Source organism: Stegostoma tigrinum, chromosome 4 (genome assembly GCF_030684315.1).
Source record: "Stegostoma tigrinum isolate sSteTig4 chromosome 4, sSteTig4.hap1, whole genome shotgun sequence".
Lineage (NCBI taxonomy): Eukaryota > Metazoa > Chordata > Chondrichthyes > Orectolobiformes > Stegostomatidae > Stegostoma > Stegostoma tigrinum.
The window spans coordinates 77,559,139-77,840,253 of NC_081357.1; the positions used below are offsets into that span (position 1 = coordinate 77,559,139).

At 41.8% G+C, this 281,115-nt stretch overlaps 3 protein-coding genes across 7 annotated transcripts; 2 read left to right on the forward strand and 1 right to left on the reverse strand.

The window, feature by feature from the left end:
• Window positions 1-75,770: 75,770 nt before the first annotated feature.
• Window positions 75,771-212,194, reverse strand: si:ch73-340m8.2 (proto-oncogene tyrosine-protein kinase LCK). 4 transcript variants are annotated; one of them, XM_048530684.1, is made up of 13 exons: window positions 211,995-212,194; window positions 139,709-139,806; window positions 134,988-135,030; window positions 125,456-125,549; window positions 123,066-123,164; window positions 119,484-119,587; window positions 118,522-118,671; window positions 118,282-118,434; window positions 100,319-100,498; window positions 99,217-99,293; window positions 84,576-84,726; window positions 83,652-83,783; window positions 75,771-76,545 (listed from the first exon to the last, which is right to left on the reverse strand). In XM_048530684.1, exons 2-13 carry the CDS (start codon window positions 139,799-139,801, stop codon window positions 76,346-76,348), a joined length of 1,476 nt encoding a protein of 491 aa, XP_048386641.1. In that variant the 5' UTR covers window positions 139,802-139,806; window positions 211,995-212,194; the 3' UTR covers window positions 75,771-76,345. The 4 variants fall into 4 exon arrangements, with proteins under 4 accessions (XP_048386641.1, XP_048386642.1, XP_048386640.1 ...); XM_048530685.1 differs by lacking the exon at window positions 211,995-212,194 and adding an exon at window positions 169,912-170,151 and having other exon boundaries at window positions 139,709-139,802; XM_048530683.1 differs by lacking the exon at window positions 211,995-212,194 and adding an exon at window positions 169,912-170,151.
• mpg (N-methylpurine DNA glycosylase) lies at window positions 183,643-185,404 on the forward strand. The gene has a single exon (XM_048530686.2). The coding sequence runs from the start codon at window positions 184,157-184,159 to the stop codon at window positions 184,979-184,981; it is 825 nt and encodes a 274-aa protein (XP_048386643.1). The 5' UTR covers window positions 183,643-184,156; the 3' UTR covers window positions 184,982-185,404.
• Window positions 211,664-233,465, forward strand: fam167aa (family with sequence similarity 167 member Aa). Of its 2 annotated transcripts, none has more exons than XM_048530689.2 (3): window positions 211,664-212,228; window positions 223,855-224,345; window positions 230,113-233,465. In XM_048530689.2, exons 2-3 carry the CDS (start codon window positions 223,980-223,982, stop codon window positions 230,374-230,376), a joined length of 630 nt encoding a protein of 209 aa, XP_048386646.1. In that variant the 5' UTR covers window positions 211,664-212,228; window positions 223,855-223,979; the 3' UTR covers window positions 230,377-233,465. The 2 variants fall into 2 exon arrangements, with proteins under 2 accessions (XP_048386646.1, XP_048386647.1); XM_048530690.2 differs by having other exon boundaries at window positions 223,861-224,345.
• Window positions 233,466-281,115: the final 47,650 nt, after the last annotated feature.

The following is a 281,115-nucleotide window of genomic DNA, read 5'->3' on the forward strand; positions in this document are numbered from 1 at the left end:
ACAGTTGCAGCCTTTAATTTGAGTGGCTCTTTTTCTGTCAGGTTTTTAATGAGCTATGAGGAATAATATACATCTGCGTAAAAAAACATCGTCGATCAATTTCTATTTACCCTTGGAAATTTCAATTAAATTTCAAAACGGCTCTTATGATTCCCCTTGAGATAAATACAATTTTGATCCAACTACAGTTAAACCCATAACGGAAATCATATTGCTCTGTGAACAGTTTTGTAAAACTCCTTCAGCTGAATCTTGGGGTTTCTTTTGGGTCAGTTGCATTGAATTTTTTGGAGGTTTCCTGACATGAAGCTTAGTTAAATTTCTTGCTGTATCTTGCCAAATGCATCTCAGTAATTATTTACCCTGCCCTATGCTATCCCTTATGTTTGATTCTTCCCCCATCTGTGCCATTCCAAGAACACCTCACCACTCACAAGATATTTGCTTATCTCAGTGCTCGAGACACTCTGCATATGTCATGCATTTCTCACTGGGCAGCAGCAAGGTACAAATTAAGCAGGGTTATAACTTTTTAGTTGCCTGTTAATGCCTTAACCCACCTGAAAAGTAGCAAATGCAATCTGTTTGAGAGGGAAGGGAGAATGAAGAACTACACATCTTTCAGTTGACATCAATAGTAAGAGAAATACGCAAATCTATTTTTAAGGAGAAGATAACTGGGAAATTAGAACAGAATGTTAAAGTTGGATTGAACTGAGTCCACATGGATGTATAAAAGGGAAATCATGATTGACAATATCATTGGAGACACTTGAAGATGTTACTTGTGGGATACATACACTATGTAGGATAGACAACTATCTGCTCTCTTTATATTTTCCAAAGGTTTTTGTTAAGATCCCACGCGGGAGGTCAATACACTTAATTAGAGCACATGAACTTGGAGGGAATATGTTAGTGTACATGAGAACTGGTTAACGGACGGAAAACAGACAGTAGGAATAAATGGGTCATTCTCAGAGTGACAAGTCGGGTATTGCACTGATCAATGTTCGGGCCTCAACTGTTCAAAACCTTTATCGGTGATTTGGATGTGGAGACCAAATGCCATATTCTCAAATTTGCTATTGACACAAAGCTAGGTATTCATGTTTAAGGAAGAAGCAAGGAGGCTTCAAAGGAGAATGGACAGACCATGTGAATGGGCTAGAACTTGGCATATGGAAGTTAATGTGAATAAGTATGAAGTTATCCTGCTTTCTAGATAAAACAGAAAGACAGAGTACTTCTTAAATAGAGAGATTGGGAAGTGCTGGTGCCTAAAGTTACCTGACTTTTCTCGTTCATGACATAATAAAAGCTAGCTTGATGCAGCAAGCAAATACAAATCTAGACCTTACTTGCAGGATTTGAGTACAAATATAGAGACATGTTGCTGCATTTGTGCAGATCCTTGGGTATTGCACACAGTTTTGGTCCTCTTATGAAAAAATAGATATATTTGCCATAGCAGGAGTGCAATGGAAGCTCACCAAACTAACCCCATGGCTGGTGGGTTGCTTTTATGAGGAGAGCTCACGAAGAAGAGTCATATTCTCCAGAGTTTTGAAGATTGAGAGGTTCTCTCCTTGAAGCTTAAGGAGCAGGATAAGTGTAGGCATGATGTTTCCTGGCTGGTGAGTCTAGAAGCAAGGGTCATAGTCTTAGAATAAAGGTTAGGCAATTTAAAATTTAGTTGAAGAGGAACTTTCACTTAGAAGGTAGTGAATCTTTGGAAATCTTTACCCCATACAAATGCGGAAGCTTAAATATTGAGCACGTTCAAGACAGAAATCAATGGTTTCTGGAAACTAATGACAGCAACGCACTTGAGGATAACACAGGAAAGAGGCATTGAAGTCGATAATCAGTTATGATCCGATTGAATGACAGAGAAAACTCTGTGGGTTGAATGGTCTCTTCCTATTCCCATGTTTCTATGCACTCCAAAGTATGAGAAGGTTTATTATCTTATTTTCACTTGTTTGAACCTTGGAACACTTACTGCAAACACGATTGAAATTAATATCATTCTTCAGTATGGGATTTCATAAAGTAGGTTGAAAATTCATTATGACAATGGTAATCAAACACATGTTCATGGGATAGTATGTAAAAAAAATTTCAAAGCAAAACAATGTAAAATATTAGTTCATCTTTCTGGAAGCCTTTTCTTCAAACCTGTTAATTAATTCAACCATGAATATTTTCACATGAGCTGATATGTCACCTTTGTAAGTCTATAATGCTTTATGGTATTTTCAGATTATTCCTATAGCAATGGTGGCATTAATGAGACACTGCTCTATATCTGAAGCAAAAGCTCGGCTAGCTTCTTGTGCAATTGTACGACATGTCATCAGCCCGATTGACATCCAAGAGAAAAAAATGGAGAGCAGATCACGCAGAAACAACTGAAGTAGAGAGATGAATGAAAATTTGTTGCAGCAGCATTTTGAGTATAGTTATAACTTCTGTGCATGAAAATTATAAAAATTACTGCCTCAAAAATTCCTTAGGGACAGCAATCATACTAGTACTGCATCTACTCTTAATTGCTACCATCGATCATGTCAGAGTAACAAACTCAATTATTGGTCTGGTAACGACAGGGTCTTCAAACATCAGGCTCTGACCCTGACCTTGATCCTTATGTGGATTCTAACTTACACTTGTTCTGTCAATTTATGCCTATGCTGGGGCCAGATATGCATTCATTTATGCTTCTTTTGATGCCCAATTGAGGAAAGAGCTCCAAACTGGCAAAGTTTATTGATCTTATTTGGGATGGATTGATTCCACCCTGAAATAAGACCACAATATCTCCTTTGAAAATCTCAGGCCTCACCTAATTAGATCCATGTTTGAAATAAAACAGGAATCCACCCGAGTGGAGAATTATTTTGGAACCGTTGTTTTTATTCATTTTGCTATTGCAGTGAATGAATAAATCTCTTAACTTAGTAACTGCACTGTGGTATCACATGAATGCTTTTCTTCCTCAAGTTTTTACTGAGATTGAAATGGTTTAGAATTAACATTTATTGAAACTTTCGAAAATAATGTTTAATAGTGGAGACAAAGACAGTTTTTTTAAAGTTTGACATTTACTTCATGACTGAACTAACAAAAAAAAGACACGTTAAGATCAGTTAAAATATTCTATCTTCTGATGGAGACAAGCTGAAGAAATTTTTTTTATTTTTATATTTGACTGTTTTTTTTCACATTAGTTAATCGATTTTCTGAAACACGAGAACAAAGTATCCATTCGACATATCAGACTGTCTGATGGTGGGATTTTGATTCATACCATTTGAGGGGGGGAGATTAGTTTATAAGACTAGATAAGGCAAGAAACATCAGAGTAAATGAGATATTTTATCATTGTGTAATTGTTGGTGTACTACGTACATGGCCACATTGTTACAAACTGGGTGAGAAAGAACTACTGAAATCTTTGTTCCCTTTTTAGCAGTCTGAGATCAACAAATTTCTGAGAGAAAAATTGGTATGGCTCTTTAATCTGTGGCTGCGTGCAGACAGTTTAATTAACCAGCAGTAGCTTTGTGTGGGTTTAAACAAAAGAAATGTTTATTTAAGCACTGACCTCAAACCTTCATGAGATATCACCCATTCACACAAGTACACATACCCAGTAAGAGCACAATGAAGAGAATAATCTACAAGTATTTATGAAAAGGGATAAATTTATAATTCTGTTGACTGTTTTTAAAAGAAATGAGTTGAAAGCCTGAAGCAAAGATACTTTCACCCCTGAAGCGTACTTTGGCTGAATTCAACAGACGAACTTATTTTAAGGATTCTCTCAAAACTATAGACTTTCCGCAGGTGAGGAAGTGAGTTGCCTGTGGTCTTCATAACAGAAAGTCATTACAATATTACAACCTCCAACTCTAAAGCATAGGTTATTGCTGTCTCTGCAGAAAGGATTTAAAAATGAAAAAGACAGTCATGGCTTTCCTCCTATTGGTCTTCATACAGATTTTCCAAATGTGTTGGTGATTGTATCAGCTAATGGTTCTGAAAGTGTTAATGTATATGTTCCATTGACTGCTGATGTCATATTATCTATTGTTGGATCAAAGAATTAGATATTGCAAGGCCCCAGCTGATGGACAAAGAGCATTACCTCTCCCGAAGATGTTATTGCCTGCCCTTTTTGCTACCCAGACTTACATTAAAATACACACAAGCCCCTTCATTCTTTTTGGTAAAGTGCCAAAGCCCTCTCTGCCAAAAATCTTCTGACTCACCGCAGTTTAAAATCTATTAGATCTCCATGGGCATGTCTTTAGCCCATTGGCATTTCTGGAGCTGCCAGCCAATCAGTTTAACATCTCACTTTTTTTGAATGCACAAACCAGAGTGAGTTTTGGTGGCCATTTTTGCGGGAGCATGTACTTCATTTTAAGAAGAGATGATTTATTTCGGATGTCAAATTGAATTAAATATGTACCTTAAAACATTTGACTATAACTTACCTTCATTGGGCATTACAATATTTGGAGTTATGTCTGCATGACATTTGAGAAGCTGTATCGATATGGATCTTCAAAATTGTTGCTCGAAGAATTACTAGGGTGAGGTTGTCAAGGATTTTTTTTACTAAAATGTTGATTTTGGGCAAGTGACTTTTAGCTCATAAAGAAAAATTAGACAGAAAACCATCTTCTCTTTTATCATTTAGTTTCAATTCATTTTAAATCACATCAGAAAGGAAGGATAGATGCCCCTGAAAGGGAACTGAACTCCTCAATAATATCACTGACAGAGGAAGGAAGGAAACTGATGCAAAGTTACAGAACCATTCACACAATCTCTCAGGCAATCTCCGTATTTCCACATAAGCAGATTCTTTGCACCAGAACGACAACTTTCCTCTACAGAATAGGAAATGGGTTCAATCCCCATTTACAAGAAAATTAACTTCTGCTAAACTAGTAAAACTTTACATTAGAACATGGAAGATTAAAATTTAATGAAAATATTCAGCATTTTCAGGCTGAAAACTGGCAGTTGGCCAATAAGATATTGAGACATTACAAGCAAGGATAGATAAAATGTTGATGCCTTTACATAGCTCAGTCAGTTGCCAGGCTCAATTTGATATAGGGAATCAATCTTACCCATAATAATCCTGAAATAGAAACCAATTATTAGATATTTCAATAGTCATTTCACAATTATTGCCACATCAAGTCCAAAAATTTGGAAAAGATATGAAGCTACTAATGCTGAACATGCTGTAGCATTTTACCTGCCTTACTTGATGCAGCTTTGGCTTCAGACTGATAACATAAAAATAATCATTTCTCCAGGAACTTCACTGAGCTCCTACAAAAGGTACAGCAAGAGATTAGGAGAAGTTCAGTGGAAATTTACACAAGGTACACTTAATGATAATGATACAACATCTCTTAAAGCCTCGAAAAGTCGGAATTCACCCTGAATGACCAGACAAAGCATATTAGCTTGGGATGTTGGATGCATTCATGTTAACTGATGATGATGTTCTTTTTGAGATGCTGCAGCTGGTCATCATCTGATGTAGCTTGCTTGATCTGTTCTGCTTCGCTGTGACCAAAAGAAATTATATTGTGAAGACTATCTACGAGTGCAGATTCAATAATATGCACTTGTAGGTTTAAAGAAATAACTTTGCTTTGTGGGGATTGGGCATTAGTTAAAAGCAATGAAATTTGTTGTTGGGAGCCTGATTTGTATTGTATTTCTAAATTGTACTCCTGATGCTGCGCAAATAGACATTGCAATCATGAAGGTACTCTTGTGAGAGAGTTTAACAGATCATTTAAAATCATTTGTAGATGATATGAGAAGTGAAGTGTTTGCCATTTAGGTGTATATGAAATCATTGTATCATGAAATCTAAAACACAAGTATGTTTTTCAATATTAGAGTAGCTAGTCTGAGCTATTGTCAGGACCTCAATACCAAACATACTAAGGCTTGTCACTAATCATAGACACACTTTGAGGCCTTTCTGGGATGCATCTCCTTCAAATGAGGGTGGACTTTGAGGAATCACAATACTGAAATACATACTGACCATGTGATGGAGCATTTCTGAGAGATTGAAAAATATTCTGTTGATCTTCCTGACATATGAATGGAGTGATTTTAGAGAAAAGCCTTTAAGAAAGAAATGATTTGGTCACAAAATTCAGATCATATGAGGTTAAGAAGATATAGAAACTGAAACTCCTTTGTAAGTCATCTTTGTCTTATAGTGTAGGCCTCTTTTCCACATCATATGTTTTGATTAGATCAAATCTAAAACCAGTTGACGAGTACTTTGAACCAAACCAATAGATTTTGTGCATGTTGATTTACTATTTTTTATAACTGAAAAAAAATTGTTATCTTGCTGCTGTTATGAGTTGGTAGATGTTTTTGCAATGTTCATGTTTAGTTCTTCCAAGAATTACAATGTTGTTGTGACACAGAGATAACCTGATAGATTCTCAACCAGAAGATCCATGTGTTGTTGAAATATGTTCCTGGTTCATGGATAATCCAAATGATAACCTGTAAAAATGATACTTACCAAAAGGCATTACAAAAGTTGTCAGCTCTTGTGACTCCAGGATAAGCTTTATGACCAAATATGTATTCTTGGCATTGAGTATGGAAAAAGTCTGGCATCCAAGAGCTTGGGTTAAGCTCTTCCAGGGTAGAAATCTTGTATAGACATCTCTTTAACATAGTTCAATTGCCTCAGATCCAAAATATAAAGGCTAATCACATGATCATATTTTCAGAAGTTTCTGAAACCCTTGTGTTGTATAAAAATTCCAATAAAACCTGACATAAAAGACTTAGAGACAAGTCATCTGCTTAAAGCCAGTCTGCTTAAATACAGTCGTGATTGTAACAAGATCAGCCAGGTGCACCACATAAAGTATGAGTTCCCTGTTAATCCAATACAACCAGGGAGCCCTGGCTGACGTAAATAGGTTGAATGTCAGGGATACTGATTCTCTGCCTGACTCTGTTTGTTGTAGAACTAGTCCAGGACTGTTAATGTGCAAATAAAGGATGACTTGGTAATGGAATACCAGCCTCTGTAAAGTTAATTCAGCCAAATGTGGACAAAAGAATACACCATGATTCTTTCTGCTACTTTGATTTAATCACAGCCCACACCACACCTCACACAGCTTTCATGCTTCCCATTGCCAACCCTCCACCATTCTTCTGCCCTGTCCAACTGATTCTATGAGAACTGCCCACACACACACACACACACACACACAAACACACACTAATCAGGGATTCACTTCCCTAAATTGTCATCTGTCAGGCCAATCCTGTTGAGATCCTGCTTTTACCCTGTGATCCTGTCTACTGCTGAATGCATCCTCGGTGTGCTTAGTACATAATGGCAATCACCATCACTACAGAACCTCCAGCCTCTGTTCTTCTGCCAGCTCAGGAGGCAGGATTTCCTCCTGGATGGGGTTGAAATTACTTCCCATAATAATTAAAGGCCCATTGGACGTAAAATGAAAGTTCAACAAGTCAGCCAAGTGCAGGCAGACCTGACCACATAATTTACATTGGGTGTGGGGAGTCTAACTTAGTTCATAATCTATCTCTTGGACACACTGGTTTAATGTAAAGTGAAGGTGTTATGACTACTAAAATCTCTCAAATTACAACATTCCTGTTCCTGTAATAGGACACCACCTGCAAGACCATTAAATGAAAACCATTATACATAAACTGGGATTAATTAGAAGCTTTGATTGTTATATATTGCCATCTATAAAATCTTTCACTTTAAAGAAGTTTGCTACCTAAGTTTCCAAATGTAGTTGAAGCAACCCTGGAGTTTAGGGCAAGTCACATACTGACCACATCCGTTAGCACAACCTTTGATCACGTGACTTCTGCAAATCTTACTGCACTTATAAACTTTGATTTCCATCCCCTGAAGATTTTTGCTTGTGATTTTGTGACAAATTCTAAGAACTAGGAGGCCACAGTGAGAATCGAGATAACTCATTAAAGACAGGATATAGCAGAAACTGAGAGAATCCCTGCTTGAGGACCAAACTTGAGTCAGATCTTTACTCAATTTGATTTGATTTGATTTGATTTATTTATTGTCATGTTATTTGGAACCCTCTGAAAACACAGAAAAATAAATCAAAACATAGAATATAAAGGCAGAAAAATAATAAAAACCATGTTAAATTTTATAGACTTTCTTGTTAGTGCTCTACCATGGGCAATGGGCTTGGTGGCCAGGCTCAAGTCCCCTTTGCCACGCTGCTGCCACCGGAACAAAAGTTGCCATTCTTCGGCACTTTCTCACCTCCACCAATGCCTTTGCCACTATGAGTCTTTGCTGGACCTCACCAACACAGATGCCACCAACTACACCAGGTACCACACTGGCCCAAACTTAACTCTACCACCACCATGTGTCTGCTTTGGGCCTGCTTCACCAATGTTGCCGCTGCCGATGCCACTGGATCTCATTCCGGGCCCAAGCTCATCTCCACCACAGCAATAATGAGTCAGCATTAGCACCACCTCATTGATGCAGAAGCATCACTATTCTCAATATCCAGTAAGCTCTCATTCCTAAATCTGTACATCAACAGCTTGCTCTTGAGCCCTTATGTTTCTGTCTCTCTCTTTTCCTCAATCAACTATTGTGCCTCCCCGGTCTCAAAGCATCATGTCCTCACTTGGTTCATCACAGATCTCTGCATATGGAGATCCTGTGCAGCTATTGCCACGCTGGAAAGGGACCTAGAAGTCATTAATTCAAATAAATGCTGTTTAGCCTCATACTGACCCCCAAAACTGGGCTAATTGTTATAGATGAAACACTGTGCATCACATGAACCTATTGTTCATGTGCACACACTGGAGTGGGAACTTTAACTCCTGGATGCCCGAGCTTCCAGATCGAGCAGTCAGGATAGGAAGCTCAAATTAAGTAGATTCATGTCTGCCGGCAGGATGCGACTGATGAATTCTTCTGACAAACAAAGCTTCTGCCATGCTAATTATCAGCATGAATGGGGAGTAGTCAGGCTATTGTTCCAAATTCCATTAATGCCAGCTTGACAGAGGTTAGTTACAGTGATATAGAGATCTTTGGCAGTAATGAACAAGGCTGCATGGAATTAGTTTGGTGTGCAAGTTAGTGCATGTTCTATCATAGCTTCTCTCATGAGAAAAGCATATATTCTCAGACTTTGCCAAAGAGGTGTGCCTGAGTGGAGAATCAAAGTCCCACAGATCATTGGGAGTATATGTTAAATACCTGAGGCACAAGCACTTTGTATAGCCTCCTGTTATATATTTGACATCTGTTAATAGACCCCATGGAATATGGTTAGAACGTCACCATCTTCACAACTATTGACAAGAACTATGAAGGATACAAAATAAAGCCTATAATGTAAAAATGTTATAGAAAATAATGGAAATGAGCAGTTAAGTTGAGTTATCAAAAGAATATTAGCCCATCTAGGAATGGAGAGTCATAGAGTCATTGAGTTATACAGCACGGAAACAGACCCTTTATTTCAAACAGTCCATGCCGACCATAATCACAAACTAAACTAGTCCCACCAGCCTACACTTGTCCAAATCCTTCCAAACATTTCTTATTCATGTACTTATCTAAATGTATTTTAAACGTTGTAACTACACCCACATCCTTCACCTCCTCTGGACGTTCATTCCACCTACGAATGACTCTCTGTGTAAAAAGATTGACCCTCATGGCTTATTAAAATTTTTCTCCTCTCACCTTAGGATATGCCCCCTAGTCTTAAAATCCCCAACTCTAGGGAAGAGACACCTGCCATTCACCATATCTATACCCCTCATAATTTTATAAACCTCTATAAGGTCACGTCTCAACGCTCCAGTGAAGAAAAGTCTCAGCCTATCCGGCCTCTCCTTATAACTCAAAACCTTCATTCCCAGCAACATCCTGGTAAATCGTTTCTGGATCCCTCCAGCTTGATAATATCCTTCCTATAACATGGCGACCAGAACCGCACACAGTACTACATAAGAGGCCTCACCAACATCATGTACAAATTCAACATGACATCCTAACTCAAAAACTCAACGATCTGAGCAATGAAGGCAGACATGCTGAATGCCTTCTTAACAATGACATGTGATGCAAGCTTCAAAGAATTATATACTTGAACCCCTAGGCGTCTCAGTTCTTTAACATACCCAAGGGCCAACCATTAATTGAGTAGTGTGAAAGCAACTCACAGCCAGCATACAGAAGATTGCAGTTCATTAGCATTTTTCAAGACCATTTTACTACAAGATGGTAGCAGATTAGAGCTCCTGGACTTGTCTGTTCCAACTACTTTTCTTCCTTAGTTTCTCAATTTTTTTTTTCATTTTTTTTGGGTTTTTTTCTCCACTTATCTTCTGGAGAGAGCTCAGTCATGGAGGTAGCAGCAATGATGGCAGTGGCTGGAAGCACAGAGCCTGGACTTTGGCGACTGGCAACGATGTGGTTGGTGTGCTCGGGCAGAACTCTTGCGGTCTTTGGCATCATGGAAGCAACTGGAACCCTGGAACTGCACCAGAGTGGGACTCTGGCTGCCTAAGGTGAGGTGGATGGTGAGCCCGAATAACAATCATTGGCAAGACGCCATGCGAAGGTATGAGAATCGAGAGATTAAGCCTAGTGCAGGAGAGAGCTCGAGCCCTAAAGAAGAAAACCCAGCATACAGCAACTCAGGCCCTTGGCTAAAGAAGGGCTGTAAATTGGCAATTTTAACATTATTTCTTATTTTTTGACTTTATATTGAGAAGAAATATAAGGTTAACCTTTATCTGATTACTTTTTTTTTGCCTTTTTGCTTCAGATTTTGTACGTAGGTACCTTGTACCTAAGATCACACCATAAGTAGCAGCATTGTAAACTTTTTATTGTACTCCTGTATCCCTGTCCTTGAATACATGTGGCAATAAAACCTCATTCTAATTCTAACAGATCCAAGGGATTGAAAACTAATTAAGTACTTTTATGTGTAGTCACAGTAACAATGTTGGAAATATGACAACCAATTTGTGGTCAGCAAATAAATCCCCACCAACAGCAATGTGAGATATTGAATCCGAAACAGCAAAAGCAGTGTAAATATGAGACATTCTTCATAGCTCTTGTTTTATTTATTGAGTGTTCCTTGCATTATTTTTAATTTAATTTTGGAAAGTGTTTGTATTGTAGGAGAACTAAGTACTTTTTGAGAACTGTAACTGATTAACTAATAACTGTACTTAAAACAAAGGGCTTGACATAGGCAGGTGGTGTAGTGATGTGTTGCTAGCCTAGTAATCCGGAACCCCAGGCTAACAGTCTGGGAATGTGGGTTTCAAATCTCACCATAGCAGATGGTGATAAAAGGTGTGATGCTGGATGAACGCAGCAGACCAAGCAGCATCAGAGGTGCAGGAAAGCTTGACATTTCGGGTCGGGACCCTTCTTCAGAAAGAAGGTTTGTTTCTTTCTGAAGAAGGGTCCCGACCCGAAATGTCAAGCTTTCCTGCTCCTCTGATGCTGCTTGGCCTGCTGTGTTCATCCAGCTTCATACCGTGTTATCTCAGATGCTCCAGCATCGGTAGTTCCAACTATCTCTATAGCAGATGGTGATATTTGGACTCAATTGTATTGTGTTTGTACTTGTAGTTATAAACCACACAACCTCACACTGCAGAGGACTGCCACATCAAAGAAGGGGGAAAAAATTAGAAATTCTCAGATAAGCAGGTGAACAAATATGTGTTAAAAAATGCAGAAGAAAATAATGAAATGAAGGAGGGGAAAGAAGGTCATGCCCCTCCCAAACTTTGTTGCCCATTGGAGAATGTAATTATTGCACAAAATAACTATTTTGCAGACACAAACTGCCTATGAGCCCAGCAGATCCTGTACTCATGGCTATTTAAACTTATATTTTAATTTATAAGAGGAGCAAAGTTTTTTTTAGTTGATATTGGCTGATGACCTGTCTCTTTTTGACACTCACTTTGAAAAGTAATAGAAAATTTTAAAAGAAACTCTGGAGGCAGTGCAATGAAGAACATTTGTCTTGATTGTTAATGTCAGGTCCTTGTGCGGCAATATTTACATGATGATAGAAATAATTCTAGAACCACTGTCAAAAATTAAAATCAGCATAAAACAGATACATAACCCTGTTTCCAATATGGTAGTGTATGTAATGATGTAACTCCACCAACAACAATCACATAAATATAAATAAAACATTTTCTTGTTGGCAAGATGTAAAAAGTGTGCCACAGAGCCCAGTGTTGTGGCCTCGACATTTTACAATTTATATAAATGAGTTGGGTGAAGACGCCAAGTGTATGGTTACTAAACTTACTCATGGCATAAAGAAAGTGTAGAAAGTAAATATTGACAAAGACATAGGGAAGCTACAATAGACTATACAGAAGGCAAAGATGTGATAAATGGAGCACAGTATAAGAAAATGTAAAATTGTCCATTTTTTCAGGAAGAATAAAAAATTATACGATCTAAATGGTAACAGAATTCTGAGCTCCGAGATGCAGAAGGATCTCGGCGCCCTAGTGCATGAATTACAAAATGTTTGCATATTGGTATGTCAGATAATTCGGAAAGGTGGCGGAATTTTACTGTTTATTGCAAGGAATTGACACAAAAATAGGGAGGTAATTCTTCAGTTATACAGGGCACTGATGAGGCTACACCTGAAGTTTTGAGTACAGTATTGGTCTCTTTAATTTAAGATGGATGTTAATATGTTGAGCACAATTTATTAGGTTTGTTAGATATCTGTAATGAGTGGGGTATCTTATGAGGAAAGATTAGATAGGTTAGACTTATGCCGACAAGTTTAGAAGTCAAAGTTACAACTTGGGAAAGTCAAGAAATAGGAATCACTGATCAAAAGCAAGAGGTCACTAATTTAAGATAGAGATGAGGAGAATTTGTTTTTCTCTCAGAGTCATTGGGGTTCTCTTCACATCATGGCAGAAGTAGATTGCTTGAATAGTTTTAAGGCAACATTGGATAGATTAATAATCAGCAGGGGAGTGAAAAGATAATGTGGTTAGGTACAAATGTGGAATAATGAAATCAGCCATGATCTTACTGAAGCATTGAGTCAGGCGTTCATCTGCTCTTAATTCATACATTTTTATATTCATAAACTATCAAGACTCTGTGAAGAGAGGTTGAAATAACAACTAAAGAGTTCTTATACATAGAAAAAGTTATCCATGTAGTAATACGTAAATGAAAAAGTTTGATGTAACTCTGGAGAATCAGTCATTCTTTAATTCGGTGAAGACACAACTGCAGAAAACTCTGCATTGGGATATTGGTCTAACTGAGCAGATTCAATAGTGTAAGACTGAGCCTGATGCCCAGATCTCATTGCAAGCCAAATCCATTAGAGCAGAGTCACTTATGGAAGTAGATTACACAGTGGGGTCAGCACAATTCTCTTTCAGCAGAGTCAGAATGCTCCTGCTGAATGGTATAAGATAGGGTAAAACCTGGGACTGGTACTTTTGAGGAGGGATGGATAGGAAATTGAAACCATGAGCTGCACTTTGGGAACTAGAAAGAGAACATCTGTGTTTGAAACAGCATTTCAGAACAAAAGAGGTGAGAGAGAAAAGTTGGGAAAACAGGATTTGGAATATAGCAGATCTTTACTGTGGGAGAACTGACCAGCATCAGAACTTGTTCATACAGGAGAGAAAAAAGCCAGGGCAAGTGTTCTGTGGGCTGAGGAGAGAAATCCAAAGATGTGCATGTTAGGTGGATCGGCCATGCTAAATTGCCCGTAGTGTTCAGGGCGCGTGGATTCTAGGGGAATGGGTCTGGACGGGATGCTTCAAGGGGCAGTGTGGACTTGTTGGGCCAAAGGGCCTGTTTCCACACTGTAGGGAATCTAATCTTACTTCCTCCTTAAAACTACGTGGTCAGCCATTTATAACCCTAATATTAAGGAAAAATCTTTCTCTGAATAGAGAAATCAGACTGAAATTAGCTTGGATTGCTAATTGGTTCTTGGGCACATTTTTTAAAATAATTTTCTCCTTTATCATAATAAACCAGAAGATCTCTCCTTTTGTAACAAAAGGAGGTGCTAGTGTTGGACTGGGGTAGAGAACGTCAGAAATCACACAACACCAGGTTATTGTAAGACAGGTTTATTTCAAATCACAAGCTTTCAGAACCTCACTGCTTCTTCAGGTGTTAGTCAGAGGGGAGGCATCAAACACCGAATTTATAAGTAAAAGATCAAAGGGTCATACAACTGATGCGGATGCATTAAACAAAAGAAAGATGCTGTTAAATCTTTAATCAGTTAGGTTTTAATTGATTAATATGTATGTAAAAATACCCAAATTTCTTTCAAGTCCTTGCCCTGAAAGAATTAAATGTTTTACCAGTGTAAAGATGAGGTGACATTTTAGGTCAGACAATGCATGTTAGGTGCGAGGCCTTGTTTAGAATTTGTTTGTGTTTTGGTTTGAAGTCAGATTGGTTTTATTTCTAAAGTAGGAATTTATAAAATGCCACCATGACTGACTGTCTATAAGTTGTGTGCTTTTTGATCAAAATAGGATGTATCTGCAAATACAATTCACCCCATTGTTTTATATGTCATCCACTACCTACATAGCTGATACTCATGTGATTTGGCAAATGTTGTCCATCTCAGATGCTGCAGGCTTGTGACACTTTGATTTTTATTTATAAATTCTGTGTCTGATGCCACCTCTCTCACTAACACTTGAAGAAGGAGCGAGGCTCCGAAAGCTTGTAGTTTCAAATAAACCTATTTGACTATAACCTTGTGTTGCGTGATTTGTGATCTTAAAAAAAGAAGGGCAGAGTGGCAATCCATGTCAGATTGTTACTCCTTGGAAGAACTGGCCTAATGAAAGTTTAGGCACAAAATTGGAATCTGTCGCAGCAGTCATTAGGATTTTGTATTTGGAAACCAAAATGGGGTCTAATGTGCGTGCACAGCTATTGCAAATCATGCAGAATTTCATTTATATAGAGGGAAGAGAAAATTTCACTTAGCCATGTCTGAAGCTGGTATGAGCCCATTCCGATCTCCACTGCAACCAGGAGGTCAAGCCAAGGCAGCCAATGCCATTGCCGAGTACCTCTTTAATGCTAAAGAACACGCAAGTCAAAAGAAATTATTGCTTTCCATAATCACCAGTAATTCAGCACAATCATTCATCCAAAAATTGAAACATGAAACTCCACAAGTTCCTATGCAGTGAGGCTAAGGTGCTCAAAAACTACATCCAAATTTCTAAACCAAATTATCATTACACAACAGATAAAATTTCAAAGAATATGTACAATATAACAGTTCACTTCTGCAGTGTTCTCTGCACCAAATTACAGATGTTGGCTATGTTCTTTTTCATGGGTATTTCTCTATAAGAAATTAGTGGTAGGAGGAAAACTAATATTTATCCAAGAAAGATTGTTTCAGAAGTCATATTAACTTCCAGAATTGGACTCAAGAAGAGGTAAGATAGAACGTGCCTTAAAAGGGACACAAAAGTTTTGTTTCCTTGTCTATGTAGGGTCCAAGGGGAAAGAAATTCCTATCGTTTATCACCATGAACTTCAAAACTAACCCAACAAACAACATGTGCAAATTGGATATTCATGATATAAAGTAAAATAAAGTCACCATAGTTCCACTCTGTCATTAGCGAGAGATAACTGTTGGTAGTTTTACCTGAGGATCACTGAGCCTCAGATGAGGAGCAAAGTTGAGCCAGTGGGACCTTTATGGTGACTTCAACTGGTGCAGGAATTGAACCTGTGCTGATAACATTGCTCTGCATCACAAACCAACTATTCAGCCAACTGAGCAGACCAATTTCATTTAAAGTATGAGACTCATGCTCATGTTCATAGTTCCTCATGAATGACTAGAAATCTAGCCAATTACCACACAAAGATGAAACTCTCAGATTCACTGACACTGGTACCAAAGGAATGCCAATTTAAAAACAGGTCATCCTGACTTCTGTTTGCCAGGCTTTGCTAACTCCAGTAGGTTTACTTTCAGACAGCAACCAAATGAATAGGGCCCAGCCATTGAGAACAAGTGGTGTTGACACGAGTTGCAGAGAAAAAGACCCCAGATTTAATTTCAGAATAAGATTCTGCTTTTCCACTCCTTGCACATTACAAAGGCTCACACATAATCTACTTGTCAAGCTTTCTTAGTCAATCTTCCAACATTTAGTCCTCATGAACTTGATAGCACCTAATAAACCCTCCTGCAATTTCCAAAAAGCTATTTAATAACCCCCTCCTCAATTTATGTCTGCCTCCTACTGCCGGCTATACTGGAAGGCAGTCGACAACCAACCTGTCACATTTATGTGGTGCTGCCAAAAATATGCCTCGTAGGATTTGATGAATTTCACCCACACTCACACACTGACAACACACATTTCAACTTCGTCACCACTTCTCCAGATCCTTGTAAGTGTTTAACATCTAGATCTAAAGAAAGAGAGATATTCTTTGACTAAATGTTAGAAATACAGAAAACTGAAGCCGTTAAGTTTTGTCATCACAAACTCCATTCTCTTGGAACTAAATCCAGCCCTCACCTCAATATCTGTCAACTCCTACAAGACCTATGCTAAAAATGAACGTCATGTTCCATATTCTGCATTGATACATCAAAGACAGCTCATATCCTGCTTGGAGTTCAAATCTTTTGTTTTTCTCTGTGCCCCATTTATATTCACACAGTATTTCTTCAAGGAACTTTCATTACTCCTGCATGAGAATCTTGACATATCTGGGTATGTCTCTCTCTAATCCACATAGAACTAGCAAGGTATAATTAGGTAAATGGTATAGTTAGGTGATATGAGCCAGCCAGAAATTTTAGCTTCTTAACCAGCTACAACAAGATAAACATTTTCGTTTTTCAAAATGTGGTAACCTTTAATAGTTTATTTTCAAAAAATTATTAGACCATAATTATCCAAATGACTGTTTGAAGGGCTGAGGAGTGCATATGACGAGAGGAAAAAGATTGCTGTTTTAATGAAGAATTTTATTGAACAAATCCTTGCATTTCTATGACAATGTTTCTTTCTGAAATTAGTAAGATTAATTTTCTTAAAGAAACGCAATGTAATTTGTTACTAGAGCAGAACATCTCATGCATGTTGGGTTGTTTTCCTTACCATTTAGCAAAATTAATATGAGTGCAAGTTGATGGCAATATCAATACAGCACATGAACCTTCTTGGGATAACAGGACCACTACATTCTGAAAAAAATTATATTAAAGTACAAAGGAAGAAATAGAATGTTGAGAAGGAAATGGAGTAAATTAGGATCAAATTAGATGTATAACGAAGACAGAAAGCTAGAGAGAAAAAAATGGTTCAATGGGGAGAAAGTACAGTAAGAAAGGTTAAGAGCAGAAGTGAAAACTTCTGGAACATTTGTGAGAGACAAATTTTCAAGTATTTGCTTTCTGGACTTCTAAGGTTGAGTAATTTTGCAGAATCATAATGATAAATGGACTTTTACATTGTTAGATACAAACTTTAAGTTTTCATGGCATATTTAAATCATTTTCTTGGAGCAATTGCAAGAAGGACTTGAAAAGTTGATGGTGAATTCCCATTATAGTGAAGCTGATTAGGAACAACGCAATCATTCTGCAATTTGTGACATATTCACAATATCTAACATACTTGACGCAAAATGCCAAGCTATTAACCCACTGATAACAGCTTAACATTAAACTGGCCATTAATTTTCAAGAAGGTTTTGAACCAATACTATGGAAAATGTTTATAATGCACACATAACCACCATAAGTATACCAGTCATTAATGCAAAGAGGGTATAATGAAAACAATATTATCAAAACTGAAATGTCAACTGCACAGAAAAATGTATAAATAGTTAACGCATTAATAACACTCAGGCTAAAACCTGCATTTGCTTAACTAACTGGATATTGAAAGTCCCTGGAAATAGGGACAAATGTGCATCACAATTCTGGAAAGATATTCATAACTGTGGCAAACTCTAGTTAAGGCAATTATCTTCTTCCATTAGAAATAACGAAGTGAGATTATTGCTACATTTTAATAAGGATGACATAGAAATTTCTGAATGTAACACAATTAATCCTTCAGGTGGTTCTTTGGCAATATGACTCAAAGGGAAGCAAAGAGGTGGCTAGCAGCAGGTATAAAGCAAAATGGATCTCTCCTCATTTAACAGAATAAAGAAATGAATGACAAACATTTCCTAACATATGCTGATCATACTTATGGCTGTAATTTGACATTAGTGAAAAGCAACCATTCTATATAGTGGGTTAGTTTCAAATGATGTATTAGTTACAGTATAGCAATGAGAATATTAGAACAATGCCAGAGCAGTTGGTCATTTCTGGGTCAATGTATATCGTAAGACAGGCAAACTTTTACATAAATGTTTCAAAAACATTTCTAGCTGAGCATCCTTGGGTAGTTTTTTGTGTAGCAAAATGATTGATTCAGTTGATGATTACTCTTTCCAGCAGCATTCAATGACATGCCTTGGCAGGAATGTTACTAATTTTTAGTGTTCTTGGCTCAACCATCTTCAGCACCTTCCTTGAAGGCTCTCCCTTCATTAACATCTCAGAACTGGCATGTCATTATTACGATATAGGCTGATGAATACACAGAATTCAATGCTATTCATAACTTCTCAATTGCTTAAGCTCTCCCTGTTCATTTACAACATTCAGCATTCAGGCTTAGAATGATATGTGGCAAGTAACATTCCTGCTACACAATGTCGACAATTAAATATCAGTAACAAAATGCAATCTGGCCATCTTGCTTTGATAGTCAATGGAACTACCATCATATTGATACCCCCATAATTGACACCCTGAGGGTTATTATTGACCAGAAACATAAATGGTTCAGCCATATACCTGCAAATCCAATAGAAACAAGAGAAGGTGAGACACTAAACAAGTCTCCTTCTATCTCACCAAAGCTTGCCTACAAAGTACGAGGCACAAATCAGGATTGTGTTGGAATACTGTGCCCTTGAACACCTGAAACTCTAACAGTCTAGGTTTGACACCACCCTAGACAAAGCAGCCTGCTTAATCAGTACCCGCTCCACCACATTAAATATTCACTTGTTCCACCAATGATGCATAGTAGCAGCAGTACATAAAAGATGCAAAGATTATTTAAAGCATCTACCAAATGCTACCATTTCCACTTAGAAAAACAAAGGCAGTAGATGTACAGGGGTACCACCAACTGCAGGTTTCTCAACAAGCCACACATCATCCTGACTTAGAACTGTATCACTACCCCTTCACTGTTGATGGGTCAAAACCATGGAGCTCCCTTTCTGACAGTACTTTGGATGGGTCTACACTACACGGATTGCTGCAATTCAGGATTTCAGCTGAGTCCTGCTGTACCAAGGACAATTAAGAATAGTGTTCAAATCTCGACGTTGCCAGTGTTACTCACATCCCTTCAAACAGAAAAGAAACTCCATGGAGGTGAAGGGGAGCTGTTAGATGTATTCTATATACCGGCATTTAATCAAAAGGATACAAAAGGGCAAATTCAGAGGCAAGATGTAAAGTAGTGATAAAGATGGACTTCAGTTGTTCACATGTAGTCTAGAACGACATTGATGTCAATGACAAAGAACAACATGAATTCCTGAAACAGTTACAAGAAATCTTTGTTAATAGACATGTTTTTAAACCAATGAGGATCGAAACAGTTCTCGATCTGTTTCTGGGCATAGGTTTAGGCAAGCAGACTGTGTTTCAGTAGAGGGCACTTTTTGCAAATGGCCATCATAATATCATCAGGTTTGGAATAGTTATTACAAAGGATAGTAAACAAGCAAGGGAAAAACTAGATAACTAGAAAAGGAGAGAAAAAGACATAATCCTGGTTTGTGCCTTGTACTTTGTAAAGAGAAAAACAGTGTTAACAGTATGTCTGATGTGACGCAACCTCCGAAAACGTTAAGAACTGTTCTAAAGAAGGCATGTCAGACTTAAAACATTGACTCTGCTTCTGTCACCACAGATAGTACCAGACCTGCTGAGTTTCTCCAGTACTTGTATTTCTAATTTCAGAATATCCAGCATCTGCTATACTTTTGTTTTTAATCAATTAGAGAAGATCACATTACAGTGAGATAAAAAGGGATTTGGTCGATTGGTATCCAAATTTGTTGACAAAACCAAAATTGGGCAATAGGAGATTTTCTAACAGAAGATAATTCATATACAGATAGAGCACTTTACCATGAATGGATTAAAAAGCCACCCAAAGGTAGGAATCCCTGGATGACTAAACTGAGTGATTAAAATGAAGCAGAAAATGAAGGCTTACAACAAATGAAAGGTTTAATAATTGAGTAGGAAAAACCATTGAATATACAGACAAAATAGAAAAGGGGATAAGACCTCCGACATAACAGTCTTTTATAAATATTGAAAGAGTAAAAGGATACCAAATCTTCACCAATCTCTAATATTTCTGAGATAACAATGCGTAAAGCTGGATGAACACAGCAGGCCAAGCAGCATCAGAGGAGCAGGAAAGCTGATGTTTTGGATCTAGACCCTTCGTCTAGACCATGTTTTCTGAAGAAACATCCAGACCTGAAACGTCAGCCTTCCTGCTCCTCTGACACTGCTTGGCCTGCTGTGTTCATCCAGCTTAACACCTTGTTATCTCAGATTCTCCAGCATCAGCAGTTCCTACTATCTCTAATATTTCTGTTTGTGTTTATAAGAGCTTTAGAGAGCTCCTCCTGGTTTCTGCCCTATCCTTCTGTATTCTCATTTACATAGAATGGTCTTTCAGTATGATTATACTAACAATAACTTAAGAACATACAAAAGATTTTAACATAATGAAATATTCAATGGTGGTTCATAGCAGCATTATAAAACTAAGTATGATCTCAAACCATGGAAGGAGGTAATAGTTCAGGTGACCAAATGTTTGGTCGAAGGGGTAGATCTTATCTTAAAAGGAAAAGTAGGTAAAAAGTTAATGCGATTCAGTGAGGAAGCATCAGAGCTTGCTGCATGGATAACTGAAGACATAGGCATAGCTGATGTATTAATAAAATCAGAGATGTGCAAGATGCCAGCATTAGAGAAGTACAGCTATTTTAAAGAGTTCTGGGTCTGCAGAGATTACAGGTAAGTGGAAGGGTGAGACCTCGGAGGAAAAGAAAAGATAAGAATTTTATCGTCAGGGTATTGCTTGACCAGGGGCTAATGTGTGTCACGTGTTTTGTTATTTTGAGCATCCACAGTTCTTTGTTTTTTATTATATAGATAATGTGGGTCAGTGAGCATAGGAGTGATTAGAGAATGGGACTTGCTGTTAGTTAAGTCACAGGCAGCATTATTTTGGTTGATGTCATGTTTACAGAGGCAAAATATGGAAGATCATACAGTAGTACACTGGAGTAGAAGATTCAAGAGGTGACGAGGATATAAATGAGGATTTCAAAAGCAAATGTCTTGATACAAACGAAAAGTTAGAAGCATTATAGAGGTGGAAATTTGAAGCTTCAGCTGTAGCATGAAAATGATTTCAGAAGCTGTCCATAGGATCAAGTATGACACAAAGTTTGCTCAGACTGACTTAATCTCGGTTTGTTGCTGGTGCAACACTGAGTCTGAACTTCTTTCACAGTGAAATTTGATGATATTGTGAAACAATATTAAATCCATGGCGATCCAAGTTGTGATAAATTGCCCCAAATAATCAATTATTACTCAAAAGCCTTTGTACAATGATCCATGCAGAAACGGATGTAAAGTTAAACATCATGAACCTCATGAAGACCCACCAGTCTCAACAAGTTAATTCTGCTTTTTTCCCCACAGATGCTGTCAGCCTGCTACATTTCACCAGTGATTTCCATTTTTGTTTTAAATCTCCACCATCCACAGTTCTTTGTTTAATCTCAGTTCCCCCCCGCCTTAATTCATCACTCTATTTGTTAACACCTGAGGACATCTTAAAGAAATGCCTACACAAAATTAATATTCTTGTCAAAGATTATTTTTAAATGTTGAAAGACATGTTTTAAGAACCAACAGTTATCATGGTAGCTTACAAGTTTCTATAAAACTTCTAATGTTAAGCATTTTACAATTCAGCAACAGAACACAGAGAAATTTATTCTCCCGAATTCTTGGGATTACAAGTGATGCAAGGGTAGATCTTTGCACTTGAATGTTAAAACCCAAGGCACCATGATATTGACCCTTAACTTTCATTAACATCAGCCAAGATAAGAGATCATGTTATATGTGCAGTGATTGGACTCAGGTGGACGTTGTTGACTATGTGGTCCTTGATTGAGGTTGTTAACCCAGGCCAATCAAGAATCGTTAGCTGACCAATATAAACAAGGCATTTAGCATCTCCTCAATTCAGTTGACTGACTCCAACCTGCCACAGCTAGTGTGCTGTGTACATGTAACTAAATGGTGACTTGGTGATGGAATACTGACTTCTGTATGGAAGTTTCCGTTGCACCATTTGAAAAAAGTATGTGCTGAAAGAACATTTACTTGCAACAGTGATCTTGTAGTTGTGGTAGGCATTTCTGGTGTAATACCTTTATTTGTGAAGATTGACTTGTTTGATTCTGCCATTAAAGACTGGGCCCAGTTTATGGAAATAATGAGGTTTGTTTTGTTCTAGATGACTGCCATTGGGGAATATTAAAAGCAATGAGTAATCCTTCTGACTGGATGCAGATCTGTAGCATTTTTGTTTACAAGGGGCTTAACCTCTCCAGATGCTAAAACCTTCCAAGAGTTTTGGGGGTTGGTTAAGGAATATAATGATCTCAAGCCTCCTCCAATCCTAAGATACTCACTCTGTTTTATTCAGCTGTTAGAAAACCAGGGGAATCTGTATTGGAACTTTTGATAAGGTTAAGTTGACTGGCAGAGGCATGTGATTTTTGGGTTAGCCATGAATGAGATGCTGAGAGACCATTTAGTATGTGGGAGGAATAATGTAAGCATGAGAAGTGCCTACTAGCTGAAGACCAACTGGACTTCAAACAGGCATTGCAACTGCCTTTGTCATTAGAAAATGTAGCAAATGGAGCATGGGAAATACAGTGCATCCCAATGGAAGTGGACAACCTCGCCTGTTCACTGAGCTTAGGGAACACCACTTGAGAATAGACACTCTCCGAGCCTAACGCAGGACATATCCTAAGCAGAGGAACTCTAGGACCGCCCACAGCAGAAACCCACAACAAAGTTGAGCCTTGGCCAAGTGGCTAAAAAATTTCTTCAGGATCTGAGCTAGCAAGCCATTGTAGTTGCTGCTGGTATGCAGACTCGAGACAGCAATGGTGCCCTGATTTGATTACGAAATCTCATAGTCTAGTATCCAGGAGAGTGCACAACCTTGAAACTCTCATACACATGGGTTGGGGCAGTAAAATTAGCAACATCCAAATCAGAGCCAACTAAAATTAACGCTTGGTTAAATAATCACCCAGATCCTATGGAGGTCGATACTGCTGCAGCCATATCTGTGGGTACAGAACCTGTTCTTAAAAAGATTTGCTTAGGCCTCCAACTTTTAGGTTTGCGCAAGATCTCAGTCTGACTGAGAACATACACTGGGGAACTGTTGCAAATTAACTTTGGTTCTGATCCCTGTGAGAGGCAGTTGTTGCAGTTATCACTGATGGTAGTAAAAGGCTCAGGCCCAAGCCTATAGGAGCAGAACTGCTTGAGAGAGATTCACCTTAATTGGCTCAGCATTTTTTGATTAGAAAATGGCTTTCTCAGTGAAGTCCTAGTGAAATACAAAGGAGATTTTCTGGTGGCGTTTGGGGCTATCAAAGGGGCCAAATCCACTTAACACGTTGACCAGGAAGCAAATCCCTTTTTCAAGGCCCACTTGGTGCCATTTGCCTAGTTGGCAAAAGTAGAGGCAGAAATCAAGAGGCTGGAGAGTGAGGGAATCATCAAACCAGTGCAATTTGAGGAATGGGCAGCACCAGTTGAAACGAATATGATGCCTGATGCCTCAGTTCACTTTTTTTGGGGTTTGAAGCAAATGGTAAAAAGATCTTGTCCTAGTAAAATTAAAACAAATGGTGGTCGGGGGGGCGAAAGGGGGGCCATCACAATCAGGACAGAAACGTTTCTGGATCCAGTGAGACCAGATCACAGTAGAGGACGGCATATTATTTTGGAGTATAAGAGTGATTATTCCAAATAAACTCACCTTTGTCCCCCTACAACCACACATCAACGAATATCAGTCACGATTGGACGTAGAGCAGTTTTTCCGCCGCCTTCGCCTCCATGCCTACTTCTTCAACCGGGAGCCTAACCCTCCCTCCACTGACCCCCTTCACCCACTTCCAACACAAGTCCTCCTCCTGGACACCACCCCCAGGCCTCCTACCCTCCCTCGACCTCTTCATCTCCAACTGCCGTCGAGACATTAACCGCCTCAACCTCTCCACCCCTCTCACCCACTCCAACCTCTCCCCTGCAGAACGGGCAGCCCTCCGCTCCCTCCGCTCTAACCCCAACCTCACCATCAAACCCACAGACAAGGATGGCGCAGTGGTAGTATGGCGCACTGACCTCTACATCGCCGAGGCCAGACGCCAACTCTCTGACACCACCTCCTACCACCCCCTCGATCATGACCCCACACCCGAGCACCAAACCATCATCTCCAACACCATTCATGACCTCATCACCTAAGGGGACCTCCCACCCACAGCCTCCAACCTCATTGTTCCCCAACCACACACGGCCCGTTTCTATCTCCTTCCCAAAATCCACAAACCTGCCTGCCCTGGTCGACCCATCGTCTCAGCCTGCTCCTGCCCCACCGAACTCATCTCCACCTATCTGGACTCCATTTTCTCCCCTTTGGTCCAGGAACTCCCCACCTACGTCCGTGACACCACCCACGCCCTCCACCTCCTCCAGGACTTCCAATTCCCTGGCCCCCAACACCCCATCTTCACCATGGACGTCCAGTCCCCATACACCTGCATTCCGCATGCAGATGGTTCAAGGCCCTCCGCTTCTTCCTGTCCCGCAGGCCCGACCAGTCCCCCTCCACCGACACCCTCATCCGCCTAGCCGAACTCGTCCTCACCCTCAACAACTTCTCTTTTGACTCCTCCCACTTCCTACAGACTAAGGGGGTGGCCATGGGCACCCGCATGGGCCCCAGCTATGCCTGCCTCTTTGTAGGTTACGTGGAACAGTCCCTCTTCTGCACCTACACAGGCCCCAAACCCCACCTCTTCCTCCGGTACATTGATGACTGTATCGGCGCCGCCTCTTGCTCCCCAGAGGAGCTCGAACAGTTCATCCACTTCACCAACACCTTCCACCCCAACCTCAAGTTCACCTGGGCCATCTCCAGCACATCCCTCACCTTCCTGGACCTCTCAGTCTCCATCTCAGGCAACCAGCTTGTAACTGATGTCCATTTCAAGCCCACCGACTCCCACAGCTACCTAGAATACACCTCATCCCACCCACCCTCCTGCAAAAATTCCATCCTCTATTCCCAATTCCTCCGCCTCCGCCGCATCTGCTCCCACGATAAGACGTTCCACTCCCGCACATCCCAGATGTCCAAGTTCTTCAAGGACCACAACTTTCCCCCCACAGTGATCAAGAACGCCCTTGACTGCGTCTCCCGTATTTCCCGCAACACATCCCTCACACCCCGCCCCCGCCACAACCGCCCAAAGAGGATCCCCCTCGTTCTCACACACCACCCCACCAACCTCCGGATACAATGCATCATCCTCCGACACTTCCGCCATCTACAATCCGACCCCACCACCCAAGACATTTTTCCATCCCCACCCGAATCTGCTTTCCAGAGAGACCACTCTCTCCATGACTCCCTTGTTCGCTCCACACTGCCCTCCAACCCCACCACACCCGGCACCTTCCCCTGCAACCGCAGGAATTGCCCCCACACCTCCTCCCTCACTCCTATCCCAGGCCCCAAGATGACATTCCACATTAAGCAGAGGTTCACCTGCACATCTGCCAATGCGGTATACTGCATCCACTGTACCCGGTGTGACTTCCTCTACATTGGGGAAACCAAGCGGAGGCTTGGGGACCGCTTTGCAGAACACCTCTGCTCGGTTCGCAACAAAAAACGGCACCTCCCAGTCGCAAACCATTTCCACTCCCCCTCCCATTCTTTAGATGACATGTCCATCATGGGCCTCCTGCAGTGCCACAATGATGCCACCCGAAGGTTGCAGGAACAGCAACTCATATTCCGCTTGCGAACCCTGCAGCCTAATGGTATCAATGTGGACTTCACCAGCTTCAAAATCTCCCCTTCCCCCACCGCATCCCTAAACCAGCCCAGTTCGTCCCCTCCCCCACTGCACCACACAACCAGCCCAGCTCTTCCCCTCCACCCACCGCAGCCCAAAACCAGTCCAACCTGTCTCTGCCTCCAATACCTGTTCTTCCTCTCACCCATCCCTTCCTCCCACCCCAAGCCGCACCCCCATCTCCTACCTACTAACCTCATCCCACCTCCTTGACCTGTCCGTCTTCCCTGGACTGACCTATCCCCTCCCCACCTATACTCTCCTCTCCACCTATCTTCTTTTCTCTCCATCTTCGGTCCGCCTCCCCCTCTCTCCCTATTTATTCCAGAACCCTCACCCCATCCCCCTCTCTGATGAAGGGTCTAGGCCCGAAACGTCAGTTTTTGTGCTCCTGAGATGCTGCTTGGCCTGCTGTGTTCATCCAGCCTCACATTTTATTATCTTGTTCCAAGTAAAGGTTGCCGGTAGATCCTGGCTGAACTCCACCAGGGTTTTCCAAGATGGAGATGCTAACAAGGAACTATGTCTGGTGGCCAGGGTTGTAAAGTGATATAGCTGTGTTGGTGAGATAGTGCCTAGAGTGCTAACAAGAACAACAACCATTGTTGAAGAAGGGTCCTAACCCGATACATCAACATTCCTGCTCCTATGATGCTGTCTGTTCTGCTGTGTTCCCCCATTTCCATTCTTCATTGTCTCTGAATCCAACATCTGCAGGCCTTGCTATAACAGGAAGAAAATGTAACTGGCCCCTCAGAACAGCCAGAAGGCTTGTTGGAAGCCATATGTTCTCCCCCGCTGTTTCATTTACAGCTCCATTTAAAACACAATTTTTTAGGGGGGAATTACTTTTCTACCTAACAATAGCCTGGAAAATTGACCATTTAAGTTGAAATAATTAGAGTACAATGTCAATTAACACAAAACAGACTGTAGTTCATCAACTGTCAGTCATTATGCCATGTTCAATTGTTCTTTCTGTCAATGTACAGCTAGCCCAAATTCATGCCCAAGACCATGTCCAAATCTTTGGACTGATGCCAGAGGGTCTCCTTTACTTAATGTGCCAGGACTTCCTGACTGACTGGTACTTCCCAGGATATCAATAAGGACAACTCATCTTTGACTCTGAGACACAACAGTTTGCTTGAACTACATGCTGTATGTTTTCCACAGTTGAGGCTTGCATATGGTACAGATGTGAGATTGCTTTAACAGTGTGCCACATGTCACCCATAATACTATATGGCCATAACACATAGGAACAGGAAAAGGCTGGCTGGCCCTTTGAGTTTGCTCTGCCTTTGAATAGGATCATGGTTGACCCAACACATGTCCTGTGCACTTTTCTGACCTTCTCTGTCACCCTTGATTCCCCTATTGGTCTAGAACCCATTTATCTCAGCCTTAGAAATACACAAGGACTCTACCTACAGAGCTCTCCATGGCAAGAAAGTTCAAAGGCTCATAACCTTCTAAAAGAAGAAGAAATTCCTTCTCATCTCAGTTTTAAATTGGTGCCTCTTAGTTTTGAGACCATGGCCTCTGGTCCTAGACTCCCCTGTAAGGGGAACTATCGTCTTACCCTGTCAATCTTCTTAAGAATTCTAGAGATAGTAGGAACTGCCGATGCTGGAGAATCTGAGATAACAAGGTGAACAGCTGGATGAACACGGCAGGCCAAGCAGAATCAACAGAGCAGGAAAGCTGATGTTTTGGGTCTGGGCCTCCTTCAGAAAATGAAGAATTCTATAAGCTTCAACAGCATCACCTAATCCTGACTGTTGGCTGCCAATAGCTACGACAAATTGCCTGGATTTATGTTAGTATGAAATTGCAAAACAATAGAACATATGTGATCATGAGCAGCCTTGACATGTAGATGTGGAACTTTTAACTCTCATGGGAAATCCAGAACTAGGCGCCAGTGGTTAAAACTAAGACACTACCATTTAAGGTAGAGATGTGGAATTCTATTTTCCCAGAGTTTTTGAAACCCTCTTCCTCAAAAGGCAATGAAAATAAACAGTTGGAATATTAAGGTAGAGGTAGATATTCATGATAAGCAATGGGTTGGAAGGTCTTTGAGGTTAGATAGGAATGTGGAGTAATCAGATCAGCCATGACCTTACTGAACGATGGAGCAGACTCAAATTATACATTTGTTAGTGTACTCATGACCGATAGATGGTGCCAAACATCCACAAGATAGGGCAGCAGAACAAATAGGCAGGAACAATTTTGGTCTAAATTCAGCAATGGGAAAGCAATGGCCTAGTGGTATTAACATAAGGTTATTAATCTGGAAACTTGGCTAATGGCCCTTGGACCCAGGTTCAAATGCGCCCCTGGCAGATGGTGGAATTTCAGTTCAATAAGGAAACTGGATTCACTAATTCTCTTTAGGGAAGGAAACTTCCATCCTTACATAGTCTGGCCTATCTGTAAAACTCCAGACTGACAACAATAACTTTTAACTACTCTTCGTGCCTTTTAAGGATGGGCAATAAATGTTGGCCTGGCCAGGGATACACAGATCCCATGAATGAATTTTTAAAAAATGGTGCAACAGAGCAAAGTAACATGCATTGAAACACATTTACAATAAAGAAAGTGAATTTCAGAAGCGTATGAATAACACCAGGATAGTAAGAACTGCTGATGCTGGAGTCAGTGAACACAGTGTGGAGCTGGAGAAGGACAGAAGGCCAGGCAGCATCACCAGGACAGGACTCTAATGCTGCCTGGCCTGTTGTGCTCCTCCAGCTCCACGCTGTTATCTAAGAATACGAAGATCACAGTTACCGTGGGGATCCCAGAATTTTTTTTTAAAAAAAGGATAAATGTATGAAGATCAACAATTTCTGACTGTTGGATGTTGAAGGGAAATACACCAACAATTGCAGCTAAATAATCTCTTCTGAGGGGAGATGCTGTATATTGAATGTCCAGAAAGCAGAAAAATTTGAAAGTATTCTGTTGATATTCAGTTTAATTATATTTTGAATTTATCAGTCATAAAATCCCTACCATGCGGAAGTAGACCATTCAGTCCATCAAGTCTGCACCAACCCTTTGAAGAGCATCTCACCCAGCCACCTCCCCCTCGACCCCACCAACCTTATCCCCTTAACTCTGCATTTCCCATGACTTACCTGCCTTGTCTGCACATCCCTGAACATTACAGGCAATTTCCCACTGCCAATCCACCTAGCCTGCTCATCTTTGGACTGTAGAAGGAAACCAGAGCACTGGGGGGATTCCCATGAAGACCTAGGGAGAATATGCAAACTTCACAGAGCCACTCGAGGGTGGAATTGAACCTGGGTCACTGGCACTATGAGGTAGAAGTGCTAACCACTGAGCCACTGTGCATAATTGATTAGACACACATTCTTGGAAGCCCATGAGTCTAGTTAGCTTTACTCCTCTCTCTACAATGGTGTGTGCCAGCTTGGTACCTCCATTCCAAGTCAATCCAATGTCCATCAACACCCACTGATCCAAATATCCAAAATCTGGGTGTTAGCCTTGCTCTGGATACTTCAACTGGTTTATGTTTTAAAATAACTTTACCCAAGAGCTCTTGGTGGTGCAGCAAACAGAGAGGTAGAGTTTAGTTCTTGGTTCATCTCAATTTCTTAATAAAAAGACCATGCAAGCATTTCAAAAATTCCCACAATATTTACTCTTTCTGGCTCTATCCATCTGATAAAAGATATTTACTCGCAATGATTCATGTGTTTGAGCTGGGCCAATGGAGTTTCCTTCTTCTCCGATGAAGAGCTGGCTCTCTTCCAGGAAGGTGGATCTTGCAGGTCAGGACAGACATCTCCTGTGTCTTCTTGGGTTGCCACATGGCCTTCTGCACATTTCTTCCCTGTGAATCTTTGTTGAGAGAGTGATTTCCAGGTGTGTGTTTTTAATCCCCTCTCCTTACACCTTCCTGTATGTTCTGTCGCCTTTGTCTAATGGGGTCATGAACAGACTTCAAATTATCCGATGGGGTTGCATTAACATCTTTCATTGTTGCCATGCCAGAAAAATATAAAGTGTGCATCCTCAGCATTGGCTGTAAACCAAGGTGCCAGAAAGACTTTGTTTTTCTACTGTCTTCTGTGGCCAATTGTTGCTAGCTGCTGGTTAATTTAATTTGGCCAATTTTTTTGGTCAGGCCAGATTTCTCTGGTTGTGGCTTAATTCAGAATGTTCAATTTGGGCCTGGAGCCACTTGACCACATGGGAAAATCCACAATTCACTGCTATCTCAGTCTTCAGGTCGCCAGATTTTGGATGTTGAACCTGTAGAAGAAAACCTATCACCATTAAAACACCGACATCCAAACTTATTAAATTTTGAAATGTGTGAGCAAAGGGTTTCTCTTTCATCACATCTGTTTTAAACTGCTTCTAAGACAGACACACACAGATCCAACACCTGCTCGCTCACTTCTTTCAACACTGTGTGAGACGGTGATTTATATCTCTACTTCCTCCAGTCTAGTAATCTTGGTTTGCTGCTTACGTTACAATCATTTTGATATTAGGAAACTAAAGACAGATTGTTCTAACACCAACATACTATGCATTCTTGAATCCAGAAGAATTCAACTCCATGAGTGCATTTGGAGTCCATGTTTATAATCCATATCTACAATGCATTGAGCAGTGATAGACTTGTTAAAATAGAATTTGAATTTAATTGGACTTCAACAGCAGCTGTCTCCTTTTCATCTTCCCACACCCCAACCTACTCCTTTGCCCATCAAAAAACAGAAGCAGCTTGTAAAAACTAATGCTGGGATCCTGCAGCACCAGTGCAAGATTGTTTTTAAATGAATTTTTAAGTCAGAGCTCCATTTATAACCTTACAATTCTCAGTTGTACTTGCTGATAGCAGGGCACAGAAATTGGGAAAGAGGGAGGTCCTTCAATGGAAAACAAAAAGGAGATCACACTGGGAAGAATTTACCACAAAACCTCAGGTGTTTTAACTGCAATAAGGTGGGACACACAAAGTCACTGTGCTGGTGGATTAAGAAAGACACTCGGAAAAAAGGATATGGGAAAAGAGGCTGAACAAATGGGATTAGTTAAGGTAGTGGAAGAAATCCCAAGAGAAGTCAAGGAGCTGCAGGCAAATGCACTGCCTAGTCACAGGCTGGATTGTAAGATAGTGCCCAAGTTTCTCAAAGACTTCACCTGCATGGGTAAGGTTTATTCAGGTAGAACAGGGAGAGTAGCTAAAGAAGTTAAAATATTGGGAGGTACGGGAGGTGAGCAATCTCTAATAGTAAGAGACGAAAATATTTGCTCTCCTTCTGAGCATGATAATCTGTGGAATAAATGGAGAGAGAATTGATGTTCCCCTGTGTAAGATATGACTGGAAAGTCCAATCAAGACTGGGGAAGTGATGGGAGTGATGGAAAAATTGGCTATTCCATGTCCCCAGGTCCGGATGGGATCTATCCCAGGTTACTGAGGGAAGCGAGAGAGGAAATAGCCAGAGCCCTAACAGATATCTTTGCAGTGTCCTTAGACACGGGTGAGGTCCCAGAGGACTGGAGACTTGCTAATGTTGTCCCCTTGTTTAAAAAGGGCAGCAAGGATAATCCAGGTAATTATCGACCGGTGAGCCTGACATCAGTGGTAGGGAAGCTACTGGAGAAGATACTGAGGGATAGGATCTATTCCCATTTGGAAGAAAATGGGCTTATCAGTGATAGGCAACATGGTTTTGTACAGGGAAGGTCATGTCTTACCAATTTAATAGAATTCTTTGAGGACGTGACAAAGTTGATTGAGGGAAAGGCTGTAGATGTCATATACATGGACTTCAGTAACGCGTTTGATAAGGTTCCCCATGGCAGGCTGATGAACAAAGTGAAGTCACATGAGGTCCAGGGTGTACTAGCTAGTTGGATAAAAAACTGGCTGGGCAACAGGAGACGGAGGGTAGTAGTAGAAGGGAGTTTCTCAAATTGGAAACCTGTAACCAATGGTGTTCCACAGGGATCTGTGCTGGGACCACTGTTGTTTGTGAAATATGTAAATGATTTGGAGGAAGGTGTAGGTGGTCTGATCAGCTAGTTTGCTGATGACACTAAGATTGGTGGAGTAGTTGATAGTGAAGGAGACTGTCAGAAATTACAGCGGAATATAGATAGACTGGAGAGTTGGGCAGATAAATGGCAGATGGAGTTCAATCTGGGCAAATGCGAGGTGATGCATTTTGGAAGATCAAATTCAAGGGCGAACTATGCAGTAAATGGAAAAGTCCTAGGGAAAATTGATGAACTGAGAGATCTGGGTGTTCAGGTCCATTGTTCCCTGAAGGTGACAACGCAGGTCAATAGGGTGGTCAAGAAGGCATATGGCATGCTTTCCTTCATTGGGCGGTGTATTGAGTACAAGAGTTGGCAGGTCATGTTGCAGTTGTATAGGGCTTTGGTTCGGCCACATTTGGAGTACTGAGTATAGTTCTAGTTGCCACATTACCAAAAGGATGTGGATGCTTTGGAGAGGGTGCAGAGGAGGTTCACCAGGATGTTGCCTGGTATGGAGGGTCCCAGCTATGAAGAGAGGTTGAATAGATTAGGATTATTTTCATTAGAAAGACGGAGATTGAGGGGGGACCTGATTGAGGTCTACAAAATCATGAGGGGTATAGACAGGGTGGATAGCAAAAAGCTTTTTCCCAGAGTGGGGGATTCAATTACTAGGGGTCATGAGTTCAAAGTGAGAGGAGGAAAGTTTAAGGGAGATATGCGTGGAAAGTTCTTTACACAGAGGGTGGTGGGCACCTGGAACGCGTTGCCAGTGGACGTGGTAGACGCAGACACGTTAGCGTCTTTTAAGATATATTTGGACAGGTACATGGATGGGCAGGGAGCAAATGGACACAGACCGTTAGAAAATAGATGACAGGTTAGACAGAGGATCTTGATCGGCGCAGGCTTGGAGGGCAGAAGGGCCTGTTCCTGCGCTGTAGGTTTCTTTGTTTCTTTGTTTGTTACAATTCATTCTTGGAAACAATATAGCTCGATCACAGGTGGGAGAGATGCCCATTGTAGTGGAAAAGCCAAAAGAAAATCAGGGAACTGAGGAATTAGAAGAAAAATACACTGGAATTTTTCTGGACTGTGTGGTGAGAAGATCCCACAGCTATAAGGGAAAACAAAAAAGAAAGATGAAGGAGTTGAGGTCCAGCAAGCAGACACTGGTGAAATGGTTAAGGAAAATTTAAGCTGGATTAATGGAGTTACAATAAAAAGATAAGACGATAAAGGATTTATATCATAAAGCCTACTTGGAAAAGGAATTAGAATGTATTCAAGAATGTTATTACCTTAAGGATAAAATCTTAAAGTGGAAAAGGAGACCTTGGCAGGTTGGTGCAGATGAGAAATGGATGGAAGTTGACCAGATTGTATTGCTGATTGAATTCAGACAGGCAGTCTTGTGGGTAGCACACAAACTACCTGAGGAAGGTCACCTAGTAATGAGGAAGACTCAGGCTAAGATGCAGAAACATTTCTGTTAGCCTGGATTACATAAAGGTGCAGTTGAATTTGACCATTACTTTCATACATGTCAGATGGTTGGAAAACCACAGGCAGTAATAAAACCAGTGCCTTTGGCACCAATTCCCACATTTTAAAAACTTCTTATGTGGGTTATAATTGATTGTGTGGGTCCCCTCCTAGAACAAAAAGTGGGAACCAGTATTTGCTAACCATGATGGCTGTGTCTACCAGGTTTCCAGAGGCGAATCCATTATAGGATGTCAATGCTAAAAAGGTGGTGGAGGACTTTCTTGATTTCTTTACCCATTATGGACTACCCAAGGAGATCCAGTCAGACCAAGGATCCAATTTTACTGCCAAACTATTTAAGGAGGTCATGGATAGTTTCAGCATCAAACAGTTTAAACCAAGTGTGTACCTTCCTGAATCCAGGGAACATTGGAAAGGTGGCATCAGACCCTAAAGACAGAGCTGTGGTTTTATTGCCTGGATTACCCATTTATATTGTTTGCCATTAGAGATGTCCCAAATGAATCAATTCAGTTTTATTCCTTTTGAATTGATATTCGGACAGGAAGTAAGAGAGCCTTTAAAATTAATTAAGGAAATGTTGATAGGTCCAACGTCAGAGACCTCACATTTGGGTTATGTATCTGAGAGGGGAGAAAGACTAAACAGAGTAAGTGAATTAGCGAGATAGTATTTGAAGGTGCCACTGCATCTAATGAAGAAAAAGCAGATTAAAAATCTAAAATTCATACAATTGCCTGTGGGGATCAAGTATTGGTGCTGTTACCAGTGTTAGGAGAGTGATTCCAAGCAAGGTTTTGTGGTCCTTATCAGGTTGAGAAGAAGATAAGTCAGGTGAATTATCTGGTAAAGATGCCAGATAGGAAAAAAAAATTATCATGTATGACATGTGACAATGCTGAACTCTTACTATGATAGGGAAAGGGAACTGGAGGAACAGGTATTAGTTAGTGCCACTCAGAGTGGGGAATCAAATCCAGGTGATTTGGATTTTGATATACCTCAGAATAAATTGAATAATGAGGAAGTCCTCGAGGAATGGGATGGGGTAGTGAGCTAACTGACCCAGGAAGAGAGAACTCAATTGAAAGATGTGTTGCAGTGCTATGAGGACATATGTAGAAATGCGAGGGAGAGGACTAACACCAAATTACAAGAAATTGACATAGGCAATGTTGTTCTAATAAAAGACCACCCCTACAGGCTTAATCCTCCCGAAGCAGCACAGATTCTGAAGGAAGTGGAAGTGATATTCCAAAATGACATCATCGAGATGAGTTAAAGCAAGTAAAGTTTGCCGGACATGTTAGTTACCAAACTGGATGGTATTTAACGATTCTGCATTGATTATCGATTGTCATGACCAAGTCTGACGCAGATCTAAGTCAAAGGCTGGAGAACTGTAGATAAAATGGGGCAAGCCGCTTACATCACAAAGTTGGACTTCTTTCATGGTTACTAGCAATTATCTTAGTTGGAGAGTGCGAAAAAGGTTTTTGCTTTTGCAACCCAAATGGGCGATATCAATTTGTATCAAGTAATGCCCGTTAGAATGAAAAGTGCACCATCCACTTTTCAAAGACTTATGAAAAGAATTGTTGCAGGATTGACTAATTGTGCCATCTAAATTGATGATTTAGTGATTCTTTAGGTATTCGTGGATAGATCACATGGAGCATTTGGCAGAATTCTTTGAGAGACTGTGAAGTTCAAAGTTGGCCAGAAACTTGTCAAAAACAGAAGTTACGAAGGTAGAGTGACATTCTTAGGGCACAACATTGGACACGAGCAGACGACACCAAGAAATGTGAAGACTGAGACCATTCTCGAAGAAAGAAGAGCTATGATTTTTAGGGCTGAATGGGTTCTACAGATAACTTGTACCAAACTTTAGAAGCGATGGGCACCACTTATGGATTTGTTCAAAAAGAATATGAAATTTTGATGTACAAAACAATGCTAAGAAGGCTTTGGGAATTCAAAAGCTGTGTTAACCACAACATCAGTATTAGCCACATCAAATTTCTGAAGTCACCATCGACGCAAATTGAAAAGAAAAATATAAACTGTATTGTTCAATATTGTGTATATATATTGAATTAATGTGAAATGTGTAACTCTAGATTGCGGAGATATTGATCTAGTAACATAATGGAGTTAAGGTTTTAAAAGAAAAAAACGCTATCTTTTCAGAATGATGAGAGATAACATAGTGCAGAACTGAATGAACACAGCAGGCCAAGCAGCATCTTAGGTGCACAAAAGCTGACGTTTCAAGCCTAGACCCTTCATCAGAAAAAAAAAGATGGTGCATTTTTTTTAAGGCGAGTGGTGTCGCAATGTTGGGTAGCATGCTTGTGCACTGGGAGACAGGAAGTTAAAATTTGGTGTTTGCAAAATGTTAAAGTGGAAAGCAGTGTTGGTCCCTTGAAACAATGATGTGTTTTTCTATGTTTAGAGATTCAAAAGAGAGGTTTGTGGGCAACAGCTTGTGGGTCTGAGGTATATAGAACCTACCAGAATTGAAACATGTGTATCAGAAGGCTGTATGGGTAGAAGGCCAAGCAGCTTTGTTTTCTTACACAAACAAGTTCTGAATTTAGCCAATCAATCTAAATCAGGCACTTAGATACCAAAAACCAATTAAATTTAAATCTGATGGTTTTGACAACATTGGACCAATCCTAGTGTAAGAAATTGATATATGATCAAGGGTACAAAAGAACATGGCAATTCGACAAAGACAGAGTTAAATGCCATCTTTCAGAGTCAACTGCCATCTACCAGAGTCAACAGCGCTCAGCTTTCAAGAGGGAATTGCTGGCTATCATTGTCTCCTCTCTAAATCAAAGGTAAGAACAGTTTGACTAGTTAATATTCTCAACAGTAGAATCCTGACAACCGATTCAATGGGGAAGGCACAGAAAATTCCGGAAGACACGCTTCCTAGCTGTAATTGGGAGACACTTAATTTTTTAAAAATTTTATACAAGTGGGATTTGTATTTGTTGGAACAACATATGATTAGAAGTTTGTTTTGTTTGTGAATCGTTAGTAGTTAGAAGTGATTTGTTTGGTTTCTTAATAGCTTAATTAATTTGTTTACTGTTAGAGTTAGATAAAGAAATTGTTACTTGTCGACTGAAAAGTGAGTGTCAGGGATTTGTTTTATTTAACTATTAGAAGTTGCTGAAAGGCAGGCTACACCATTTTTCATGCTCCTTTTCAACAGATTATAGGGCAAGGTGCTCTTCTTGAGATATTTTGGTTTTGGTTCTCAGAGTGGAGGTCAACCTCGACTTTATAACAGCTGCACCTACATGGTCACTTTCCATAATTCATGAACAAAGATGCCTAGATCCCTCTGTACTGGCACACTTTGAATCTGCTTCTCATTTACATAGTAGTTTGCCATTTTGTCCTTCTAGCCAAAATGGTTCAACCTTGCATTTATTTACAATAAACTCCATCTGCCAGATTTTGGCTCATTTTACTAGCCTATCAGTATCCATCTATAAACACTTATCTCCTCATCACTGCCTGCTTTCCCTCCTTTTTTTTAAGTATAATCCACAAACTCTGCTTTATTCCACTCTGTCCTTGCTTACAAATCATTTATATAGTTGTAAAATTGTTGAGACCTAAGCGCTGTACCCTGCAGTACTCCATTAGTTACAGTTCACCTTCCAGAGAAGGACCCACTTACTCTGAACCTCTGCTTTCTATCAGTCAGCCAATACTCTATCCAAGCCAATACTCTACTTTTAACCCCATGGGATCTTACCTTCTGAATCATTTTTTTATGGGGCACCTTGACAAATGCCTTCTAGAAGTCTAAATACACCACATCCAACCAATCCCCATTATTTACCTTACTGGTTAAAATCTCAAAGACTTTATGATTGACTCCGGCAACTTCTCCACTGTAGAAGTCAAACTGACTGGCTTATCATTTCCCATTGTTTGCCTGTCTCCTTTTTGAATAAAGGTGTAATATTAGTACATTTCCGATCCACAAGTATTTTTCCAAAATCTAGGCAATTTTGGAAAATCATAATTGATACATCCACTATCTCTGCTGTCACCTTCTTTAATTCTCTCAGGTGCAGGCCATCAGGCCCCAGGCACGTATTTGCATTTAATCCCATCAATTGATTTAATTTCTTCTCCATTGTAGTAATTTCATCAAGTTTCTCTGCAGTAACTGTAGTTTATGGGAAGAAATTGTGAAAACTGAGACAAAATATTGGTTTAGTGCCTCTGCCATTTTTATGTTTCCAATTATTACCTTACCATTTCTTCCTCTTCTCCTCCTTTTTATATAATTAGAGAAGCTTTTGGTATCAGTGCTTATGTTTTCTGCTAGTTTCTTTTCATAGCTCATCTTAGCTCTTCTGATTTCATTTTGAGTAACTCTATGCAAACACTTGAAGCTCCACCAATACTCCTAGTAACTTTTGCAGTATGATATGCACTAGTCATTGCATTTATGTTTTCCTTAACTACCTTGCTAAGCCATGGATGATTTTTTACCTTTTTACAATTCCTCTTCCTCTCAAGCATATATTTTATTGAGAGATAATCCGGTATCTCCCTAAGCAAGTGCCACTGTCTTCAGCAGTCCTGCCCTTTATACTTCCCCAATCCACTTGGGCCAACTCTTCCTCAGGGCTACACAAGTGACTTTGACTAACACTAAAACTCTCGCATGCAACTAAGTTTTCACTCTTTCAATCTTAATTTGAAATTCTAGCATGGTATGGTCACTCTTTCCAAGAAGATCCTTAACTGCCATGACCATGTATCAATCCTTCCTTATTACATAGTACCAAATCTAAAGTAGCCAGTTTTCTGATTGGCTCCATGACACGGTGCTCTAAGAAGCAATCCCTCATACACTCTGAGAAGCTTTCTTTGAAGGTACCTTCGCCAAGTTGATTAATCCAATGAAAATGCATGTTCAAATCACCCGTAATTAACATTGTGCTATTCTCTCAAACCCTTATTATTTCCTGGTTTATATTATGCACTGTTTTGGAAGTACTGTTTGGGGGCCTGTTAATTACTCCTAACAATGGGTTTCTTCCCTTGCTTTTTATTTCAACTCAGACAGATTCAACATTTTGGTCCCTAGTGCCAACGTTATTTCTTAATATGGGCTTGATGTCATCCTTAACCAATAAAGTAATTCCACTTCCTGCTCGTTTTTGTCTATCCTTTCAGAATACTGTGCATCCTTGGACATTTAATGTCAGTCCTGATCTTACTGTAACCACATTTCGGTAATCCCACCAGAGTGTACCCATTTGTCCTGGCAACTCATCAACTTTATTCCAAATGCATTTAGGTACAAGGTTTTTAATAAGTTATACTGGTTTTTCTTTCTTTTAATATTTTCATGTGCACTACACTTTCCATAGGCTCCATTCTTATTCATTAATCCCAGGTAATACTGAGACTCACCTTTATTAATTGCTCCAACTTTGAACTCCTGTTTTGATTTTTTAATGATTCCTTCCTTCACCATGGCCATTAGAATTATCCTGCCAGTTTATTCTATTAACCTCTACCTTCTGCTCACTTTCAGATCTGTTACTTTGGTACTCACTCCCCTGCTTTACTAGTTTAAATCCACCTGAGTTGCACTAGCTTTCAATCCTCCATCTTCAGTCAATTTGATTTTTCCACCTATATCAAGAAATGGTTGGAGGCATTGGATACTGCAAAGGCAAGGGCATTGACAACATTCTAGTAAAAGTACTGAGGACTTGTGCTCCAGAACTTGCTGCTCCCTTAGCCAAGGTCTTCCAGTACACTTACAACACTGGTGTCTACCTGACTATGTGGGAAATTTCCCAGGTGTCTCTAGTGCACAAAAAGCACAATAAATCCAACTCGGCCAATTACTGCCTCATCAGTCTATTCTCGATTATTAGGAAAGTGGTGAAGGTGTCATCAACAGTGCTATCAATTACCTGCTCAGTGATGCTCAGTTTGGGTTCAGCCTGGGCCACACAGTTCCTGACCTCATTTAAAGCTTAGTTCAGACATGGACAAAAGAGCTGAATTCCAGAGATGAGGTAAGATTAACAGTTCTCGACATTAAGGTTGCTTTTGACTGAGCATGGCATCAAACAGCCCTCACAAAAATGAAGTCAGTGGTTATCAGGGAGCAGTGTGGGGCTGGATGAACACAGCAGGCCAAGCTTAGGAGCTCAAAAGCTGACGTTTCGGGCCTAGACCCTTCTTCAGAAATGGCTCAGTAGTTAGTACTGCTGCCTCACAGTACCAGGACACCCAAATTCAATTCCTTTGGTGATTGTGCAAAGTCCACAGGACACAATCTCTGTGTGGGTTTCCACCATGGACTTTGGTTTCCTCCCACAGTCCAGAGATGTGCAGGTTAGGTGTATCAGCCTCGTCAAATTGCCTCATAATGTCCAGGGATGTGCAGGCTAGGTGGTTTAGCCATAGTAAATGTGTGGTTAGAGGGCTAAATCTGGATGGGATGGTCTTCAGAGGGTTGGTGCAGACTTAGTAGGCTGGGTGTCTTCTTTCTGTACAGTAGGGATTTTATCGTAATATGAAATCTCCTGATTTTTTTCACAGTCCATTCTGATGAAAGAAGCCCGGACTTTCCTTTGCTCAATAGCTTTTGTATTTTTATAAATATTTATTTGTTCCTGATAGAGGGATTTTATTATGATTGGTCACTTAAACATGGTACCAATGCAGGCAGATACATTAGAAAGGAAGAGAATTTCTTAATAAGTAATGTATGCCTATTATGTGCAGAATATAGATGGAACTTATTTACCAGCAAACTGACATCAACTAATGTAAAAGTACAAATGCTTGGAAGAATTTAGAATTATTGAATTGGCTGAATGCAGTCCTCACATCTTGAACAAAGAGTAAAATACTACAAAGACATACACAGGAATTCCTAGAGGCCTGGTACTCAACCAAGAAATCCATCAACAAACATACACAAATAGACCAACCACTACAAAGGAGAACCAGAAATGAGGCAAACCATCACATCAGACTGGACCGCATAAATAACAAACAGAACAGACCAATAACGCTTCATTGGAGGCACACAGATGACGTTACCTTATATGGTAATGAAATGTCTGCAAAACAACCTACCAGGCTGCTGAACAAATCAACAAGCCCAAAATACTTCAATGCCAAAAACAATCAAAAACTGAAACACTCAGTTAAGCAGGTATCTTGAATCCAAAAGACTAAATGATCTTACGGAAGAGCAGTGTGGGTAAGTTTGAGCTAACATTTGAGAGGTGAACAGGGGAGTGAACACAACAGCCCTATTCACTGCACTGGGAAGGTGATCTCAATTCCTTCATTAGAGAACAGGGGATGGTTAAATTGCAAAATTATTTAGCACAAAATAATAGACGATATTTAACAAATTACTGGCGTAAAAGGTGAAATTTTTCAACTTCCGGCTAAAACAGGAAACAGACATTCCCTTGCAGTTGAGGATCCCTGCATGTAGCCTACTGATACCAGCTACTGATTGCCCTGACCAGCAGCACTTAAAGAGATTACAGGACGCTGCTTAAAAAAATTGGCCCAAAAGTTCTGGTGCAATGATTCTTAGCTCCTAATCCTTCAAATTGCTTATTGTCTGCAACTGGCCAATTCTTACCCCTTTTACACCTCATGCCCACTCTGCCTCCACAGACTGCCTTTCCAACCAACTCAATATCAACCTTTCCCATATAACAAAGTGTGGAGCTGGATGAACACAGCAGGCCAGCAGCATCTTAGGAGCTCAAAAGCCGACGTAAAAAACTTTTTCTGATGAAGGGTCTAGGCCCGAAACGTCAGTTTTTGTGCTCCTAAGATGCTTCTTGGCCTGCTGTGTTCATCCAGCTCCACACTTTATTATCTCGGATTCTCCAGCATCTGTAGTTCCCATTATCTCATCAACCTTTCCCAGTCCAGTTTCTTCAGTGTCTGGCCTGCGGCTCGGTATCATCGAGTCCAAGAGCAACCGCCGTTAGATAACAAGCCTCTTCTCTCTCCACTCATTCCCTTCCCCATCTCCATCCCACCAGTCAGCTGAATGGTTGTTTTTACTGAAGGTTTGTTGATGACTCAAAATACTTAGATGAAAAGAATTTAGTCTTCTGCCTAACACCAACACACGGGCAGTTTGTTAAATTTGCCTGACAGTCATAGTGTGCTCCAGCAACAATTGACCTAATTGATAGGAATCAGGAAGTATTATGTTATATAAAATGTTGAAGGAGAATAAGACAAATGTTAGAAGTCAAATTGTCAGAACCAGCAACAAAGGAACAATTCAGCTATTGATGCTCTTATAAAGCAACACCTAGAGCATCAATGTTTTCAATCAACATACATATGTAACCAAGATCAGAGTCCACTATCTAGATTCATCAATTACTACTTCAGGATGAATTTCATGAAGGCATTTTTTAACAAACATCAGGTGAATGTCCAGTGTAGTCTCCTCTCCCCCATCCCCTCCCAATCGCTGCCAAATTCAGCAGCCTGACAATTTTAATAGTGTAGCCTCATTCATATATTTTTATGTGAGGTTCTAGTGCTCAAGAAACACATGTGAGAAACATGATACTGGGAGAGAGCCCAGGCAGTTCTGAAGATGAGCTGAACCAGAAGTTAGGACCCAAAAGTGGGACAAAAGATTGTCGGGATGGGACAGTCCGACAGTGGTTAGAAACACTCAAGATCATCCTGGGCCTAACAAAAATCTCTAAAGATGCTTGTGACTCCATTTTCTGAGAGAATTCTCTTTAAGGACCATGATAAGTTGCTTAATGCTTAGCGCCAATGGGCATGCAGCAAGTTGAACATTGCTGTGGGATCCTATGACTAGATTCACATTCTGATTTACATATAGTCATAAAGCTTTAGCGTATTTGGAAGAGAGTGTACTTGAAAATATCTTCAGGCGCATGTTTTTATTTGTTTTTTTTTAAATGCATGTTATTACAGCTGAAACGTTGATGTCAGATTGACAGCTTGAATGATTAAATCAGAAATAACAGGTGGGCTTACCTAGAAGGGGATATGGTGCCTACACTGCTTGCAGTAATGACAACCCAGAGATATTGAAACTACAAACACAGACAAAAACAAATATTGTTTGAGAAATTCAACAGGCTTAGCAACATCTGTTCTGCTAAGTTAGTTAAAAGCATTCATGTGAATGCTGAAAGATGGTGTAAAACCCACTTCCTTCATCAGATCAAAGAATAAGCAGTAAACGTGGATATTTAACCAGAAATTGGATCGCTCAAAATGAGTCCCATTGTCATGGAGTTGGAAGAAGCTGAAGAAGGTTCCCTGGGTTTCAATTTAAATGTGTGTCTGTTGGGAGAATCTATTTATAATCTAGAGTTGAGGTGTTAAAACTAAGTGGCTAGGCAGCAGAAAAGCTGCTGTTAAGACTCCAGAAGGTTAGATTTCAGGAGAAGTCCCAGCAAGTGCTGGTTCAAAGCTGCATCAAACGGTTAGGGCTAACAGTAATTCTGGTTATTTTCAGTACAGTGTAGCTAAGAACGGGCGATGGAAGTTCTCAAGAAATATTTGCAGCTGAAAAAGACTAGAGTTAGGTACAGTTCTGGTCACCATACTACCAGAAGGTTGTGGATGCTTTGGAGGGGATACAGAAAAGGTTTACCAGGATGTTGCCTGATCTGGGAGATTTTAGCTATGAGGCGAGGTTGGATGGACTGGGATGGCAAGCTTTAGAGCTGAATGAACACAGTAGGCCAAGCAGCATCAGAGGAGCAAGAAAGCTGACGTTTTGGGTCGAGACCCTTCTTTAGAAATGCATTGACTGACTGGTTTTGTTTTCACTGGTGCATAGGGGTTAAGGGGTGACCTGATAGAAGTTTATAAGATAGTGAATGGCATGGATGGAGTGGAAAGTATAAAGCTTTTTCCCAGGGTTGAGGGTCAATTACTAGGGAAGAAAAGTTCAAGGTGTGAGAGGTGTGTTTTCCACACAAAAGGTGCTCGGTGCCTGGAACACGCTGTCAAAGGTGGTGGTAAAAGCAGAAACACTAGCAGCACCCAAGAAACACCTGGATGAATACATGAATAAGAAGGAAGTAACAGGATATAGATACTGTAAGTGAAGACAGTTTCAGTATGGAGGGGCAAAATGTGTTGGCACAGGCTTCGAGGGGCAAAGGACCTGTTCCTATGCTGTATTATTACTTATTCTTTGTAGTTTGGAGAAATTGTGTATCAGCTCAATGAAACTGTTTCACAAAAGCTGAAATTGTGCTGGTGATTAGATATTTGGGAGTAGTCTCAGGAATCCTGGGGATTTTTGTCTTAGTTGCAGAGATTGAAGTCAGGAGCAAATGTTATAGCAGTGCAAGTTGGAAAGGCTTTTAGGATGTTCCAAATCTAGATCTTCAAAGTGAAGCATTTGGATCACTCGCAGAAGATAGAATTTTAATAAGATTTGTGATCCATGTTGTTACTAATGTCTAGGCGGGATCTTGTCCTCACAACATCAGCCATTTAAAATAGAGTCTATGGAGTGTCGAACTGCAATTTAGCTGTTAATTCATATCTATCTCATGTGAAACCTGAATGTTAGAATTAAGTTATAACTTTGTGTATATGATTTGGAATTATTTTTAATCTGCATTATGGCTTTTGGCATTTTGCTCCAGTTAGAATAAAACAGATTTTTGGCAATTCAATTCAAACCTGGAAGTCTTACCATAGGTTTTTGTACACAATTTAGCTTTTTAAAGAGATTGTAGCATATCAAATTAGATGACTGGGATATTCAAAAATCATTGTGTCTGTATATTCTCTATCTGTCCATCTCAGTTGCATTTAAAGTCTTGAGGGTGGGTTTTCATCTGGATTCATAGTAAGGAGTGTTTTGTTGCAATCTACGAAAGAATGGAGTGTATAAAAATCTATTATTCAAAATATGTGAATTGAATGGTCCCACTGCAATATTTGTAATGTTTCAGATTGCAGAGGAAATGGCTTTGCATGAAGAGGAACATTACATTCACTGGGATCTGTGAACTGAAAACAAAAAGCTGTCCTATAAGAGACAATAGGAACTGCAGATGCTGGAGAATCCGAGATAACAAGGTGTAGAGCTGGACGAACACAGCAGGCCAAGCAGCATCACAGGAGCAGGATTTCTGATGAAGGTTCTTGGCCCGAAACATCAGTCTTACCCTATTTCTGATGAAGGGTCTAGGCCCAAAATGCCAACCCTCTGAGGAGATTGAACAGTTCATCCACTTCACCAACACCTTCCACCACAACCTTAAGTTCACCCCAACTATCTCTAATACCTCTCTCACCTTCCTGGACCTCTCTGTCTCCATCTCAGGCAACCACCTAGGAACCGGTACACATTTCGAGCCTACCGACTCCCACAGCTACCTACAATACAACTCCTCCCACCCACCTTACTGCAAAAATGCCATCCCCTATTCCCAATTCCTTCCCCTCCACCGCATCTGCTCCCAGGATGAGGCATTCCATTGCTGTACATCTCAGATGTCCTCGTTTTTCAAGGACCGCAACATCCCCCCCACAGTGGCCGAGAACACCCTCGACTGTGTCTCCCACATTTCCCGCACCTCATCCCTCACACCCCATCCCAGCAATAACAACCAAAAAAGAATCCCCCTCGTCCTCACGTACCACCCCAACAACCTCCGGATCCAACGCATCATCCTCCTACAATTCCGCTATCTGCAATCCGACACCACCACCAAAGACATTTTTCCCTCCATACCCTTATCTGCTTTCCGGAGGGATCACTCTCTCCGTGCTCCCTTGTCTGCTCCATATTCCCCTCCAGCCCCACCACACTCGGAACTTTACCCTGCAACTGCAGGAAGTGCCACACTTGCCCCCATACCTCCTCCCTCACCCCCATCCCAGGCCCCAAGAAGACTTTCCACATCAAGCAGATGTTCACCTTCACGTCTGCTAATGTGATATACTGCATCTGCTGTACCTGTTGTAGCCTCCTCTATATCAGGGAAACGAAGCGGAGACTTTGCAGAACAACTACGCTCGGTTCGCAATAAACAACTGCACCTTCCAGTCGTGAAACATTGCAACTCCCCCTCCTATTCCTCAGACGACATGTCCATCCTGGGCCTCCTGCATTGCCACAACGAAGCCACCCGAAAGTTGGAGGAACAGTAACTCATATTCCGCTTGGGAACCCTCCAGCCCAATGGTATCATTGTGGATTTCACAGGCTTCAAAATGTCCCCTCTCCCTACCGCATCCCAAAACCAGCCCAGCTTGTCCCCGCCTTCCTAATCTGTTCTTCCTGTCACCTGTCCCATCTTCCTACCTCAAGTCGCACCCCCATATCCAACCTACTAACCTCATCCTGCCCCCTTAACCTGTCTGTCCTCCCTGGACTGATCTATCCCCTCCCTACCTCCCCACCTACACTCACCTTACTGGTTCCATCCCCGCCTCTTTGACCGGTCTGTCTCCCCGCCACCTATCTTCTCCTCTATCCATCTTCAATCCGCCTCCCCCTCTCTCCCTATTTATTTCAGAACACCCTTCCCCTTCCCCATTTCGGATGAAGGATCTAGGCCCAAAACGTCAGCTTTCCTGCTCCTATGATGATGCTTGGCCTGCTGTGTTCATCCAGCTCTACACCTTGTTAAGGTGTCCTATAAGATGGCTGAGGCCAATAAATGTGGATCTGGAAAAGCACAGCCACTCAGACAGCATCCAAGAAGGAGGAAAGTCAACTCTTCACGCTAAAGCCTTTCGTCAAGACTAACGAAAGGACTTGACACTTACTTCTAGCATCTGCAGTCCTTCCTGTCTATAAGATTGCTGACTTTGGCCTTGCATGACAACTTGAGAAAGTCATCACAGGTCCTGTGGTACTGGAAATACAAATAACATTGAATGAAATTTGTGTTCAACCAATATTTGGAGCAAAATTTCCAATTTATAGGTGGCCATTAATCATTTAGCCACAGGGAAAAATTAAAATGTATGATCGTGATAAATTTTTCATCCATTTGCAACGAAAGAGGAAAATCTGCCCTTAAGTCCTCTTGTTTCCAAGTTATCCAGATTTTTATTTTTGAATCATAAACATAGAGCCAACAACAATCATAATGATAATTGATTCCTCTGAAAATCATTATTTGCTGTGGCTAAGTATGGTGTGCAAAGCAACTAGATGTTTCTAAGGACAAACAGCAACTTATTGACCTATTGACGCCTTTGCCTCATCACTTTACCCTCAATTCTGGGTAATCGTGCCATTATGTATAATCTGATGATTTTTATAATAGGCTAGAATTTGCAAAGCCATTTTGTGGAGAGTCTCACAGAGAGCCAGTAAAAATGGTAGATTGCACATAGAGTACCTGTGAATTTTGTGATGTATGCTGAGAAATAGTGACATAGTGATCTGACAAAAATAAACTCTGAAGAAAATGACTAAATGTGCCATAAATAAGTCTTTAACCTAGGATGTGTATATTAAGACCCCAGACTTTAAGCAATTTCACTGATTTTGTTCACTTTTAGACTTTAAGTAGCGAGCATAGTAAATCAAAGTGAAAATTCCTCAATTCCAAGTGCAAGCCCTTCATGAATAGGAGAAGAAATGTAAACAAGGGGGAGGATCCCAATGTAGGTAATTATGGTTCTGCTATTCCACCAACATGAATTCTCAAGTAAAAGCTAAATACAGCAGATACCATAAATCTGAAACAAGGACTGAGAATGTTGGAGAAAAGCAGCCAGTCCGACAGCATCTGTGGAGAGACAACAGTAAATATTTTGAATTCAGTATGACTCGTCTTCAGAATTGAAAGATGATGGAAAATGTGTTTATACACTTGTGACTAAGGTGCTGGAGGGGCAACAGGAACAAAGAAGCAGATTGTGTAACTGGTATTTGTTCTTTATTTTTCATACATTCAGCCCCCAACCCCATCCCAACCATAGCCTTGTCTTGCTTGTATCTTTTCTCTCAGTAGAGAGAACCCATTCTCTCCACATCACATATTAATCTACTTACATTTTGACCTCAGTTTTTATGACCATTGACAAAGCCTTTGTCTTATGCACTGGCCTCTGCAACATCAGTGCCCTTTGGTCCAACTCCTTCATGCTGACCGAATATACTAACTTAATCTAGTCCCATTTGCTAGCACTTCGCCCATATCCCTCTAAACCCTTTCTATTAATCTAACCATCCAACTACATTTCAAATAATGTAATAGTACCAGCTTCGACCATTTTCTCTGGCAGCTCATTCCATGCATGCACCACCCTCTGAGTGGAAAAGTTACCCCTCAGGTCTTTTTAAAATCTTTCCCCTCTTACCTTTAAACCTATGCCTTCTAGTTTTGGATTCCCCCCACCCTCGGAAAAAGACCTTGGCTATTCACCCTACCCATGCCCCTCTTGATTTTATAAACCTCAATAAGGTCACTCCTAATCCTCTGATGCCACTGGGGAAAATAGCACCAGCCTATTCAGCCTTTTCTTATAACTCAAACCCTCCAGTCCCAGAAACATTCTTGCAAATCTTTTCCAAACTGTTTCAACTTTAATAATATTATTCCTATAGAAGGGTGACCAGAATTCTATGCAGTATTCTATCATGGCCTCAACAATTTCCTGTACAGCCACAATATAGCAACCCGGTTCCTACACTCAGTGTTCTCAACAATGGAGGAAAACATGCCAAATCCCCTCTTCACCACACTGTTAACCTGTGGCTCCACTTTCAAGGAACTATACATCTTCACTCCTATGTCTCTTTGGACCTGCAATATAAACTCTGTTTTCCTCTCCATAGTTGCAGCTAGGCCTGCTGAGTTTCTCCAGCATTCTCTATGTCTGTTCTCGTGAATTCTCAACGTGGCACTTCAGACTGGGGACCCAACATTTCTAATATTGTCCAATTCCTCCTTTTCTGACTGTCCCTCCACATCATCATTTCCATTTTGTCCCGGTGACTTCAAATCTTTACACCAAGCTCCAACGGTTTTTGTTTGTAGAATTCTGAATACAAGTAACACATAAGACAAATAATAACATTTCACTGATTTTTACACCCAACTATTATCAGAAGAATGTTACAATTCTCATTCACCTATGCTGAATATAATACTTTTAATTTTTTTAATTTTTAAAGTTGCTACAAAATGGACAGCACCAGAAGTGTTCAGTGACAATACTTACACCTTCAAATCAGACGTCTGGTATTTTGGGTGAATACTGCACCCTTCTGAAGAAGGGTCTAGGCCCAAAATGTCAGCCTTCCTGCTCCTCTGATGCTGTTTGGCCTGCTGTGTTCAACCAGCTCTACGCCTTGTTATCTCAGAATCTCCAGCATCTGCAGTTCCTACTATCTCAAAGGCTGTTATCATTTGTGTTTCATGAATATGTCTCTTTGGGGGATTAAATTCTAATTCCAGATTATAGGTTGGAATTTACCATTTTTGCCACTTGTTTTATTAATGTGTTTTGTGTTATTATAAACAGGTTATACTGAATTTATTAACAAAGCTTGATGAAGATTACTTATATTCTGGATAGTAGTGCGAAAGAGAAACAATAGAACATTTTGGTGATTGAATCAACACATTTATATTGATAGTGTGACTGGTGAATCAGTGTAGCTTGATTAACAATCTACTTCGTCCATCATTGTCATTAAAGAAGCAAATTCTTCTCAGAGCTGCCAGAAGATCTTTGTCAATGGGAGATAACTATGGTGACAGGTGCTCTTTGAAGAGCTCTATGGCTAAACATTTCTTATCCATACAAATCAACAAACTTTTCCAGCATCTCTCCCAGTCCTTCTATTCTCCATGAGCTATATCTGTCCAAAGGCAGCCATTGGTATTAATGATAACTAACTTTCAAATGTCTCCATATAGAGTTAAAACATTCAATGGAGACAAATATTTCATTAGGAGTATTTAATTTTCAGCAGTGACAGAAAACAAGTAATACAAGATTGATTTGTTCTGCAAGATATCCTGGAATAAATTTGACTGTGACTAGTTGAAGGATTAAAATAGCCCTATTGTAGTGGTTGTGCTGAGAGGAAGCAACAGTAAGTATGGTGTCAATGCAGTGTGGAGCTAAAGGAACACAGCAGGTCAGGCAGCATCAGAGGAGCAGGAAATTTAACATTTAGTGTCTGGACTCTTCATCAGGACTCCATCAGGTATGGTGATAATTTGAGCAAGTGCAAGCAGAAGGATGAATGTATCAGAAGCAGAATGTATCAGAAGCCTGATTTGTTTGGAGCCATGGAGCAAAAGATAGCTAGCACTTTGCCAAAGTAGATTGATACAGGCTCATGTGGACATTATGAGATATTTGAAGGAAAATATTACCATAGTAGCTCTAGTGATAATGTTACATTTCTGCCAGAGGGCTTCTGGGAACAGTGTTTGTTATTTACTTCCTCAGGTGCTTCTTTCTATTAGTGCTGTACAAGTTCTTCTATTTGGTTCTGGAGGCTTTTGAAAAGGCAACTACTGGACTGAGTCTGACAAGGCCATCTACTATGATGATATCATGAGATCTTGGTGTGAGAGATCTCATGGGAGACAGACATAAAACCAAGCCATTCTGTTGGTCTTTGTAATAATAGAGGCATAGAGTCATAGAGATATATAGCATAGAAACAGAAACTTTGGTCCAACTTATCCATGCTGACTAGATACCCTAAATTAATCGAGTCTTATTTGCCTGCAATTGGCCAAAATCCCTCTAAGCCTTTCTATTCATATATCCATCCAGATGTCTGTACCAGCCTCCACCACTTCCTCTGGCAGTTTGTTCCATGCACACATCGCCCTCAGCATGAAAAATTTACCCTTTAGGTCTCTTTTAAATTCTCCTCCCTCTCACCTTAAATCTATGCCCTTAGTTTTAGAACCCCCCACCCTGAGGAAAAGACCTTGGCTATTCACCCTATCCATGCCACTCATGATTTTATAAATCTCTATAAGGTCACCCCTCAGTCCCCAAGACTCCAAAGAAAATAATCCCAGTCTATTCAGCCTCTCCCAATAGCTCAAACCATCCAACCCTGACTCCCACTTCCTACAGACTAAGGGGGTAGCCATGGGCACCCGCATGGGCCCCAGCTATGCCTGCCTCTTTGTAGGTTACATGGAACAGTCCCTCTTCCGCACCTACACAGGCCCCAAACCCCATCTCTTCCTCCGGTACATTGATGACTGTATCGGCGCCGCCTCTTGCTCCCCAGAGGAGCTCGAACAGTTCATCCACTTCACCAACACCTTCCACCCCAACCTTCAGTTCACCTGGGCCATCTCCAGCACATCCCTCACCTTCCTAGACCTCTCAGTCTCCATCTCAGGCAACCAGCTTGTAACTGATGTCCATTTCAAGCCCACCGACTCCCACAGCTACCTAGAATACACCTCCTCCCACCCACCCTCCTGCAAAAATTCCATCCCCTATTCCCAATTCCTCCGCCTCCGCCGCATCTGCTCCCACGATAAGACATTCCACTCCCGCACATCCCAGATGTCCAAGTTCTTTAAGGACCGCAACTTTCCCCCCCACAGTGATCGAGAACGCCCTTGACCGCGTCTCCCGTATTTCCCGCAACACATCCCTCACACCCCGCCCCCGCCACAACCGCCCTAAGAGGATCTCCCTCGTTCTCACACACCACACTACCAACCTCCGGATACAACGCATCATCCTCCGACACTTCCGCCATTTACAATCCGACCCCACCACCCAAGACATTTTTCCATCCCCTCCCCTGTCTGCTTTCCGGAGAGACCACTCTCTCCGTGACTCCCTTGTTCGCTCCACACTGCCCTCCAACCCCACCACACCCGGCACCTTCCCCTGCAACCGCAGGAAATGCTACACTTGTCCCCACACCTCCTCCCTCACCCCTATCCCAGGCCCCAAGATGACATTCCACATTAAGCAGAGGTTCACCTGCACATCTGCCAAAGTGGTATACTGCATCCACTGTACCCGGTGCGGCTTCCTCTACATTGGGGAAACCAAGCGGAGGCTTGGGGACCGCTTTGCAGAACACCTCCGCTCAGTTCGCAACAAACAACTGCACCTCCCAGTCGCAAACCATTTCCACTCCCCCTCCCATTCTCTAGATGACATGTCCATCATGGGCCTCCTGCAGTGCCACAATGTTGCCACCTGAAGGTTGCAGGAACAGCAACTCATATTCCGCCTGGGAACCCTGCAGCCATATGGTATCAATGTGGACTTCACCAGTTTCAAAATCTCCCCTTCCCCTACTGCATCCCTAAACCAGCCCAGCTCGTCCCCTCCCCCCACTGCACCTCACAACCAGCCCAGCTCTTCCCCCCCACCCACTGCATCCCAAAACCAGTCCAACCTGTCTCTGCCTCCCTAACCGGTTCGTCCTCTCACCCATCCCTTCCTCCCACCCCAAGCCGCACCCCCAGCTACCTACTAACCTCATCCCACCTCCTTGACCTGTCCGTCTTCCCTGGACTGACCTATCCCCTCCCTACCTCCCCACCTACACTCTCTCCACCTATCTTCTTTACTCTCCATCTTCGGTCCGCCTCGCCCTCTCTCCCTATTTATTCCAGTTCCCTCTCTCCATCCCCCTCTCTGATGAAGGGTCTAGGCCCGAAACGTCAGCTTTTGTGCTCCTGAGATGCTGCTTGGCCTGCTGTGTTCATCCAGCCTCACATTTTGTTATCTTGGAACTCTCCAGCGTCTGCAGTTCCCATTATCTCCAACCCTGACAACATCCTTGTAAATCTTCTCTCAACCTTTTCAAGTTTAGCAAAACCCTTCCTATAGCATGGTGACCAGAATTGCACACATTATTCCAATGGTGACCTAACTAATGCCCTGCACAGCCACAACATGACACCCCCAGCTCCTTTATGCAATACAGAGTTTGATAATAGCAAACATACTAAATGCCGTCTTTCACTATCCTATCTGCTTGCGACTCCACTTTCAAGTAACTATGAACCTGTACTCCAAGACCTCTTTGCTCAGCAACACTCCCCAGGACCTTACCATTAAGTGTATAAGTGCTGCCCTGATTTGCTTTTCCAAAATGCAGCACCTCACATTTAGTTAAATTAAACTCCATCTTCCACTCGTCAGACCATTGGCCCATCTGATCAAAATCCTGTTGTACACTAAAGTAACTGTCTTTGCTGTCCACTACACCTCCAATTCTGGCGTCATCTGCACACTGACTAAACATACCTCCTATGTTTCACATCTAAATCATTTCACATGACAAAAGGCAGTGGGCCCAGCTCCGATACTTGTGGCACCCTGTTGGTCACAGGCCTCCAGTCTGAAAAGCAACACTCCACCAGCACTCTATTCCTTCTACATTTGAGCCAGTTCTTTATCCAAGTAGCTAGTTCGCCCCCATACTGTGCAATCTAACTTTTCTAACCAGTACACCATGAGGAACCATGTCATGTGCCTTACTGTAGTCCATATAGACCATGTCCATCGCTCTGCCTCATCAATCCTCTTTGTTACTTCCTCAAAAAACTTAAGTTTGAAACATGATTTCCCATGCATGAAGCCATGTTGACTATCCCTAATCAGTCCTTGCCTTTCCAAATACATGTAAATCCTATCCCTCAAGATTCACTTCAACAACTTGCCCACCACCAATATCAGATTCAGCAGTCTACAGTCCCTGCCTTTTCCTTACCACCTTCCTGAAATAGTGGCACCATGTTGGCCAACCTTCAGTCTTCTGGAATCTCACCTGGGCTATAGATGATCCAAGTATCTCAACAAGGGCCCCACCCATCTCTTCCCTAGCTTCCCACTGAGTTCCTTGGGTACACCTGATTAGATCCGGGGAATTATCCACCTTTATGCATTTTAAGAAGTCCAGTACCTCCTCCTCTATAATATGGACACTCTTTAAAGATGTTGATTTTTATTTCTCCATGTTCTCAATCTTCCATATCCTTCTCCACGGTAAACACTGATGCAAAATACCCATTTAGTATCCACGCAATGCGATTCCACACATTGGTGGCATTGTTGATCTTTAAGGGGCCCTATTCTCTCCCTCATTACCTTTTGGTTTGTTAATATAATTGTAGAATCCCTTTGGATTCTCCTTAACCCTATTTGCCAAATCTATCTCATGTCCCCTCTTCACCCTCCTGATTTCCCTCTTCAGTATGCTCCTTCTGCCTTTATACTCTTCTTGAGCAAGTGCAAGCAGAAGGATGAACGTATCAGGGATTCAATCTCTTCTGTCTAAACCTGCCATATGCTTCCTTCTTATTCTTGACCAAAACCTCAATTTCTCTAGTTATCCAGCATTCCCTACACTGACCAGCCTTACCTTTCACCCTAACAGGAATACACTGCCTTTGGACTCTTGTCATTTTTGAAGGCTTCCCATTTTCTAGCCCTCCCTTTACCTGCAAGCATCTGTATCCCAATCAACTTTTGGCAGTTCTTGCCCAATACTGCCAAAATTGGCTTTCCTCCCAACAGAAAGTCAAGTTTTACATTTTCTGCAGTAGGTATATCCACATACTGAATCAGAAAATTTTCTCGTACTTCCTTAACAAATTCCTCTCCATCCAAGCCCTTATCAATGTGACAGTCCCAGTCTATTGGAGCAACTAGACTTGTATACAAGATAATAAAACGTGAGGCTAGATGAACACAGCAGGCCAAGCAGCATCCCAGGAACACAAAAGCTGACGTTTCGGGCCTAGACCCTTCATCAGAGGACTTGTATACACTTGAGTTTAGAAGGATGAGAGGGGATCTGATTGAGGCGTACAAGATTATTAAGGGTTTGGACACTCTGGAGGCAGGAAGCATATTTCCGCTGATGAGTGAGTCCAGAATCCGAGGACAGAGTTTAAAAATAAGGGGTAGGCCATTTAAAACAAAGTTGAGGAAAAACTTCTTCACCCAGAGAGTAGTGGATATATGGAATGCTCTGCCCCAGAAGGCAGAGGAGGCCAACTCTCTGGAGACTTTCAAGAAAGAGATGGATAGAGCTCTTAAAGATAGTGGAATCAAGGGTCATGGGGATAAGGCAGGAACAGGATACTGATTGTGGATGGTCAGCCATGATCATAATGAATGGTGGTGCTGGCTCGAAGGGCCGAATGGCTTACTCCAGCACCTATTGACTATTGTCTATGTTAGGAAAGTTAAAATCCCTTACCATAACTGCCTTATTATCCCTACAGATAACTGAGAACTCCTTACAAATTTGTTTCTAAATGTAAAGTCTATTTTTAAACCCTGCAAATAAACGCAGAGAGGCAATTAAGTATTTCACTTTTACTCAACAAGCCTTCTCACCAGACCAGAACATGGCTACCCTTGTCAATACACGACCATGTAAGGCCTTGAAGAAACCCCATAGTTAAAATATGCAAATGACAGCACACACAACTAGGTGGCTGTGTGGGATCTGAAGATTTAATTTGGCAGCACCAGTCCCAATGAGACAAATGTGCTGGTAATCTAAAAGACTTAAAGGAAAGAAAATATTGTTAATTGCTGACAATAAACCTTGGCAGACTCAACACTGACAAATGTTTCAATGAACAACAGAAAACATTCCTGAAAAAGTGATAATTGAATGCAAAATGCTAACATTATTTCTCCTCCACAGATGCTGAGAGTGTTTTCTCGGGCCTCGTCTAAACCATTTACTCGTCACCTTAAATATACATCATCTAGTCTTGGATATGTCTGACATAAGAACGTAAGAACTAAGAGCAGGAGTAAGCCATCTGGCCCCTTGAGCCTGCCCCACCATTTAATAAGATCATGGCTGATCTTTTTGAGACTCAGCTCCACTCACCTGCCCATTCACTATTGTCCTTAATTCCTTTACTATTCAAAAATTATCTAACCTTGCCTTAAAAAACATTCAGCGATGTATCTTGAACCACTTCACTGCCCAAGGAATTCCACAGATTCACAACCCTTTGGGTGAAGAAGTTCCTCCTGACCTCAGTTCTACATCTGCTTCCCTTTATTTTGAGGCAATGCCCTGTAGTCCTAGTTTCACCTGCTTGCGAAAACAACCTCCCTGTCTCCAACTTATCTATTCCCTTCTTAATCTTATATGTTTCTATAAGATCTCCCCTCATTCTTCTGAATTCCAATGAGTAAAATCCCAGTCTACTCAGTCTCTCCTCATAATCCAACCCTCTCAACTCTGGAATCAACCGAGTGAATCTCCTCTGTACCCCTCCAGTGCTAGTATATCTCTTCTCAAGTAAGGAGACCAAAACTGCACACAGTACTCCAGGTGTGGCCTCACCAGGACCCCATACAGCTGCAGCATAACTTCCCTGTTTTTAAACTGCACCCCTCTAGCAATGGCAGACAAAATTCCATTTGCCTTTTTAATTACCTGTTGTACCTGCAATCCTACTTTTAGTGATTCATGCACAAGGACACCCAAGTCCCTCTGCACGGCAGGGTGATGCATATTTTTACCATTTAAAACATAGTCCATTTTGCTGATATTCCTACCAAAATGGGTGACCTCTCACTTATCAAACATTGTACTCCATCTGCCAGACCTTTGCCCACTCACTTAGACTATCTATATCCCCCTGCAGACTTTCAATGTCTTCTGCACATTTGGTCTACCACTCACCTTAGTGTCATCTGCAAATTTTGATACACAACACCTAGTCCCCAACTCCAAATCATCTATGTAAGTTGTAAACATTTGTGGTCCCAACACTGATCCCTGAGGCACTCCACTAGCCACTGACTGCCAACCAGAAAAACACCCATTTACCCCTACTCTTTGCCTTCTACTGGTCAACCAATCCTCTATCCATGCCAATAGATTACCTGTAATATCGTGCAACTTTATCTTATATAGCAGCCTTTGGTGTGGCACCTTGTCAAATGCCTTCTAGAAATCCAGATACACCACATCCACAGGTTCCCCATTGCCCACCATGCAAGTAACGTCCTCAAAGAATTCCACCAAATTAGTTAAACATGACCTCCCTTCATGAACCCATGCTGGGTGTTCCCAATGGGACAATTTATATCTAGATTTCTTGCTATTTCTTCCTTAATGATAGATTCAAGCATTTTCCCCACTACCAAAATTAAACTAACAGGCCTATCGTTACCTGCTTTTTGTCTACTTCCTTTTTAAACAGTGGCATCACATTGGCTGTTTTCCAATCTGCGGGAACCACCCCAGAATCCAGTGAATTTTGGTAAATAATTACTAGTGCATTTGCTATTTCCCCCATCACCTCTTTAAGTACCCTGGGGTACATAGGGAAAATAGTCTCTCTGCCTGTATCTCTTATAATGTTATATACCTCAGTCAGAATCCCTCATCAGCCTCCTCTGCTTGAAGGAAAACAAACCCAGCCTATTCAGTATCTCATCACAACAGTGACTTTTCATCACAATCAACATTCTGGTGAATCTCCTGTGCACCTTCTCCAGTAAATTAAGTCCTTCCAATAGCATAAAAAATCAAAGCAAGGAGATCTGCAAAGCATGGAAGAATCAGCATTATTGCCAAATTAAAGTCTTTAAAGGAGATAATTTACCGAATTTCATTAGGAAACCCTGGTATCAGAAATAGAATGGCCAGAGAAAAATAGTTTCAGAAATGTGTCAATAGAACATAATGTTGGTCATTTTGGAGAAATTGAGGTACAGAATAGCTTCCAAATGGAGTACTAATTCAGAAGCTGAAGAAGTTAACATAGTACAAAATTGAGACAATGGTAGATGATGTTATTGCTCAGAAGACATAAATGAAGCAAAAGATAAAATCAAAATACTACTGATTACATTGACAATTATTTCAAACTCAGAATGAATAATATTATTGAAAGAGCAAGATATTCCCGAAAAAGAAAGATGCATAGTCAGGTATAGACAGCAGGGATCAAATGAATCCCTTGAGGAATTCGAGGGCAGTAGGAGTATACTTAAGTTGGAAATCAGGAGGATGAAAAGGGGACATGCGATTGCTTTGGCAAACAAGGTTAAGGAGAATCCCAAGGGTTTCTACAAACACTGGATAACAAAGTGTGGGGCTGGATGAACACAGCAGGCCAAGCAGCATCTTAAGAGCACAAAAGCAGACGCTTCGGGCCTCAACTCTTCATTAGAAAAAGAAACAAATATATTAAGAACAAAAAAAGTAACTAGGGAGAGAATAGGACCCCCGTTAAAGATCAGCAAGGCTGCCAATGTGTGGAATACTAAATAAGTGGATATCCTACAGTGTAGAATCAGGCCATTCAGCTCATCAAATCTACATTGACCTTCCAAACAGCATCTGACCCTGACCCACCCAATTGCTATAACCCTGTTATGTTCCACCAACACATTTCTAAAATTAAATTTTTCTGGCAATACTATTTCTGATACCAGGGCTTCATGATGTAATTAGGTAAATTATCTTCTTTAATTTGCAATAATGCTGAATCTTCCATGCTTTGCAGATCTTGCTTTGATGTTTTATGCTATTGGAAGAATGGAATTTACTGGAGAGGGTGCTGGATGCCTTAAAATGCACAACCGTGGATAAATCCCCAGGAGCAGATCAGGTGCACATTAGAGCTTTGTAGGAAGCTAGGAAAGTGATTGCTGGGCCCCTTGCTGAGATATTTGCATACCTAAGAACAACACGTTTTGTGACGAAAGACTGGAAGTTGGCTAATGGTGCCGTTATTTAGGAAAAGTAGAAAGGAATTGCCAGGGAACTAGTGACCAGTGAGCCTGACATCAGTGGTGGGCAAGTTGTTGGAGGGGCTCCTGGAGGAAAGGATTTACATGTATTTGGAAAGGTAAGGACTGAATACGGATATTCAACATGGCTTAATGCATGGGAAATCTTATATTACTAACTTGATTGAGTTTTTCAAAGAAGGATTAGTCATTTGGATACAAAACTGGCTCGAAGGTAGTTGACAGAGTAGCGGTGAAGTGTTGCTTTTCAGGCCTGCGCTGTGTTCACTGTTTTATGTCATTTATATAAATGATTTGGATGCGAACATAGGAGGTGTGGTTAGTAAATTTGCAGATAACACTGAAATTAGTGGTGCAGTAGACAGCCAAGAAGATTACCTCAGAACACAATGGGACCTCGATCAGATGGGCCGATGCACCAAGGAGTCGCAGATGGAGTTTAATCTATGTAGATTTGAGATGCTACATTTTGGAGGCCAAATCAGGGGCAGGGCTTATACACTTCATTGTAAGGTCCTGGGGAATGTTGGCAAACAAAGAGAACTTGGAGTGCAGGTTCATAGTTCCTTGAAAGTGGAGTCATAGTTAGGTAGAATAATGAAGAAGGCGTTTAATACGCTTGCCTTTATTGGTCCACGCAGTATAGGATCTAGGAGATCATGTTGCAGCTGTACAGGACATTGGTTAGGCCACTTTTAGAATAATGTGTTCAATCCCTTGCTATAGCAGAAATGTTGTAAAACTTGGAAGGATTCAGAAAAGATTTACAAGGATATTGCCAGGGTTAGAGAGTTTGTACTAGAGGGAGAAGCTGAACAACTGGGGGTATTCTCCATGGAGCATTAGAGGCTGGGAGGTGACTTTATAGAGGTTTATAATTTCATGAAGGGCATGGACACGGTGAACAGTCAAGGTCCTTCTCGCAGGTAGGGGATTCCAAACCCAGCAAATGTAGGTTTAAGGTGAGAAGGGAAAGATGTTAAAGGGACCTAAGAGGCAATTTGTTCATGCAGAAGGTGGTGCATGTAGGGAATGAACAGCCAGAGGAAGTGATGGAGGCTGGTACAACTACAATATTTAAAAAGGCATCTGGATGGGTATATGAATAGGAAGAGTTCAAAGGATAAGGGCCAAATGCTGACAAATGGGACTAGATAGGTAAGAAGAATTGTTGGCACATATGAGTTGGACTGAAAGGTCTGTTTCCATGCTGTACAACTGTAAGATGGTATGACTCTATTTAACGATTTCATTAATGATCTTGGTCAGACATTAGATGACACCAGGTTATAGTACAATAGGTTTATTTGAGATGACAAGCTTTCAGAGCATTGCCCCTTCATCGGGTGGAGTGGTGTCCACCTGTGGTTTCAAATAAATCTGTGGACTATAAACTGGTGTTGTATGATGTCATGTGACCTAGTTCATCCAAGTCCAACACCAGTACCTACGCATCATTAGTGATCCCTACACACTAGTGGGGCATTGTGATTAAGACAATTTAAAGTCAAAATTCATAAGAGATGCAAATGTTGTAGGCATTATCAATGAGTCTTTGATAGATTTTTTATACAGTCAATAGAAGACCAAACGCTAGAGAAAGCTTTTCAGATGGTGTATGAAGAAGTCCAGAAGCAATACAGATCGATATGAAGGGAAGAAGGTCTTTGTAAAGGAGATCTTCACAATGCATTCAATACTTAAGGCAGAGAATTACAAAAGGTACATGTGAAAGCCAGTGTGGTGGGTAGGACAGGAAATAGATACTAATAGTCCTTGCCAGTGCTATGGAACAGAAAAAAAATGCGTAAGCATGAACAGTGCTCATCTATTACAACCAATCAAAGCTGACAAAACTCAGCTATAAAAACAATAGGTCAGTTTCAGAAAATGTGCTGAATCAGGGCACAGCTATTAAAAAATATATAAATAAATCAAAGAACTATACACACAAAGATGAAAATGAATTAGAACTCTTTTTTAGCAGAAAACAAATCTAACATTTTGTTAGGGAGAATTGGTGTTTCAAGTCAAACATCTTAGCAAGCTGATATTTATAATCAATATGCATGTCACAAATTTCAAGGAGCAACTGTCACAACGTTGTCACAAAGCAAGCCCTGTTAAACAAAGTGTGAAGCTGGATGAACACAGCAGGCTAAGCAGCATCTTAGGAGCACAAAAGCTGACATTTCGGGCCGAGGACCTTCATCAGAAAAAATGTTGAAGGGTCTAGGCCCGAAATGTCAGCTTTGGTGCTCCTAAGATGCTGCTTGGCCTGCTGTGTTCATCCAGCTCCACAATTTGTTATCTCGGATTCTCTAGCATCTGCAGATCCCATTATCCCTGTTAAACAAATCACTGTTTTCAGCTGACAGATGTTCAACCAAATGGTCCTGCAATCACCATACATGATGCTAAAGGTATCTATGAATATAGGGGATGTCAATCACTAGAAAACCTATATGTACTTCACAAACAAAAATTCTTACTCATGAAGAGAAAGACATTTATTGACCTCAACCTCATTCAAAAACTGGAAAGGGATAAACCACAAAAACTTTAGGGTTAGGTTTATGGTAAGGCTGAGGAACAATGGTAAACATTTGTAAATATAGTTCATGATTCACAAGAAAGGTATATCTCAACGAGGAAAAAAGATTCCAGAAAGGCGATGAACCAATCATGGTTAGTAAAGCAAGTTAAGGATGACATCAAATTGAAAGAAAAGATGCGATGTGGCAAATATTAGAGATAAGACAAAGGATTAGGAAAGTTTTAAAAATCAACAAATGGTTATGAAGAAAAATGCGGGGAAGATGATTTTTACTGTAAGCTAGCAAGCAAATTCAAAATAGGTAGCATGAGCTTCTTTATGAAAAGAGAGAGACCAAAATGCAAAATGCACATCGACCCCTTAGAGAATGAAACTGGGGAAATAATTATAGGGAAGTAGGAAATGGCAGAGGAGTTGAATAAATACTTTGTATCAGAATTCCTGGCATAAGAAACTTGTAGCATTCAAAAATAACAAATAATCAAGTTGTGAAAGGGGATTAGGGCATAAATACAATAACTATTACTAGAGAAAAAGTATAAGGGAAACTAATGGGGTTAAAAGCTGATATACGCCCTGCATGTGATGAGTTGAATCCTGGGATGTTAGGGTTATTAGTTATGGAGTTGTTGCTAAAATGGTAGTAACCTTGCTAGAAGCCTTAAGATTTATAAAGTCTCAAAGGATTGAAGAATTACTGTCAATGTAATGTACTTATTCAAAAAGAGAAAGGAACAAGAAACAGGCCAAAATAGGGCAGTTAACCGAACATCTCTCTTTAGGAAATTGTTAGAGTATTATAAAGCATGCAATAGCAGACAATGTAGAAATACATAATATAATCGATCAGAGTCAATATGGCTTCATGATGAGGAATTATGCCTGACAAATTTATTGTAGTTCTTTGTGGAGGTAACAAGCAGGATATATATTGGGGAACGAGTAGATGTAACATATTTGGATTTCCAAAAGGAAATTTTGAATTAATAAGGTATTGCATGTAAGGCTACTTAGTACAATATGAGTAAATGGTGTCCAAAAAAGTAAATTAGCAAGGTTAGAGGATTGGCTAGCTAATCTAAAACAAAGCATTTTAATAAAGGGGGCTTTTGCAAGATGGCAACCTGTAACTAGTGAAGGCCACAGGCATCAGTGTTAGGGCTACAGTTATTTATAATATATATTATTAAATTAGATGACGGACATGATTGCATAACTGCCAAGTTTGCAGAGGCCACAAAGGTAGGTGTGAAGATAAATGAATAAGATGATTCAAAGAGTCCACAGTGAAGTTATAGACAAATTAAATGAGTTGGAAAAAAACTGAGTAGATGGAATATAATGTGGGAAATTGTTAGCTTATGCACCTTGAAAGGAAAAATTGAGGAGGCAAATATTATTTAAATGGACAGAGATTGCAGGAAGTTGCAATACAGAGTGATTTAAAGATTCTCATAAATAACAAAAAACTAACTTACAAATATAATAGGTAATAGGAAAAGCGAATGGACTGTTGGCCTTTCTGTCAAAGGGAATTGTATATAAAAATGGGGAAGTCTTCTAAAACTACACAAAGTCCTCGTTATAATATATCTTGAATACTGGGAATAACTTTGGTTCCCTTATCTAACAAAGATATACTGGCAGTGGAGGTAGTCCAGAGAAATATCAGTGGGTTGATTTTAGGTATGGAGGGATTTTTGTGTGAAGAGTTTGATTAGTTCAGGCCTATACTCATTGAATTTTGGAAGAATGAGAGATGACCTCGTTGAAACATATCAGATTCTTTCTGAGAGACTCTAGGATGCATATTCTCAGAGTAAGGAGTCACCCAGTCAGGGCAGAGAATGAGCAAGAAGTTTTGTTTCTCTCAGATAGTAACGAATCTATGGACTGTAGAGGCTGAGTCATTGAGGGCATTCAAGGCTGTGGTGGAAAGCTTTTTCGTCAGCAAGAAAATCAAGGGTTTTGGGGAAAATGGAGTTGAGGGTTATCAGGTCAGCCATTATCACATTGATTAGAAGAGCAGGTGGCATATATAGATTAGATTCCCTACAGTGTGGAAACAGGCCCTTTGGCCCAACAAGTCCACCCCGCCCCTTGGAGCATCCCACCCAGTCCCATCCCCCTATAACCCACACACCCCTGAACGCTACAGGCAATTTAGCATGGCCAATCCACCCAGCCTACACAGCTTTGGACTGTGGGACGAAACTGGAGCACCTGGAGAAAACCCACACAGACATGGGGAGAATGTGCAAACTCTGCACAGACAGTTGCCTAAGGCTGGAATTGAACCTGGGTCCCGGTGTTGTGAGGTTACAGTGCTAACCACTAAGCCACCGTGCGGCCCCCAAACGTCTGCTCCTACATTTTACAGTCTTACGATCAGGGAACAGGCAGTGAAATAACAGTTGGTCAAGGAATAGTTGATAGAAGATTTTACAGGGTTTCATAAGGCAGAACCTAATGCTAAAGCAGAATCTCCTGAGGTTAATTATTTTGATAAAAGTAATTTATGTCGTAACAATGAAATGAAGATCTGAGAATATACTAATTTTGCAGAAATATCTTCCATTCTAATCAACACTGGAAGGTATTCAGATTCCAAATGCCACTAAACATTGGCAAGAAAGGCAAACAATAAAACAGCAACTGTGCAGAGTACCCAACTTGAGACAGATGAAGCATATGCAATTAAATTGAGTCATATTGAAACATATTCGTATCACACATGAGATGTTAAGGTATCTCAGAAGAGAACAAGTTCTATTGGTGTCCCTGCCCTCTGCATATTCCAAGAAGAAATCTCAATAAAAATAATTAATCTTACATCAAGCAAGAATAACTCTTCAAGTGGCATAACTAAGGAAGTCAACCAGTTGGTTTCACTGACAATTCAATCACTAACGAATTTTGAGAAGATTTGCAGCTCAGGTTGAGGTTCTGGATGTGAGTTTGCTCGCTGAGCTGGAAGGTTAGTTTTCAGATGTTTCGTCACTTTTTTTTTATTCGAAAAAATATACTTTATTCATAAGATGTACAAAAAATAAAACATATTTACACACCTACCCAGTCATGCAAGCCGCTCCGGGTTACCCAGGGGGTACATACACCAACTAAAGGAAAAAAACAAGAAGGAAAAAAAAACAAAGCAAAGGAAAAACCCCGGCAGTCGTCACCCCGCACAGTCCCCGTTGGCCCCCTGACCAGATGGGGAAGGCACCAGCTGGGCCCAGTTACCAGATAGGGTTCTTTTTTCTATTCTGGACGAGGGGTTTCATACCGTGGTCTTTCCCCACTGCGCCTTGGCGGCGGCTGGCCCAAGCTTTAGCGCGTCCCTCAGCACGTAGTCCTGGACCTTGGAGTGCGCCAGTCTGCAACACTCGGTCGGGGTCAGTTCTTTCAGCTGGCAGACCAGCAAGTTGCGGGCAGACCAAAGAGCATCTTTCACCGCATTGATGGTCCTCCAGGCGCAGTTGATGTTGGTCTCGGTGTGCGTCCCGGGAAACGGCCTGTATAGCACGGAGTCCCGCGTCACGAAGCTGCTCGGGACAAACGTCGACAAATACCACTGCATCCCCCTCCAGACCTCCTGCGCAGAGGCACACTCCAGAAGGAGGTGATTGACAGTCTCGTCCCTCCCGCAGCCACCTCGAGGGCAGCGTGCGGTGGTGCAGAGATTCCGGGCATGCATAAAGGATCTCACTGGCAGAGCCCCTCTCACCGCCAGCCAAGCAATGTCCTTGTGCTTGTTTGAAAGTTCTGGCGATGAGGTATTCTGCCAAATGACTTTGGCAGTCTGCGTGGGGAACCACATGACGGGATCCACCCTCTCCTTTTCCCGAAGGGTCCCGAGGATACTACGTGCTGACCACTGCCTGACGGCCTTGTGGTCAAAGGTGTTTCCCTTCAAAAATTTCTCCACGAAGGACAGGTGGTACGGAACGGTCCAACTACTTGGAGCGTTCCGTGGCAACGAGGCCAGGCCCATCCTTCGCAACACCGGGGACAGGTAGAACCTCGGTAAGAAGTGACACTTGGTGTTTGCGTACTGAGGATCTATGCACAGCTTGATGTACACAAAAGGTAGCCATCAGGGCGAGGTTGGCGTTCGGTACGCCCTTTCCCCCATTTTCCAGGTCTTTGTACATGGTGTCCCTGCGGACCCGGTCCATCCTCAACCCCCAAATGAAGTGGAAGATGGCCCGGGTGACCGCAGCAGCGCAGGTCCAGGGAATAGGCCAGGCCTGCGCCACATACAACAGTACCGAAAGCCCCTCGCACCTGACAACCAGGTTCTTACCCGTGATGGAGAGGGACCGGAGCATCCACCTGCCCAGCTTCTGCTTCAATTTGGTGATACGCTCCTCCCAAGTCTTAGAGCACGCCCCAGCTCCACCAAACCAAACACCCAGCACCTTCAGGTAGTCTGTCCTGACGGTGAAGGGGATGAAGGAGCGGTCGTCCCAGTTCCCGAAGAACATGACCTCGCTCTTACCCCTATTGACTTTGGCACCCGAGGCCAGTTCAACTGGCCGCAGATGTCCAATAGTCTACTCACCGACCGACGATCGGTGCAGAAGACGGCGACATCGTCCACGTACAGGGAGGTCTTGACCTGAAGGCCTCCGCTGCCTGGGATAGTCACGCGCTTCAGGCTCACGTCCTTCCTGATGGATGCGGCGAAGGGCTCCACACAGCACACGAACAAGGCAGGAGAGAGCCGGCAGCCCTGCCTGACTCCAGTTCTGACAGGAAAACTGGCCGATTCCCACCCGTTGATCAAGACTGCGCTAACGATGTTGGTGTAGAGCAGCCGGATCCAATTGCGGATGCCCTCCCTGAACCCCAGTTTGGAGAGGACGTCCCTCACGTAAGCATGAGAGACCCTGTCAAAGGCCTTCTCCTGGTCCAGGCTGACGAGGCAGGTGTCCACCCGCCTGTCCTGTACGTAGGCGATTGTATCCCTGATGAGCGCGAGGCTCGCAGCGATCTTCCTGCCCGGGACAGCACAGGTTTGGTCAGGGTGAATCACCGACTCCAGGACAGACCTGACTCGGTTGGCTATGACCTTGGCCAGGATTTTGTAGTCCACGTTCAATAGTGAAATGGGACGCCAATTCTTAATTTCTTCCCTCTCCCCCTTCCTCTGGTAAATGAGGGTGATGATGCTCTTCCTCATGGACTTGCACATTTCCCCTGCCCGAAGCACACTATCGTACACCTCCAGCAGGTCCTGGCCAACCAGGTCCCACAGAGCAGAATACAGCTCGACTGGTAAGCCGTCGCTCCCGGGAGTCCTATTCCTCTCCAAGGACTTGAGGGCTCTGGTCAGCTCATCCAAGGATATTGGCCGGTCCAGCCACTCCCTCGTGCTGTCGTCTAAGACCTCTGTGATAGACGACAGGAATGACTCGGAGGCCGTGCTGTCCATGGGCTTCGTGTCGTACAGTCCGGCATAGAAGGATCTGCTGATCCTCAAAATGTCGGGCCGAGACGACGTCACCGAGCAGTCGTCCTCCTTCAGCCGGCTAAGCACAGAGCTCTCTTTGTGCACCTTCTGAAAGAAGAAACGCGAGAACATCTCGTCCTGCTCCACGGAGTGGACCCTGGACCGGAAGATTATCCTGGAGGCCTCCGCGGCGAAGAGCAAGGCTTGCTGGCCCCTCACCTCACGGAGGTCCTCCGTGACATCGACCCCCATCAACTGCAGAAGGAGCAGGTTCTGCACCCTTTTCTGGAGTCGCGACAGCTTTCCCCGCTTCTCTCTCGCCTTCCGAACACCCTTGAGGACGAAGGACCACTTGATGTTCTCCTTCACCGTCTCCCACCAGTCGCCCAGAGACTCAAAGAGGGGTTTCACGGTTCTCCAACCGACGTACTCCCTCTTAAGCTCCTCGACGTTCTCTGGGGTCAACAGAGTTGTGTTGAGCTTCCATGTCCCCTTGCCAGCCGGCTGGTCATCCTGTAAGTGATAGTGGGCCAGCAGGAGGCAGTGGTCAGAGAAGAACACCGGCTCAACGCCGGTGGACCTGACTGAGAACGCCCGTGACACAAACAGGAAGTCTATCCTTGAGCGAATAGACCCGTCTGGCCGCGACCAGGTATACCTCCGCTGCGCTCCGTCTGCAGGGGTGCTGAAGATGTCGAGCAGCTTGGCATCCTTCACCGTGCCCATTAGGAATCTGGACGTGACGTCCAGTTGAATCCCCCCCACCCGCTGTCCCCACGCTGGATCTTCCATCTGCATCGATGATGCAGTTGAAGTCTCCACCTGGGATGACCGGCCTGGACGTAGCCAGCAAGGGTGGAAACCGCTGCAGGACGGCCAACCGCTCATTCCGTACCGCTGGGGCGTACATGTTGATCAGCCTCAGGGGAAGCGTTCCTGTAGGTGACGTCACCCGCTAGGAGGCATCCCCCCACCACCTCCTGAACTTGAGAGATGGTGAAGTCGTGCCCCCGCAGCAGAATAGCCAGGCCCGAGGGGCGACAGTCGCTACCCCCCGACCAGATCGAAGGCCCACAGGTCCAGGCGCTGGACCATTTCCCGTACCTGCCGAGGTGCGGTATCCCGCACTCCTGCAGAAACAGGAGGTCCGCCTTGATGGTGGTCAGGTAGGCCAACGTGGATACACATCTTGCGGTGGACTTGACACTGTGCACATTAATGCTCGCAACTCGTACCCTCATTGTGGGCAGTGACCGCAGTACCCTCCCCAAGTCCAAGGTCCAGCCCCTCCATCTGTCCCTTCATGCCCATTGCCCGGGCTAACTGCTGGACGCTCTCCGGGCTCAGGAAACCGTCCGTGCTGCCTTCCGGGTGGTATCCCCCTATCGGGGGTGCGGAGGCAGGAGGGTCCGGCTCTGGGTCAGGCTGGGGACGCGCAGTTTCCTCCTTCCCGCCTGGAAGTTCCGGGGGGCCCTCCAGTGCCCCAGCGGCACTTGACTGGGTGTCAGAGGGAGCCTCAGGACACCTCCTGTCACCTGGAAACGGGGTGCTGCTTTCCTTCCCCCTTGAGATCTTTAACTTCTGCTTCGGGCGGGCCCTCTCCGAATCCCCCTCGTCAGAGGAGCTCTCATAGACCCCCTGTAGCTGCCTCTTCCTGTCTGACGGTTGCGGTTCCTGGGCCCATCGATGCACCTTCCTCCTCATTTTCTGGACCGTCGTCCACTCCCCTGGGTCGCCTGTCGCCGCCTCCATCGACTCTGGGTTGTCGGGGGGTGGCGGGTGGTGGGGGGGGGGGGGGGGGAGTGGAGCCTACAGGGGCGCTTTGCTGGCCTCGGGCCCATCCTGCAGGGCTGGGCCCTCCTGCAAGACCTGGCCCTCCTGCACATTAGTGGGGTCCTTGCTGGGCCCTGGTGCCTTCCTCTCCTCCGGGGGGGCTGGCCCCACATTGCCCCTGCTGGCGACCTGGGCGTAGGTGGTCCCCTGCAGCGGGCATGCCCTATAGAGGTGGCCCGCTTCCCTGCAAAGGTTGCAGCTTTTCTCTTGTGGGCAATCCTTTGCAAGGTGTCCCTCCTCCCTGCAGTTCCTGCAGATGGTGGCTTTGCAGTCGGCCGCCACGTGACCTGACCTACCACAGGCATGGCAGACTTTAGGTTGCCCTGCATAGGTCAGGTAGCCCTTGCTCCCGCCGATCGCGAAGCTGGACGGTGGGTGTACGACGTTCCCATCCGCGCCCATGCTCAGCGTCACCTTGACCTGCCTCTTACTAGTCCAGATGCCAAAGGGGTCCATGATGTCAGTTAGGTCCCCTTCCACCTTCACGTACCTTCCAAGGAAGGTCAGGACATCAACTGCTGGCACATGCGGGTTGTACATGTGTACAGTCACCATACGGCTCCTCTGCGCTGGCATCACAAACAGCTGGACAGCGGTCAATACAGAGAGGGGGCCCTCACCTCCTATCTCCTTGAAAACCTCCAGGAAGCGCTCGCAAAGCTTGGCACTCCTGAAGGTCACATCATAAAAACCTCCTCCAGGGAAATCCTGCAGGCAGTAAATGTCCGCAGCAGCAAACCAGCAACAGTCCAACAGGACCCTCTTTACGAAGAAGGTGCGGTCCACAGGTGCACCTTCATCCACCTTCTTTACGGAAACACGGCTGGTGTTCCAGACCCCCTGACCTGGGGCATGAGCACTTGCCGCAGCCATCGTTGCAGGTTGGCTGCTCCCCTGAACCAGCGTTAGGCTGAAGCCAGCATTAAGATCCACTGGTCGCAAGGGTGCACAGCCAACCCGACGTCTTCCTTTCACCTCCAACACAGCACTCTTCTCCTCTCGGTCCACAAGAGAGTGGGTCTTTATTTTGTTCCAGATGTAAGCTGGTTCACTGAGCTTGAAGGTTTGTTCCCAGCTGTTTCGTCACCATTCTAGGTAACATCAACAGTGAGCCTCCAGTGAAGCGCTGGTGTTATGTCCCAGTTTCTATTTATCTGTTTAGGTTTCCTTGGGTTGGTGATGTCATTTCCTGTGTTGGTGATGTCATTTCCTGTTCTTTTTCTCAGAAGATGGTAGATTGGCTCCAAATCAATGTGTTTGTTGATGGAGTTCTGGTTGGAATGCCATGCTTCTAGGAATTCTCGTGCGTGTCTCTGTTTGGCTTGTCCTAGGATGCATGTGTTGTCCCAATCAAAGTGGTGCCATTCCTCATCTGTATGTAAGGATACTAGTGTTAGTGGGTCATGTGGTTTTGTGTCTTCTGCACTGATTGTCAGTCAGTGATTAGGCTGTTGTTCATCTGCGGCCAGTTTGAACTGGCCTCAGGTGCCAAAGTCAATAGGTGTAAGAGCGAGGCCATGTTCTTCAGGAACTGGGACGACCGCTCCTTCATCCCCTTCACCGTCAGGACAGACTACCTGAAGGTGCTGGGTGTTTGGTTTGGTGGAACTGGGGTGTGCACTAAGACTTGGGAGGAGCGTGTCACAAACTAAAGCAGAAGCTGGGCAGGTGGACGCTCCAGCCCCTCTCCATCGTGGGTAAGAACCTGGTTGACAGGGGCGAGGGGCTTTCGGTACTGTTGTATGTGGTGCAGGCCTGGCCTATTCCCTGGACCTGCGCCACTGCGGTCACCCGGGCCATCTTCCACTTCATTTGGGTGTCGAGGATGGACCGGGTCCGCAGGGACACCATGTACAAAGACCTGGAAAATGGGGGAAAGGGCGTACCGAACGCCAACCTCGCCCTGACGGCTACCTTTGTGTGCGGCTGCATCAAGCTGTGCGTAGATCCTCAGTATGGAAACACCAAGTGTCACTACTTACTGAGGTTCTACCTGTCCCCGGTGTTGCAAAGGATGGGCCTGGCCTCGCTGCCGCGGAACGCTCCGAGTAGTTGGACCGTTCCGTACCACCTGTCCTTCGTGGAGAAATTTTTGAAGGGAAACACCTTTGAACACAAGGCCGTCAGGCAGTGGTCAGCACGTTGTATCCTCGAGACCCTTCGGGAAAAGGAGAGGGTGGATCCCGTCGTGTGGTTCCCGTCGTTTGGCAGAATGCCTCATCGCCAGAACTTTCAAACAAGCACAAGGACGTTGCTTGGCTCGCGGTGAGAGGGGCTCTGCCAGTGAGATCCTTTATGCATGCCCGGAATCTCTGCACCACTGCACGCTGCCCTCGAGGCGGCTGCAGGGGGGATGAGACTGTCTATCACCTCCTTCTGGAGTGTGCCTCTGCGCAGGAGGTCTGGAGGGGAATGCAGTGGTATTTGTCAAGGTTCGTCCCGAGCAGCTCCGTGACATGGGACTCCGTGCTCTACGGGCTGTTTCCTGGGACGCTCACTGAGACCAACATCAACTGCGCCTGGAGGACCATCAATGCGGTGAAAGACGCTCTTTGGTCTGCCCGCAACTTGCTGGTCTGCCAGCTGAAAGAACTGACCCCGACCGAGTGTTGCAGACTGGCGCACTCCAAGGTCCAGGACTACATGCTGAGGGACGCGCTAAAGCTTGGGGCAGCCGCTGCCAAGGCGCGGTGAGGAAAGTCCACCGTATGAAACCCCTCGTCCAGAATAGAAAAAAAAGGCCCTATCTGGTAACTGGGCCCAGCTGGCGCCTTCCCCAACTGGTCAGAGGGCCAACGGGGACTGTGCGGGAAGACGACGGCCGGGGTATTTTCTTTGTTTTGTTTTTTTTCTTCTTTGTTCTGTTTTTTTCCTTTAGTTGGTGTACGTACCCCCTGGGTAACCTGGAGCGGCTTGCATGACTGGGTAGGTGTATAAATGTTTTATTTTTTGTACATCCTATGAATGGACTTGTCGTCTAAGGAATGTGAGGGGGAGTTAAAATGGTTCGCGACTGGGAGGTGCAATTGTTTATTGCAAACCGAGCAGAGGTGTTCTGCAAAGTGGTGCCCAAGCCTCCACTTGGTTTCCCCAATGTAGAGGAAGCCACACTGGGTACAGGGGATACAGTATACTATATTGGCAGATGTGCAGGTGAACATCTGCTTAACATGGAAAGTCAACTTGGGGCCTGGGATGGAGGTGAGGGAGGAGGTGTGAGGGCAAGTGTAGCACTTCCCGCGGTTGCAGGGGAAGGTGCCGGGTGTGGTGGGGTTGGAGGAGAGTGTGGAGCGGACAAGGGAGTCACGGAGAGAATGGTCTCTGCGGAAGCCAGACAAGGGTGGGGATGGAAAATGTCTTGGGTGGTGGGGTCGGATTGTAGATGGTGGAAGTGTCGGAGGATGATGCGTTGTATCCGGAGGTTGGTGGGGTGGTATGTGAGGATGAGGGGGATTCTCTTAGGGCGGTTATTGCGGGGGCGGGGTTTGAGGGATGTGTTGCAGGAAATGTGGGAGACTCAGTCAAGGGCGTTCTCGACCACTGCGGGAGGGAAGTTGCGGTCATTGAATATCACGGCCATCTGGGATGTGTGGGAGTGGAATGCCTCATCCTGGGAGCCGATGCGGCAGAGGCGAAGGAATTGGGAATAGGGGATGGAATTTTTGCAGGGGGTGGGTGGGAGGAGGTGTATTCTAAGTAGCTGTGGGAGTCGGTGGGCTTGAAATGGACATCAGTTTCTAGTTGGTTGCCTGAGATGGAGACAGAGAGTTCCAGGAAGGTGAGAGATGTGTTGGATATGGCTCCAGTGAACTCTAGGTTGGGGTGGAAGGTGTTGGTGAAGTGGATGAACTGTTCGAGCTCCTCTTGGGAGTAAGAGGCGGCACCAATACAGTCATCAATGTAATGGAGGAAGAGGTGGGGTTTGGGGCCAGTGTAGGTGCGGAAGAGGGACTGTTCCATGTAACCTACAAAGAGGCAGGCACAGCTTGGGCCCATGCGGGTACCCATGGCCACCCCCTTTGTCTGTAGGAAGTGGGAGGAATCGAAAGAGAAGTTGTTGAGGGCGAGGACGAGTTCGGCTCGGCGGATAAGGGTGAAGGATGTTGTTGTTAATGGGTTTGAAAGGGTTAGTATTTGATTGATCACTGTAAGCACCACCCATTGTGATGATGTCATGCAAAATTAGTGGAAAAGTGAAATAGGATATAATGGAAGGCATACCCAAGGAGTTTTTTTTTCTATTAATGTAGAGCCTGTTCTTTTAATCTGTAAATAGTAGCAATGAGGCACTCTTCTTGTCAGACCTCAAGATAGCTACTATTGCATTATCAAGACCAGATAGCCCCTAAAGAAACCCCAAAGGGGAAAGAGAATCTTCTGTTCCCTGCTCATTCACTCAGTTTACAAATCCTTGGTAGTATCCACAAACTTTGGAGACCCATCAGTAATTATCTCTGCAAACTGAGGGAAATAAATTGTTATTCACCAGACAAAAGGTGAAATGCTCCTTAAAGAGTTGAAAGTATCTTTTAAAATTCAGCAACTTTGTCTAACTTTCCAATTCCTGAAGGACTGAGCTGCCAACAGCAACCTGGATTATTAATGATAGTTAATCTTGAAAGAAGCCAGACCACAATAATTGATTGGGCCTCCCTCCAATATCTTCATGCAGATATAGAAAAGTATGATGCTTAGCAGCTATTGGATTTGCAAGATATTCAAATGGCATCTCCAAGCACCAGAAGACAAAAATCCCCTGCAGATCATTTACTTTGTCCTATTGATAAGACACACAAATGCTTAAAAAAACAACATACATTGTGGAATTTAAACTATGCAATTTCTACTCAAACAAAAAAGGTTCGGGGATTTTATTGTTTCCTGTTAGGGTTTCATAAGTTAATACATTCATGATTACAGTGAAGCAACCTTACGATGCTCTGCATTATGAAAATATGTATTTTTTATTTAAATACAGACTTTCAGGAAACTGTGGGGGTGAAGTCCAAATGGGGTAAGCATCAATAAACCACATCCGTAATACCAAAGAAACACACTGTTTCTAGGTCTTAATTAGAAAATAAAAATATTGTGAAATGCTCTGCACACAGTGCAGATAGAAATTTTCACAAAACTAATTTCAAAAAAATCTTTTTGTGGGAAAGTCCTAACCAAATTTTGCTGCCGAGGAGACAATTTGAAAAATGAATACTGCACATTTTTTTCTGTTTTGTCCATTTATGTACCTCTCTTACTCTGGTAATTCATTCATATTAATACATTTTTTTCATAAATACTGTCTTTAGGTACCTTCAAACATAGCTGTACTAAACTATTTTAAGAATTTATTTTAAAACTGAATCCTTTTGTTTCATTTCTACGCTAAGTTTAAAGAGAACGTTAATAGACTACCTTGCTTCAAGGTTTGATAGATTATGCTGAGATGAACAGTGTGCAATATTGAAGTAAATCAACTTGAAAACTGAATCCTCCAACTGTAATCATACAATTCATGTGGCATAGACAGAGGTTATTCAGCCCATTGTGCCTGCACCGGTTCTATTACCGAACACCAATGTCCTCCATTTTTGTCATATCATTTATACCATTTCTATCCTTGTCAAGTTAATTTAAAACCCTCTCAAAGGCGCTAACAAGTCAACCTACGAAATACCCAGTCACAACTCTGTTCAGGTGCATCCTGTCCAACTTGTACAGATGCCACCTTCCCCACAGCCAGTTCCAGTCCTTGGGAATCTAAAGCCCTCCCTCAGACTCCATCCTTCCAGCCACATATTCATCTGCCTTAACCTCCTATTCCTGTACTCACTTGCTCATGGCACTGGGAGTAAAATGGAGATTACTACATTTGTGGCCCCACTTGCTAAATTCCTATATAGCTATGTAAATTCTGATTGCAAAACCACATCCTTCTTCTTATCAAAGTCACCAGTATCAAACTCTGTCACAACCTCTGTCTGTTCACCCTCACCTTGAAAAATGTTCAATAGCCTGTCTGTGATATCTTTGACCTGGCACCAGGAAGCAACATATCAGCTGGAGTCATGTTGACGGGCATAGAAATGTCAACTTTCCTTCCTTCTTCCTGGCGTTCTGTACAGTCAGGTTGCTTGTGGTGCCAAAAGATTAGCTGTGTCTGCACTTCATTGAGGAACCAGCATCCTCATTTACTTACAGAATGTAAATCCGATTTGTGAGCAAGACTTGAGGGATTCCTGCACCATCTGCCTGATTCACTTTGACTGTCTGGTGGTCAACCATTCCCTTCCTTCTTCCTGAACCATGCGCTGCGATGTGAACATTTCTTTAAACGTGCTATCCACTTAGCTGTCAGCCTTGTGGCATGTCAATTTCTCCAGCTACTGCCTGAGCTCTGAAGCTCAAAACACAAGTTTCTGCAGCTGAGAAATGGTAGGAACTGCCGATACTGGAGAATCTAAGACAACAAGGGGTAGAGCTGGATGAACACAGCAGGGCAAGCAGCATCAGAGGAGCAGGAAAGCTGACGATTTGGGTTGGACTCTTCATTTCTGAAGAAGGGTCCAGACCCGAAACACCAGCCTTCCTGCTCCGCGGATGCTGCTTGGCCTGATGTGTTCATCCACCTTGTTTTCTGCAGCTAAAAGCACTTTCTGCACACATGGTATCTCGGACACTGGTGGAGTTCATCGCTTCCCACATATGACAGTTCCCACATTCCACTTGGACAACTTGACCTGCCAGGTCTTAAACTTACTTAATCTTAATTACTTGCTTATTTATGTGCTTTAATTAAGGTTTTGAAGTTAATAAATATTTAACAGGGAAGCACTGCACAACTTAAAGCATGTGTGTTTGGATATGAATCATTGTAAAAATTCAAGTTAACAGCAACACAAATTTAAGTTGAAAATTAAAAATGGTGTATTATACTCCAAAGTACTGTAACTTTAAAGAACTGTCTACTCTGCATTATGTTATTTAGAATAATTTACCATCCAAAACAATCTAGCATAAAAATAAATCAACTTCAGCAATTATAGTTTTTAATTAAAATTTGTCAGGTACTTTAATGTATAAAATAACATAGAAGGAAATGAAAAACAATGTACAGATCAATCACGTTGCTTTTGGAGACTAAGACAGCAAAATCAGAACAGCTCAGGCATAACATACAAAGTTTCATCACAAGTTCAGGATGAATTTCCAAATGCATTTCCATTGTAATGAATATATTTTTCACTAAGTTAACAAATGTCCAATAAAGAAGCACCGTGTCATAGCTGCTGGGAAGGCACTTGCTGGAGAAAAAGATGTTTTTATACACACAATATGCAGAAGGCACTTTAATGGCATATTCCCATTGACTTTTTTTTGCTCTGCTAGCTCAAATTTCTGTTAGCACTAGAGCACAATCTTCTGGAATTCAGCCTAACTGAATCTTGGGTCATTGGCATTCCTTTGGCTTTCTAATACAGGACTCAACATAGAAAATGGAATATGGCACAGCAATGTTTTAAGACCTCAATTCACATTGAACTGTAAATGCTTTCAGCTATATATGAATGAAAACACAATGCATGATTTGAGGCTCTGCAATAAATAAACAATTTGCTTTAGTAGCCCAAGGGGGCTTTTGTAGCTAAGCATGTTGATACTGTCCTTCTGTGGCTGTAAAGAAGTCCTCCAGAATACTCTGTAAATATTCAAATGTCGGTCTATCTTCTGGAACCTTTTTCCAGCAACTCATCATTATATTATAGAGTTCGTCTGGGCAATGGTCGGGACATGGCATTCGATATTCACGTTCTAAGTTACGAATCACTTCGGGGTTGCTCATTCCTGGAAAAACAGAAATGTAGCCAATAAATACCAATAACAGTAACTGCTCCAGCATCTGTATTCACACTCTGCATATCTCTAATCATATTTCATGTATTTAATCATTGAATGAAAGTTGAAAATTTAACCCAGGAAAAGTGGTCCTGTGGTGGGCTGGCCTTCTGTCTGTATTCTGTTCGTACCTATCTTGGCATTGAGCTAAATCCAATGGATTTTCAATGCACTGCATTGCAATTTCATTCAGGGTAGTTGGAGGGGACTTGGGGTGGGGGCAGTAGTGGTAAACAGGCAGGTCCAACTGGCCAAAAAATCCTGCCCTCAAAAGCCCTGAGTTCACAGGACTGCCATCTCTTCATTTGGGTCAAGTGTGAAAAATGAAAATTGGAGATAATAGTGTTAAACAAGGAGTAAGTAACTCTCCAGTCCTATACTACACAAAATAGTTTCACAAATTGTCTGCAGCAAACTGGCACACCTCACTGGCATACTTTAGTTTTTCAATTCACTCTAGTACATTATTTGTTTTACTGTACTTAATGCTGTAAAAAAAATGTGAAACTTAACATACTTATTTTAAATATTGCATTGCATTAGGAAGTGGTGGTTTGTGGGTTCCCACCTGTCACTCCTATTGCAGTGGGGGAAATTGTTCATTAATTATTTGTTGATATTGGTAGCTGAATGACAGCATTTTAGACAATGATCTAAGCACTCAGTTCAGAATATTCTATTTTCTCAAGAACATAATGAAATGTGAAATAAGAAACAACCATTTGGCCCATCAAAATTCATTAAACTCAATGGTCTGTATTTTCATCAAGCAGGACCCTGCAACAGGAATGAAGTCACACAATTTCTAGGGTTACTGTATTCCCAAACTATCAGCATTTGAATTGATTAATATCTAGTAGTAATTTCCAATGTATGCCTTAAGACTGGGGTTGGAATTTTCCCCATTTGAAGTTAAAACTTGGAGGATTATGTGCTGGGTGGCCAAATATCCACCAGGGCTGAGTTATCTCACAGGATCATGCACTTCTCAGCTCATTCCCCACATTGGCAACATGCTGCTTCAGTTACTCAGCAAGTCGCACGGTGAGCAATTCTCACTTTGGCTGGGACCTTCTGAGATTCAAGGCTCTCATGGCAAATTGAAAGGCATTTTGGACACCACTTCAGATGCTGCAAGCCATAAGGATCACAGTTACCTGAGGTGCTCACCATTAAACTAAACACCTGACAGAAGGCTAAATTGGCTCCAAGGTTTATGATCGCGTATTCCTGGACAATGTTTCTGACCAGAGGTGAGTCCTCTTCCTGGGTGACTAGATGTGATGGCTATCTCAAAAGACGTTTTCGGCCTTGCTAGAGATTGCAGCATGGATCAATCCTGTGGCTTCACTAAAGTGTGACAGATGACAGTGCCAAAACAAGGTGAATAACCTCCTATGCTTTTTTAAAAAAAAATTCAAAGGATGTGGGCATCGCAGGCTAGGCCAGCATTCATTGCCCATCCCTAATCTCCCAGAGGACAGTTCAAAGTCAACTACATTATAGTGGGTCTGGAGTCACATGAAGGCCAGACTAGGTAAGGATTTCTTGTTTCCTTCCTTAAAGGACATTAGTGAACCAGATGGTCTTTTTTTTCCTGACAATCAACAATGGTTTCTGGTCATCATTAGACTTTTAATTCCAGATTTTCAGTGGATTCAATTTCTACCATTTGCGATGGTGGGATTTGAACCCCGATCCCAAGAAAATTACATGGGTCTCCAAATTAATAGTCTAGCAATAATACTACTTGGCCATCGCTTTCCCAATAAAGGAGTTCTACGAAGGAAAACAACATCATCCTTTCTCTGAGACTCCACAGTCTCAGAGCCATCACTCACTCTAACTCTGACACTGCACTAAATCCCACCAAGGGTGGTGGACTGCATGCCTCAATATCACATGCAACATGTCCACTGAAGGACTTACACCCATCACATCCTCAAAAAAATTAACCCTTCCCACCTTCTGCTCTTCCTGCCCACTACCTGCAAATGCCTCACCATTTTAAACGGCTATGCATGATCACAAGCTGATCTTGCACCCATTTCCATCATACACAAGACTTCTCATTCTCACATTATGGGCCAGGCTTTCCTGCAATCTGCTGATGAAGGCCAAGATCAACAGAGGAACATAAGAGCTAAGAGCTAGGAGCAGGAGAGCTCCTAGACCAACTGAAGAGTGGTAGACAACAAGCTCCTCACACCATTTTTGTATGCATACAGTTTTGGTCCACTTAAGGAAGAGTGTAAACGTGTGAGGTCAGTTTAGAGAAGGTTTTTTAGATTAATTCCAGTGATGAAAACTTAGCTTAAAAGAAGATATTGAGTGATTTAGGCCTATCCTTGCTACAGTTTAGAAGTATGAAAGATCTAATTGAGATATGTAAGATGCTAAAAGGAATTGACCAATTAGACTCAGTGGATGTTTCTCCTTGAGGGATAATCTAGAATAAGGTATCATAGATTGGCAAATTTAAACAGAAATGAGGAGGAATTACTTCTCTCAAAGGGTTGTGAATTTGTAGAACTCATTACCCCACAGTATGGTGGATGCTGGGACACAAAATAAATTTAAGGAGGAGATGGACAGATTGTTAGTAATAATGGTGTGACCATCAAGCAGGTGTGCCAGTGAACCTTGGTAGACTGAAACAACGGAATTAGGAGCCCAGAGATAGTAGGAACTGCAAATGCTGGAGAATCTGAGATAACAAGGTGTAGAGCTGGATGAACACAGCAGGCCAAGCAGCATCAGAGGAGCAGGAAGGCTGATGTTTCGGGCCTAGACGCTTCATCAGAAATGGGGGAGGGGAAGAGGGTTCTGAAAGAAATAGGGAGAGAGGGGGAGGCAGATAGAAGATGGATAGAGGAGAAATTAGGTGGAAATTCCTGCAACCAGATGTTCACCTGCACATCTGCTACTGTGGTATACTGCATTCCCTGTTCCCATTGTGCCTCTTCTACATCGGGGAGCCAATCGGAGGCTTAGGGACCTCTTTGCAGAACACTTACACTTGGTTCGCACTAAACAGCTGCACCTCCCAGTCACAAACCACTTCAACTCCCCCTCCCATTCCACAGAAGACATGTCCATCCTGAGCCTCCTGCAGTGCTACGATGATGCTATCCGAAGGTTGCAGAAACAGCAACTCATATTCCGCTTGGGAACCTTGCAGCCCAATGGTATCAATGTGGACTTCACAAGCTTCAAAATCTCCCCTCCCCCTACCGCATCCCAAAACCAGCCCAGCTCGTCCTCACCTCCCTAACCTGTCCTTCCTCCCATCTATCCCCCACCCCAGCTCAAGCCCCAACCCCATCCCAACCCCTACCTACTAACATCATTCCGCCCCCATGACCTGTCCGTCCTCCCTGAACTGAACTATCTCCTCCCTACCTCCCCACTTACACTCACCTTTGCTGGCTTCATCCCCCGCCTCTTTGAAGGGTCTGTGTCCTCTCCACCTATCTTCTCTTCTAGCCATCTTCTATCTGCTTCCCCCTCTCTCCCCATTTATTGCAGAATGCCCTTCCCCATTTCTGAAGAAGGGTCTAGGCCCGAAACATCAGCCTTCCTGCTCCTCTGATGCTGCTTGGTCTGCTGTGTCCATCCAGCTCTACACCTTATTATCTCTTATATAGGAGTCTATCATGTTCTCAACATGAAGATGACTATGGTATGCAAATACATGGAAAAAATGGAGGCTGCTTTGGAAACCAGGTCCAGCTGTATATTCCATGTTTGCCAGTTATACACAGTAGCCTGGGTTCTAACACTTTAAATATGGGCATTCACATTAATGTCAAGATAAGAGGGGGCCGAGGTATTCAAGTTGTGCCTCTTCTATTTGGGGAGGCAGACTAGTGTCAGCCAGAACCAACAGACCAACAGACACACACCCCAGTAACTTCTTCTCTAAAGACTCTAGTGGTGTGTCCTGCCGCTCCAGCTTCCCCGGCTTGTAACCACAACGCTTAGAGCAGGTCAAGCCATGGACGCTGAGCCAGCATTTAGGCAGGACACTCTCAGCAAAGTTAAAGGTCAAAAGCTTTTTGTGGTCAATCACCCAAATCTTCAAAGTTACCACAGTATAGCAGGCTGTCTTCAACCCATTGCAGTGTGTTAGGTGAGGAGGAGGGGGAGGGCAAATGAGATTTAAAGACACAACAGTGGTTCAATCAATGTGAAAAGGCAATGTTTTTGTAAATGTATTTCCCTTGTCCTATTTCTAAGCCTGCTACAATATCACATTGTCATAATAGAACTGGGTTAATTGAAGCCTAGGGGAGAACATGCAAACTCCCCACAGACTGTTGCCCAAGGCTGGAATTGAATCTGTGTCCTTGGCACTGCATGGCAGCAGTGCTAATCACTGAGCTACCATGCCACCCCAATCTAGTCCAATCAGGGAACCCTGGCTGACAAATAAGAACAGGAGTGTCAGACATCATGTTCACTCCGAAATCTGGCTTCTGAGGGACCTGGATCAATGTCAAGGACTCTCCACATGTAAATAAAGGGTGACTTTGTGACAGGATACTGGCCTCTGTGGAGTTATTCAGTTCTGTACTCAATCCCTGGATAGTATATGGTCCAGCCCTAGCAACTAACTGTGGTAGCACCCACTGACTGACTAGATTCCAACTTCATTCTACTAAATACTCTTCCCCATTGACTTTCACACACCAACTTTCTCTTCAAGCATTAGCATTATATTTGCCACATTATCTACTGGCACATTCTGCACCTCGAAAGTTAACACAGCATCATGCAGTGCCCCAATCCCTCTTGACTATTGTATGTTTTTTTTACTGTTTGCTATTGACACAGGCTGCCTGCCTTTTTCTGGATGCTTAAATTTCTCTCTGTGCAAAAGCACCTCCTCTGACCCAGAGTCTGCTGGCTGCCTCTGCCTACATACGATAGAAAAATTAATGTCTGAGCCTGTTGATGCCACCTAGGTCAACTGATGTTCTGAGGCCGATCCGTTGCCAACACTCAATTGGGTGGGAGGAGGGTTTGGGGCACACTGCCCCCAGTAACCTTGGGGGCCCTAGCTGTAGTTGTAGCAGCTTCATTTAAAAGTAAAAAGGAGGAAGATGGCACATTCACAAGCTCACCCAGACTCGAGGTGGAGGACCTGACTCAACTGGTACACAGTTTGTTTTCGCAGTTGAGATTTGATAGGAGCGGGTTCCTCAACTGATGATAAGTAAATTTGGAAGGGGAAGTAAATATGGCAAGTTATTTAATTAGCAAGATGCAAATAGGCTTTGTGCCACCTAACAGTATGAAACTGATCTTCATTTTTGTGGAAAAAGGACTTAATTGCAAAGGTTTTTCTCTATGGTGAGAAATTACTGCTCAAATTCTCACAGCATTAAACCCTCATAGTCACCATTATTTTCACTATCTCAGGGAGGGGAAAGTCATGCTAAGTGATCCTAATTTTCTGTTACATCATAAATAGCACCATGTACTGGGTGGACCGAATGACTACTTTCCATGCTATTTATCCGATGTCATGCAATGGAGCTAAAGTGAGTGAAGTGCACTAAACATCAATGTCTAAATCATATCAGTTAATTATATTTCCTGCAGAGAACAGGTCTTAACTTTTAAAGATAGAAATTAGATAGGTTTGTATTGATATGACACCTTCCATGACCACAGGACGTCTTGAAGCACTTCATGGCCAAAAAATACTTCTGAAATGTTATCTTCTGAAGTGCAATTTTGAAGTGAAATCACAGAGCAAACTACCACAAACACCAATGTGGTAATGACCAGATATCTTATCTTAGTAATGGTGCATTAAGTAGTAAATACTGGCCAGGATCATTTTCTTATGCTTTATCAAAATAGCGTCATAGGATCATTTACATCCACCCAAGGAGGCAGATGGGACCTCATCTAACATCTCAATATAAAGACAACACCTTCAACAAGGCAGCATATCCTCAGCGCTGTATTGAGCATCATCCTTAACTTTTGTGTTCAAGCTAAACTTGTATTGCGACAAAGGTTCAGAAGAGATCTGTTGGAGGCATTCACAATTACAGGTATAAGGAATTTTAATAAGGTTTCCCAGAATCATAGAATGGTTGCAGCAATTAGAGGGATAAATGATTAACAGGCACTGGCAAAACAAAAAGGTGATTGTGGGATATAACACAGTGTGGAGCTGGAGGAACACAGCAGGCCAGACAGCATCAGAGGAACAGGAAAGCTAACGTTTCAGTTCGGGACTCTTCTTCAGAAACAAGGATTTCTGAAGAAGAGGCCCGACCCAAAATGTCGAATCTCCTGCTCCTCTGATGCTGCCTGGCCTGCTACATTCCTCCAGCTTCGCACTGTTATCTTTGACTCCAGCATCAGCAGTTCTTACTATCTCTAGGTGATTGTGGAAGTTTATTTTGTTAATATAAATGTATGGTAGCTTATTATGACATTAGATGCACTATGAAAAATTCCTGTGAAAAGCAAATCAATATAAACTCCCATAAAGAGACATGATGAATACCTGAAATGGAAAAAGAAAGGAATTTGGAAATGGATTTGGAAATGAGACGAAGTAAAGAGATATTAGACACAGTTATCACTGGTTATGATGAGTTAAAGGTCTCCCCTGAGCTGTAAAATTACATGCACAACCAGTTATTTGTTGAATCACGTACTGCATATTTGCATGTGGACTATAGCATTCCATGTTTCTGAGGAAGCCAGAGCTTTATACCAGAAGTCTTTATACATCCATTTACACACTTCGAACCATGGCCTGTCAGAATCATACGGCTCCATCTAGAAACTGAGCAACATATCAAAACATGCAATCGTTTTTGAAAGTGCAGTTTAAGCTCTAAGTGGCGTTAACGTGACATTGCCAGCTTAAGCCACCTATTTACTAAGTGTCATTAGGATTGGTATTGAGCTACTCAGTAATACTTATACAGACTGAATGCATGCTGTCACTGTTATCATTTAAATGTAAAAAGAATCCCACATTAGGCGTCTAAAAATCCAGATGTCCAGTGCAATTTCTACACTACCTGGATATGGCACTCTTCCATACGTTACAATCTCTGTTAAAAGTATTCCAAAGGACCAGACATCAGACTTAATTGTAAATGTGCCATAATTAATAGCCTCTGGTGCTGTCCATTTGATTGGGAACTTGGCACCTGTGACAAAAAGAAAATAAAAAAAACGTAAAAATTATTTTTCTTGCTACAAACTTTCACCATTACTTTCCTGAAGTTTTTGACTTATTAGTTCTGCATCATGCTCAGGACTCAGGAGCAAGTGTTGGTGACTATTGAACCAGCTGCTCCAAAGTTTGTCCTTTAAGTAAAAGTGACTGGATATCAAACAAGTTTGAGAAAATATCCCCTCCATAGTGAGTGCATTGCATCTACAAACTTGAGAATATTAATAAGCATAAGCGAGAGACACAGATATGTTCCTGGTCTGAATGGCTCAGTTAGACACCAGAAATGAACCTGACCCACTGAAGCACAAGGAGTTTTTGTATTTAATAAAAATAAATAGCAACCATCCTCTCATTGAAAAATGTTTTTCATTTTATTAGAAGGAATCATCAACTACACAGTGTGTGTGCATCTGATAAGCTGAAACACTTGAAGTGCTGTTTTTCTTCCAAAATTTCCCAAGTACAAGTAAGGTCTTGAGTCAGATTAATATAGACACAGTTACATAAACTTCAGCTTTAACTCTAAACAATCCAACATCCATACAAAATTCTTTGACATATCAATAGCCCAGAGCAGTGGTGAAAAATGAAAATGGGGAAGTAGAGTTAACAAGAAGTAGAGTTACTGAGGAAAAGAGAATAGTAGGGATTTCAAAAATGGGGAAAACAGAAAGGATGCCAAGTATATCATGAGCATTCTATTCATTCAAAGGCCTAGGAACATATATCCCATTGAAAGTGTGAATATAAAACAAAGCCTTACCTTCTCGCGCTGTGTATTCATTATCTATAAGCCTTGCAAGACCAAAGTCTGCAATTTTACAGATTAAAGTATCTGATACTAGAATATTGGCAGCTCGCAAGTCCCTGTGGATGTAATTTTTCTTTTCAATGTATGCCATCCCCTCTGCAATCTGAAAAATTGACATTCCAGTATTTAAAAATTGATAATGAATGAAATACTAATTCTTAAAATCACGTGTTCTCAATGCTTGTCTTGATGGACCGCCAGACTTAAGATAATCTTCTTTCAATCTCACATGCTGTCATACCCATCCAAATCCCTTCACTGCAAACCAAATATACCAATGAATTAAACCATCCAATTCACATTCTGGTTCTGTAAAATCCAATCCACCATGTTGACCAAACTAAATGGAACACAAAGCCTCCCCCACATCCACAAACTTGGTCAAAGCCTACTTCTACAGTATGTGTTTGAATTCAGGGTAAATATAACAAAGGTAGTTTTCCACAAACAATTTTATATAAATTTCTCAAGTCTTCAATAATGTAAAAATGATGCGTACTTCAGAAAATTACAATGTTCTCGAACTCCTGTTACCTGGATCACTTCTTTCCAAATATAGTGCTATGCAGACTTATTCAATGCCATTATAATTCTTGCTCTAAATCACAAGGAATCTCGTTCAGTTTTTTCAACAAGATTTTTGTGTGCCATGACTTGACCTACCTACTGTTTACAGCTGGGACTATGCCTCAACATTCCAGCACAATCTTCTGACCATATTTTCTGATGAATCTCAATGTATTGTACCATTCCAAGTGTACCAAAATTCCCTTCCGAACAGCTCTATGGGGGTGCCTTCATCACAAAAAGGCAACTCACCTTGGTCATCTTAAGGGCAATGAGGGATAGTTAATAAATGCTAGCCTTACCAGCAATGCTTACAGGTGAGCATAGTCATTTTATAAATGATAACCCACAAAACAAATATCTGAAAGAGCCAGGTTCTTATGTGACAGTTGTCTTGAAGCTTATTTCTATGACTACCTACTTATATGGTTTTGGCATCACTGACTAGCACACATTTTGGCTTTGTGTTTACTGATCTAACTATGCATTATGAACACTTCATACATTGTGGTGTCATGCGATTGTTTTAAAGGTATAGGCCTGTTTGGTGTTTGATTTGTGCCAGATTAGAATACTCAAATCCCACAGAAGAATAGAAAGGAACTGCTGTACTACGGCCACAAAAACAGAAGTTGCTGCAAAAGCTCTCAGGACTCAGGAAGGGCCACCAGGCCTGAAACTTTAACTCTGATTTTTCTTCACAGATACTGGCATGCTGAGCTTTTCCAGCAACTTCTGTTTTGTTCCTGATTTACAGCATTTGCAATTCTTTCAGTTTTTAAATGTACTATGGCCTTGGCCACAAGTATTTCCTCTTCACACATGATTCCCAATAAATCTGCTGTTGTACGTACTGCTGGAACTTCATTCATGACCTATTCAATTGTAGGATATTCTAAGAACTGGGACATAACACCACACCTTTCCTGCAACTTTGCAATAAGAGGACGTAAGTACAGTTACTGCATAGTTATTTCAGCATTCAGAGACCTATGAAGTTGTTTCTTATTGACTTTTCAATCCAATAGTAGCATTCTGGATGTGAGATTGCTCGCTGAGCTGGAAGGTTAGTTTTCAGACGTTTTGTCACATTCTAGGTAACATCATCAGTGAACCTCCGACGAAGCGCTGGTGTTATGTCCCACTTTCTATTTATAAATAGAAAGTGGGACATTACACCAGCACTTCGACGGAGGCTCACTGATGATGTTACCTAGAATGGTGACGAAACGCCTGAAAACTAACCTTCCAGCTCAGCAAGCAATCTCACATCCAGAACCTAAAACTGAGCTACAAAGCTTCTCAAAACTCGCTACCAATAGTAGCATGTTTAAAAAAAACTTTTCATCCTGTGGCACAAATGCCTGGGCTCCACTCAGCAATCCGATGGGGTATTACATTAGAAAAGCCAATTAGCTAAAGAACTATATTTGACAGAAGTGAGAAAGAAAAAGTGAATTTTAAAGAAGTCCTCCAAGGACAAGTTTGATTTGAAAAGATAAAGTAGAGTTTAAGGAGAGCATGCCAGGCAGTGCATCTGTGGGAACTGTAGGAAATGCTGTTAACGATTAAGTCAGTGACATGAACAGTGGGAGACTGCACAAGACAGACAGACAGAGTGAAAATTCCAGGAGGTGACAGAGGCAGAAATGGGCTGACAGGTGGGGAATTTATTTAAGACCGTAACACATAGGAGCAGAAATTAGGCCATTCGGCCCATCGGGTCTGCTCTGCCATTCAATTATGGATGATAAGTTCCTCAACCCCATTCTCCTGCTTTCTCCCCTTAACCCTTTTAGTCCCCTTGATAATCAAGAACTTATCTATCTCAGTATTAAATGTACTCAATGACCTGGCCTCCACAGCCTTCTGTGGCAATGAATTCCATAGATCCATCACTCTCTGGCTGAAGAAGTTTCTCCTTATCTCCTATCTAAAAGGTCTTCCCTTTACTCTAAGGCTGTGCCCTTAGGTCCTAGGCTCTCCTACTGATGGAAGCATCTTCCCAACATCCACTCTGTCCAGGCCATTCAGTATTCTGTAAGTTTCAATTAGATCCCCCCCTCATCCTTCTAAACTCCAATGAGGACAGTCCCAGAGTCCTCAAACATTCCTCATATGTTATGCTTTCCATTCCTGGGACCATTCTCATGAACCTCCTCTGAACCCACTCCAGGGCCAGTACATCCTTCCTGAGATATGGGGCCCAAAACTGCACACAATACTCCAAATGTGGCTTGACCAGAGCCTTATAAAGCCTCGGTGGTATATCCTTGTGTTTATATTCAAGTCCTCTCAAAATAAATGCCAACATTGCATCCTGACTACTGATTCAACCTGCAAATTTACCTCAAGAGAATCCTGGGCGAGAACTTGCAAGTCTCTTTGCACTTCAGACTTCTGAATTTTCTCCTCATTTAGAAAATAGTCCATGTTTTTATTCTTCCTACCAAAGTGCATGGCTTCACACTTTCCCATGTTATACTCCACCTGCCACTTCTTTGCCCACTCTGCCAACCTATCTAAATCCTTCTGCAGCATCCCCACCTCCAAATACCACATGTCGCTCCACCTATCATTGTATTGTCTGCAAACTTAGCCTGAATGCTAACAGTTCCTTCATCTCGATCATGAATGTGTAAAATGAAAAGTTGTGGTCCCAACACGGACGCTTGCAAAACACCACTTGTCACCGGCTGCCATCCTGAGGAACACTTCTTTATCCCCACTCTCTGATTTCTGCCAAACAGCCAATCTTCTATCCACGCTAGCACCTTTCCTCTGACACCCTGGGCCCTTATCTTACTTAGCAGCCTCTTGTGAGGCATTTTATCAAAGGCCTTCTTGAAGTCCAGGCAGATAACATCTATTAGCTCTCCTTGGCCTACCCTGATCGTTAATTCCTCAAAGGATTCTAGCAGATTTGTCAGGCATGACCACCCCTTGCTGAAACCATGCTGACTTTGCTCTACTTTACCATACACTTCCAAATATTCAGAAATCTCATCCTTTACTATGGATTCGAAAATTTTACCCACAACCGAGGTTAGGCTAATCGGCCTGCAATTTTCTGTCTTTTGCCTTACTCCCTTTCTAAACAGAGGTGTTCCGTTAGCAATTTTCCAGTCCTCTGGGACCCTCCTTGACAACCGTGACTCCTGAAAGATCACCACTAACGCTTCCACTATCTCCTCAGCTATCTCCTTTAGCACTTTGGTATGTAGTCCACCTGGTCCAGGCGATTTATCCACCTTCAGGCCAATCAGTTTTACTAGCACCTGTTCCTTAGTGATGGCCACCCTACTCAGCTCGTACCCTGATTCTATTGAATTTTTGGGAGATTACTCATGTCTTCCACCATGAAAACTGTCAAAAGTAATTATTCAGTTCCCCAGCCATTTCCTTGTTCCCCACAACTATCTTGCCATTGCCATTGTCCAGTGGTCTAATGTCCACTTTTGCCTCTCTTTTGCCCTTTATATATCTAAAGAAACTCTTACAGTCTTCATTTATATTACTGGCTAGCTTGCTGTCATATTTAATCTTCTCCCTCCTTATTTATTTTTTGTTGCCTTCTGTAGGTCTTTGTAAGCTTCCCAGTCCTCTGGTTTCCTACTGCCCTTCGCCACATTATATACTTTCTCTTTTGCTTTTATGCTATCCCTGATTCCTTAGTCAGCCATGGTTGCCTCATCCTACCTGTACCAACTTCTTTTTCCTAGGGATGAATTTTTGCTGTGTCTCCTGAATTACTCCCAGAAACTCCTGCCATTGCTGTCCCACTACCTTTCTGCTCGGCTCCTCTTCCAGTCAATTCTGCCCAGTTCTTTCCTCATATCTCGGTCGTCACCTTTATCAGCTGTAATACCATTATCTCTGATTCTAACTTCTCCCTCTCAAATTGCAGAGTAAATGCTATCATTTTATGATCAGTGCCTCCTAAGGGTTCCTTTACCCTAAGCTCCTTTATCAAGTCTGCCTCATATTTATGTGAATATGTTTTATTGTCTGTTGAACAAACACAGAAGTTGCTAGAAAAGCTCAGCAGGTCTGGCAGCATCTGTGAAGAAAAGATCAGAGTTAACGTTTCGGGTTCTGAGACCCTTCCTCAGAAAGTCAGGCCATTTGCCAATTCATCAGTGAAAGTATTTCAATCTGAATTGACCAAGGCATGGATCAGGATTTCAGAGAAAAACAGGCTAAAATGTAGGCAGAAACAGACTGCATTAAAAAAGGACAAAGTAGGCAATTTTTCTGATGGAGAAAATAAGGAATTGGAAATTTAACTTGGGCATTGAATAGGGAACCAAGATTACAAAGAGTTTAATTCAGCCTGGAAGCTAAGATTTATCTATCGTGTCAAGCAGAAATCCTCCTGCACTGGCATAAATAGCTTTTTCTCATGTTCAGCACCTTTCAAGATCACAAAAAAACAATTTAATTGGTCAATCACTTTATTGCTGCTTGTGAATTTTGCCATTTGAAAACTTACTGCTGTGATGCCTACATAAGGGATACCTTTCTTTAAAAATATCTTTGTAAAATTGTCTTAAAGCTCATTGTAGTAGTTACTGTTTTTCAACCTCTTCCAGAACATTGCTGTGACTGCTGTTATTTACAGCAAAAGGAACATTATTCCTTACTATAATTCAAAATCCACAATAGCTTATGATAGATTGTTAAAAACTCATCCTGTTTAAAGGAGCTTTGCTGTTGCCACAGCAATCAATTCGATGAGTACAATGTGTACAGGTGTTCCACATTTTGGAGTGTCAACCCTGAGAACTCTGGCACTCTATAAAACTTGTGCAAATTATTCCCCAAATCTTAAACAGAAAGATGTCTGTATTAAAGTGTGAAGCTGGATGAACACAGCAAGCCAAGCAGCATCTCAGGAGCACAAAAGCTGACGTTTCGTGCCTAGATCCTTCATCAGAGAGGGGGATGGGGTGAGGGTTCTGGAATAAATAGGGAGAGAGGGGGAGGCGGACCTAAGATGGAGAGAAAAGAAGATAAGTGGAGAGGAGAGTATAGGTGGGGAGGTGGGGAGGGGATAGGTCAGTCCAGGGAAGACAGACAGGTCAAGGAGGTGGGATGAGGTTAGTAGGTAGGAAATGGAGGTGCAGCTTGGGGTGGGAGGAAGGGATGGGTGAGAGGAAGAACAGGTTAGGGAGCAGAGACAGGCTGGGCTGGTTTTGGGATGCAGTGGGGGGAGGGAAGAGCTGGGCTGGTTTTGGGATGCGGTAGGGAAAGGGGAGATTTTGAAGCTGGTGAAGTCCACATTGATACCATTGGGCCGCAGGGTTTCCAAGCGGAATGTGAGTTGCTGTTGCTGCAACCTTCGGGTGGCATCATTGTGGCACTGCAGGAGGCCCATGATGGACATGTCATCTAAAGAATGGGAGGGAGAGTTGAAACGGTTCGCGACTGGGAGGTGCAGTTGTGTATTGTGAACTGAGCGGAGGTGTTCTGCAAAGCGGTCCCCAAGCCTCCGCTTGGTTTCCCCAATGTAGAGGAAGCCACACCGGGTATAATGGATACAGTATACCACATTGGCAGATGTGCAGGTGAACCTCTGCTTAATATGGAAAATCATCTTGGGGCCTGGGATAGGGGTGAGGGAGGAGGTGTGGAGGCAAGTGTAGCACTTCCTGCAGTTGCAGGGGAAAGTACTGGGTGTGGTGGGGTTGGAGGGCAGGGTTGGAGATGTCTGTATTACTTGATTTCTTCTCCTCAAGGCATTTTTTTTTAAATGTGCTTATCACAGTGGAAAATGGAAGCGATGAATTCATTTCCTCTGTTGATCTCACGATTGATAGGAAGTCATAATAAAGCAGCAACAGAATCAGCCTTTTCTGACAGACCACCATTTCCTAAATTTGTAACTTATCTTACTGACAGCAGACATCTAATTTTGGCAACATTGTAAACTGTAGGTAGATTAACTCTTTATGTAGAGCAGTACATTGAATAATTGTGATAGTGTACATTGAAACTACCCTTTTTAATCAATTCAAGGAGGATTATGATAATATTCTTTCACTACTTTCTCACATAATGTAAGCCTGTTTAAATCAGTCATTCACTACAACAGTGGGTGCTTGTCTCTCACTCCCATCTTCCTCCAACTACTCACAGCTGTCGTAGTGTACTGATTTGAACTGACTCTCACACCTACTCTCCACTCGCAGAAACTCAAAACAGACCAAACATCTTACATGACAATAAAATGTGAGGCTGGATGAACACAGCAGGCCCAGCAGCATCTCAGGAGCACAAAAGCTGACGTTTCGGGCCTAGACTCCTCATCAGAGAGGGGGATGGGGAGAGGGTTCTGGAATAAATAGGGAGAGAGGGGGAGGCGGACCGAAGATGGAGAGAAAAGAAGATAGGTGGAGAGGAGAGTATAGGTGGGGAGGGGATAGGTCAGTCCAGGGAAGACGGACAGGTCAAGGAGGTGGGATGAGGTTAGTAGGTAGGAGATGGAGGTGCGGCTTGGGGTGGGAGGAAGGGATGGGTGAGAGGAAGAACAGGTCAGGGAAGCAGAGACAGGTTGGACTGGTTTTGGGATGCAGTGAGTGGAGGGGAAGGGCTGGGCTGGTTGTGTGGTGCAGTGGGGGGAGGGGACGAACTGGGCTGGTTTTGGAATGCGGTGGGGGAAGGGGAGATTTTGAAGCTGGTGAAGTCCACATCGATACCATTGGGCTGCAGGGTTCCCAAGCGGATCCCTTCCTAACACCCCAAGCCGCACCTCCATCTCCTACCTACTAACCTCATCCCACCTCCTTGACCTGTCCATCTTCCCTGGACTGACCTATCCCCTCCCCACCTCCCCACCTATACTCTCCTCTCCACCTTCAGTCCGCCTCCCCCTCGCTCCCTATTTATTCCAGAACCCTCACCCCATCCCCATCTCTGATGAAGGGTCTAGGCCCGAAACGTCAGCTTTTGTGCTCCTGAAATGCTGCTGGGCCTGCTGTGTTCATCCAGCCTCACATTTTATTGTCTTGGATTCTCCAGCATCTGCAGTTCCCATTATCACTCACCAAACATCTTACATATGTGACTTAACTAAATATACTGGGCTAAAAGAAAATATCGTGCTCAAATCGCCCAGAATTGTGACTACATGGATTGTTAAAAGACACAACCTTAAAAATCTTATGAATGCCTTACACCTGGGAAGCAGGAAATTGCCAATCACCAATCACAAATAGGAAATGATCTTGGGGTCCTGTTCCTTACAGACTATTAGGCCTAACAAGCCTATCCATTTTGTGACATCAACCTCATTTTATCATCTTCTGACCACACCAAGCCATCCACTCTCATATTGATTATATAGTGGGCTTAGTGAGATGATAGGTCTAGCACAAAGCCACGACTTACTTTCTCCTAAACCACCTCATATTGTTGATGAAGCTTCAACATGTAACCCATTATTAGTCCCCAGTACGGTTTTCCAATTCATTCCGTTTAACAGAAAGTGCAGGAAATGTAAATTTGCCGGTTTTTCGATAGACACTAGTTGACTATTCTGTGTGCTTCCAGGATATTGTTTATCATTTTTATTTCAGAATTCGAGAAACCACAGTATTTTAATAGTTTTCTGTTTCAACTCAGCTGATCAACAAGTCTGGCTCCCAGGTTCAAGGGAAGAATGCAACAGTGAGAGGTAGGACCATGAAGGAAACCTGCTGCTACTTACTGAGGGTTGGTGGGAATTAGGAGGTCTGATCCTAACCCCAGGGCAGATAGGAACTTTAATCCCTTATGTTAGAAATTGAGTGAACCCAAAGGTCTGACCAGTGGGAGATGAGGAGAAGGAATTGGAGACCAATGGGGAAGGAAGTCTACTTCCTGTACCACTAATAACTGCCCTAAAACATTGAGCTTCTGCCTTATGCTGTCTTTGGCTACCTTCAGCAGCCAGGTTTCCAAGAAACCTACAAAACCAGTTAATTCAGAGGCTGCTAGCCTCTTTGGAACGGTTAAATAATACAGTTCCCAGGAGCAGGCAAGCAACCTGCCAATTGTGTTGCCTCCAGGCACTCAGGAGAATGATTTTAAATTTTAAAACTATTATCTTCCATGACCTAAATCCAACCATTTTGGGGGATTAAGATTCACTTCATGAAATGAAATTTAATAGCATGCTTCCCACTAAGTAAATTCCGTACACACATTTAATGCAAAAACCATGCTAATAAGAAGATTCATCTCAATGTAGATTGTTTTGTTTTGTTTTATGCAATTTATACTTTGTGAGCCAGCAAGTGGAAGTTGCAATGTGTAGGCAACAGAAAATTCCAAGGAGGGCTACATTTGATTGTTATTAGCTACATTCAATATTGCCTAGGATCAAGGGCAGGACTTTCTAGAATCCCTACAGTGTAGAAAAAGGCCATTTGGCTTGTCAGGTCTGCACCACCTCACTGGGAAGCATCCCACCCGGACACAACACTCCTACCCTATCCCTGCATTTCCCATGGCTAATCCATCTAGCCTCCATTGCCTAGATACTACAGGTCAATTTAGCATAGACAATCCACCTATAACCTGCACATCTTTGCACTGTGGGAGGAAAATGGAGCACCCACACAGACACAGGGAGAACATACAAACACCACTCAAGCAGTCACCAAAGGCTGGGATCGAACCCAGCCAGGCAGCAGTGCTGACCATGAGCCACTGTGCTGCCCAACTTGTTGCAAGGTTATCAATGGATCACTTACAACAGTTCAAAGGTCACTATAGAGCAATTCAATGGTTAAAGGTAGTTAGTTATGTATGAAAGAGAAAGAGACAGACAGACAGACAGAAGTAGGCTCCATGTTAAGCAGTGCTGTCATTTAGCTGGAATGCTGAACAAACAACTGAACTACACTGGTTCTATGTTGCGACTCAGGGATGAATTCCAAGAATAGTTGTGAAGCTCTGTGCTCCTAGGGCTCTCAAAAGAGTTTTAGAAACAACTTGATGCAACTGAACAAGATTAGAACTCAGGGAAAAGGAAGGAGCAGGGCCTGTTGGGTAAAGCTACCAACAAAGAAAGGTTAGCTTTGTGGCAGTGAATAAGTACTAGAGTTCCGGTTCCCAGAATCCAGTGAAGTATACTCCCAGGGTAGGAAGGTGATCAAACATAACTTCAGCCGTCATTGTGGCAATCCATGCAGCTCTTAAAGGAATCTCAAGGTCAGATCATCAGAAGAATTGTGATCTCTTATGAAGTTTTGATGAGAGTTGAAAACTACCATGTCAGAGTCATAGAACCATACAGCAGAAAAACAGACCTTCAGTCTAATTCATCCATGCCAGACTTCCCAATATGACCTAGTCCCATTTGCCAACATTTGGCCCATATCTGTCTAAATCCTTTTAATTCATACACCCATCCAAATGCCTTTTAAATGTTGTAATTGAACCAGACCCCATCACTTCCTTTGAAAGCGCATTCCATTTATGCACCTGCCTCTATTTGAAAAAGTTCTTTTTAAAGCTTTCCCCTTTCACCTTGAATCCAAGCCCCCTAATTTTGGACTGCTTAACCCTTGGTAAAAGACCTTGGTTATTCACCATATCCATGCTTCTCATGATTCTATAACCATCTAAGTTTACCCTTCAACCTCCGACATTCTAGTGAAAAATGTCCCAGTCTATTCAGCCTTTGCGTTTAACTCGAACTCTGCAATCCTGGCAACGTCCTTGTCATTCTTGTCTGCATCCTCTCAAGTTTAACAACATCCTTCCTATAGAAGGGTGACCAGAATTGTATGCAGTATTCCAAAGGTATTCCAATGCCCTGTACTGGTGCAAAATAAGATCTCAACTCCTGTACTCAATGTTCTTACCAATGAAGGAAAACGTGCCAAACACCTTCACCACCCTGTTTACCTCTGTCTCCACTTTTAAGGAACAGCGTACCTGCACTCTGGGTCTCTTTGTTCAATAACACTCCCCACTGCACTACCATTCACTGTATAAATGCTTCCCTGGCTTGCCTTACCAAAATGCAACACCTCACATTTATCTAAATTAAACTCCGTCTGCCAATCCTCGGCCCATTGGCCCTTCTGATCAAGGCCCATTGTACTCTTCTTCACTGTCCACTACACCATCTATTTTGAGTTATCTTCAAGCTTACTAACCACACCTCCTTTATTCACATCCAAATCATTTATATAAAAAAAGCAGAGGACCCAGCACCAATCCTGTGGCACACCACTGGTCACAGGCCTTAAGTCCAAAAAGTAACCCTCTATCACCACCTTCTAACTCCTACCTTCAAGCTAATTTTGTATCCAATTGGCTACCTCCCCCAAATCCCATGTGTTCTAACCTTACTAACCAGTCTACTATGAAGAACCTTGTCAATAACATCCAGGGATTGCTGAGATATTTGATTCTTGATTGAATTTGCCATTTGATGTGCACTATGGGTGTTTTATTGTTATTTGTTACCCAAATCTGACTCAAGTTAATTTTCGATGGGTGCAGATGCATGGTTTCTTGCAAGTAGAGTCACAGGTAGACAGGGTGACGAAGAAGAAGTTTGGCATGCTTGCCTCCATTGGTCAGAACACTGTGTGTAGGAGGTGGGGCATCATGTTGCGGCTATACAGGACATTGGTGAGGCCACTTTTAGAATACTGCATTTTATAGGAATTATGTTGTTAAACTTGAGAGAGCGCAGAAAAGATTTACAAGAATGTTGCCAGAATTGGATTGTTTGAGTTATAGGGAGAGGCTGAGGGTCTTTTTACCTAGGGGGGCAGAGGCTGGTGGTTGACCTTACAGACATTTATAAACTCATAAGAGGCATGGATTTGGTGAAAACCAAGATATTTTTCCCAGGGTAGGGAATCCAAAACTAGATGGCATAGGTTTAAGGTGAGAGAAGGGTATCTTTCTCACGTCGAGAACAGTGTGTGTAAGGAATGAGCTGCCAGAGGAGGTGGCACAGGCTGGTACAATTACAACATTTAAAATGCATCTGAATGCGTACATGAATAGGAAAGATTTGGAGGCTATAAGGGCCAAATGCAAGCAAATGAGATTAAATCAGTTTAGGATATCTCATCAGTGAGGAGAAGTTGGACCAACAAGTCTCTTTCCATGCTGTATAATTCCACAACTCTATGTTCGAATATGATTTTCATATTCCAGATTGTGGTCTAACTTTGCACATGAAGGTTTATTGTGGATTGTACAAACTAAATGAATTTTGTGGCTTTAATCTGTTAGTAAGTATCTGGCATCTCATACTTTATCATCTTTATAAAAAGAGATAGATTGTAATATACTTTGGGGCTCTTCTGGGAGTTGATATCCACAACTAAATATGAGTGTTGGGTCTTGTTATGCTTAAAGCTGAGAATATTTTCATGGTGAATGTTGCTGTACATATTGAACACCAAAACAACTCTGTGGGCTGCTATGGCTTTTCTGGAGAGGAAAGATTTATCCTCCAATGATTTGCAAAACTTAACCAAGGTTGTGCTAATCATTAGCAAGAAATCTGGAGTTAGAATTAAAAGCAGGGACAAAGAAGACATATATAGTTGAGTTAATAGCGCAGCATCTGGGATTGAAAGATAAAGAGATCAACCCAAGGTAAATACAGCTTGAATTTGCCAGAATGGAGTTGCAGATGAGGTAGAAAGGGAAAAAGAAGTGAGAAAAATTGAGCTTGAAAAAGCCAAAAATGTTTGAACTTGAACTCCAGAGAGACGTTGACTTGGGAGGAAAATGATAAGATAAAGGAAACTTCAAAGTGAGAAAGAAATCGGAAAACATGAATACGATAAAGATTAGCGGCGAAAGGGAGTCTTGTCCCATTTTAAAAATTAACATAAATAAATCTTAATTTAGTTCCTAAGTGTATTAAGGAAAGGGTCAAGACGTACCTTCAACAATACAACAGAAATTGCTGGAGAAACTCAACAGACCTGGCAGCATCTGTTTTGAGCCCAATGTCCTAAATCCTTCTTCAGAGAGACATTTTCCCTCTTTTCAGAAAATTCATCAAGAAAAATTGACCTGAATAAGGGACTCATGAATTCTTGTGCTACAAAACATCTTGAGTGATAAGGCAATGAATGTTTATTCAAGACTTTTAGAAAAATAATCCTCAGAATATCAAAACGTTAGAAATGTGGTACTTAACACTTAGAAGTTTATTCCTGAAGTTTACTAAATAAAGTTTTACAACAATAAGGATGAAACATAATGAGACTTTTATTGAATTCACTTTGAAAACGGAAATGTTATCAGACTGATGGCTTTGTTAATTGGAATTAGAGCAAACCTTTGAAAATATGAAGGATTTCATGATTAGGAAGAAGTTGGGAATGGAATTTTAATGACAATTTGGTCCTATTTAGATGAGCGCCTGGTATCTCATCCATATTTGCCTCATGTTAATTTACAGTGTTAGAATTTGTTATATATGTACATTGTAGATTGTGTGAACATTCTGCCTTTGCATTGTAAAGTGTATAGTTGTTTGATCAAAACAGTGGAATCTTGTAACTTTATTCTCTTGGTAAGTACTTGGGATCTCACACTTTGTCAAATTTTTTAGAGGTTCCTGATTCCCACCCGATTGTAATAAATTTGGAGGCCTGGTCCAGAAGCATTATCAATTCTGAAGCCCCAATTCAATGGGCAGCCTGCTAAGAGAAACAGTTAATGCACAATCCAGTTCTGGTACTCACTGAATACATACAATTTGATAATCAAAACAATTTGCTTGATAATGTGGGCATCTCCTTCATTCAGCTTCAATTTTTTATTTTCTTATATTACAGATCAGAATTGGTACTTTTATCAGTCAGTTTGATGATGGTCTCACAACATTTATCCTATTATTTCTTTATCAGCTCAAAGGTAGGATCATAATGAACAATAAATATTACTTTGTTAAACCTACCGATATTAGGCACAAAAGACATATCAGGTGCTCAACATTTAACCTTAAACCAGCATTTATACCTTTGCTGCACTGAGAAAGTACACTTATGAAAAGACCTTCTAACATCCTCTTCAAACAACTTATTAACTATAGAGTATCAGAACTTCAGGTGCTGCAAGCCATGTGGGCAAACTGTACAGGTGAAGGCCAGAGGTGCTGCTTTTTCCAGTGTACAAATTTCTAGCTATGGAAGACACCATTGTCTGAGTCAGAGATTTAAAAAAAATAAATCTTCCAGAGATACTTCCTTTCTGTAGTTGGGCACATAGTTTAAAATGAGTGCAGGATGAATCATGTTATTCAGTTTTTTACAAGGTAAGGTATTCCCAACGTTGAATGATAAGTTTACTTAAGCAAAAGATAGATGTTTAAAAATGCTTTTAAAGCAAACAGGTCAGATCTTGTCCCTAAAGCGAGCAGCCCAGAATCCAACATTTCTGTATCTCAGCCAATTTTACAACAGGTTTCCTGAATGGAGATTGATTCCTCAACATGCACTTTCTTCTTTTATATATTATCTAACTTTTTAAACTGGTGCCCTACATTCCATTTAGTGACTCTAGCCATTGACGACCAAGCATTATTGCATTCACAGAAAAGAACAGTCATCACTTGTGTTAATAAATCTATTTGGGCTTTACACCTAACTCAATGCAGTTCATCAGCAGAATTCCCAGTGAAGATATTTCCAATGACAACTGCTTCTTGTGAAATTTATAAGGAGAAATGAAAACTCCAAGGGCTCTGTTTAAAGAACTAAGGAGAGAAATTAATGAAGTAGCTCTACCAAGAACTGGCACAGATGCCATGAGCTAATAGCATCCTTCTTTGATGTATCATTATATCACAGTTGCTGCCATATCTCTTCCTCGATACTCTTTTCCATTGCTATTAACCAGATATTGAGTGTTAAATTTCAGGTTCACCCACTGTTTACAAAAAAAGCACAGAAAATAGGTTAGGCCTCGCGCAGCTTGAGCCATCCACTTCTCCACAGTCCTGGTGACAATGATGGAACAAAGTGAAACAGTAGTAAAAACGTAATTCCCCTACCTGCGCAGACATATCAATTAACTTTGCTAGTTGAATCTTACTTCCTTCATCAGTCTTTAAGAAGTCAAGCAAGCTACCTACAGCAGAATAAGTCACACATTCAAATCACATTATAGTCAACATCATTGACAATCAAGAAAGAGAATGCCATTGGATCAATGACACACTCCACATACTAAACTACCTTCTATTTTTCTCAGGTAGGAAGTTCTATATTGGCAAGTAACCAAAAATCAGAGTACACATGGTAGAGCTCAAATTCATTGTCAAATAAATTGCAGCAAAATTTGGACTTCATTGAACCCACTTTATTAGCAGAAATCATACACAACAAAGGCCAAGTCTGGGGGAAAAAGCCCACCCAATGGGATGTCTGAAAAATAGTTGTCCAGCTATTGGGTCAAGCCACTTGTCTGTTACAACTGTCAGCTAAGGGCCAATTCCTTTACATTTGTAAAAGGTAAATCCTGCTCTACGTCTGCTTCCTGAAACTGATTGCAACCCGAGGTGCTTCACTGGCTGAATAGTAATGTTGATCATCCCCATCCTTCTTTTTGTAGTGAGGAAAATTCCCCCAAATTTATCAACAGCAAATGAGCAAATTCGCTGTGGAGGTTAACAGGTAACAACAGTTCACCCAAATATTGCCAATAAAGCTTGAGAGGGCCCGCTTGTGTATCAATGATAGTGTCCATACCCCTGGACTAGGAGGCCTGGGTTTAAGGCCCACCTGCTCCAAAGGTATGTGATAATATCCCTGAACAGGTTAAAAAAATGAAGCTTGAGGCACAATTTCAAGCCTCTCAGGGCACATGCTCTGTATCTTGTGTCAATATATGGCTCCTAAACAGTCCCACATAAACTCCCACCCCATTTCTATAGTTTTGTGCAAAATGACAGAAATAGCAAACAAATTATTTAATTCCAATTTACAATGATAGACAGCGACAAGCCTGTGCATAAAATAAACATGTTATTTAATCAATATTTTATAGATCAAGAAAATCATAGTTAGTACAAATAAATGGTAGCTTTATTTAGGTTAATATGCTTTCACAGTTGCAATTGCATCGGAAAACATGCTGCAGTATCTCCACTGTACCTTTTGCCATGTATTCTGTCACTATGTAGATGGGCTCTTTCGTTACAACGGCATACAACTGCACCAGCTTGTCGTGACGAAGTGTCTTCATTAGATTGGCTTCTGCCAAGAATGCCTCAGGAGACATGCTACCTTCTTTCAGCATTTTAATAGCAACCTTGATATTGTCCTTATAGTGGCCTAGGATTTTAAAAACAAACACAGTTCTGAAAATTCAATTCAATTGGTTACAATCTCCACCAGGAGATACCATGTTAATACCAGGTTAATATTCAAGCGAACTTTAATATGAAGCTACAACATAGGAATACTTGCATGCCAAACAGTGGAAGCAGCATGTGAGAAGGAGTTATGTAATCCTACAATCAATAGATCAGAGGTATGTTTTCCAAACCTGCAAAGCTAGTTGTGAACAGTGGTAGGTAATTAGGAATAAATCTTCTGACAATTGGGAATGACAGTTAGATTGCCACTCTGCTCTTTCTTACTTATGATGCCGCAGAGCTCTGAAAATGCAGATCAGGCCTGATCTCAGAGTCTTCCAGTGCAGCATAGGATCAATGTTGGAGACGAAACCATTGGTCTTTCTTCAGCAGTAAACTGCCATAATGCAGGGTTTATAGGTTCAACGTCACTTTGACCAGCTAAAGGGAGAAAAGAAGCATGCAAAGTAAGTTGATGGATGAGTATGGTAGCAGGTAGGCAGGTGACAGATCGGGTGGAAGGTACGCAATGGGCTTGATGGCAAAAAAGTGACTGGATATTATGGCAGAGATAACAAGATGTAGAGCTGGATGAACACGGCAGGCCAAGCAGCATCATAGGAGCAGGAAAGCTGACATTTCGGGCCTAGACCCTAGGTCGGAAATGTCAGCCTTCCAAGACCTATGATGCTGCTTGGCCTGCTGTGTTCATCCAGCTCTGCACCTTGTTATCTTGGATTCTCCAGCATCTGCAGTTTCTTTTATCTCTGATACAATATTAACCCAGGATATTATGGCAGGTAGGTAAAGGTTAGAACATCAAGTGAGTACGGGGATACGGTGTCAGCTGGATGAGGAGGCAGGGTGACAGGCCAGGGGTTATACAGGGCAATCAAGTACCAGAAAAGGAGAATTCCGTGCCGTGGACCAACTGTTGAAGGACTAGTTCCTGGGGTTGGGGTTCTGATGGTGGGGAAGGGGTCAGGTATCAGGAGGAGGGAGATTAGACAGGAGGGGTGGAGGTATTGGGTTTCCAAGATAAGGTTGGATTGAATATCAGAGATGAAAGTGTCAGACTGGGTGTCTGATGGAGGTATCAACTTGATCTGATTAATTCAGGAGTTAGAGCAGGTTTTAATCTCCCTAACTTATCCTGTGTAATCATTTTGGTAAGTAAGTTGGAACCCTTCCGAAGTTTCTGACTCTTAACTCAGAATTGTGAACTTTTACAAATTAGGGTCAGGAGTAAGCCATTTGGTCCTCATACCTGCTCTGCCATTCAAAAACATCATGAACCATCATGATTGCTTTATGTTCCAGCCTAGCTCCTTTAACCTTTTACCACATATTTACCAATAAACTCTAGGTAGAAAAATTTTAAGAAGTCTGCTTCCACAGCTTTTTGATGAAGAGAAATTCCAAAATTTCACAACAGTCCATGAGAAAGACTTCTCATTATCTCTGTCTCAAATTGGTGATCCATACTTTAAACTATGATTCCTAATTCCACATCACCCCAAAGGAGGAAACATCCTTTCTGCATCCATCCTGTCAAGGCCTCTCAGAATCTTGCATATTTCAATCAAGTTATCTTTTACACTTCCGAACTTTAATGACTACAAGCCCAATCTATCCAACCTTTCCTCCAAAGGCAACACACCCATTTCAGATATTAGTCTGGGAAACCATCTCAAATAATTTGCAATGTATTTACTTCCTTACGTAAGGGGACTAATACTTTATACAGTATTCAAGATACCTTTGCAGAACTGCAAAATAATCTCCTGAAATTTGCATTTAATTTCCCTCACAGTAAATGATAATATTCTAAATGAAATGCAGTACCTGTTTACTAACCTCTTCTGCTTCGTGCACAAAGGCATCAGATACTTCTGCATCTCAAAGCATCTCAAAGCACTGCAATCTCTCATCATTTAGACCTCAAGCTTTTATTCTTCATGCCAGAATGGACGATTTCACATTTTCCAACATTATATTTGATTTACCATTGCCCATTTGCTTAACCTATCTACCAACTTTTTAGCCTCTTTACATCCTCTTCACAACTTAGTTTCCTTTTTATCTTACTATCATTAAGAAATTAAACCTTCCTCCTCTTCATCCAAGTCACCTATATGAATTGTAAAAAGCTGAGGCCCCTGCAGTACCTCTGTTGCATACCACTCATTACACGGTGCCAATGAAAAAATAACCCATTTATACGTACTTTCAATTTTCTGTTAAAAAGCTAAATTCTACCTAAGCCAACATATTACCCCCTGCAATATTTTCTGCAGTAACTTTCAATGTGAAACTTTATTAAATATCTTCTACAAATTTAAGTATAGTACATTCCATTTAACCACAGCTCATATACCTCCTCAAAGAAATCCAACAGATTGTTTTCTGGAAGAGAGGTCATTTTTAGGCAATGTTAACTCTGTCTGATAACCTTGGACTTGTCCAAGGGTTCTGCTAAAATCTCATTAATACCATCTTCCCTATGATAAACATTAAGCTAACTGGCCTATTGTTTCCTGTTTTCTGTCTTCTTTTCTTTGAATAAAGGACTTACATTCACTATTAAATGAGACATTCCTCCAATCTAAAAAACGTCAAAAAATTAAAGCCAATGATTCAAGTGTTTAATGAAACACACTTTCTAAATATCGTAAATGAAGTCCTCTAGGGTCTGGCACATGTCAGCCCATTGTTAAAAATTTTGTTCAGTACCATTTCCCTTGTGATTCTTATTTTCTTGAGTTACTCCCTCACTTCTACTTTCTGATTTACAGTTGTTTTTTTAGTATCGTCTACAGAGAAGACTATTCAAGACATCTGTCATTGCCTTTGTTTTCTATTATTAATTCCCCAGACTCACTTTCTATGGGACAATATTCAAATTGTTAACCCTTGCCCTTTTAAAATATGTACAGAAACTCTTACTATCTATTTTTATATTTCTAGTTAGGTTTTTCTCATACTCTATTCTTTCCTTTTTGAAGTTATCCTTTGCTGTCCTTTATATTTTGAACAATCTTCTAAACTGACACATATCTTTTTTGTAACTATATGCTTTTTCTTTAGGTTTGATACTTTTTTGAAGTTAACCATGGATTGTGGGTCCTCCTCTTGAATTTCTCTCTCTCTTGGAATGTATCCATTTTGTGTATTCTTAAATATCTGCCACTGCAACTCTGTTGATATATCCATTCACTAGCTTGTCAGTTCACAGTCGTTATCTCTGCATTCATACCTTCATAACTATATTTATTTATGTATTAAATATTAGGCTTGGACCCGTTCTTCTTTCGCTCAAACCCAAATGTAAAATTCAAACACTTTTGGTCAGAGATACCTTGTGGCACTTTACTGCACTGTCATTAAGTAATCCTATCCCATTGCACAATGCCAGGTATTATGCATTTGGTAGCACTGTGGAAGGTTCTCTATTCTTTCTTCTCCATCTTTAGTGCACTGTCAGGATGGTTTCCGGTTCACAAATCCAATCCAGAGAAAAGATTGCTTCAGAAATTCAGATTTTCATTCTAGGTAGCGTGGTCATCATGGGAGCTGTGGTTGCAGCCAAAGAAAAGAGTTTAAAAGAAGCCACAGGGGCTGAGGGATACAGAAGGGGGCTGTTTATAATGGTCCACCCCTGCGCCTTAGAAGTTGTCATAGGTGTAAGAAGAATAATATCAGCAAATTTCCCTCACCCCTTACCCATTCTCCACATCTCATCAATGCCAATACATGACCACCTCAAGTTCCCACCTGTGATATTTTGCCAGATGACCACTGCTGGTACCTTGTGGCATTTGCCACCTCTATCATTATGTAGTACTGGTTAAAGAGTTGCTTGAGGAAGTACATCGCCACCAATCCTCTTTTCTCTGTTTTGTCTTGGATGGACAAATACCTTTGCTTAACAGAATTTACCTATCTCAGATTTAACATTAACAACTGATCTGACATCTGCTATCACTCGTGGAAGACGGTTCCAAGCATCTACCAACCTTCTTGTATAGAAGAGCTTCCTAACATTTCCCTGAATGATCCAGCCATAATTCTCTATGCCCCCAGTTCCGGAATCCCTAACCAGTAGAAATAGTTTATCTTTATCTACTCTGGATTTTTTTCCTGTTAATATCTTGAAGACTTTGATCAGATCACTCCCTTAACTTTATAAACTCTAGGAAAACAATCCGTTCTCTTAACTTAATCAATGAGATTCAGGTATCATTCTTGGAAATTTGCATTGTACTTCCTCCAAGGCTAATATATCCTTTGTAGATCTGCTCACAGTATGCCAGGTAACGTCTAACCAGAGTTTTGTATAATTGTAGCATTACTTCTGCATCCTTATACTATAGTGGTCTAGATTTAAGACCGGCATTTCATTAGTTTTCTTGATTATTTTCTGCATCTGTTCATGGCATTTTAAAGTTTCATGCCTCTGAACTCCCAAGTCTGTTTGGGTATCTATTGTATAAACTGTTGGCCTGCAAACTGTCCACTTACTTCCGAGATAAAGTGGAGTTGTGATCAAAGAGCACATCAGCATTTCTATTTGGATATAAAATTAATGTTTCATGTTGCCATGAAGACAAAGGAAATTATTTTCAGGTTATAGACTTTCATACAAACCAATGAATATTTCAGCCAGACAGAGAACAGAGGTTCCATCTGGTCGTCCATGATATTAGGGACCAACCAAACTGCTTCAAAATATATTAAGAAGATAGCCTATAGCCTAATTTCATTTATTTTAAAGGTAAGTGTGAGGCTTTGCATTCCAGATGCAATTTGATTATTCAAACTACTCAACTATAAGCAAAACACACTTTATTTTACACTATAATTAAAATACAATCAAAATAAAAATAAAAGAATCAGCTAAACCATAACTCTACCAAAATGCTTAACAGAACAATATATATATATTTACTACTACCAATTAACTGTTCCAATACAGTAACATCCTACAAGCCCACCTATGGCAAAGGCAAATTCAGTACAATAGATTGTCTCACATGCAGTTCTAGCAGCAAGAGAACACTAGCTTTTAGTTACAATATAGAGAGGCATAAGAGCTCCGACATCCAGCTTCTGCAACTGCTGAAAGCTAAAACTAAACATCCTGGTTCTATGGGAGTTTGGCCCCACTAATTCGGGCTGCTTTTATGTTCCAACTTTAAAAGAAACCCAAGGCCTCATAAGCTGCTTACTTTATTGGCTTTGTGCACCTCTTGTCACCTCTTTCTCGGCCTTTCTTCAAACAAAAATAAGACAAAATAAAGTCATAGAATCACCACTATACACATAAAGGTTTCTGGACTTCATGAGTTACCACTGTGGAATGTAGGAGGGAGAAAGTCTCTCGTCAAAAAGATATATTGGAATACTTGTTCTGGTGTAATGGGACAAGAAGAAACATCGGTACAGGTTTACTGTTGTTCATAGATGTAAGAACCTCTCCACAAACTGATAAAAACATGTAGAGATGGTACCTCAAACTTACAACTTGGCTAAGCAGGAATACAGGAACCCACTGGAAGATGCGATAACTGTGAAAAGTTTGCTAACAATACCGTGATTCTGTGGAGTGAGAGTTGGGTAATAAGCATACAAGCAGACTGTCATTTTCTGCAGTTAAAGCATAAGTTTCCTATAATAGGAAAACAATGTTTAGGTAACAGCATTTTTCTCATCATTTGTTATGGGAGGAGCATTAAAGAATGAAATCATTTCAGGCCATTCTTTCACCTATTAATTGGAAGTTCCAAATAGCTAGCATTGTAACATCTTTCAAGGTATGTTTCAATGTGCTTCACATGTAGAACATAGAAGAGTACAGCAGAGGAATAGGCCCTTCTGCCCACCATGTCTATGGCAACCAGAATGCCATTCATGCATAATACCATACACATAAAAGGCCTTTCCAACTCAACTATGTGAGTGTAGCGCTGGCAGAGAGAGAGCACCTCTGAGGACAATCTTGTCCCTGGTACAATTGCTGGCCAGTCCTTCCACAGCAAAGTTCAACTGGAAAAGGAGAAATATTATAAATATTGCAACATCCAAATTGGGCAGGGGGAAATTACTATTGAATCTTTCCATTCACTACTTTATGACAATTCTACTGGCAATGTACACGGATAAATGCTGTGTCTATTTCAAGTGTCAGAGAATCTAAATATGCAACCATTGTCAGGAAACTGACATAAAACTGACCACTGGACAAAATATGTCGCCTGTGGAACTCAGTGAGTGACTTAATGTTTTCAAGAATAAGAAGAAAAATGCATTATTTATTTGGAAAACAACGGGGCTAGTAACGTTCTCACGAACTATACTGCAAGTTAGATCAAGGATAAGAAACGTGGTTTTTTTTTTATAAAGCTATGTCTCTCAAAATCCTACTTTACTTTTTGATGCAAGAATGATTAGTGCATTGGACTGAAGATTAACAGAGATATAACAGTAGTGGAATGATAGAATCAGCTTTATGAACTCGACAGGCATTGTATATACCAACATCTGTCGGGTGCTGGCATCTATTAGCTGTCTAGTTATGTGGTAAGATATTGGTTCTCAAGTGACACATCAGTTTTTAACATCATTTTGCAGATAGCAGTCAACTTGTTCTAATGAGGAACTCTGTCATTTGATTGATATTTGAATGGAACATACATAATTCTTGCACTATTTAAACATTTCAGTCTGAACAAATTAAAGATGACAGACATCATCTAATTTGAATCATTGAATTCTTTTAATTATCCTACGCACTCCTTTGGAACAAACATCAAGAGATATGTATTTCATGCTACTATCCTCAATAAAAAAACTACACCATGTATGTAGAGGAGATAATGGGAACTGCAGATGCTGGAGATTCCAAGATAATAAAATGTGAGGCTGGATGAACACAGCAGGCCAAGCAGCATCTCAGGAGCACATGAGATGCTGCTTGGCCTGCTGTGTTCATCCAGCCTCACATTTTATTATCTTACACCATGTATGTCACATCTGACCAAGAACTGTTTACTATTAGTAAACAAACATTTGTTTAATATTAGTTCCAAATGTGTTTAGGCAATGATTCACTGTCTCCATGCTTATAAGCCAGTTTATTTCAGATTTTTAAAAAATTTATCTTTATTTATCCTAGCCTAATGAGAATTGTAAATATGATTACAAACATACTGGTCAAATATTTTTAGAAAAAGTTTTCAATAACGAAATCAAGAAGAGAATAAAGCAGAAGATTTCCATTTCCAGGCATACTATTGTGATGATGTAATTTAAAATCTTCAAGTAAACTGTAAGTTGTCATCCCCTGCTAAATATTTCATCCTTTGTTTAATTACTGATGACAAGAAAGTTTTTTGTAGATGCCCTCTGCTAACTTGTTAAGTGATTGTGCTCTCCATTCACATGTATCATGGAAATACTTGAATCAACCACTAATCAGATAAGCCGAATACCAGCATTTGTAAGCAGACCTTGTGGCTTTTACAGTTGTGTATTTCTAAATATGTGCTTAAGAAAATCTACCAAACACTCTAAAAACAGGAAATGAGATCAATACCAGCATAAAATATAGAAAGGTCTTTCTTTAAAACGGTGAAATAATCTACTGCATATGCTTTGATCATTGTTTTTTTCTCTCCTCTCAGTTGTTTACTTGCTGTTTACAATGTTCTTTTTCCCAAGTTTACCATCAAAGTTACAATAATCAAACCTGGCAGTAATTATATACTCATGACATTATGAGGCATTGGAAGGCAAGCATGTCATATAATGTCTTATCCCCTCCCTTATCTGCAATCACATCAATCTAACTTTCCACTTGAAGCACTATCTATCCAAATGACTTACTTTTAATGAGACTATCAAATTCATTTAGACCTGACTTGACAGAAGTATAAAGTATATAAAATAAAAAGAAGCATGAAAAGGATGGATAGTCAGTGTCTTTTTCCCAAGGTGCAAATGCCAAATATTAGGCATTTTAAGAGGGAGGCAGGTGAAAGAAGATTAGACAAAGGGATAAGGTCCAAATGTAGGCAGATGGAATTAATTTAGAAATGAATCATGGTCAGCACAGACATGGTGGGCCAAAGGGTCTATTCCTGTGCTGTACTGAATTGTCCTATGTGCTGTGGACTAGTATCCACTGACACAACAACAGCTGGGAATTCCAGCTGTCATAAATCAGAAACAATTAAGGTAGCGTTTGGCTGGCTGCTTTCAATAGGGCAACAGCTAGTGAGAAATACATAGAGTGGGATTTGCAGGGAAGACACAGAGATGCAAAATAACATTATAGTCATAAGAGTGGACTTCTCCTAATAGAATAAAGGCAGAGATAAGGAGGATATCCTCCTTTCAGATATATGAAGGAGAAGTTTCTTGATCAGTGTTGCTCTGTTAATAAGGGAAGAGACATTGTTAGATCTTGTCCTGGTGAATGTGGAATGTTGAATGGGTCAAATGTCAATACAGGAATATTTTGGCAATCACAATATCTTAAGGTTTGATTAGCTATGGAAAAAGAAAGGAGCAATCCAGCATAAACAAACTTAATTAGAGCAGGGCCAATTTGATGAATGAAAATCAATTTGGATCAGAGTTCCCAGGATAATAACAGAGAACAGGGTGATTGAGAAAAATAACGGAATGACTAATGTCTGGCTCAATAAAGAAAACTCCGAGGGAACGTAGAATAAGCAATAAAAGGGACACAGAGTACGAAAAGAGGCTAATAGCTAATATAAAAGGAATCCAAAAGTCTTCTGTAAGCAACCAGATCAAGAAAAAAACAATACGAGAAATGGGGAAGATTTGGGACCAAAATGGATTCTGTCATTGATGAAAAGAGCTTGGCCAAGTTTCAAAGTGAGTAATTTGTATATAGAATCCTGAGTATCTTGACAAGGCGCATGAAGAAAGGATGTTTCCTAACTCAGTACATTGACAGGCCGACAAGGGGAGAGGCCATTCTAGACTTGATGCTCGGAAACGAGCCGGGGCAGGTATCAGATCTTGTGGTGGGAGAGCATTTTGGTGATAGTGACCATAACTGCCTCACATTCTACATAACTATGGAGAAGGAGAGGATTAGGCAAAATAGGAGGATATTTAATTGGGGAAGAGAAAACCATGATGCGATTAGACATGAGTTAGGAAGCATGGACTGGGAGCAATTGTTCCATGGTAAAGGCACTATAGACACGTGGAGACTGTTAAGGAACAGTTGTTGTGAGTGATGAATAAAGATGTCCCTCTGAGACAGGCAAGAAGGGGTAAGATAAAGGAACCTTGGATGACGAGAGTGGTGGAGCTTCTCGTCAAAAGGAAGAAGGTAGCTTACAAAAGGTGGAGGAAGCTAGGGTCAAGCTCAGCTCTAGAGGATTACAGACAGGCGAGGAAAGAGCTCAAAAATGGTCTGAGGAGAGCCAGGAGGGGGCACGAGAAAGGCTTGGCAGAACAGATTAGGGAGAACACAAAGGCATTTTACACTTATGTGAGGAATAAGAGAATGGTCAAAGAAAGAGTAGGGCTGATCAGGGATAGCATAGGGAACTTGTGTGTGGAGTCTGAGGTGGTAGGGGAAGCCCTAAATGAGTTTTTTGCTTCTGTCTTTACGAAAGAAACGAACTTTGTAGTGAATGAAACCTTTGAAGAGCAGATGTGCATGCTGGAATGCATAGAGATAGAGGAAGCTGATGTGCTGAAAGTTTTGTCAAACATTAAGATTGACAAGTCGCCAGGCCTGGACCAGATTTGTCCTCGGCTGCTTTGGGAAATGAGAAATGCAATTGCTTTGCCACTTGTGAAGATCTTTGCATCCTCGCTCTCCACTGGAGTCGTACCTGAGGACTGAAGAGAGGCAAATGTAATTCCTCTCTTCAAGAAAGGAAATAGGGAAATCCCCGGCAATTACAGACCAGTAAGTCTCACGTCTGTCATCTGCAAGGTGTTAGAAAGGATTCTGAGGGATAGGATTTATGACCATCTGGAAGACCATGGCTTGATTAAGTGCAGTCAACATGGCTTTGAGAGGGGCAGGTCATGCCTCACAAACCTTATTGAGTTCTTCGAGGATGTGACTAGAAAAGTTGATGAGGGTCGAGCTGTGGATGTGGTATATAGGGACTTCAGCAAGGCATTTGATAAGGTTCCCCATGGTAGGCTCATTCAGAAGGTCAGGAGGAATGGGATACAGAGGAACTTAGCTGTCTGGATACAGAATTGGCTGGCCAACAGAAGACAGCGAGTGGTAGTAGAAGGAAAATATTCTGCCTGGAAGTCAGTGGTGAGTGGTGTTCCACAGGGCTCTGTCCTTGGGCCGCTACTGTTTCTAATTTTTATTAATGACTTGGATGAGGGGATTGAAGGATGGGTCAGCAAGTTTGCAGACGACACAAAGGTTGGAGGTGTCGTTGACAGTATAGAGGGCTGTTGTAGGCTGCAGCGGGACATTGACAGGATGCAGAGATGGGCTGAGAGGTGGCAGATGGAGTTCAACCTGGATAAATGCGAGGTGATGCATTTTGGAAGGTCAAATTTGAAAGCTGAGTACAGGATTAAGGATAGGATTCTTGGCAGTGTGGAGGAACAGAGGGATCTTGGTGTGCAGATACATAGATCCCTTAAAATGGCCACCCAAGTGGACAGGGTTGTTAAGAAAGCATATGGTGTTTTGGCTTTCATTAACAGGGGAATTGAGTTTAAGAGTCGTGAGATCTTATTGCAGGTCTATAAAACTTTGGTTAGACTGCACTTGGAATACTGTGTCCAGTTCTGGTCGCCCTATTATAGGAAAGATGTGAATGCTTTGGAGAGGGTTCAGAGGAGGTTTACCAGGATGCTGCCTGGACTGGAGGGCTTATCTTATGAAGAGAGGTTGACTGAGCTCGGACATTTTTCATTGGAGAAAAGGAGGAGGAGAGGGGACCTAATTGAGGTATACAAGATAATGAGAGGCATAGATAGAGTTGATAGCCAGAGACTATTTCCCAGGGCAGAAATGGCTAACACGAGGGGTCATAGTTTTAAGCTGGTTGGAGGAAAGTATAGACGGGATGTCAGAGGCGGGTTCTTTACACAGACAGTTGTGAGAGCATGGAATGCGTTGCCAGCAGCAGTTGTAGACGCAAGGTCATCGGGGACATTTAAGAGACTGCTGGAGATGGATATGGTCACAGAAATTTGAGGGTGCATACATGAGGATCAATGGTTGGCACAACATCGTGGGCTGAAGGGCCTGTTCTGTGCTGTACTGTTCTATGTTCTATGCATGAACTATGTGGCACCGTTTAGTAAACAGGAGTTGCCTTTTCAAGACAGAGTCAAGGAGAACTTTTGGTCTCAGGGAATGTGTACTTTTCTGTCTCAGAAACTGGATGTTTTTAAATCAAAGGTAAATAGGTCTTGCAAGCAAGAAGATCATAGCCTATCAGGCAGAATATGCTCAAGGGGTCAAACGGCTGACAGCTGTTCACCTTTTTGTCTGCCTAACTGTGAAATGGAGGCAGATTCAATAATGGCTTTTGACACATTACTGCATGAGTGCCTGAATGGGAAGAAAATCCAGGGCTATAGGAAAAGACAAAGAAATAAGGTGAGCTAAATTGCTCTGAAAGGGAGTTGGCAGTAGTTGATAGGCAACATTGGTTTCATCTGTGCTATGATTGGGTTTATGGCTCTATAATTTTAATTTTTTCAGAACAATAAGGAAAATTGTGCTGTTTCACCAGAGTTTCTACCAATCTCCTACATGATGCAATATTAATAAATGCCAAAGGTTATGGTACTGCCTTATAAGACATCATCTATTATTGTTGTGTCACCGTAGTTTTAGCAAACCATAGGGCTGCTCTCTCACTAGAGAGAGACAACTGATGGGGACTTAACCTGAATACCTCGAAAATTCAGTTAAGAGGAGAAATTGAGAAGGTTAGGCCTTCATAGTAACCTCAACCCTTTATGGGAATTGAACCCATGCCACTGGCATAACATGGCTTTGCAAACCAACCATCCAGCCAACTGAGCTAAACCTATTCTTAAACAGCTATATTAGGGCAAACAATGGCAATGGCATGTACACCTTAAAGTGTTACATTTACTGAAGAGACAGCATGAAAAATGTAGTTTAATATGTTTCACATTCCACTTTTCTCGTAAATTTTTATTCAATGTTCTTCACAGTCCACTCTCTGGATTAAATACAGAAGCACCTGCATTATACCTCACTTATAATGCACAAATCAGAATGGATTGAGCACGGTAGTCCACCAGTGGCTTACATAATTAAAACAATGCATGTAAACCAATGTTACCTATTTTTAAAGGGGTTTCCTCTTTGTTTTTTATATTATTTATAATGAAAAAAGAGAATTATTTTATCACGATTCCAGGCTGCTTTACAGTTATGTTGAATCCCACAAAGATAATACTACAAGGGCCAAGAGCAGGTAGGTGGGGCTAGGTTAGGTTGGAATTATGTTCAGCATGGACTGTTCGGATCTTCTGTTTCCGTATTGTATGACTCTATGACTCTAAGTGTTTATAAAAAAGTATATGCAGCATTAATTGAGTCATTTTTGAACTCACAGAACAGGTATAATATGGAAGGATATATCCAGCATTTATCAAGTAAGACTAGAATTCTTGCTGTGATCTTATACAAACACCAGCATGATGACACTCTGATTAGCACTGCTGTCTCACAACACCAGGACCCAGGTTTGATTCTAGCCTGGGTGACTGACTATGTATGACGTTCGCACATTCTCCCCATGTCTGCAAGGGTTTTCCTCCCCACAGTCCAAAGATGTGCAAGCTAGGTGGTTAGGCTATGATAATTGTCCTGCAGTGTCCAGGGATGTGCAGATTGACTAGATTGACAATAATTCTCCCAAGAGTTGAAGCTTATAAGGCAGGATATAAACTTGCGAAATTTCTTCCAATGTTTGTCGTGAATAAGAATTAATTCATTCATCACTGATTTGATTCATGAGGCAGTGGCAATAGTACTGGAGAAAGTGGAATTTATATCACTGGGAACATCCTACATCTGAATGGTGCTAGTGCGAATGATGGAGCAAGCCAACTAGGGAAGCAGAGAAGGCTTTAAAGTAAATAGTGGGAGCAATGGAGAAAATTTGAGAGATGCAGTAAATCAAAGAATAGAAACAAAGCAAAAGAGGAAGGTATTAAAATGAAAAACAATAAATAGACCACAACAGAAATGGATAAAGTGGACATATCTGTAAGTATATCATCAGGTAAGCCTAAAGGTTAGAAAAATTGTATGCCGACAAAGCTAAAAGTTCCCTATCTGAATGCATGTAGCATTCTGATTAATTCAGACAATTTGATATCAAAGAACAAAGAAAATTACAGCACAGGAACAGCGCCCTTCGGCCCACCAAGCCTGCGCCGATCGAGATCCTCTGTCTCAACCTGTCACCTATTTTCTAAGGGTCTGTATCCCTTTGCTCCCTGCCCATCCATGTACCTGTCCAGATACATCTTAAAAGACACTATCGTGTCTGTGCCTACCACTTCCGCTGGCAATGCGTTCCAGGCACCCACCATCCTCTGCGTAAAGAACTTTCCACGTATATCTCCCATAAACTTTCCTCCTCTCACTTTGAACTCATGACCTCTAGTAATTGAGTCCCCCACTCTGGGAAAAAGCTTCTTGCTATCCACCTTGTCTATATCCCTCGTGATTTTGTAGACGTCAGTAGAAATTTTAAGATTAAATATGTGTAATCAGATAACCATTAACCATTGAAAACTTGTCTGCAGAATGACAGTTTGAAGGGTTGACAATTTTGAAGGGTTTCATACATTTAACAAGAGCAGAAAGTTAGTGAAAGTGATGAGTGGCTCTGTTAATTAATGATTTTATTGACGGAATAGATGAGGATGTCCTAAATTCAGGATAGCAGACTATAGAAGTGGCCTGGAAAGAGAAAAGAATGTTAAAGGCTCGCTCTAATAGTGGGAGTGGTTCACAAGGCTGCTAACAGTAACCACAAAACAGAGTACAAAGGGAGAAAAAAATGAGAGCTCAGTGCACAAATGCAATAATCAGGACGTCTCAATCTATACATAGGCTTGAAAAATCAGACGAGAATAGATCACCTAGAAGATAGAATGCTTTCAGGAAAATTTCTTAGAACAGCTGGCCAGACTTCAGGCCTGAAGTTATGCAATGAAGTCAGAGTAATTAATGATCTCATAGTGAAAGTACCTCAAGGTAGTAATGATTCTACTATGATTAAATTTTACATTCAATTTGCATTTTGTTTTAATTCATTAATGGGATGAGGGCATTGCTGGCTGGGCAGCATTTATTTTCCATCCCTAATTGCCCAGAAGGCAATTCAGAGTCAACAATATGGCTGTGGGTCTGGAGTCACATGTAGGCCAGACCAGGTAAGACCAAGGGTGTGGGGGGAGTTGAAATGGGCAGTGGCCAGGAGGTTAGGCTGGCCGTTTCAGGTCAGACAAAGATGCTCGGTGAAACGGTAACCTAGTCTATGTCTGGTGTCACTGATGTAGAGAAGTCTGTTTCCCTGAGCATCTTCGCCTGGCACAAAACAGCCAGTGCCCATTTCAACTCCCTCCCCGCACCACCCTCACACACCGCCAACCCTGCCACAACCTCCCACAATTACACCTCCGACACACCCATCCTCAGCCTCCTCCAGTATTGCAGTGAATCAGATTGCAAATTTGAGGAACAACAATGCCTGGGCACCTGGCAGCCTGGATGGCTTAACATTGAGTTCTCTAATTTCAAATGACCTTCCCACCCATCCTCAAGCCCCCTTTCCAGCCCGACCTCTTCCACCAACCTGATTCATCCCTCCCATCAACCCACTAGTCCGTACCTACTACTTGTGTCCACCTATCCCACCATTTTGCTAACCCCGTCCACCCCCGACTTTATCTGCAGCTACCCTTATCCCCCACATCCAGTCCTGAAGAAGGGTAATACCCAAAACATTGACTGTTCCTTTCCTCCAGATGTTGCCTGGCTTGCTGTGTTCTTCCAGCTTTCTGTTTGTTTACCTTGGATTCCAGCATCTGCAGTCCTTTTGTCTGTAATATTAGCAGTTATCCATTCAGAATCATTAGTTTATTCCACCAGTTTAATTCCATATTTTAAGAAGCTGAATTGTTCCACAACTCAGGGAGGTCATTATCTAAAATCACGGAAACCCCCAATTCTTTCTCTTGTCACTTGTAGAGCTATGGCAACAAAGAATGAACAACTCAATACTTACTCAGTCCATGAAATCATGGCTGGGTGGACCTTAATGGTACAGCACCAATGGTGCAGCAACACATTTTACAGATCGATATTTACCCAGTCACAAATAGGCCGCTAAATTCAAGCAACAGATTCCATTGACTCTTAAGAGTAATTTTGAAACAAATGGTATTGTACTGGGGTCTTCAGCAAACTTTCTTCCAGCTTGAGAAGCAGTGTCCACATCAATGCTTAACAGAAAACTTAAAGGTGTAATCATATCATGATATAAAAATAGAAGTGGTTTCGCACTGCTGATGTTAATCTGAGACGAGAGGTTGAGGAAATTAGGTGAGTAAAACAGTAAACATTTTTTTTCAAAAGGCAAAGCTGTGTACCTAATTTTGATTCAGGCCATCAGTGGACAAAAAAAAAAGGATGAGAGGTGGGACAACAGGATTTTATATCAGGATCAGAGTATGGGAGTTTGTGGACAACAAGATTGCACAGATCCCCAAATCTGCATGAAATAGCTGCCTTTGGTCACTCTGGCTCAGATTCTTTGGGGGAGAGATTTCTCTTTGCATGTGGCACAACACAAGATAAACATCATTAACCCATGTCACAAAAGTCTCTCCAGGAAATCAACACAAATAAAAAGCTTAATGCCACTTCTAAACAGGCTAATTTTCAACTGAGAGTAAATTAAAGACATGTCAACACCTTGGCCAAGATTTTCAGAGTTGAAGGGCTGCAATTTCCTGCTTCCAGACAGCTTGATGGTATACCATCATTTTCCTGCTTCATGGCTATCCACCCAAAGGCAGCAGATTGATGTTTAGGCCACCTAAAAAGTCTATTAAGGCCACTCCTCAGTCATTGACTAGCACATAGGCATCCCTATTCTGAGCCAAAAGCCTGGTTGGAGGATGGATGCAGCCTCCTGGCGGTACAACAGGGCCTGCACTATGAAAGAAATGGAGGATTATGTGAACAGAGTTAGATCAAAAAGTATAGGAGGACATTTAGGCTGATTATACTGCAGTGACTGGTTATGCCAAATGGTCTGCTTCTTTGCCAGGTGTTTAAAATATGCAAAACGTGGAAATTAGTATCCAGGCACATGCAACTGTGAAGTGAAATGATATGCATACCCTAAGATAGGGCTCTGATGATTGATGCTGTATTTATATTACAAAGGATGGATGCTTGAGATCTGAAATAAAAACAGAAATTGCTGGAAAAAAACTTAACAAGACTGGTTGTATCTGTGTTGACACAGCGTTAACATCTTAGTCACATTGGACTTGAAGTATTAACTCTTTTCTCTCCCCATAAATATAGCCCAACCTGCTGCATTTCTCGAAAACTTGGTGTTTTTCATTTAGAACAATTCTTAATCTATATTTCCACAGATGAATGAAATCATCTATAAACAAAAGAGTGTAACTATGTTCCTACTATGTGCTTTGGGAAGCAAAACAGCAAGTAAAATAATTGGAACCAATTTCCACCTACATTGTACCTGCAGCACACTCGGAGCAAGTTTCTGCCAAACAATTACTTTCCGCATACTTACAGAGGTTTGCATTATACAGGCACCATTTGTATTGGAATGACATTGGCATGCTTGTTATATAAGAGCAGTGGAGCAGCACACAGTTTCCATAAAATTCCTGGTTACTGCAGGTGAAAATAATGGAGCTTCAAATACACTGTATAGTTTCCCATTAAAGGTAAAGACACCATGGTTTAACAGACCATAGGGTTGCTTTCTCATTAGAGAGAGACGAACAACCATGGTTTAACGCTAAGGGTCATCCTGCCTCAAACAAGGGGAGAGGTTGAGATGAAGAATCCTTCATAGTAACCTCAACTGGTGCAGGAATTAAATTCACACTGTTGGCAGCACTCTGCATTGCAAACCAGCCATCCAGCCAAGTGAACTAACTGGAACTTTGTTATTCAGTAAAACATATTGAAGGTACAAGTCAGGACTGTGATATGAACACTGACATGGATGGGTACAGTTCCAGCAATATTCAAGGAGCTCAACAGTACCCAGAACAAACTAACCCACTTAATTGGAATCCCAACCACCAGCTTAACATTCACTGCCTGTACTACTAAGGCGAGTGGCAGCAGTGCATATCAGCCCAAGTTCCATTGACAGTATCTTCTAAATTTAAGATCTCTTTTCAGCAGAAAGAGAAGAACAGCTGATACACAGGCACATCACCACCTGCAAGTTCCCTTTCCTACTGCACACCATCCTGACTTTGAACCTACAGCTGCTGGGTCAAAATCCTGGAATTCCTTTCCTAACAGTACTGTGGGTGTACCGACACCACATGGGCTGCAGCAGCTCAAGAAGGACACTCTCCACTACCTTCCCAAGGGCAATTAGGAATAGGCCATAAATAGGAAATAGGCCCAGCCAGCAACACCCAAATCACATGAACAAATAATCAAAAACTTACCCATCCAGACTTCTCCAAACTGTCCAGCGCCCAATTTAGTCAACATCGTCAAGGATTCTCTAGGGATTTCCCACTCATCAGGCCACCATGGCTTCTGAGGAGTGAGCATTGGGCATGGTTTAGTCAGACGTTGGCACAAACCATCTGAATTTCCTAAAGAATTAAAATAAGTGGTCAATCAATAAGAGCAAACCTATAGAATCAGAATGAAATTCTTGTGTTAATAGCTGATTTACTTACTTGAATAATAGTAAACAAGTTTTTGCAAATTAGGAAATGTGGCTCTGGGAGTGATATAATAACCACCAGTGTCAAGAGTTCTAATCTTGTAGTGCTTCACTATATCACCATGTTTATAGTCACAGTCCCTCACAGAAAGTGAAAAGCCACCTATATATGATAGTAAAAAAGAAAGTTAAACCATTAGTGAATTAAACATAACAAATAAAGCTTGTCTTATACAGCTCTTTCCACAACGTTGGCATTTCCCTTACTTGAAAATAATTTAAGCACTTTCTAAGTACTTTTGAAGTACACGGCCAGATTATCATAAAGATTCTTTAAAAATGACAGGCAGAACCCAGATCCAGAAGTCCTACCACCATCTGATGACAGATCACTTTTTTTGCCGGGGTAGGAGAGAAGGTGAGATGAGACTCACATATAATGGAAATGCAAAATCTATAAGGCTATTTGAACTCAGTGCTGAGGTGAGAGTGTTACAACTTAACCATGGTTGACCGCTTAAATTAACAGCATAGTGAGATTTAACATGGAGATCAGTAAAAGCAAAAAAAAACTTGAAATATCAAATTTACATATTCTTAAAATAATCTTTCCACCAATTAGGGAATACCTGCAAAATGCCCAGTTCTCATTAATTCCCTATCTCAACACAAAGGCATGCAAAATGTGATCTTTTCTAACAATCACACAGAAGAGAGATTAGCAGAGAAAACGGCAGAGAAAAAGTTCATTAATATTTCAAGCCTGTCCATTTTTTATTCCAGCTTGAACTTAGAATTTGAATTTCTATCTAATTAAGTAGCAGTATGGCTCACAGAAAATTTACTAACAATCTTCTATCACTCGTTCCTTTAAAATTGTTTTTATTGTGAACCAATTGCAGATCTGGCACAAAGTATATCTCACATTAAACTTTCACATACAATCTGTATAGAGCAAATTCATATATTACCAACCTTTATTAGTTTCACTCTCTCGGATTAGAAAAGATCCTAACTTATTGCCTGGTGCTAACAATTGCCTCTCAGCATCTTTGCGGGTTATTTCTCTGAAGAACCATCTGAAAGTTAGTAAATAGAATACAATTAAGGTACCTTTAGCGTGAGGATCTCCTCCCCTCTTATTGTTTAGGGCACTGAGAAAAACCCACCAAGCTGATTGACAGCAGACAGCATTATTTTGTTAACATCTCCCAATAGAGATGGTAGCAAAAAGGCCACAGATACAAAATGCTCAGATCTTGTAACATGCATTTCCTGCCCATTTAAAAAAATGTACATTAAAAATGTAAAATATGGTAGGTATATAATTTTAAAAGCCACAATATTAACTATATCTGAATTTTAACAGATTGGATATTTGCTGCTATTAATTACAACTAACACATAATAAACATGGCCAATATCACCTAAATAGATTGCATGATGCTTTTACTTAACATTACCACGGACGCCCTTCAGGAGTATAGACGGAGTAAGGGGCTCCTTAAAAAAAGTAAGAGGGTAAAGACTGACTATGAAATATTTTTGGCAGATAGGATTAAGGAAATCCCCAAGGCATTTTACAATTATATTATAAGAGCAAGAGAATTACCAGGGAAAGAGTGGGACCCATGTGGGGAGTCAGAGGATGTCTTAAATGATGTGAGATCTTAAATGAATATTTCTCATCTGTATTCACAAAGGGGAAAGACGTTGTATCTGGAGATTTCAGTTAGGATGGTGAGATTCTAAAGCATGTTAAGATTAATAAGGAGGAGGGATTAAATGCTTTAGTGGGCATAAAGGTGGACAAAACCGCAGGACCTGATGAGCGTATCCTAAGCTGCTATTAACTGCTGTACGTACATACTAGCTTTCTGCAATTCATGCACAAGGACTCCCAGCTTCCATTGTACCAAATCACTCTGAAATCCTACTCCTTTTCAATAAGTTGCTTTTCTATTTTTCTGACCAAAATAGATAACCACACTTATTCACATTAAATTCCATCTGCCAGATTTTAGTCCATTCATCTAATCTATCCAAATCCATTTGTAAATTTCTTATTTTTTGTTTGAGCTCTCACCTGTTCAGATTCACTTGCAAATTTGGCAATCCCTACATCCAAGTTATTAACATACATTGTAAATAGTTGGGAGAAAGGACTGAACCCTATGGTACTCCTCTCATTACATCTTACCAACCAGAAAAGAACCTAGTATCCAGACATTCTGCTTTCTATTGGTTAGCTAATTGTCTATCTAGGCTAATAAATTACACCCAATGCTTTCTAAGTTTGCAATGTGACTGTTGTGCTTCATGGTCACTGTGTCAGTATACCTTTAAGACACATGTTCATTGCTGAGACATGTCATCACTGTGTCATAGTATTTAACTTGAGCATATAAAGATCTCATATCTCATTTCACCCCAGATCACTTGAAGCGTGACATTTTGATTCAAACGTGCCATGTGTGGTCTGTTCCACCACAGTGGGTGTAATTTTAATCTTCTCAATTGTGACCTATACCAATTCTTTCCATTGGCAGAATTACATGTACTATACAAGCGTATCTTGACCTACTAAAATCTTCTATTTAGTGGATAACAAGGGTCCAGCAATGGTAGGATTTCCAGAATGCACAGGAAGTGGTATCATCGCAATTCACGAGTTTCTAACCACAACAATTGTGGATAAGCCAGATCCAGGATGATTATGTTGATAATGCTGAGCAAATTATGCAACTCACACAAACACCAATATATAATCTTTTCCTCACATGTTGATGCTTTCGACTATGGAGTTGAAAATTTTCTCTACATTAAGCTGTTTGTTATACTTTGGCCAGAGCAGTTGCAATCAAGAACTGCTAAAACTCAGTAACTACTAGAGTTCCAAAAGATCATGATCCATGGATGGCCTGACAGTATTAAAGATTTTTTTGAGAAGATTAGTTCATTTTGACCATAGACAGACAATCTTGGCATGTCACAAGTCATTTCAAGGGCAAACAAAACAAAGTACGAGAAACATTACACGAAGATATCATATCCATTTTATAAGAGGGACATGTGTATTGGGTCCTAGGATATTAAATGACTAACAAGTGGATGTGAGGCATGCCAAATGTAGCAACATCAATAGTAGAGGGAGCCTCTCCATCCACAAAGTTCCATCCATTTCTTGGATGTAAGGAGTAGCAGACCTATTCGCAGGCCACAGGGAAGTCTACATGCTTGTGACAGATTACTTCACTAAATTTACCACCGTTTAGGCAACACAGTGAGCATGATCATCACTAACACATGAACACTGTTTTTAATTTATTTAGGGTCCCAGATCAGGTAGTGGCTGACAATGCATTGAAGTACAAAAGCAAAATGTTTCAAGACATGGGTACTAACTGGAGAATTATGCATATTATGTCATCATCTGGCGATCACTGTTCAAACGGTCTAGCAAACCAAATTGTATATACCATCAAATTAATGATCATTAAGTGTTAATCAATGACACACGCCTTTCACATTGTATTGCTGCATTTTTGAGCAATCCTCTTGGAGAAGGGGTTATCATTCCAATGCAACTTATGCTCAGAAGGGTAATGTGAATAAACTTGCCCAGAAACTAATTGTCTAACCATTCCAAGATACGTGATATTCTGTTTAAAGAACAGAAGGAAATTCAAGTGATGCACAATGAGTGAGTTGATAGAGAACCACCAAGTATCTGCACTGGGCAGACAGTGAGAGTTTGAAACCTACCTCACCTATGCCAATTGACAGTACCTCCCATTCCTTTTCTCCTTGTATATTTATCTGGATTCCCATTAATTATGAGGCAATCTAATCACTCTCTGGTATCATACATAACACAAGGATGGTTAGGTACACCTGACAAACTTGCATAGCTCAAATATGTCTGTGTGAATGTACAGCTCAGCCACAACTATAATTGTGACAAAGAATTTATGCCCAAAACATTATCTTCATTTCTTATGTTAGACGCTAATGGATCTGCTGCGGATTGCCAAATTTTCTGGTATATTTTTGTTAACTTATGGTCTTATTAGACTGCACATAAATTGAAGAAAATCCCTGAGGGACATCAGATGTAGTATATATAGTGAGGCTGACACAAAACTTACAAACAGTAAACTATATTGTGGCTTCTTTACAAATAGACATATTCAAATTTCATAGAGGTAGTAGAAAATGCTGATGCTGGAGAATCTGACATAACAGGGTGTAGAGTCGGAGGAACACAGCAGGCCAAACAGCATCAGAGGAGCAGGAAAGCTGACGTTTCAGGTCTAAACCCTTCTAGACCCAAAACATCAGCTTTCCTACTCCTCTGATGTTGCTTGGCCTGCTGTGCTTATTCAAATTTCATACCTTCATAGGTCTTCTAATTCAAATATTTGCAGTGAATCTTCAAATAACCTTAAAGGATTTTAACTCTTCTGGTCCAAGAATGGAAACAGTAGTACCATTTTATTTTTAACTTGCTAAAATGCTCCACAATGATAAATTGATAATAAAATTGTAAATATTTACTTTTCCACTTCTAACGAAGCCACCCTTGCGAGAAAGTTACTGGGCACAAATCCTTCTTTGCCAGAAACCAATGACCTTGCCTTCCACCAATCTCCTTGTCTGGGGAAAAAGAAGTGAGAACAATTGAGTCATTTTTGGAATTACTATAAAAACAGTGAAGTGTGTAGTATTAGACTATTCATCTATGAAATTAATGTTGATATTATCTTTTCATGGTCTTAATATTTGCAACAGATAATTTGGTGTAATTTGTTGTGCATTTTTGTAAAATTAACCCTCCAGGATATCTTTTAAAACAGTAAGCAAACATTTGAGGGTGTTTATGTTTATGCCATAAAACTTTGTTCTTCAAGCCTCCACAGATAAGGCATATTTTAATTCACTTGACTCCACTGTGAGTTGCTAAGCAAACTGTTACTTTGCAAAACTTATGGCCACCATACACCAATACTTGCTCAGGTGGACTCGAGGTTAGTGCCAAACATTGCTTTCCTTCCTCCATTTCCTATTTTCTCTTAGTATAGCATTTTATATTTAATCTCTCAGCAGTAAAGTACTTAATCTACACAATGAAATTAAAACACTGCCAACTAGCAACTCAACAATTTAAAATGTCAAATACTTTTTTTCTGAAAATCTAAATTTAAAGTTTTAGACAAATTGACAAATACACAGCAGCTCATATTTTTGAAGCACAGCAGGGGCAGTATGTTGTTTTCTATGTTGGATTATATGTGACCATGTGTAACTGAATCTGATACTAGCAGCAAGAAATAGGAATAAGATGGCTCATCATTTTCTCTAGAGACTCACCTTGATCATTTTCATCTTAAGGTGGCACGATTCCTTAGTGGTTAGGACTGCTGCCTCACAGTGCTGGGGCCCAGTTCATTTCCGGCCTCAGGTGACTGTCTGCACAGAGTTTGCATAGTCTCTCCAGGTTGGCCTTTTGGGGCTCTGGTTTCTACCCAAAGGCCAAAGATGTGTGGGTTAGCTGGACTGGCCATGCTAAATTGCCCATAGTGTCCAGGAATGCGCTAGCTGGATTAGCCACGGCAAGTGCTGGATTAGGGGAGTGGGATACTCTTTGAAGAAATGGTGTGGATTCAATTGGCTGAATGGCCTGCTTCCACGCTGTAGGGATTCAATGATTGGTAAAATGACATGTTATATGGGGTTTGTTTTCTTGTCTTAAGCATTGAGATTAAAGGAACTGTAGGTTCATACAGGAAGGGTTCATCCTGCCTAAACCACGTTCCATTAGAAATCTTTGTAGAATAAAGCATTTCACTTAATAACAGTAGCTATAAAACCAAGCAGAATCATACAAGGACACAGAGAATCTAACCAATGCATTCTTCTTAATTAACGTGCTGACTTCAAAGGTAAAAGAATGTTGTCCACAAAGATCTTATGATCTCCGGACATGGACGTCATCTTTGCTAAGATTACTTTGAATCTGGTGGTACACCAAGGAAACCTCCAGGCATCCAACATTATTTCAGAGCAACTAATCAAGCTGACCAATTTTCAGTCAGTAAATCAGAAGGTTAATTGCACTGATTGTCCTTCATTTTTAAAAAAAATTTTGCCTAGAGCAGAATAAAAATTAGAATGCACAAATTACAATACGGAATAGCATAAAGTTTAAAAAAAATTAAAACTGTTGAATTCTATCCTTCTGGCAACACTATATTGCACAGAGAGAGATACTTGAGAAGTAGTTATAGCATAGTAAAGCTGTTAAAAACCCAGTTACTCCTGTTGATAAGAATTAAAGTTTTGGGGGAACCTTACGAGTGATATTGCAACATTAGAAGGGAAGTTCTCATCAGTTTAACGATTTTTAAAAGTTGATGGCAGCGCATATGTTGTAGAGGAGCACGGAATCACTGCCAACATTATCTGAATTTCCGTGTTTAATTCAGTCCTCCACAAATATTTTCTCTCTGTGGCCCTGTTCTGAGGCTTGAAATCTATTGCAATCCTTAAGTAAGCAAGGGGGAGAAGGAGAAGACTTACTAAGGTAGAGGGGAAAGGAAGCTCAGCCATTGCTGCCTTGTGGCTTGGAACCACAAAATTTCAGTTCACAACCCCACTTTGGGAACTCTTGCTATAACTATTCATGCACTAATGCCAGAAGTTGTTTTCCAGTAGCAACAATAGTGACTTCAGTTTTGCTGTCATTCTACTGCAAAATATGGGCTAATATTTTTTTCCTAATTATACTATATAAATACCACATTCATAAGTAATGCAGCAATATTGTCTGATAGAATTAGTAAATCTTCTGGAATTCGTTAGCAGTAGCACGCATTGAATGGAGTATCTCACGTCAGAAAGGCAAAGGAATAGTTGCTTCTATTTAACAAAAACTGAAAATTACTTACTCTGTTATGACAATAAATTGTTCTCCTTTCTTTAATCTTAGATCACGTTCACTTGTTGGTTCATAGTCATACAACGCCACAACTCTCTTCTCACCTGGAAGATAGAGCATTAAGTTGAATCGCTAAGTGATTTGCTGTTCCACTGGCAAACAATTCTAGTATCCAGTTTGTAAACAAAGTTGTTCTACTTTGTCTTCTAACAACCTTTTTGACATCTCGCATGGAGTTCTCCCACAGCTCACTGCTTCAGACTTGACCTTTGGTTGTCACAAACTTTACTCACTAGCAAAATTAAACATTGAATGACAACTTGGAAATTTAGTGGCTGTTAGTTAAAATATCAAAAAAAAATCACACTTACAACATTCAAACAAATGTTGAATATTTTGGGGGATTGACTTTTGAGGAATGGATTGTGCTGTTAATTTCACCCCACAGGCTTCCTTCCCCAATTTATTTATTCAACTTCTTATTCAATTTATTTAACAAATCTCAGACCAAAAACTTTGCTTCATTTGCTCGTAGATTATGATGATGTCATCTCCGATTCTAGGACTAAAACAAAGAAATTGGAAATTGTCACAACTTCCTTGCAGGGTGTTTTGATGTTAACCTTAAATTATTAGTCATGGCATTGAAGCTTACAAGGAGACAGTTCAAGAAGAAGCCTTAAACCAAATAAATGTAAATTAAGAGAAAAAGGGCTAAATCAGCCCCAGGTATGTTGAGTTCTGTTTTCTCAGGAAATGCTGGCATAAGGCCTAGCACGTTTTCTCACCCTTTCTTAGCAAACTTGCTGTATTAACCATCAACCACATGCTTACAGCATCCATAATGTCTGATTCTGGTCCTATCTTTCCACACTGTTCCCAAGGCAGCTCGCCAGTCAGGGGATATCTGCCAAGAGGCTGGTATCCCTCTGTCTATGCCATCTTCAAATGGCTTCTGTGACTCCATGCCCTCACTCAGGGAGTAATAACATTCCAAAGCAGCCATACTCAGTTATGGACTGCTTCTGAACAAGTTTGACAATAGGAAGATGGCACTGTGATGCTCTGACAAGAGGTTAGGTGGATTGGCCATGCTAAATTGCCCATTGTGTCCAGGGATCTGTAGATTAGGCAGATTAGACATGAAATACAGGGATATAGTAGGGGATGGTTCTGGGTAGGATGCACTTCAGAAGGTCGGCGTGGGTGCAATGGGCTGAAAGGCCTGCTTCCACACATTAGGGATTTATGACAAGGACCTGGAGGTTCTGTTGGATGGGATGATGGGGAGGAGGCCTGCCAACCTCCAGGAGAATGGGCAGAGGATGCACTGTCACGAGACCCTAACAACATCATCTGAGGTCGTCCACCCAACTCATTTCCATCTCAACAGTCCAGAGGAGTGCATGGCAGTGTCATTCAAAAGACTTTACTGCAATTACAGGGTAAGTTCTAAACTCTGCTCTCTGCCACCTCAGACTGACTCTACGTCGGCTATTATAATCACCTTCAATTAAGAAACACGTCCCATGGGCTTCAGGAAGCTATTCCAGCACACTGTCACAGGAAGTTCAGTGGGAATCTATCAGAATGGCCAGGATTTAATAAGACTAAACTTTGGATCATAAAAAGTAAAAGCAGGAGTAAGACATTCAGGACTATGGGCAGGCTCCACTATTCAATGATATCATGACTGTATTGATTACAACCTAGCACAACTTTCTTGCCCGTCCCCCCATAATGCTTGACGCCCTTGTCAATCAAAAATCTGTCTGACTCAGTTTTGAATATACACATTCAATGACACAGCCTCTGCTGCTCTCTAGGAAACAGAATTCCATTAAAGCCGACAACACTCCAGAAACGAAATTCCTCCTTTGCTCTCTCTCAACAGGAGAGCACCTATTTTCAAACTGTGTCCCCTGTCTAGATTCCACCATGAAACGTTCTATCAGGAAACATCTCTCAGCTTCTCATCTGTCTAGATCCCTCAGAATTTTACATTTCATTAATATGAGCTCTGATACTTCAAAACTCTCCCAGGAATGTGTCCAATCTGCTTAACCTTTAAGACAACCCCATCATCTGAGGAATCTTGAGGAATCTGTCCAGTGAACCTTCTCTAATTACAAGGCAAGTCTATCCCTCTGGAAGTAAGGAGATCAAAAGTCTACATAGTACTGCAAGCATGGTCCTACCAATGTCCAGCACAGCTGTAGCAAGACTTCCAACTTTTATCCTCTATCCTTTGCAATAACGACCAACATTCCATTTCCTCATTGCTTGCTATATCTGCATGCTGATGTTTTGTGGTGTGTGTTCAGGCAAGACCTGATCCCTTTGTACAGAATTACAGTCTCTCTCTATTTAAATAATGTTCTGCTTTTATCTTCTTCCTGTGAAACTAGGCAACCTCATATCTTCCCACAATAAATTCCGTCTGCTTTTGACATTGTAGGAATTCCTAATTGGTTTGTAAAGGATAAAAGCCAAGATAAGCAAGCTCAGCCTCGCAGCTAGTGGAGTCAGCAGTGATAGCAGAAGCATATAAAACTGTTGAACAGTGGATCTGAGAATTATCATTTTTGTTCAGGGATGTGGACTGTATTCGTTCAGCCAGGATTTATTTCGCATTCTGAGCTGCATTTGAGAAGATAGTGCTGAGCTGCCTTCTTGAGCCACTGTAGTCCATTTGCTGCAGGAGCACTTACAGTGATGTTGTGGAGGGAATTCCAGGATTTTGATCCTGTCACAGTGAAGTAACGGCAATATATTTCCCAGTCAGGATGGTGAGTGGCTTGGAGGGGAACTTGCTCATCAAGATGTTATGTATTTGTTGTTCTTGTTCTTCTAGAAGGTATGGTTGTAAGTGTTGTCTCAAGAGCCTTGGTGAAGTTCTCCTGGTTAGAAGGCATCTAAAGAGGTCCTTGAAATCAGTTTGAAGATGTTACTTCTACTTCACATACAAAGTAAGCCACCAGGAGCAGTTTTCAGCACCCCATCATTTCCACGCTAACCTTTGGACAGATTGGCTTCACTAACAAAAACCAGAAGTTTTTGATGCTGGAAATCAGGAACAAAAACAGAAATTTCTGGAAAAGCTCAGCAGGTCTGGCAGCATCTGTGAAGAGAAATAAGAGTTAACATTTTAGGTCCAGTTCTGAGGAAGTGTCACTGGACCATAAACATTAATTCTGATTTCTCTCCACAGATGCTGCCAGGCCTGCTGAGCTTTTCCAGGAATTTCTGTTTTTGTTGGCTTCACTAGCAGTAAACACCTTATCTACAACCCCAATGGTCAGCTATCATTGATATAGAGAGCAAGGACCTTGTCCTGACCCCATGGAAATTAATGGAATCGGGGTGCAGATCCCACACAATGCATATCTCTGCACTTATAATAGCATGTACCAAGTACACCATAACCATTTAAATGCACGTTGCTACTTGTACAAAAATTATTTCAGGCAAACAAAAGGAGAAGAAAAATAAATGTGAAAGTGAGAGAGAATGATGGAGGCCTAACAGTGCTCAGACTACACTTGCCCCTTTTTTTGAATCACCCAAGATTGCAAGACAGCTCTTGTGAAGATCTGGGTTCATGGCCCACCTGCTCCAGAATTATGTTAGAACATGTCTAAACAGGATGATTTTTTAAAAATCTGCAGAATTGTAAATGTAAGTTAACCAAGGCATATAACCAATGTTAATGTTGCTTACATATAAGTCACTGAACAGCAGTATTCCCTGCAATTAAAAACCTGGGAATCAATACAATTTGGGGTACTGAATTGAATAAATATATCAAAGAACCCTGAAAGCATTTACTTATAAGCAATAAGCTTGTTTGGAGTGTTTCCTAGAAAATGGTTTAATGACTATTGTAGCATTACTTAATGATACAAAGGGTATTCATTTCAACTTGCTTTCTTTGCTCTGGACTGGCAGTGGCAACTGACCATGACATCAGGATTAATTTAAGGAATTTACTGATAATTCATAATGTCTTCACACTGTCCTGCTATCACAAACAACATTATCTTAATACAAATAAAACTGGGCTAGTTCAATCACAGGAAATTATTGGCTTACCGATAAAGAACATTTAATGTTGTCTATGAGACAGAACCATGAAATTAAGCCTTAAAGTAAAACAGTAATTTTTCAACATCATCGAAAGCAATCCAGCAAAATTGGAACTATTGAATTCATGGTGTAGATTCCCTAACCAATGCAATGTTTTGGTAAGACAAACCATGGCAGGGCTTACACTGTTAATGGTAGGGCTGTAGGTAGAGTTGTCAAACAGAGACCTAGGGGCGCAGATACATAGTCCCTTAAAGTGGTGTCATTGGTAGACAGGGGGATGAAGACAACGTTTGGCACACTTGCCTTAACTGGTCAGAGCATTGACAACAAGAGTTCAGACATCATACTATGGCTGTACAAGACATTGGTAAGGTCACATTTGGAGTACTGCATACAATTCTGATGGCCCTGCTATGGGAAGGATATTATTAAATTGTTAAGAGAGCAAAAGAGGTTTACCAGGATGTTACCAAGACTAGAGGGTTTGATTCATAAGATAAAGGAACTAGGAACAGGAATAGGCCATCTGGTCCCTCATACCAGTCACACCATTTAATAAGATCATGGCTGCTCCACTTACCTGCCCACGCACCATAACCCTTAATTCCTTTATCTTTCAAAAATTTATCTGGTATCGTTTTAAAAAGATTCAGTGAGGTAGCTTCAACCACTTCTCGGGGCAGGGAATTCCACAGACTCACTTCACAGAAGAAGTTTCTCCTGACCTCAGGCCTACATCTGCTTCCCTTTATTTTGAGGCGATGCCACGTAGTCCTAGTTTCACCTGCTTGCGAAAACAACCTCCCTGTCTCCAACTTATCTATTCCCTTCTTAATCTTATATGTTTCTATAAGATCTCCCCTCATTCTTCTGAATTCCAATGAGTATAATTCCAGTCTACTCAGTCTCTCCTCATAATCCAACCATCTCAACTCTGGAACCAACCGAGTGAATCTCCTATGCACCCCCTCCAGTGCTAGTATATCTCTTCTCAAGTAAGGAGACCAAACTGCACACAGTACTCCAGGTGCAGCCTCACCAGGATCCTATACAGCTGCAGCATTGCCTCCCTGTTTTTAAACTCCATCCCCTTAGCAATGGCAGACAAAATTCCATTTGCCTTTTTAATCAACTACTGCACCTGCAAACCCACATTCAGCGATTCATGCACAAGGACAAAGTCCGTTTGCACAGCAGAGTGTTGCAATTTCTTTACCATTTAAAACATAGTCCATTTTGCTGATATTCCTACAAAAATGGATGACCTCACACTTATCAATGTTGTACTCTATCTGCCAGACCTTTGCCCACTCACTTAGACTATCTATATCCCCTGCATACTTTCGGTGTCTTCTGCACACTTTGCTCTACCACTCCCCTTAGTGTCATCTGCAAATTTTGACACACCACACCTAGTCCCCAACTCCAAGTCATCTATGTGAATTATAAACAATTGCAGTCCCAACACTGATCCCTGAGACACACCACTAGCCACTGACTGCCAACCAGAAAAACACTCATTTACACCTATTCTTTGCCTTCTACTGGTTAACTAATCCTCTATCCATGCCAATACACCACTTGTAATACCGTGCAACTTTATCTTATGTAGCAGCCTTTGGTGTGGCACCTTGTCAAATGCCTTCTGTAAATCCAGACACATCACATCCACAGGTTACTCATTGTCCACCATGCAAGTAATGTCCTCAAAGAATTCCGCCAAATTAGTTAAACATGACCTACCCTGCATGGACCCATGCGGGGTGTTCCCAACGGGATAATTTCTATCCAGATTTCTTGCTATTTCTTCCTTAAAGATAGACTCAAGCATTTTCTTCACTACCGAAGTTAAACTAACTGGCCTATCGTTACCTGCTTTTTGTCTACTTCCTTTTTTTAAACAGTGGCATCACATTGGCTGTTTTCCAATCTGCGGGAACCACCCCAGAGTCCAGCGAATTTTGGTAAATAATTACTAGTGCATTTGCTATCTCCCTCATTACCTCTTTTAGTACCCTGGGATGCATTTCATCAGGGCCAGGAGACTTGTCTACCTTTAGCCCCATTAGCTTGCCCAGCACAGCATCCTTAGTGATGATAGTTTCTAGGTCCTCACCTGCTATAGCCTTCTTGTCATTAGTTTTCGGCATGTTATTTGTGTCTTCCACTGTGAAGATCGATGCAAAATAATTGTTTAATGTCTCGGCTATATCCTTATTCCCTGTCATTAAATTGGCCTTCTCATCCTCTAAAGGACCAATGTTTACCTTCACTAATCTTTTATGATTTACATATTTGTAGGAACTTTTGCAGCCTGTTTTTATATTCTGAGCTAGTTTATTCTCATAATTTATCTTACTTTTCTTTATAACTTTTGTTGTGGCATTTAAAGATTTCTCAGTCTATTAGTTTCCCACTGCTCTTTGCATGTGATTTTTTTTTCAATCTGATACTTTCCATTATTCCCTTAGATATCCATGGCTGGCTCTCTCTCTTCCTACAGTTCTTCCTTATCACTGGAATATACTTCTGCTGAGCACTGTGAAAAATTGTTTTGAAAGTCCTCCACAGTTCCTCAATTGACCCACCATCAAGTTTTTGCTCCCATTCTACCTTAGCTAACTCCTTCCTCATTCCTTCATAGTTTCCTTTGTTTAAGCAGAGGACATAGGTACTGGATTTAACCTTCTTACATTCCATCTGTATGTTAAATTCGACCGTTCTGTGATTGCTCCTTCCGAGAGGATCCCTAACTATCAGATCATTACTTATTCCTGTCTCATTACACAGGACGAGACCTAGGATAGCTTATTCCCTTGTAGGTTCCATTACATATTGTTCAAGGAAATTATCATGATGCATTCTATGAATCCCTCCTCAAGGCTGCCATGACCGACCTGGTTTGACCAATTGATATGTAGATTAAAATTCCACATGATAATTGCTGTGCCATTTTTACATGCATTAGCTATTTCTATGTTTATTGCTCGCACCCCCCACCCCCACGATGTCGTTACTTGGTGGCTCATAGACCACACCTATCAGTGACTTCTTCTCCCTGCTATTCCCAATTTCCACCCAAATGGATTCAACGTTTTGTTCAGTAGTACCTATAATCATCTCTCACCACTGCCCTAATATCATCCTTAAAAATCAGAGCAACACCACCTCCCTTACGTTCCTATCTGTCCTTCCGAGCAGTTTGATGCCACTGGATATTTAACTCCCAGTCATGACCATCCTGTAACCATGTCTCTGTAATGGCCACTAAATCACACCCATTTGCCATGATTTTCACCGCCAACTCATCCACTCATTGTTTCCAATGCTCGGAGCATTCAGATAAAGTGGCGTTATGCCAGTTTTTGCACCTTCTTTTGGGTCCTATTACCTCCACTACTAACAGCTCTTGAGTTCTCCTTCCCTTCAACTTTTTTCCTGGTTTTCCATGGACTTTAAGCTTCCTCGTCACCTGCTAACCTGCTGCTTTGCCTTACATTAATAATTATTCTCCCTCTATGCTCACTTCTCCCTTACCCCCTACTTATTAGTTTAAAATCCTATTAACCAGCCTACTTTTTCGCCAGAACACTGGACACAGCCCTGTTCAGGTGGAGTCCATCCCAGCAGTATAGATCCCTCCTGTCCCAGAGCTGATGCCAGTGCCCCATGAAAAGGGAACCCTCCTTGCCACACCACTCTTTTAGCCACGTGTTTACTTCCCTGATCCTTGCCTCCCTATGCCAATTTGCAAGTGGCTTGGGCAGCAATCCAGAGATTATGACCCTTGAAGACCTGTTTTTAAATTTTGTTGCTAGCTTTGCATAATACCGAAACAAGTCTTTTTTCCTAGCCCTGCCTATGTTGTTGGTACCTACGTGGACCACAACAACTGGATCCTCCCCCTCCCTCTCTAGTATCCTCTCAAGCCGGTCAGAGATGTCTCGCATCCTGGCACCGGCAGGCAACACACCCATGTGGGTTTCTCTACACTGCTCACAGAGGATACTGTCCATCCCCCTGATGATGGAATCCCCTACAACTACAATCTGTCTTTTTGCTCCCCCTTCTTGAATGGTCTCCTGGGCCATGATGCCACGGTCAGTTGACTCATTCACCCTGCAGCCCTGTTCCTCATCCATGCAGGGAGCAAGTGCCCCATACCTGTGGGACAATGTCAAGGGCTGCGGATCCTGTGTTCCTGTTTGCAGGGTCCCTCTACCCGCCACACTCGCAGTCACACACTGCGGTCCCTGCCCACCGATCGAATTAACATTATTTGATCTACTCGGTGTGACTGCCTCCTGGAACACAATATCCAGGTATTTCTCCCCCTCTCGGATGTGCCGCAGTGTTTGGAGTTTGGATTCCAGCTCATCAATTTTGAGCCAGAGCTCCTCAAGCAGTCTACACTTGCTGTAGATGTGATCACTGCCGTTCTCAATGGGACCAACTAGCTTCCACATCATACAGCTACAACACATCATCTGGCCTGCAGTCTCTACATAGTTAATTATTTAAAATTTTGTTTTTAGTTTCGCAGTGTTTGCTGCACCAGTAAGTTTACTTCATTATATACTCAAACAGACTCCAGCTTTGCTTTCCAACCCACTCCCAGAGGATTTGGCGTCTGGGTGACTACCCCAAAAGATAACAAAGAGATGAAGAAATAAAATTGCAAATAGCTTACCTGCTCACTAAACTTAGTTGTTATTATTAGGTTAGAGGAGGTGGAAGGGTGGGAGGCACTACACGAGTAGTGTCTCGGGTATTAGTTAACTCCCAAATTTATTGGGTGGAAGCGTACCTTCCCAGGCTGTCCTTGCACTTCCTCCCGGACTCCTGCTGCTGAAACAACTGAAAGGCTGGATAGGCTAGGACATTTTTTCCCTGGAGCATAGGAGACTGAGGGGTGGCCTTATAAAAGTTTCTAAAATCATGAGGAGCATAGGGAAGGTGAATAGCCCAGGTCTTTTCCTCAGGGTAGGGGAGTCCAAAACTACAAGATACAGGTTTAAGTTGTGAGGGGAAAGATTTAAAAGGGACCTGAGGGGCAAATTTTCACACAGATGGTGGTGTGCATATGGAACAGGATGCCTAAGGAAGAGGTAGAGGTGAGCATAATTACAAAATTTAAAAGTCACTTGAACAGGTACATGGATAGGACATGTTTAGAGGGATATGGGCGAAATGAAGGCAAATGAGACTGGTTCAGTTTAGAAACCATGATCAAGGAGGACTCTGGGTCTGTTTCCATGCTATATGATTCTATGATTCTGTGACTCTAAATGAATGCTTACCTTGTAATTGCATTATGTCTTCCTGAGAAAAGCAATGTGGGATTCCCACCAGTTCTCCAGATAGTGGATGGGATTCCCCCATTGCCAACATTATCTTTGACAGTAACCTCATCCACTGCATCCAGTACACAAAGAAAGTGAAAACAATCTTACCCTGAGAGAATTCGAATGATGAAATCTGATTATCAAACTGCACCTGTAAGATAAGCAATTAGTTTAATGGGAGAGGTCCTCAGTAAAATAATTTTATATTAAAAGAAGGGAAAATAAGCCAGAAACTCCATTTGAGTAACTGAAATACCACAATTGATATTTCACATACAAAATGGCAATGCAAAATAATCAAGAGGCTGTTATCATAGTTGCACCCTTATATTTAATGATAAAACATTGACAGGCAAAAGCTAATCTAGTACTAAGAAAGAAAGAAGAAGAACTTGGATTTGTATAACACCTTTCACAACGTCAGAACATCCTAAAGTACCTCACAGCCAATGAACCATTTTAGTAATGAACATACTGTTCTAATGTAGGAAATGTAGCAGCCAATTTATCTGCAAAAACATCCCATACATAGCACTGATATAATGAGTAGATAACCTGTTTAAATATGTTGGTTGAGAAATAGGTATTGGGCAAGGCACTGGAGAAAATTCCCATGCTCTTTCCAAAATAATACCATGGGATATATTACCAGAGAAAGCAGCTTGTGCCGGTGTTATGTGTTGAAATGACACAGTGCATCTTGAACCTACAGCCTTCTGACTCAAAGCCAAAATTCCCATTAAGGCCATTACTTGTTGAGGGTTTGTGCAGTTCACCTAATAAAGGTTGAAATATCAGTAAAGTACTTTTTCTTTTATATAAATATTATCCAAAAGAGGTATTTCATGAGGTTTACATTTGTAATGTAGAATGAAAGAGGACTCCCACTTTATGCTAATCAAATAATTTTATTGGGTCAAACCAAATGGTCATAGGGCTGCTTTCTTTCACTCCAAATGGAGGAAAAGCCAAGTTTCGTCTGTTTTCCCAAGTTCATTTCTGCATAGCCTTTGTGTAGATTGGGAAGCCCTGAGGTGCAAACATGCACGCATTATGTCTGAAGGCGGAGTCCCCATTGTGAGATGTAAAGTCTGTATCTTTTTATTTTTCTGTATTTTTGATTGTGGACTGAAATGCAAAAACAACTTTCATAACTAAGGATTGCTGAATGATGACCATGTGTTTTTGAAAAGAAGCAATCTGCACTGAGTGCAGAGCTGCTGGTTCAAGCAGCATGAGAAGTCACAGATTAGCTACAGCCATGGATGCGCACAAACAGAAACCCAACCAGCAACAAGTAGCTGATTGGTTTGTGGATTGTGGTCAGTTATTCTTGACAAAGGCCTTCCACCTTCCAACAAATATATGATTGTTTTTCTCAGGTATCTGAACAGACAGAGGCTATGAACAGGATTTCCACCAGCTCAGGAGCTTTACTTGTTCTCTGCAGTGAAAACTACTTGAGGTATAAAGAAAAACAATTTACTTTTCCTTCAGCAGCTTTCCTTCTGCCGTAACATTTAATTTTCTTCCTGTTCTCAGTGTGTCTGCGAGTATTAAAATATAAGAGGACGTGTATGGGGGGTGGGGTTAGAGCTTAAACTGGCAGAGTTATATGTCATCAGTTCATAATTGTTTAATTGTTGCTAGAGTATATTGACTTATAAAAATAATAATTCTTATTAAGTACAGAAACCTAGCCCTGCTCTCTGTCAACCTTGGTCTGACAGTCAGGTAACTTGGGGAATTCCGCCTTCTTTATATATTCTTTAACTTTTGTGGTGGTTCTGGGAATAGCTTCATATCCAACACTAATGAGGTATATGGAGTTTTAGCGAAAACTAATGAGGTATAACAGAGGGCCACAGGAAAATTGTATTTCCTCTCATATGTTTTTATAAGATGATGCAAAGTTTTAGAAGGCCTAAAATAAATTTCTTACAGGTAAATTGCAGAATAAAGAATTCTAATGGCCTAAAGATGTTCCTCAAACAAAATCAACAGTTGTTTAGTTAATCTGTCTATCAAATCAAAAACTCCAACTAAGATGATCTACTTATGACCTTGAGCTCTCGGCTAAACATGTATTACGGAAACAGGAGTGAGAACTCTTTCAATGGTGATGTTAAATTATTTCTGCAATATTTTTTGTCAAATCATTGAAGATATGGTAATATCCCTACACTAGGGACCAACAACTTCAGACTAATATCCTAGAACATGATTTTCATTCCTACCTTAGCAAATGGTGAAATCTGAACTACAATAAAAACATGCAATAAGCAGATAGTCTTATGACAACCATGTAACACTGTCAAATGTTACAAATATATATTTTGTTCCACTCATGTCATTTAGGGAAGGAAATCTGCCATCCTTGTGTGGCCCTGCCTACATGTGACTATTGACCCACAGTAATGTGGCTGGCTCTTAACAATTCAGGATGGATAGTAAGTGCTGGCCATGTCCTATAGCTGAATACAAAAAAAAGTCTCAGTCTTTATTCATACAACATGAGGAGGTACAAAGTGTTTCAATCCTAGAGCACGTGGAGTTCAATCTGGATAAAAGCAAGGTATTGCATTTTGATACAACAATGAGAGTAGGACTTATACCATTAATGGGAAGGCCTGGGTAGTATTGTAGAACAGAGGGACCTAGGGGTGCAGTTACATAATTCTTTGAAGTTCGCATCATATATAGGCAAGGTGGTAAAAAAGGGGTTTGGCGAACTTGCCTCCATTGCCCAGTCCTTTGAGTTGGGAAGTCATGTTGAGGTTGCACAAGACATTAATGATGCCTCTTCTGGAATACTATGTCCAGTATTGGTTGCCCAGTTGTAGGAAGCATACTATTAAAATGGAGAGGATTCAGAGGAGGTTTACCTAAATGTTGCTGGGTTTGGAAGGTTTGAGTTATAAAGAAAGGCTGAATAGCCTGGGAGGTTTTTCATTAGAGCATAGGAAGTTGAGAGGTGAATTGACAGAAGTTTATAAAATAACGAGGGGTAAAGATAGAGTTAATGATAGTTGTTTTTTCCCTAGGATGGGGGATTTCAAGATTAGGGGACACATTTTTAAGGTGAGAGGAAGAAGATTTAAAAAAGACATGAAGGGCAAAGTTTTTACACAGGGGGATGTTCACATGCAGGATAAACTTCTTGAGGAAGTGATGGATGTGGGTACGTTTATAATGTTTAAAAGACATTTGGATAAGTACATGGATAGAAAAGATTTGGAGGAATATGGGCTAGGAGCAGGCAGATGGGACTAGTATAGGTTGAGATTATGTTCAGCATGGACGGATTGGACTGAAGGGTCTGTTTCCGTGCTGTATGACTCTTATGAATGTTACCATCTTCACTATTTGCCACACTCCACGTTTGGAATTTTTGGTAAATTTTGAAGTTTTACACTATCTCCCAATATTCACATAATTTTCATATATCAAACAAAAGATGCATCCTGGCATTGATAGTTGGGGACACTACTGTCCACTCCCCTTCAATGTAATAGTTGGTGGTAAATAAAACGAAATAAATTGCATTTATATACACTGTAGTACTTCTCACATCCTCAAGATATTGTTCACAACCACTGCAGCACTTTTGAAGTATACTTTTGTATTGTAGTCAGGCTCATGAGCCATAACATCAAATAAACAAGAATAAGATCAATGTCTAGTTAATTTATTGTGTGAGATGTTGATTGAGGAATAAATGTTGATCAATTCATTAGGTTTCAGCTTAGCAGTTCTCCATTGATGAGAACATCTAAAGAACTCCCTGTACTTTTTTTTGCTAGGGCAACGTGGGCTATTTGGCACACACCCACAGTCAACAAGCTATTTGTTTGTTATAATGTAGTGTTTTCTCAGGACTGTAATGGATGGAGTACAGAAGGACAAAGTAAGGTTTAGCATCTGCAATTCTCTAACTGAAAGCAAGAATGCTATTTCTGAAACAACACAGGCAGCTATCAATACTAACAGAATATCAACACACTACTCATGCTGATGCATTGCTAATTTGAAGTAGTAATGACGGAAAATAGAAAACAACATGACATGAATACAAAACAACAGACAGTATCAAAATGCGGAAAAAAAGCTGAAAATGCAGGAACACAAAGCATTGTTCTTAGAGGAATGATAGATTAATTTTTAGGACAGACGATTCTTCAACACACCAGAATAGCATACTCCCCAGTTGCCTGGATGAATTCAGCTCCCATGATAGTCAAGAAACGTGACACCATCCAGGGTAAAGCAGCCTGCTTGATTGGCACCACATCTACAAACATCCACCAAAGTTCAGTAGCAGCAGTGTGTACCATCTACAAGACGCACTGCAGAAATTCACCAAAATCCTTAGACAGCAATTTTCAAATCCATAACCACTTACATCTAGACGGAGAGGGGCAGCCAAAACATGGTAACACCACCAGATGCAAGTTCCCCTCCAAGCCACTCACCATCATGACTTGGAAATATATTGCCATTGCTTCATTGTCACTGGGTCAAAATGCTGGAATTCCCTCTCTAACAGCATTTTGAATCAAGCCACATCAATGTATTGCACTGCTTCAAGAAGGTGGCTCACCACTAACATCTCAAGGGCAATTAGGGTTGGACAATAAATGCTCGTCCAGCCAGTGATGCCAGCACCCCATAAGTGATTAAAAGAAGACACTATAACTGGTCTATCTTCCTTTCCTAGGTGTTAACTGATCCATTGTGCATTTTCAGTACTCTTCTGCAATTATACAAACTCTTCTGCACTTTTCTTTAAAAATCTGAGTAAAAGTGGAGCACATTCTAGTTCTACTCACTTGCTGAAGTATAGTTTCACGGGGCAGCTGATTAGTTCGGTCCTCGTGGGTAAAGCTGTGCCTTCCCTGTGTACTGCTGGTGGCACAGCCCATTCTTTCTGAAACAGAAGAAACAGAACATCAACTTGATCTCAATTCTGTGAAGCCCAAAGTCCTCCCTTCTTCCAGAAAACATGTTTTTCAATGAGTTAAAATTTCACAGCAATTAACATCCATCCACCTTCACCCAAATTACAGCTATTAATCTTAACCAAAGCAATTCAATCATTTACACCATGAGAGATGAGACTGATTTTCCATCATCTGAAATTCAAACCTGTAGCAGGGACCTTTAGGAAAATAGAAATATTTACCATTGTGGACAAGATGTAGATAGGCTGTGAAGCCCCCATGTTCCAACCCACACCTACAATTGTCACTCAGTCTACCAGTATCCATCATTTAGATTCACAGGTGATCACTATTAGGGGGCTATTCTTACAAGAACTTAAACCATCACAATCGGAACCTGCCCCAGAAGAATGGAAAATTAGAGCAGAACTAAGTTAAGACTGAATTGATATTTCTTGAGTATCAACTCAATTAAATGACTGTCACTGTAAATGGACAAAATCTCTTTAGTCTCCTGCAGTTCTGATGAAGGGTCACCGGATCTAAACATTAACTCTTTTTCTTCTACAGATGCTGCCAAAACTATTGTGTTTCTCCAACATACTGTGGTCGTGTTTCAGGATCCGCCTCTTTGTGTTGGTTACTCTCCAAACATAAACATCACTTCCCTGGTAGTCCTCCCTTTCAACCCCAAAAGCTTTGCAATTCCCAAATTCCCACCCCCACTATATGTCTGCTTCTGCACTTGCCCACTTTACACATTCCAGTTCCAATCATTTCATGTAAACATGCTAGATGTGGTAGTGCACCATGGAAACCAGGAAGCTGCTACCATCAATGACTCCTTATTTTTATGATCCTTTTCTCTCCCATGCTGTATTGTTACCCCCATTACTTATTGAGATGCCACCCTCCCCCATTTTAATATAGTAATTCTCTCTGCATCCCAGGAACCTGCCTCCAGTTCTCATGATTAGATCCCCATCTACCCTTCCACTTCTTAAGCCAAATTGAGTTTTAGTTAATAGACACTCTCAGACTGACTGTGACCAATCTACTGAGTAATTTAACCAGACATCCTTGAATGCTGAATGACCATACGACCACAACACACAGGAATGGAAGTAAGGCTATCTGGCCCATCGAGTCCACTCCGCCATTTAATCATGGCTGATGGGCATTTCAACTCCACTTCCCTGCACTCTCCCCGTAGCCCTTGATTCCTTGTGAGATCAAGAATTTATTAATCTCCACCTTGAAGATGTGAAGACATGACCCGACTAATGTCTGTGAAGCTCCCTGAATGTGTTTCCGTGATTTCTCAGCCTGGCTGCGTTGGAGTCAGACGGCTGACCGTGACCCAAATGTCCTGAACTGAACAAGAGGTATGGACACCCTGACTGTCACCACCCCAACCAGTTGTCTGACCATAACAAAGCTCCTTGAGCTGCTGTTCCAGAATACCCTGCTTAAATGGTGTCTCCCCACACTTGATTGAGGGCATGGCCAATTGGCTGTAACACATACGGTGGATTTGCTGCTGACATATGGTGCACGTATCAGACTGAAATAGCACACTTCTGTAGAGAAGGATGTCCCACTCTACCCCACCCCACTGCCAACCCCACTCTTGCCTGAGGACTGCTGATCAAGGTGACAAGACATCTGGCTTTATGTCTGCACTAAAATGCAAGATGCAGCAGTACTGTCAGCCTTAAAGCTTTGGCTGAGGGGCAAAGCACAAAATAAATGGCAGGGGTGCTATGAGTGTCTTGGTGTATGCTAAACATGTGAGCATTTAGAAAGCAAGCAAGTTGCAGTCTGATCCAGTCCGTGAGCTGGGTGCCTGTCCCTGTGTCCAAAGAGTTCTTGCAACAGCATTACAATGAGAGAAGCTAGTGCACTCGAAAGTGTAGCATTAAAGTGCAGATGCATACTGTAAGTAGATTAGAGATGTGCTAAGATGTCTGCGAAGAGTGTGGGACGTGTTGGATGCCAAAGTTGGTGTATATGATGTTCATGCGGCTGCTGCCCAAACATATCCAGAGGCACTAGTGCCAGAAGCCCAAGATGGAGGTCCAAAGGAGGAAATAGTGAACTAGAGTTTCCAGTTTCCATGACTTAGAGATCAGAAATCGACGACACCTGGCCCTGGAAAGATTCCGCCCACGGACATTCTGACAAGTGCTTGTAGAAACCTTATGTTAATTGATCATTTCTTTAGCATGAAATGCAGATACATTATCCTTTGTATTTTAAACAGTTGATGTAGATTTCCTGAATTTCTTTCCATTTGGGACATTACTTTGCAGCTTAGTGCAGTCACAAAGCCAGGCAGCTTGTCATGATGGCAAGTTTTGACATATCCCTGAGAACAGCTGTAGTGAAATAACGTATATTGATTCTATAAAATGAACGTAGTCTGTGCTTGTATAATGATCCTCACAAGTCTTCTTCCATCCGTTTACATCTAGCTCCAATAACACATTGAAACTTAGTTTCTTCGACTCCCTACAGTGTGGAAAAAGGCTCTTCGGCCCAACATGTCCACACTGACCTTCACAGTATCCCACCCAGACACATCCCCCTATAACCCACCTAGTCCACACATCCCTGGACACTATGGGCAATTTAGCATGGCCAATCCACATAGTATGCACATCTTTGGACTGTGGGAGGAAACCAGAGCACTCAAAGGAAACCCACACACACTATGGAGAATGTGCAAACTCCACACAGACAGTCGCCCGGGACTGGAATCGAACCCACGCCCCTGGTGCAGTGAGGCAGCAGTGCTAACCACTGAGCCACCATGCCACCTACATTCTTCCATTTCTTTATCCTTCATATGTTTCTCTAAATTTCCTTCAAAAGCATCAATGTTGGTTGTATCAGCTACTTCTTGTAGCATGTTCCATATTCTTACCATTCTTTGGGTGATGAGTAGAACAGCATTACTAAAGCTATCTGGATTTCTTGAATACCAAACAGCTGACTATACGAGCAGGTAAGCGACTTCAAGAATATCAGTCAGCGTGGTTACACCTACTTTAAAACAGATGGTTTAAAATTTCCACTACAGATCTCAAAGGTTTATTGCAATTCAATCTATTAGTTTCTAATGGAAGAGTCATAAAGTCATACAATGTGGAAACAGACCCTACGGTCCAACTAGTCCATGCTGACTATATTCCTAAACTAAACTAGTCCAACCTGCCTGCACTTGCCCCATATCTCTCCAGACCTCTCCTATTCATGAACTTATCCAAACGACTTTTAAATGTTGTAACTATACCTGCATTCATCACTTTCTCTGGCAGTTTATTCCATACATGAATCACCCTCTGCAGAAAAAAGTTGACCCTCATGTCCTTTCTAAATCTTTCTCCTCTCACCCTAAAAATACGCGCTGTAGTTTTGAAATCCCCACTCTAGGGAAAAGACCCTTGTCATTCACCTTATCAATGCCCCTCGTGATTTTATATAGCTCTACAAGGTCACATCTTTGCCTCCACAGTCGAATGAAAAATGTCCCAGCCTTTCAAACTCAAACCCTCACTTCTAGCAACATCTTGGTAAATCTTTTCTGAACCCTCTCCAGTTTAATAATATCCTTCCAATAACAGGGTAACCAAAACTGCACACAGTACTCCAGAAGAGGCCTCAACAATGTCCTGTACAATTTCAACATAACATCCCAACTCCTGTACTGAAAGATCTGTGCTATGAGGGCAAACATGCGAAATGCCTTCTCTTAACCACCCTGTCTACCCGTGATGCAAATTTCAGAGAATTATGTACTTGGACCCCTAGGTCTCTTTGCTCTACAACATTACCCAGGGATCCACCATTAATTGTTTAAGACCTGTCCTTGTTTACATTACCAAAGTGTAAACCTCATATTTATCCAGTTAAACTCCATTTGCCACAGCACAGCCCATTAACTCAACTGATCAATATCTCTTTACAATCTTAAATAACCTTCTTCACTGTTTGCTATACGACTAATCTTGGTATCATCTGCCAAAGACATTGCCAAAAACCTTCATCTCTAGTAAGTATGCTAAGTATAAAGTCATTTATTACTGTTTTATAGAAACATATTTAGCTGTCGTATTCTCATATTAAATTTATATCACAATAGTGATAAAAATGAACTGCAATTTTTCACTTTCATCATCTGATTTTAACACATGGGACCTCTCATGGGCTAAGGTGATTTTAAAAAGTGAGAAACGCTGACTTAAAATAGCTGCAATGATCACGTGACCACAGGATATGCAACACCTAGAACCCTGAATATATAGGAATCAGTCTAAATTGAAACTAACATTTCATCAAATTGACTAAAAGCAATCACTCAGCCTTGTATCTTCTGTTTGATTCAGATTTTTCTTGAATGTTCACATAATGTAATGTAAATCTGGCTTGCAGTTTATCCAATTGGAAGAAATAATGAAGCCAGATACAGAAATACACAAAGGAAAGGTATTTTGGAAGCTGTTTTTTGGCACAGCAGAGAAAAAAGGATAATGGATTTAAAACAGCATAAGTGAAAGGTTTGTTCTTTTTGTCTCTGTTTATCTCACAGCCTCTTGGACGTCTATGCCTAGTAAAAACCAATTAGAGAAACATCTATTAAATGAGAGGTCAAAACCGTCTACAAATTTTGCTATGGCAAGGAATATGTCATCATTTAAATAACCGTAATCTCAGGTTAACACTGACACTCAGCTGTCAGAGTGTTAACACTCTTTTTAAACTTCATACCAGTGTTTGTGTGCATGTTTGATATATGGTGTTGTATTATTATCTCAGGGTCAACAAGCAATAAAATTTCTCTTTATTTCACTGAAGAAAACATTGCAACTGACTCCTTTACTTTAGAACTAGCAAATACGATACTTGAAGCGTGTTTAAAAGAAAGGAGCTGATTCATCCCTCCATATCTGGTTTTAACAGCGATTATTGCAATTAATAAATGAGCTCAATTCCACATCAAAAAAATGACCTATGTGCTTCATAAGAATTCTCAGTTCTTTCAGATTTGAGATATAAATGTAGAAAATAGGTGCCAGAGTAGGCCATTCAGCCCTTTGAGCCCGCATTCAATAAGATCGTGGCTGATCATACAATCTCAGTATTCCATTCCCGCTTTCTCTCCATACCTTTTGATCCCTTTAGCTACAAGGGCCACATCCAGTTCCCTCTTGAATATATCTAATGAACCAGCCCCAAAAGCTTCCTGTGGAAGAGAATTCCACCGGTTCACAACTGTCTGAGTGAAGAAATTCTTCCTCATCTCAGTTCTGAATGACTTACCCCTTATTCCTATTCTATGACCTCTAGTTCTGGTTTTCCCCAACTTCAGGAAAATTCTTCCTGCATCTAGCCTGTCCAGTTCAGTCAGGATTTTACATGTTTACCTGAGATCCCCATTCATTCTTCTAAATTCCAGCGAGTACAAACCGAGTCGATCCAGTCTTCCCTCATAAGTCAGTCCTGCCATCCCAGGACTCAGTATAGTGAACCTTTGCTAGACTCCCTCAATAGCAAGAATGCCCTTCCTCAGACTAGGGGACCAAAACTCTACTCAATACTCAAGGTGCGGCCTCACCAAGTCTTGTATAACTGCAGTAAGCCATCTTTACTCTGATATTCAAAATCTCTCATTATAAAGGCCAACATACCATTAACCTTACTCACTGCTGCACCTGCATGCCAACTTTCAGCATCTGCTCTGTAATGACACCCAGGTCGCATTGCACCTCACCTTTTCCTAATCTGCCACCATTCAGATAATAATCTGTTTTCCAGTTTTTGCAAACAAAGTCAATAACCTCACATTTATCCACATTTTACTGCATTTGTCCAGTAATTGCCCACTCAGCCAGTCTGTCTACGTCACCCTGGTGTCCCAGCACTGAATCCTGCAGCACTCCACTTGTCACTGCCTGCTACTCTGAAAAGGACCCGTTTATTCCACCTCTCTGCTTTCTGACTTGCCAACCAGTTCCCTATCCATAAGCACAACCATTACCTGCCAAATTGATCTGGACATGCTTTATTGGATATTCATTAAATAGTAAATGTCACTTCATGTATCCAAATGAAAGTAATCCATAATACAGAATTTTTTTAAAGAATGCGATATATAACCAACAATGCCACTTCACTGTTTGCCACATATCTGCGTCTGGTCACTTGGTCGTACAGAACTTGAGTACTGCAATAAGACACGTGGACAAATTTCTCATTTTGCACTCATCAGGGCAGAATCTTAAAAATACCAAATTTCAAAGGGAATAACAATTTATGTGGCATGAGAAAAAAGTGCTGTTTGATTGACAAGTGGAGGACGTTTGACAGAGGTATCACGATAGAAAATATACTAAGGAACAGCCAATTATCAGTGTTTTATTTCAGTTCAATGGTCTGATTGATCAAGGATTTGCCATGAGGAATATACCAGAAAATGACAGCACCTCAAGCTTTGTTTACTTGAAAAGATGTCCTTTGTTCACAAAAAAAAGGCTCTGCATGCAACTATACATAGCTTCTAGCTCACGCTTGTAGGCTATACAGTGAGACCAACTGATGATCTAAATATACCGCTCATGTAATTCTTCAGCACATATCAGGACAGCAGCATCCTATTGAAGGAGAATATCACCCATGTTGATCCCGCATAGTAGCAGTATGAAATAGATAGCTTACTGCAGGTAAAGTTATCCATTTAACTACTATGTTACCATGCAGTGTACTTTTCTCCACTAATAGATCGCTGCTGTCAAACCAAAAAGATACGCTACCTGCCTTACAAATTAATACTGCGGTATATGAATTTCAGTACTCGTATGATACCAGATATGTAGCCCATACATCCAAACGATTGGCAGATCATGTCAAACAAGGTAGGTATCAATAGAGTTAAAGCTATGAATGATGGGAGAAAACATTTTACATCAGATAGGCAGTTATATTATTGATTTGTTTATTTGATGAAAACTAATTTTTGAGATAGGATACCATTTGACCAGTCCATTTCCAAATGCAGAATTATGGGGTGTATGGCCCTAGCCCCACTGCACAGGATTTTCCCCTTTTTAACACTAAAAGTTACATATAAAAATGAGTCATTGTGCAACCAGTGAACCATCTGTTCACTTCTAGACTTTACTTTATGCCGTTTTGGTTTCAGCTAAACAGCAGTCCCTCAGTTGATAAACACCAAGGAAATGTAAAGCAGCATTGTCTGCACAGAGGATTCACAGATCCTGCTCCAACTGATGACACTAGTTCTGTATTTCTAGAAATGGATCATTTTAAAATATGATTAGCCTTCTCAACTGAACCAAGTCCTTGACATTCAATAATTTACTCAAGCTTATTCAAATCGCAATTCTTCACATTCAGAAAGATTAGATTAGATTCCCTACAGTGTGGAAACAGGCCCTTCGGCCCAACAAGTCCACTCCGCCCCTTGAAGCATCCCACCCAGACCCATCCCCCTATAACCCACAAATCCCTGAACACTATGGGCAATTTAGCATGGTCAATCCACCTAATCTGCACATCTTTGGACTGTGGGAGGAAACCAGAGCACCCGGAGGAAACCCACGCAGACACGGGGAGAATGTGCAAACTCCACACAGACAGTCACCCGAGGTGGGAATTGAACCCGGGTCCCTGGTGCTGTGAGGCTGCAGTGCTAACCACTGAGCCACCGTGCTGTCTCAAAGTACTTATTGCTTTCTTTCACTAGAATAGTTTTCCTCTAATGTGGTAAAAATCCAATTATTAACCTAAAAATCTCAGCCTTCAGCGTACATCAAGTCTGGGTACTTTTTTACAGAGGTTATAACAATTAAAATAAAAATTAAATACCTCCTCATCTTTCATTGAATTTCTGCAAGCATACTTAGTAATATTGCCTTAAACCCTGCAGTACTGAAGTGGCTTTCTCAAAGCCAGTTCTACATCTAATAAACTGCGTTACTGAGACATCTGTTTGATTAAATTACTATTTATTTTAAATTTAAACCATAAAGCAAGCTGGCTGGAAAACTTACATTAAAAGCTGGTTTCCTGTTTTGTTCTAATGCTGTACTTGAGTCTTTAAAAGTCTCACTTTGTCCTTTGCTATGGTATTTGAACTTCCTACTCTCCATAGAAAAAAACTTTCCACCTAAGTAACTGTATTTATAATACCGGGTAAAGAAAATGCTGGAGAAAAGTCAATTCAGCCTTAAATAAAAAAATCATTGCTAAAAACATTCTCATACCAATTTTTGATCTGTAATTAGTTGATTGATTTTCCCGTTGTGCGGGGTTTAGGGAAATATCTTTCAGTTGTGAAGCAATTCAAGCGAAATTTAATTACAGTGAAATAAAAGGGTTCGGAGTGTCAAACATCCAAAATAGAAGTAGGATATACTAGAATTGCTTACTAAACCACCAGTATCTAAAAGAGAACAATAGGTGAAAATTCAAGAAAAACCCTTTATCTGTAAACAAGAGGACTTGAGCTTCAGTTTCTGGTCTGGACTAATCCAATTTCACTGCAGGAAATGGTCTCTCTTCAGGGGAGGTTACGAAGAACGTCTTATAGGTATCTTCATTCAGCAGGCAACCTTTTCTTAATAAAGATTATTCATTCTCATATAATACCCTGACAAATCTTTCTTCTTAAGAAAGCCGTGTCTCGCAAAAACAAATCATGGTGGTTAATAAGTAAACACGCACCTCATCAAGCAAGCTCCTCTCATAGACCACACATAATGCATCTCATCATAGTCTCCATCCTATCTATTTAATCTGTTGAAGGTTATTTCATTATTCTCTAATCAATCACACACCCCATCAAGAATAAGCACATGTTAGCTTTGACCTGAAAAGCTCTCTTTTACCTGATGCTTTGAAGTACATACTTTCATACCTGATGTTCCTTCACATTATTAACATTGACAAAGTCTTTACCAACTAAATAGTTCAGCAAAATATTGCACTTAAAATGTTAGGGCATAATAGACCAGGTGCAGGTAAATGGGCTTCATATAGACCATGGAATCCCTACAGTATGGAAACAGTCCCTTCAGCCTAACAAGTCCAAACCGACTCTCACAGCATCCCACCCAGACCCAACCCCCCCAATAACCCACCTAATCTACACATCCCTGAACACTATGGGCAATTTAGCATGGCCAATCCACCTAACCTGCACATCTTTGGACTGTGGGAGGAAACCAAAGCACCTGGAGGAAACCCACAGAGATACGGGGAGAATGCGCAAACTCCACACAGACAGTGGACGGTGGAATCAAACCCGGGTTCTCAGTGCTGTGAGGTAGCAGTGCTAACCATCGAGCCATCATGCTGTTTCTTGGTCAGAAAAGACATGGTGGGCCTCAGGGCCTGTTTCTGCACTATATAACTCTATGACTAAAGATTGGAACATAACTGGGTATTTTACAGAGGTGCCATTAACAAAGATCAAAGAATGCAAACATTTGTTAAAAGCAAATTTCTTGGAATGCAAAATCATTAAATCAAAGCCCAAAAAGGGTCCATTGAAAAGAAGATGAACTTTACAAGCCAACCTACCACTACAGTTTGTAAAACATTTATCGATAATGTTCACTACAAGAAACAAAAAGTGAGTACTATTTGAAATAACAAGGTGTAGAGCTGGACAAACACTGCAGGCCAAGCAGCATCTTCGGAGCAGAAAAGCTGACCTTTCAGGCCTAGATCCTTCGGCAGAAAATCTGATTTTCTGATAAAGGGTCTAGGTACGAAATATCAGCTTTTCTGCTCCTAAGATGCTGCTTGGCCTGCTGTGTTCATCCAGCTCTACACACCTTGTTACCTCGGATTCTCCAGCATCTGCAGTTCCTAGTACCATGAGTACTATTTGAAATTTGGTTTCATACATTTGACAGGTGTGATAAAGACAATGAAGAGGAAAGGGAGAAGTGACTGGGAAATAATTTTCCTAAATCTGTCAAAAGCCTGCAGGGTAATTCTACAATTGTCCAAATGTCAGAGACTGGGCAACATTGACTATACTACTGTTGTGCCATTGGTGAAAATGGAAAGGAAAATTTGGCATACTATCTGGTTCATTTATTATCATTACTTTATATATTTTTCTCCTTGAGTTCTCTGTTTGAAGGCAGGTCCAACTCACAGCAGCAAAACCTCAACCTCTGGAGGCAGGAATTGAATTCACCCTAGCCAGAATGGCACTTGAACCCAGTGCTAAAGGCACCAATCTAAATCACACCAGTCATCTATACAATGACAGCAGAGAGTCCAATTTCTTTCTGACACCTGGCTGACCAAGAATCTTACCTGCTCTTACTGCTTGTCATCAGCATAACTTGTAAGGATTTAGAGATTGATATTCAAACTGTTTGGCTGCATTATAATCAATTCTGCCCTACCCTTTATGTCCTGGAGTGGGCCTTGAACACAAGGTTTCTGATTCAGAGGCAGAGAAACTACCCGTTGTCCAATAAGACCTCCTTTTTACACCATTGCCTAATGGTAAAATATGTACCACTCATTAAACCAAGAAGAATATTTTGCAAGTCCAGAAAATTAAGCTATTCTTTATTTTTCTGTGAAATGTCACAAAACTTGACATTAAGCAATTAGGTCACACTGTACCAAATTAACATATTTATATCCATACGTTTTCTGTCATAACTTCAAGTCCCGCAACACATTATAGGCAAAGTAGTAGCCTAGCAATGCAGTGACTAATTTTCATTTACAACATTCCATAAATAGCAATGGGATAAATATCTGGATAACCAATTTTCTTGATATTGTTTGTGGGACACATTTTATCCAAGACAACATAAAAATTCTTCTGCTTTTATTCAAATAGCACTGGAAGAAGGCAAAGTGGGCCATGCTCTAATCTTGCGACTGGATGTTAGTGCTTTCAAAACTACAGCGCTCCTTCAGTACTGTACTATGTTGAAATATCTGCATTATATCTTCAGATTTTGGTGTGCATCCAAATCTATACTTTCTGACCCGTGGGGAAGAGTGTTACCAATGGGCTGAAGCCAAAGCCAAAATACAGGATATTCTCACGCAAAACGTTGATGGCTCTGTGACTATTTTACTGCCATAAAATGTGCCGTTACATATCCAACATAGTAAGAAAAATCCAGAAGAATGTTCCATATCTGAAATTTGACATCTACTTTATTAGTAAAAGCCCTTGCAATGAGGCACGGGCTGATAACTGAAACAGGCGTAGAGCCCTTTGTATGTGCAAAGAATGCGTGTCTGACAGTGAAAATGTGCCCTTAATATTGCACTGAAGTGTGAGCCCAGGTTGTTGGCTTTTCTTTCTGGAAAAGGGGCTTCAGCCTATGACATTTTGATTCAGAGTGGAAATTGCTTTCTCTGAATTGAGGCTGACATTATGTGTTCTTATGTTATTAACAAAGACAACATTTTTACATTAAAACTACTCAAATTGCTTCATGTTAATACTTGATTATCAAGAAATATGATAATACAAATAATCAAAGGGAAGTTGTGGAAAACGCTGACAGTAATCTTCAAAAAATTAGAATGCTCCCCATCTCTAAAAAACTTCTTTTAAAATGTACATAAAGTATCTTAGTTTATTGTTCACCAAACACTAATTAACTTCAGCAAAACTATAAAAGAGAAGAGGGTCAGGATGGCACCTTCAGCATTAAGATTCAATGTGAATTTGTCGAGGTTGAAAAAACAAACTAAAGAAAAAATTTAGTAGACAACAGAGGTAAGTGAGATTTAGTCTTTGCAGGTTCCAAAGAAATAGCATATGTCAATCAAAAAAAATCAAAGCAGAGACAGACAGATCATTTCTAAAGATCTAACTCAGCTGAGAGCGTGATCACTGGCATTGGAATAGGGCTGTATGTAAGTGGAAGAGAATTTCAATGAAGAAAAACTGCATTAAGAATGGAGTAAGCTAAAGATATTTATGTTTTTAAATTGTCATGTGAAATATACTTTTCAGGTACATATGAAAGGAATTATTTTCTAATGTATAAAAATAATTTAAAATAAAAAAATTTAAAATAATTTAATAAAAATATTTTCTAAGTTGTGAGGAGATAGACCATATTCAGCAGCTTAAAGATCAAAAATTCCTTTGTGTGCACACACTGCAACTATCTCAGAGATATTCAGGCAGTATCTCGGCATTTAAGAACCAATTGTTGGAATTAAATAAAGTATCAAATCCACATGGAAATAAGATACATATTCAATGTTTAGCTTTCAAAATTTTATTGTATAACTTTACAAATAAGACAGTTAAATATTTTATACCACAGCAATACTGAGAATAAAAACAGCACTGCACATCCAAACTACGGTGTCAACCAGAGGCTAATTTGTGAGCAATAAAAATTGCAACAGAATCAATGGCACAAACAAAGCTGGACAGCTAAACAGGTTAAAATAACTTTTAAAAACAGAATTCACCAAAAACTTCCACTAGTCTTTAAATAGAATTGAGCACTGATTGTGAATCTCAACATCTGATTTGTAAACCAGTTTGCATTAATCCAGCACTCGGTTATGAAATATAGTACCAATTACATTAAAGCACCATAGAAAAACTTTTGAAAAATACTTATTCATCAGCAAAAGTGCAATGACAACTCTACTCATATTATAAGCAGGGATGCCCTTTTAAGAGAAACAAAACCAAAGTTGCTGGAAAGCCACAGCAGGTCTGGCAGCATCTGTGAGGGAGAAAACAGAGTTAACGTTTCGGGTCCCGTGACCCTTCCTCAGAGGGTCACCTTTCCTTTGTCTGAGGAAGAGTCACCAGACCTGAACCGCTAACTCTGTTTTCTCCTTCATAGATGCTGCCAGACCTGCTGAGGTTTTCCAGCAACTTTGTTTTTGGTCCCTTTTAAGAGTGGAGTGAATCAAATTATTTTTCAACAAAGGATAGATTGATTTCAAATTCATCCATTTTAAACACATTAGGAAGAATTTTCATTTACATCTCATAATGAATAACCTCAGGCACTTCCCAATATCCATGGGACGGAGAAAGGAAACAAGCTATTTCATAACTTTTTAGTAAAAAAAGTGTTACATTTAGCAGTACATTTGATATTATGGAATAAATTCTATGTTTATCCAGAAATATTTTCCATTTCACTAACTTTATAGGATTCCTCCTTTTCCCTTTATTTCCAGAATATCAATTTTCAACACACCTAATTTCTTCCACCTTGTGAAGCATTTAACATATGCAAGAAAACGTTCCTTTGTACCAGCTCTTCCTGATATACCATAATGCTTGCTTATGACCTTTAGCTCTTGTCCGTATCAGAATTTCACATAGTAGCTGAATCCTCTCTAAACTGGTGAGGTTAAGAAAAATTTATCCATGTTTCTCCCACAAGTTCTCCAATTGAGCTCCAGTTAGATGTATAATCTTCTTGCACCACAGGCCTGGACTCCTTAGATCCGATGTCTCAGTAAATGCCGCGACAGATGTGTTGTTATGTTTGGTTTGATCACAAACTAGCTGCAACCTGACAGCATTTAAAACAAATATGAAATAATAACTAGGAACATGCTTCCTACTGTGAAACATCCGGCATGAATTTTGAAGTCGACAGTGGCAGAAAAATTGCAGAACAAAGTACTACAGTACTTAGGGTAGAAGAACCTTCTGCAGTAACCTTATGCTCACTAACGGGGAGAAAAAAACTGATAAGCTCACTGTTTATCAGATCAGCCACATGTTTGACAGATCATTTGGCGGTGATAAGCTATGTCCCAATGTATATGAAGAGAATTATGTCTTTAAAAAACCCAGCAAGTTTAAAGTTATTTCCCTGGTCCCAGCAAGCAATTTTAATTTAACAATTTAAACAAAAGCAAAATATTGTTAAATGCTCAAAATCTGAAAACAGGCACAGAGCGTTGTAGAAACTCAATGGGTCTGGCAGCATTTGTGGAAGAGAAGTGAATTTACAAATGGAGGGTGCTTTCGGGTTCTGAAGAAGAGCCACATCAGACTCAAAATGTTGACTCTAATACACAAAGTTATTGTTTTGAATCTGTTGTGGCTTTTCATGGTCATTAGATGTCTCAAAGCATTTTATATTTTTTGAAGTGTAGTCGCTGTGGTAGTATAAGGAATGCAAGACCTAATTTTTGTATAATAAATTTGCACAAACAGCAATCTGATAGCGACCAGATAATCAGTTTTGTGGTGTTGACTGTGAGATAATTATTGGCTAAAACCCAAGGACAATTTTCCAGTTCTTCATCAAAGTAATGTTTCAAAATCTTTCACAAACACCTAAGAGTTAAAAAAAATTAAATATTGGGAGTTGGTGAGACTGTAGTAATGTCACTTGGTTCAATGCAGTGCACCAGCCTAATCTTAGAATTCAGTTAATATTTAGAATTACAAGCTAGTGATCATTTGATTATGATTTATTGTCTCAAAAATGTCTGATACAATGATGTTCATTAGAGAAGAAAATTTGCCATCCTAACATGATCTGGCCTACATGATTCAAAAGCCCTAAGCAGAGCAGCTGCTTTCTTAAATAGCCCTGCAACCCACTCAGCTGGATCAAACCACTACAACATCTATAGAAAGGAATGACTTGGATGGACCAGCCAACATCAACCAAAGAACCAGAAAGGATTACGTCAAACATAGGTTTGTTGACTCTGAAAAGTACTCTGGAGTCTTGTGCCAAAATTGGGAGTGTTGTCCCACAAGTTAGTCAAGCAATAGCCCGATATAGTTCGGCACAGAATAACCTTGCAGTCACACCATTATCATCACTGGGTATGTGGAGTTCTACTGGCAAAATAGGGTCACAAGAGGTGATATTTTTGTATCCAGTTAAGAGGGAGTTGTGCTGGAAATCCTCAAAATTAACTTCAGATTCTATAAAGTGTCCTGACATCAGGTGAAACATGACAAGCATACTGATTACCTGATCCTACTGATGGCTGCATACCAAGCCCTAACCACCTTCGATAGATAATTCATTACTTCCCTATTTGAGAATAAGCCACTGTGGATCATCAGCAGCAACAGAAATTTTTCAAACTACCATTTACCAACTCCTACTGACATATCCTTCACTCCACCATTACCCACAAGCACAAGGAAAACAGCTGTGGTTGGAGGACAGTCACCTCAGTCCCAAGGCATCCCTGCAGGAGTTCCTCAGGTTAATGTCCTAGGACCAAATATCTTCAACTGCTTCATCAATGTCCTTCCCCACATCATAAGGCCAGAGGTAGAGATTTTTGTAGATGACTGCACATTGTTCAGCACAATTCACAATACTCAGATAATGCAGCAGTATGTGTCCAAATGCAATAAAACCCAGAAAACATATAGGCTCAGACTAATAGATGACATTCACACCACACAAGTACCAGCAATGAGCATCATCCCTAGAACGTGAATCATATTACCAATACTAAATCTCACACAAAGCGCCCCCATTGGATCACAACTCTATTCACTACATTCAACATTCATTTCTTCATGACACACAATGGCAACAGTATGTACCACCTACAAGATACACCACAGAAGCTCCCCAAAACTGTCTCAACAGCACCGTCTAAACTCATAAGGTCTACCAACCAAAAGGACAGTGGCTACAGAACCTGATCAACAAGTTTGCCACAAGGTCCCACAACGTCTTGACTTGGAACTATACTACTGTTCCTAATTGTTGCCAGGCCAAAATCTTAGAGCTCCCTCCCTAACAGCATTGTGGACGCACCTACCCAATCCTAGCACTTCAAGAAGGGACCCTTCTCCAGTGTGATTAGGGAGGAACAATATATGTTGATCTAATCAGCAACACCCACATCCAGTGAATGAATTAGAAATAAAATTGAAACCACAAACTTCAGCCCTAACTCTAAGCCCCATTTCCTATACATCAAATTCACTCATTTTTCTGGCAATTGTCGATAAGTAGGTCAGATTGTTCACAAGCCTGGCATTACATTTAAGTCTGAAAAAAACTTTCAACGTTTATGACACTATGAAGACCACCTACTTCCATTTCTGTAAGTTCTAAGCTCATTTGTCAGTGTCGTCATCATTCATGAGTTTTACCTCCAAATTCAATTATTCCAGTGCACTCCTGACCAGTCTCACAGATTTGTCCCCTAAAAAAACTCAAGGCCATTCAAACCATTCTGCCTATGTCGTAAATTGCAATTCCTGTTCCCATACCACTCGTATGCTTGCTAACTTACATTAGCTCCCAATAAATCAACCTCTTCATTTTGAGAACAGAGGCAGAAATTCTCTAACAAGCAGAGTAAATGTTTGTTCAATAACATCATCAATAATCTGCCGCATGACCCCTCTCCTAAAAAACTGGAAATAGCCCTGATACAAATTTCATTCACCCATTTGTGCTGCATTAATTGATTCCAACTTTTAATCATTTGATGTAGTCTCTTCTTGGTGTCATTTTTTTTCTTGTGTTCCTGTGAAGCACCTTGAAACATTTAATAATGTTAAAGCTACAACATAAATATATATTGCTGTTACTGTTAATTCACAGGTCTGCTGAAGGGGCACATCCAAACATTAATCTGTTTCTGTGTAAAAATGGATTGACCTGCAATATTACATTTTTCATCTCAGCAATAGCTATTCAGTTTGTGTAATTAGGATGTCATTGTAACTCATTACCTCAATCTAAGGAACAAGGTAGAAAATTAAATCACATTGTTTAAATTATTTGTCAGGATGTGCGTACTAATGGCAAGGCCAGCATTTGTTGACCATCCCTAACTGTTCTGGAACTGAGTGGACATTTCAGAAGACAGTTAAGAGTTAAACACATTGCCATGGGTCTGCAGTCACATATAGGTCAGATCAAGTAAAGACTACAGATTTCCTTCCCTAAAGGACATTGATAAACTAGGTGCATATTTATTAATGACGGTTTCATGGTCACACTTACTCATACTAAATTTATTTTGCAGATTTATTAACTGAACTCAAATTCTACCAGCCTGGGTTTTAGGATTACTAGTTTAGCAACATTATCACTCCCATCTCTCCGTGGTTCTTTTGGATTTCATTACTGGAAAAGCAACCTAACCATTCTAATCCCATTTTCCAGCACTTGGTCCATAATCTTGTACGCCTTGACAACCTAAATACTTCTTAAATGTAATGAGGACTTCTGCCTCTACCACCGTTATGGAATGTGAGTTCCAGATTCCCAACAATCTTTGGTTAAAAAGAAATTCCCTTGCACCTCTTCTAAACCTCCTCCCCCTTAACTAAAATCTATGCTCCTTGGTCATTGCTTCCTCCACCATGGGGAAAAAGATTCTTCCTGTCTATCATGTCTATGCGTCTCATAATTTTATACAACTCAATATGTTGCGCTTAAGTCTCCTCTGCTCCAAGGAAAACATCCCCAGTCTATCAAATCTCTTTTCATAACTAGAACTCTCTGGCCCAGACACCATTCTGGAAAATAAAACTCGTCTGCTGCCTCTCTAGTGTAATCACACTCCTCCTAAAATGTAGATTCCAGAATTGCACAGAATACTCCAGCTGTGGCCTAACCAAAATTTTTCACAGTTCTAGCGCAACATCCCTCTTCTTAAAATCTATGCCTCTGCTAATAAAGACATGTATTCTGTATAACTTAGAGCCACAGAGTCAGAGAACAGTACAGCATGGAAACAGACCCTTTGGTCCAACTTGTCCATGCTGACTGGATATCCTAAATTAATCCAGGCCCATTTGCCAGCATTTGACCCATATCTCTCCAAATCACGTTATCTACCTGTCCAGAGATCTTAAGGGACCAGTACAAAGCATACCTCTGATCCTCAGTCTTCAGAAAGGCCTACTAAGTTTTAGGTTATTATGGTTTAGAGATCTACCACAAGCTGCTTATGAAATAGTTTCTTCCTGTAGCAAATTGTTTTCCAATGCTACAGCCAATTGTGATAAGTGGATAGGCATTATACTGATAAAATTTGTAGATTACACAGGATACTCAAAACATAAATCTTCATACTCAGAAAAAAATCATAGCATCAAATGGCTTATAAATTAAATCCACTATCAAATAAGGCATACAGGGCTAAATGCCTATTGGTGATTTTACAAGATCATATGGTTCATGTTTTCATATGAAGTTCATAAATTTCACATTTGAATGGAATTGTTCCTTCTAAATGGTAGAGATCTCATAGTTAAAACAAAAAGGAGAATCATGGCAAGTCTAGCAGCATTTGTGAGCGGGGGGGAGAGAGAGAGAGAAAGAGAGAGAGAGAGGGAGAGAGAGAGAGAGAGTGAGCGTGTCAATGTTTTTAGTCTGATGTGACACTTCTGGCTTCCCAAGAAGTCAAACCAGATTCAAAACATTAACTTTGTTTCTCATACATTCATAGACATTTTCAACTCAGAACAAGGCCATTGTGACAACAGAGATCGGATTACACTAACCCATTTCCTGGAGGCTATTGGCAATGCAAGTGATTATATAAATACCGTTTAAATGATATGAGAGTTTCTGACTCATTCTTTCTGCCAGTGAGGTCCAGGGTCCCATCCCACTCTGAGTGAAAAGATTTTTCCTCAACCCTCTGCATCCTACTTCTTAGCTTAAATCTAAGCCGCCTAGTTATTGATCTGTCTACATTTTCTCTCCGTAGGTGCTGCCAAACTTGCTGAGTTTCTCCAGAATTTTGTGTGTTTATTTCAGATCTCAAAGGAGCCTTGGTGAGTTATTGCAATGCATATTGTGCATCAGTGGTGAAGGGAGTGAATGTTCAAGGTGATGGATAGGGTGCTAATCAAATAGGCTGCTTTGTCTTGGATGGTGTCAAACTTCTTCAGTGTTGTTAGAGCTGCACTCATCCAGGCAAACGGGGAGTATTCCGTCATACTCCTGACTTATGCCTTGTTGATGGACAGGCATTAAGGATATGGAAGGTGAGTTACTCACTGCAGAATTTCTAGTTTCTGACCAGCTTTCATAATCACAGTATTTATTTGGCTAATCCAATTCAGTTTTTGGTCAGTGGTAATAGTGGGGAATTCAGTGATACTGACCAAGAGGTGATGATCAAGATTCTTCCTTGTTGAAGATGGTTGTTCCCTGGCATTCGAATGTAAAAGTTACTTAATGCATTTTTGCCCAAACCTTGATATTTCCCATGTCTTGCTGTAACTGGACATGAATTCTCCAATATCTGTGCAGTTGGGAACGTTATTGAATGTTGTACAATCATCAGCAAACATCCTAACTTCTAAGCTTATAGAGGGAAGCAACTGCAGATGATTGGTCATAGGATACTGCTCTGAGGAAGGGGATCTAGTGTCCCTACCTATGAGCCAGGAGACTTAGGTTCAAGGCCACCTGCCCCAGGAGATATAATAACATCCCTGAAAAGGTTGAAACAGAAAATACCATGAAGAAGTCCTTCAGTGACGTCCTGGGCTGAGCTGATTCACCTCAAATACACACAAACATTCCTCCATGTCAGATATAACTTCAACCAGCGGAAAGCTTTCCCCATGTTTCTCACTGATTCTGGTTGGTGGTACGTATTGTCATAGAGTCACAGTCAGAGAGTCATAGATTTACATACCACAAAAAACAGCCTGATGGGCCAACTCATTTGTGCTGACTAGATAATCTAAATTAAACTAGTCACATCTTCCAGCATTTGGCCCATATCCCTCTAAACCCATCCTATTTATGTACCCATCCAGATGCCTTTTAAATGTTGTAATTGGACCTATTTCTACATCTCCCCTGGCAGTTTATTCCATACATGCCCCACCCTCTGTGTGAAAAAGTTGCCCTTCAAGATCCCTTTTAAATCTTTTCCCTCTCACCATAAACCTATGCCCTCTAGTTTTGAACTCCCTTACCCTGGGATAAAGGACCTTGGTTATTCAATCTATCCATTCCTCTCATGATTTTATAAACCACTATAAAGTCGCTCCAGCGGAAAAAGCCCCAATTTACTCAGCTTCCCCCTGTAGCTCAAGCCCTCCAATCTCAGCATGTCCTTGCAAATCTTTTTTGGAACTCTTTCAAGTCTAACAACATCTTTCCTATAGCAGGGAGACCAGAGTTGAACGCAATATTCTAGAAGTGACTTCACCAATGTCCTTTACAACTGCAACATGATGTCTGACTCCTATACTCAATATACTGACTAATGAAGGCATCTACTTCACTAACTAGCCTACCTGCGACTCCACTGTCAAGGAAGTATGCACTGCACCCCATGGTCCCTTTACTTGACAGTACTCTCCAGGGCCCAATACTGATTATATAAATCCTGAGATAACAAGGTGTAGAGCTAGATGAACACAGCAGGCCAAGCAGCATCAGAGGAGCAGGACGGCTGACGTTTCAGGCCGAGGGTCTAGGTCTGAAACGTCAGCCTTCCTGCTCCTCTGATGCGGCTTGCTCTGCTGTGTTCATCCAGATCGACATCTTGTTATCTCAGATTCTCCAACATCTGCAGTTCCTACTATCTCTATATATAGGTCCTGACCTGGTTTGCCTCATCAAAATGCATCACCTCATATTTATTTATATTAAACAGCCCATTGGCCTACCCAATCAAGGTCTCAATCTATGGTGAGATAATCTTCTTCAATGTCCACTACACAATCAATGTTGGTGTCGTCTGCAAACTTATTGACCATACTTCCTATATTCACATCCAAATTGCCTATGTAAATGATGAAAATGTTGTCGGGATACCAAGGCCAATCACTCTTAGTTCATTTCTGGAATTCAGTTCTTCTGCCCATGTTTGGACCAATGCACTAATGAGGTCAGAAGATGAGTGGCCCTTATGGAAGCCAAACTGACCATCAGTGAGCAGGTTATTCTTTTGCAAGTGCATCTTGATAGCAATGTCATTGACAGCTTCCATGGCTTTACTAATGAATAAGACTAGACTGAGGGGGTGGTAATTGGCTGAGCTGAATCTGTCTGTTTTTTTTTGTGCACAGAACATACCTAGGCAATTACTCACACGGTCGGGTAGATGCCAGTGTTGTAGTTATACTGGTTAGCTTGCCGAGGGACATGGCTAGTTCTGGAACATGTCTTCAGATTTTTCTGGTCCCTTAGACTTTGCAATATTCTGTGTCTTCAGGAATTTGTTGATGGTTGTTCACCATTTGTTCACATGGAGTGAACTGAATTGGTTGAAGACTGACATCTATGATGCTCGGAACTTCAAGAGGAGGCTGAGATGTATTGTCCACTTGACACTTCTGACTGAAAATACAAATGCTTCAAAGTTGTCTTTGTACTGATCTCTTGGATTCTCCATTGCTGAGGACTGGGATATTTGTGGAGCCTCCACTTCTTATTAGGTCTTTGCTGGTCTATCACCATTCAAGATTGAATGAGACACATTTAAGATCTTACATCTGATCTATTGGTTGACAGATTACTTAGACCTGTCCCTTTCATGCTTCTTCTGCTGTTGTAACATGCAAATCATCCTGGATTGTAGCTTCACCAGTTTGACACCTCACTTTTAGGAATGCCTGGTGCTGCTTTTGACAAGTTCTTCTGCTCTCTGCATTGAACCAGCGTTGACCTCCTGGCTTTATGATAATATTAGACTGGATGGTATGACAGACCTTGAGGTCACAGATTGTGGCTGAATACAATTCTCTAGTGGGTTTTCTCTCTCAATGTTTTGCAGCGCATCTCAAAACGTAGGCACCATGCCTACATGGGGTCACTCTCGTGTAATTTTGCCACCACCGGACCTTGCAGGTTTTCCATTAGCAGCACAATATTCGAATTCCAGCCATGCTGATGTTTGAATGCTGCAAACCAGGTAACGCATGTTACACTTCTCTGGGAGATGGCCAATAGATGAAAGTTGACAAAGATAACACAGTGTGGAGCTGGATGAGAACTGCAGGCCAGGAAGCATCAGAGGAGCAGGCAAGTTGACGTTTCGGGTGAGGACCCTTCTTCAGAAATAAGTGAGGGGGAATGGAGCTCTGAAATAAAGAGAGAGGGGGTGGGGCTGGGGCAAGTAGTTGGGATGGTGATAGGTAAGCGCAGGTAGGCTGTGGTGGGGATTGGTCAGTGTGGTGGGAGGTGTGGATAGGCAGGAGAGAAGCAAGACAATTTGTGTCAGGATATGTTAGATCAAAGAGGCGGGGATGAGAGGGAGGGTCGGTCATGGGATTTGGCTGGGGGAGGTGGATGGGGAGATTTTGAAACTGATAAAGCCCACATTGAGACCATTGGGTTGCTGGCTCCCAAGGCCGAATAGAAGATGCTGCTCCTGCAGTTTCCGGGTGGTATCATTGTGACACTGGAGGAGGTCCAGGATGGACATGTCACCCAGGTAGTGGGAGGGGGAGTTGAAGTGGTTCGTGACTGGAAGGTGTTGTCGTTTGTCATGAACAGAGAGCAGGTGCTCTACAATTTTACTTTGTAGTGAAACAATGACCACCTCTCTATTTATTTCAGAGCTCTCTTCCCCCTACCTCTTTTCTGAAGAAGCGTCCTGACCTAAAATGTCAACTTTCCTGCTCCTCTGATGCTGCCCGGCCTGCTGTGCTCCTCCAGCTCCACACTGTGTTATCTCTGCCTCCAGCATCTGCAGTTCTTACTATCTCTGAGGAAAGTCGACACTCAGCTTTAGTAACAGAACTTGGTGGACAGTGCATACCAGTATGCTGTCTCCAATCCCTTCAGTTGATTTCTGAAAATTTCCCACCACAGCAGTGGCCCATGATAAATTCCTTGGCTTCAATAAACAGACTCACCCCCTCCAATCCAGGGCAGACTGTGGCCCCCACCACCCCCCCGGGCAATTGGAATGACAGTTCCAACTAATGACAAACCAGTCCTTTTGCACAGACCTGTGACTTCCCACTTACCTTTGGACTGCTGCGCGGGACAATGTTCCAGAACCTGGGACAATGATCCAGAACCTCGGACCTTGAACACCCCAAGTGGCAACTGGCTGTGTCTAAACCCTGAACTCATATCACACAATGTCGTTGACTAACATTATCAACACCACCTGGCTGACAACACTCCCAGCGGACATGACTGAGGGCTACTCCCTTTAGACTTTAACCAAATGGCCGTTTGCTTAAAGCATATTCAGTGTGTTTGCCATGTAAGATAAAAGCATATTCTTCATGTGTGGCACTGACATAGTGCAGTGCCATAAAGCAACCCTACCACCACTTGACCGATCACAGCTGGCAAACATGTACAAATGGCATTGTCCTCATTTCAGGCATATAGCTTAATGATAAATGGAAATAAAGTTATTTACAGGCCATGCCTAAATGCTGCCTAGGTCTTGCTGTATATGGTTACAGATTGCTTCAGTATCTGAAGAGTTGTGAATGATGCTGAAGATTGCACATTCATTAGCAAACATCCATATTTTTGATCATATGTTGAGGAAAGATTCCTGATGAAGCAGCTGAAAATGGCTGGGCAAAAGACATTATCCCGAGGAACTCCTGCTGGAGATTCTGAAGCGGAGATATTTGGCCAGCCAAGAGTGCATTGAAATTTTAAAGTCTGGGGTAGCAAAGGTGTTAAAATAGGTTTCAGCAATACATGAGCTGAGGCAAGAATGAATTCAGGCAGTGTTACTAAGGGAGAAATAGGCTTTCTTTGTGATCATTTGCTTTGGAGAGGGTGCAGAGAAGGTTCACCAGGATGTTGCCTGGTATGGAGGGCGCTAGCTATGAAGAGAGGTTGAGTAGATTAGTATTATTTACATTCGAAAGACAGAGGTTGAGGGGGGGCCTGATTGAGGTCTACAAAATCATGAAAGGTATCAACATCGTGGAGAGCAGGAAGCTTTTTCCCCAGAGTGGGGGACTCAATTACTCAGGGTCACGATTTCACGCAGAGGGTGGTGGTTGTCTGGAACGCAGTGCCAGCGGAGCTGGTAGACGCGGGCACGATGGCATCATCTCAGATGTATCTATACAGATACACAAATGGGTAGGGAGCAGAGGGATACAGATCCTTGGAAAATAGGCGACAAGTTTAGATAGAGGCGGATTGGCACAGACTTGGAGGGCTGAAGGGCCAGTTTCTGTGCTGTAATTTTCTTTGTTCTATACCATTTCTAAGCTCAAGGGATAAACGTTTCACAATTCCATCGTCGAATTAATTCTAGGTCAATGGGTATGCTAATTCTTATCTGATCAGCTCTATTTCATAGTGGAGAGTTTGTACATTATTGAAGCAGGGATAGAAGACTGTGGGCAGTGAGATTACTTTCAGATTGATATGTCAAACAGCCAGCACTGACACACTGGCTTCAACACAAAATAACATAAAATATTTTAATATTCCCTATGATTCAATTAGGGAATGACACAGTCAAACCTGGTACATCTTCCACTATAGTAGTACAACAGAAATGGAAACAAATAACCACAATAACATATAACATGATTCAAAGAGGTCATTATTTATTGGAGGATGCAATTGTGCAGAACACATTTGCGGCTGTACATATTTTTGTTGTAATTTCACATTACAAGAAACTCAAGAATTTCAAAAATGCTTTTCAATATAATTACAATATAATTATATTGCAACATTTGGCATTAAGAAATAACTGAACATCATATTAATTTCCATGATAAAATACTTTCCAGAGGCTAAAACAAAATTTTTGCTGGTCAATACAGCAACTGTGAGAGGTGAATTTAATTAATTAATGTTTCAACGGTGCTTCTCGTGGCCTTCAAACATTGTATGCTGCACTTATGCTATACAGCACTCTACATTATAGTTCACTGTCTTTGATACCCTCCTAACCTATAAATTGACATTACTGGGGTTATTATAGGAATGGCAGTGCATTCATGCAACATTTCTCGATTTAACAAAAGCATTAATCGTTGATATAAATATGTTAATTATTCATCCACTGTGACCAATAGGAATTCTTGGGCTAAGTCTGAGTTTGCTATTTTATTTAGAAAATACAGCATTAATTTTTAAAGTAGACTTCAAGTAGAAACATAACGAACAAATTGATCAACATCTTTTTGAAAATACTTTCGGAATAGTCCAATAATATTTCTACACTTATATTGGTTATTCCTTTGGAGATAAGTTCTGAGCCAATGCTTTATTGTGCAATGACCATAGAAATAAGAAACTAAATGCAAGCACTCTTTCTTTAGCATTTTTAACGCTATGTTTGTGACCAGTTAAGTTCAATACAACTTTTCTAAGCAAACAAAAATACCATTAGAATGCCAGGCAAGTAACTACTATTAACAGGTAGATGAGGACTAAAGTCAGGTCACATTAAATAGCTGCAACTTTCAGAGAATGTTCTTGTATTTTATAAACCACAATGGAAAATGTGCAGTAGTGGACAAATGGTTCAGCAAACATGACAATTTTTTTTTATTTCCTTCAAGCCACCACGTTTCAGAAAAACTCACAATTTACAGATGAAAAGCAGCAGATATACTGCAGTTTATAAAGCAGAGTATTAACAAAATAAATAGAAAGCGTTCGTGGAAAGTAATTCTCAGTGGAGTCTGCAGAGGCAAAAGTGCAATGGGATAAGTATGTATAAAATGATTCACCTTCTGTTACAATGTGACTTTACTTCTACTGACCATAAACTACTTGTCTGCAATAAGGACAATCAGCAAACAACTTAATGAAGGAATTGCTATTAGAGTTCTGATCCTTAAGAAACCATGCAAAATAAATAAATGCCCAATATACACAAGAGTGACTGGAAATCATGGGAATGTTTTGGATTTTTCGAACCAAAATTATTATGAATACCAAATAATCCTTAGCAAAATAAACAATGTTGTTAAGCAAGTTATGCGTAAAGTGACATTCCCTTAACCTTTTATACTTCTATAGAATATAGGCATCACTAGCATGGCTAGTATATGGTGCTTTGTCCCAGTTTTCCTTGAACTGAGTGGTTTGTTCAGCCATTTTAAACAGCATTTCAGATGCAACCACATGATGTAAATCCAGAGTAAAATATAGGTCAGACCAGGTAATAACAGCAGATTTAGCTCTTTAAAGGGTATGGGCAAACCAGATGGGTTTCTTCCTTGGTTACTGCTACTGAGATCAGCTTTCAATTCCAGTCTTTTTTTAATTAATTAAATTTCACCGGCTAACATAGTGGTATTTTAATCTGTGTTTCCACAGCATTAGACTGGGCTGCAGATTACTAATTATGACTGCATCACTTCTAATGCAGGATAAGAACAGAATTGCAGCGTTCTGAAGCTTACGTTATATTGCAAGGAATTCACTTTCAAAGGTGAACATTTAGGAAAGTTTGCTCTGCTGAATTTACTGCTATCATTGTCATTTTTAAGATTCCATTTGTCATTAACCCACCATTGCAATTTATAGTATTTTTAAATATAACTTCTCAAATCGATGAGATTCCTTCTAAATAAAAATATATTGCCATTGCAACTGCATTAACGAGTGGGACTTGCAAAAGTTGTAGGTATTATTATGATGGCTTCATATTTAATACTTTTTGTGGATTTGAACTTGAAGGATTGTGGCGATACCTGAATTGTTCCTTTTGAGGAAAGATCAAATGAAAAAAACAAAAGAAATGTATTCTTAATAAGGCATTTCTCAGAAACCAAATGATTCCAGAAAACACTAACAGTCCCCATTAACAACCATTCAACCTCCCAGCCTGATCGTTAGCAACTCCTTTGTCTGTCCAACTGTCTTTCTCTCTCTTTGGGCTCTATCCTATTGTTTATTCCCTACCCCACCCACCTCCCTATTTTCTGCAAATAAACTGATGTTCTCCCAGCCACCATCAGTTCTGAGGAAGGGTCACCTGACCCGAAACATTAACTCTGTTCACTCCTCCACAGATGCTGCCGGACCTGCTGAGCTTTTCCAGCAACTTTCTTTTCGTTCCTGATTTACAGCATCCGCAGTTCTTTTGATTTGTAATTACCTATCTTTGTTGCTTAAACGAACTTCAGGGAAAACGTCTGGCAATTTTTTTTATGACCAGGTTTCCTGGTTGTTCAGTTTTGAAGAGTGTTTGCTTCGAGTTTGTCTTTAGATTTTTATTTGAAGATTTACTAAAAGCAAGTTATTCATGTTTGTCTCCTGTTTCCTAAGCAGCTTTGTTGTGAAATCAGCATGAAATCTAATTGTCCCCTCAAAGAGTGACTGGGAGACTTCTCAATATATGATTCCTAAGCAATTTGCATCTGTCAAGATCCCAGGGACATCTACGTTCGTTGGTGACACCAGTCTACACACACCAAAATGCCAGATTATCAGCCATTTGAACACTTCACACCGCAACCCTTTTGCTTTCAAGAACTAAGATATTTTGGTCAAAAATTTTTTTTTTGCCCAAAGTTTACCACTGCAGACAGAAATCACTGATTTTCTCTTTGCTCAATATGTATATTTATAGAGATAAAGATTTATATTTTCATATTACAAGAGGAGGTCATAGTGTAGTGGTAATGTCTCTGCACTTATAATTCAGCAGTCCTAGGCTAATGTTCTGGGGGCATGAGTTCAAATCTCAACATGGTAGATGGTGATCTTTAAATTCAATAAAAATTATTGCGATAATTTCCAAACAGTTCACTAATGATTTTTTAAGGACGAAAATTTCACATCACTACATAGTCTGACTCCAGATCTACACCAATCTGGTTGACTTTTTACTACTCAAAAACTAAGTTGCTGGAAAGGCTCAGCAGGTTTGGCAGCATCTGTGAAGGAAAAAACAGAGTTAATGCTTTGGGTCCAGTGACCCTTCCTCAGTTACACTTAATTTGGGATGAGCCTAGGTAAAAGACCTTGGTATTCACCCTATCCATGCCATTAGAGCGAAGCAAGCACAAAACATTCTGAATACAACCAATTTCTGGAGTTTTATTTCCTTTATAAAAGCATGAAATGGCTTCAATCTGTGTTTTTATTTGTTTCACTAATTAAACGTAACGTCACCATAGTCCCAGAGGATCATAAAGCTTCTTTCTCATTTGACAAAGAGAGAGAGAGAGACCGACAGACAAAGAGAGAGAGAGAGAGAGAGAGAGAGAGAGAGAGAGAGAGATGACTGGGGCAACATTGAGAAGGCAGGACTTTTGTGGTGACCTCAGCCAGCACAGGAATAAAACACATGTTGCTGGCATCACTCTGCACTCATATTATAGTCACAGAATAATGCAAAACAGCACAAAACTGTTCAAACCATACCTCATTTGCCAGCTCTTTGAAAGAGCTGTCCAATTTGTTCTACTCTTTTGCCTGTACTACTACTGATTTTCTCCATTTCCTCAATATCTCCAGAAGGAAATGTTCTCCGTTTCCCTCTTGAGATATTTGACAATGGAGAAGGGTACAGGTACACAGTTAAATGTGAATGCAACACATGAAGTGTCACCTAGACTCAAAACATTAGTCCACGGATGCTGCCTGACCCAGTGTGATCTCCAGCACTTTAGTTTCAGTACAGATTCCAGCATCTGTCGTCATTTGCTCATACATACGTTAGCAACTGCATATTTCATAAACTTTGTTTTCTATATCAACAAAAGTTAGTAAACTGTTATTTTCTTTCTGTTATTTAAATCTCTAAGTGACTCAACAATGTCCATTATATAAGTATCAAAAATTTTGGTATGAATATCTAACTGTTTCTGAGACTTAAACTTGCCCATAGATTTTCTATAGCATTTTGCAAGGCAAGTAGCTGCTAACCAAATATCCAGCAAGTGTAGCCATCTCCACAGGGTGTTGGGACCTCTAAAGGCCAGGGTAAGCATTGGGAACTAAGTTAAATCTGGTACTGAAAGTGGAATAAAGGGAGGAAAGCATTTCATTCAAAGAGAGAGAGGATAAACGAAAGAAGTTAAAAAACTTTACTTAGAACTTCAACTACAATAAAATCTTTTTAAAAAGACTGAAAAGTTGTATAAGTTAACTTTCAAAGTCACCTAGGTTGTTTAGAACATTGAACAGTACAACACAGTACAGGGCCTTTGGCCCACGATGTTGCACCAAACTTGTACCCTAAACCAAGGTCTATCTAACCTCCACCCCTACCTTATACGATCATCCATATGCCTAACTGACAGCCGCTTAAATGCCCCTATTGAGGCTGACTTCACTACCCTCTCTGGCAATACATTCCCGGTCCCCACCACTCTCTGAGTAAAGATCCTACCTAAAGGAAACCTGAAGGAAAAAGTCTCTGGCTATCCATTTTATAATTTGACAGGAGTTCAGATTTGTTAAGATACTTTGAACGGAATGGCTAACGTTTTGTTTCGAATTTAGTACATGCATCATTCAGATACAGGAACTTTTACACCAAACGACAGCTTTAATTGGATATCGCAGGGCAACATGGTTTGCTCGAGTAGATTAAAGAGAGATAGTGAATCCCAACTGCAACTTTCGAATTTTTACATTTAATCGCCTTCAGTTGTTGTTCAATTTAAATATGCCCGTTATTTGTCTCGCTACCATTTTCACAAGCGGAAAAAAAACTGATCAATAATGATCGAAGGAATTCTAGATCCAGTGAGGAAGCGTTTAAATGCAAACTATCTGACGAAGTTACACATTCAGTTTCCAGATTTTTTCTATACAGTTAAGAATAAATATGCATACGCTGAATACTATTTATTTTACGGAAAGTCGGCATCTCTCTTCAGTGACTAAGGGAAATTTTGTTTCCACAATACAGCTTTATTCCTTAGTTTGACATGGTGCATGTCGATTTCAAATGCTGGCAAATAACCAGACCAGAGATCGCATTCTTTTTTCATATACAGATAATGCGTCAATTGGTGGAGAGTGCAGATTTCAATCAAATTTTACCGAAACTGCAAAGGGAGCAATTTAAGACATTATGTGAACTCTTTGCAACTAGGATGGAAGGGTGAAAATTGTATCAGATTTCCTCGCTCTGTATAATCATGGAGCGTGGGAAAGGGTCAGAACGCAATGTCCGATAAAATCACCACAACTTACTTTTGAGGTTCCTTGGAAAATATTACTGGCAGTAAAATCCTTCGTTCATGGCGTCGCTAGCCCAGGAGAATTCTGGCGATGAAATGGAAAAAAGCTGAAATATGCTGTTGTGATATTAATGCTGGCCAGACCGGGTTCCCATCAGCTGCACCAACACTGTCTATAGTTATCTGAGCAATGGTTCCGGCACTTTGCCGTTTTGGCAATGCTAACATCACAAGACTAACAGTACGGCGTGTGCAGGATGATCCTCCTCAGATCCATATCTACTTGACCTTCCCCTTTGACCGCAGTATGGGCTGACTCCTCGCTCGATCAACCCAGTTGCTCACCCACGGCTTCTCTGCACATTGCTAACATGTCACTTTGAGTTTCCGCATCTGTTGGTTATTTTAATATCAGAGAAGCTTCCTCACTACCTCACAGCCACAAACTGGAGGGAAGATGCTCCCGGTATGTTTGTGGGATGATGTTCGTTGTAAAAATTAACCTTGAAGTCAACATACGCCGGCGGCGGTACAGAACCCCATGAAGAAAAGTCAGTAAAACTAGTGAATCAGACATACTGGCGCGACTAATGTATTGCAATTTGGAGTTCATGTGCGATGAGTACATTTTGAGATATTACTGGGGATTTTCGAGTTGAGATATTACTGAAGCTTTGTTTTTATAATTCAATTTCCGCTTTCTATTTACTAAAGTGGGGATATTGACAGAATTGAGATGTTTCTGTGTTTGACAAAACAACAAGGCTACACTGTCCATGGAAAGTGAACGGCGAGACTAACAGCAGGGAGAAATAGACCATGAGACCATGGGACCAAAAGTGAAAGGCACAGAATTCGGCCACTCGGCCTATCGAGTCTGCTCCACCATATGATCATCGCTAATGTGTTCTCCTCCTTTTCCCTATTTCTTGATCGCCTTACCAGTCAAGAACCTAGCTATCTCTGTCTTACGTACACTCAATGACTTGGCCTCCACAACCTTCTGCAGTAATGAGTGCCACAGTTTCACCACCCTCTAGCTTCAATTCTAAAGGGCTATCCCTTCAGTCCGAGGTTGTGCCTTTAAGTCTAATTCTCTCCTACTAGTGGAAACACCTCCTCCACATCCACTCTATCTGGACCTCTTAATAGGCTGTACATTTCAATCAAACCCTCACAATGACAAGGCCTTCAAACCTGAGATTATTTTGTAAGGCTCCTCTGAACAGCCTCCAAGGCAAGTGCATCCTTCTAAAAAGCCTAAAACTGCTCACAATATTCCAAGTATTTTCTGACCAGCGCCTTAAAGTGGCAGCAGTACCCAGAGCACTCAACTGCTACTCATAATGACAAATCCTTCATCCCAGGGACCAGGGTTGGATTCCACCCTTGGGCGACTGTCTGAAGTTTGCACATTCTCCCCATGTCTGCATGGGTTTCCTCCAGCTGCTCCCACAGTCCAAAGATGTGCAGTTTAGGTGAATTGTCCATGCTAAATTGCCCATTGTGTTCAAGATTAGGTGAGTTACAGGGGGATGGGTCTGGGTGGGTTGCTCTGAGGGTCAGTGTGGACTTGTTGGGCCAAAGGGCCTGTTTCCATACGGGAGGGATTCTATGAAATATTCTTTCTTACATACCATACCTAAGACCACTCACAATATTTCACATACAGTCTGACCAGAACCTAATATAGACTCAGTAGCACAAACCTGCTTGTGTTCTAACCATCTTGAAATTAGTGCTGAAATTGCAATTGCCTTCCTAACTGCCAACCAAACCTGCATATTAATCTTAAGAGAATCCTGAACCGGAATTCCTAATTCCCTTTGTGCTTCTGATTTCCCAAGACTCTACTCATTTAGAAAATAATCTGTATCTCTATTCTTCCTGCCACAATGCATAACCTCAAACATTCCCACATTGTTTGCTATCTGCCACTTCTTTGCCCACTCTCCTAGCCTGACAGGGTCCTTCTGCAGCCTCTCAGCATCCTCAACACTACCTGGTCATCTGCAAGCTTAGCAACAACACCCTCAGTTCCTTCATTCAAACTGTTAATGTATAACATGAATGGTTGTGGTCCCAATGCTGAATCCTGGCAGAATTCTACTAGTCACCGGCTGCCATCCTGAAAAAATACCCCAGTATCCCCACTCTCTTCTTTCTGAAAATCAGTCAATCCTCTATCATGCCAATACCTTGCCCCAACACAATGGGCTCTTATTTTATTTAGCAGCTTATTGCTCCCCCTCGTCGGGCACCTTCTGAAATTTCAAATAGATCATGCCCACTAGATCTCTTTTGTCTAACTTGCTTGTTACCTCCACAAAAGAATTCTAATAGATTTGCCAATCATGACTTTTCCTTGATGAAGCCATGCTGACTCCACCCTACTTTACCTTGCATTCCCAAGTATTCTGCAATTTGAGCCTTAATAACGGGCAGTAAAATCTCACCGAGGACTGAGGACAGGTTAACCAGCCTGTAATCTCCCATCCTCTGCCTCCCTCCTTTCTTAAACAAGGGTGTGATGTTCACCATTTTCCAGTCCTCTGGGACAGTCCCTGGCTCTAATGATTCCTGAAAGATCACTGCTAAAACCTCCACAATCTCCACAGCTATCTCCTTCAGAACCCTGGAGTGTAGTCTAGCTGGTCCAAGTGATTTATCCATCATCAAACCTTTCAGCTTCCCCAGAATATTCCTTTTTTTTTTATTTATTACCAGCTAGTTTACCTTCATACTTCATCTTTTCCCCATCCCCATTGCTTTTTTTATTTGTTATGTGGTGATTTTTGAAAGCTTTTCAAACTATTGGCTTCCCACTAAGTTTCACCACATTGTTTCCTTTTTCTTTCATTTTTAAGGCATCCCTAACTGCCACCATCAGCCATAGTTAGGATGTGTCTTTGTCCTTATAATGAATGTCTGCCTTGAACTACCTGCAGAAACTTCTGTCATTGTTGCTCCACTGCCTTCCCTACTTGGCTCTCTTTCCTATCAACCCTAGCCAGCTCCTCCCTCATGTCTTTGTAGTTACCCTCAATCATTTATAATACCATTACATATGATTCAAGCTTCTCCCTCTCAAACTGCAGCATGAATACTGTTATATTATGGTGTATGCCCAATGGAAGTTCCTTCACCTTAAGCTCCCTAATCAACTCTGTCTTAATAAACATCACCATATCTGGATTCCTGATTGGGTTCTTCCACAAACAGCTCCAAAAACCATCTCACATTCCACAAATTCCTTTTCCTGGGATCTACTACCAACCATATTTCCTCAGTCCACCCGCACATTGAAGTCCCCGTGATTATTGTAATGAGTGCGTCTCTTACATGCCTTTCCCGTCTCCTGATTTATCTTCTGCCCCACATCCTGACTACTGCTCTGAGCCCAGGCACAACTCCCATCAAGACCTTTTATCCTTGGCAATTCCTCAACTCTAACCACATGGATTCAGCACCTTCCAACTCTATATCCTTTCTTGTTATCAATTTAATTTCATTTCTTCCTACCAAGGCTATCCCAATCCTCTTGCCTACCCTCCTGTCCTTTTGATGAAAAGTGTGTCCTTGAATATTTAATTCCCAACCCTGATCCCCTTGCAGCCACATCTCTGTGATACCCAGATCATACTCACAATTGCAATCTGTGCTACAAGTTCATTTACTTTGTTTTGTATACTGCACGCATTTATGCAAAACACCCTCAGTCCTGCATTGAACAGACCCCTTCTCATATTTTGTGTCCTTATCTGCTGTTCCTCAAGTTTCCTGACCCTGTCTATACTGTCTGCTCTGTTACTTGTTCTGAAAACTTTTACAACTTCTGCTGAGCCCTCCCCCCTTTAACTAGTTTAAAATACTTGTGACCTTGATCTACCTCAATTTGCACTATCAGTTCACCTACATCACTCTGAATGTTTATGCTTTAAGATACAAAGCCTTTAATTTTGCCCTATTATTGAGTTTCGCTACACTTTTATGGTTCCTTGGTAAAATATGATATTAACACAGTATGCCCTTGCTTTTATTTTGTGGCAACAATCGACCCCATCACTAACCTGCAATCCTTTCTTCTCCTTTACCTTTGATTTTATAATTGTCCTTCCAACTGAACCCATTCCCCGACTATTTAGTTTAAAGCCCTTGTTATGTGATTCCAGGACTCTGTCCCAGCATGACTCAGGTGGAGTCCATCCCATTGGAACAACTCCCTCCTTCCCCAGTAGTGATGCCAATGTCCCAGGAATTTAAACCTGTTTCTCCTGGACCCATTTTTGAACCATACGTTTGCCTCTTTAATCTTGTTGACCCTATACCAATTAGCTTGAGGCTCAGACAGTAATCCAGAGATTATTACTTTTTAAATTCTACATTTTAATTTAGCCCTTCAATACTCATAATCCTTCATCAAAACCTCTTTCCATTTATATCGTTTGTATCTATACGGACCATGGCAACTGGACCCTTCATGCCCAATCGAAGTTCCTCCAAAGCCCAGACGAGTGAATGTAAACGCCAATCAGCAACACAGCCTTCGGGACTCTTAATCCTGGCCTCAGACAGCAGTGCCTATTCCCCTGACTGTATGATCCCCAATCACAGCTACATTTCTCCTTTCTCCCTGCTCTTGAATGGCTCCCTCTACCATGGTGCTATGGTCAGTTTGTTCAACCTCTTTGCAGCCTTTGCTCTCATCCACAAAGACAGCAAGAATTTCAAACTTACTAGACAAGCTCAAGGGCTGAGTTTTCTTCAGCACTGCCTCCTGGACCTCTCTACCAGCCTTATTCATGGTCATACTTTCCTGTCCCTGACCGCTGACTGAATTCAAAGTAATTAATCTAAGGAGTCTGACTGTCTCCTGAAACATAACATCCAGGTAATTCTTCCCTCCCATCTGCCATCCTTACCTGGCCTGGCCTATGTGTGACTACAATGTGTTGGCTCTCAACTGCCCTCCCAACTGAAAGTAATTCAGCAGCATTAAAACATCTGTAAAATAAAACCAGATGGACAGCCTAGTATCAACTTCGGCATCAGAAACAACAACAGCAAACTTGCTCCACTGATCCAGCAAATCCTAACTAGTACAAACATTGGGAAAGCTGTTTTACAGACTAGTTAAATAGCAGCCTGACATAGTTATATTTAAAAACAGACCATCCCTGGACATGTTGTGTCTCACCAGCAGGGCAGACACAACAGAGGCGGCAGCACAGTGGTATATATTCAGGAGGTAGTTCCTCTTGCAGTCCCCAACATTGACTCTGGACCCTGTGAAGTGTCTTCAAATCTGGTTAAACAGGAGCAAGGAAACCTTCTACATATTGCCAGACACTGCACCCACCAAGCCCTCCCTCTCCCTCACCAGCTGATAACTTCATGTTGAATGCCACTTAGAGGAAGTGCTGAAGGTGGTAATGACACTAAATGCACTTAAGGTGGGGAACTTCAATATCCAGGACCAACTGTGGCTCAGAGCACCACTAATCCATGTTCTGGCATGGATTAAAGATTGGCTAACAGATAGAAAAGAGAGTTTGGAATAAATGAGCAATTCTCATATTGGCAGGCAGTGATAAATGGCGTAACGCAAGGATCTGAATTTTGGTTCCAGCAGTTCACAATATACATCAATTTTATGGACTTAGGATAAAACATAATGTTTCCAAATTTGCAGAAAACGCAAAGCTAAGTGAGAATGTGTGTTGTAAGGAAAATGTAAAATAGATCCAGGAAAATCTGAACTGACTTAGTGAATGGGCAAGAACATGACAGATGTAATTTAATGTGGAAGAATGTGAGGTTATTCACTTTGGTAGGAGAAACACATGTACAGAGTATTTCTTAAATGGTGCGAGGTTGGAAGGTGTAGATCTATAAAGGGACCTTGTTGAGAAGTCACTGAAGGCTAAAATGCAGGAATAAGATGTTAGAAAGGCTGATGGAATATTATCCTTTATGTCGGAGGATTTGAGTACAGGAGTAGTGAAGTCTTACTTCAATCACATAGAAGCTTGGTTAAACTGTACCTGGAGGGCTGTGTGCAGTTTTCGTCTCCTTAACTCAAGAAAGATATTATTGCCATCGAGGGGGTGCAACAAATGTTCACCAGGCTTGTTCCCAGGATGGTGGGGATGTACTATGAAAAGTGATTGGGCAAATTGGGGCTGTACTGTCTCAGAATTTGAAGAATGAGAGGCTCTTTGAAGAGTTGATTTAAGGGATAGGAAAGATGCAGGTTAAGATGTTTCCCAAGGTGGAGGAGGTTTAAAACTGGGGACCTAGCTTAAAAATAAGGAGGGTGCCACATAGGTCTGAGAAAAAAAAAATTTATTTTTCGCAGAGGGTTCTGAATCTTTAGAATTCTCCACCACAGGGGATTATAGAAGCTAAAGCTTTTGAGTTTGTTGAAGGTAGAGATTGATAGATTTCTGATTAAAAGTGGCATATAGAGTTATGTTAATAGGGTGTGTAAAAGGCTTTGAAGTGTTTGTTCAGCCATGTTTGTTTTGAATGGTGGGGCAGGCTCAATGGGCTGAATGGCCTACTCCTGTTCCGATATTCCTATTAATGACCACATTGATCGAGTCCTAAAAGTCAAAGCTGCTAGACTGGGTCTACAATAGATGGGTAGGGAACAAACAGGAAAAAACATACTTGACCTCATCCTGCCTGCAGTAGATGTATCTAACCATGACACCATTAGTAAGATTGACAAATACATAGTCATTTTGGAGATAAAGTCAGTCTTCTCTATCGTTTATGTGTCAATATCACTATACCAAATGAGATAGATTTTGAACTGACCTAGCAACTCAATAATGTGAACTATCAGCAGCAGCAGAATTGTACTTCAATGCAATCTATAACAGCAAGAGACAGTATATTCCCCACTGCACCATTACCAAGTCAGGGAATTAATCTCTGTTTCTGTGAAGACTGCTGGAGAACATGCCAAGAGGAGCACCGCAAAATGAGGCATCTAATTGGTGTAACTACAACACAGGACTACTTGCATAGCAAACTTCATAAGAAGCAAACTAGAGGCAAAGCTGAGATGCTACACAACTAACAGATCACATTTAAGCTCTGCAGAGCTGTTACATCCAGTTATCAAAGAATAAAGAACAGAGAAAATTACAGCACAGGAACAGGCCCTTCGGCCCTCCAAGCCTTCGCTGATCGAGATCCTCTGTCTAACCTGTCATCTATTTTCTAAGAGTCTGTATCCCTTTGCTCCCCGCCCATCCATGTACCTGGCCAGATATATCTTAAAAGATGCAAACATGTCTGCGTCTACCACCTCCGCTGGCAACGCGTTCCAGGCACCCATCACCCTCTGCGTAAAGAACTTTCCACGCATATCTCCCTTAAACTTTCCTGCTCTCACTTTGAACTCATGACCCCTAGTAATTGAGTCCCCCACTCAGGGAAAAAGCTTCTTGCTATTCACCCTGTCTCTACCCCTCATGATTTTGTAGACCTCAATCAGGTCCCCCCTCAATCTCCGTCTTTCTAATGAAAATAATCCTAATCTACTCAACCTCTCTTGATAGCTAGCACCGTCCATACCAGGCAACATCCTGGTGAACCTCCTCTGCACCCTCTCCAAAGCGTCCACATCCTTTTGGTAATGTGGCAACCAGAACTGTACACAGTACTCTAAGTGTGGCTGAACCGAAGTCTTATACAACTGTAACATGACCTGCCAACTCTTGTACTCAATACCCGGTCCCATGAAGGAAAACATGCCATATGCCTTCTTGACCACCCTATTGACCTGAATTGCCACCTTCAGGGAACAATGGACCTGAACACCCAGATCTCTCTGTTCATCAATTTTCCCAAGGACTTTTCCATTTAGTGTATAGTTCGCCCTTGATTTAGATCTTCCAAAATGCATCACCTCACATTTGCCTGGATTGAACTCCGTCTGCTATTTATCTGCCCAACTCTCCAGTCTATCTATATTCGGCTGTAATCTCTGACAGTCCCCTTCACTATCTGCTACTTCACCAATCTTAGTGAACACCACTAGTCACAGGTCTCCAATTTGAGAAACTCCCTTCTACTACTACTCTCTGTCTCCTGTTGCCCAGCCAGTTTTTTATCCATCTAGCTAGCACACCCTGGACCCCATGTAACTTCACTTTCTCCATCAGCCTGCCATGGGGAACCTTATCAAACACCTTACTGAAGTCCATGTATATGACATCTACAGCCTTTCCTTCATCAATCAACTTTGTCACATCCTCAAAGTATTGTATTAAGTTGGTAAGACATGACCTTCCCTGCACAAAACCATGTTGCCTATTACTGATAATATGACGGTGGACAAATAAACAACAGGAGAAGATTCCACAAATACTGACATCCTCAATAATCCTTTCATATCCTCTGACCTGCTCTTGTATTCACAGTATTTAGTTGGCTAATCCAGTTCAATTTCTGATCAACAGCAACTCCGAGCTATTGATTGTGGGGACATTCAGCAATATGGATGTAATTACATGTCAAGGAGAGATGGTTAGATACATTCTTTTTTGGCACTGATATGATGCAAATGATACTTGCTATTTACCAGCCCAAGCCTAGATGTTGTCAAGATGTTGGTGCTTATGGACATGAACTGCTTCAGTATATGAGAACTTGCAACAGGTGCTGAACAATGTGCAAACATCCACATTTCTGACCTTATGATAGAAAGGTAGTCATTGATATAGTTGAAGATGGTTGACCCTAAGAAACTGTTTTGAGGAATTCCTGCAGTGATACCCTGGAACTTGGACACACAGCCTGTAAATACCACAACCAAGTTCCTTTGTGCTAGGGGTGAACCCAACCAGTGGAGAATTTTCTCCCCAATTCCTGTACTAGGTCAGATGGGGTCTGCAATTTCCCAGCTGTCAAAAGATGGCAGCAGAATAGGATGCTTCATTTGAAGATTGTCTGCTCCGCCTGTTCTTCTTTTTCTTCTCTTTTCTTCCTCTTAGTGTTTTCTCCTTCTTCTTCTCTGTTGACCTCTGATGATTCCCGACCTCCAATGAGTGATCATTCCTGGCCTCTGATAACAATTCCCGGCCTGGTGCGGCAGCCTCCCGGAGTAGCCTCCCAACTTGGCATGGTGACCTTAGAACATAGAACATAGAACATAGAACAGTACAGCACAGAACAGGCCCTTCAGCCCACAATGTTGTGCCGACCATTGATCCTCATGTATGCACCCTCAAATTTCTGTGACCATATACATGTCCAGCAGTCTCTTAAATGACCCCAATGACCTTGCTTCCACAACTGCTGCTGGCAACGCATTCCATGCTCTCACAACTCTCTGCGTAAAGAACCTGCCTCTGACATCCCCTCGATACTTTCCACCAACCAGCTTAAAACTATGACCCCTCGTGCTAGCCATTTCTGCCCTGGGAAATAGTCTCTGGCTATCAACTCTATCTATGCCTCTCATACCTTCTGACATCCTGCAGCAACTTTGTGGCATGAGATCTCTTCACATAGCATGGCGACTTACCAGCCTGACAATAGCAGTCACCCCATCTATGGCAGCAGCTGCCCAGCATGGTGTCCTCAACCCAGCATGGTGGTTTGAAGTGATCTCCCAACCTCATGATCCTCAAGGTGAAGCCTGGCGTGGTCTGGAGCTAGGGCCTGGTGCCAGAAGACCCCATTAGGCTGTGCATGCTTGGTTCCAAGACGGAGGTAGAACCAGAAAGTCCAAAGAGTGCAACAGAAAATATAATTGGGTTGTACACATTCTGCCGACTGGATTTTTCATCCTTACTTGGTCTGGACTCCAGAGTCATGGCAATGTGGTTGCCAATTAACTGCCGTCCTGGCAATTAGGGATTGGCAATAAATGCTGGCCTGGACAATGATGTCCACATTTTAAAAAAATGTTTTATTGGAAAGCCTCAAACTCCAACTGGCTTGTTAACCATGATTTGGTTTTCATAAATACAAGTTAACTCTGCCCATTTCTAAATGTCTAGTCATCACATCATTCATACCAGATGCTAACATTTTCCCGCACTGACATCAAGCTAACAGATCTGTGGTTATCCATTCTCTCTTTCTCTCTCTCCCTTCTTGAATAGTGGGATTGTATTTGCCACCTTATAGAATTTTGAAGGATTTTATTGCTCTTCTTTCAGTCACTGGATCAAAAGACGGGAATTCCCAAATTGTGGCATTGTGGGTCAGCCACAGCAGGTGTTCTGCAGCAATTTAAGAAGGCAGCTCACCATCACCTTCTGAAGGGCAACCGAGGGCAGGCAAGCCGGCCGGCCGGCCAGCCAGAGACACCTACATCCCACAAACGGGTTAAAAATAATAATCATGAATACATCTGATATCGCTGTAGCCATCTCCCTCAACAGTACGGAACGCAGCTCATTTGATCAGAGAGATTTCTCTAGCTTCAATCCAATCAACTTTTCAAGAACTATCACTTTGCTAATCCTCAGCTTCACAAGTCTATTGGTTGCCTAATATTTCTGGGAGATTATCATCCTCCATGGTGACAAGCACAATTTATTTGTTTAGATTCTCTGCCATTTCCCTGTTTGCCACTATAAATTCACCTATGGACATCTAATTGCAGCATCTAAGTGAATCCATAGATGATTTTATTAAAAGTCTTTACAGGCTATTGGAGAAACGTGACCGTGGTGACTTAAAATTGGAGTTCAATAAGGACCAGATCAGTGGAACTCTCCAACACAGGAGGCACCAGGTACTAGAAAATCTTCACACTTTTCACAACCAGGAATTCTTTCTTCTGTGTAAAATGGTGTACATTGTCCTTACCATCACTCAAAAGGTGAAAGAGGTTAAACAACAAAAGGTCAAGAAGAAGACTGTAGAAACATTGTTGGGCTCTGTAACCTTAAAGTGAAACCTACATAAAGAGCAGAATCTCCTGGAGCTAGGTACGTAGGATTAAAGATTTTGTTTTGTGACAACCATGAGAGGTAAAACTTTGACAGTAGTAGTTTGGCTGAAATGTTTTCCACCCCTATCAAAAATAAAGAGCCTCCAGATTCCAAGTGACAACAATGTTCAAGACAAGAGGATGTACAGTAATAGACAGAAGTGCCAAGGACTGATATCATGGCCCCCAGTGCTCCTCCTGGCCCTGACTCCCAGCCACGGCCTGAACCAAGCACCATCGTCTCACAACCAATGCAGCCAGCATGACCCCAACATTGATTCTAGCACACAACAGCCCCACTTTACCTGCACACAACAGCCCAGCCACAGTCTCTAGCTCCTGATGCATTCCCACAGCATTCCTCACCCCATCCTAGGCTCTGATCGACAATGAATGGAGGTATCTGCAACTGAATTAAATCAGTTTGCTAGACTCCACATTCATTAACTATCTACACTGACTTAGAGCCACAGAGCTGTACAGCATGGAATCAGACCCTTCAGTCCAACTCATCCGTGCTGACCATATATCCTAAATTAATCTAATCCCGATTGCCAGCATTTGACCCATATTCCTCTAAATCCTTCCTATTCATATGCCCATCCAGATGCCTTTTAAATATTGTAACTGTACCAGCCTCCACCACCTCCTCTGGCAGATCATTCCATCCACACACCACCCTTTGCATAACAACGTTGCCCCTTGGATCTCTTAAATTTTTTCCCTCTGACCTTCAAACTACATCTTCTAGTTTTGGACTCTCTCCACCTTGTCTATTCACCATATCCATACCCCTCATGATTTGATAAATCTCTGTCAGGTCACCCCTCAGCCTCCAACACTGCAGGGAAAATAGCCCCAGCATATTTAGCTTCTCACTGTAGCAAATCCTCCAACCCTGGCAACGTTCGTGTAAATCTTTGCTGAACCTTTTCAAGTTTCACAACATCTTCCTATAGCAGGCAGACCAGAAGTGCACACAGTATTCCAAAAATGGCCTAATCAACGTCCTGTACAGCTGCAACATGACCTCCTAACTCCTATACTCAATGCAAGCATACCAGACACCTTCTTCACTATCCTGTCTACCTGGGACTCTGCTTTCAAGGAACTATTCACCTGCACTCCCACGTTTCTTTGTTTAGCAACACTACACAGGAACTTATCATTAAGTCTATAAATCCTGCCCTGATTTGGCTTTCCAAAATGCAGTACCTCACCTTTGTCTAAATTAAACTTCATCTGGCACTCCTCGGCCCATTAGCCTATTTGATTAAGATGAGGCCTCACTTTAGGGGCTGAAGTGGTCAAGCAAAATGTTTGACCCTCCCACCTTCCAAAGAAGATACCCTGATAACAACAACGGGTATTGGATCAATAAACGATGAATCTCCAGTGACACAACCGAGGAAGTGGACAAGCCAATTTCACCGAAAATTCAATTTCAAATTCAAATGAGAAAGCCCAAGGTATTCAAGTTGTCACAGTTACAGACAGAATAAGAATTAAACTTCATTAGAACAAATTGACAATGTGGTATATAATGCCACGAAAGACATGATTGAGTGGAGATAAATAATATCCCAACATGTCTCCCCCAGTTCTCAAAATGAATATTATGGATTAGTGTCATTCTGCTGCCTTTTCCCTATTAATAAAACCTAGAATTCTGCATGCTTTATTAACTGCTCTCAACCTAGCCTGCAACATTTAATTACTTGTGCAAAAATGTACCCAGATCTCTTGCTCCTGCAAACCCTTTAGACTGGTTTATTTTATACTATTGCCCCATGTTCTACCAAAATGTGTCCCTCATACTAATCTGTATTCATCTATCATATGTCTCCACCAATTTGTCAATGCCCTTTTAAAGTTCTGCCCTGTTCTCCTCAGTTTTCAAAACTTCCACTAAATTTGAATGAACCCACATATTCAGTAAGCAATTCAGAATAGCCCTATATATATACATTTTAGTAGCATTCACAACCTCGTCAATACTGAAGCAGACCATCTCCAAATGCAACAAGATCTGTACAATACTCAGGCTTCAACTGACAAGTAGTAAGTAACATTCACACCACACAAATGCCAGGCATTGACTGACTATCTCCAATAAGAGACAATGCACCCCCAGCCCCTTGACATTCAATGGTGTTACAATCATTGAATTTCTCACTATCAATATCCTGAGGTTACCATTGACCAGAAATTCATTTGGACTTGCCTATAAATAAGGCAGCCACAAGGTCAGGTCAGAAGCTATGAATACCACATGAAGTAACTCATCTCCTGACTAGCCAAAGTTTGTCCACCAACAACAAAGGCACAAATCAGGTATTCCCCATTTGTCTGGATAAGTGCAGCCATGAAGGATGTCCACAACCATCGACTCACTCCACCACTGACACTCAGTAGCAGCAGTGTGTACCGTTTGCAAGATGCACACAGTAATTTGCCAACAATCCTAAGACACGTTCCAACCTCACCACCACTTTCATCTAGAAGAACAAGGGTAGCTCATTCATGGAACATCACCAGCTGCAAATTTCCCTTTAAGCAACTCAATATTGACTTGGAAACATATCACCACTCCTTCACTGTCAATGGTTTAAAATTTCCGGAACTTCCTCGCTCATAGCTTTGCGAGTCTTGCTACAGAATAGGGACAGCGGTGTGCAAGAAGGCAACTCAGCACCACTTTCTCAAGGGTAACTCGAGAATGGGCGACAGATTTTGGCCCAGCCAGCGACGAATTTAAATTAAATTCTAAAGTACGTCGCTGGCTTTGAGATGGCGTGGTTCAAAAACTTGCGATGTAAAGAAAAATCTTTCTTTTATTAGAAAAGTTTATGTCTATTTTCCAATTAAGTGAGCAGCTTCGAGGGAGCAGACAACCACATGCCGCAGACAGACCTGGAATCATTCATCAACAGGAACTAGTTAAAGAGTGCGAGACCAGATATGCTGAATCATGTAGGGAAGCATTAAGGAACCGGGTCCATCAGAATCATAGGAAGGGAGAGATGGTGAGGAGGGGAGCACCGTGAGGCGTAGGAAAGTATTACGGTCTGGTACAAATACTGCGGGATGGAAACTGCTGATACTGAGACTGGGAAGCCTTTAACTGTTACTACTTCCTGTTCCCTGTATGCTCGGCTGTGATGTTGCTGGAGCTGAGGGGAAAGAAGCGTGTTTGCAGTAGTACCGATGCACTGGAGGTCAAGTATCAGCTGCAAGTGTCACTGAGCGCGGTGATCAACCTGGGCTCTTTTCGAGGCTGAGTTTGAACCCCGTTTGAATGGGACCGAAGAAAAGGAAAGTATTGACTGCTCAGCCTGGGGCGAGGGAAAGGAGAAGCGGGCTGACTGTGGAGCTGCAGCCTAGTCTGGGACAGGCAGAGGAGCCAGAGCACCGGAGGCAGCAGCTGCTGCTCCCGGAGGAGCCTCCGGTCACCAGCGTCTACTTCGACAAATTGACACACCGCAGGCTATCCTCGGGCTTCTTCAATCGACCTTGTGTGACCTTGGCCAAAGAGTTTCTGGGACAAGTCATGGTCCGAAAGTTTACGGATGGTACTGAAGTGAAAGGCAGAATAGTGGAAACTGAAGCCTACCTGGGCGGTGAGGACCAAGCATCCCATTCCCGCGGGGGCAAGCAGACTCCGAGGAATGCCGCTATGTTTATGACTCCAGGCACCATGTATGTTTATCAGATCTATGGGGTGTATTTCTGTTTGAATGTGTCCAGTCAGGGAGATGGTGCGGCCGTTCTGGTACGATCGCTGGAACCTCTGCAAGGATTGGACACAATGAGACAACTTCGCAGCAAGCGGAGGAGAGAAGCTGGGAAGCCCCTCAAAGATCATGAGCTATGTAATGGACCCTCGAAACTGTGTCAGGCGTTAGATATCACCAAGACGTTTGACAGGGGGGACTTGGCTACAGCTACTGAGATCTGGTTGGAACCTGGCCTGGAAGAAATAAGTACCTCAGATATAGTGTCCACCAGCCGTATTGGGATAGGCTATGCAGGGGAGTGGGTTAACAAACCCTTGAGATTTTACATAAAGGGCAACAAATGTGTGAGTGTTGTGGACAAAGACGCTGAAAAGATGAAAGACTAGTTGGGTTGTGCCATTAAGAATTCACTTATGGTGCCCTCGTTTTTCATTGTCTGTTCTGAAGATTTGTTTTTTTTGCTGACAAAGGCTTCAGACTTTTAATTCTGAGTAACAGCCTGTTGAAAACACCAAGTATAATGTAATATTCCAGGAATTCTGAATGTTCTGTTTTATCTTTACAGGGAGTTGAATTGAAAACATCTTAAATGCATAGATTGGTTCAAACCCATCACTCACATAAAACCAAGAGTACAGAGGCCTCCTCAGAAAAGAGGAACTTGCCACAATTTTTAAAACCACCCTGAATGAATAAAACCCTCTCATATTCAGATACATAATGATGCATCAGATCCTGAGAAAATACTTCATGAAATGTGTATTATTATATCTTAACTAATTTTCACAATAAAATGCCTTGTTTATTTTTGCAACGTCTATTATTTGACTACAAAACACAGAAACCACTTAGTCCAACAGGTCTATAATTTTATCAAGCAATTCAAAACTAATTTCATTGCTCCTTTTTCACCAAAGCACCTTGGGTTTTTCTCTTTTTCAACTGTTTATTCCATTATCCTTGAAAGATGCAATGGTTTCTACCTAAAATAAGCAACTCCATTCCACATAATTATGCATATAAAGAAATTTCTCCAATCCTCTGTACATTCTCTTAGTGGCAATTTTAACTTTTGATTCCACTTGCTCTTTCTTTCTTCTCAAGAAGAAATATTCTTTCCCTAATCAATATCCAAATGTAAGAATTTTAGAATGTTCTGTTGTTTCTTCTCCTTATTCATCTGTGCTTCAGTAAAAATTGACCCAGAATATCAGGCTTAATCTTCATAACTGCAACTTCACATCGCAAGCATAATTGTGATCCATTGCGTTTTATGTTCTCAATGGATTTAATGTTTATTGCGTGATATAACTGTCATAAACTACACACAATACTAGGTGGCCTAATCACTGCCTAGTGTTTGCTTTTTATCTCATTGTTTCCATAATTATGGCTTTATCTTCCTGCTGTCACTTGCAGAAAATCATATATTTAAACCAGCAACAGTGCTTGTTCTTCAACTTTCGTTATGTGCCAAATCATATATTTTGCATCCCTTTGTATAAGGTATCATATTTCTCCACAGTTTCTTAATTGCATCCACCATGTCTATCCATTCACCTAAACTGTCTCTTCACTAGATCTTTCAACTTACTTCTTAACAAGCCTGCATCCTGTGCTTATAACCAAGTAATCCATATAAACTGAAAACAAAAGTGGATTCAGTATTAAAACCTCCTCTGTTAAGCTGTTGACATTGGTAAATCAAGAGAATTAATCATAAACTAGAGACAATAAGGACTGCAGATGTTGCAAGGCAGAGTCTATGGTGTGAGCCTGGAAAATCACAGCATGTCAGACTGCATCTGAGGAACAGCTAAGTCAACATTTTGGGCCGAAACCCTTCATCAAAATTGTAGTTTTGGCCCAAAACGTTGACCTACCTGCTCCTTGGATGCTGTAAGTCCTGCTGTGATTTTCCAGAATTAATCATACGCCTCTTTTCCTGCCAAGCAATCAAGTCTTTATCCATTATTTATTCTTGTAACACAAACTCCCAGTGTTATAACTTTTCAAACAAGTTCTGGAAGACCATGACCACTGTATTCCTTTTATCTAATTAGTCATTTCGCCAAAACTGTTATAAATCTGTCAAATACAGCTTGCTTTTCATAATTCTGCTGGGATTGCACCAACTTAGGCTGCTGCTAATTTTGCTTTACGAGGTTTTTTAGTGAAGGCCTGGAGTTGATCTTCACGGAACTCACTTCAATTTTTTTTCAAATTCTCAGGGAAAGTAGATTGGTATTATTTGGGACTGTTTGGCTGCATCGTACAACTGCAAGAATATGACTCGTCAAACCACAAATATGTTGTCTCCAGTGAAGGAATAGATGATGCTACAAATTGTATATCTATTTTGTTGGTGTCTCGAGATTCCAGAGGGATGATGAGTTTATGAGAATATATATTCTTGGTCTCCCAAAATCTTCATTTGCTTCTGTGGCATTATAGACTGACATAAAATGGACTAGCGTGGCCTTCGCTAGGGAATTGGCCATCTACCTGCAATATCTAAATCTCAAGATGGAGTAAGAATTATTGTGTTTCAAACTAATGGATGTTTCATTGCAAGAGCTCACATGTCCATTAATGACATTACCAATATGCCACTGCCTCCTCTATTCTTATTGCATGTCTTCATATAGTCAATTGTATCACATTTCTTCATACCTTAAATTGACCACTGTATGCTGAGGGTGATCCGGCATTCCCGTATGAAGAATTTTTATTTCTAATTCCCACGGGACAAGATGACAAAGTAGTATAGAATGCATTAAGATTTCCAGTCTCCAAGGTAAAAATACCTTAAACATTTTTGCTTTAGGCTTTTTTTCCCCCCCAGACAACACCTGGGGATTAGTAACTTCAATCTTTCAGCAGTGCATCATGCATAAAGCAGCTGATTGATCAGCAGGATTGGCCACTACTTAGTTCTTGCAGAGACACAGTTCCTGTCTGCACATTGGGATGCTCTTCTCCATGTTTTGTGGAATTTCCATCGCACTGAATGGTATAGACTTTGAAAGGATCTAACAACTCCAACAGGACATCCATGTAGTACTGCAGATCATCAAGCAGCAGACTTGTATTCAGCAACGATCTTTAAACTCAACCGAGCATATCCCGTAGTCTACCATCACCATCAAGGCAAGGGATCGACTCTAGTTCAATGAGAGTGCAGGAGGGCGTGCCAGAAATGTACTTAAAACTAAGGTGTCAACCTGGTGAAGCTGTGGATATTTTTAACTGTATAATTTGCTAACTTATAAGAGGTCTGTAATGGTTCTTTATCAGAGGGAAAGTGATAATGTATGTTTTTGCTTCTTCAAACAAAGCTATAGATTCACCAGAAATGGGCTCCTGTGGCACAGTGATATCATCCTTTCTTTTGCAGCCAGAGACCTGTGTTCGAGTCCCACTTGCAACACCTCTAAACACATGGATTTCATGCAGGGATTACTTGGGTATGGAATGTGCAGCAATACGGTTAACTCTGAATCATCCTCTGAAATGGCCAACCAGCCACTCTGTTGTATTTAGCTACTACAAAGTTTGGGGAAAAAAGAAATAAACCTGCATCAATAAAGGCACCAGAAATAACTATGGCACACACAGACATGTTATTGCAACAAAATCCTCCTTAATAATACGTTGGGATTAACTAATAAATGGGAGAGCTTTCTCACAAACTAGACAAGCAACAGCCTGACATGGTCATCCCTTTGGAGTCATATACTCATAGGTACAATCCCCAAGGCCATTCCATCTCCACGACAGACCCCCCAGAGGTGGTATATATCTGGAGATAGTTGCCATGGGAGCCCTCAACATTGGCTCTAGACCCATGAAGCCCAGGGCATCAGGGCAAACATTGACAAGGAAATGTCCTGTTGATTACAACCTTCCACACCCACTATGAGTCATCAATTAATTGATCAGCTTGTTAACCATCACTTTGAGGATGCAGTCAGGTTGGCATAGACATAGAATATACTCTGGGTGGGATACTTCTGAGCCATTGTTCATAATGGACATTGTAGTACTGATCAAGCCGACCAGTACTAAAGAACACAGCTGCTAGCCTAGTGTTGCAGCAGGTGATGAGAGAACCAATAAAAGGGGGAAAAAAATCTCAATCTCATACTCACTAATCCACAAATTGCAAATACATCTGCACATGACAGTATCAATAGGAGACACAACCCCACAGTCCTCGTGGAAATGTACTTCTGCCTTAACACTGAAGATACTCTCCATCATGCTGTATGTGCTGAATGTGAATGACTTTGAACAAATCCCACAACTTAAAACCACGATCGCTCAGTTCCTGATATGGGGTCAAATGTGGACGAAAAACCAGAATGCAAGAAGGGAAGTGAGGATATCTGCCCTTGACATCAAAGCAGCATTTGATAATGTATGGCATAAATCAGCCATAACAAAACTGGAGACAAAGAACAAGAGGGAAAATTTCTTCACTGGTTGGAGTTACACCTAGCACAAAGGAAGATGGCTGTAGTTGGAGATCTATTACCTCCATCCAGGATATAACTACAGGCATTCTTCAGGGTGCTTTTTCGTAGGCTCAACCATATTCAGCTGTTTCATTAATAATTTCCTTTCAGCATGAGATCAGAAGTGAGGGTGTTTGTTGATGATTGCAAAATGTCAGCACCTTAGATGCTGAAGAAGTATATAGCAAGTTCTGGAAAATATCAAGATTTTGGCTGAAAAGTGGCAAGCAATGACCATCTCCAACAAGAGAGAATCTATCTACCATTTTTTGACATACAATAACATTACCATCACTGAATCCCTCATTATCAACATCCTAGAGGTTACCATGAACTAGACTAGCTGCATAAATAAAGTGTTTACAAAAGCAGGTAAGAGGCTGGGAATCCTACACTGAGTAGCTCATATTCTGACTCCCCCGAGTCTGTCCACCATTTGGAGGGACAAGTTAGGACAGTCATGAATACTGCCCACTTGCCTGGCTGGGTGTACCTCCAACATCATCCAGACAAAATAGCCCCCTTAATTGGCACCCCATCTATCCTTTGCAATATTCACTCCTTCCATCATTAATGCACATAACAGCAGAAAGTATTATCTACTGCAAAAACTCAATAAATTTCTTTGACAGCACCTTGAAAACTTGAGATCGCTACCATCTAGAAAGACAAGGGATACATCGGAAACACCTCCTCCTCTCTCTCTTCCACTACCCCCCGCCTCAGAATATAGCAGTTATACTCTCTTCCATCAGGCAGAAGATGCAAACTTTAAAACACACACCAACAGACTGAAGAACTTCTTCTATGCTATATTATCAGGCTTATGAACAGACCTCTCATATACTTGAGTTGATGTTTCTCTGCACCTTCTCTGCAGCTGTAATGCTATATTCTGGATTCTGTTTGATTACCCTGATGTACTTATTTATGGTATGATTTGTCTAGTTAGCATGTAAAACATTACTTCTCACTGCATCCCAGTTCACGTGACAATAATAAATTAATTCAAATCAAAGAAGGCATATCACCATCTTCTTCATAGCAATTAGGAATGGACAATAAATGCTGGACCAGCCAGTGATACCAACATGCCATGAATGACGACAAAAACTGCAGTTTTTTCTAATAGTTGGTAGAAGGATAGGGAAGGTTATTAGAGACCTGTTGCTTTGTAATTAATTTTGGAGCACATTGCATTTTGTAAGGTGTGAGAATGTTTAATTTGGTGGGTCAGGCTAAAACTATGCAGCGTACAAAAGAAATCCGATAATGCAGAAGTTTCATAGAAAACAGCAGAAGCGGGCAGTAAAATCAAGCCCTCAAAAAGCATTATCCAATATAACAACGCAATTACACAAGCAAACAGGTAATAAGTGCACAAATATGAAAGGAAAAAGAAAGACCTGCTTTTCTATAGTGTTTCTTAAGGTTGTCGCAAAATGTTTTCCAGTCAAAATAATGTCCTTCTATTGAGGTGTAGAACATGTTACGATGTCAGAAACACGGCCACCAATTTGTAATCAGTCAATTCCTACAAAAAGCAGTGTGATATCTCAAAACTGAACATGTAGATAAAATATGGGCATTCCTCACAGGTCCTGTACCATGGATTGATAAGAATTTTGCACATTATTTTTAGTTTAACTTCTAAGAATATTTTGATTGCAAGGCATTTTATTGTCTCTGGTTCAAACGAGTTTTTAAAAACTAAGATTAAAAGTACTTTCCCTGAGTTAGGAATTCCTGTGCTCCAGGATTTGAGTCCATAATCTAGGCTGATAGATTAAACGTTTAAAAATAAAGAACTATTCAGCTGAATGTAAATGACCAATGACATTATTTGAAGTGGGGTGACTCCCAATGTCCTAATCAATATTCCCCCTATCATTACGAAAGAAAAGGTCAATCCATTTTAAAAGGTGACGTGCAAATGGAGTAAGATTGATATGATTTTTAAAAAAGCCTTTTTCATTTAGTGATTAGTTGGGTATGGAATGTGCTGCTTGGAAATGTGGTGGAGGCAGGTTCAACTGAGGCAGTCAAGAGGACAATAGACAATTATTTAGATAAAAATTTTCTGCAAGGATATTGGGAAAAGGCAAGAAATGGGCATGAGATAATGATGCTCATTTGAAGAATCTGTAGAATTCTTCAAATTCTATTTGAATGGCTGAATGGCTTCCTTCTGCCCCATACTAATAAGGATCTTTATGGCACAGAAGGAAGCCATCTTTTGATTATAGAAATTTGTGCAGACTGCCACCTTTACCTACACAATAACATGACTCCATTTCAACAATATATTCAAATTGCTGTGGAACACTTCAACTTATCCTGAAAATGTAAGAAAACACTACAGAAATACACATTATTTATCAGACAGGTTACCTGAGATTTACCACAAGTTGACTAGCTATTTGGGGAACTTAAAGCACAAGGTTACATTGTCCATCAATCAGACAACCCTGAATGGCCATTCCTTACCCCTGTTTTCACAGAGATAACGTCGCCGTAGTACTTTATTGTTATAGAGTTAGGGAGTGGTACAGTGGCTGAGTAGTTAGCACTGCTGACCCACAGTATCAGGGACCTAGGTTCAATTCCAGCCTCAGGTGACTGTCTGTGTGGATTATATGTTCTTGCCATGCCTTTGTGGGTTTCTTCCCCAGGATTGGCCATACTAAATTACCCATTGTGTCCGGGGATGTGCAGGCTAAGTGCATTAGCCATGGGAAATGCAGGATTACAAGGTGGAGGGATGGGTCTGGGTGGGATGCCCTTCAATGGGACTCAAATAGGCTAAATGGTCTTCTTCCACACTGTAGGGATTCTATGATACTACTGGTCCATTCAAGCAGTCAGATCAAATAGCATCCAATCATAAGGTTCTGAAATGAACCTGACAGCAGTATCTAATCTGCATAAAATCATCAGTACCAGAATGTAAATCATTTTAAACATATACTTGTACACGGTCATGTCTTGACCTTTGGGTATAAAGTCATGTTTCATCACTTGATTGTATTGTAGAGCAAAATAAAAGTTTTCATAGTGTGTATAATCATAGAATCCCAACAGTGCGGAAACAGGTTATTCAGCCCAACAAGTCCACATCGCCACCCAGAGCATCTCACCCCAAACCAATTCCCCTACCCTTTCCCTGTAGTCCTTCATTTCCCATGCTAATCCACGTAATTTACAATACTAGACACTACAGGCAATTTAGAGTGGCTGGTCCACCAAACCTGCACATCTTTGGACTTGAGCACCCAGAGGAAACCCAAGCAGACACAGGGAGAATATGGAAACTCCACACAGAGAGGGTGGAATCGAAGCCAGGTCACTGGTGCTGTGAGGCAGCAGTGCTAACCACTGAGCCAGAAAAGATTACACCAACAAAACAGCACATAATCCATGTTTAAACTGGACCAGGACCTGCTCCTATTAAACATGTTGTGAAGTGGAGAAATTCATTAGTAGCATTACAGTTATCCAGTCCTGGGATATGCTGGGGGGTGTGGAATCTATGAAGTATTGTACTTTTCACACCCTGAGTTGTGTTGAGTAACAGCATGATATTATACTAACATGGTTACATGCTTTCAGGTAAGGAGCTGGTTAACTCGTCTAGCTAATTTGTGATTCAGCAGGGTCTTAAGTAAATTTAGTACCTGCTTCCTTACGGTGCACACTAGGGTGAGAGGAGAGAGATTTAAAGAAGACACGGGGGCAAATTGTTTTACACAGAGGGTGGTTCACGTGTGGGATGAACTTTCTGAGGAAGTGGTGAATGTGGGCACAATTAAAGTTTAAAAGACACTTGGGTAAGTATGTGAATAGGAAAGGTTTGGAGGGATCTGGGTCAGGAACAGGCAGGTGGGACCAGTTTAGTTTGGGATTATGTTTGGTATGGGCTCATTGGACTGAAAGGTCTGTTTCTGTGCTGTATAACTCAATGGCTATGACTCACCTCAGGGCAGACCATGAACAGAAATGTGGATGTTTTTAACACGTCAGGTTTCTTGAACTGAACAGGATTGAACTGTTACAAAAGAAAACAGAAGTTGCTGGAAAAACTCAGCAGGTTTGGCAGCATTTGTGAAGAAACAGAGTTAATGTTTCAAGTCCGATAACCCTTCCTCAGAACTGTTTTTTCCTACAATGGTGAGATCATTGGTGCAACCCCTAAAATTAGTTATCTAGATGCCTATTTGATCGCCAATATATTCCTCCAAATTTTTCTGCATTTTTAACTAGAATAGGCCTCAGTGTGCATGGCAGTGAATCAGATGCAGTGTGGCCATTATTTCCCCTGCAATTCAACTTATACATTTGATTATTTGGTTGAACTGGAAGAAACCAACCTCACTGAGCAAATTCTCCTTCTGGAGGAAGTGGCTTGGTCAGATCAATTGTTCATCATGGAGTTAACGCAAACATATATCTGAAGACAACAGGGCAGTAGTAGTGACCCTAACTTTGATCCAGGAGATTTGGGTTCAAGCACCACATGCTCCTGAGGTGTTTCACAACATCTCTGATCCAGGCTGATTAGAAAATATCTATATCTGAGGAGGAATCTATCCTAGTCTATTAAATACCAGAGTTGACCCTGATAAGTACCATAACATTAATCCTGGAAAATAGGCTTGTCAGCATGGAATTGGAGATAACTCTTAGGATGTAATGTACTTTATGACTTGCTTATCCCAATTTTAAACTCCTCTGGCATCAGATTTTGTGATCAATCATAAGTAAAATCTCTATGATTTAAGTCATGCTGAGAAGTTGTTTTTGTCTGGGAAGATGGAGCAAACAAGCTCAAGCTAATTACAGTAATAATTCACAACTGATTGCCCACAAGCATTATTTTTATACCGTGTATTATATTATATTTTGGATCTGGAATTAAAATGATTGGTTTCTTTCGATTAAAGGATTAATAGTAATCCAGTTTGCTTTCCACAACAATCTAACACGCTCATAATCACTTTGACTGATATCAGCTCTGTTGAGTATTAGGGGAATTGCACATTAAAGCTGGTAAGTCATGTTATAAGACTATAGATCATAAAATTGAGGAGCAAAATTAGGCTATTTGGGCCATTGTGTCTGCTCCACCATTTGATCATGTCTGATAAGTTTTTCAACCCCATTCTTATACCTTCTGCGTGTAACCCTTGACCCCTCACTAGTCAAGAGTCTATCTATCTAACGGCACGGTGGCTCTGTGGTTAGCACTGCAGCCTCACAGCACCAGGGACCTAGGTTCGATTCCAGCCTCGGGCAACTGTCTGTGCGAAGTTTGCACATTCTACCAGTGTCTGCATGGGTTTTCTCCAGGTGCTCCCGTTTCCTCCCACAGTCCAAAGATGTGCGGGCTAAATTGCCCGTAGTGTTCAGGGGTGTGTGGGTCGTAGGGGAATGGGTCTGGGTGGGATGCTCCAAGGGGCGGTGTGGACTTGTTGGGCCGAAGGGCCGGTTTCCACACTGTAGGCAATCTAATCTAATCTAACTCTTGTCTTAAATGCACTCAATGACATCCTTCTGTGGCAATGGGTTCCACAGATTCACCACCCTTTGGCTTAAAAACATTCATCCTCCTTTTTAAAGAGTCGTCCCTTCCCTCTGAGGCTTTGCCCTCAGATCCTAGTTGTTCCTAATTGTGGAAACATCTTCTCCAGATCCACTCTATCCAGGCCTCTCAGTATTCTGTAAATTTCAGTGAGATCACCCTCTCTTTCTGAACTCCAACGAGTACAGATCCAAAATCCTTAACCACTCCTCATATGACAGCATTCATCCCTCGGATCATTCTTGGAAATCTCCTCTGGACACTCTCCATGGCCAGTATGCTTTCTTAGATAAGGAGCCCAAAATTGTTCACAATATTCCAATTGCAATATGACCAGATCCTTGTAAAGCCTCAGGAGTACGTCCATGTTCTTGTATTCTAGCCCTCTCAAAATAATGCTAATATTACATTTGCTTTCGTAACTGCTAAGTGAACCTGTGTTTAACCTTAAGAGAATCTTGAACTACAACTACCAAAGTGGAAAACCTCAAGCATTCCCAAATCTGCCACCTCCTTGCACACTTTCCTTGTCTGTTCAAGTCCTTCAGTAGCTTCCCCACTTTGTCAAACTGTCCATCCACCTATCTTTGTGTCATCTATAAAATGTAGCAACAGTGCTCTCAGTTCCTTCATCCAGATTTTAAATATATAACTCGAATAGTTGTGGTCCTAACTCCAATAATCACCGGCTGCCACTCTAAAAAAGACCCCCTTTATCCCCATTTTTTGCTTTTTTCCAATCTGCCAATCCTCTATCCATGCCAATACCTTGCCCCTAATGTGGTGGGCTCCTATCTGGTTTAGCATCCTCCCATGCAACAGCTTGTCAAAGGTCTTTTGGAAATCTAAATCCACTAGCTCTCTTTTGCCTAACTTGCTCATTACCGCCTCAAAGAATTTTAACAGTTTTGTCAGGCATGACCTCCCCTTGATGAAGCCATGCTGACACAGCCTTACATTATCATACATTTCCAAGTACTCTTCAATCTCATCCTTAAAAATAGATTCTAAGACCTTACCGTGACCAAGGTAAGATTAACCAGCATATAATTTCCTTCTACTCCCTCTTTTCTTAAATAGGAATGTTACATCAACCATTTTCCAATCCTCTGGGACTCTCCCTGACTCCAGTGATTCCTGAAAGATCACCAGCAATGCCTCTACAATCTCCTCAGCTATCCCCTTCAGAATCCTGTGTGCATTTCTTCTGGTCCAGGGGATTTATCCACCCTTCAACCTTTCAGTTTCCCTAACACCTTCTCCTTAGGTGATGCCACTGCACTCTACTCTGCCACCTGACTCTCTTAAGCTCTGGTATGTTTGTAGTGTCTTACCATGTGAAGCTGTTGCAGCTGCGTAAAACTTTAGTCAGGCCACATTGGTAATGTTGAGTGTAATTTTGGTCACCACACTGTAGGAAGGATGCGGAGGCTTTGGAGAGAGTGCAAAACATGTTTACCGAGATCTGTCTGGATCAAAGTGTATTTGCTATAAGGAGAGGTTGGGCGAACTGGGACTGTTTTCGCTAGAGAGTCAGAAGCTGAGAGGTGATTTGATAAAAGTAGATAAAATTATGACAAGCATTGTTAGAGTGGATAATCAGAGTTTTATTTCCACTGTAGAAATGTCAAACACTAGGGAGCATAGGTGAGAGGAGGAAAATTTAAAGGAGATGTCCAAGGCAAGTTTATTTTACACATAGGTGCCTGGAACATGCTGCTGCGGGTGGTGATATAAGCAGATATGATAGCAATGGTTAAGAAGCATTTAGACAAACACATGAATGGCAGAAAATGGAGGGATATGGATCTTGTGCAGATTATTTTAGAATAGCATTGTGGTCAGACAGAATAGGCCCTTCAGCCCACTGTATGTTCTATTCTAGCTTTTAGCTTCATTCAGTTTCTCAAACTGGGTTTAGAAATAATGTCTGAACCCCTACCTCTAGATTATTAGTCCAGTATTATATCTATTACTCTGCAGTAATCCATATGATGATGCTTTCTCTCATTCAGGAGTAAGTTAGGCTTAGGAGTCATGATGAGCAATTTTAATTCTAGATTGTCTGCTGTTTTCCTCTGTTACATTTCTTAACTAAGAATTATCACTCTCATACTGAATTGATACACAGCATAAGTTTGATCTGTTTGAAAATCTCAAATAGCTTTGTGTAACAAGTAAGCCAATCACTTTCAGCTACTGAGTGACTTATATACACATCGTTGGTCTCACATGCTGCTGCTTGAACTTTCATGGCTGCTGATCATGGGTCACCTTCTTCCTTGGCTCATTAGCATTAGCAGCTCTTAAAACTGTAACAAAACATTCCTCTTTTTCCCCCCAAGAAAAAAACTACATGCACTAGGAATGAAAATACATATACATTGAATAGATGCCAAACTATTCATACATAAACAAGGATGGAAAAATTTTCAAGTTTAAGTGTCTAAATGCTGAATTTTCCCAAATTGAAACATATGCACATTACGGGGAGATTTATGGAGAGTTTCTCTCCTTGAGATCTAGCTGACTTTTCAGCTCAATTTTATTGGGTTCACTTCATTAAATATACACCATGCCTGCAAATCAACACTCACATTACTTTACACTTATCAGGCTGTGAATGTCCACTACTGCTGGGATCTTCTAGCTTTTCTGTTGCCAGCACTATATTTGGAGCCCAGCTGTGCTCCAGTTCAGATACTGCAAGCCAAGAAACAGACTATATCATCATTCCAGTGTGGGAGGAATGCCAGAGATGGCTAATGTAGGAAAACTGGCATTCTGCCTTACTAACAGGAGGCCATGGTGGAGAGGGTAGTGGATTGTATTTCCTCAGAATCACTAGAGATGACCACAACACCAGATCCCGCAGCCTTTTCCAAACTTGCCACTGGGTCACAGTATTTGTGAACCCCTGGCAATGCAGGAAAAAAAAAGGCCTTCAGTGTTTTTCCAGAGTAAATGCCACAATTTTCTCTCTATACCTTACACTCACCCTAACTTTGCTACTGCATCCACCTTCCACAAGGGTCATGGTCGACCACTCTCACTCTGTTGCATGCAGCCTCTTGCTTCAATCACTTACTAATTCCATCCCCAGATGACCATGCTACTAACCCTGCACACTTTCTGTGCATGGACTCAGGACAACCCACCATCCTCCCCTCGCCTGCAACAGCACTAACTACTGTACCAGCCACTTACATGTCACTCAATTCCTATTCACATCTCATACCAGTAGAAAACAGTCCTCACAGCCCTCAGTAGACAAGATACAGCCGAGCCAACTCCTGGGGTGACTGATATATACCTGTTCATTGACTATGAGGAGAGTACACTTGCCTTAGCAGAAGATGATTGTGCCTTCTCATGTGGTGAGGTAAGAAATTAAGATTCATTGTCAAGTGTTACACTGCTCTGTCATTACCACTACTGAAAACGTAATCCTAGAGTGCATAAACTTTTACCCCATTACACAACTCATTCCCTCTCTGGTCTTCTGTGGGCACCAGCAACATCTGCTTGGCCTATGCCTTGAAGAGACCAGTACCTCTGAACATCTTCTCTCACTCTGAGCAAGAAAACACAGGTTCCTCAGTGGAAACGCCAGCAAGTCTGTCTCTGCTCAAATACTGACACTTCAGTGGGTACAGTAGCTAGATTAAAATCTGGAGCACCTTATTGGGAGCATATCACTGACGTCCATCCACAGCTGGCTGAGGAAGAAAAAACCCTACTTCACGGAAACTCAGGAGATCTATCTGAGACCAGACACCTGCTCAGATCCAAGTGGGAGAGAAGTGTATGATTTTGGCCACTAATAACTTCATTAAAATGCACAAACAGACACAGGAACACTAATCAAATTTGTCAAAGATACTCAGAAAACTGGCTCAAATGTTGGAAAAGTCCACTAAAGCCATGATGGTTTGGCACAGAGATGATGGGAACTGCAGATGCTGGAGAATCCAAGATAACAAAGTGTGAAGCTGGATAAACACAGCAGGCCAAGCAGCATCTTAGGAGCACAAAAGCTGACGTTTCGGGCCTCGACCCTTCATCAGAGATGAGGCCCGAAACGTCAGCTTTTGTGCTCCTAAGATGCTGTTTGGCCTGCTGTGTTCATCCAGCTTCACACTTTGTTATCATGGATTCGCACACGTGTGTCTGGCTGTCTCCATGGACAGTTTGGCAGCTGTCACAGAAAGCCAGGTCCAACAGAAAGCTCATTGGCTACAAAAATGCACTTCATCACTATAGCCATTTGTAGTCAACAACAGTAGCAAGGTAACAGTGGGAAGAGGGAACTTGACCCGGCTCGCTGTTTCCTCACAAAGAGATTGTGCATCTACCAGAATGACACTATGGAAAAGCAGCCATATACAGGGACGTAGAAGTCACCCTTCAGGATACCTAAGAGGTGTCCATCCACTTCTCATTCACTTTGCTTGTGATTGCCAGTGCCATGAGAATTCAAACTGAGAATGATGGCACTGTATTAGGCCAGGATAATCTTAGTATGTCTGACCCCTCTAGCCATAATTGCCTCGAAGTCATCTGCCCAAAAGTTCCAAGGCTAACGGGGCCCACTATCAAGCAGGCACCCTCCACTCCAAGTTGCAGATCCCAGATCTAAACTTAGATGTAGTGGGACCAAAAGGAACAATATGGGCACCAACAGTTCACTCTTCATTACACATAGAATCTCACATTTACAAATATATTACAATTTTACATCATCACCTGTCTGATCAACTATCATTTTAGCTGCGGTTACAAGAATTAAACTAGAGAGAATAGTATTTTTTAATACCGCATAATGTTACAGCCCAGTCTGAGGGATTGCTATTCTTTTCCTAATGCACATACTAGCATAAAATCAAAGATAACAAAGTGTGGGGCTGGATGAACACAGCAGGCCAAGCAGCATCTTAGGAGCACAAAAGCTGACGTTTTGGGCCTAGACTCTTCATCTGTGTTCCTAAGATGCTGCTTGGCCTGCTTCATCCAGCCCCACACTTTGTTATCTTGGATTCTCCAGCATCTGCAGTTCCCATTACCTCTAGCATAAAATCAGAAGAGGTGAAGCCTTCCAATAGTTTGGAATGTTAAGTATTATTGCATGACAGTAAAAGCTAAGAAAAAAAAACAAACGGCTGCATTTGACATTGAGAATAAACGGGAATTGCTTCCTCTCCAGTGTTGACACATTTACAGTCAATGAACAATAACTTCACCTAACTCAGTTGCATGAAAAACAGTTGCAAATTAAGTCCTATGTGTCATGTCCGATGCTGCTGTGCTTTATCATGGTGAAGGTTTTGCTGATCAATGACCTGTGACCTAGGTTTCATGCAAAGGAAGCCAACAAATTGCACATCTCAAATTGGCATCCACTGCTCGCTGGATCAGGGCTGACACATTATAGAATGCCTCTCGGATGTCAACTGCGTAATGACTTGTTAGGAAAACACTCAGGAAGATTTGGGAATGTGGAAGAAGAAAGATACTTGAGTGGCAGCAGCACAGACTGTTTTTGTTCAGCATGAGAAGTTGTTCGTTCGTAACTGGAAAAATGTTACATTTTTGTTACTTATTTTAGAGGCTCTCTGCTACTGGTACATCTATATAGCGGATTGCTGCATTCACCCCAGTTATAAAAATTACTTCAGCAACTATACAGAACAACAAGTAATGTAATTCCATGAAGCTTAGGGTTGGGCAGGCTAACTTAATAAAGCACTAGGTGGGGAAAAAAAGCAAATAGTGAACTGCTGTATATAACTTGCTTAATGCCCAACGGATGAGATACAATCCACACACAATTTTTTTTTTCCACCCATTTTCTCAAGTGATGGCTCGTAAATGACCACATGGTGGCAGCAAGATTCACAGCCTTTAAAAAGTACTTGAAGGTTCAGACTTTTGTTCTTTCGAGTGTAGTTGTTAACTCAGCGAAATGAGTGGGGTTTTTAATCCGACCACCACTCCACATACACAATAATGTGAAAAGATTCAGGTTCCTCCTATTCAATATTTTAAGCACAGCTACTCTCCCTTCATCCTCTCAATTTCCTGTGTTATTCAAATTCCAGCCTTGGATGATTCACAATTTCCTCCTGTTAAACTTTTTTAAAAAAGAAAGCTATTGTCTTCAGCCTCCGGCAAAAAACTCCCTTTTTACTCCATCCCTTTTCCCAGACATTGTCTCATTTTGAAGCCGACTGTTTAAAGCTTTCATGTTATGTTTAGTACCAAGCTAAGTTTCCAACCCCATGTTCCTCTCAATTTAAAGTAATTCTTTCACCTGCTTTAATCACATCAGGCATTTCGGCCGTTGATGACTATAGTATTTCTTTTATCAACACCAGGTTTGATTGTTTCAATCCTCCCTTAACATGCCTCACATACTCCATAAATTTAACTCTTCAAACACTGCATCTCACCATTCTCATCCATCACATTGCTCTCCTGACCTACAATCCCATGAAGGAGTATACCATACGTCTACAGAGCGGACAGCTGCATTCACCCCAGTTACAAAAATTATTTCAGCAACTATACAGAACAACAAGTAATATGAAGCTTAGGGTTGGGCAGGCTAGTGCTCATCTCTCAACTAGGCCAGATAATCTGCTTTAGCAGTCCATGCACTTTAATTCTAGGACCTTGTTATTTTAAGGCCCAGTACACTGATGTACAGGAATATATGATTCTAGTCTATAGTTGACCATTGTTCTGGCTGGACAAACATCTTGCAGCAACACAAGATTGCAAAATACAGCACACAAAATATTATTAACATTAAAAGGAAGACACTGAGCCACAAAAGAATAGTTTTATCTACAATTCACATTTGGAGAATTAAATCAGATTGCACGGGGCGGGCGGGGTGAATTTTCCCTGATGAATGATGCATCAGTGAACTGCTTGATTATTCTGCGTAGTTTACAGCGGCCGAAGCTAGTGATGTCCCATTTGGCAAAACTAAGGCATTAAAAATGAGCTGTGGTTACTTGACCTATTGCGCATTGCGTATGATAATTAATTGAGCAGAGGTGCATGTTTTCATGTCCCTTGTAAAATGTACATGCAATTTTTTTTGACATGTCTACCAATACATCCTTGGGCCTATTAACATAACTGCACACACAGGGCAGGTACACACCCTCTAAGTCTGGTGCAACCAAACCAATTTTGCATCAATCTTTCATCTTTTTGGTCTCCTTCAAGTAATGTGAAAATGGAGAAATAACATTCAAATTTCCCTTTTCACCATTTTGATTGCAGTAATAATAGATTTTCCAGCAAGCACCTGGGACAAAACTTTCAAGACTAAACAAAATGACAAAAATTGCTGAACAATTCAATCAGCTGTCATAAGAAAAAGTTCATGTAAGAATAAAACAAATAAAGAAATGGCAGCAGGGTTTTGGCTAAAATAATGCTTACAGTAAGTACAAGATAAAAGGCTGCCGAGAAGCCCATTGGTTCAGTCAAACCAGGGAATGGTAAAGGTGCGATAATAAAATGTAGAGCTGGATGAAAACAGCAGGCCAAGCAGCACCTTAGGAGCATAAAAGCTGACATTTCGGGCCTAAACCCTTCATCAGAAAAGGGGGAGGGGGAGAGGGTTCTGAAATAAATAGAGAGAGAGGGGGAGGTGGATCAAAGGTGGATAGTGGAGAAGATAGGTGGAGAGGAGACAGACAAGTCAAAGAGGCGGGGATGGAGCCAGTAGAGGTGAGTGTAGGTGGGGAGGTAGGGAGGAGATATCAGTCCGGGTCAGACGGACAGGTCAAGGGGGCGGGATGAGGTTAGTAGGAAGGAAATGGGGGTGCGGCTTGATGTGGGAGAAGGGGATAGGTGAGAAGAAGAACAGGCTAGGGAGGCAGAGAGGAGCTGGGCTGGTTTTGGGATGCTGTAGGGGGAGGGGAGATTTTGAAGGTGGGTGGGAGGAGGTGTATTCTAGGTAGCTGTGGGTGTCGGTGGGCTTGGAAATGGATATTGGTTTCTAGGTGGTTGCCTGAGATGGAGACAGAGAGGTCCAGGAAGGTGAGGGGTGTGTTGGAGATAGTCCAGGTGAACTTGAGGTTGGAGCGGAAGGTGTTGGTGAAGTGGATGAATCCAGGTGAACTTGAGGTTGGGGTGAAAGGTGTTGGTGAAGGTGTTGGTGAAGTAGATGAACACTGGCCCTAAACCCCACCTCTTCCTCCGTTATACTGGCCCTAAACCTCAAATCTTCCTCCATTACATTGATGACTGTATCGGTGCTCCCTTGTGCTCCCACAAAGAGCTTGAACAGTTTATCCACTTCACCAACACCTTCCCAGTCGCGAACCATTTCAACTCCCCCTACATTCTTTAGATGACATGTCCATCCTGGGCCTCCTGCAGTGCCACAAATGACGCCACCCGAAGGTTGCAAGAACAGCAACTCATATTCGACTTGGGAGCCCTGCAGCCCAATGGTATCAATGTGGATTTCACCAGCTTCAAAATCTCCCCTCCCCCCACTGCACCCCAAAACCAGCCCAGCTCATCCCCGTCTCCCTAACCTGTTCTTCCTCTCACCTATCCCCTTCTCCCACATCAAGCCGCACCCCCATTTCCTTCCTACTAACCTCATCCCGCCCCCTTGACTGTCCGTCCTCCCGAGACTGAGCTATCCCCTCCCTCCCTCCCCAACTACACTCACCTTTACTGGCTCCATCCCCGCCTCTTTGACTTGTCTGTCTCCTCTCCACCTATCTTTTCCTCTATCCATCTTCGATCCGCCTTCCCCTCTCTCCCTATTTATTTCAGAACCTTCTCCATCTCCCCCTTTTCTGATGAAGGGTCTTGGCCCAAAACATCAGCTTTTGCGCTCCTAAGGTGCTGCTTGGCCTGCTGTGTTCATCCAGCTCTACACTTTGTTATCTCGGATTGTCCAGCATCTGCAGTTCCCAATATCTCTGATACAACGGTAAAGGTGAGCTTGATGGTTTGAGATGCAGTCAATGCAGTGGTAGGTTATGCTACAAATATGGAAGTTTTTAAGATGGAACAGATAATAACATTGTAAACTCAGCTCATAGTCCAATAAAACACCAAGATTACGAACAGTTTGGATAAAGCTGAGATAGTGGCCAGACTAGCAAGAGGTCAAAAGTGTGGAGGCTAAAACATGGACTACAGATGACTGCTTCATTAAGGAAATTACAGACCATGTAAGACCATGAATCAGGTAAACTTGAAAATATCAAAGCTGTACAGAGGACAAGGAATGTGTTGAAGAGGTAGAACTAGATGTCATCAGCGTATATGTGGAAGCTGATCCCATGTCTGTGCAAGATGTCACAAAGGTATAAATGTAGCTGAAGAGAAAGAGAAGGCAAGAATAGATTATCGATGAGCCAGTGGTAACTGTGTGTGGGTTACTATGCTAAATGATGGATAAGAAAGCTATTACTGAAGATGTTCTAGCTATGATCAGAATACAAGTGTCACATCTAGTTTCAGAGTCAGAACGATCAGAGCAGAATTAATTAAAGTACAACGTCTTTCATTCATAAAAAATATCATATAGCAATGTGAGATTCACTAATATGAAAAAAAATTCCATTTATTTTAATTGGTTCTGTCCAATAGGTTATTGAGCAGCTGTGTTTGATTCCCACTCTATATTAGCTGATGTCAGGTAGGGCAACAATGTTACAATTTAAGATAGTCTCAGTACAGATGGGCTAGGAAGGAAGAAATCCAACAGTATAATAAAAGCAAGGTACTGTGGCTTTGGAGATCTGAAATAAAACAAAAAGTGCCACAGAACCTCAGCAGGTCTGGCAGCACCTGTGGACAAACAAACAGTTAACATTTTGATAACAAAGTGTGAAGTTGGATGAACACAGCAGGCCAAGCAGCATCTCAGGAGCACAAAAGCTGACGTTTCGGGCCTAAACCCTTCTTCTGATGAAGGGTCGAGGCCCGAAACGTCAGCTTTTGTGCTCCTGAGATGCTGCTTGGCCTGCTGTGTTCATCCAGCTTCACACTTTGTTATCTTGGATTCTCCAGCATCTGCAGTTCCCATCATCTCTGATCTCAGTTAACATTTTGATTTGGATATGAGTCTTCTTATTAGCAGAGAGTGGTGAGTGATAAGCAAAGTGGCCTCCTTGCACATGGCAAGGCAAGAAGGCCAAACAATAATTTTAACAGAAAAGAACATGGAAGAAAATAGAGATGTACCAGTAGAAGACCATCGCTGTCTTAACCTGGTAAAATATATGGGATTGTTTGCACGTTATCAACCTGATAATACAACAGATAGTAGGAACCGCAGATGCTGGAGAATCTGTGATAACAAGGTGTAGAGCTGGAACGAACACAGCAGGCCAAGCAGCATCAGAGAAGCAGGAAAGCTGATGTTTCGGGTCTGGACCCTTCTTCAAAAAGAAGGGCTTTCTGAAGAAGGGTGCAGACCCCAAACATCAGCTTTCCTGCTCCGCTGATGCTGCTTGGCCTGCTGTGTTCTACACCTTGTTATCTCTGAAAATACAACAGTTGGGCACTACAACTAACCTTAGTCTGGTCTTGGAGTGACTCTTGCAAAAGCAAGACCATATTTGAAAAGTGTTTCAGAGACAGTAGGAACTGCAGATGCCGGAGAATCTGAGGTAACAAGGTGTAGAGCTGGATGAACACAGCAGGCAAAGCAGCACCAGAGGAGCAGGAAAGCTGACGTTTCGGGCCTAGACCCTTCTTCAGAAACACTTCTTCATTTTCTGAAGTAGGGTCTAGGCCCAAAACATCAGCTCTCTAGCTCCTCTGATGCTGCTTGGCCTGCTGTGTTCATCCAACTCTTCACCTTGTTATACCATATTTGAAGATGTCAGCTAAGAACAGCATTTGTGGTAAGTTTTAAGGAGAATATCAAGATCAATTGAATTGAATGAGCTTTATTGTCACATGAAGGGAATTTGACAATAGAGACAGATCCGTAATCCAAAATAATAAAGTGTGAAGCTGGATGAACACAGCAGGCCAAGCAGCATCTCAGGAGCACAAAAGCTGATGTTTTGGGCCTAGACCCTTCATCAGAGAGGGGGATGGGTAGAGGGTTCTGGAATAAATAGGGAGAGAGGGGGAGGCAGACCGAAGATGTAGAGAAAAGAAGATGGGTGGAGAGGAGAGTATAGGTGGGGAGGGGATAGGTCAGTCCAGGGAAGACGGACAGGTCAAGGAGATGGGATGAGGTTAGTAGGTAGGAGATGGAGGTGCCGCTTGGGGTGGGAGGAAGGGATGGGTGAGAGGAAGAACAGGTTAGGGAGGCAGAGACAGGTTGGACTGGTTTTGGGATGCAGTGGGTGGAGGGGAAAGGCTGGGCTGGTTGTGTGGTGCAGTGGGGGGAGGGGGCGAACTGGGCTGGTTTTGGGATGCGGTGGGGGAAGGAGAGATTTTGAAGCTGGTAAAGTCCACATTGATACCACTGAGCTGCAGGGTTCCCAAGTGGAATATGAGTTGCTGTTCCTGCAACCTTCGGGTGGCATCATTGTGGCACTGCAGGAGGCCCATGATGGACATGTCATCTAAAGAATGGGAGGGGGAGTGGAAATGGTTTGCGACTGGGAGGTGCAGTTGTTTATTGCGAACCAAGTGGAGGTGTTCTGCAAAGCGGTTCCCAAGCCTCCGCTTGGTTTCCCCAATGTAGAGGTAGCCACACCGGGTACAACGGATGCAGTATACCACATTGGCAGATGTGCAGGTGAACCTCTGCTTAATATGGAAAGTCATCTTGGGGCCTGGGATAGGGGTGAGGGTGGAGATGTGGGGGTAAGTGTAGCATTTCCTGCGGTTGCAGTCGAAGGTGCCGGGTGTGGTGGGGTTGGAGGGCAGTGTGGAGCGAACAAGGGAGTCACGGAGAGAGTGGTCTCTCCGGAAAGCAGACAAGGGTGGGGATGGAAAAACGTCTTGGGTGGTGGGGTCGGATTGTAGATGGCGGAAGTGCGGAGGAGCAATGGGGTTGTGGATTGTTTAGAAAAGGAGTCCAAGGATTGTATAGAGCTGGAGAAGGAGCGAAGAGGTTAGTAAGTGAACAGGAGTCTGTGTGGAATCGAACACAAAATTTGTACGGTTTAATAGCGGAGTGGTGCCGTTCTGAAACGTAAAAATACGAGGCCATAGGAAATTTTAGGAGCTAAATTAGTAAATTTCGATTAAGAACACTTCAAAAAACTGACAATTTATGAGAGATAATGGGAACTGCAGATGCTGGAGATTCCAAGATAATAAAATGTGAGGGTGGACGAACACAGCAGGCCAAGCAGCATCTCAGGAGCACAAAAGCTGACGTTTCGGGCCTAGACCCTTCATCAGAGAGGGGGATGGGGGGAGGGAACTGGAATAAATAGGGAGAGAGGGGGAGGCGGACCGAAGATGGAGAGTAAAGAAGATAGGTGGAGAGGGTGTAGGTGGGGAGGTAGGGAGGGGATAGGTCAGTCCAGGGAAGACGGACAGGTCAAGGAGGTGGGATGAGGTTAGTAGGTAGCTGGGGGTGCGGCTTGGGGTGGGAGGAAGGGATGGGTGAGAGGAAGAACCGGTTAGGGAGGCAGAGACAGGTTGGACTGGTTTTGGGATGCAGTGGGTGGGGGGGAAGAGCTGGGCTGGTTGTGTGGTGCAGTGGGGGGAGGGGATGAACTGGGCTGGTTGAGGGATGCAGTGGGGGAAGGGGAGATTTTGAAACTGGTGAAGTCCACATTGATACCATATGGCTGCAGGGTTCCCAGGCGGAATATGAGTTGCTGTTCCTGCAACCTTCGGGTGGCATCATGGTGGCAGTGCAGGAGGCCCATGATGGACATGTCATCAAGAGAATGGGAGGGGGAGTGGAAATGGTTTGCGACTGGGAGGTGCAGTTGTTTGTTGCGAACTGAGCGGAGGTGTTCTGCAAAGCGGTCCCCAAGACTCCGCTTGGTTTCCCCAATGTAGAGAAAGCCGCACCGGGTACAGTGGATGCAGTATACCACATTGGCAGATGTGCAGGTGAACCTCTGCTTAATGTGGAATGTCATCTTGGGGCCTGGGATGGGGGTGAGGGAGGAGGTGTGGGGACAAGTGTAGCATTTCCTGCGGTTGCAGGGGAAGGTGCCGGGTGTGGTGGGGTTGGAGGGCAGTGTGGAGCGAACAAGGGAGTCACGGAGAGAGTGGTCTCTCCGGAAAGCAGACAGGGGTGGGGATGGAAAAATGTCTTGGGTGGTGGGGTCGGATTGTAAATGGCGGAAGTGTCGGAGGATAATGCGTTGTATCCGGAGGTTGGTAGGGTGGTGTGTGAGAACGAGGGGGATCCTCTTGGGGCGGTTGTGGCGGGGGCGGGGTGTGAGGGATGTGTCGCGGGAAATGCGGGAGACGCGGTCAAGGGCGTTCTCAATCACCGTGGGGGGGAAGTTGCGGTCCTTAAAGAACTTGGACATCTGGGATGTGCGGGAGTGGAATGTCTTATCGTGGGAGCAGATGCGGCGGAGGCGGAGGAATTGGGAATAGGGGATGGAATTTTTGCAGGAGGGTGGGTGGGAGGAGGTGTATTCTAGGTAGCTGTGGGAGTCGGTGGGCTTGTAATGGACATCAGTTACAAGCTGGTTGCCTGAGATGGAGACTGAGAGGTCCAGGAAGGTGAGGGATGTGCTGGAGATGGCCCAGGTGAACTGAAGGTTGGGGTGGAAGGTGTTGGTGAAGTGGATGAACTGTTCGAGCTCCTCTGGGGAGCAAGAGGCGGCGCCGATACAGTCATCAATGTACCGGAGGAAGAGGTGGGGTTTGGGGCCTGTGTAGGTGCGGAAGATGGACTGTTCCACGTAACCTACAAAGAGGCAGGCATAGCTGGGGCCCATGCGGGTGCCCATGGCCACCCCCTTAGTCTGTAGGAAGTGGGAGGAGTCAAAAGAGAAGTTGTTGAGTGTGAGGACGAGTTCCGCTAGGCGGATGAGAGTGTCGGTGGAGGGGGCCTGGTCGGGCCTGCGGGACAGGAAGAAGCGGAGGGCCTTGAGGCCATCTCCATGCGGAATGCAGGTGTACAGGGACTGGACGTCCATGGTGAATATGAGGTGTTGGGGGCCAGGGAATTGGAAGTCCTGGAGGAGGTGGAGGGCGTGGGTGGTGTCACGGACATAGGTGGGGAGTTCCTGGACCAAAGGGGAGAAAATGGAGTCCAGATAGGTGGAGATGAGTTCGGTGGGGCAGGAGCAGGCTGAGACGATGGGTCGACCAGGGCAGGCAGGTTTGTGGATTTTGGGAAGGAGATAGAAACGGGCCGTGCGGGGTTGGGGAACAATGAGGTTGGAGGCTGTGGGTGGGAGGTCCCCTGAGGTGATGAGGTCATGAATGGTGTTGGAGATGATGGTTTGGTGCTCGGGTGTGGGGTCATGATCGAGGAGGCGGTAGGAGGTGGTGTCGGAGAGTTGGCGTCTGGCCTCGGCGATGTAGAGGTCAGTACGCCATACTACCACTGCGCCACCCTTGTCTGCGGGTTTGATGGTGAGGTTGGGGTTGGAGCGGAGGGAGCGGAGGGCTGCCCGTTCTGCGTCTTCGCCTGCATGCCTACTTCTTCAACCGGGAACCCAACCCTCCTTCCACTGACCCCTTCACCCGCTTCCAACACAAGTCCTCCTCCTGGACACCACCCCCAGGCCTCCTACCCTCCCTCGACCTCTTCATCTCCAACTGCCGTCGAGACATCAACCGCCTCAACCTCTCCACCCCTCTCTCCCACTCCAACCTCTCCCCCGCAGAACGGGCAGCCCTCCGCTCCCTCCGCTCCAACCCCAACCTCACCATCAAACCCGCAGACAAGGGTGGCGCAGTGGTAGTATGGCGTACTGACCTCTACATCGCCGAGGCCAGACGCCAACTCTCCGACACCACCTCCTACCGCCTCCTCGATCATGACCCCACACCCGAGCACCAAACCATCATCTCCAACACCATTCATGACCTCATCACCTCAGGGGACCTCCCACCCACAGCCTCCAACCTCATTGTTCCCCAACCCCGCACGGCCCGTTTCTATCTCCTTCCCAAAATCCACAAACCTGCCTGCCCTGGTCGACCCATCGTCTCAGCCTGCTCCTGCCCCACCGAACTCATCTCCACCTATCTGGACTCCATTTTCTCCCCTTTGGTCCAGGAACTCCCCACCTATGTCCGTGACACCACCCACGCCCTCCACCTCCTCCAGGACTTCCAATTCCCTGGCCCCCAACACCTCATATTCACCATGGACGTCCAGTCCCTGTACACCTGCATTCCGCATGGAGATGGCCTCAAGGCCCTCCGCTTCTTCCTGTCCCGCAGGCCCGACCAGGCCCCCTCCACCGACACTCTCATCCGCCTAGCGGAACTCGTCCTCACACTCAACAACTTCTCTTTTGACTCCTCCCACTTCCTACAGACTAAGGGGGTGGCCATGGGCACCCGCATGGGCCCCAGCTATGCCTGCCTCTTTGTAGGTTACGTGGAACAGTCCATCTTCCGCACCTACACAGGCCCCAAACCCCACCTCTTCCTCCGGTACATTGATGACTGTATCGGCGCCGCCTCTTGCTCCCCAGAGGAGCTCGAACAGTTCATCCACTTCACCAACACCTTCCACCCCAACCTTCAGTTCACCTGGGCCATCTCCAGCACATCCCTCACCTTCCTGGACCTCTCAGTCTCCATCTCAGGCAACCAGCTTGTAACTGATGTCCATTACAAGCCCACCGACTCCCACAGCTACCTAGAATACACCTCCTCCCACCCACCCTCCTGCAAAAATTCCATCCCCTATTCCCAATTCCTCCGCCTCCGCCGCATCTGCTCCCACGATAAGACATTCCACTCCCGCACATCCCAGATGTCCAAGTTCTTTAAGGACCGCAACTTCCCCCCCACGGTGATTGAGAACGCCCTTGACCGCGTCTCCCGCATTTCCCGCGACACATCCCTCACACCCCGCCCCCGCCACAACCGCCCCAAGAGGATCCCCCTCGTTCTCACACACCACCCTACCAACCTCCGGATACAACGCATTATCCTCCGACACTTCCGCCATTTACAATCCGACCCCACCACCCAAGACATTTTTCCATCCCCACCCCTGTCTGCTTTCCGGAGAGACCACTCTCTCCGTGACTCCCTTGTTCGCTCCACACTGCCCTCCAACCCCACCACACCCGGCACCTTCCCCTGCAACCGCAGGAAATGCTACACTTGTCCCCACACCTCCTCCCTCACCCCCATCCCAGGCCCCAAGATGACATTCCACATTAAGCAGAGGTTCACCTGCACATCTGCCAATGTGGTATACTGCATCCACTGTACCCGGTGCGGCTTTCTCTACATTGGGGAAACCAAGCGGAGGCTTGGGGACCGCTTTGCAGAACACCTCCGCTCAGTTCGCAACAAACAACTGCACCTCCCAGTCGCAAACCATTTCCACTCCCCCTCCCATTCTCTTGATGACATGTCCATCATGGGCCTCCTGCACTGCCACCATGATGCCACCCGAAGGTTGCAGGAACAGCAACTCATATTCCGCCTGGGAACCCTGCAGCCATATGGTATCAATGTGGACTTCACCAGTTTCAAAATCTCCCCTTCCCCCACTGCATCCCTCAACCAGCCCAGTTCATCCCCTCCCCCCACTGCACCACACAACCAGCCCAGCTCTTCCCCCCCACCCACTGCATCCCAAAACCAGTCCAACCTGTCTCTGCCTCCCTAACCGGTTCTTCCTCTCACCCATCCCTTCCTCCCACCCCACGCCGCACCCCCAGCTACCTACTAACCTCATCCCACCTCCTTGACCTGTCCGTCTTCCCTGGACTGACCTATCCCCTCCCTACCTCCCCACCTACACCCTCTCCACCTATCTTCTTTACTCTCCATCTTCGGTCCGCCTCCCCCTCTCTCCCTATTTATTCCAGTTCCCTCCCCCCATCCCCCTCTCTGATGAAGGGTCTAGGCCCGAAACGTCAGCTTTTGTGCTCCTGAGATGCTGCTTGGCCTGCTGTGTTCGTCCAGCCTCACATTTTATTATCTGACAATTTATGAGCTTGTTTTACAATTAAGCAGTGGAACAATACTTTACAAATACTTGGCGTTTTGTACGAATCCCTCTTTGTGTCGGCAATTTCAGTGAATAGTTTGAAGTGTAAATATTCGACGGCATTAGGACCCAGCCAAAGAACCGGTGTTCCATTCCCTGTCGGTAGCAAAGAGTAGGGGAGGCACAGAAACAAGTCTGCATCACAGACAAGGAACGGGGAGGAACAACTGGCTGCAAAATACCTTTTGCGTTCTCCTGGCAACATTCCTGACGCAGATATCCCAGCTTCTCCAACAAACCACCACGCCCTCACCCAAGCCCGCGGGACGTGCGGCTTGCATTCTGATGAAACCACGGTGCTGACTGCAGGTAGATGATAGACAGAGCTCAGTGTAGAAACCTGCAGCACGGACAACATGAACAGGACTGATCGGCAGCGTGTGGTAATTCATCGGTCCGTGTTTCGGTAAATATAGGTGAGCAAACATTCTACCTTGCTACGTGAACAGAGGTTTACATTCGATTATATTTACTGGTTCATCAAAACAGACGCCCCGTTGTAAGGGGAAAGCGGGTTTGTTTTTTGATTGCTTTTGTATCTACCTGAAGAAATGGTGCCGAACGTTAGAGAAGGTGAAACGAAGTGGATTGGCGGGGTAGCACTTAACCCATTAAGCCCCCTTCCCGGAATCTGTTTTTTTTATGTGCGCCATCTGGGGCCAACCACAAAGGATTCCCCTCTGTAGAGTATTTATTGCAACGATAAGGAAATGAACCCCGTCATTGACTCAATTATAGATTCAACAGAGTCTAATAACTTCGAATTGTCAAATGTTCAAAATATTCTTTATATTTAAAGTATAAAATATAGATCGTCTGCAGAGAAGCAGACTCTGGGGAAAAAATCTTCAGATTCAGAATGGGAAACTAGTCATTTTGATGAAATATTTGAGGAGTAAACTAGTCAGGCAGACCTCTTATAAGTTTAGACCAGAATATTCTGTACCTTAGGATTGGGACGTTATGACCCTACAAAATGGTTACACTACGGAAGGAAGCCATTCATCCCGCAGAGTCCGTTCCAGCTTTCTGCAAGAATAACTAAGCCAGACCCATCTCTCCATTGTTATACCCTGTAGCCCTGCAAGGATGTTCACTTCAGGCACTTATTAAACTCCCGTTTGAAAGTCACAATTGAATCTGTCTCCACCACACTAAGAAAATGCATTAACCACTCACCAGGTAGTATTTCTCGCACCACCCTTGATTTGCTATTCGTCTTAAAATAGTGTCCTAAGGTTCTTGATTTTCTGCGAGTGGAAATACATGTGCTCTGCCTAATCTGGCCTGATCCGTCATGATCTTAAATGCCTTTAGCAAATCCCTCACCTTCTCCACTCAGGAGAACACCAGCTTCCCCAATCCATTCAGGTAATTGCAACTGAAGTTCCTTATCTCTGGAATAATACTTGTACCTTAAAGCCTTCAAACACTTGCTAAAGTTCTGTACTAGAATTGATCACAGTTGAAGCCAAACCAGCATTTCATCAGGATTCATAATAATTTGTTTGCTTTTATACTCTATCTGCCAATTTATAAAGCCCAGGATCCTGTGTGCCTTTTAGCCACTTTTCAATCTATCCTGCTATCTTAAAAACATCGTAGCAAAAGCTGTTGCTGTTTCAGTATCCACTGAATTCTGTTGCTTATTTTGTATTGCTTTTTCTAATTTTTTTCTATTAAAATGTGTCATTTCAAATTTCACTTTGTTAAGACATGCTCGCCAAGCCAGTGGGTTTGGTTGCAAATGTTTCATCACCCCCTCATAGTTAGTGTGCCTCTGGTGAACCATCAGTGTTATGTCCCACTTGTTATTTATAGCCTCAGTTTTTTTGGGTGTTTGGTACCACTTACAGGTCAGTTTCTCAGTGGTTCGTACACAGGGTCTAATTCAAGGTGTTTGTTGATGGTGTTCTCGTTGGAATACCAGGCCTGCAGGAATTCCCTGGCATGTCCCTGTTTGACTAGTGCAATTATCTCTGGACTGTTAATCCAGAGACCCAGATAACATTCTGGGGATCCCAGAGTAAAATCCTGCCACTGCAGATGGTGGAATTTGAATACAATAAAATATTTGGAATTAAGAATCTAATGATGACCGTGACTCTGTCGCTGATTGTCAGAAAAACCCATCTGGTTCGCTAATGTCCTTTAAGGAAGGAACTGCCATCCTCACCTGGTCTGGTCTACATGTGATTTCAGACCCACAGCAACGTGGTTGACTCTTAACTGCCGACGACAGATGACAGCAGGACGACACAACATGATCAGACTGACTAATCACCCTCCTGTACATCAAGGACGTTTCAGAGATGGCCACAAGACTACTCAGAACCCTAGGTATCAGAGTAGCCCACAAACCTACAACTACCCTACAACAGCTGCTGACAAACATAAATTATCCCATTACCAAAACTGGCAAAAGCGGTGTAATATACAAAATGCCATGGAAGGACTGTGAGGAAACACTACGTAGGTCAAACCAGAAGAAAGTTACACCAACAAGCCACCAAGAAGCACAGCCAATTCTCACTTGTCTCACGACACATGGACAGCAAGGAACACAAATTTGACTGGGACAAACTTCCATAATTGTACAAGACAAACTGAGACATGCCAGGGAATTCCTAGAGGCCTGGTATTCAAACTGGAACTCCATCAACAAATGCACTGAATTAGACCCTGTATACAAACCACTGAGAAACAGAACTGGAAGTGGTACTAAACACCCAAACAAACTGAGGCACGTAATAAGCAGGACGAAACACTGACACTTTATCAGAGGCACACTGATGATGTTACCTTGCAGAGTGACGAAATGTTTGGAACCAAACCCACCGGCTCAGCGAGCATGTCTGCAACCTCATCCACAACCCAAGCGACATCTTCTTGAAAACTTATTCATTGTTAGATTTAATCTGCTGAGTTTCTGCCTAGTTCACCAGGCTTTCCATGTCCTCTTAAAGACTATCACTATACTTCCCTCCATTCACAATATTTCCAGTGACTACACTTTCACGTAGCTATCCATCCACACTTTTCAGGCAAACTTCAGGCAGTACCAGTCAGAAACACAGAAATTTCATTCATAAATGCTCGTGAGGTATTAAGACCTCCAATAGGCAGCCCAACAGATGGATGGCATGGTGGCTCAGCGGTTAGCACTTCTGCTTCACGGTGCCAGGTTCTTCCCTGACCACCATGTGTCCTGATCAACCCGTGCCTTGATCAGTCCCTGCCCTGATCAACTCCTGCCTGGTTCAACAAGTTAAATTTCCACTTCTGTCTTCTAATAATTATCTCTCGCTGTATCAAAAACTCCTCTAAATGTCTCTTCATTTTCTGTCGATAAGTATGACACTGGAAGTCCAAGCACCATTGCTCCTAGTGTAAATCTGCTGCAAGAAGTTTCTTTTGCTGTCTCTGGGTCAGAATTTGATACTCTATTTTAAATGTTCCTGGAAGTGCCAGTTTGCATGGATCTTGGCTGGTTCAATAATGACATAAAGATCATTGTAGTAGAGAGTTGCTTCTTGAAAGAATTCCAGCATTACAGATCCCAGCTGTTTATTGCTTGAGCCATCATTTCCACTGTTCTCTGAAGTGTTCTGTCTGCGAAGTTCAGGTAATGACTCAGATCACTGGGTGGGCCCTACTTCTGCTAATGAAGAGACCATGACATTTCCTCTTACCTGACAACACGCCAAGCTGATCACAATCTGGCCAGGAAATTCACAGCTAGTAAAGCCATCTTCCTTTTGGCTTCTTGCTATTGACTTTGGTGACCATGTTTTGACAGATGGAGATATTTTCCTAAAACAAGACCTTGTAAAAATTGGCTACGTAGTTCAGAATTTGTGTGCCCCCATTTATAGGCCTTCTGTACATTTCCGTCTGTCTATAACTGGTGAATGTCTGAACTGACGGAGTTTTTCAGATCCCACTTTACTATCAAATCTCAAATCTTTTCCTTACCCGCTCAGAATGTTTTCAGAGCTACGGTCTGTCATTTATGGCATTTTGATCAATTATTTGCGGTACATTTTCCGTGGCTTTGATATCATTCTCATAATGGAGTGCCTAGAACTTACAAAACACATCAAAAGTGGTCCGCCCAATATTTTGTATAATTCAGAAGTCATCTTTTCCATTATATTCAACGTAACATAAGCCAATTTGTTTCCTTGTGCACATCCACTGTAACAAAAGTCTGTGCATTTTCTATGACGCGAAGTCTATACATTCCATCATTTTAATAAGAATCTGACTATTTAGAATATTCATCCTTTTACTATTGTTTTCTTATGTTCTACACTATAGCTTTGTGTGGTGGTCTTATGGAGCACTGGTCAGCATTCCTGCCTCTGAACCAGAAACTCCACATTCAGATCCCATGCATTATTTGTTGGCCAAGGAGGTGTGTCCAAAATGCATCTAAACAGGTTGAATTTTCACCTGCAAATCCTTCCAACACATGCCAATGGCAGGCAGCAGGAGCTGGAAAGATTCCTGGTCAGCCATCTGATAGAATCTTGGACACTCCTTTGTGCACATTGCCACAGCACTCCCTGAATGAACTGTAATATGCCACTGCCATATCACAGTTCTGTGTATTGAACTGCATTTACCATCCATCTGTCCAACAAATAAATATTTGAGTATCCTGCGGTTTTATGCATTCTTTATCATGTGCCCTCAGTTTCGTATCACTTGCAAACTTTAATATCTTTCTAATTAAAATCAAAAGAGCTGTGGATGCTATAAATCAGGAACAAAAACAAAGTTGCTGGTAAAGCTCAGCAGGTCTAGCAGCATCTGCGAGGGAAAAAAAGTGTTAATGTTTAGGGTCCAGTGACCCAGAACTCAGTGAATTCTGAGGAAGGATTGCTGGACGCAAAACAATAACTTTAATATTGTTCCTCTTTGTGCCGATATTTGAATAATTTATATAAATGAAAAACAGATGAGATACTAGTGTACTGCATTGTATAAGTAGAAAAGTTATCCGTTCTTAGAAAAGGAGACTGGCCCTGAAAAGTTAACTCTTTTTTTCCCTTCACAGATGCTGCCAGGCCTGCTGAGCTATTCCAGCAACTTTGATTTTGTTCCTGATTTACAGCATCCACAGTTCTTTCAGTTTTGAAACGTTATCTTTCTAGCATTTCTTTAATCTTTATTCACTGAAGTCTGCTCTGCTCATCTCTATTTGGCTTACCATTTTTTATTACGTGCTTCCACTGTCAAAGTAAGCTCATTTGTTGCTCCAGAATATTTTCTGAAAGTGGATATATGTACTATTATACTTTTTTTTGCTTTCATCCCATAATGGTCATAATAAATAAAACTAACTATAAGAACTGTAGAAATCAGAAGAACAAACAGAAATTTCTGGCAAAATTTAGTAGTTCTGGCAGCATCTGCGGAGAGGAAATAGAAAATGACCCTTCTTCAGAACTTCATTGACAAGCAAGAACAATGTTTAGTCATGGGAGGCAGTGCAGAAAAGAATTGCAAAACTAATCTCTGGTGTCAAATGACTGAGCTGTGAGGAAAGGTTGGAATATATTGGGATTTTCAGCAGGAACAGAATAAGACCATTTGACAGGTGAACAGAATAAATAAATCAAGAAGCTGCTTTAAGTTACTTTGTAAGAAAAAAACGGGGTCGCAGGTTCAAGTTAAGTGAGAAAATTTAGGATCCATATCTAGAAATTCTTCTTTACAGAAATAGTGACCAAGGTAAGGGGTCTCCTGTCAGAATAATAGACATCAAAACCCTCAAATTTGCTTTTAGGTGCCATAATATAGAACCACCTTTGCAGAATGCCAAATGCTTGGCAAGGGTTATTTCCTTCAAATATTTGCAAGGGCATGATAGCGGCAGCTTTTCCTTGGCAAAGGTTTAGTTCCTGAGCAAAGCCCTCTTGAAGACCAAATTGGCTAAAGAATTTTATCAGACTGTAAGCGCTCTTAAAAGCACGCTGGGGGTCAAGTGATTTCTGGATTTTGGAATGTTCTGTATTATAAAATGACACTGGAATATCTAACCACAAGTGTGTGAACTGCAAACACTTGATATAAGTTTTTAACTGGAACATAAAACGGTGATGAAACATAAAACAGTAATAAAAATTGTTTTACTAATCCAAATACTGTATCTTCCGTGTTTCTTCTCCCATAATAGTACACCAAAATGATGCAAATAATGTTGAAGTGATACTTCGATTAATACAAAATATGAGACATAATAACACAAGAAGTAAGAGCGGGAATGGATTGTTTGATTCTTAAGCCTGCTCCACCATTTGATAAGATCATGGCTGATGTGATTGTAGCCTTGACTCCATTTTCCCGCCTGCCCCCCAAAACACTTGATCCTTTTTTCAATCAAAATCTGAACAATTTAGACCTGAACAAGCTCAATGACTCCACAGCACATTAAAGAATTCCAAATACTCATGATGCTCAAAGGAGGAATACCTACTCATTTCCACCATAAATGGGACACTCCTCATTTTGAGGCATGCCCCCTAGTTCTAAATTCCCTCTGAGAGGGAACATGCGCTTAACATCAAAGCAATAGAAAGAAGGAAGGGAAGTTTCACCAAGTGGACTACTGCTTTGCAAGGCCATCATGGGCTTAGTGGATTCCTTCCATGCTGTAACCATTGTGTTTCAATAAAGCTCAGCCACAGCAGTTGAATCCACAACTTTATTCAATGCACTGATTGAGCAGCTCAGAATTGTTTCTACTAACCAGACAATTGTTCTTGTTATCATCAACAGGAAAAAATTATCCCATAAAGAACTAGCATATCCAGATTAACAGAGAGAAGACTTGAAAGGTGATCACATTGTCCTCAAGGATCTGGATCTAGTTTTCGTGGGAGGACAATCAATTAATGTAAAGCTTTACATGGAGAAATGGGCTGTGAGGATAGTTTGTTGAGGTGGGGAATCGGGTACAGGCTGGCTGTGTGCAAATGTGCAGCACTGATATCAAAAGGGATTGCTAACTTAGACCAAAAGAAGGCCTGAACTGGATGATACTCACGTAAGACAACAATCAGGATCGTTCTCAGGTTTAGGTTTCACTGGACACTAACCAGCATGCTGTAGGGATGATGGGGATACTCTGTTGCTGCCTGCCTACCACTTTCAGATAATAGTAAATCAGTTTCAGGCATAAATCTTAAAAAAAAAAACAGAGAGTAGAATTTTCCCAGCCATATGTGAGGTTCTCTTTGGCATCACGAGCAATAAATCCCATTTTCCAACCAAGAGACAAGGTGAGATTCTCTCTAGTAAATGGTAAGAAGTTTATGAGCATGCATTAACATCCTCATTACTATGTAGTCTTCCGTTCTCATACCCATCAGATAGATGGTGACAATTCCCGATATGAAAGTCAGAATGGTAACCTGGTAACTGCAGCTTGCTGCTCACCTCTTCAGGTTTCCCATTTGGATACAAAGCACCAACATCTCAAAGCATTCTCCATGGACAGTGACCATGTATCTCCTGCCCATCGAGATCTCCAGGTTTTTGTGGCAAAGCAGGTTGTCAATTTCCTTCTGTCCCACATATCTGAGAGAATTGACAGGAATCGTGCAGGACAGGTGTGGATAGCCAAACTAGCGATTGTACAGCTGGAGTTTAAGGATGGCACTTACGTCAGGAATCCTGTGAGATGCTGATCATGGCCTATGATGTGTGTGACGCCACAGAGGCATGCATAGGTGATGAGGAATGCTTGGGAAGATCATGTGAGAAAACTGCTAGGACTCACAGAGACAAATCCTCTGTGAAACTCACCAAAATTGACAAACAGCTGATTTCTTGTAAAAACAGCCTAGAATCTTTCCCTCTCTAGAACAGTCTTCAGCAATACTTGTAAATGGGAGACAATGGCCTAGTTGTTTTATTGCTAGACTATTAATCCAGAACCTTAGCTAGCATACTGGGGGACCTAATGTTCAAATCCTGCCATTACAGATGGTGAAATTCAAATTCTTTTTTTTTAAATCTGCTATTCATAATCTACTGATGACCATAAAACCATTGTCAATCGTTAGGAAGAAGCCATCAAGCTCACTAGTGCCCATCAGGGAATGAAATCTGCCAACCTCATGTGGTTTGGCCTACATAGACTCTCACCCGCCCTCTGAAATGGCCAAGCAAACCATTCAGTTGTATTAATAGCTATGAAATGTCAGCAAAAAAATGAAAACAGATGACCACCTGACATCAACCTAGGCACCGGAAGTGACAACAACAGAAACAGTCCTGTTGACCTTGCAAAGTCCTCCTTGCTAACATCTGGGAGCTGGCGCCAAAATTAGGAGAGTGGTCTCACAGACTGGTCAAGCCACATGGTCTGTAAGATAAGATTCCATGAGTATGACTATGTCCCAGACACCACCATCACAATCCCTGGATATGTCCTATCCCACTGACGGGAGAGAACTAGTAGATGTGCTGTCACAGGTAGGAGGGAGTTACCCTATCTGTCCTAAACATTGACTGCAAACCCCATGAAGTCTCATGTCATTAAGTCAAGTATGGACAAGGAAACCTGCTGATTACATTGCACCTTCTCCCTTGGCTGAAGAATCATTACTCTTCCATGTTGAGCAAAATGTACTCTGGGTGAGGGATTTCAATGTCCATCACCAATAGTAGTTCAGCAGCAGCACAAAAAGGACATAGCCGGTAGACTGGGCTTCCAGCGTGTGGTGAGGGAACAAACAAGTTGGAAAGACAGACTTGACCTCATTCTCACCAATCTGCCAGCTACAGATGCATTTGTCCATGACAGTATTGGTAAGTGTGACCATCGCACAATCATTGTGCTGAAAAAAATTCCACCTTCTCATTGAGAATAACCTCCATTATGTTGTGTGGCATTGTCACTGTGCTAAATGGGACAGACTTTGAACAGATCTAGCAACTCAAGACTGGACATCTATGACACGCTGTGGGTGATCAGCAGAATCATACTCCAGCACAAAGCTGCAGCCTCATGGCCGAGCTTATACCCCACTCAACCATTACTATCAAGCCAGGAATCAACTCTGATCCAATGGAGAATTCAGGAGGGCATGCCACGAGCAACACCTGGCACACCTAAAAATGAGGTATGAGCTTGGTGAAACTACCAGATAGGACTACATGTGTGCCAAACAGCATGTACAAAACTAAGCAATCGCACAACTAACAGATCAGATCTTAAGTCCTGCAGTTTTGCCATATCCAGTCATAAATGGTGGTGGATGATTAAACAACTTTACCTGAGGAGAAGGCTGCAAAAACATCTCCATCCTCACTAATTGAAGAGCCCAAACTATCAGTGCAAAAGATAAGGACAAAGCCTCCTTCACTGGTTCCCAACATCCCCAGATGCCAGTTTTTCAGCCACTTCAGTTCACTTCATATAGTACCAAGAAATGGTTGGAGGCTGTGGATTCTGCAAAGGCAGTGGGCCCTGACATCACTCCGGCAATAGTATTGACGACTAATGCTCCAGAACTTAACGGTTCCCATGATCAAGCTGTTCCAGTAGAAAATTGCTCTGGTGTGTCCTATGCTCAAAAATCAGGACAAATCCAACTCAGTCAATTACTGCCCATGACTCTACTTGGGCAATAACCATCTGCAATAAGAGACAATCTAATCACCAGCCATTGACATTCAATGGTGTCACCATCACTGAATTCTCCACAACAATGTCATGGGGGATTACTATTGACTAGAAACTCAACTGGATCACCACATAAATACAGTGATTACAAGAGCAGATCAGAGGCTAAGAATACTGTGTCAATTAACTCACTTTCTGACTCCTCAAAGCCTGTCCATCATCTACAAGGCACAAGTCAGGAATGTGGTGAAATATTCCCCACTTGCCTGGATGGGTACAACTTCAACAACTCTCAAGAAACTTGACATCATCTAGGACAAAGCAGCCCATTTGTTTGACACCACGTCCACAAATAACCATTCCATCCACCACACTTGGTAGCAGCATTGTGCATCATCTTCAAGAAGCAATGCAGAAATTCACCACGTATCCTTAGATGGCACATTCCAAAACCACAACCACTTCCACCAAGTAGAACAAGGGCAGCGGATACATGGGAACGCCACTAACTGCAAGTATCCCTCCAAGCCAATCACCATCTTTTCTCAGAAATGTATCACCATTCCTTCGCTGTTGCTGAGTCAGAATCCTGGCATCCCTTTTCTAAGGGCACTGTGGGTCTTCCTACAGCACACGGACTGCAGTGTTTCGACAAGGCAGCTCACTACCATCTTTGCAAGGGCAATTAGGTACAGGGAATAAATGCTGGCCAGCCATGCCAATGTTCCCAAACTGATTTTAAAAACTTGTAAGAGCTGCTGGTGGACTACTCAATGACCAGTATTGCATTCTCTGCTCACTTGCATATTTAAATCACGCTCAGTTTCTGCAGCAGGGTACCCTATTTTACCTATTCAGGCAGCTGCACACCTGTGTTAAGCAAGACAGTTAAAACCTATTTAAAGGATTGTCTAAAAATTGAATCTGCAGGGGAATAAGTTTACAAAATAGCCACTGGCTTTTCTCTGTCAATCATTTACTTTTCAACTGACAGGTAGCAGCTGGCTGTTGCAAATTGCTGACCTCTGAATCATGTTGCTGACAGTTAAGGTGGCAGTTAACAAAGGACAGAACTGCCCCTTAGAAGTGGGGTATCACTTACATCTCATTCTGTGTGCTCGGCTGTCTTACATTTGGTGAAGCTGGAGATTCAGCATCAAGATGACTATCAATGCACTAGTGGGGGAGTAGGCACAGGCCTCTCTTTATTTTCCGCTTTATCTCAATCATATAAGCTGACAGCAATGTATGCAAAGCATAAAGCAATACATGTCAAGATAACAAAGTGTGGAGCTGGATGAACACAGCAGACCAAGCAGCATCTTAGGAGCACAAAGGCCTAGACACTTTCTGAAAACAACGTCAGCTTTTGTGCTCCTAAGATGCTGCTTAGCCTGCTGTGTTCATCCAGCTCCACACTTTGTTATCTTGGATTCTCCAGCATCCGCAGTTCCCATTATCTCTGAAGCAATACATATCAACTGTTCTGCAACAGATAGTTTATCACAGTCATTTTTAGTTGCTGTGAACCCCACTCTTCATTTTCCACTTTTTGTCAGCAGTTTTCATTTGCAGTTTGCGCAATGTAGGTGGAAGTCCTTGACAGTTATAGAAACATTTCCCAGCATCCAGCAATCCTTCATTGGATTGTAGTGTTCTCCCAATCAGCTGTAGCAGCTTAGGCATAAAACCTAGTTAGAGCTGTAAACAGGTTTTCCAGCCATCCCCTGCCAAATTTGCAGAGGCTGAATGGAAGAACCCACTAGTAGATTCACGATGTTCATCACTATCTGTTTGTGAGTTGTGTAGCCTAGATTTAGTATTATTGCAACATCGGCAACCAAAAAAGGTAAGAAAGGACTTTGAATCTGATAACAACGTGTATTTACACTAAATATAGTAGTCTTATCATTCGATGATATCTGAATTCTGACTATCATTTTAGAGTTCATTATTGCTTTTGGTCACATAGAAATGTGCTGTTTCGAGAAGCACACAGCCAGGAGAAGTTAAAGCTTTGTCTTTTGTATAGTTTCAGTTTCCTTTTGTGCTGCTTCTATTGATATCATGATTTTCGTCAGAACTTTTAGAATCTATATTTAAAGAAAATTGGCAAAAGTATTAAGGTATCACTGTAAAAGCAGGTTATTTTAGTTCATAAATGAGACAAAAAACCGCAAATGCTAGAAATCTGAAACTAAAACAGAAAGTGGAGAAACTCAGCAGTCTGGCAACATTATGGAGAGAAAGTAGAGTTAATATCATATCCAATAACTCTTTTTCAAATCTAACTTCATGCTGTATTGTGTACAAAATGTTGCACCATAAAGAAATGCCACTAAAACACAAAGCATTAATAATATCTCTAAAGCAAATTTTTAATTAAATCTTGTTTCCTCAAGGAATAGTACATTAAATGAAAAGAAATTTCAATACTGGGAGTTTGAAACCTTTCTAAACACAGCTCATCAGAACAGGATCTCAGAGAATCTCTTACAGAAAACAGCTACAGTTTAACAAAGACACAATGGCTACACAGTCTGTGCCAAAGCTTGAAGCAAAACTTTTCGAAGACGGACAGCACAACCCAGAGAGTCAGAATGATGACCATCTGAGGAGTCTGAAAGCACTCACTCAAAAACTGAGGCTTGAAACCAGAAGACCTTCCTATTTAGAGTGGAAAGCCAAACTTGAAGGGAAAGATTGGAAAAGCTCAAAGCCAAAGGACCAAGGGCTGGTAATGACAAAGAAACCCAGTGAGGAGCCCAGTAACTTCATAAGAACACAAAAGCAGCTCAGTGGGAGTTCTCTCAGTGATGGCAACTTGACTTCAGGAAAATTTAGTGGCTTTGAGAATATGGATGAAGCACTAAGCTGGCTCCGGAAGGAACTGGTAAGTTCAAGCATGTTTTCTTTTATTCTTAAACGATTAACAAAACGTGCTTTCCTTATCTGGCTCTCCTAAAGGAGCATTGCCGAGGAAATGAATAATACTAAGATGAACTGGTGTAATTATTTTTGCCCTGGTTTTACTTCAGTTCAGTTTACTTCAGTTTTAAACGTATTTGCCTGAAGAATTAAGCTAGTGGCTGAAAGCTGCTATTCATCTGTCCCTATTTGTGCCATAAAGCAGATTGACCCCTGTGTACATGTCAACAAATTTCACAGTGAAGATACTTATCTCAGTCCATCATTAAAACATATTATTTATCCAGAAAAACACTATTCACAAGCACCAAAGTAGCAACTTTGCATTGAAAGAACAAACGCATTCGCAGCAACAACTTGCTGAGTGTGACCATTCATTTCAAAGAAAGTATACTTATTTACCAACATAGTGATGTCAATTCAAAATGTCAATGGGTAGTGAAATATAAAATAAGGCTGTGTTCATGAATATCAATGCATGCATATCTTTAACTACATGTGTGATGGAATACTCTCAGCTCCAACAACACTCGAAGCTTGCCTCCATCCAGGAACAGTGCAGCCCGTTTGATTGGTACCGCATCCACAAATAACCATTCCCTCCACCACTGACGCATAGTAGCAGGAGTGTGCATTATCTGCAAGATGCAGTGAAGAAATTCACCAAGAATCCTTAGACAGCACCTTCCAAACCCATGACCATTGCCATCTTAAAGGGCAAGGGCAGCAGAAACATGGGGACACCACCTCCTGCAGTCCTGCTACAAGCCACTCACCATCTTGACTTGAAAATATATCCCCGTTCTTCCAGTGTCACTGGGTCAAAATCCTGGAACCCTTCTACCTGCATTATGGGTCTACCAGCAGCATATGGACGCAGCGGTTTCAGAGGGCATCTTCTCAAGGGCATCTTGGGATGGGCAATATATGCTGGCCAAGCCAGCAATGCCGACATTCCATAAGTATTCAAAAAGAAGTGAAAAAGAAGAAAAAGGAAAACCTATCAAGAACAGTTTGTAGCACTGTCAGAAAAGGTTTGCATGTCACTATCTGTTTCTCCATAAATGTTCCTGATATTAACTGACATGTGTTTGTGAGTATCTGTGTGTAGGCACTACACATGTTGTAACACCAACCGGCGGCACTTCATGGCCACAGATGAGGCTGCATGTATGGAGAGCTACAATAAGAGCCTATTGCACCATCTAGAAGCCATAATGTTTGGCTCCCTCTATGCACAAAAGTGTAGTTGCCAAAGAGTTGTCCAGCAGTGGCAGTGCCAGAGCAGTTCAACACAAAGGGTCAATGCTTAGGATGGCCAGGGAGTAGGTGCCTGTGGCCAATGTTCTTTCCCTTTAGAAGCCTGAAAATTAATTGTTACTACAGCCCCTCCTTCACAGGTCAAATCACCTGCCTCGTCCACTCAGAGTGTGTTCGCAGCCATTTTCTTCCCCATTGCGCACTTTGGATATCCAGCACGATGGAAGACAACAGGGAATGATCCTAAACCAGTGACTGTCAATCTCAGCCTGAGCACCAAACATCCATATCTTCTTTGCGGTAGTCCATCCCCACAGGCTTCACACTTCACCAAGTTCCAACCCAACCTGTCTACATCTACCTACCTTTCCCACACAGCCACTAGCATGGCATATGAGATGATCACGCCTGGTGTGGTTATATACTGCCCATCCACATGAAGATGGGGTGCTCCAGAATGTGGACCAAATCCCCAGCACCACCACCGCCACCCCCCCCCCCCCCCCAACAAGTCCACCCCCATTACACTGCTCCCAGCCATGCTTTCCTATGTCACTCGTTTGCAAATCTTGCCTCCACCTCCCTACCCCCATGCAGAGTGGTACTGCACCCTGGCCCAGAGCCTGCAACCCCAGTCCCCACAACCAACCTGCCACACTCAATCCTGCAGCAGAGGCCACACATCCCACCACCTTTCAGTTTCTGTGGACAGATCCAACAGACTGAAAATGGCCCACTCCCTCAAGTGACATGACAAGACATCCACAGGCAACGCACGTATATGCCCTTGATGTGTTGGCCAAACCCACAAACATGCTATTAAGAAGCCACAAAGGATTTACCCACTCCCTAGACTGCAGAGATAAAATCCCTGACCAATAAAACACTGACTAGATGCCTGAGCATGGCCAATCCCCTGGATTAGCATCAGTGTCTGTGCTTGACTTAATGGACCAGGACCTCCCTTCTATTAGTTGCTTCCTTGAGCTTCAGTAAGGACAAGTCCCCCAAGAGTTTGAGACATGGCTGTCTACTTGCTGCATATGCATTGTGAACATAGAACATAGAAAAGTACAGCACAGTACAGACCCTTCGGCCCATGATGTTGTGCCGTGGAATAATCCTAATCCAAAAATAAAATAACCTAACCTACATTCCCCTCAATTCACTGCTGTCCATGTGCATGTCCAGCAGTCGCTTAAATGTCACTAATGACTCTGCTTCCACGACTTCCACTGGCAAAATATTCCATGCGCTCACAACTCTTTGGGTGAAGAACCTCCCTCTGACGTCTCCTCTATACCTTCCTCCTAACACCTTAAAACTATGACCCCTCGTGGCAGTCAATCCTGCCCTGGGGAAAAGTCTCTGGCTATCGACTCTATCCATACCTCTCATTATCTTGTACACCTCGATCAGGTCACCTCTCTTCCTCCTTCTCTCCAGAGAGAAAAGTCCAAGCTCAGTCAACCTCTCCTCGTAGACAAGTCCTCCAGTCCAGGCAGCATCCTGGTAAACCTCCTTTGCATCCTCTCCAAAGCCTCCACATCTTTCCTATAATAGGGCAACCAGAACTGGACACAGTATTCCAAGTGTGGTCTCACCAGGGTTTTGTAGAGCTGCAGCATAACCTTGCGGCTCTTAAACTCAATCCCCCTGTTTGTTACGTAACCTGCTGGTACATGATGCAGGCCTGACATTGATCTAGCACAGTGCCATACAGTAAGATGTGCAGCCTCCTTGGCTGAGAACTGCTGAGCAGCAGTGCAGGCTGCTTGTTTTTGTGACTATGTGAATTGACACAGCAAGGCAAGGCAGAGATGATATGGGCAAGATTCCCCGAAACTATGCCGGTGCTCAGCCACTTGGAGATTTTGTACACATCGATCGATGGAATGACATTTGGATCAAAATGCCACTGCCTGTTGCAATCCTTGGAAGCCCGTGCAGCAACAGGAAAATTAGAGGGAATGTAGGCTGAGTGTACAGGTAGGTGCTAAGTGAATGAGGGCTAAGATGTAGCCTGATCCAATCTGTGAGCTGGGTGCCTGTCCATGCATTGAAAACGTCTCTCATGCAGCCTTTCAGTGTCAGTTGCTGATGTGCCTGCAGTTCAAGTCTATGCTTCCAGACTTCATTGCCAAGTGGGTATTACAAGTGGCAGCATGATGCTCTTCGGAGGGTCAGTGTAGACACGATGGGCCAAATGGCCTACTTTCACAGTGTAGAGATTCTACGACCGAGGGTCGGACTTCCTCTATTCAAGACCCACTAAGACTGCAAGTAGGCCCACAAAGTTTGAAGATAGGCATCGAACCAAGGTAAGTTCCACATTTCCGGCAGAGAAGGATCAGGTGCCCTGGAGATGAGGTGGAGCTGATAAGGAGCATTGGCTAAGGGAGCAGGTTTTAGCAGGGAAGCCCAAATATTAAAAAGTATGGTGTGAGCATCGGGGATATGTAATGTGTGCATTTCTTTAGGCATTGCCTGTTAGGCTCCCAAAAAAATGGCATTCTCACTCTTATCCATCTTTCATGGTATTATGGAAGTGGAAGTGGATTATGGGTCTTACGTGGGCAATAACTTATCATGCAAGGGTCTCAATAGGCCTAAGGGCAAGAAGACCAAGGGATGCCTTTCCCATCCCTAGTATTCAGGGGTGGACAAGGTGGTGATGGGTTATCATAGTGACATATTTTACAAGCCAACTCTGCACCATGCCCTGAAAACGCACACGTAGACTGGGACTGTAGGATATAGCCCAGATATATTCACAACATTAACAGCACAAACATTTGGTTGTATTGATTTCTATGCAACAATTAAAAACTGATGCAAATTTAGTTTTTATTAAATTGGTGGCAAATATTAGTAAAATCTATAATTCAGCTTCATTTCAACAAATCACCTTTTAATCATTCAGGAAGCGTGAGTATGGTTGGCTGGCCCATTATTTATTGCGCATTCCTATTCTCGAAAAAGTGGTGGTGAGCTGCCTCCTTGAACCATGCCATCCATTTGGTGTTTGCATGCTGTTGCATTGGGTGAGGGGATAGTTTCAGGATTTTGACCCAGAGACGCAAGGAACAGCAGTATATTTCCAAGTCATGATGTTGAGTGGCTTGGAAGAGATTTTGCAGATGGTGATGTTCCCGTGTACATGCCACTCTTATCCTTTGAAATTGTAGTGGTCTTGGCTGTGGAAAGTGCTTTCTAAAAAGCCTTGGTGAATTTCTGCACTGCATCTTCGAGCTGGTGCGGTGATAGTGGAGGAAATATATGTTTGTAGGGCTCTGGGGAGTCAGGAGGCGAGATACTTGCTACTAAGATCCCGAGCCTCTAACCTACTCTTTTAGCCAAAGTGCTGAATTTATATGCTGATTATCGTTCAGTTTCTGATCAATGGTAACCCCCAGGATGTTGGTAGTGAGCGATTCAGTGATGGTAATGTCACAGGGAAGTGGTTAGATTTGCTCACTCAGAGATAGTCATTGCCTGGCACTAGTGCCATGCAAATATTACCTTGTCAGCCCAATTTTATAATATTGTCTGGGTCTTGCTGTATTTGGACATGGCTTGCATCAGTATCTGAGGAGTTATAAATGGTGCTAAACTTTGTGCAGCCGTCATAGAATACCTCCACTTTTACGTTAAGATGGAGGGAAGGTCATATTTTGAAGCAGCTGAACTCCTGTGGAGTTGTCCTGGAGTTGAAATAATTGACCTCTAACAACCGTAACCTGGAAAAAAAAAGTCCTGAAGGTTCTCAAATCTTGAAGACAAAAGGTACCATCAGTTGATGATAAGCGATATTAGGATAATTTAATGAATTCAGCTATAGGCAACATGTAGATGATAGGCAGCGGACTGTTTGGAAACAAGAAGGGACGTGGAGTTCAATCTCCCCAAAAAGGAGTAAGTTTATTCAGATATTAGTGAATACTGATATTAGGCTCCATATGCATGACTTATGGAGCAATAGAAGGATTGCCTTACTGTTCAATTACACTGCCCATCTTCAGTTTGACAAGAGTAATTAGCACACAAAGCCCATTATTATTTGAAAATGTAATCTGCCAGAAGTAAAATGTCAATTTTGAATGACCCCCAAACATATTTTTTCTAAATATATTTGGTTACGGCATGGTTTTTAATCAAGTATAGAAGGTCCTCTTAGTTCAGCTGATCTGTTCCGATCAAGGCACAGGCATAACTCAGAAGCATGGCCCAACATCTTGTGCTTCTGCTGAGATGAGCAATTGAGAAAATGTGATAACAAGGCCACATCAGAGGAATGCATGCTCTGATGCTGCCTGGCCTGCTGTGTTCCTCCAGCTCCACACTTGGTTATCTCAGATTCCAGCATCAGCAGTTCCTACTATCTCTAATTGAGAAAATGTGCCTGTTTATTGAACTCATGTGACTGTGTTTTTGCTGCTTGTACTAATCCACAGGGTTTCTTTTTAAACCAGACGGAAATGCGTCTGCAAGACCAGCAGCTGGCAAGACAATTGATGCGTCTTCGTAGTGACATCAACAAGTTGAAGATTGAACAGACCTGCCACCTTCACCAGCGAATGCTTAATGATGCCACCTATGAACTGGAGGAGAGGGATGAACTGTCGGATTTGTTTTGTGACTTCCCAGTGACGAATGCCTTCACACTTTCAGCACCCCTCAAACTTATCGGTGTTACTAAAATGAACATTAATTCCAGAAGGTTTTCTTTGTGTTAGAATTACTGAAAGCACTGTGCAATTCATACTGTTAACAGTTTCTCTTTGGAGATGACTAGAGTAAGCTTCAGAAGTGGAGAGAAGTTATGCAGAGAAACGTATCAGAGATCATGGGAACTGAAATGCTAGAGAATCCAAGAAAACAAAGTGTAGAGCTGGAAGAACACAGCAGGCCAAGCAGCATCTTAGGAGCAGGAAAGCTGACATTTCAGGTCTAGGCCCAAAAGGAGCAGCTTTCCTGCTCCTAAGATGCTGCTTGGCCTGCTGTGTTCATCCAGCTCTACACTTTGTTACGCAGAGAATTGTTCCTTTTTCTAAGTTTTCGTGCCCTATTTTTTGCAGTCTTGCCTTCAGCCATTTCCAAAGACAGCAACTTTTGCTGCTGTATCAGACAATGTGTAATGGAAATCCTCCAAATAGGGTACCTGCAGGCTAATTGACCACAAAATCCCATCTCCTCCAATATATATTAGGAGCACACACCATTGGAGGTGAGAAGAAGTAAACCTGGGAAGATTTTTACACTTCCTATCTCTAGGAATCCTGTGACCAATTCTGTCACCCGAGTCAGGTTCCAGTGATGAAATATCTTACCTTCTTAGTGATCAGGAGAGAAGGACTTTGAGGTTGAATGCATTATTACAATATTCATGGAAAAAGTGTAAACAATTGGTAATTACACCTTATTTTAGTTACTTTCTTGAAGTGGGTAATTTATAACTGTAGTGCAGGTAGAAACAAGCAGTTATGGATTGGCTGCTCATTATACAGCACACCGAATTTTCGAATCTGGGGAAGGTAACAGTAGGGATAATCGAGAATAAGCACCAGTTTCCCTTATTGGGCCAATATCTAGACAAAAAATATATGGCTGGAGGGCCTGTAAATAGAACCACTGGATTATCATAGCCCATTGTTGGTTTATAATTTTAAAAGACACTGGGATAGTACTACTATAAACTGTAGAAAATGCCTTCTGACACCATTCTTGCAGTCTGTGCAAAAATCACTCTCCTCTTTACCCAGACCTTACCAGAATTGGGTCATGAACTTTATTAGTGTACAAATTGTGATCCAGTAAGGTTCACATGATTCAGTTTGCTACTGGAAGTGTACAGTTAGAAAACTGGAATTTTCAGAGCACCATTAATATTTACACCAGGTAACTTGCTTCCTCCTCAGATGTCCCTAACTAAAATCAGAAAACGGCAAACATACCTTGAAATGAGACTCGGCCCCACAAAGAGGTTAATTAGTCAAATCTCAGAGACACTGCAGTAAAAATTCAAATCAGATTTTTGTAGTCAAATATTTAACAAAGCCAATGCACTATAGTAGTTTATAAAAAGGAAAGCAGTTAGATAATTAACTTTGTGAGGATGATCCGGATAGTTGTGTAACATAGCAAGTTAAAACAGCAATATGTTGTACTGTGCAGATACTGTTTTACACTTAGAATTCCCAAAATGAAGAATCCTATATTCTCACCAAAATTTCACTCGGGGCTGCCAATCACTACCAAGGAATCACTGACAGTCTTACCATCATTCCTAAGTAACCAGAAACAGATAAGCGTTGACCAAGATCCAGAAATGGTTTGCTTGCCTGTGTTTATCACCTGCAGAATGGGATATGAGGTGTTTAAAAAAAACCAACAAAGGCAAGATAAGAAAGTACAAAACAGTAAACAAGAAATGTAAAGAAAGCTAATCAAATTAATTTCTGATTTGATGCATATTTGTCTCTACATATGAATGAATCTCAATGCGAAGAAAGTCAAGATTTCTTACAGACTTCACAACAATGATTAAACTGATTCATTAAAATTATTTAAATTAGTGGGACCATTGTTCTGCTAGAAAACAACCCCCTGGAACCATACAGGCAAATAATAAGATACAAATTAAGGAAATACCTGCTCTTACCATGGTAGAATGGAAAGCCTGCAGTCGTTCACATAGAGAATTATTGCACAGGCCAAAAAGGAGCAGTAATTTTGTACAGAATGTTGGCTGTTTGAAATACGGGTAGTGCTGAAGGGTGAATATTCTGCAACTGCTGGTGGAAGATCTAGGCCAATATTTTAAGTTCCCATGAAACTTCAGTTTCCATTCCTTTTACAGTTTTTTTCTGTCTCTTCTGATAGCAGTGATTTATCTTGGAGAATGGTTCCGTGGGATTAATAACCATTCAATTAAATTTTAATTGGCTATTCTTCATGAGTCTAAGCAGACTATTTGTTCAATCAAGCCTAATACCCGTGCAAAACTTCTTGGGAGAGTTACAGTTCACTGGAAACTATCCAATGAACTGTCAATGTTCCTAATCTGTATGGTTCAATACCAACCATTGAACCTCAGAGGGGAAAATTAACACAAAAAGTCATACTTCTGTCATGATTAGTGTTGCCCCTTATTCAATTCTTGGTCTTGTTTTTTTGTCAAAATATTACTACACAGATGAAATGAACATAGACAGCCATCCAAGATCTATTTGTCACTGGCTGACAAAAGCAGCAAGAGAGAGTGAACAAGATGAATGAGACCCTCTCTTTATGTCAAAATGCCTTCTGTGTACAAGTATTTTGTTGTGATTTACATGGATAAAAAAAGTGAATATTTGAAACAAATGTCCTTGGAAAATTAGCATAGGTACTGCTAAATTAACACATAGTTAAGGAATATTTGATAGGAAAAAATCCATCTGAGTAACAAACAGCATGTAATCAACCATACTATAACATCCTGATACAAATACACTGCTGGCCATGGACAGATGCTGATATGACATGACATTGATGTTCAGCAATGGCATTTCATCCAGAATGTATTTGTTTCAAGTTCAGAAAGTCAATGACTAGCCGCAATACCTTGTATTTTTTTTGGTCCTTTGGTGGCTGTTTGCTAACTGTTTCGCTTCACACAAAAATAGCGTGACGTGATTCCTGTTGAAGAATCAAAAGCTCTCTTTTCCATTTCTCATTTTAAATTGATCAGTTATTATTGTCAATCTCCATGGAATAAAAACAAGTTTCTCTTCATCAGTAGCAATAATTTTGTTGTGGCATCATCAAAATTAATAAAAATCTATTAGAGCAAACCAAAGTCAATTTTGTGATTTACTGATTCCCATCAAAGGTGGTGGGATTTCCCATCGCAATTGGAAGAGAGGAATTCTGAACTTTCATTGTGCTGCTTGGATAAATTCTGAAGTTTTGGGGTCCTTACTAGGCGCAGAGTGAAAACTGTGCTATTTCTCAGCAGATTTTAGTTCTGCTGGACCACAGGATTCTGTGGTTAATCCAAAATGTTAGCAGGCAGCGTTAAAGTACTGATACTAATGCAGTGGACAGAATCATCATCCACACCCCCAAATCTTAATTTCTTGGAGATTTCATATGGTGGAAATTTATGGATCCAGGCTCAACTAAATTCCAAGCTCCCATGGGTCCTCGAACTACAGTTTCATCTTGCTCATTTCAATCTATTTAAATTGTGGCTTTCTCCAGAAAGTTAGCTTTCTTACTGTTCAGTCCTGATAAATGCAAGGTACAAACTTTTGACTTCAACTGTTAAGGGCAATGTTTGTGCTATCAAAATTATGCAAAATTTGCGAGCTGCTTTCTGTAGTACTGTGCGCTATGTGGCAATTAATTGTGCATGGCAGAATCAGAGCAGTGTACAGTGCAAAAGGAGGCCATTCATGCCTGCATCTGCTGTTCAAACAACTATCATTTCATGGCAATACCAGCACCTGCAAATTCCCCTCCAAGCCACTGACCATTTGACTTGGAATTATATCACTGTTCCTTCACAGTCGTTGAGTCCAAATCCTGGAATTCCCTCTCTAAAGGGCATTGTGGGTCTACTTACAACAAATGGACAGCAGCAGTTCAATAAAACGGTTCACCTCTACCTTCTCCAGTGTATCTAGGGATGAGCAATAAATGCTGGCCAGCCAGCCAGCGAAGCCCACAGCCGTGAATGAATAAAAAAGATCACTGTGTAGTGACAATCTCCTGCTTTTCCACCATACACTTGCACACTATTCCTATCCAAAACTTTTATGTAAAGTCACAAATGTCAGTCTGGAACATGACACCCCAATATCTCTGGCCTTGAAGGAGCTGACAGCACCTTCTTCCCCCTATGCTCTACCACTCAATCCTTCATTTGGACTAGAGTGTTCACCAGCCCTACCTCGAAGATCCTGCTGGAGTTGACACTCTACCCCACCAATCCTTGCTGGAGTCAACACCTCTTTGCCATACACAGTCCTGCGGGGTGTAACAAACCCCCAGTCTAGCCCAGCCCTGCTAAAACCACTGTACTGACTGAATCCAGTCCTGCTGAACCCAGCATACTGCTAACTGCACACTGCACCTACTCTTGACACAATCCAACACCTCAATGGCACCCTCAGCATCCCTACCCTCCCTACCCAATTGCCACACTGTCCACAGGGCGCACTACCCTTTAACCTGCCCACCTATTACCGTATCCTTCACTTAGCTTGCACACACAGCTTCCCTTACAATGTGAAGGTGACTTTGGGATTTTTAAACTCATGAAGCACAGCAGCAAGAATTGTGAAAAGGGGCATGTCTTGTAACGTTACTCCTGCAGCAAGTGGATTTCTCCCTGATATTTCTGACTGATGCATTCGGGACAGGTTTTTGTTGGATTCCTGCCAGGGAAAAACAAATCGCCAACAGGTAAGTAGGTAATTACAAAGATAATTACTGTCAGTCAAATCTGATCTGATGGTAATTGGAATATTGAGCCAAGAGAATTCCTTAGTACTTCCAACACTGTTTTTATTTCAGATTTTCAGTACCTGCAGTACTTTACTTTTATTTAACTGGGAAACATATACATTATTCCAGCACCAGATGTCAGATGAGCAGCCTGATGCAATCAGTATCAATATGGTAGAGGGATTGAAAGAGGTGAGAGTTGAGCTACATGTAAATCATTAAAAGTACTTTGTAAATACACTTTGTTGCTGTGGTAGCTTGTATTAGCTGCTAGGGCTCAGGAGCGGGAACATAGACGTGTTTCTTTCTATCCCCATTTGTCTCAAATATATATTTTTGATAACTCAGCTGAGGTGAACTTAATTATCTGTTGTTAAGATTAAAAATGTTAAAGGTGGTTTATATTTTAAAAATGGAAATGTCATGCATTTAAAGTTCTAACTGTGGTATTCAAAACTGCAACCTAAACATCGGCCAGGGAAAGAATTGTACGTTCGGATTAGATTATACAGGCCACTACTTTCAGGACAGGAGTGAAAAAGCCAGTAAGTATCTCCATGAGATTTTCATTATGATGATGACCAAAATAATTATGTCAGCATTTATTCCACTGATTTTATCTTTGGATTGGATTAAACAAAGGTTTCATAGTTTTATCATCCTGTTTTGAAATTCTATGCAATCAGGATCTATAGCCAGCAGATTTACAGAAATGCAACTGATCGGAGACATTTAAGTTTGATTTTATAGGCTATAGTCTATAGTAATAATGATTCCAAGCTTGGTGAATCAGTAACATGGAGGTCCCTGAAGCCGGCATCTAATGTTACTGCTGATGCCTTAGTATTTCACTGTAAAGCTGCTATTGGCATTCAAGCATAAATGTAAAGGAAAGAATGGTACATAAAGGATTGATTTGTCTAGATTAGAAAATAAACAATGTACTGCATATGGCATTGTAGCATTACTTGGGCAAATGATCTCACAACAGAACAACAAATGTTGAACCAATACATTGCTGCAAAACAAGATGTATTTATAGCTGCACTATTAATATGATATAGTTAAACCTATCCTAGCCTGGCAGCAGTATTGTTACAGCAGACGTGTCTGTCAAGCAGAATATTGGTGGGAATATGTAGCAACAGTAAGCCACTGAGGGACAGAATGTGTAGATGCATGAAAAAACACAAGTTAACACTCATGAGGTCCAGCTGCTGTAAAGCAACCAGTTATAAGGATATATGTCACTCAGAGATAGTAAGGAATGCTGGAGTCAGAGATAACACAGTGTGGAGCTGGAGGAACACAGCAGGCCAGGCAGCATCAGTGGAGCAGGAAAGCTGATGTTTCAGGTCAGGACCCTTCTTCAGAACATACTATGTTATCTCTATATAATCTTATAGGTTCCCAAGTCTGCCACTTCCAGTTTAGGAGGTACAATGGTCAGGAATTTGATTTTCATTCAATTTTCCAACCCTGACATCAAATATATACTTTTGTCATTTCCTGTGAGTGTACCCCACTCTGACATTGCTGTTTATTCATGTGCTTTGTGATGCCCTGATCCACTCCTCCATCACTGCTAACTCTTTCTCACTCCCCGTGGCATCTTCACATCCAATTACATAAGGTATAATACTTGTCAATGTATCTCCCCCCACCTGACTGTCCAAGGCTGCAAACAAAGTGTTCACTTGTAGTACTTCTTTCAGATTAGTCTACTTCATTCACTACTCACAATGCAGTCTTCTTTACAGTAGGGAGGCCAATTGCAGACTGGGTGACTGGTTTGCAAACACTTCTGCTTTGTCTGTAGGAATGACCCTGACCTCCAGCTGCTTCCCATTTCAATAAACCACTTTGCTCTCATGTGAACATTTCAGTCCTGAGCTTGCTGCAGAGTTCCAGTCAGGCAAGCTCAAAGAACAATACCTTATTTTTCACTTCGGCACCTTACAGCCTCTAGTACACAATATTGAATTCCATAACTTCAGAAACTGTCTGCATATCTGTTTCCTATTTTTCTTACATTGCCTTGCCCTGTCCCCTCCACATTCTTGTCTTGTTTGTACACAAAAACAGAAACTTGCGTAAAAAACCCAACAATGGCAGCATCTATGGAGAGAAATCAGAGTTAACATTTCAAGTCCAGTAGATCTTTCCTCAGAACTGATGGTAGCTAGGAAGGAGTTGTTTTTATGGTGGGTGGGGTGGGTAAAGAGTAAATGATAGGTGAAGATAGAGCCCAAAGAGAGAGAAAAACAATTGAACAGACAAAGGAATGCATAACAGTTGGCCGAGCAGAATGAACTAATGGGGACTATTAGTTGCTAATGATGGCATGTGTGTAATAGCAGACCATATGATAACAAGGCCTGGCATATGGGGATGGGGGAACATGTGGAGAGGGTGCTCAAGCTCTAAAATTGTTGAACTTGATATTGAATCCAGAAGGCTATACAGTCCCAAAGTGGAAAATGAGGTGCTGTTGTTCTAGCTTACTCTGAGCTTTGCTGGGGCACTGCATGAAACCTGAAACAGAGATGTTGTCCAGGGATGTTGCGCAAGGAGTTTCATCACTCTGCTATAGAAAGGGGGTTCAGAAAAGATTTACCAGGATTTTGCTGGGAATGGAGGATTTGAGTTATAAAAATATGGTGGATAGGGTGGAACTTTTTTCACTGGAGCGTAGGAAGTTGAGGGGTGACATTACAGAGGTTTATAAAATCATGAAGGGCATAGATAAGGTGAATAGCAAGGATCTTTTTGTTAGGTTGGAGAAATTCAAAACTAGGGGTGTATTTTTATGGTGAGAGGAGAAAGTTTTAAAAAGCACATAAAGGACAACATTTGTTTTTACACAGAGACTGGTTCTTGTGTAGATTGAACTGCCAGAGGAAATGGTGGCTTCAGGAATAGTTACAACATTTAAAAGATATTTGGATAAGTACATAAATAGAAGAGGTTTGGAGGGATATGGGCCAAACACAGGCAAGTGGGATTCGTTTAGTTTGGGAACATGTTCGGCAGGGTTTAGCTGGACCGAAAGGTCTGCTTCCGTGCTGTATGACTCTAAAACTAAAAATGAATAAAAATGAAGTTGGCTGATCAGTTGGAGATCCCACATTGCAAATATTTATTATTATAAACACAAAGAACTTCATTAAATGAATGTGCAATCTTTTTCCCCCTGGAAATTCCCTAATAAGTACTCTTTCGCATTCTCTTCTCATTTCACCTGCAATGTGTTGTTCTGCTGACTGTGGATCCTGATTTCATAGAATTTCAAAACAGGATCACAAAGCTATAATAATTTGTATTTAAGGAATGTTCAGTACAAAATCTGTGGTATAAACACTGATATAATTATTTTGGCTGTCATTGTAAAGAAAGCCAGCCTCACTGAGATGATGCCTCTTCTATTTTTCACTCCTATCCTGAAAACAAGTGTCAATCTAAAAGTTCTCTGGTAATTGTTTAGGTGGCTGTCTAAATCATGATGGCTAGGAATGAGCTGCCTCACCATAGACTGGCAACCAGGTTTCCACTGTACTTCCAATAATGTTATAGGAGTAGAACAAAAGTGGCTTAGTGAAAGTTCACAATCCAAGTATCAGATAATCAGCAGGTTGTGTATGACAATGTAAAAGCAAACATTGATTGGCCATCATTCGAAAATGTTGCTGAAACCAAGTATATGTAACTGCAATTTACCAGGATTTATTTTGGTCTAATTTCATGTGGTCGCCTCCAGGTTATCTGCTATTTTATAACAAATATCATAAAAGACCTGAAGTCTTTAGTATTGAGAACAGAAGTTGAATCCGCAAAACTGAAGTCTCCTGACACTACTCAGAGCCCCAATGCCTAACAATTGTGTAGATGTCGGCACAGCTATTGTTTTGATGTTGATGTAACTACTTTTTCATTAGACTTTTTTGTATTGATTTCAAACAAGAATTACAGCAAGCTCCCATGTGAAGGAAGTTGCTCCAAATGAAAAGTAATCAAGTGAAGTCTTCAGGCTGGGAATATCATACCAGATCTTCTTTCAGCATTTTCCTCACTGTCAGCAATTCCTAAATTCACAAATTCAAAATGTGCAAATGCAATGTTCTACAAATACTGTAAAACAATTCTTCTGTAAACATAGGTTTTTTTCTGTATGCAACTGTGTTAATAAGGCTTGCAGTTTAAATTTTAATAAGCCCATGTTCCTTTATCTTTTCAAGTGGAGTTTGCACATTCTCCCTGTGTCTGCGTGGGTTTCCTGTGGGTGCTCCAGTTTCCTCCCACAATGCAAAGATGTGCAGGCTAGGTGGATCGGCCATGCTCAATTGCCCGTAGTGTTCAGGGGTGTGTGGGTTATAGGGGGATGGGTCTGGGTGGGATGTTTCAAGGGCCAGTGTGGACTTGTTGGGCCGAAGGGCCTGTTTCCACACTGTAGGGAATCTAATCTAATCTAATCTAAATTGAACTAGCGAGTTTTGAGAAGATTTGTAGCTCAGTTTGAGGTTCTGGATGTGAGTTTGCTCGCTGAGCTGGAAGGTTAGTTTTCAGACGTTTCGTCACCATTCTAGGTAACATCATCAGTGAGCCTCCGACGAAGCGCTGGTATGATGTCCCGCTTTCTATTTATCTGGTTAGGTTTCCTTGGGTTGGTGATGTCATTTCCTGCAATGGTGATGTCATTTCCTGTTCTTTTTCTCAGGCATTTTCTAGGAATTCTTGTGCGTGTCTCTGTTTGGCTTGTCCTAGGATAGATGTGTTGTCCCAATCAAAGTGGTGTCCTTCCTCATCTGTATGTTCCTCATCTTCGCATTAGGGTAGCCCACAAACCCACCAACACGCTAAAACAGCAGCTAATGAACTTAAAAGACCCTATACAGACAACAAATAAAACAAACGTCATCTACAAAATACCTTGCAAGAATTGTGACAAACACTACATTGGACAAACTGGCAGAAAGCTAGCCACCAGAATACATGAACATCAACTAGCCACAAAACAACATGACCCACTATCACTCGTATCCTTACATACAGATGAGGAAGGACACCACTTTGATTGGGACAACACATCCATCCTAGGACAAGCCGAACAGAGACACGCACGAGAATTCCTAGAAGCATGGCATTCCAACCGGAACTCCATCAACAAACACATTGATTTGGAGCCAATCTACCATCCCCTGAGAAAAAGAACAGGGAATGACATCACCAACCCAAGGAAACCTAACCAGATAAATAGAAAGCGGGACATAACACCAGCGCTTTGTCGGAGGCTCACTGATGATGTTACCTAGAATGGTGACGAAACGTCTGAAAACTAACCCTCCAGCTCAGCGAGCAAACTCACATCCTAAATTGAACTGTTAGTCCGCTTTTTGTAATTTCTAGTTTGGCTTGACAGCAACTGCCTTCTTATAAATGCCTCAGTTTAACACTGCTCATAGGTCCCATTTAGTCTGTAAGTCATTAAAAAAGAATTAAATCAACAGACAATGAGAGTAGTGCACTACATTCGTGGACACTATAATAAATAGAAAAAGAAGCTGACAATATAGCCCTTTGAGTCAAAATGAATAATTTCATACTTTCCCACATTTACTCTCTCTTAAGCTTCGCTCAATCACTTTAACAGGCCTGTATCTCGTTGCAACTATGATATTCTGTTCGCAATTTACCTTCCTGCATATTTCTATCAATGAATTTGGGTATATTATATTTCATATCATTGCATAAATCATTAATATAGATTGTTTATAGCTGCGTTCCAAGCACTGATCTTTGCAACACTCTACTCTTACAACCTAACTCCCTGATGGATGTCTTTTGAAAATCTGAATATACTATTTGCACTGGCTCCCCATGATGTAACTTGTTTGGTACACCCTCATATACAAGTGATATACAAGAACAAAAATTATTGGAAGATTTCAGCAAGTTCTGAGGAAGGGTCACTCGACCTGAAAACTTAACCCTGATTTCTCTCCAGATGCTCCCAGACCTGAGCTTTTCCAGCAATTTCTGTTTCTGCTTCTGATCTACACATCAGTAATTCTTTGATTTTATTCAGAATTTAACTCACTGCTACTTCTAAGCATGCCCATCTTGAAGAAGTTATGTTTCTCTCTCCGACAGGATTTCCATACTAATCCTTTTATGTGTCCACCATCATTAATTTCACTGCTGCTCCTGGTGTTTGACAAGGCACCTGCTAAAACCCATTTCCACAGCCACATCATATTCCTCACTGACTGTCTCTGGCTCAGACTCACCCCACTTGAAAGTTCTGATGAAGGATCATTCAACCCAAAATGTTTACTCTCATTTCTCTCCATGGATGCTGCCAGACCTGCAGAGCTTTTCCAGCAATTTGTTTTTGTTTTTGATTTACAGCATCCGCAGTTCTTGCAGTTTCCAAAGTGGCATATTTTCAGGGAATGGCCACAGGGGATTTATGCACTACTTGCCTCGTCCTCTATTCTGCCTGGTAGTCTCTATTCCCTTTCTGCTTGTGGAATCTCAGCCTACAATGTGACCACCTGTTTGTTCATAATATGCCACAGCGTCCCCAGCTGCTGCTACAGCTCCAAAATTCAGGTTTCCAGGAGCTGGAGCTGGAGACACTTCCTACACAAAATGCTGTTCCCAGGCACCGGAAATGTGGCCAGCAACCCACCTAGAGCAGGACGAGCACACCATAGGTTTTTGAGCTCTCCTGCCATGAACTACCCCTTTGAATCAAACCTTTTGGAAGGAGCTTAATATCAAAAACATTAAATTCTCTGGGGTCCTTCTTTCCTGTGCCTTGTAACTACAGAATACAAACTTATGATATTATAAAGCACAAATCTTACAAATAATAAGCAATATAGGTTGTGAATATTTACCTGACCTTACTTATTGCCAACTAAATCAGCTTTCTCCCTTGGAGTCCCTACTCGCTGTAGAGTAGACCACTTCGTTCTTCTTGTAATGACACTCTGTTTCTGCTTCTTATCAAAAAGCAGGAAACCTTTCCCAGCCTGCTTCACTGTGACACTGACTGCGAGGACACCCTTCCCAGATTGCTTCAGTGTGACAGTGACTGCAAAGAGCCCTTCACAGACTACTTCAAGACAATGCTAACTGTGAGGCTACTCTTCCCAGTGTGCACCCCTTGTCCACAGTCAGACATTAGCTTCTGATAATTGTCATCCCTCAGCATCCTTAACGCACTGACAAGATGTTTAGAAGTTGAGGTCTGTATTTCAGGTGCACAGGCAACCAGTATTGAAAAGGCTGCTGTGAGGGCACTTAAATCTGACACCTGCAGGAACGGGAGGCCATTCTCTCTGGTGGCTGTGAAGGTAACAATCGCTCTAGATGTTGCAACTTGCTCCTTCCAGTGAGTGACAGGCAACCTGCATGGAATCCCCCAGTTGTGCATCCACAAATACATCGGGCCAGTGATTAATGCAATGTATGCAAGAACACATTGGTTTGCTTTATTTCCCAAAGATGAGGTCTGTGCTACAGTAGTGGCATTCAGGAACACAGCTGGCAGCCTCTAAGTACAGGGCGCCATTGACTGTATATACATGACGCTGAGAGGGTGGTATCATATTGTAGAACCCATCAACAAGAGGGGGTTCCTCTCAATTAACACACACGTGATCTGTGATCACCATTACCACTTTCTGGAGACAGCTGTCATGACTCCTAAAACCTAGAGCACTCTGCATACCTGTTATGTTTGAGCAGCCTTACAAAGGGTGGCCACTGAGGGACCAAGGGCTATCCACTGTGAGATGGCTGATGATGCCAGCGTGTAAATCCCTGAATAATGTGGAGCACAGATACAATGCTGTTCATGCTTCAGTTTGAACAATGTAGACCAGACACAAGGGCTGCTGACGATGCAATTCTGCTGCTTGAATCAGTCTTGAGAGAGGCCAACAGTAAACCAACAAGTGTGCTGCATCAGCTTGTGCTCCGTACAACTGGAGCAGGCAATGAGGTGATGTGATAGATACTGAGGCACTGATGAAATGGGAGCAGTCTCCCAAGGAAGTCGACAAAGACAGACATTGAGGATGAGAAAGCTTGCCTTGTCCATGACCAAGACTGACTTCCAGTTTCAGGAAGTCACAGTCCATGAAAAAAAATAAGAAAGAACAAATCAAAGACAATGATAAACTGCAGGTCTCCAGTATGCACTGGGGACAAAGGAGCTGTGACTTAGAGGGTGTTTGGGTGGGATATTGCAAATGGCAGGTAAATTGTGTGGCTTGTTGTTTAAACTAGGCTGACAGAAAGGAGTCAAATGTGTGAAGGAGTGTCAAACTGGCTTTGTGCCAAAGGTAACAAAGCTTCATGGCTTCTACGCCATTACATTGCCAGTAAAGAGTGATGCCTGATTGTCAATGCTTGCCTGGTGCACAGCAGCCTTTTAAAGATGTCATGAGTGCCAGGGAACATTTGGGAAATAACTGGTGAATGGCAGGTGTTCAGATGTGGCTAGAATTGGGCAACGCTGTGCCCAAGGAGCAGGGTAGGTAGTTAATAGATGAGTTTGGTAAGATACGCTGAAAAAGCTCATTAGGCCTCATGGAGAAACTCTCCATAAAACCTGACAAAACCGACAGTCAAAAATAAAACATAAGATTCAAGCTTCTGATTTTTGTTTTTTTCCCCCCCAGAAAATGCAATACTTTGCTTTTATTTGCAGGTTTAAATGATTGTGAAAAGAGCACCCTGTCTTTGATTATTCTAAGTCACTCTAAAGCAACTCATAAAACAAAATCCTTAAAGAGGTTTCAAGGTCACTCTGATTGAGCTTCAATTCCTGGGCGATAACACTATTCCTGGGCTTTTGTTCTAAAGTGTATTTAATCAACATTTTTTCATTTTTGTTGCTCATCCCAGACATTAGCAGTTAGCTTGGTTATGATGTTATCCTGAAACTTATTCCCAAAATGTCCTTGTACAATAATAACCATATTGTAGATGATGACATCATAATCATTGACTGTTAACTTTGATTAAACTTGCAAAATGCATCTTTAACAAGTAACCACCAAACTTGAAAGGGCATTATTAAATGAGCAAAGACATTGTAGTGATATCTTCCGAGAAGCCACTTCAAGAATTTTTTTTAAGTATCAGTCCTAAAGAATCTGGCCTATACTGTTGGCAGTGCCTCAAATTTACAGAGTATCAGTGATCGAAGAAACCTATGTTGAGACTGTTTTAGCTGTTAAGGTGGATTATTCAATCAAAACTTTGGCAAATATTTTGGAGAAGAGAGACTGCGGGGGAAGCAAAGTGTTAAGTTCATTAAGATGATGTTACTTGTTTCTAACCTATTCTATCATATCTTATATTCCACGTTTATACTAATTATTTTTAAATTCAGTGTTCTGAACATTGTCCCTGAGCCATGGTCAAGACAGTGAAAGAAGTCTTTCTGAAATCCTCTGATGAAGGGTCTAGGCCCGAAACGTCAGCTTTTGTGCTCCTGAGATGCTGCTTGGCCCGCTGTGTTCATCCAGCCTCACATTTTATTATCTTGGAATCTCCAGCATCTGCAGTTCCCATTATTTCTGAAATTTGTGTTTTGTGAGCTTGATTAGAATCGTTCCCCTTCCCAGTGCTTCACAGAGCAGCAGGTGCTGTAATGCTTGCTGTTGTTGTGATCTTCTTGCATTGGCATTTGTAATGATGCCATAATTCTGCTGTTCTTGCTCCACAATGAAATCTGCCACAGCGGCATTCAACAGTTAACAAAACACTTCAAGACCATGAAAGAATGATACCTCCATCACCCCCAATTTGTAGAGCCATCTGAGGGGCTACCTAAGAATCCCAAGGAGATATTCAATAATTATTCTGGTTGTATCTTGGGTCTTGAAGTTGAGTTCAGCTTCTTTACATTGTTGATGCAAAGAGATCATCATCCTTGGCAAAAAAGGGCATCTGTGTCCCCCAGGAGCCCTTGATCCTGCATCTTCAGGCTGGCCCATCTAAAATTAAAGTAAATGCAAAATGCTGCAAAAGCTGGGCATGTGTTCCTGTGCTCTTATCTGAAAATAAAAGTAGGAAGATCTGGAGCAGGTCTGGCATCATTATCTGGTTATCATCTTATCCGGTTCTGAGCAACATGTGCTAAGCTGAGGTGGGAGGTACAATCAGACAAGATATAGGACATCAAGTGGCACGATGAGTCTCCAATTAACACATATTATTAACAGTCCATCTTGCTACAGGTTATATTCTTACCAAACTTGCCATACTAAATAGCCATCAGGAAGACTTTTAGGTTCAACTTGTCACTTGCTCCAAAGACGCTGGTCATTGGACACTGGGCATTAATATCTTAAGCATACTGCATGGACATGGCATCCAACATGTGCTAAGTACTATAAATCCTGACAGTACCTCTCTGATCCACTTCTATATGCTTCTGCACTTCAAAGATGTACCTTAGTCTGCATCAAGAATGAAGACTAATGCTGCAACAAGGAAACTTGGCACTAAGGACCTGTATCCAGCTCATCGTCTGGACCAGGCTGCATCTGCAGGGCTTTTCATTCATGGTCATTGCACTCACGCATTCTGAGCCTACCTGGAAACTCATAGCATCCCTGCATTGCATTGTCTTTCCACATTGTTCCCTCAGCCCAGAGATACCAGACTCATTACTACTGACTTACCATGCCACTAATGCAGTCACAAAGCCAGGCAGCTTACCACAGTGGTCAGCAGCCCTCAGTCCAGTCAAAAGGGCCTTCACTTGAGGGATCCCAACACATTAAACAAGAATATCCTCCAATACCAGTCTAGGCCCTTTTTGGGAGTCAGAATCAGGATCCTCTATGGATCCCCCTAACTTGGGAGATTGACAGTTTATGGTAGTCTGTCTGGAACCATAACAAACTGGGGAACATAACTTTGGGTATGGTTTTAAGAGCAAATTTGGTGCATTTTCAAATTAGCTGGCTGCAACTACTAGGGAACTTCAGGATTAGTGGTATGTCCTCAGCTATTGCAATCTATATTATGATTTAGACAAAGAGATTTATAGAATATCTCCATATTTGCTGGTGACACATTGACTGGGTAAGCTTAGTAGAAGTGTAAGCTGTGACAGAGACTCAAAAGTTTGCAAAGTAATATAAGTAGGGTAATTGAGTGGGCAAACAACCTGCTGAGGTTATTCACTTTATAGCAAGAACTGAAAAGCAGAATGTTTTTATAAGGCCTTGAAACTTTTAAATGGTCTATGTCAGAGGGGATACTCATACAAGGAATGCAGAAAGTGAGCAGGCATGTATAGCAAGGATTCAGTAAATTTCAGATGTAAAATGAGGGAGGAACATATCAAAATTAGTTAATTTGCTGTAAATTTTAAAGTGATCATTCTTAAATGTTTGGTTCCATCAAGTAACGATTTATTCATCTCTATTATGCAGCTCTGGACTTTGATTCTGAAGCTGTTTGGAGTTTTACTTATCATTTTGTGTATGTAAAGTGTTCCTTATCAGTACATTGATTTATCAAATGTCTAAGGTTTTATAAATCATGCACTTATGAGTTGTCTTCATTCTCATTAATCACTTGCATTTTTATTGTGTCTAAAACATAATAAGACATCCCAAGGTATTTCACAGCAGCATTCCACATAAAGAATTTTTTAAGCAATCAGTTCAGAGATGTTCTTATACACCTCTAGAGAAGCTGAGGTTTGGCTATTACTGGTTATCATTGGACTCCTGATTTTTTAAAAAAAATTGAATTCCAATCTACCATTATTAGCAGGCTTTGAACCCACGTCCCCAGAACATTAAACTATTAATCCTGAAACTCCAATAATGTTCTGGGGACGTGGGTTCAAAGCCTGCTAATAATGGTAGATTGGAATTCAATTTTTATCATTATTGGCAGGATTTGAACCCAAGTCTCCAGAACGTTATTGGAATCTCAGTCTTAAAGGGAAGGGAAGAGAGGAGAAAGGAAGTCTGAAGCCTTTGGGAGTTAAAGGTACACCTGCAAATGGTGGAATGATAAAAATCAGAGGTGTACAAAACACTAGAATATGAGGAGTGCAAGATTGCAGAGGATTATAAGGCTGAAGGAAGTTACAGTGAGAGAGGGGGTGGTAAGGATTTGAAAAACAGGATGACCGTTTCAAAAACGGGAGTGTTGCTTTAATGGGAGCCATTGTAAGCTGGCAAGTACAGAAGCAGTGGGTGAGTGGGAATGTGCACATGTTGGGTTACAGGCATAACACCGTGTGGGGCTGGAAGAACACAGCAGGGCAGGCAGCATTAGAGGATCGGGAAAGCAGACATTTTGGGAAAGTTCCTTTTAAGATGCTTGTTAAAGTCTATTTATTCAATTAAGTCTATTTGTAACCTGGCCTATATCCCTGATGTTTGGTATGGAATATGAAGGGGACTGGATGGTCAAGTGGTCTTATCAGTAAACTATTAATCCTGAAACTCCAATAATGTTCTGGGGACGTGGGTTCAAAGCCTGCTAATAATGGTAGATTGGAATTCAATTTTTTTTAAAATATCAGGAGTCCAATGATAAACAGTAATAGCCAAACTCCCTATCTCAATTATCTCCCTGTTCATCATCGTGGAGCTGGGAAAATCTCAGCCCAAAATTTGAGTTTGCATTAAATTTGGGAGACCCAAAAGTAAATGTTACTTCTTTCTCTCCAGGAACTAGAAATAGTGAGTATTGACAACCAAAGCAACAAGGTGTCTCAAAGTTTACATGCTAAGATCCTGCAAGTAAATTCTTTTCTCCTGTCTACTGGAAAACAACCTCAAGACAAGGTTGAGTTTAAACCAAGAATATTTATTTGCTGTGTGCAAGTTGAAAGAGAAAACATGTTTAGCAAAATTTTACTCCATTTTTATTTATCTTTATAATAATAAAACAGTAAACTGTATCTATATGCCTAGCAAGATCCAGAATTCAACCAGCCATCTGTCTGCCCCTGGCTATTGGTTTGAAAATAGGTTCCAGCCAGTGTTTGTGCATTTTGTTCTGAAGAGGTCACGTTGGACTCAAAGCATTAATTCTGTTTTTGTGTCCACAAATCCTGTTGAGTTTCTCCAGCATTTTCTCTTCCCATTTCAGATTTTCCACATTCACATTAGTTTGCTTTTATTTATGTATTGTGTGGTTGTTTTTGTGGTCAATTTAATTTTGAGAGGACAATTGGCAAATTCTGAAAAGGTGGCAATGTTCCACACAATGAAAGATCTTAAAGGAATGACCTCATTTATTAAAATTAACAAATGAATAAACTAAAATATTAAACAGGACATAAAGGAAACATTTATTCCACTTGAAATTGTCTTTAAAATATTTCATTTTTTAAAAAAACAATTCTTGGGTTATAGGTCTAGTCTGCAAATGCCCTGAACTTTTATTGCCCAACCCAAGTTATTCTGTGGAGGTGTTTGTGTGTCATGCTGATGAGCATGATGGAATAAACTGAATTTTAAAACCATCTAGGTAATATGTAAAAGCACTGTTAAGTTTTTCTGACAATTGTTTCAGGCAATTTTTTTTTAAAGCTGTTTTGGTCTTAATATTAAAAAGTTCTGGAAGTAGAGGTTTAGTAGTTTTAAATGGTTCACAGATTATAGATTATAGCTTAGAAGGTCAAGCATCCACTTTGCCCTCATTTTACTTCTGAGCCCCACTATGTGTCTTTTCAAAAATGCATTCAATGTATAACCTGACAGAAACAGTTAATGCCTTGACCTGATACTAACCTTCTATCCAACTCTCCCATGACATTTTTTCATCAACATCTATATACAATGGATGTTTTCTTCTCTGGTATATGTACTGTTAGCTATTTTTGTCTTCCAGTAAGATAAATTACCAATTCCAGTGAGACCAATTATGCTGCTGAGTTGCTAATCATTGCAGACAATTGCTTTAGATGGTAATTTACACTTTACAATATGTAAATATTGATTATTAAAGTTTTAGTCTCTTGAAATTAGAAACTTAAGGAGTCATTTGACTCATGTTTTCAAGAAATTGAGAAGAGATGATGGAGAGAAATGATAGATACATCTGGGGATATCAGAGCTAGGTGACATAGCCTCAAAATCATCAGGAATGTTAGCAAATAGTGTAAGGGCAACAAAAGCAAGTTAATATATTATGTCTTTAAGTTAGGAGACATTGTAACACATTTGTAATTCTCGTCAAAAACAGTAATTGATTATATTTCAATTGTTCATTTTAAATCAGATTGATAGTGTTTTGATTTTCATTAAGCAACATGGGACCAAGAAAGTCTACAGATGATTGAAAAGTAGTCAGCCTTTATGTGGTTAAATGGTCCACCCCTTAGACTTTGTATAGTGCAGATTAGTTCTATAAAGTACGTTAAGAGAAATGGTATCGTTCGTCTGGCATATTTTCACAAAAAGCAATGAATACTGCAGTCATACATGAATGAACAGAGTTATTTAATCCTTACCCTTGTTATGGACTGTTCCCTCCCATATCCCACATTTTTCTTTAGGTTATGGGTGAACAATTGTATAGAGTTGTACAAAATCAAGTCTGTGACATGAAGCTTGCACACAGCAGAGAAACATGCTGCTTTAATGAAAGTGTCCCACTACGACATGTTTCAGTGGTTTTTCGTACTCTAAAACATTAAATTGCACACAAGTTACCAAAACACCAAATAGATATTTTTTAAAAGGATCATTCATGTTTCTTTTTCAAGACAATATCACAAAACTAAAAGTACAGATGGCATTGTGAATGATAAATAAAGGATAATGGAAGAATTGTTCAATAGTCTGAACAAAAGATGACAAATAAAATGTGGAGCTCTGACCTAATGACATCTTTTTCACTCTCAATGTAGGATGATGTTTTTTCTGTGCCTTTCAAACAGAGCTATTTTCTTGCTTGTTCTCTTATATCTGTGGTGTTGTACCTTGCTGCCATTCTTCTGAACTAGTGTAGATCTTGAAAATGTAAAACTTTAGCAAAATATGCTGAAAATAATCAGTAGGCCCCAGGTCTACGCGGGTTGAACTGTTGGCTGTCTTGCCATGCACTTCTAGCATTTTCTGCTTCTGCCACATACAATACAGTTAACATTGCATCAGGTGTTTTGGTCTTGTTTTTCAAAATGCTGTGCTGCGTACCTCAGGATGTTTACTACAGTGCATTGTCTTGTGAAAAAAGGTGAAAAACTATTATACATTGTGAAAGACTCCAACTTGCATGGTGGTGATATTTAGCAATGACATTCTTGCTACCAGTGATGAGCAGTGAACCATTTTTTTTTGATGCAATCCTTTTAAAAAGCGTATTCTTAATCTCTTACTACTGGAAGGCAGGGACCTCTTGATTTGTACTACACAATACCATTTCTTCCTCTACAGTCCTACAGAATTCCAAGTTACTTAATTAACTAAATTGATAAATATTTAGTCAGCAACTCAAAATAGCTGTTTTAGTCAAATAAAGTACAATTAAATCAGCATGGATGGGTAAAGTCATCATCGTCTTACCTGACTATACAGCTGCTCTCTCTTGAGAGAGATGACTGGTGATGGTTTAACCAGAAGGTTGCCAGGTAAGAGAAGTTGAGAAGGACAGTCCTTCATGGTAGTCTCAGCTAGTGTGAGAATTGAAACCAAGCTGGGGGTATCACACTGCATCACAAAACAGCCATCCAGCCAACTGTGCTCACTAACCTCTTTCAGCACAGATACAAATATCATGAATAACAATATTGGTCTGCCAGTGTCTAGTTGGCTAAATGAAGTAGTGTTATAAACTGTACAGAGTAAAATATGTGGCTGGGTCTGATATGTTAGGACAACACCAGAGTATACATCATTGCAGGAAGTGATGTAGTGTCACATGATCTTGTTTTCTCTTACTGGAGCAAGAGGGAATCAAAATTGACTACATTGAAAAAAGGTTATGTTTCTGTTCCTTCAGCAGCATAATAAGACTAAATCTTCCATGGTGGCAGCAAATGAAACACAAACATGGAGAAATAGAACTCATGCATTGTTGCAGGTGCCCATCACTCTGAAGCACCATATTTACCACATAGTACACTGCAAAGCTGAGCAGTGAGCAGGTCAGTATACTATTCTATGCAATATGCAGACAAAATCATGGTCAGGCAGAGCCCAGGGATTGTGGAAGACCCTCCAATCTACCCTATTGACAAAATATTTATGGAAGTAAACTACTTTATTCAACAACTTAAAAACAACCTATTCAAAGGTTAATGACTTGAAAAGAAATAACTTCGTTTTTAAGAAAGCTTTCCAGATGAGCCAACTGAAATTGTACCTAGAATATAGTAATTCAACCATGATTGTGTCTGTTGAGCAAAGATCACATGACAATTGTATATGTACCTTATCTTTACAAGAGTTCAGCTTTAAAGATTCCATGCCCTATTGTAGAATAGTCCAATGATTGCAGACTCCATGTGGTGTGTGTATACAATGTAGGACTGCCTGCAAGTTATTCTGCTTTGGTTTTGTATTCTGCACATAGGAATACATTAGTTTGCTGCAAAAAGTCTGCTTTATTATTTGTAACTTGTTTTACGGTTTTAAACAAGCTAACCTATGGAATTAATCAATCCTCAAATGACTGACTGATTGATAATCAGTCCATTATCATCGACATGACAAAGACAAGCATGGGTTGCACACAGGTTTCTGGAGTAGAATTGTACCAGCAGTTGATCTAAATTTAAAATCCCTCACACTCCCTCTCTCAAATCGCTGCCTCTTCCTCTCTTCCCATCCAACTATCACACTACCAGACTACTACTTTGACATTGTCTACTGAAGGTTGGAAACAGAAACCTTTAAAAGAACAAATTCAATTCCACAGCAGTCTCTAGGTAGACTGACAGAACAGTAAACAGCTTTAAACCGCCTCAGCTCTGAAAGCAAGTCAACTGATTTTGCCTGCAGTTGGTAAAACTTCAAACTATAAACCGGGAACATTTTTTTTTGTTTCTTATGATTGTAATTTGTCCAAATCCATCCTACCCTCCTCTGGCCTTTTTTTGAGTGTGGCTATGTATGTATATACAGAAGTCAGTGTATTTTACCAGTTTAGGTCAGTTTAAATATAAATAAATTAACCTTTTCTTTGGAAAAACTCAGCAGGGCTGGCAGCATCTGTGAAGGAAAAAAAAAATCAGAGTTAACATTTCAGGTCCAGGTCCAGGGATTCTTCCTCCGAACCTTTGGTAGCCAGGAAAACGTTAGCTTATATGCAGAAAATAGGGAGGGGTATGGGGTAGGGAGCAAACAACAGGATAGAGCCGAGAAAGAGCGAGAGAGACAAGGAGTTGGATAGATTAAGGAGTTGATAATGATCTGACTTGGAGGGTGAATAGTTGTTAATGGGGTCTGTTCGTGACTAGCAATTGGTAGTGTGTAATGGAAGGCGATGTAATGACAAGGTCTGGTGTTGGGGGCTAGGACATGGGAAAATTTACGCCCTAAAATTGGAAAACTTCATTGATTTTCCTTCCAATTTCCACCCTGCTCTGACTTTCACCTGATCTATCTCTGTCTCCTCCCTGCCCTTCCTTGACATCTGTGTTTCCATTTCTGGGGACAGACTGGCCACTAATATCCATTATAAACCCACGGACACCCATAGCTACCCCGACGAGACATCCTCACACCCTGTTTCTTGTAAAGACTCCATCCCATTCTCTCAGTTCCTCTGTCTCTGTTGCTTGTGTTCAGATAAGGCCAATTTTGACAAGGGAGCCTCCGACATGTCCACGTTCTTCCTCAACCGAAGAGTCCCTAGCACTGTTGTCGACAGGGCCCTCAACTGGGTCCGTCCCATCGCCTGCACTTCCACCCTCATCCCTTCTCTTCCCTCCCAGAACAGTGATAGGGTTCCCCCTGTCCTTGCCTACCATCCCACCAGCATCCACATTCAGAAGGTCATCAGATGTCATTTCTGCCATCTCCAGTGAGATGCCACCACCGGACACACATTCTCCTCCCCTCCCCTCCCTTGTCCATCTCCTGCAGGGACCGTTCCCTCCAGGACACCCTGGTTCATTCTTCCTTCACCACCAACACCCAGAACCCCATGACACCTTCCCCTGCAACCAAAGATGCAACACCTGCCCATTTAGCTTCTTCCTCCCCACTATCCAAGGGTCCAAACATACCTTCCAGGTGAAGTAACATTTCACCTGAACTTCCCAGAACCTAGTCTACTGCATTCACTACACACAATGTTGTCTCCTCCACATTGGGGAAATGAAGCATAGGCTGAATGACCACTTCACCAAACATCTACATTCTGCCTGCAAAAAAGACCCTGAATTACCTGTTGCCTACCACTTCAACACACCACCCTCTTGCCTGTCTCTGTCTCGCTGTAGTGTTCCACCGAAGCTCAACGCAAGCTGGAAGAACCACACCTTATTTTCTGCTTAGGGACCCTGCAGCCCTCTGGACTCAATATCAAGTTCAATAATTTTAGGGCCTAAACTGCCCCATGTCCTAGCCCTCTACCCCACACACCACAGCCTGCCATTACACACTACCCGCTGTTAGTCACTAACAGTCCCCACGTTAACAACTATTCACTTCCTAACCAGATCATTATCAACTCCTTTGTCTCTCTTTTCTCACTCTATCCTATTGTTTACTCCCAACCCCAACCCCTCCCTACTCTCTGCAATATAAACTGCAGTAGGGTTCTAATTCCAGATGTGGGCTGTGTTTGCATAAATTGCCTATCTTCTGTTGAACTGAGAATATGATTTAAGCTTTTCGTCTGCAATAGTAGTATGTATTGATGACATTCCTATTGTGACAATACACACCTGAGAATTTTAATAACTGTTCATGGATTGGAAAACAAAGATAAACCATTACACATGGTTTGAAAGAAAAAGTAATAACTCTTTTTGGAATAAACTGCTTCTTGAAATGAAAAGGAACAATGAGAAAGTTATAAGGAGTGATAGCGACATGTGAATGAGCCACCCCTGGGACAAATGAGTTACAGAAACAATATAAACAAGTCTTTTCCTTGGAGAGAGGAAATAACATTGTTTGATAATCTGCTGCCCCCTGACAAATGGACAATTAGACCTGCTTGCAGAAGCCATGTTCTGAAGTAAATCGGTTATTTGCAAGAAAAACTGTTTTAAACAGACAGCTAACCCCAAATGGTAACAAAGAACAAAGGAGCTATTTTTGAGGAGAAGGCAAGCTGCAGACATAAGGTCGCCAAAGCTGTATTCAATGTTGGGGATGCAAGAATCTAAAGGATATCAATAATGTCACATTACAAAGTTGAAAGAGAGAAAATTGTATAAGAATCCAAAATCAGAACAATTTAACAGCAGAATGTCAAAGAATAAGACTGCATGAAGATCAAGCCCAAGATCATATCCAGTGACTGATCACAGTTGGTTGAAATCCTGGCCAGAGTTCACCATTAGTTGGGTAAAAGGTAAGTTGGGTTCTGGGCTAACACTTGCTTGAGGGATCTTAATAAAGTTTTAAAATCATTGTTTCAGCATTCGATTGTCTGTGAGATTTCTTAATAAGTAGCTGACTTAAAAGGTGACTTGTGGTGATTTATCCACAACAACATTGTCGTGAGAGATATCAAGCTATAGACTCAGAAAAAACAAAGACCTAGTGATATTTATCTAAGTCAGAGTGCTCCATGACTGCCAAGGGAATATGAATCTGGTGTTTCCATTACATTTCTGCTAGTATCTTTCTTAGTGGTAGAGGTCACAGTTCAGGGAAGTGCTGTTGAATTCTTGGAAATTTTTTGTCTACAATCAATAAGGCATGAACTCAACGCATGATGTGCATTCTCAGCAGCTCAAACTTTCAGAATTCACAACCGTGCAAAAAGAAAAATGGTGTCACTCATTTCCAAGTCCTTTCGCACAAGGAAGAAAGGACCCCAGCCTCAAGCATCACCAGTCAAAAAACGTTCTTGCTTGTAGCTCAAAAAACATATCAATTGATAATTTATGAAGAAATTTAACACATCTAGAAGAGCAACATATTACAAAGATCCACAGCTCAGAAAACCAAACTGTGATATAGAACAAGAAATAACCACTTTAAAAAAAAGTGTTTTTGCATGTCACTCTTGGTTCTTTTTAGAATCATCCTAAATCAGTCTTTTCTGTTTCTTGATACCTCCAAAGGAAACAGTTATTCCCTATGTTCTCTTGTCCTACCACTCATGATTTGAAAACTCTATCAAATGACATATTAATCTTCCTTTCCCTAAGTGGAATGACCTGATGAGAAGTGCCTGAAGATTCAAAAGAATTGCAGCATTATAAGGAAAGGATGGGGGATGTGGGACAAGCTGAATTGCTTTTCCAGAGAACCAGTGAGGACTGAATGGAATGTATGGCTTCCTTCTGTGCTGCAACTATTTTATAATTATATGAAAAGTAACAGAATATAAGATGAGAAAACAAAGTCTGCAAACTGGGAGGGAAGAAAATGCACAACAGAATTTGAGAGAATCCCTTCACATGCATCACAAAGAATAAATTCAACAAACAGAAATACACAGCAGAAAATGAACAGTCAATAGATGTTTATGAAGAACACACAATTAGACACAACAGTAAGAAATGGTCCAGAAATGAGTCAAATATTTCAGCTAATTGAATATTCCTTTCCTGGAATTCTCTAGCTATGACCATGATAGGAGACATAAGCCAGCAAAAATAACAGAGTAAGAAAACAAAGTAAAAGGGATATAGAAACAATTATCACAAGCAGAAAATAAAAATCTTGGATAGAAACAGCTACAGTACCTTTCTATTAAGATGTTCATACTCAAATTCTTATTTAGAGAAGAGGCATCAAGAATAGCAGCATCCTGTCTACCAGCTAATCAATGCCAAATCTTCTGATAGAAGCTTTAAAAATCTAGATTAGGTCATTGACATTATAGCATCAATATACTCAATCTAATGTATTGATACTGCAACCTGAATGAAGATGGGAAGTAAGTGCAGAAAGTATGAGAAAGAAGAGCTGATTAGGAAGAAGTTATCAAAAAAAGAGTGGATTTACAGGATTTTAACGTCACCTTAAATGTCAACTCTTGGGTGAACCCAATAATGCTAGTCAACGATGATGGAATTTATTGCAAAGCTCAGTGTGTGAGGAAATTTGAAATCATGTATTTGTAGCATTCAATCTTTTGGAGGTAGGCAGAGGATCAAAGGGCATATTGAAACAAAACAGAAATTGCTGGGAGAAACCCAACAGGTCTGGCAGCATCTGTGGAGTCAGAAACAAAGTCAACATTTTGGGTCCAAAGACTGTTCTTTAGAGTCCAGAATTCATACTTCAGAATTTATTTAGAATATATCCAGCATCTGCAATATTTCATTTTTAATAGAGATATTGCAATTCTTGTGGAAGAGGGCAAAAAGACACTAAGACCATTCTAGCTGAGAGCAGAGTTTGGGAATGGTTAAACAATAAGGCAGCATATTGAAGACACTGTGATAGCATTTCTTTTAATCTGAAATGGAAGTGATAAATAAGAAACTGATTGCACAGAATCCTGCTGATAACGGAGGCCTCAAGAGGCCCTGAGGCCATGTACTATGACAACTGAGCGAATGATTGGAAATTTTGATTAGAAATCAGCCTGACAAGCTTGGTTAAGTGGGCAAGGATGGCAAATGAGTCTTCTTCAGTGAAATCAGATGAGCTAATAAAGTAGAAATCAATGACAAATGCTAAGTGAAATGATTCAAACCAATTTAGGGAACAATGAAAATGTACAGAAATTACTTTGTTTATGGTTAAACAATACTGTAAAAAGAGAAGAAAGAATAATTGAAATAAAAAATTACAAGGTATAAATTTAAATAATAAATTTGAAGATTTTTTTTAAAAATTGAGAGTGAAGAACCTTCTAGACTGGCAGGTGGTTGGGGCTTTAGAAGTAGCAGATAAGTAGATGAGGGCAGAGAGTGAATTTACTGAAAGGATCAGGGCATGCCAACTGCACTCTTAAAACAAATGGTCATTTGTGCTGTACAAATTGGCAAATATTCAAAGAAATTTAACAAAATGCCACACTGCAATTAATTAGAATTGCATTCCTTTCACCACTACAGCAGATATGGGCAAATAAATTCAAAGCAAGGTTTGCTGACGAGAACCACAAGCAAGAAAGCTCCGTCCACATCAATCCAGAAGCCTGTTTCTGGTAGCAAGGGAGTACCGCTGTTTCTGCCTGGCTTTGAACTGGGGACTTTTCGCACGTGAGGCAAACATGATGACCATTTCAGAAACTCAACACTATTGCTGTGTCCGTTAACCTTTGTATAGCATTGAAATTTGCTGTCGTTCAACATTTTACCTTTCTGTTTCATATAGATCAATGTTGTCCAGCATTATTGATAGTCAAAAATGAAGAAAATCACAAAATTACTCAAAATATTTATAAGGATGTTGCCAGGGTTTCAGGTTTTGGACTGTAGGAAAAGGCTGAATAGGCTGGGGCAATTTTCCCTGGAATGCCAGAAACTGAGGGATGACAAAAAAAGGGCCAGGCCAGGACAGGTGACTGAGGTGACAGTTGGGGAGAACTTTTGGATCAGTGACCACAATTCTATTAATTATGGAGAGGGATAAAACTGGTCCACAGGTTCAAGTCCTAAGTTGGTGCAAGGTGAATTTTAATGGAATTGGACAGATGTTTGTAGGGGGTTGATTGGAGTAGTTTGTTTGTAGGCAAAAGGACCTCCAGCAAGTGGGAGGCCTTTAAAAGTGTGATAGCGAGAGTTCAAGATCTATGTTCCTCTGAGGGTGAAGGGCAAGGGGAGTAGGGAACCTTGGATGACGAGAGATATTGAGACTTTGACCAGAAAAAAGGAGGCATGGCTCAGGTATATGCGGCTGGGATCAAAGGAATCCCTGGAGATATATTGGGGGTACAGGAGTTTACTGAAGAAGGAAATTAGGAGGGCAAAAAGTGGGTGCAAGATAACTTTGGATTCACCCTAATTTTCTCAGCCAAAGAAATTCTTTAAGTATATTAAAGGAAAAAGAATAAATAGACAGAGAATAGGACACCTCAAGGACCAAAGTGAACATGTATGTGTTGGAACCACAGGAGATGGGAGAGGTCGTCAATTAACATTGCCCCCCTGTGTTTACCATGATGGAAGACATGAAGATTTGGAAACACTTGGGGAAGTTAGCGGCGACATCTTGGATGTAGGAACACGGATAAATCCAAGAACCCTGCAAGAGGCTAAAGAAGAAATTGTGGGGACACTGGCTGATATATTTGCATCATCGTTAGCATCACCCAGTGAGAGTGCCGGAAAACTGGAGGGTAGAGAATGTTGTGTCCTTATTCAAGAAGTGCTACAAAGACAAACTGGGAACTATAGACTAGTAAGCCTAATATCTATGATAGAATCTTACCTATTAAGTAATTTACCTGAGGAATAAGACATACATGCTTTTAGAAAGACAGGGTTTGATTAGGAGTAGTCAGCATGACTTCGTGTGTGAGAGATCATGCATCACAAATCTATTAGAGTTCTTTAATGAAGTGACCATGGAAGTTGATTGAGGGCAGGAGGCAGTAGATGTAGTTTATATGGATTTCAGTAAGGTCTTTGATAGATTGCATGGAATGCAGGGCCAGCTGGCAAATTGATACACAATTGGCTTGATGATAGGAAGCAGACAGTAATAGTGGAAGGATGCTTGCCTGACTAGAGGCCTGTGACTAGGGTGTGCCTCAGGGATCGGTGCTGGGCCCCCTACTGTTTGTTATCTATATCAGTGATTTATAGGGAGATGTTGGAGAAGCTAGGACTTCTTTCTTTAGAGTATAGGAGACTGAGGGGAGGATCTTATACAAGTGCATAAGATCATGAGGGACATGGATGGGCTGATTGCACTCGTCCTTGATTCCTCAAACCTGGGAACAAGACTTAGAAGGCATCAGATTACATCAGATTAAGCTAAGATGGGAACCTGAGGGGAAAACTTTTTTTTTGCACACAAGATGGTGGTATGCATATGGAATGAGCTGCCAACAAAAGTAGTTGAGGCAGGTACATTAACACTATTTAAAAGGCATGGATAGGAAAGGTTTAGAAGGATATGGGCCAAGTGCAGGGAAATGGGGTTAGCGTTGATGGACATTTTGGTCGGCATGGACCAGCTTGGTCTGAAGGGCCTGTCTCTGTGCTGTAGGAATCTATGACTCAGATTTCAGGGTGGGCATGGTTCGTGTTGGGTATCGGTGGGGAGACGGAGTGATGTAGAAAGGTTACTTAAGTGTCTTTGATAGGGTAAGTGTGGTTGGATGTTTATAATAGGTGAGACTAGGTTGGGTGTCGGTGTGAGAACAGGAGGGCAGTTTGATAGTTAGCCAGAGCTAGAGCAGGTTTTAAACCCCCTAGCATTTCCTGATTAACAATTAAGGTGAGTTGTAACTGTCCAAAGGCTCTGACTCTAACTCAGAGCTGGGGACCTTTTCAGAGGATTTGAGTAATTGCATATCAGAAGTTTCAACTTTTGCATCTTCTGGGGTAAATCTAACCTCCAACTCCCTGGAGGCCAGAGGGTCTTGAACATTGTTATAGAGGAACGTTGTGAGGTGATGTAGGAAAAGTAGAAAGGAGTTTACAAAAACATGCTGCATAATAAAGGGGAAACGGATTCCAGAGGCTTAAGGATTGAGGCCAGGAAAACAATTTCTAGAAGTAAAATCTGCACAATGCAAAACAATACAATCCAAAGGTTATCATGCAAATATTTATGAAGTGAAGAGGGCATACTATTTCTACACAGCTGTAAAAAGTAGCTTGAATCATGATTGATTGCAGGACTTGGTTGCAGGCTTTATACAGTTGAAAATTCTTATGGATTTCTGCACATGAATCTCTAACAGTTAGTAGATTTTGATTATTCGACTTTTGGGCATATTCAACACAGACCTCTGCCCCACATTGAGACAATGATTCTGCTGACTGAGTTATAACAGTCAAAGCCTAGCTGAACTCATCCTCACCCTCAACAACTTCTCTTTCGATTCCTCCCACTTCCGACAGACAAAGTGGGTGGCCATGGATACCCTCATGGGCCCAAGCCATGCCTGCCTCTTTGTAGGTTATGTGGAACAGTCCCTCTTCCGTACCTACACTGGCCCTAAACCTCATCTTTTCCTCCATTACATTGATGGCTGTATCGGCGCCGCCTTGTGCTCCCAAGAGGGGCTCGATCAGTTCATCCACTTCACCAACACCTTCCACACCACCCTCAAGTTCACCTGTACCATCTCCAACACATCCCTCCCCTTCCTGGACCTCTCTATCTCCATCTCAGGCAACCAACTAGAAACCGATATCCATTTCAAGCCCACCGCCTCCCACCCACCTTCCTGCAAAAATTCCATCTCCTATTCCCAGTTCCTTCGGCTCTACCGCACCTGCTCCCAGGATGAAGCATCCCACTCCCATACATCTCAGATGTCCTCGTTCTTCAAAGGCCGCAACTTCCCCTCCCTACAGTGGCCAAGAACACCCTTGACCGTGTCTCCGGCATTTCCCGCAATTCATCCCTCACACCCTGCCCCGCAATAACCGCCAAAAGAGAACCCCCCCTTGTCCTCACATACCACCCCAATCTCAGGATCCAACGCATCATCCTCTGACTTTGTCATCTACAATCTGACACCACCACCAAAGACATTTTTCCCATCCCCACCCTTGTCAGCTTTCTGGAAAGACCACTCTCGCCGAGACTCCCTTGTCTGCTCCACACATCCCTCCAACCCCACCACACCTGGCACTTTCCCCTGCAACCACAGGAAGTGCTATACTTGCCCCCACACCTCCTCTCTCACCTCCGTCCTGGGCCCCAAGAAGACTTTCCACATCAAGCAGACGTTCACCTGCACATCTGCCATTGTGGTATACTGCATCTGCTGTACCCGTTGTGGCTTCCTCTATAATCGGGAAAACCAAGCAGAGGCTTGGGGACCACCTGGCAGAACACCTATGCTCAGTTTACAATAAACAGCTGCACCTCCCAGTTCACCTCCCATGAACAATTTCAAATCCCCCTCCCATTCCTTAGATGATATGGCCATCCTAGGCCTCCTGCAGTGCCACAACAATGCCACCTGAAGGTTGCAGGAACAGCAACTCATTCCACTAGGAACCCTGCAGCCCAATGGTATCAATGTGGATTTCACAAGCTTCAAAATCTCCCCTCCCCCCACTGCATCCCAAAACCAGCCCAGCTCATCCCTGCCTTTCAAACTTCTTCCTCTCACCTATCCCCTCCTCCCACCTCAAGCCGGCCCTCCATTTCCTACTTTCTAACGTCATTCCACCCCGTTGACCTTTCTGTCCTCCCCGGACTGACCTATCCCCTCCCTACATCCCCACCTACACTCACCTCTACAGGCTCCATCCCCGCTCCCTTAACTTGTCTGTCTCCTCTCCACCTATCTTCTCCTCTATCCATCTTCAATCCACCTCCCCCTCTCACCCTATTTATTTCAGAATCCTCTTACCCCTCCCCCTTTTCTGATGAAGGGTCTAGGCCCGAAACGTCAGCTTTTGTGCTCCTAAGATGCTGCTTGGCCTGCTGTGTTCACCCAGCTCCACACTTTGTTATCTCAGATTCTCCAGCATCTGCAGTTCCCATTATCTCAGTTGAAAAGCTTATTTTGTTATTTCAGTAGCTAATAAAACCTTGAAGAATGGTAGCATTTACTTCCACAATCTGCAAAATTAGAAAAGATTGCATGTTACATTATAAAAAATATTGTACTGACACAGCTGAAGAATGAAACTATTACAGGGAAGTATAAGCTTTGCTGATCATTTACAGAGTTGCACCAACTAACCGCTGAAGGAAAAGCCAAAACAGCAATAACTGGTAAACCACCAACATCTTTCTCTCCATCAACAGGCTAAGACTAATTAGCAAAAAAAAACTAAGCCTATGGTTTAGCAGCATGGGGGCTAGAAAATCATTTGTTCTGAATTCAAAGGTTTTTAGAGGAGCAGAGTTCTGAGGAAAAATCACCCAAGGCTGAAGGCAATTTCGGATTAGGTTTGCATTTTTGAGCAAATTTGGTTGTCATTACAGGCAGCATTTTATTATGCTGTCAAAAACTCTGAAGCTACATAGGCTTCAATTTCACCATAGGAAATCAAATAAAACCCAAGAGTTGAAGAATAGCCCCTTTAAAATATGATGGCTGAAATAATCAATATTTGGGGTTGGATACCCTAATTACCCTCTTATTGCCCAATTACATGTTTAAATTAATATTTGCATAAGCAAAGTAATAATGTGGAGGTGCTGGTGTTGGACTGGAATGGACAATGTCAGAAGTCACATGCCACCAAGTTATCGTCCAACAGGTTCATCTGAAGTCACTTCACCTGAAGGAGCTGAGCCCTGAAAGCTCATGATTCAAATAAACTTGTTGGACTATAACCTGGTGTTGTGTGACTTCTGACTTTAACTTAAAGTAAATTCAATCTGCAAACAGTGATTGACTATTAAGTTTAATGAAATTGATAATAGAGTCACAAAGAGAAGTAAAAGGCAAAATATTTAGACACATTCCTGCCACATCCAGTCGTGATTGGTTGTGGACCATTAAATAACTCACTGGAGGAGAGGCTCAACAATTATCCCCATCCTCAATGATGGAAATCCATCATATCAGTGCAAAAGATAAGGCTGAAGCATTCACAGCACTTTTCAGCCAGAAGTCTCAAATGGATCCATTCTGGACTCCTTCAGTGGTCCCCAGCTCTAGAGAAACCAATTCAATTCTTGCCAGATTAAGAAATGATTGCAGGCACAGGATATTGGAAGGGCTATGGGCTCTGACAACTTGAACAATAGTATTGAAGACTTGTGCACCAGAATTTGCTATTCCCCTTGCTAAACTCTTCCAGTACAGTCACAATACTGTCATCTATCCAACAATGAGGAAAATTGCTTAGTTATGTGCTATACACAAACCAGGACAAATCCAACCTAACCAATTACTGCTTCATCAGTCCACTCTTGATCATGAGTAAAGTGATGAAAGGAGCCATCAGCTGTGCTATCAAGTAGTGCCTGCTCTGCAATAACCTGCTCACTGAAGCCCAGTTTGGGTTCCATCAGAGCCATACAGCTCTTGACCTCATTACAGCCTTGATTCAAACATGGACAAAAGGAGCTGAATTCCAGAGGTGAGGTAAAAGTAACAGCCCTTGACATCAAGGCTGCATTCGACCAAGAATGACAATGAGCCCTAGCAAAGTTGGAATCAATGGGTATCAGAGGCAAACTCAGACGTGCACAGAGGATGATGATTGTGGTTGTTGGGGGTTTAGTCATCTCAGTCCAGGACATCTCTGCAATAGTTCCTCAGGGTAGTCTCCTAGGCCGAATCATCTTCAGCTGTTTCGTCAATAACCTTCCCTGAAGATGTTCATCAATGACTGTGCAATTTTCAACACCATTTGTGACTCCTCAAATACTTGAGCAGTCCACATTGAAATGTAACAAGATCTGGACAATATCTAGGGTGTGGGCTGACAAATGGCAAGTAACATTTGCACAACACAAATGCTAGGAAATGAAATCTCCAACAAGAGACGATCTAACCACTACCCCTTGACATTCAGTAGCACTACCATCACTGCATCCCTCACTATCAACATCATTGAGATTACCATTGAGCAGAAACTTAACTGGACTTGCTGTATAAACACACTAGCTCCAAGAACAGGTCAGAGACCAGAAATATTGCAGCAAATAACTCACCTCCTGACTTCCCCATAGCCTGTCACTATCTACAAGGCATACGTCAGGAGAGTGAATGGAATACACCCCACTTGCCCGGATAGGTGCTGCTCCAACAACACAAGAAACTGACACCATCCAGGACAAAGCAGCCCACTTGATTGGCACCACATCCACAAATTACCATTCCCTCTGCCATGACACTCAATAGCAGCAGTGCATTCTAAAAGATGCATTGCAGAAATTTGCCAATGATCCTTAGATAGCACCTTCCAAACCCATGATCACTTCCACTGAATAGGACAAGGACAGCAGATACAGGGGAACACCACCACCTGCGAGTTTCCCTCCAAGCCACTCACCATCCTGATTAGGAAATAAATCACCATTCCTTCACTGTCACTGGGTCAAGATCCTGGAATTCCCTCCCAAGAGGCATTGTGTGTCAACTCCCAGCCGGTTGACTGCAGTGGTTCAAGAAGGTAGCTCGTCACCACTTTCTCAAGGGCAACTAGGCACAGGTAGGAAATGCTGGCCAACCAACAATGCCACATCCCACGTGTTAAACAAAAAGAATGTAAACCCAATATGGAGATTTTAAATCTTTGCTCCAACTGCAATTTCAGATTGAATTCTTGGCATAGGAAGTGGTCCTGAAGATATGGTCTCTTGATCTTAGTTGATAAAGCAATTGGAATGGCAAAAACAGTAACTTGCATTTCAATAGAGTCTTCAGTATATAAAAAAAATCAAAAAAATCCAGCTGAAACCCACATAGACATGGGGAGAACATCCAAACTCCACACAGACAGTACCCAAGGCTGGAATCAAACCCAGGTTCCTAGCACTGTGCAGTCTAAAAGATTGCCACTAATAATGAAGCAAAAGGGAGAAAAAAATTGTATTCATGGCCAGACTTACGGGAATGGGGTGCTTGGGTAGGTGTATAGGAAGGGCACAAGATAAATTTAAGTCATTGAGAGGTATTCTGTGCCACAGTGGTTAGTTGCACAGTGCTAGGGACCTGGGTTTGATTCCAGCCTTGAGTACTGTCTGTGTGGAGTTTGCATGTTCTCTCCATGTCTACGTGGGTTTCAGCTGGGTTCTCTGGTTTCCTCTCAGTCTATAGAGGTGCTGGTCAAGTGGATTGGCTATGTTAAATCGCCCTACAAAATCCAGAGATGTGTAGGCTAGGCGGGTTAGCCATGGTAACTATGGAATTACAGGGATAAGGCAAGGGAGTGTTTGGTTGGATGTTCTTTACAGGGTCAGTGCAAACTCAATGGGTCAAATGGCCTCTTCTGCACTGTAAGGATTCTGATTCTATATGTAATGGGAAGAGGTTTTGAGGTCAGCATTGAAGGGGATGATGGGCCAGTAGGATCTGATGTGCGGCAGAATGTTTATGCCTGAGACTTCAAGAAGCTGAGTTGAAATTTGAGGTGGGGGGGGGGGGGGTTGCGTAGATACATGGGAGTCTGTATGTTACAGTTGGTTACGGGTAAAGAACATTTAAAGGTTTCAGTAATGTACAGTCAGTGTCAGAGTTCGCATGCCTTCATGAAAGGGCAATCATACCTGACTAATTTATTAAAGTTTTTCGAAGATGTCTCAACCAGACTGGACAGAGAAGAACCAGTAAATGTGTGGGGTGGGATGGGCTTGTCCATATTTAAGGCTGAAATAGATTCTTATCCATAGATATATCAAGGGTTATGGGAAGAGGACAAGAAAAATGAATGAGTGGAGTGTCAGAGTTAATGGCGGATCAGGCTCAAAAGGGTCAAATGGCCTACTCCTATTTCTTTTGATATGGTTTTATGATGTGGCTCAGACAGGGAATGGTGGAAAATGAGAGTAACAGTTTAAAAGACAGTGAATGAGTGAGGAATCAAGGTCAGCTTAGAGTTAAACCATACACAACATTATAAGCAGATGGGAAGCTGCAGCATGATAAAATGGTTTAAGAATTCAGTCAACAGTGAAGAAAAGAAGCCAGGTATTATGTTTGCTTGCAGAATGATCTGAAGTAGTTTGCAATTCAGGATTCTATAGTACTAAATATATGGTTCCAAATGAGATTCTGAAAGAACTATGCAGGGGATATTTCTAATAAGTTTAATTGTTTCCAATACTGCTATAATTTTGTACAACATCGATTGCTTACGTATGTCTAACTGTGGCAAATATATTTTGGAGAAGTTATTCTTTGCAGTTCCTGGCCTTTATCTTTAAAATCCCCTATGATTCATTTGTATATATAAGGAATTCAACACTTCTTTTTACTACAGCAACATTAAACAAGGCTCTGTGCAGTGCTGAATACTAATAAGCAGTTTCTTGTCTTACTGTTAGTCACATGGGTTAAGTTGACATAGTAACCCATTCATTTAGAATGAACACCCCAGGAAACAGTGGTACAAAACTGAGCTGATAGAGCTTTCTTTTCACGTCCCTATTTGAATGGAGACAGCCTTGTTATGATGCTCACATTTAGCTACAGTATGTTTTATATAGTAAAAGAATGTGCAAACTGTATTGAATCTAGAAAGCAAGTCATAAGATGAAGCAACAGTACTTTTTCTAACAAACAGCTTATGATAATGAACACTGGTCACTGGTTGGAGCAACTTAAAGGCTTTCTAACATTAGGCGCTGCAGAAGACGATGAATTTAAAAAGGGCAAATTAGAATAAGAGGGTAAGCTGACAATAAATATAAAAATAGACAGTTACACATTCTACATAGAAAGAGAGTAGCCAACTCACTTTATCTAGACTTTTGAATCACAAAATTGTTATGGTGCTGATGGAGGTCATTTGACCAATTATGTCTGTAGCAGCTTTCTGAATGGCACTAAGCCATAATGCTCAATCTTCTGATTTTACATTGAAAAACATCAACTCCTGCCTCAACAGGATTGTGGGTGAACCTACAGCACATTGACTGTGTTTGTTAAAAGGAGGCAGCTCACTACCAGTAACTCAAAAGTGACTGGGGATAGTTTCAAATAAATTTTAAAAAATCCAATAAATTGATTAATGTACAATAGTGGAAGTAGTTAACAATTTGCCACAGCTCTTTAAAATATATTTAATATACAATTTAAATTCAGGTCATTCATGGACCTAATGCTAGAAAGCGTGTTGATATAGGGTAGTCTTGGCAATACAGGCTTTAGGGACTGAAAGGCCTCTTCTGACTGCATGTTCCTGTAATATTTCTGCATTATTGACAAAATTGCTGATAGTACATTCACTTCCATCATCCCAGTCATTAATGTATGCCATAAATGAAATGTTGCCCCAGCATGTGGCACTAATTAGGAGGTTGCTATTCTGAAAATGCCTCATTTCACCCAACTGTCTGTCTGTCTTCTGTTAGTTAGCCAGTTGACTACTCATGTTAATATACTACCCCCAACACTTTAGCCTCTTATTTTACTTAATAAAACCTTATAAGTGTCTTTTGGAAATCCAAAAGTATTACATCTATTGATTCTTTATCTATCCTGCTTGTTATCTCCTCAAAGAGCTATAATAAATGGGTCATCCATGATTTCCCCTGAATGAAGCCATGCTGACTGATTTCATTACATATTTTAAATGCATTGCGATTATATCCCTTATAACAGACTCAAATTTTCTGAATCACAGATGTTAGGCTATCTGGTCTTCAGTTACCTGCTTTTGTCTTGCAACCTTCTTGCATAACGGTGGCACATTCATCATTTTCCAATTCTCTGGGATTTTTCCTGAATCTAAGGAATCTTCAAACACTATTACCAGTGCATCCACTACCTCTGCAGCTAATTCCTTTAAAATCCTAAGATGCATCCCATCAACTCCAGGGGACACAAATGGGGCTTTAGCCTCAATAGCGACCCTAGTACTTTCATGAGGTTTGTCACAGAGGTAATGACGGATTGTGCTTTTCTGGTATGTTTCTTTTGAAGACTCTTTCTTTTGAAGAATAGGAACAGTTATACAAGCACAATCCGCTGTAACCTCCAAGACAGAACACCAGACGCAACACGACCAGAATCACGTATCGCCCTACCATACATCAAGAACATTTCAGTGACCACAAGACTACTCAGACCCCTAGGTATAACAGTAGCCCACAAACCGATGACTACCCTACAACAGATACTGACGAATGTAAAAAGGATCCATACCCAAAACTGGCAAAAGACAACAAACCCATCTCTTTCAAAGGGTTAATGGATGTGTTTTTCTTTCCAAAATGCCAACTGGTAAGAAACATCTTGTCACAAGGAGATAAGAAGAAGATGTAGAGCTGGATGAATATAGGAGGCCAAGCGGCATCTTAGGAGCATAAAAGCTGACATCTCGGGCCTAGTCCCTTCATCAGAAATGGGGGAGGGGAAGGGGTTTCTGAAATAAAATGGGGAGAGAAGGGGAGGCAGATCAAAAGACGGATAGAGGAGAAGATAGGTGGAGAACAGACAGACAAGTCAAAGGAGGTGGGGATGGAGCCAGTAAAAGGTGAGGAGGTAGGGAGGGGATAGGTCAGTCCAGAGAGGACGGACAGGTCAAGGGGGCGGGATGAGGTTAGTGGGTAGGAAATGGGGTTGGGGCTCGAGGTGGGAGGAGAGGTTAAGTGAGAAGAACAGGTTAGGGAGGCAGGGACGAGCTAAGCTGGTTTTGGGATGTGGAAGGGGGAGGGGAGATTTTGAAGCTTGTGAAATCCACATTGATACCATTGGGCTGCAGAGTTCCCAAGAGGAATAAGAGTTGCCGTTCCTGCAACCTTCAGGTGGCATCGTTGTGGCACTGCAGGAGGCCCAGGATGGACATGTCATCTGAGGAATGGTAGAGGGAGTTGAAATGGTTTGTGACTGGGAGGTGCAGTTGTTTATTGCAAACAGAGTGTAGGTATTCTGCAAAGCGGTCCCCAAGCCTCCGCTTGGTTTCACCAATGTAGAGGAGGCCACAACAGGTACAGCAGATGCGATATACCACATTGGCAGATGTGTTAGTGAACATCTGCTTGATGTGGAAAGTCTTCTTGGGGCCTGGAATGGGGGTGAGGGAGAAGGTGTGGGCCAGGTGTAGCACTTCCTGCAGTAGCAGGTAAGAGTGCCGGGTGTAGTGGGGCTGGAGGGGAGTGTGGAGTGGACAAGGCAGTCACAGAGAATGTTCCCTCCAGAAAGCAGACAAGGGTGGGGAGGGAAAAATGTCTTGGGTGAAGGGGTCAGATTGCAGATGGCGGAAGTGTCGGAGATGATGCATTCGATCCAGAGGTTGGTGGGGTGGTATGTGAGGATGAGGGGTATTCTTTTCTGGTTGTTTTTGCAGGGACGGGGTGTGAGGGATGAGTTGCAGGAAATGTGGGAGACATGTTTGAGGGCATTCTCGACCACTGGGCGGGGGAATTTGCAGTCCTTGAAGAACAAGGACATCTGAGATGTACAGGAGTGGAATGCCTCATCCTGGGAGCAGATGTGGCGAAGGCGAAGGAGAAAGAATTGGGAATACGGGATGGCATTTTTGCAGAAGGGTGGGTGGGAGGAATTGTATTCTAAGTAGCTGTGGGAGTCAGTGGGCTTGAAATGGATATCAGTTTCTGGGTAGTTGCCTGAGATGGAGACAGAGGTGTCCAGGAAGGTGAGGCAAGTGTTACAGATAGTCCAGGTGAACTTAAGTTTGGGGTATAAGGTGTTGGTGAAGTGGATGAACTGTTCAAGCTCCTCATGGGAGCACAAAGCGGCACCGATACAGTCATCAATGTAAACAGAGGATGAAGTGGGGTTTAGGGCCAGTGTAGGTACAGAAGAGGGATTGTTCCACGTAACCTACAAAGAGGCAGGCATAGCTAGACCCATGTGGGTACCCATGGCCACCCCCTTTGTCTTAAGATTTTGGTTGAAATTGTGTGTGCTGATCAGGAGTTTAAATCTTTTGAAAAGTGGAGGACTCTTCCAGCATAAGCTAGACAGCTGGGATAGCTAAGCTGAGAAACAAAGAGTGTTGTTTCTTAGATGCATTCATGGAGAGTTCAAAAGCAGTAGAACCACAAGATTCTTTCCTAAAGCTGCTTATCATCTCCATATCATTCCAGTCTTAGTCTAATGTGCTGCAGAACTATAGAATCCCTACAGTGTAGAAGCAGGCCATTGAGCGTATACCAACCTTCTGAAGAACATCCCACCTAGACCCATCCCCCTATTTTATGCCTGTAATCCCACATTTCCCATGGGTAATCCACCTAGCCTGCACATATTTGGTCTGTAGGAGGAAACCACAGGACCTAGAGGAAATCCACACAGACATGGAAAGAAGGTGCAAACTCCACAGTCGCCAGAGAATGAAATTGAACCTGGCACTGAGGCAGTAGTACTAAACACTATGCCACTCAAAAGGGCACTTGAATTGAAATGGGAGATTCTGACCATGGGATGGTCAGAGGAGATTTGAAGAGACAACCTTATCAGCCTAAAAGGAAAGCCCAAGAAATCTCAGCCCTTACATTAACCTTTGAATTTGTACTCAGACTACACGATTTTAAACAGGGGAAAAAAATCTTAAAAAGAAGGGTATTATGGCACAGGAACAGGCCCTTCACACCTCCAAGCCTACACCAACACGCTTTGCCCTTCCAAACTAAAACGGTCTTCACTTCCAGGATCCGTGTCCTTCTATTCCCTTCCTATTCTTGTGTTTGTCCAGGTGTTTCTTGCTCGTGTCTGCTTCCACTAACTCCTCTGGCAGCACATTCTAGGTACTCTTTTAAACATCTTGCACCTTGCACCTTGAACCCATGTCCCCTAGTAGTTGAACTCTCCCTGCTGGGAAAAGCGTTGTACTTTCCACTCTATTCATGCCATACACAATCTTATAAACTTCTTCTAGGTCATTCCTCAAAGCCTCCTTAATTACAGCAGAAACAAACCCTATCTATCCAACCTTTCCTCATAGCTACGTTCCCTATACAAAGGAAACATCCTGGTAAACCTGTTCTGTAACCTGTCTAAAGCATCCACATCCTCTGACAGTGTGGTGACCAGAACTGTTAAAGATATTCCAAGTGTGGTCTAACTAAAGTTCTGTAAAGCTGCAGGATAACTTGTCTATCCTTATCCTAAAAGCCTCTTTCAACAAAGGCAAGCATGCCATAGGCCTTTTTCACTATCTTATCTACCTGAACTACCTCCTTCAGTGATCTGTGGACCTGCACACCCAGATATCTCTGCATAGCAACACTCCTAAGGGTTTTGCCATTCATTGGAAAATTTCCCCCTGTTCTCGACCTTCCAAAAAAAAAAGTCACCTTGCATTTGTGTGGATTAAACTCCATCTGCCATTTTTCTGCCCATGCCTCCAACTGATCTATATCCTACTGTATCCTCTGGCAATCCCCCCCACTATTTGCAATTCCACCAACTTTTGTATTGTTTCCAAGTTGACTAATTAGACCAGCTACGTTTTCCTACAAATCAATTTTGTTGACAACAAACAGCAGCAGTCCCAGCACCGATCCTAATGGAACACTTGTCTCAACAATCCATTCCAAAAAGCATCCTTCCACTACTTCTATCTCCCATGACTAAGTCAGTTCCTGTATCCACCTTGCCAGCTCATGCCGATACCATGTGACATCACCTTTTGTACCAGTCTGCCATGCGGGATCTTTTCGAAGGCTTTACTGAAGTCCATGTAGGTAACATTAGCCACTTTTCCCTTGTCAATCATCTTCATCACCAACTCAAAAAAAACGTGATCAAGTTAGTGAGGCACAATCTCTTGCACAAAACTCAGGTATTGGAGTAAGTTTGTTTTTGGGTGCTATTGCAACTTAAGTGCGGGGCAGGAAATTTGATTAAGCAGCTTGGTTTAGAGTAAAAGTAACTGTTCACAGCACTTCTAATAATTTAAATAAATGGCAATTTAAGATTGTTAGTTTCCATATTCTTTGATTTTTGTTTTTCCATTTGGTTAAAAAAAAAGGGTAAGCTGTGTCATAAATCTTTAAATAAATAGAAGAATTGAGACTTCCCCATCCCCTGGCCCCCCAAAAATTGAAGTGTTATCAGTCTGTATTGAAATCCCAACCAGACAGAGATCTGGTACAATGAACTGATGGCACAAATCACTGACGTAGATGTAGATTTAACAATGCACAGTCAAATGAAAACCTTCTTTCTACTGTACTCTGACATGGGAAGATGAATGGATGTAATGGGCTGAATCATTGGGATTTGAGGGTTTATTAACCACAAGGCCTAATTGAGCTCTCACTGTATCTGACCAAACAAGCAGCATTATTTAAATTATCACACTCCAATGGCATTTCTCACATTCTGACCAAATCCTACCATGAGCTGTTCATCAGCCAACTCACCACTCTCAGGATATTGCAGAATTCACCAACATACCTTAGACCCATGCCATCTTTAAAAGCCAGTTGAGCCCTCAATTTCTCTATCAGTCAGAGCTGTCTGGTGTGTTACCTGATATTTACCGAGGACGTGGAAAACTAAGGGAAATTGACAACTACTGTAGGATAGTGACTGGAGAATGTGCTGGACAAAATAGTATTTTTTTTAAAAAAAGGGTCTTCCTCTTCCACCAGGATCAGTAGAGATCACAACACCAGACTTTGCCAGCCTAGTCCAACATTGCGACCTGGGTTACAGCAGTGTCATTTGTCTGGAGGAATGTACAACATAGTAGGAAGAGTATCAGTGAGCTTCTCCACTGCACCAGTGTATCATTCTCGCACTCACTGCTACTGTATCCCACAACCAAAAACTCATGCTCTAATCACTCACTATTCCCTGCAACATTTTCTCTCACTTAGTTTCACATATCCCAACGTTGCATACCCTCTATACTGCCTACTCACTCATTCAGGACATCTTCTCATCTTCAAACCTAACAGCTGTGCTACCAACTTTTGCTTCCTTAATACTGGTGTTTATTCCAAGAGGAAAACAGCCCACAGTATGGCACAAAGAGTTAAGACAGGTGGTGGGTTGCCTGCCCTTCAGTTCCTTGGCCCTACTAAAGACAAGCAGACCCAAAGTGACATTTAGGGTTGTCATTGAATTATTGTGTTAAAACTTTCTTGACAAAGGCAAAGCCAGTCTCCCTTGACTTCATTGAGGCACGTTGACAGCCATGACAAGCTTTCCTTTTTGTCTGCATTAAATGGCAAGGCAGACAGAAGTAACAGGTATCTGTTGTCAATGGCTGAGAGTACAAAGCGCAAAAGGCAGGGAGACTTTGGACATCCAAATAGCCTCAGTGTGTAAGGGCTATGGTAGCAAGAGAAGAGCCAGAGATGCACCTTGGTCCAGTGTGGGTGCATATCACTCAGCACAGTGTCCTTGCTGCATCCATGACAATTACTGGTACAGCCAAAAGGTGTAGCACTGAATTGCAGGTGTCCTGTAACTGGAACAGTTAGTTCACATTTTCTTAGAATCTGGCAAACACTGGATGCCAATAACTGTGGATGTGGCTTGCATTTGGTCAGTGACTACACAGCATGGCCCAAAATAGTGGTGTCTAGTGTCTAATTTGGAGATCCTTTGGAGCAAGCACTAAGCTGAATCCACTGGGTACACTGGTATTTCCTCAATGTCTCGCTTATTTGGCAAGGTGGGACATTGATTCTTAATAAAGGGGATATAGGCCATAAGGCAGACATTTAACAAGCAATTATTCCCCTTAATTAGCAACTTGCTACAACCAAGTGGCCAACTCTCACTGCTGCTTGACAAAAACATAGATGATACAAGATGCTGCCAATGTAGCAATCGGCCTCATTGGACTTCAGATTCTACCGAAAACAACGCAAGGTTTGAGGCAATGTGGGCAATAGTATCTCAAAATTAACAGAGGGTTTTCAAGAAAACGTTTTGTCAGCTGGAATTTTTGAGAGAGGGAGAATTGATACTTAACTGTTTATTGTTTCAGAATATTATAGATCTCAGCTATTATTGTGGAATTTGGCACAACTGCCAACATGTAAGCAGAGTTTTCAGAGCTGGCAATTGGATGTGGATTGGCCTGAAGTCTGAGGAGGATGGAAGTTCTTTAAAAAATGTTATTTTCTTGGGTAATAAAGTGTGAAGCTGGATGAACACAGCAGGCCAAGCAGCATCTCAGGAGCACAAAAGCTGATGTTTCGGGCCTGGACCCTTCAGAGAGGGGGATGGGGTGAAGGTTCTGGAATAAATAGGGAGAGAGGGGGAGGCAGACCGAAGATGGAGAGAAAAGATAGGCGGAGAGGAGAGTATAGGTGGGGAGGTAGGGAGGGGATAGGTCAGTCCAGAGAAGACGGACAGGTCAAGGAGGTGGGATGAGGTTCGTAGGCAGGAAATGGAGGTGCGGCTTGGGGTGGGAGGAAGGGATGGGTGAGAGGAAGAACAGGTTAGGGAGGCAGAGACAGGCTGGGCTGGTTTTGGGATGCGGTGGGGGAAGGGGAGATTTTGAAGCTGGTGAAGTCCACATTGATACCATTGGGCTGCAGGGTTCCCAAGTGGAATATGAGTTGCTGTTCCTGCAACCTTTGGGTGGCATCATTGTGGCACTTCAGGAGGCCCATGATGGACATGTCGTCTGAGGAATGGGAGGCGGAGTTGAAATGGTTCGCGACTGGAAGATGCAGTTGTTTATTGCGAACCCAGCGGAGGTGTTCTGCAAAGTGGTCCCAAAGCCTCCGCTTGGTTTCCCCAATGTAGAGGAAGCCACACCAGGTACAATGGATACAGTATACCACATTGGAAGATGTGCAGGTGAACCTCTGCTTTACATGGAAAGTCATCTTGAGGCCTGGGATGGGGGTGAGGGAGGTGGTGTGGGAGCAAGTGTAGCACTTCCTGTGGTTGCAGGGGAAGGTGCCGGGTGTGGTGGGGTTGGAGGGCAGTGTGGAGCGAACAAGGGAGTCACAGACAGAGTGGTCTCTCCGGAAAACAGACAAGGGTGGGGATGGAAAAATGTCTTGGGTGGTGAGGTCGGCTTCCTCTATATTGCAGAAACCAAGCGGAGGCTTGGGGACCGCTTTGCAGAACACCTCCTCTCCGTTCGCAATAAACAACTGCACCTCCCAGTCGCAAGCCATTTCAACTCCACCCTCCCATTCTTTAGATGACACGTCCATCATGGGCCTCCTGCACTGCCACAATGATGCCACCCGAAGGTTGCAGCAACAGCAACTCATATTCTGCTTGGGAACCCTGCAGCCCAATGGTATCAATGTGGACTTCAACTTCAAAATCTCCCCTTCCCCCATCGCATCCCAAAACCAGCCCAGCTCATCCCCTCCCCCCACTGTATCCCAAAACCAGCCCAGCCTGTCTCTGCCTCCCTAACCGGTTCTTCCTCTCACCCATCCCTTCCTCCCACCCCAAGCCACACCTCCATTTCCAACCTACTAACCTCATCCCACCTCCTTGACCTGTCCATCCTCCCTAGACTGACCTATCCTCTCCCTACCTCCCCACCTATACTCTCCTCTCCATCTTCGGTCCACCTCCCCCTCTCCCTATTTATTCCAGAACCCTCACCCCATTCCCCTCTGAAGAAGAGTCCAGGCCCAAAACATCAGCTTTTGTGCTCCTGAGGTGCTGCTTGGCCTGCTGTGTTCGTCCAGGTTCACACTATTATCTTCGATTCTCCAGCATCTGCAGTTCCCATTATCTCTGATACAATTATTTTCTTGGGTACACAGTTAAAGAATCAACTAAGCAATGAATAGCCTCCAGCAAAATGTAGAGAATATTATCCAATTTACAAAGCATATTGAAAATGTGCACAACTGAGTGCCTCTTTGTTTACATGGTTTTAATCTAAGATTTAAGATGTTGTTGACAACAAATTATTGAACTATTTCAAGAGTTTTTTTAAAAATCAGAGCAGTTGACTGCAACTTAAATTCACATGGCATTCTAAATTTAAACAGACATTTCTGATGAAGTTTCATGAAGAGCAGGGAGCTTAATGGAAGTGACACTATTATTCTATTATGAATTCTGATAAAATGTGTCATTGGGAAAATAAAGAAAAATAAACAAGGCATGCACTTTTAGCAGATTAATGTAAGGTTGTAATAAAGAAAAGAATGCTTGTTCATCATATCTCGCTTGTTCAGTTTTTCAACACTAGCAGACACATAACAACAATGTGAGTTGATAAATGAGAATATGTCATAACCTGCAGGCTGATAATGCTGACCCTGGACTTGTACTTGCAACAGATAATACGTACAAAGATGCTTAATAGTGTTGAAGGACTAAACAAACAAACAAACAAACATTCTTGATAAAAGCAGACACCAGCAAGTTTTAGATTTTAAAAAAATCTAAAAAAAGTCAGCTTCTATAACTATCGTCACAAGCAATACAATCTTTTTGATACCATAGGTTTGGACTTGGAGTCAGATATTCATTCTAACAATTGAAAATGAGGATCAAGCCCTTCACTGTTTTAACACTGAACATTAGAGGGGAGTAGATTCTTACGTCTGTTCTGCTATTCAGTATGATAATAGCTGATAATTGTGACAACTCCATGCATCAATCTTAGAAGCATTTCGGTTTGGCTAACAAAAACCAAACAGTGCCAGTTTTAAAGCAAAAACTGATCTAGCATCAACTGCTGTTTGCCAAGAAGGTCCCAAACATACTTTCTCCCCCATGTTGTATGAAGAACATTTCTTAATTTGACTGTTAAAGCAGAGGCTTTTATCGTTTGACAATGCCTCCTTGTTCTGATGTCTCAACCATTGAAATCCTCCCAATTTTGATTAGATTAGATTCGATTCCCGACAGTGTGGAAACAGGCCCTTCAGCCCAACAAGTCCACACCGCCCCTTGAAGTATCCCACCCAGACCCATTCCCCCATAACCCACACACCCCTGAACACTATGGGCAATTTAGCATGGCCGATCCACCTAGCCTGCACATCTTTGGACTGTGGGAGAAAGCTGGAGTACCCGGAGGAAACCCACGTAGACACGGGGAGAATGTACAATCTCCACACAGACAGTCGCCCAAGGCTGGAATCAAACCTGGGTCCCTGGTGCTGTGAGGCTGTAGTGCTAACCACTGACCCACCGTGACGCCCTATTTCCTTATCCATTCCCTTCAATGTTTTGAAAGCATACCTCAAGTGAATGTTTAACCTTCTAAATTTCAGGAATTTCAACCCTAGTTTGGGAATCTGTCATTATTTAAGCCTTGTATTGAGGATATCATTCTGGTATATTTATTTGATCTTAGCACAAACGCAAACAAACAATCTTCTTAACATGAAGTTGTTACAATCACCACATTCTATGATTCCAGTACTCCAGTGTGGTCAGACTAGGGTTGTGTATCACTGAAGCATGATTTCTACAAGTTGAACGGTTACTTGTGCAGAAACTTGTTTTTCATCTTCTAGGTATAATCTCAGAATCCTAATGTGGAAGCAGGCCATTTGGCCATTGGGTCCACACCAACCCTCCCAGGAGAGTCACAAGACCGAACAGCTCCCAACTCCACCTCACCTCCCCTGCTCTAACCCTGCAATTCCCATGGCTAATCCACCTCACCTGCACATTACTGGCCACACTAAACTGCCCAACCACCTAACTTGCACATCTTTGGACTGAAAGAGAAAAGCAGAGCTCCTTGGAGGAAACCCATGCAGATAAAAGGGGAGAACGCCACATGCAAACTCCCCAAAGCTAGTCGATTGAGGGCGGAATTGAATGCAGGTCCTTACTGCCTTTTTGTACTGCAGTAGTGTTGACCACTGAACAACCATGCTACCCCATTCCATAATTATTTTCTGTAGCTTTGTGGTATTTTATAGACGGATGTTCCTGGAATTGTCCAGCCACCCCGCTGGGGCTTTGCAGTTGGATAACATTCCTCCTCTTTAGCTCTAAACGTTGAGGACATCACACTTATTTCAATTAAAATCTACATTCCATAACTCTGATCATGGTAGATTGCTGCAGTGCAAGGTTACAGATCATCCATTGGAATTCCTTATTTGGGTCAGATGGTGAAGGAAATAATTTTTTCCAGCTAAATTTTGCACTGAATGGTATCAAGCCTAAGAATGCTGTCAGAGTTGCACGTCCTTCAGTCAAAAGCATTCAATCAAATTAAACTTGGATCGAAGGAATCAGACCTGTCAGTCTTCCCTCCCACCTAGTCACCCCGACCTATATTCACCTTCAGTGGCTTCATCCCTACCTCCTTGGCCTGTCTTCTCTCCACCTATCTGCTCTATTCACTTATCATTGCCTCCCCTCTCTCCTTATTTATTTCAGACCCCCTTCCCCTTCCCTCATTTCTGAATAAGGGTCTAGGCCCAAAACATCAGCCTTCCTGCTCCTCTGACACTGCCTGGCCTGCTGTGTCATCCAGCTCCACACCTGGTTAATCTCAGATTCCAGCATCGGCAGTTCCTACTATCTCTAAGGAATCAGGTGGCTATACTTCATAGGAATCCCAAGCCTTTAAACAACTCATTGCAATGAGGTTTATATGGTTACGCTCCAAGCAGCTGCTGGTAGGGAGATTAGCATTTAGGTATGGTAAGGAGGCAGACCCTCTACCCACCACAATCCGAATGGGAAACTAATGCGGTGCTAGTAATATCAGTCTGACACTTAACACTGTCAAGACAGTCCAGTTAATATGGCAGCATACACTTAAAATGCATATTGCACTTCAAAGCTTTGACTAAGAAAGATACAAACTTCGTTTTCTAATATTTGGAAGCCCTTTCCACTCTTCCCATACCTTGGAAGGATTTAAAAGTTGAGGAGCAACTTGTTTACCTACGTTTTGAAGACACTCTCCTTAGGCATCACGTCCTCCAGTTGGATGTGAATCCAGAACTCTGCCTCAAGAGGCAGGAATGCTGCTCATTTTACCAAGATCTCTATTTCTCAATATTCTTTTAAATAGTACATGGTGGCAGGTCAGTTCTACCAAAAAGACCAAGATTAAAAAAGGTGATATACTAGGCCCCAAAACAATGGTTGAGGTAAGAAATTAAACAGGTATTTAAAAAAGCAGAAAAAACAAATTTGCAGCAATTGCCACATTCAAGTGTGGCACCCACAAGTTCTTTTGAAACGAGAACTAGACAGTTGCTTGAAAAGAGTAATCTGAAAAGGTGTGCTTGCAAGTAAATGGGATTGACTAGTTAATTCTTGTGCAGGAGCTACAGATCCTATAACATTTACCGTCCTAAAGGTTTTTTGTTTGAAAACAACACCTACATTACCTGTTATTAAACATTGCAACCCAAAAAATTCCAGCTCAATTATTCACTGTCACCATTTGTGTGGTGATAGTTGAGTTTTTTTAAATTAATGAACATGTTTCAACATACCACAAAAATTGAGGCACAACCTGAGCATGTATTAATCTGCCAATTTCACCAAACCTTTGGATTTCTCCAAAGTCTGGAACAGATAATCCACTAGAAATCCGTGTAATGTCTGCTCTGGCAGTTTTAAAATAATATCCCTATACAGGTTCAGTGTTCAGGAGACTTCATTTGCAATTGGTACCAATAAATACAAAATGTTTGAGGATTCCCCAATCATGCTTGAAAATGCTCCTCTGCTGCACTCAGCTGGAGATACTGTTATACTGCAGTTTTCTCCAAGGCCCGTTAACCCAACAGGAACCTATACAGTTCCAAATTCACTTGACAGTAGTCCTTTGATTTTTATTTGGAAAAAAGGGAAATCACCAGCTTTTGGCATAATATTAAAAAAGTGCAAACTAAGTCAGCAGCAGCTGTAAATGATTAGCCCTGAGTTTTTACAGTTACCTATATCTCCCACTGGAGATGTGCCTTGAACGTGGACCCCTAGGCCAGGGGTAGAGATACTTCCACACCACAAAGGCATTCCAGAGTGAGTACCCTTGGAGTGGAATAGGGCTACATGTAGCACAGCAGACAGTTACGTACACAGAATCAGAAATGCTAATAGGTCAGACAATAATGCCGCCAGTCAGGTTGCACACTAAGTATTTAGCACAGGGGTCCAAAGAAAGGTGCAGAGTGGCAATGAGGGCACCTTACATTTTCCCTCAACTGAAAATGCTGCACAGCAATCAAAATGATAGAACTTCATCTCTAGACCAGCATAATCAAGTATGTATCTGGCATAGTACAAGGAGTCAAAAAAACCAACCTAATCTCAAGGGATTATTATGTAATCTGGTCAATAAATTAGACATGAAGTCATTCTAGTGAATTCACACTACCCTTCAGAAATGCAATCACTGTTGCAATGTCAAAAATACAGCAGCCAGTCTTTACATAGCTAAATCCCACAAATAGCAGTGCTTTAATCATTAAGTTCTAGGGTAAACATGTTGCCCAGGAAGTGCTGAATGAGGATGGGAATAACTTTCCTGCTGTCATTTGCAATACCACCATGGGGCACCACATCTTGAAGATCATGCCTGAAACAATTACACCACCACCTCAACAACTCTCAGAAACCCGAGTCAAAGCATTCGTGCCAGTACACATCATCCCTCACTCCCACATCCTTGTGTTATTTCCACTGTTATTTTCTTACAGTTATAAAGAAATAGTGACTCAAAGACTCATTTAAATAGCATGGACAATTATCTGTGATTTAATTAACCAATTGGACTCTGATTACAAGAACTGTTTTTGGGGATGTATTTTTCTTCAGAATGCAGAAAAATAGAAAGGGGCAGGGGAAAAAGATGACAACATATTTATTGATTGCAAGTGATCTGTTAATTAGGAGATTGGCAAGGTCAGAAAGGACAACGGGGAGCCCCATCAGTATTCTGGAAGGGAAATATAGCATCAAAACAGATGCGAAAAAGGACAAAACAAGGAGGCTGGGGAGAAAAAGTCTTCAACAGAAAGCAGGGTGAAGCAACAAATATCTACAAAGAAATGGTGTTGGGAGTCAAAAGGGAGAATTAGTGATAAACCAAGCAGGTGAAGTGGAGAGGAAATTTGAAACAAACTTGGTGAAATTTTCCAGTATGGGAGCTGGGGAAAGAGTCATCAACAAACATCAGGACTGGAAAGGGGTTTTGCATATATCCTAAAAAAGAGAGACAGGCCAGTTACAAGACTAAA

Excerpts from the sequence above, each read along its gene's own strand:
- si:ch73-340m8.2 (XM_048530684.1), bottom strand. The coding sequence starts at position 139,801 with ATGGGCTGTGCCACCAGCAGTACACAGGGAAGGCACAGCTTTACCCAC. Across the intron at positions 123,165-125,455 it reads CAATTTATTGTCATAACAGA|ACAAGGAGATTGGTGGAAGG; the intron begins GTAAGTAATTTT and ends CTTTTTCCCCAG. Across the intron at positions 118,672-119,483 it reads AGAGAGTGAAACTAATAAAG|GTGGCTTTTCACTTTCTGTG; the intron begins GTTGGTAATATA and ends TATCATATATAG.
- mpg (XM_048530686.2), top strand. The coding sequence starts at position 184,157 with ATGGGACCGAAGAAAAGGAAAGTATTGACTGCTCAGCCTGGGGCGAGG.
- fam167aa (XM_048530689.2), top strand. The coding sequence starts at position 223,980 with ATGGCTACACAGTCTGTGCCAAAGCTTGAAGCAAAACTTTTCGAAGAC. Across the intron at positions 224,346-230,112 it reads GCTGGCTCCGGAAGGAACTG|ACGGAAATGCGTCTGCAAGA; the intron begins GTAAGTTCAAGC and ends TTTTTAAACCAG.